The sequence below is a fragment of the Phalacrocorax aristotelis genome, chromosome 7, assembly GCF_949628215.1.
Source record: "Phalacrocorax aristotelis chromosome 7, bGulAri2.1, whole genome shotgun sequence".
Classification (NCBI taxonomy): domain Eukaryota; kingdom Metazoa; phylum Chordata; class Aves; order Suliformes; family Phalacrocoracidae; genus Phalacrocorax; species Phalacrocorax aristotelis.
The window spans coordinates 35437608-35686459 of NC_134282.1; the positions used below are offsets into that span (position 1 = coordinate 35437608).

Below are 248852 nucleotides of genomic sequence, written 5' to 3' on the forward strand. Positions count from 1 at the left end.
CCTGTATCTCAGCATGCAGGTTTGGACTGACACTGTGTGGGAAAGGGTGTGAGGGGGACAGTTGTCTGCAGTTCCATTGTTCTGGAAAAAAAAAAAACCAGTAGATGTGTGGTGTGAGCTCTGAAAAATTCTGAGTTTCATCTTTAACTGAATCCCTATGTCTCAGAAGATACCAGACAAGAGACAAAGTCATTTTTGCTCTCTGTTTCGTGAAAGGAAGCAGTGTACACTCTCAGCCATTCTAATTTTGGAGCTATGATCTCACTTTAACCAAAAGCATAGTACAGATGTGCCGCTTGTAATTTATTGGTGTTTTCTGCACTTCTGTAAATATGACAGCACAAGCCTGGCATATATACCAACTGCACTCCCTCTGCCTCTATATCTAATGATAGAGTATCTCTTTTTCTTGCACATTTACTTTTTTTTTAGAACAAAATGTTAACTTATTCAGGAACTGTGAATGCTTATATTCATTATAAGATAAAACCAATACACTTGTTAGACCAGTCTCTCATTTTTCAGAGTGAACACAATTTTATTTTTTATGTGTGGTAAATGGCCTTGTTCAGCCAAAAGTGCTGTTACTAAAATATTTGTTAATTTTTAGGAGAGAAAAACACACCAGAAAAAAAGGGAATTTCAAATATTTTCATGTTTGATAAGCTTTGTGGTTCTTCTGGGAGTATAGCCACTGTTTCACTATATGTAAAATTTACTTGACTGTTGCACTATGGTTAGGAGTTACACACCCCCCAAAAGCTTCATTGGCCTTCACTGCTGGGCAGGAGGGAGATCTCATCTTGTGAGATGCTATTTATATTTGTTTTCTAGACATTTGTTAGCAACAGAATGTCACCTATATCATCTGTGCATTCTGGACGTGAAAACATGAAAGGAAGAAGCAGGTAAAAGGAAGAACATTGTTTTAATTTATATTCACCCCAGCCACTTAGAAATAAGTTGTTTTTATTTACCAGTCCATATCTGGATCTGTTTGTGAAAAAAGAGGGCATGCATGAAATAAGGAACTTATTTCCCAAGAAGGGGAACTTTCTGTTTACATGAATTAACTGTGAAATTAGGGGATTCTCCTGCTTTAAGTGTTGTAAGGAACATGAACAGAAAATTAAAAAAGAGAAGTACTGACAGCAAAAGTTTTGAGACTTTAGAAATTGATTCTATGATTTGCTGCAATATGTAATTATTGATAGCCAGTAGGAGTCATGGGTGCTCAGCAGGCAAAAAACAAGGCCACACTTCACTAAATCCATGAGATAATGTAACAGATGAGACATAAGTGCTGGCACTTAAACTTGTCTACATGACTGAGGTAAGGAACTGGCAGCTTCTGAAAAGAATCAGTGTTTTCCCTGTGTAATTCATGTTCTGGCAAATGACACTTGCCAAGAAAGAGTATGAGCTACCAGAAGACCAAGAATACTTTGTATTTGGGGAAGAAGATACTGAGCACTAGATATGGAAGAAACTTTATTGACCTGTTGTATAAGCAGGATCAACCCCTCTTACTTTCCACATTTACTAACAAAGCCTCAAATTTTGACAGAGCAGAAACAGTCATTACAGCCGGGGGTTGAAATCTAGCCTTAGTTTGCAACATTTAATCTTTCAGTGGATCACACTAAATGTCATGTGAGTTGACTGGCGAGATAACTTCCATGCCTTGGTTTCTATAACAAATTACTCAAGCTTCCCTGCTAACAGAACACTGGCTATTTCCTCACTCGACACATCTCTTATCAGTAAGTGACATCCAGAGGGGGGGGACTCAAAGAATTCTGCAATCCCTTATGTCACCATCAAAGTGGAACCCATGGAGAACCACAGTGAATATTCAGGTGCTTTATACACTTTACATCCTTTAGCACAGAGTGAAAATATTGCCTGGCAGATAAGACAGTTACTTTTTATTGATAAATTAATCAAGGCATTTAAAAATTAGGGCAGAGTAAGAAGCTCTGGGGAATTTAGGATTTCTGGATAACTTGAACTTCCAAACTGTCAGAATTCAGTCAGATGAACAGAGTTCATCAACAGCATAATCCTAATAAAAATGCCGTTGCAAACATCAGCTCCAACCATTGCAACAACTATTTTGATAGCAAACCTTTTGTGCTATAGATAAGGTTGAAAATGAAAAGCTGAATGTCATTAAGCATAGAACTGTCTCCTCCCATTTTTGGATGATTATACCACATCAGACTGTTCTCTCTATTTGTACCCAGAGCATTAGGCATGTTTGATGGAAATAGGCATAGACTGCATTCCAAACACAAGGAGAAATTATGTGAAATTATGTGTACCTCCCTGTGGCAGCTTGATCTCTCCACAGGGAAGTTTTCTGTTACAGAAATTCTCTATTATTGACTTCTAGTAAGTTCCTTAGAATCCAAAATGCACTAGATGTTTCAGTGAAACATAAAAATATAAATGGTTTGGCCTGTAGCCATTCACAAGCTGTAAGCTACAGCTTTTTACCTATTGCTGCCTGCATGTTCTGTATGTTTTCCCATAAATAATACGACTCAGGAGCACTTTGTAAATGTCCCTCAACGGGCAGAGTGGCAGGGGTTTGGTAAGCAAAGTCAGATGCTGCAGGGAGATGACGAAGGCATCGTGTGGGCCACACGCTCCTTCGGTTACTGCTACAGCACCGGGCACGGCACGGGGGCAGAGATAAGGTTGGGGCTGAGAGGCTGGAGATGAGTAACACAGTTCCCAATAAAAGAAGGGTTTAATCTGATCGCGGGCTTACCCCACGATTTGAGAAATATATTTTAATGTGGTCACAGAAGCATTGGAGCCCGGTAGCGATAAAGCGAGGGCCGGCGCGCAGGCAGAACGGGCTCTGGCCCGAAACCTCCGGGGGTGGGTGGCTTTCCACGTCAGCAGCGCCGTGCCGAGCTCCGGGAGCAGGGCCGGGCGGAGGCCGGAGCCCCGGGCAGGGCTCCATCCCGGCGGGCGGCGAGGCCGTACTCAGCGGCCGTGGCAGGGCGGCCCCGGGTCCTCGATTTTGCCCGCAGCTGCGGGGCAGAGCGCGGGGAGTATCGGGCCAGGCTGGGCCTCGGTGGCCGCACTACAAGTCCCGTGAGGCGGCGCGGCGCGGGCCCGGCCGGTTGCCTGCGCAGCGGGCGAGGCTGCGTCCGCGGAGGGGCGAGGCTGAGGCGAGGCGATGCCGGCGGCGGGCTCGGAGGGGGAGGAGGGCCCGTCGGGCGAGCAGGCCGGCCCCGGCGCCCCCAAGCTCTGCGGGTACCTGCAGAAGCTGTCGGGCAAAGGCCCCCTGCGTGGTTTCCGCAGCCGCTGGTTTGTCTTCGACCCTCGCCGCTGCTACCTCTACTACTTCAAGGGGCCGCAGGAGGCGCTGCCCCTCGGGCACCTCGACATCGCCTCCGCCTGCTTCAGCTACCACCAGCCCGAGGCCGGTGCTGCCGCCGCGGGGGACGAGGCCGCCGCCTTCGAGGTGCACAGCCCCACCGGCGCCGTCGCCGTCCTCAAGGTAGGCCCGGACGGGACTCGTTCCCCGTCTCCTCGCATGCCCTCAGCGCCGGGGCGGCCCCGCTGGCTGGGCTGGGGCAGGCGGTGGGGGCAGCTCCCGCGCCCCCTGGGGCTCGGCCGCCCCCCCTCCCGCTCCCGCGCCCCCTGGGGCTCGGCCGCCCTCCCCTCCCCTCCCCTCCCCTCCCATCGCGGCGGGGACCCGGGCTGGCTGCGCCGCCACAGCGGGACTGCTCCTCGCTGCGTTTTCTGTGTTTCTTTAAAAGAAGAAAAGTAATATTTGGCAAACCCATCAGTAATGCCAGGCTATCCCTAGCGTTAGTTTCTTTTCTTTTTTTTTTTTTTTTCCCCTTTATGGTTTTGTTTTTAAAGCGCTCCTGTGAAGGGGAAGAGAATGCTCGTGGTAAGCGCGATGCCGTTGGTGCGGGACAAGCTTGGGAGAGTGCCTTCTGTGGAAACGTCTGGGTAGAAAAAAGATTTCTGAGGAAAGCTGGTGGGCAGTGATTTTGGAAGTTGAGAGGGAGTGGTTGGTTTTAACTTTTGGGGTGTTTATTTTGAAAAGATTATGTATGGTAGAAGTCTTCATCTAGACTGCTTCAGGAGGAAGGAAGAGGAGGAAGGAGAATTGTTTTTCTGATAGTAGCAGAGGCTGGTTATCCGTTGTCTTTGCAAGGACTGAGACTTTCACAGGATGAGAGGTAAATGTTAGGATAGTTTTATGCATCTTTCCTTTATCATCGTGTCTATGAAAAAAAACCCCAAGGAAACCAATTCCACCCAATAAAGGAGAAATAAATTCTCCTGAGGATCTATTATTTTTCGTCGCTATTAAGGCGATTTCCCGCAAGGAACACACTTGTGCACTGAGTGTGAGTTCTCACCTGAACTGTGTTCTTTTTTAGCACGATCCTTAGCGTATAATCCATGAAGTTTTTGAAGCAAACCAGCAGAACTTCCTACTGAATATTGGAAAATATTTTTCTTCTATACTTAGTTAACAGTGGAGATATAAGCAATGATAACAAATGCTGAGATTGTAGAACATGATTCTGTAAAGTTCTTCAGTATTCGGTTTTGATAAATATAAATGCTTGTCAAAATAAAGAATCATTAACATTTTACTAAAGAATAAAACGTTTAACTGGAAAACTAATATGGTAATAATTTCAACTATATTTGGCTAAGGAAAAGCAGTGTAATCAGCCATTTAGCATCCAGTCACGTGTAAAAACTACCTTTTCCTTTGGCTAGCCGTAACTAAAGTTTTTATCGCTTTCCATGATTCTGCCTTTAGAGCCTGTATATAGTTTATGTTACGGAAGTTAAAACTGCAGACTTGGCATAAGCTTTAAGTTTTGACAGAGGGATTTTTTTTTTTAAATTAGTATCCAGTGACTTTTATATGGAAATCTCCAGGAAAGTACGTAATGCACATTTTGTTTTGAGGATCCTTTTGAGGATAGGAGGGCCTTTGTTGAGAAACATGTAGTTTATGATTAGGATTATACTGGGAAATAGTATATGTCACCTCTGCAATAAGTAACTAGTCTGTCAAACAGTATTCTAGCAGCAGCCTCGGGTGTCTTCTGCAGTCATGAAGACACAAATCTATGCAACATCAATGCAGAAGCGTAAGGAACAGGGAGACTCCTTTTTCATGTTTTTCATGGTATCTTTCAGTTTGTGATGTTACTGCTCTGCCAGACTTCTTGTATTAATTTTTTTCCTGTACTCGCTAGGAAAGAACCTGCATAGATTGGTGCTCTCTTCATGTTTTCGTAATGGGGACTGAGAAAAGGTGCCAGTTAAGAAAGTCAAGGTCATTTCTGTAATTAGCAGAAAAAAATATTTTTGTGTCTTTTACCTCTTGTATTGTTATGATGCTTGCCCTAAAGCAGCCAAGTGATAGTCCATAAAAACACTATTATGTTATAGGTGTTTATATAGTGCATAATGAATTAATTAAAATCTTGAGGGATGTTGCATGGCCTTTTGTGGCCATGTGATTCACCAAGGGATAAGGCTTTTGCAGCTGGAATTAATTTTCTTCTATCCAACAAGATAGTTCTTTAAGGCCTTTAGAAACATGTTTCAGCTCAATTAGGCAGAAATAGAATTAAGAATTGATTCAAGATGTTAAAAAAAAAACCAACCACCCCACCCCCGTCTAATCCAGCCCCTGTTGAAAACAAATGTGATTTAATCTATCAAGAAAACATTACACAGAGAGCACGAGGAATAAAGTCAAGTCAAATGTAGACTTCACTCTCTAACTCACATGCCTTGTTTTCCTCAACTTGCTGCTTGTTCAGAATTTCCAGATCTCATGATTCCCATTCAGTATTATAAACTAAGAAGAGCAATAAGAAATAAGCAACTGGAATTCCAGATTGAAATGATGGTGCTGTTGAGGAATGCATTATTTCTTCATAATGCCTCAGTTTTTTGTTAATGTAATGATTTTATCATCTGGATTGCTCAGTCTTTGTCATTTAATGGGAGCTGAGGGGACTGCATGATATACTTGGAGCTTGTTTCTCCATTTGATAACAATTTCAGGAAAAATTTACTGTGACCTTTACAGCAGATGGTTCGTAATTTAGAAATGTAGTTAACCAACCTGACACTTGCATGATTGTAGCTTTTTTGTGTATTTCCAACAGCCAAAGTACATTAGAAGAAGCTTAAGTGTGTGTAAAAAGCTTTTCCATTTGAAACATATGACAGGTACCATCACTTTTAAGTAAAGAAGCAGAGAAAATTATGTACTTCATGAATTATGGATAGATTATGTTTGATAATATTTTCATGGAAAGGACCTGATCCTGTAAATATTTGCTGTAACACAGACTGCTGGTAATACGGTCAAGTGAATGTTTGCCTGTGTTTACACAGTAAGGTCTGTCATTAAGGGAGAGAATTAGCATTATGAATATAATACAAATGAAAAAGGGGTCATTTCTTACCTATTTTTAAAGCAGTGTCTTGTTCACTTGGTTTTGAAACAGAGAAACACTGGCCAGGGATGGTAGACTGTGTGTCTCGTCAGTTATGTGCGGATAACTTCTTTGTGAACAGTGGTGAACTGGGAGGGGAACAGAAATTGCACTGACTTCTTACAGCAGAAAACTTTTCTGGGTTATTGGCCAAGTAGTAAGCGTTCTAGACACTGCGGATTTTGGAGCCCAGATCCTTGGAAGTATTGGGCACCAAACTTGCTGAAATCAGCATTATTTAGGAGCTTTTACTCTAATTTGTCAATAATCTTTAAGTATGTGGCAGTGATTAATAATGGGGTGCTTGGGCTTAAATAGTACCGCCTTAGGACCTAAAACCATTAGGGCCTAACTCAGCTTAGAAGGTAGCTCAGCAGTGATGGTGTCTTTTTTGTTTTTTTTTTTAAACTTTGCTGGTTAGTGGTTGCAATGCTTTAATTAAAAATTGGGCTGTCCTCCAAAAAAAGTCATCTGGCTCCAAATTTGCTGTTTGAGCATAGCAGAATTAGTAAATATTAAGAAATGCAAACTCTCTGGTGACGTTCCCTTTTACAGAAAAGCTTGAGGGAGAGTTTGTCTGTGTTTAGAAGAGAACTGTGGCAAGAATTTTCAGGAGTTGCCTGAAAATGGTAGGTCTGCTTGTTGCATTTCTTCGGACTCTTCCTGTGAAAGTATTTAATATTGGCATACATGTTCCACCAGTGGGTCCAGGTAGAAGATGCCACTGGGTAGTTGTTTTCCCCAAATTATTATTCTGTTTGTGTCATGTGTGCATCGGAAGAAGGCAGTTCCTCCAGCTTCCTTAGTAGGAGAACATAGGGGAATGCTTTTAAGTAAATGATAATAATTTTCCACCATTTATGTTGAAAAATACATGGGACTGTGTGTCTCCGCTTAGTGTCTTTTGTTGCTACTGTTGCCTGTAAGTTTGCAATAGTAATTCCTTCTCTCACCCCAATTCAGGTTACATTTATGGTGGGTTTTTTTTCTTGCAGAAATGTCTCAGTTCAAATGTGGCTAGCTAAGGTTCTTTCTTACTGCAGAGCCATACAATAGTTTAGCACAAGTAAGGATTTTTTTTGCAAGATCTGATTGGTGCCGCACCTAGTTAAATGTTCAGTCTGTCATGGTGGGAGTAGCCAAACACTCAGAAGTCATGAGAAATGGGGCAAGCATGGAAGCATGCTTTCTTTGGCAGGTAAAGTGAATTCAAAAAAATGTTTGCAAATCTGTCTTTTGTTTAAGAGTAGAGGAAGAGGGAGACTTAATATGTTCTGTGTGGTGTTATTTTTTTGTTTTAAAAGTCCATTTCAAATAACAAGCTTCAAAGATTAATTTTGTTTAAACAAAACTTGTTTCAACAGAGATTCTCAGGGTACTCATTAACTTGTAAAGAAGATAATTGCGATGCTTATAAATTCAGCAAAAACTGTTCAAAGGGGGTGGAAAACTGTAAGAGAAAGAAAACCGTGTACATGAAGGAAGGAGGTGAAAGTAACAGGCAGGGTGCAGCAGCGGGGTACTGAATAATTCGTGGGAAAAATACTTAAAATAAGGGAGCGAGAAACTTGTACTGCTTTGGTATCCTGTTTTACATCATCTTTGAAAGGTAGAGGACAGGAGAGGTGTCTGAGGACTGGAGGAAAACAAATATTACTTCAATTTTTAAAAACGGCAAGAAAGAGGACCTGGGGAACTATAGCCCAGCCAGCCTCACCTCCATCCCTGGAAAGGTGGTGGAGCAGTTCATCCTGGAGGTCATATCCAGGCACGTAAAGGACAAGAAGGTTATCAGAAACAGTCAGCATGGATTCACCAAGGGAAGGTCATGCTTGACTAATCTGATAGCCTTCTACGATGGCGTGACTGGCTGGGTAGATGAAGGGAGAGCAGTGGACGTTGTCTATCTTGACTTCAGTAAGGCATTCGACACTGTCTCCCATAACATCCTCACAGACAAGCTAAGGAAGCGTGTGTTGGATGACCAGACAGTGAGATGGATTGAGAACTGGCTCAACAACAGAACTCAGAGGGTCATGATCAACGGGGCAGAGTCTGGTTGGAGGTCCATAACTAGTGGTGTTCCCCAGGGATCTGTGCTGGGTTGAGTCCTGTACAACATATCCATCAGTGACCTGGATGATGGGATAGAGTGTACCCTCAGCAAGTTCACTGATGATACTAAGCTGGGAGGAGTGGCTGATACACCAGAAGGCTGTGCTGCCATCCAGCGAGACCTGGACAGGCTGGAGAGCTGGGCCGAGGGGAACCTGATGAAGTTCAGCAAGAGCAAGTGCAAGGTCCTGCACCTCGGGAGGAACAACCCCATGCAGTGGTACAGGCTGGGGGCTGAACAACTGGAAAGCAGCTCTGTTGAGAAGGACGTGGGAGTGCTGGTGGACAGCAAGGTGACCCTGAGCCAGCAATGGGCCCTTGGGGCCAAGAAGGCCAACGGTATCCTGGGCTGCATTAAAAGGAGTGTGGCCAGCATGTCGAGGGAGGTTATCCTCCCCCTCTACTCTGCCCTAGTGAGACCACATTTAGAGTGTTGTGTCCAGTTTTGGGCCCCCCAGTTTAAGAAGGACAGGGAACTGCTTGAGCAAGTCCAGCAGAGAGCTACCAAGATGATCAGGGGACTGGAGAGCATCTCCCTTATGAGGAAAGGCTGAGAGACTTGGGTTTGCTCAGCCTGGAGAAGAGGAGACTGGGGGGGGGGTGTGTGTGTGTCTCATCAATACCTATAAACACCTAAAGGGTGGGTGTCAGGATGTTGGGACTCGGCTCTTCAGTGGCGTCCAATGACAGGACAAGGGTCAATGGGCACAAGTTGGAACACAGGAAGTTCCACTTAAATATGAGCAGAAACTCCTTTACTGTGAGGGTGACAGAGCAGTGGAACAGGCTGCCCAGAGAGGCTGTGGGGTCTCCTTCCCTGGAGACATTCAAAACCCGCCTGGATGCAGTCCTGTGCCCCCTGCTCTAGGTGTCCCTGCACAAGCAGGGGGGTTGGACAAGATGATCTCTAGAGGTCCCTTCCAACCCCTACCATTCTGTGATTCAAGGACTGTTAACTGACCTAATGCGTAACAATGACATTACTTTCAGATTGAGGAAAATATGTGCTCCTCAGCAGAGAACAAGTGCAATTGGGAATTTAAAAGCAGCAAGGAGCAACTCCAATAAAATCAATTAATGGTTTTTTGAAGACTATTAGGGAGAGCATAATGGGACAATTAGAACTAGTCCAGGGCAGAAGTAATTGTAGGCATCTTCTAGATGGACTCCAGGTGAATTGCCTCATGAGCTATGTTGTGGCAGCAAAGAGAACCGCTTAGGTACAACATCCTGTGTTAGTGGACGATATTTGAATTTCTGGTGGTTTTCTGCCAGAGCACAGTAAAACATTGCTTTACAAGGCCCGTGTGCAAGTCTATCTGAAGGGAATGTAAGCTCTTCTATTTACCAGAAATGAAGACTTGCCACTGGATAAAATTCCAAAGGAAGTAGAAGGCGAGATGTTTACTTTTTGCAAAAAGTGACTGGAGTTTGTAAACTTAAAGCCTGCTGCTGTGGTCATCCCAAAGCTGCCAGCAATGGCTGTGTGCATTGACGTTTCCCAGTGTCAAGTTCTTTGTTGCTTTCTGAGAAACCTCATAGACACTTCTGAACTATTCTTTTCCCATGTCTTTTTTTATAAGGGAAATATTTTCCTCCATTGTCCTGTGAGGCAGCAAGAATATACTAAAATAATTGCCATTTCAGATTAGAGATATTTTGCTTGCATATCTTTCTTACCAACTGAGAAGAGTGAACCCACAGTGCCCTCTTGTATCGCGCTCTGGTTTATTTCACCACTTGATTTGATTTATGAATGTTTACTTGATGTATGTATCTTATGTCTTCTCGTGTGTGATATACTGAGAGGAACTGGAGCAGCAGCTTCAGGAATAACCATGTCCGTTTTCCAATTAACTTCCTTGCACAGTGCTTCGGAGCCATCTGCTGTAGGATGTTGTGGATGTTAAAGCTCATATGGGTACAAAAAGCCAAACTGTAAAATAAAAGGCTATCTCTGTGATTGCTAAACGCTAAGATGGCAGATCGCTGGGCCAGAGAGAGCACTCCGGAGAAGCATCAGTTCTTGTTTGCTGTATTGCTTATGCTGTGTCTTGTAATTAGCTGCTCTCAGGGTCAAAATATGATGGTCAATGGATTTTCAGTTTGACTAGACCAAAAGTATTCTCGTATCAAAAATGAAGACAAATCTGTTCCATTTTTGTGCTTTATGCAGCACTTACTGTAATTCCTTTGTAAGGAAATAGTCTTGTTTGTTTGTCTTCATTCTTTTGCAGCTGTGCCCTGCACAGGTACCCTCTTCAGTTGTGCTGATCAGAACAGGAAGCTACTTGAAATTAAGTTGTCTTTAAAGAGTAAACACAGTCATTTGCCCAAGTAATGAGGGTTTTTCATTGATAATGTCACCAAGCACTTTGGGAGAAGGTAGGAGAAAGGCTGGCTAAAAGGTAAGCACTCTGTGCTTACAAGCCAAAGGACTTGGGGTGAGCGTCTCTTCACAAGTGCTAACTTTCTGTTCCTGAATGTACCATGTTACTACTCTTGGGTGCTTGTTCTAGGCTGGTGGCTGGGGATGTTTGGAATAAAAATGACTTTTCCAAGTGAGTGCCTGCAATGTCAGTTACCATCACTTAGTCTCTTGTTGATATTTGTAAATTGTCATTTGACACAGTTTGAAATGACTCTTAGAGCTGTGATTTTTACTGAAGCTTAAAGATGTGTTTAAATTCTTGCTCACTTTTTACCTGTTCACATTAATGACTGTAGGCTTGTAGATTAAATAGTCATGTTGGGTTTTTTTTGTTTTAAACGCAACCTTTCTGTGGAAGTAAGTTAGCTCATGGGATCATCAAGTAATACAGTATGTAGATTTAGTCATTAAAGTAGGGGCATTGCAATGCATTATTAATTTGTTGGTTTCTGCTGCTACTAAAGCAAGTTAAAGAAAAGAAAATGGGAATCTTCCTGCATGTGTGGGGGAATTTTTTTTCATCATACAGATTTGTAGTTATATATTTAAACAACTCTGAGTGTAAGAATATAAGATACTGCTGCTGCATTTTCCAATGTTCGAGTGTAAAATTGGAGAACAAAAATGCACGTGACTACTTCTAATGGAAAGCGGATTTGGCATGAAAGTCAGGGGGGTGTATGTCTGCACAAGTTGCATCTAGTTCATTGGTGGTTATTTCTTTTAAATTGTATTGGTTTTGGGTGATGATACCTTGCTTGTCTGGTCATTACCTAGGTTGGCGTTTTTTATTGCACTTGGAGTTACTGTATTCATATACTGAAAACATGCAGTGATCTCATCAGCACTCTGGTTCTTTTGTAGGCTGCAACTCGTCAGGATATGACATACTGGCTTCAAGAACTTCAACAGAAGAGGTGGGAATATTGTAACAACCTTGATGCAGCAAAAAGGGACAGCCGAACTTCCCCTACACCAAGTGACTTTTCCAAAGGTCTTGTTGCCAAAGATAACCCTGGTAGGTTGAAAATTTGAGTGAAAACAGAATGCATGTTTCTGATTAGTGTCAGTTAATCATTAAAAGGCATAGCACTGGGGTAGAAAACAGTCTTAGGAAGTTTTTTGTCACATCTTATTATCAAGTAACTCTGTGTAAACTTTGCATGTGTTGATGATGAGAAAATTATTTAACATAAATGTAATTTTATGTGTGATTTCATATCTTCTATGAAACATGTTGATTTCTTTAAAAACATATTTTAAAAAATGATGTAAAGTTGACTAGTCCTATGACTAACTTTCATTAAGTGGCAAAGTACAGTTTAGGTTAGATAAGTTGTCTTTTAGTTGTTGCAATATCTTAAAAATCAGTGTGCTAAGTAGCCTGAGATGTAGCCCGAGGTATATTTTTGCATTCTGAATGGCCATACTTTGTTCCTGAAGAAGTATGGTATGGTGGATTTACCTGACTGCGATAAAAATTTTCTGCCTTTTAAAACTGGACAACAGTGTGCACTGATACTGCATAAGTGAAATTCAGTCTCCGTGATACCTTTAGCAAAGCAAAATATAATTTTAGACCAGTGTCAGAGTCATAAAAATGAATCCGTGTATTATACAAAGTTATTCTGCATTTTTTATGACATTGCTCAGGCACTTCTGAGTTGTTTTATTCCTGAGACATTACAGAAATGGATTGCTTGCTGATTTCTGCTATCAATAAATAAGACTGAGTAAAATCCTGTTCTGTGCCAACTTAGACGTTAGTAAAGCTCTTTTGGGTTTAAACAAAGTCTTGAGGTCAGAAATATTTCATCAACAGATTTTATATTTTGTTGATTTAATTTGCTCATACTGTAAAACGAGAAATGTTAGACTGTCTTCTTCCTTGCCGTTCTCTCCCCTCCCCCAGTTCAGATCCCATGCTGCAATATTGTCCTCTAACCCAGTTTACTGCTTTCATTTGAGAGCAGTCTGTGGCTCCTTGCTCAACCACAGCTGGTTTGAGAGTATGTGTTTTCATAGGGGCTCAGCCTGATGTTTCAGCTACACCAGTCTAACAGCTAGTCACTGCTTAAAAGAAATGCCAAGCTCTCTCCCTTGATCTAGCACGGGTACTAGTCTTGTCCTTCCTTATGCTAGTGCAGGGAGTGCAACTAGGAGGAAGCATCTTTTTCTGCAGGTTAGTTTTTGGCTACTATAGCTTCCTGAAGTGGTTTACTGTAGGACAGTGAGTGCCAGGATTAGTTTAAGAGAATTGTTGGGAATGCAAAGTGGGATGGTTTGAGACCACCTTTCTGGCAGCAGACAGTCTGGTTAGCAGCTTGTTAAATCATATGCTACAAGAACATATGTGTTGGTGTTGGAAAGGGTAACAGGCTTTTTGCTCTTTCAAACCTCTGCCTTTCGACCTTCAGCCTCTTGCTCTCTGCTATGTAGTCTCCTTTTCTGTGTTTTGTGGTGTTTGTCTGACCCTGTGCTGAATTGGTTGAGTTCAAAAGCTAGCCAAAAGGGAAGCTTTTGGAGTTTTTCTTTTTTTTTTTTTTTTCTGCTAGATTAACAAGTGGACTATATTTACTGTGCAATCAGGTGACTTCCAGAGCTGATGGAAGCGAGGGAACAAGGCATAGTGGCCAAGTACAGGAAAGCAGAGTAAAGGAACTAGGCAGGACTGCCCTCTTTTGGCAGCAGACTGTCGGATCAGATCAACTATAATACATAACTTGGCCCCAAACCTCTGTTTTCTTGTTTGTGCTACTTCCCTCAGAGCTTAGGTTACAGTGTGAAATTAACCTGCTGTCCCTGCAGTCTGTGTAGATACTGTTCCCTCACTCCTGCTTTGCATCAGATCTAGCAGTCGTAATCAAGTCACTTTAGATCACTGATATGAGATTTTCCTTTCTTGTAAATTGTTGGGGGTTTTCTGGATCAGCAAGCTGAACCAATTTGTGGTTTGTTTTTTGGTTTCTTTGTTTGTTTTTTAAAGTGAATGTGCATTCGATGATGTGCCTTATACTGGAGCATAGAAATTGGTTTGTTTTGCTAATACTTGAGTATAGCTGCTAGCATTAATGTTTTAAATGGAAAAAGTAGTCTGTCTTCAGTCCAGAAACAAAATTGCTTACTGTAGTCTTGCCTGTTTTGTTCCCTTGTCCTTCCCCACCAGTTTAGAAATCTGGGCTAACTGGAACATAGTTAAAGCTAATGTACTGCTTTATGGATCAGGCTTGACAAGTTTTTAAGAATTCTCAAAGTGGTTAAAAATACTTTAAAATATCTTTTGAGGTGGGCTGTGGGGAAGCTAATGTTATAAAACTGATTCTGTAAAATTTGTCATAGAGCTGCCTTACTACCATGGAAGTCAAATAAATTATTTATTCTTTATAGGATATGTTGGGGTTTTTTTGTTCTGTTTTTTTTTTCTTTTTTTCCTTGAAATTGATTGAATGTTAATGTGGTTCTTACAATTTCAGTTCTTAGTTATGCTCTCCCTCAACTCTTGATTTGCATTAATAAAAAATGTTGTGTCATGTATTTATAAGATTGCAATGTTTTGAAATAAGTTTAAAAACAATGTTTTTTGTGTGTGTGATGACTGCATTAGCAACCAAATTACATTGCTGTGCTGTGTAGTCTGTACCCCTCACCAATCAGCTGGCTGATGTAAGCAGTGGATCATGTACAGTGAGCAACCTCAGAAAGCCAGAGAAGGTTTGGCCAGACGGATTAGCATGTCTGTTAGAGGAAATGCATTTACTAGAAATTCAGCTCTTGAGCAATTAATTTACCTGAGCCTTCCTGTAAAGAGATTTTGTAGTCTTGTCAAATCATACAGATGGGAGTTGAAACAAGCTGTAAGGAGGAAAGCAGAATGTTCCAGCCTAGTTTTGGGTGCCCATAAATTTTTGGTGTGTATTTTTGTGGGGGTGGGGAAGTAGTTGTTTTAGTTTTGGTGGTTGTGTTTTTTTTTGTTTTGTTTTTCTTAGTTGAAACTTACTTTTTACCTTTCCCCTTTATTAGACAGTGAATATGATCAAAAGTTAGTTTTATGTAACTTAGCTGAATTTTGTTCAGTTCAAACAGCAAAGGGCCAAAAGAATTTGGGATTTAGTTTGTCTGATAAGGCACTGAAGAAGTTTCTATCAGTGCTGATCATAAAGTTAGTCAAGTATAATTTGTACCTGTATTTGAAAGATGACACGATACACTTACATTACCATTTTTCAGGGGTTTGAGAGATTTGTAGTGTCTTTTATGATCTTTTTTTTATTTGCTATTCTTTATCACAAAATGTTCTGTCTTTCTACTTCTAATCTTCAATATGGGCTAAATAAAAGTAACCATCTGCTGAATAATTGGAGGGTACAGCTTGCTGAAAGATGGTCTTACTGCTAGTGCCAAATAATCATCAAAACAAAGACTGAAAGGCTCGCCAGTGATAAAATACTGTTGTGAATTCCCAGTGTTTTTCCCTTCCTGCAAAGAATCATTTAAATCAAAAGCCTGCCCAGTTTGTTACTTTCTAATATAATTGCTGAAGCAAGTCTGAGAATGTCTTAAAACATTTTTTTTTGTCCACTTCAGGACTTTGTGAATGATACAGGGAAGAGTCTGAAAATTACATTTGAGCTTGTTTCTAACTCGCCTGGTCAGAGGGTTTGTAGAAGGCCATAAACCACTTTATGCTTCTCTGTAATGCTTGTACTGTTCATAGTATATTCCATGCTCCGCATTTCCTATTCCCTCTGCCTGCTGGAGGAGGGGCGAGGGAGAAAGCAAGCTGTCCAGGATAATGGAAACACTGAGGTAATAACATATATACTACAGATTTGACAGTGTGTGTTGGACAGTGTGGTATGTTGGAGACCTGGCTAGCTCTGTTGGATCATCTTGGATCCTCTGGAATTCATTAGCTCTGGCTTAGGGCTAGCGCCAGTTTTTGGTTGGTTCCTGTGGTGCCATTCAGAGCCTGCATGAGTTTGCTGGCATGTGTGCAGTGCTGGGCCTGAGCTGCATGTCTGCATGGCCCTGTGCCCAATCAGTAAATTTACTGAAGTGCACAAGAGTTTGGCTGGATGAATTCAGGTGTACCTTCATTCAGCTTAACCAGAGCTAATAAATCGTCCCTGATCCAATAGGTCTCTGATGTCTCTGCAGTGCCCATGCTAACGTTGTTGGCTCTGGGAATGTCCAGATTGGACTCGCATGGGGCTGGCTTGAGTCTGTAAATCTCATTGACTTGCAGGAGTTTTTGTGGATTAATCCATTCTAACTTTTATGGCTTTATAGCTGCTTAAGCTAGGTGAATCAGTATTGACTAACTGAGATTGTAAATCAATCAAGAAATAATGCTTCATGAGCATCACACAAGTCCTGATATCAGAAGTATGTGGCTGCAGTGAGAGCTGACTGAGGAAAACTTTGCTATTTTTGAAGTTCATTTGAACAGAGCATTTTATAAAGTTATGCTGCAATTTAAAATAAAACCCTAACTACATTACTAGCAGGCTTAGTAGTATATGACTTTATATAGCCACTGTTTTTTACTTACTGAAAGTTTTGCCTATTTTTTTTTCTCTCTTTTTTTTTTTTTTAATAGATTTGAGTATTCTTAGACAAAATGCTTCAGCAGAGAGAGCCAGAAATATTCTTGCTGTGGAGACCTCTCCTACAGACCTGGTGGGGGAACAAGCAGCTTCACAACGTGCACCAGTCCAACCAAGTGCCATCAATTTCTCACTTAAACAATGGAGTACCGAAATCAAGTAAGTTGGGGAAGTGGGAGAAGAAGTTATAATGAGATTGAGAGTTCCTGGCAGAGACCATTTCCTACTGAAAGATGTGTGTATGTGGTAGGCAGAGCTTTTTAGAAGACCTGGGGGTGATAAGGTGTATCAGTACATTGGACTGTATCTCTTCACGTAAACGTTTATTATACTTACTTCTTTGAAGGGCATAGCTAAACATCATTGTGTAGCATTACTGATACCTGAAAGGGAGAATCAGGTCCTGTAAAGCTCTTCTAGTGATGGCTTTGCTCTCTGAATGCAAGCAGGGAGCCCAGAGTTGCATTCTCAACTAGTACTGCTTTTTATCCCTCATTGTGTAATGGAGCTGCTAATTGCTAGCATAGTGTAGTAGTCATAGTATTTAGTGCTTATGAATTATTTTTAGTGATGAAAAACAAAACAACATAAATAATTCTTCTTCATTTTCTTCTTAAAGTAAAAGCACATGGAAAGATTTGAAATAGACGTAGTTTGAATTCTTGAGCAAAAATGTGGTGGGCCCCTTCTGAACAACAGCAATACCACATCTTTCCCCTCAGTCTTAATGAGTTTACTCTTTAGCATTAATTGCTTTAAAGAAAGGAGTCCTACTAGTTTTCAGCTCATGGTTTCTTTCTAAATGTTTGTTCACTTTGCTCTGCCTACATAGATGGATCTGCTGCTTCTACTCAAAGGATATTACAGTACTATTACAGAGCAGTTCACAAAGCAGGGCTGTAGCTTTGGTTAACTAGACCACATCCCTTCTGAGCTGTGAGTAAAATGTTTGGTTTCAGCAGCAGTGTTGAGTTAAACAGGTTCCTTTTAAAGCTTTCCTATTAAGCAGAGAGATCTGAGAGGTCACAAAGTGTTACTGGTTCTGGATTTTTTTTTTAGTTTTGTGTGTGGTGTTTTTTTTTGATTGGGTTTGTTTGGGGGGTTGTTTTTTTTTTTTCCTATTACTGTGTAGACCATCATTTAAGTTCTAGAAAAGATGGCGTATGGCTGGATTAAGAAATATGTAAATCCTGTTACTACATAGCCTGTTTAAAGTGGTAGTCTTGTATGGTTTCTTGGGTTGGCATAGCCACTTTGCTTTGGTAGAACTTAATTTGGTCATAAGAGAAGGAAAATAGCATGAAACAGTTTCTGTTAGGTGAATTCCTGTACACTTGAGAGTTTCTGGCTTTTAAAAACTTTTTTCTTGATTTTGATTTTTGGGCTTTGGTTGTTTGTGTGGTGTTGTGGTAGGGGTTTCTGGCGGTTTTTTTTGTTCATTTGTGTTTTTTTTTTTAATCTGAACTGCAGATGATGTGCTTTGGGGAAGTCTAACTAGAAGGGCAGTGTTGAAGGGAGCTGCTTAGCGTTCCCTGGTTAGTGTATATTAATGTTTCTTTTTAACTGAGCAGAAAGGCAACAGTGGAGTTGTGGGTTGGGAAGCCCTTTTGATTGGAGGGAAATGTTTCTGGTGGCAGTGGCCCAGCAGATATTGTAGCATGGTATTCGAGAGCTGGCCTTTCTCTGTATAGCTGTGACCCTAATGGTTTGGAGTCCTTGCAGATCTCTGGGAATAAACATGTAAGAAAATTTCCCACTGTGAAGCTCTTTCAGGCTGAAAGCCACCCTCCCCCATTCCACTGTTTCTGGACATGTTCAGCTGCAGTGGTTCACCTGTCTGAAAATGTTCCTGGGAAAATAATATTTATTATATCTACTGACAGATTATCCCTTTTTTTAATTCTGTGGAGTATTTTATAGGGAGTGTTCTAGTACCCCCCCACATGCTCTAAATTTTAAAGCAGGCATTCCTCATTGCAAGCTGATACCAGTGGGAAGTGGTGTCTTTGTCAGGATTGCTTGTTACGCTCAAATACCCTCTTCTGAGCTTTTGAAAAGTTGTTTTGCAGAGGATTTACTGAGCCAGCAGCTAAAACCTGAAGTATGTGAGGTGTGGACAGTTGTGCACTACTTCTGGGCATGTATTCTATCACTGGGATAAGAGCTGACAACCTTGTGAGAAGCTATTTAGCTGCGTGGTAATATGCTAGAACCTCTGACAAATTAATTTGCATTAGCACAGGCCTTGCAGTGACATGGGCTAGCACTACCTCTGCCTGTTTTGAGCTAGCAGGTCATGAGGATTTAAATTCCTGTATCTAGTAAGACAAATTTGCTCCGAGACTTGAGTCTGTAGCAGTTTTCACATGAAAGGTGAATTTTTTTCAGCATAGGCTTGGTTAGGGACAAGTGGATTTTCCTTCTAATGGCTATCCTCAGCTGCTCCAGAAAGGAGTAGAGCATGTATAATCTTAATCTGGATTTATTTTGCCTAAGTATTAAAGATGGTCATTATTACTTGCTTCTACTCCCCATATCTCTTATTCGTTCAATCCTGCAATGAATTATGCCTAATTAATAAGCAGAACTATTAGGCAATGGTGCAAGGGTTCTTCAGATGACAACCTTTCTCATGGTGCAGCTTTGGTTTATGCTCAGACCATTTTGAACAGAACTCCTGTGAAAAAGTATTAAGTGGTCATGTAAGTCTTGGATTTTAACATGCACGATCTCATTTGTCACTTCTTGATTGACAAGTGATCTTCCTTTACTGGGCTGAACAGCGTTCTTTGAGTGTATATCACAAGGAGGTCTAGTTAGTTGTATTGGACCTCTGTGTGGAATCAGGACAAGACTGTTAATATTTTCATAACAGCGAAAGCTAGTTATTAATAATGGAAAATTAAAGTGACATAGTATCATGATTATAAAAGCTGGTGGCAAAAAAAGCACCATTCAAATGATAGAAACTCTATTATAGTAAACGTATGCAAACAGCAGTACGGACGTATTTGATTGTTTTCCTGCCTACTCCACAACTCTGTGCAATTTGGGGCAGGGGTGGGATCTGATCACCTTTAGAATATGTGTGCACTATCCAATATCTTACTGGACTGTGACTAATTTGAACCTCAGTATTAGAGGATGGATGAAGGTGTTTCTGAAACTGCAGAGAGCTTTATCTACTTTGCTGGGGGTATGTATTTGCTAGGAACCTAATAGATGTCTTAATCAAAGACTTATCCTTCCTCCTGAACACATCTATGATGTGTCTGACAGAGAAACTATTGCTATAATAACTGCATTTGCATCCTAGATAGCAGTGGCAAAATAATGATTGGAAAATAGTGAAGAATATGTGTTGGAGTTAAGCTACCTGTATATTTACAGTTACTAAATTTGAAACATGTTTTCCTGCTTTTAAAAATCTATTTTCAAGTACTAATTGGCATATATAGGCATGTAGGCCTCAATTTTTTTCATCTTTATGCTGTCAGCTACTTCTGTCTCTTATTTATGTGGAATATAGTGTTGGAGACATAATGAATTATAGTAACCTCAAGTTACATAATCATAAACTAAGACTTAAGCCCAAAGCACTTAAAAATACAGAATCAGGTCTTGTGTCGTGTCTGATTGTACTTGTCATACTGTGCTTAGTAAAATAAATATTGTTTTTTAAATTCAGCTACCTACTTTTCATCTAGTAGACGGCAATGAAGCGGTGCTGCTTCAGTGCTCTTAACCATCCTATGCAAAAGCTTTACAAAATTCAGCATCAGCTATGATTGTTCATGGGCTGAACAGCAGTTTTTGAAGAAGTTTTTCTAGAATTCATTTGACTACTTGTTCCTTGTGATTTTTCAAGCTTTAAAAGGTGGTGGTGTTCAGACAGACTTCAAGAACTGAGGTTGACCAAGTGTAGAATGGGTGGTTGTGGAGTTGTGTGGTAAAGACATCAGCCACTACTCAGAGAACAGCTGTAGAGATGCCAGGTGACAATAATTTTGGGTGCCCTAGGAAATATGTCAATCATCACCCCATTTGACCTATTTAATTTGAACAGAAGGTCTGAACAATGAAGTGAGGCTTTTTGCCCCCGACAGAAATTATGATTCTTTCTGGACGAAGATTATACATATAGTATAATTCAGTCTTTGTCAAGTTGGAAAATTGATTGTTGAAATAGTTTTATTAATAACCTTTAGGATTGTTTTTAAATTGTACTTGATTATTAATGGCTTCATCACACTATAGGAACTTTGCACTGCATAATGATTAACCTAGAGTTCACTTTGATTGAAGGTTAAATCTCTTGTGAAGTTGGAAGACTGGGTTGAATCATCAAATGATCCTGAAGGTGTAATATGGGTTACTTTCAGTTTAAGGTTTGAAGAATAGGAAGAGCAAATGTGGCTGAGTGAGTGAAAGCATCCTAGTGGGTCTCCATCTTACACAGACTGTGTAGAAAATGCTGAGATACTAAATATATTTCCAACTTTATACCTGAAGTATTAAACGGATTCATATGGATTGATGTCGAATCCCCTTCTCTAGTTGAACAAAGACTTTATAATACCGAGCTACATGAATACTCATGGACTTAGGTATGGACTTAAACATTTCTGATTGCATGATGGTTGTGGTGGAAGCCGGGTAAGGTAATCTCATTCTGCTTGTGAAACGTATTGTTCTTCTAAATTAGTATCTGGCTGGAATTTAGAGGTTGTCTCTGAAATGTTCTTGCAGATAATTGGCAACGTTCTACCTTAGGAAAGAAAACCAGCTGAGGAGTCTGTCATCAGCGATTCAGCTGTAGCAGGTCTCTTGGATGATCCCAAGTTTGATATTAATCCAAAATATGAAACTATAACATACAAGTTCTGACTACGTGCTGTCCTGTTTAATGCTTGGCGGTTACCCTAAAATTCCAAGCTGCAATAACTCATCAATAAAGAGATGCTGCTTCTAAATCTTAATTTCGTTTTGTTTTCCCCCCACTGCCAAAGCAAGGATAAAACAGAGGATGATGCAAATGACCGTAGTGGTCTCCTAGATATTAATGTCCCGTTAAAGTGAAATAGTTCTGTTATTGAGACATAGCACTGTTATAGCAGGTGCTATTTAGTAGGATATACTTTATTTTCTTTTAGCTTTTATGAGGCATTGGGTTTGTCTGTGTTTTAGTTGATTTTCAGTTTGCACTGTTTCAACTGCAGTGGTTGGCTTGAAAATGCCTCTTTATAGAATGCAAAGTGGAGAAAAATTTGTCACTTTTTGTGCTGTCTTTTTCACAGAAATTCAATGTCCTCTTTAAGAAAAGGAAATAACGAAAACCGTAAAAGCGTATTTTATACCAGTGAAGAGTGGGAATTGCTGGATCCAACCCCAAAAGACTTGGAGGACTCGATGGCCCTGGAGGAAAAGAGGAAACACCTGGCAGAAGGAAGTAAAGGTAGAAGTGGGAGGAAGGAAGGGGAGCATATGCCTTACCTTCTTCAGTATAATGTACTGTATTACGTGTATCTCCAGGAAATAAGTGGAAGCTTATCTTCACAACACATCCAGAGCTCTCTAAATTATTTTTTTTTAAAATTACTTCCTTAAAATTTGCTTGGAGTCCCCTGCCATTCATATACAATAGAATAAGTATGAACCCTTTCATCTGCCATTTCAGGTCCCCGAGCATGTTACCATTTCTAGTTTTGTAACTTGAGTTGCAAAGCTACAGGATGAAGGGAAACGTTGGGACTTTCGATTATTAAGTTGGGAGTCGCCCACTGAAGAAGAACTGCTTTTAGACTAAAGACTGTATATACACATTATATTGGCTTGCTTCTGAAATGGGGAAAAAAGCGTAGGGATGCATATGCAGTGATAGCTCATTTATGCATTGTAACTGGCTGGGAGAACTGAGTTTGTTCAGCCTTGAGAAAAGGAGGCTTAGAAGGGATCTCCTCACCATGTACCAGTACTTCAGGGGTAGCTACAAAGAAGATGGAGACTCCCTTTTTACACAGAGTCACATGGAGAGGACAAGGGGGAATGGACACAAGTTGCTCTTGGGGAGATTCCGATTGGACACCAGGGGGAAATTTTTCACAGTGAGGACAGTCACCATTGGAATAATCTCCCCAGGGGAGTGGTTGACTCGGCCACATTGGAGATCTTCGAGTCGTCTGGACAGGGTGCTGGGCCATCTTGTTTAGACTCTGCTCTTCCTAGAAAGGTTGGACTGGATGATCCCTGAGGTCCCTTCCAACCTGGGATTCTTTGATTTGAACAGTGTCTGGAATAACCTTGTGAAGATGTTTTTAGAGCTCTATAAGAGCACTTTAGCTGACATCCAAGTGATTTAATCTGTTAGAAAACATCCTTCTCTAAGAATACTCTGGTGGTTATATAAATGGAGGTGAAACCTTACACTGAATGCCTCCTAAAAGAACAGTAGGCTGTGATATCAGTGATGTTTTTTTTCTGATCACTTCTGAGCTGTTAATTATTTGAAGCAAAGTTTACTTTGCCATAGCTAAGGGTACCTTTTATTTTCTGTAATGAAATGTAAAGTTCTCGTCATGTCTTATTTCTCAAGTATTAATTTATGAGCTAAATCTTTTATCTGGGAGGGGCAGAAGACTGAGCTATATACTTTTCCCACCAAAGGAAATGGCTTGGAAATGAGGCCTGTTTAACACTATTTTATTGGGCTGTTTAAATGCTGCTTAGAGTCTGATTTTAATGACCATATTTTTAAAAGGAAATCTAAAAGCTTTGAGATACCTTTTTACTAACTGAACTGAACTAGAAGAAATTGTTTTATGCAGGAATGACTAGTTCAGCTTTTCCATTTGATTTTGGCCGCATTCCACACAAAACAAGGCGCCCGTTAAAAGACATGATTGGGTCAAGCAAAAACCGGAACAGCAGTGACTCTTCTCCAACTGAGTGGTATTCTGGTAATGGCAACAAACTAGTCTCTGAACTGCAACTGAAGTATCAAAGCCAGCAAGAAGAGTTGGAACAGCTGAAGAAAGATCTTTTGAGCCAAAAGGTAATTAAGCCTTCAGGCAAAGTGCGCAAAAGCAAACAGATCTGGCAGGTGACTGTGGCCATTTAACTGCACTAAGAGCTGGTTGTTTGCTATAAAATAATGGTGCTAAATGAACCTTTGTTTACAAAAAAACCTTGAAACAAGAAGGACCAAATTTTACATCTGTTGAAGATTAGATCCCTGAACAAAACTTTCATTTGCACAGTGTTAATTAACCTGGCGTGTATATCTTTCTGTCATGGTTTAACCCCAGTTTGCAACTAAGCACCACGCAGCTGCTCACTCACCCTCCCCTGCCCTGGTGGGATGGGGGAGAGAATTGGAAGGGCAAAAGTAAGAAATCTTGTGAACAGTTTAATGATTGAAATAAAACAATAATAATCATTATAAATTGTAGTGAAAAGGAAAACAACAATAAAAGAGATAGAGGAACAAAACTGAGGAAAAACGAGTGATGCAACCTCTCACCACCCGCCAACTGATGCTTAGCAGCGATCCCTGCTCCCCAGCCAGCTCCCCCCAGTTTATATACTGAGCATGATGGCATATGGTGTGGAATATCCCTTTAGCTAGTTTGGGTCAGCTGTCCCGGCTGTGCCCCCTCCCAGCTTCTCATGCATCTGACAGAGCATGGGAAGCTGAGAAGTTCTTGACTAGTGTCAGCACTACTTAGCAGCAACATCAGTGTGTTACCAACATGATTCTCATCCTAAATCCAAAACCCCGCATTGTACCACCTACTGGGAAGAACTGTCCCAGCCAAAACTAGGACACTTTCTTATTATCTGAAGCTAGATTTCTCAGTGTCTGCCAGGATCCTGGAGAATAATCACAGCTTCTTTCACCATTTGTACATGTAATTCCTGAGAACAAATTCTTTCAAGTCCTTCTTTTATTTGGTTTGGGTTTTGTTTCTTTTAATTCTGGAGGAGAGGGTGAGGGAATGGGGCTGACTTCTCTCCCTTCCTCTCTCACCCCCATCATCACAAACGATTTTGTAAATGATAGGCCTAACCATAAATCTATGTATGTAGTACTGCCCTCATATAGAGTTCTAGATTCTATGTCCTTACAACTCAGATTTGTTAAATACCTTGGTTTTATCTAAAAGAATTTATCAAAATCAGTGCCTCATTCTAGGTATATCTTTATGATTTACAAGTTTTTGTAAACTTCCAGATAGGTTATTGAACACTCAAGTTCTCAGGAATTCCATAAAACAAATTCCTATTTCCGTCCTTGTATTCTTAATCAGTGTCAGAGAACTATATTTTTAAAAATCCCACTTTTATTGAAGAGTATTGCAAATACTTCTAGGGTTGAACTTAACCTTCCCACAGTTCCACAGTGTTAAACCATAATGAAACATGGGGAACTGCAAGGATAATAATCCCGATTAGTGAGACTTGCAAGTGAGCAGTCTGCTGTTCTTGCTTTCTTAATGTTTATTGTTGATCTGGATATCTTCTTATCTTGTGTGTGGTTTTCAATTTTGGTGGTGTGGGGTTTTGTTTTTGTTTTGTGGGTTTTTTTTAGTTTTGTGTGTTGGATTTGTTGGGTTTTTTTTTGTTGGGTTTCTTTGGGGGTTTTTTACAGCTTAGCTTTCAGAGAGCTTACTTTTACATTATTTTTTTTAACTTCACTTTGACTTATTTGCCTTCATTTCTTGAATGTTGTTGTAAGATCTCATTCCAGCAAGGAAGAAATTAAGTAGGGTTTTACTTTCAGTGTAACTGCTGTGAAAATCAGCTTCTCTTATGCATGTGTATCCATGATTCCCCAAGCAAAACACATACATCTTTCATGCAAGTGAATAAATGTTTTAATTGTCCAGGATCTGTGCAATGCCGTGAGCAAAGATACTTCTTTTTTAGTGTGAGAGGAGTAGAAGATGAAAACTGTAGAATTGTTCAGTGGATGTGTTTTCGAAAAAAAAGTTCTAGTTCAGAGCATTTGATGCTGTCTTTTTTGCAAAGACCACAGAAACTTCTTTTCTCCGTTGTGGCAAGTCAGTTAATTACTTGGCAGATTCTGTGGCAAGATTTCCTAAACAACCCTTCAAAGGCTTCCTTTTCAGCAAAGCAGAAATTTTTTTTCCTCCTTTTATTTTCTCTGCATCTGTTAGGGAAGAGAGCAATTAGTTATCTTCCCATTTTCATTCTGTAATGTTCACCTCTTAATTTTTTTGGCTTAAGCTCTCTTCATATTTATCTTCTTAAAACAGGGCTTTGTAAAAGTATGCCTTTTTTAGCTTCCAAGTAAATGCTGGGCCACAGCCGTCAACTACTCTTCCCAAACCTGTTGTAGCCTTTCCAGGCAGGATCCTTAGCTCAGTGAAAGACATTTAAGTCATTTGTAGAGGCCAGTCATTGTAAGGTGGTAGCCTGCTAGAAATCATGTTGTGTAAATGTTTGCTTTTTTCCTTAAAAACACCACCATGAAGTCTGTTATAAGCTGATGACTGAGATGCAAAACCCATTCCAAAGCTTTCTTTTACTTGACGTTAGACTTCTAAGTTATAAAACTTAAAAAATTAAAACTTCATTACAATCTTTTTTTTTTAAACTCAGGAACTTGTGCGACTACTGCAGCAAACAGTCCGATCTTCCCAATATGATAAATATTTTGCAAGCCGTCTTTGCGAGGGGGTTCCCAAAGACAAGTTAGAGCTGTTGCACCAAAAAGATGACCAGATTTTGGGTCTCAACAACCAGCTTGAAAAGTTAAATCTGGAAAAAGATAGTCTGCAGCAGGAAGTAAAGAATCTGAAATGTAAAGTTGGAGAACTCAATGAGCAGCTGGGTATGTTGATGGAAACTATTCAAGCTAAAGATGAAGTGATCATGAAACTCTCTCATCAGCTCAGCGAATGTGAGGACAATACATCCTCTCAAAGTGGAGCAGTAAATTCTTCCATGGCTACCTGTACTAACAAGGAACTACAGGAACTGGACAGACTAAAAGTAAGAGCAATGTCTCTGTCTTGGTGTATAGGGGAATCTCTGCTCCCTGTAAAAACTACTTTCTAGTCTGCTATACTGTTTGAGGCGATCACTACAGCAGTTCTCCAAGATACTCATCAACTGAGGCTTTCTCTGCTTGGAATCTACACTTCGAACTGTTTATGTGGCAATCTAAATAGGACTTCTATACTTTGAGCTGGTCTGTACATCTGTAGGAAAGTGTCCCATACTTTCAGTAATTTAATCATTGGTGCGGAGGAGGAGTGATGTGAGAATTAATCAAAGGAGTGAGAAAAAGTAAGGGTAAGAGGAAGGTAGAAGCATGGAGGAAAACAACCAGAAAGCTTAATTATTTTATTTTTTAAATATCAAAAGTGAGGAAACGAAAAGCATGTGAAATGGCAAAGCCGAGCTCTGAGGATTAAAAAGGAGGAGTATAACAACCTGTTTTACTAATGCTGCTCCAGATGTTGTCAATGCACGTGTGGTGGTTTGGTGGTTGGTTTTTGTTTTTTTTTTTGTGTGTGTGTTTTTTTTTTTTTCTCCCCTCGAGCCTACCTCAGTGAATGTGTCAGAAGTTCTTAATGGAATTACTGAAGTTACCCACTTTGTTGTAAACATGCTTTCTTGCCTTTGGATAAATATTGTATTCCAAACTGATTAACATTCCAAGGGATTTGGAATACAAATAAGTAATTTAAAATATTTATAAATATTCATAATTTTCTTTATGTGAGCCTGGGAAGTTTTAGAAAATAAAATTGAAACTAGAAATCAATGGTCTTGGCAGAAAGCCGACCAAAGCTTGTAGATACTGTGGACTGTGGGAGTATTGTAATTGTTGGGAGCGTACCAACATTCCCTCATCCCACAACCTCAGGTTCTAGAGGTAATATTTGTAGCCTAGAGCTGAGTGGATTAGGCAAGGAAGCTTATTGCTAGGGATTTATATTTTGTATGGAGGCAGACATCAAACTTGTACTTAATGAGAACTGGTGAGAGTGACCAAAACCCAAGGGGCGTTTGCCCATGCTCCTTGTATTGCATGGTGTGTGGTTCTGGCCGATGTGCAGCACCATGACCTCTCTGGTGTGCTCAGCATGCAGGTTTCTGTTCTCCTCCCTGGTGGTGCAGCCTCACAGGGTTGGGCCTGTCTTGTGACAGCAAGCAGCAACCAGCTGCCTTCTGCCAGGAGTGTAGCACTGGAAGGGCGGCAAGCAAGGCACAGCACCACCCTTTACATCTCTGTGCTTGTATTTGGCATGTATGTTTATCTTACGTGAAGACTGAAAATAATATTTTATTTGATCCTGATATTTTTAATGATAAGCAGTATTAGTAGCTGCTTGTTCTGTATTCTAAGGCAGGCATTTCTCTGGTAGACATTTGCTGTTTGTAAGATATTTTTATTAAAAATCCAGTTTGTGTGTGGGTTTGTTTTTTTTTTTAATCAACAGGACAATCTTCAGGGTTATAAGACCCAGAATAAGTTTTTAAATAAGGAGATTTTGGAACTTTCTGCTCTACGAAGAAATGCAGAAGCAAGAGAGAGAGAATGGCAGGCAAAGGTCAGACTAACACAGCATGTTCTCATTTTTGCAATGTCTAAAGCAGTTGTCAAAAATTCAGTTGTAAATCGACTCAGGGAATGTAACTGTGGAACGGAAATGGAATGACTTAAATATATTAAATGTGATAACTTAACCCCCAACCTCATCCTCCCCCAAACCCAATCCTTACAGACTAATCTTTTTGAATGGATTCTTGAAAGAAGTCATTGACTTTAAAATCACATTAACCAGTGGAAATTTTCATAACTTATGAACACAGGCATGTATATATTTCTAAAAACATTGTTTCCTCAGAATTAAGGCTGTAATACTTATCTTGAAGAATGCAAAAGACAGGGTGTGTAAGGATTTGGTATGTTGCTGAGTAGAGCTTTATCCTGAGCACAAAGGATGACTATGGTATGGTGAATGTAACTTTTGAAGTATGTTTCTGTGTAGATGACTTGGAGTATAGAGAAGTTGAGGGTAAATAGTGAAGATTTCTGTTGCCTCGAGCTAGGAAAATATGCATACATCCATAGTTAAGGCAAAGTATGTGTAGCTATGGTTTGGTAGGGTTTGCTTTTGTTTTTTTGGAAACGATGCCCACAGTGTTCAGGGCTAAATGCTGTATTTTGGTCACAGTGGTGCATGTTTACAATTCCTACGTACTATTACCTAACTTGTGTCATTAAAATTCCATTTAAGTTCTTTTGTTCAAACATGCATAGGCTAAAGCTGTTACTTTAAAAGCACAAAATGGTTGAGTTGTCCTTCATAGAATGTAATGATAATTAAAGCTTGCTCAGATTTTATGCATGTGAAAATACATGTGATAGCAAGTCTCTGGTCTACTATTTTGTCTTAAAAGACTTTCTGTTAAAAGTGACAAGTATTTGAGGTTCTCTTCCCAAGTACTTTATATACAGAATTTTACAGTAGTGTAATAAAATGCATATATAACTTTCATTTTCCTCACAGAAGGGTTGCTTATGTGTTCTGGTGCTACAAAAATGGGAAGATGGAAGTTGACTGTTCTTGACTCACAGGTTTCTAAGCGATAAACTAATAGAATAATATTGAACCAGTTTTTAATAGAAGTGTAGTACAAAGTAAGCTTCTGAAGACTTATGATATTACATATTGTTTTTTTGCAGTATACTAGCTTGGAAGCCAAACTCTGCCAGATAGAAAGTAAATACTTGATTTTGCTTCAAGAAATGAGAACTCCTGTTTGTTCTGAGGAGCAGAGTCCTACTCGTGAGGTCATCACACAGTTACTGGAAGATGCCTTGAAAGCAGAAACTAGTGAACAACCAGAACAAACATTTTTTAAACCACACCTGGTCAGGTAATTTGGTCCTATTAAAAGAAATATTTGTGTATTTTGGTCAGTGGTCCCGGTTCTAACATTGCAAAAATAGACAGTGGGCATATATTTGCAGGATTTGGGGTTTTTAATGTATTTCCCTTCATGAATAACAGTATTGTCATGAAATCCTTTCGGCTGTATGAATAAGTTTATTACTTCATTTGAGATACAGTATAAAACTTAGACTCAAATGTTGCTGTATAGCTGAAGAGATGAGTTAATTTTAATTTGACCATGTTCTTAAATAAATTGCTTAATCTGTGTAGTAATATATATTGGAATACGGGTACAAAGTCTTGTATATGGGTTATAAAAATAATTATTAAAGGATATACTTCAGAAAAATGTTTAAATAATAATTGTTAAAACTTGAAAACTATGGGGAGTGGCTTGAGGGATATTTAAAGTAACATTAGGATGAGAACTTGAGAGTTTCAGGGCTACTGAACACATTTTTAAAGGCCTTTTTTCTTTTTTGCCCTCCATTTCAGTGAATATGATATATATGGTTTTCAGACAGTCCCAGAAGATGATGAAGAGGAGAAGCTAGTAGCAAAATCACGAGCTTTGGACCTGAGATCACTTTCTCTCAGTGAAAACAGAGAGATCTCCACAGGGGTAAAATGGGAAAACTACCTTGCAAGCACAATGAATAGAGAGATGATGCGCTGTGTAGAACTAAAGAATCTTATTCGATCTGGAATTCCACATGGACATCGTTCCAAGATGTGGAAATGGTGTGTCAATCTTCATGTTAAAAAATTCAAGGACAGCACTGTTCCTGGGTACTTCCAAACCTTGCTTCAAAATGCTCTGGAAAAACAAAATCCTGCGTCTAAACAAATTGAGTTGGATCTCTTGAGAACTTTGCCAAACAACAAACATTATTCCTCCCCAACATCTGAAGGGATCCAGAAACTGCGAAATGTGCTGCTAGCATTTTCATGGAGAAATCCTGATATTGGATATTGCCAAGGGCTCAACAGGTAAGATTTTGCAGATCTTGAGTTAAAATTATACAGTGGAATACTTCATGAGCCTTTCAAATCACGTGTATAGCGCTATGCTTTTGGACAGCCATTTGACTCATGGGTTTTTTAGTTCATAATTTATAATGTTCTAATATCTATCACATTTAAAAAATAAAAATAAATTAAAAAACCAAGACTTGGATCATGAGACTTGTTAAATCAGCTTGGCAAAAGAACTGGAACTGGAATTAACTCACATCAGAAATGGGCTACTTAAGGGTAGTTTTACATTGCCTTCCTGTCAGTTGTAGGGGATCTTTATGCTTTTGTGTGCAAGAATTTGATGGGTTTTGCTTTTTTTTTTTTAAAAAAAAAAAAAAAACCAGAAATAAATGCTTGAAAGCTTTTTGTTCTGTCGAGGCCACAAATTTCAGCATTTCCTTCAGGATGTCTTCAATCAGAATTGTAGTACTCAATTTAGGGATGACTCTCGTGTTACAAGGCTAAGAAGAATTTTAAGTCATTGCAGTTGGTGCTTGCCGAAATAACTTTGGTACTTTGAGATCTGTACCAAAAGAAGGTGTTATTTGAAGCAGGTGTATTAGTCTAACACCATTCTTGTCCCCATAATATAATACTGAAAATGTCAATTTGTGCACTAATTTATGGACTAGTACAGGGTAAAAGACTTGAACTGGAGCAGCTTTGTCATTTGAAACTGTGCTGAAGAATCACAGAATGGTAGGGGTTGGAAGGGACCTCTAGAGATTTTCTTGTCCAACCCCCCTGCTTGTGCAGGGACACCTAGAGCAGGGGGCACAGGACTGCATCCAGGCAGGTTTTGAATGTCTCCAGGGAAGGAGGCTCCACAGCCTCTCTGGGCAGCCTGTTCCACTGCTCTGTCACCCTCACAGTAAAGAAGTTTCTGCTCATATTTAAGTGGAACTTCCTGTGTTCCAACTTGTGCCCATTGACCCTTGTCCTGTCATTGGGCTCCACTGAAAAGAGCTGAGTCCCAACATCCTGACACCCACCCTTTAGGTGTTTATAGGTATTGATGAGATCCCCCCCGCAGTCTCCTCTTCTCCAGGCTGAGCAAACCCAAGTCTCTCAGCCTTTCCTCATAAGGGAGATGCTCTCCAGTCCCCTGATCATCTTGGTAGCTCTCTGCTGGACTTGTTCAAGCATTTCCCTGTCCTTCTTAAACTGGGGGGCCCAAAACTGGACACAACACTCTAAATGTGGTCTCACTGGGGCAGAGTAGAGGGGGAGGATAACCTCCCTCGACGTGCGGGCCACACTCCTTTTAATACAGCGCATAAGTAGTAGTGGAATAGAGGCAGTGAATAATGTGGTAGAGGTAAAGAGGTGGTGCTGGCAGCAGCAGCAGAGGTAGTGAATGATGTAGTAATAATACGTATTCTTTTTCTGAGTATTCATCACTAGTGGTTGCATTCTGTAGGTAAATCATATGTTTGTTGCATTAATATTGTCGCTGACATGTCACAAGGCATGTCTGAAGAACACGGCTGTTGCAGTCTTGGAGCACCATGTCTTTGGTGACTAGAAGGTGATGGAGGTGCTTTTGCTAAATTTGAACTTTTTGTGCAGCATTATTTTCTCCTGGGACGTTTTTTGTTTCATTTTTGGTTTTACTGTAAATAATTCTGCAGAAGTTAAAAGCAAATTAAATATTTATTCCTTGCTTTGGTTCTCTTAAGCTTTTAAAGTGTGATCATCTTATTAAGCTGTGCAACATCAGAAGCAGTTCGTGTTGTTACAGATGCTCTGGCATACAGAAAAAACCCCAAGTTTAATTGGAGGAATATATTGGAGGTTACCTTTCATATTCAAACAACTATTATAAACATGAAGTTATTTTCTGAATTTTTTTTTCTTTCATTATATTCATTGGAAACAGGAAAACCAGGAATGCTGCTGCTGTTGAATCTTTTTTTTATTCTACATAAAGAAATTCTTAGAACAAATTTATTCTTTGAAAAAAATTTAGGGCTTTTTTTTCCTTCAAAGACAATGGTAGATAAATGTGTTACTTACATGTATTTTAATAGATATAAAGTAAACATGCTAGAAAGGATTTTTCTAAACCTAAGATTTTTGTGTGAAATACAAGAACCATCTGTTCTTTCTCCTCTTCAATAAGGAAAGACAAATGTATGGGAATTGCAGTAGTATATTTAGGACTTGGAAGCTTTTCATTATTTTGCCTTAGTTCCTGGGAAAATGGCTTCTAGCAAATCACTTTGCTTTTGCCTTTAACTGTGTTCTTATTTAACTGATCAAAAATAGTTGGCTTGGCTGAGAAGGCATCTCATTGCCCCATCTTAAACTTCATTAACCATTTTGCTGTTTAGTGCACTGCTGTTAACACATTTATCTCTGCTGAATAGAAGCAAAGGCTTTATTGTAATTGTTCTTAATACGTTTTGTGATACTATAATAACTTTTTTCTCCAAACAAACCCTATTTTCAGACTGGTAGCGATTGCACTTCTGTATTTGGAACAGGAAGATGCTTTTTGGTGTCTAGTAACAATAGTGGAAGTCTTCATGCCTCGTGATTATTATACTAAGACACTACTAGGATCTCAGGTATGTTCTCTGCCAAAATAAAGCCTGGTCCTGTAAACTGCAGCCAGGCAAAAACTTTCCTCTATAAAACTGTGTTGACAGAGGTGAGTTCTAGGCACCAGGGCCCTTGTTTGGACAAGGACTCTGAGTATAACACTGAAGTAACTGTTCAGTGATCTGCTTGGAGCTCCAGTCCTTAACCTCTCTTCTGATTATTAGCTTCACAACATCGACTGAGCTGATTTATCATTTCTTCCCTCAGAATTGGTGGGGAGGCAGTGATGGGCTCTCTGGGGGAGTGGGGGTGAGAATGCATTTTGCAGTAATGTGAACAGTGTATGCTGTAGTGCTCTTCTGCTTCCACGTGATGCTCTGGTATGTGCTGCCTCCTCCCTCTAAGTCTTTCCCCAGCTTGTTCACTGGTCTGATGCTCCTGCTGCACCAGTGCAGCACTAGTCACCTGTAGTAGGAACACAACACCTGTGTGTGAGGAGCCCTGTGAGACTGGGGGTGGATTGAGAAGCAAAATGTTGTGTCATCAAGGGCGGTGTGTGTTGGGATGGCCCTGTATGTTTTGGGTGGATCTAGCTTAGAAGTGTTAGCTAGACAGTCCTAGGTTTCCAGGTCAACTCTTGAAAACTTGCACTTACAGATTGGTAGCAGCCCTACTTTGAATGACATCTATGGTGGAAAATTAGGAGCAATAATGTCATATTTGTCATCTCTTTAGGTTGATCAGCGAGTATTCAAGGATTTAATGAGCGAGAAGCTTCCACGACTGCATGCTCATTTTGAACAATACAAAGTTGACTATACTCTTATAACTTTCAACTGGTTTCTTGTGGTCTTTGTGGACAGCGTGGTTAGCGACATCCTTTTTAAAATCTGGGACTCCTTCCTATATGAGGGACCAAAGGTGAACTGAACCAGCTAAGTTTTTTCAGTTGTTACCTGGTAACAAAATACTATGGTGTTATTGACTGCAGAGTGGAGGAAAGTTGTTTCACAGTTAAGAATCACTGGTAGGAAAAAACAGGGAGGACATGCATAAATAACCAGTCAAAAACTTTCCATTTTGTCGGTGTTCTGCAAATTAAAACCTTAAGTTGCATGGAAGAATTCTAAATGCTAGGTATTTTCCTTTCACTACCCACCATTTTTTTAACCTTTGAAAAAGTAAAGCTGTAGGCAGTACTGTTTAGCCAGACATTCAACTCTCAATCAATTTTAAGTAATTATATCAAAATGAGAGCTACTTTTATAAAGAAGAAAGGTTACGCGAAGGAGACAGAAGTCAGAAGTATTGAAAATATGTAAGAATTAGTTGTAACCAAGTGCTAATGTTTAGCTTGTCTCTGCAGAAACTATTTGTTTTATTTCTGCAGACATTAAAAGTACAACAGACAAATAATGACTATCTGGGGTCCTATATCATCAGCTAAGGGGTGGGGGTGAAAGAATTTTCATGTGTTTCATACTTGTTAAATTGCATTGCAATAAAATTGGTGCAGGAAAAAAATCATTAGGTTCAAACACAGTGGTACCACTAAAGCAGATGTGGTAGGCAACTGGAGAGAACAGGAGAGTTAGAAAATAAGTAGACAAAAACTGTGTGTGCTAGATTTCTTTTTGGCCTCATCTGAGCATTATAACACACAGTGGTATTTTGGTTGTGTGTTCTTTCAAATCAGTTTTAAGCATCCTGGTATTTTTTTAAAGGCAGCCAGGTACAGAATGACAAAGTTCAGAACTTACTGAAGCCTTTTCAGAATGAAAGGAAATAATGCTTCATCCAGCTTGTGCCAAAGTTGATTTGACAAACTGGTATCAGAAATTACTTCAGCATCAGTCCCCCAACGTGTTGGGAAAATTGAAGGCATTGGAAACAATCCATATAAAAAGCAAAACTTGATTTTAGCTCTGCAGTAACTTAATAAATGCATTCATCAGATGTAGCAGTGTCTGTTCTACAACTGAATTAGGAACTCAAAACTTCAAAGAATTTGTATGCTATAAACCCAGTATTGTATTCTGGATAGAACTGGTTACAGGGCACAACACAATTATTTGGCAGCTTTTGGGAATGGAGGACGGGGCAGGGAGTAGCAGGTGTGATTACATAGTTCAAGCGAAGGCCATAGGAAGAGTAACACTTTTCCTTTGAGTTTGTAATAGATAATAACGAGAGCCAATGCATTCTGTTGTTATAAAGAAACAAACATTGTATATATTTTTATTAGGTAATATTCCGATTTGCCCTGGCACTTTTTAAATACAAAGAAGAGGAAATCTTAAAACTACAAGATTCAATGTCCATTTTCAAGTACCTTCGATATTTCACACGCACCATACTTGATGCTAGGTGGGTAACTCAAACCTGTGTGTAATTTGAAAGACTTGTAGCGGAGGCATGGAAGAAGTCTGTCGTGCTTTGGGGTTTCTTTGTTTTGGTTTTATTTAGAACTTAATTTAGATATAAAGCAACTGGAGAGGAAACTACTCAGATTTCTCAGGAGTAGTTTTATCTAGCAGAGACAAAAGCCCAAATGATTAATCCATAATTGTAAATCTTTAGGTATGATGGAGATTACTTGGCCAGGCTGGTCTTGTTTAGCAGTTGAATCATGGTAGCAACACTTAAGAATTTCAACCATAGGTGAAGTCTCACCCTGCGCTGCAGATAAAACTTCTGTTGTAAAATGTTTTGTGATAAATAAAAACACATCCTGTCTCAAGTATTAAAAATGTCAGCTGTGACCCACTAGGTTTAGATATCTCATGCATCATTAATGCATAGCCTAATGCCACATAACTCCCGCTGATTTTAAGATACACTTTGAAGCAGAGAATAAATACAAATCAGATACTCTTCTATTCTTTAGTCCTTGCATAGGAGTTACAGTTTGTAAATTAGGGTCTAATGTTTTTAGGTTCTTAGTTTCAAGACTGTAAAGCAGCAGATTAATCTTAAAAACAAAAGTCACATTGGGATTGGTTTAATATCTGAAAATATGTTTTGCACAGATACTGAAACTCACTGACTGAGAATTTAGGACAAGTCATGTACTGGAATCTGAGGTTTGTTTTTACTGTAATAAATTCCGTATGAATTCAGGCTTATACTTTGGCTCCTACTGTAAGAGCTGTTTATTTTTACTTCCTGTGTTTCAGTTTTGACTGGAGAGAAGTTAAAGCTGAATAATCTTAATCTGTGCTTAAAAAGGATTGTTGGGACTGATGCAGGGAGAATGTTCTGCAACTGATTTAAATGGTAAAAGTCTTGATAACAGATGTTGCTTCCTCTGCTGAAACCTCTCAAAAAACTCTTGAGGGGGAGTTGCATGGCGCTATGTATTTTAGCATTCCCCCCCGCTTTGATTTGAAAAATGCTGGACAGTTGTACTCAGCTGTTTGTGACCAAAATAAATGCTGACTCTGATTCCAAATCTGGATGTGACAGAGAATTATGTACTTCATTTTTGGGAAGAGGGTGCACATAGCTTTAACAGAAAACAATAAATAAAACAAACTTGTGGATATTTCGTAATCGAAAAATAAACAGGCTATTTTATAGCTTATAATCAAAGATGTAATACGTAGTACCAGTGGTACCACAGCAGTATCACCAGAAACTCCCCTCATCGGGGAGGGGGGATGATTAAATCTTTTTGCTCTTTTTGCTCTTAACATTATTTGAACAAAATTGATTAAATTTTTAAATAAATGAATCAGAGATGCAGATTTGTCTTTCCTTCCTTTTCCAATTATGTAATGGAAATGGCTTTCCTGTCAACTTTCTGCTGTAAAAACCTATTTTAAAGATTTCTAATACTGCCAGAAGAGATCTCGTTCTGGTGTATCTTTGGGTATCCTTGGCAGATGGTGAGTTCAGGTGAGGACAGAATTCAGTGCATCAAAGATATTTACAATACAAATATACTCTGTGCTGGTCTGTAAATCTCTGGTTTTGTAGGATTTTACGAGTCAAGAGTTGAAAGTAGTGCTGTAGTGCCACCTAGGGGATATCAGTTTGCCTGCTAGAAGTGATACGGAATGATTCGTGCTGCCTGGTTTCTTATGTTACCATTTTTGTACAAGTTTTACAGCATCAAAATTTAAACAATACAGAAGCATGTAGGATGATGTCTTTCCTGATATGGACAAAAAAGTCATCTTGATGTAGAGGAAAAATTCAGAATTATTATTTTTATAGAATTCGTGGGCATGGGTTAGAAAACTATTTTGCATAGAATTCCTAAGTTTAAGCTCTCTTCTGGAGAAAAGTCTCTACAGACTTGTGCATAATTATACTGTAGGTTATTGAATGTCATAGTTATATTTTTCTACAGATTAAAGTTGTGTTCCATAGCACATTGTGCACAGGTAGAGAAGCTGTTGAAATAAGTTCTGTTTATAAATAGCAGGAAATTGTTCCTGTTCACTCAACAAAAGAAACCTAGGGAGAGCTTAGCCTTAAATAAACTGTCCAAATAAATTTTCTGATAATCTTGGTTCACCTGATAATTAAACTAGAATAAGTTAAATTCCAGTTCCCCTTTTTCCCGTAGTAGATAATGAGATATTTTCCAGGTAGAGATCAATAGTAATGATCTAGCTAACTGTATTTAGACTAATTAGGCAAATCAGTTACTAGTTTTGCTGTGACTGAATGACAGTATAATACAGCATAACTCTGGAAGGGTGATGGGTACTCTGGTCCTTTGCGATGTGATCTGACAAGCTTGAATTGACACTAGCTCAGAGGTTTCTGTGCCTCAGCCAGGAGAATCCCAGAGCTTTCTCACCATATCATAAAGTTTGGTTTATATGCGTTTCATGTTATCCTTGTCTGTATTTGTGTTATCCCAGGCTTTACCTGGCCTCTTACACTACTTCATTATCTTGGATAACTTGCGAGCTCACTGTCCTGGGATTGAATGAGCTTCAGTGAGTTACATGGAAGAAGTTACCTGATCTATAAACGGGTAACTGGATGTACCAAGTGTTCAGTTTAGCCAATGAAGCTCTGATCAGCCAAGCTTACATCTTCTGTTTAGTGTTGTCAAGGCTATAATCACTGTAGCTTTAGAGTTTGCAGGTGGCTTTGCAGATTGTTGAGCATTTGATAACACTTTATCACTTGAAATACTGAAAACATATAAGACCTATCAGGTATGTGAAGGAGACCAGAGATATTAGCCATATACTAAATATTAATATGGATGAAGGTCAAAACTAATTTGAAAGAACACCAAATGTGAATTATAGTCTTCTAACATTGTATAATCTTACAGGAAACTGACTAGTATTGCTTTTGGAGACCTGAATCCTTTTCCATTACGTCAGATCAGGAACCGGAGAACCTATCACCTGGAGAAAGTACGTCTTGAACTAACTGAACTAGAAGCTATTCGTGAGGATTTTCTACGTGAACGAGACACATGTGTAGAAAAAAGAGACCTTATTAGTGATGATGAGGAGGATAGTTGAAACTACTCAACATAAACTTTTCTTTGGGACAGTGACCAAAGTGAGTTAACCTCCAAAACACTTTATTAATCCTGTCAAACAGAATGTAAACTAGCTGCTTTTGGAAATATGCAGGACAGATTTCCAAACTTCAGCACTTTCAGAAATATTGCTTTGTACGGAGGCCGAACACTTCTGTTTACATTCATGGAAATGTATGTTGAGCACTTAATATCTGTCTCAGTCAATCAGCTGAATTGCCAGTTGTTTTCCCACAGTGCACTCTTAGTGCCTGTGTGTGAAACTGTAGTAAGAAAAAGTGTACACTCTGTTCACCACATTCATTGCCAGTCTGCGGTTTTGGTTTGGTTTGTGGGTTTGGGGTTTTTTTGTTTTATTTTTTTTTATGTAATCATGTTTTTTTTGTAGTCAGGTTCAATGTGGGAGAACATAATATTTTTTGGTTTCAGGTTGGTTCAATAAATGCTTTCATCATGTTGTCCTTTAAACTAGCCATTCTTGAGGTCACAAACTAGAAAAATACAGAATGAAGCACAGGAAGAACTTTGACTTCTCTCGAAGTGACATGAAATGGATCATCAAACAGAACACTTGAATATATGGACTTAAAGGTAAAATAGGTAACTATTTGCCACTGAATGTTCAGTTTATCACTGAAACAGTGATATCAAACATCATTTATGCTTTTCTGGGCAGCTGTGTTGATAAAGATCCTTATTAATGCAAAGGGGTTTATAGATAAAATTCCGTTCAATCAATTCTATTTCTATACACTTTTTTGATTGTAATGTCTCAAGCCACAACCAAAACCCAGCTATTATAGAAGAAGAATAGTTTGTCACAGGAGTACCATGTTTTAGAAGCTAATTAGTTGTATATCTGTTGAAGGCGCTTTCTTTTCAATTTTTTAAATTTATCTTAATTTTTTTTATTTTAGTGCTTCTTCCTATTTAGGGCTTGAAATAAGATTAAGTCTTCATATTTAAGAAGACAGATAGCATTCTTTTTGCATGAATGTATACTATTGTACAATAGTGGTAGCAATAGGACTCCTGAGACAAGAATCTATCAATTAATCAAAGGAGCCTAAGGAGTCCCAGCATGCACACAGAAATTCAGATCCTTTTCCAGCAGAAAAACGCAATATTCTCTTACTGTGTCAGCCTTGCTGCAAGTGTTGCATGTACGTCCTACAAGACAGCTGTAAGGAAACATTGGGGGTGTTTAGCTGTGGTGTTTCTGACTATGGAAGTGTGACTGGAGGCCATTCTTTCTCATCTGATGGCTAGCAATAATCTTAAAAAAAAAAAATTCCTTGTCTGAGGACAAGGAAGGCTTCTTTCTTGCTGGCTGTTCTCTGGACTTCTGCAATATTCTTTCTTGAGGGTGTTGGATTGACTTAAATGTTGGGTCTGGATGCATCATGATAAAAGTAGGACTCAAATACTATGCAGCAAATAGCTGAGCTCTGGGGAAGTGGTTAATTGGTGGTCGGGACTGGTCAAGTGCATCAAGCTTCTACTTCACGTGTTTTCTTCCAGTTTTCTGAGAACAAGTAGGACTTCTTTATCGGGTATACTCATGTAATTGTTTTAGAAAACTTAAGTGTGTGCAGGTAGAAATCCTGTTTCTGTTTCACAGCACTTTTTTTTGAGAATGTATTTGTAGCCTTCTCTAAATAAGCATATTATAGCCAATTTATCTGGAAGGGAAATATTTAATCAGTGGTGAACATTGTAACTTACAGGACTACTTTTGATAGAAAATGTATACTTCTTATATGACATTGAATTTTTAATTAGCCAACAAATCCTTGCCAATGAGGGACACATGGTATGATCATCTTGATTTCTAAGTTATTTATCTTGTAAAAATGTCCCCTACCTTGTCTATTGTAAGCGCTAGTTTGGGTTTTTTTATTCCCTCGTTACTCTCGGTTGTGTACTTGAGTTTGTTAGGCAGGTTTTTCATATTATTGCATGTACTGTATTCATTTTTACTTACAATCAGTGTATGAATATAAAAATGGGACCAGGTTTTCTAATTTTCTGGTTATGCTGCCTTGGTTTTGAAAGAGCTGGTCTCTAAATCAATCTGTAGTGTCTGCTTTTTTTATTTGTTTTAATCGTGTTTTCAAGTGTTAAATGAAATCTTTCTAAGCTGAAGATCTTCCTTCCAGTGGCAACAGTTGAAATGTTAAGGTAAAGAATAGGGTACCTCCTCTGTTCCTACAAGTGTATTATTCCTGGATTTTGAGTCTTCGCTACAAAGTATAGTCCTATGGCTTTAGGAGATGTTTTCAGACTGATTTCATGGCAGTCTTTAGGTTGTGAAGATAAAACTAACTTTAGGCCAACTGTTCAGGAAGCTCTCTAGCTGACAATACATGACCTGCAATGTTACAGAACCATTTCTTTTTTACAGTTGTGCTGATGGTTAAATTTATGTGTGTTGCTGTGTTTCATTATATAAGTTGTTACCCAATTGTACAGTAAAACTATGTAGCTCTGTTTCTTATACCACTATGTGAATCTAATAAATGAATGTTAGGAAGCTTGTGGAAATAATGTTGTCTCTGGGTATTTTTTTAGTTTGCAAATATGAACTGAGTTGATGCTGTTATACTCAAGTTCCCAGTGAGCTGTTGCCTTCATTTTTGTTACTGATGCCTTAGTTAAAAGGTCAAAAAATTCCCAAGGCATCTAACCTCTGACCACTAGAAGTCTACACAGAACAAAAATGAGGTGCGTATAGCAGGAAGACATCAGGGGAAGCTTGCCATGGTGTTGCAAATGGCTTTGGGTGACTACTAGTTTTCTAGTGGTGTTTAATCTGGTAATTTTGAAGAGTAGTGACTAGTTAGGAACATGCAAGATACACAGGCAGTGTTTAAACCCAAGGAAACCAAGCAAAAAAATACAGTGTAACTCAGTGGCCTGCAAAAGCTGAACTGCATAGATACCAAGTGTTTGTATTTAGGGGTAAACTTCTGAAACAGTGAATGAGGATTTCATAATCATGCCAGCTGCTCAGTAGGAAATTGACTTGTTAACGCAAATAAAGACTGCTAAAACTATTTTTGAACTTCAGGGTCAGGCATGTATGTGAAAAGAGTTCCTTATGCACAGTTCCCAGTATATGTGATATAAACCAAATCACTAAGTTGCATCTTGCAGAATATTCCTCCAGCTTCATACATGTATGAATGGCTTTCCAGTGAAACTTCTGGTTACTTATTTGAAACGTCCTATTATCTTCTGTTTAAAGGTCTAGTGCATTTTTTTTTTTTTTTGGCCTATTTGCTATTAAAACTGCACGGTATTTCAGCTTTACCTATACATATGTACAGGTGGTGTTATCCAGTATTATCAGATTGCTTGGTGGGTTGTTTTGTTTTTAACAGCTATATAATCAATAAAAAAGACTTTTTGTTGCCCTTTAGGTGTCCTCTGTGAGAGACACCTCCCCATCCCCTCAGTCTTTGTAAACATGGTAAGATATTTCAGTAGGAAGGGAAAGATTTTTTTCTTCCTTAAGATATCAGGAATGAATGGTCTTACATTTTAGAGTTGTATGTTCAGTCATGCTTAACTGAGAAATGGAAAATTAAATCAATTTCATGAGATTGTATAGCTGTCTAAGTGAATGTTCCCTTAAGTGCTGTGTTAGAAATCAGCAATATGTGGTACAAGAAATTTGAATAACAGAACATAAGTGATGTTATTTTCATAAAAAGATTGATATAAAGAAAAAATAAATTTTCTTAATTTACAGCTTGCTCTGGTTCTCTCTTTCTTGTTGTTTGTTTCATAACAGATGTAAATAACTGCAGGTGCCATCAGAACAAACCAGTAGTAAAGCTGGTGGTTTTGTGTGATAATGTGATTTGAGAAAGTCTCTATAGAGGAACATACATGCAAATTTGGCTTTGAAGCATGAAGATAGAGCTATAGACATGTTGCATGCAGGTGATGCTGATGGGGAAACTTGTGATTGGTGTCCTTGGTTTACTGGGCGAGGAAGGAAGGGGAGGGGAGGTTAAATTTGCATGACTGTTCACAGGGAGCATGCTTCCAAACACACACATGTATTTGTATGATATATCCTGACATTAAAAGCCTCCTAAGTAGGCTTGGCCACTGATGTTCTGCTAAAGTGTTTGGTAGCTTTTCAGCTGCTTTGAGAATTGAATGAAGTACTGAATTAACTTGGAAATCTAGCCTCAATGTCTGTCTTTCAGATAGGATTTTTGCATTTTGGAGTTACCCTGATTCCCTTAAAGAGGCTATCAGGTACCTCGGCTACTTCAGATATAAAACTTAACAGCTAAATGTTTGTGAGAGAGGAAAAATAAGAGTTGGGAGATCACTTTAATTGCATGGCCAAGCAGATCTTTCATAGAAGAGGTGAAGAGTGCACAGTTCTTGTCCTCTGGCGCTGCTACAGCATGGCAAGCTGTTAAGAGTTGATATTGGCACACTTAGAAATCTGTTCAAAGGGGTTGCAAAACAGGACAGAGAGCAGCAATTGAGGCAGAACATCACTATGGCCTAAGGACCTCCTGTCCTGTATACTGAAAATTAAGTCAAAGGACTAAACAGAAACTTCTGGGAAGAGAGTGCATAGGGAGCAATGTCCTCACTTGGATGCTCAGCATATTTTGCTTGAGTAGGTTGTGTTGCCCTAGCAGCTGCTGGGGCCTGTTAAAGAACAGCTGAGGCTCCCGTTTCCTCCTCTGGGCTGAGCTTGAGACATCTGTTCTCAGTGGAATTGCAACAAGGATGCGAGTGTGGCTGGTGCGTATAGCCTGATGCGTGTTGTACCTTATTCCTAAGAAATGCATTCACTTAGGGTAAATGCAGCTCGTCTACTCTGAACTGAGACCAAATACCTGCAGTCTCCCTCTCTCTTCTGGGTGCCTCAGAGCTGCAGAGAACACAGTGAAGTCTGCTGGTATTACAATATATCAGGTGTTCATTCTGTGGGATTTTCAGAAGTGCTAAATATAGCTTCCTTATCTGCAGCTCCTTGACCTCACTGGAAGTAGAATCCATGTAGCGCTGAAGCTTTAAGAATTCCCACACATGAAGTACATTTGCTCAGATAATGTAAAGGAAGGGTGTGTTCTGCTTTGGAAGCTCTTTCCCTAGAAAAGAAGGTAAAAGGTTCAATCACAAGGAAGTTGGTAGAGTGGTATTTTCATTGTGATACTATGCTATAGAAGCCATACTTCTCTACAGTATATCCATCTACAATGCTAGCTCTTCAGAGGATTAGACTGGAAAGCAAAACTCAGGACTATATACTGGATGTGATATTAAAAAACCAAATAGTTATTTAATAAGAAAACTATCTATCCTTTACCCTAAATTAGTCTGGGTTGTTGTAAAGAGAAGTAGTCAAAACATTTGGCACTAGAATATACCTGGGAAATTAAGATGACTTTGGCCTTAGTTAAGGTATTCCTAGCTTTGGGTGACTGCATCCTGCCTATGTGTTTCAAATGAGGTGTACCTTTTGTGTACAAAATGGTTACATTTTTGCAGTAAGCTGCCTCTAGGACTTCAGGTTTGAGCTGATGAACTGACTCATTGATGTCTTCAGGCACTGTGGCTTGTGATTAAACTGTGAAATAAGCTATTTACCTGTTTTTATAAATGCAGGTGGTATTTGTCTGGTATTTAAGACTGGGACTCCTGCTTTGGAACATAAGGTATGGGCTTCCTTCTTTATCCCTTCCAAAAGGCAAGTGGTAAATGCATGGCTAACAGACACTACAGTGTTTGCTTGTGCTTCCTGCTTCAAATGCTACTCAGCTTTTAGTTTTCCTTCCCATTCTTGTCCTGTATGCATATAAAGCCTTTTGCCCTGATTGCCAGTGATGTTACAGAGAAGTCCAAATTAGTGTTTTCAGGGTGAACAACTGAAGAACCAAGTAAGAGCAATTTCTTACTTAAGCAGAAACACGCATGTATTTTGGCTTGCAAACCCTATGGACATGGTATCAGGGATGAGATTCAATCAACCCTTGCTCTTCCTGGACACCAGCAGATATTAAATTCAAATTGGGGTTATTCAGGGTGTAGGGAGAACTTGTCCTGATTTGAAAAGTGGTTGTGACCTCTTAGGGCAAACCATGCTGGTTTGTCCCTTTGCAGCTAGGAGCAAACGAAAGAGGGGGCCTTCCTTGTGTGCCCTTCCCTCTGAGAATTTTGTAGGAGGATTACTGTGATTTCATGTGATTATATCATGTGACAGAACTAAAGGTGAGGAATGAAATATCTATTTCCTTTTCAAAGGGTTCTGAATTCTGCTGCTGCCCTTTGAAACCTTTATTATTGCTCCCATTTCCTGTCCTCCACCCTGTGTAATATCAGATGCAGCCACTCTCCTTCTGGAATGGGGAGAGCTGGCTGGAACTCCCAGGCTGTGAACACCGTTCCCAGGGCAGGTGAGCAGGGGCACGGTTCAGTCCTCTTGACTCGGAACAACTTTGAAGCCAAGTTTCTTTTTAACTGTGATAATAAAAAGCACTGCCTTTGGGCACTTGCCTAGTATAAAATTATTTTTAAATTCACCAATCTTTGCAACTTATTGCAATGGAAGCAGCCTGCCTATTTAGGTATGATAATTTGTCATAGCTTTCTGTTATCTTAACTGCATAGAGAAGTGAAAGTGAAGGCAGCCTGGCATTGTGTTTGATTTCAAAGGTGCGAACAATACCACATCATTCCTCATTAACAAATGTTGGATATTAACTTGCCCAGAAAAAATTTAAGGAGACCAAACAGTATTTATTGCAATTACAGTCTGCCAAATAAAGAGGGAGAAAATCTAGTTTTACAGGTTTTGGGAATGTCTTTTAAGACAGGAAGGTAAACAGATGAACAATGTCATTGTTGGTAGCAATGTTTGGTGTAGGGCAACTTGGAAAACAGTATTGCAAATATTATTGTAGTGGTGCATATTATTGCCTTTTGAGGTCCCCAGAGGAGTAGAAACCTGTGCCATTCTCTGTCATGGTGGTTTCTTTACACAACAGGGAATTTCACCGGGTAAGGTTGAGTTTCAGACAGAGAATAAAAATAGGCTTGTATAGAATATAGAACAAGGCTTATGCAAATGAAGTGCCTCTCTAATGAATTCACCTCCTCAGCCTTATTTCTTTGGTATTGTTTTCATATATCCTGAATCTACTAAAGCAGAAGAAATCAGGTCCTACCTCTGAGATATTCTGTGATCAGCCCGGGAGAGCTATGGCAATCTGGAAGGCTTTGTAATGACCAAGCACGTATCCACATCTCAAATGCAGGAGTGCAGTGCTGTCACTCCTGTGGCGATGCCAAGTGCTAGGGTTATTTGGCTTGTGGACACACATTCATACCAAAATAGTATTGTTGAAGCCACGTCAGGCAGCCATTATATTTGTCGTGTGCCCTTGAATAAACTTTGTTCTCATCGTGGATTACCGCAGCTTGACCACTGATGAAATGGAACACAACTGCATAAACAAGTGAGGACTGTGGTTGTTTTTGACAGGTGGGGCCTTTTGTTTATTCCAGAAATCAAGGAGTTTGTTTTGTTGTATAGGATTGCTGCTGAAAACTGCGACAATACAAGCTCTTTACTAAACTTTGGACTGGTTGCTACCCAGTACGAGAAAGAGGAGCTGATGCCTGGCAATCGACCTGTACCAGTTCAGTGGTGATGCCCAGGTGAATAGCTCATCCAGTCTGGCTGGGGAAGAAACCCTGCCACGCCACACCTGTTCCCTGGGCGCTCCTCGGAGGCAGCCGGCCCTCATCCCTTCATTCTCACACATCGGCCGTGAGGCCGGAGCCCGCTGGTGCCTGCAGCGCGGGGTGTGAGGAGCCAGGCACTGACCCTGGGACCCAAGGGCAAGGTGGAGGGTTGGGTTTCTGTATGGGCCCTTCCTTTCCTTGCTGCGAAGCGGGTGCCCCACACCGCGCTGCTGGGAGCGCTCCGAGCTCCCAGCCACCTTTACAGGGTCTAAAACCCGAGTTTGTGCCGTGGGGGTCGGGACGCATCTGCAGCCGCCCGTGAAATGGGTTTGTTTCATGTTTTCTTTCCGGGGCAGAGGGCCTGGCCCGATCCCCGGTCTGCGAGCGCCCAAAGCGGCCGTCCCGCCGCTGGGGGTCGCGGCGGCTCCTCCCTCCTTCCCTCCCTCACGCCCAGGGGCGGGCGGCCGGCCGGCACAGCCCCGGTGACTCCTCCGGTGAGCAGCGCCGGCGGCCGCCGCCGCTCCTTCACCCTCCTCCCGACACAGGCAGTGAGGGCAGCCCGGCGGGGACCCTGCGCGGCGGTAAGTAGGCGCTGCCCCCCTCAATCGGCAGCGCCCAAAGTCCTCCAGGGGGCCGGGGGCTCCCCTCACCTCACCTTCCCTGCTCGGCGTCGGCCCCCTCTCCCTGTTTCTCTCCTCGTCCGTCTCTCCCCCTGTGCCTCCCACTGGCTCTGAACCGCTTCCACGGTGTTCCTGCTCTGCCTCCCGCCTGCGTCGGCGTTCGCAGGCTGACGGAGCGCAGCTGGGAAGCCCATCTGGCTGGGGCAGGTTCTGGGGAGCCCGCAGGTCCGCCGCTAGCCACCGGGTCTTCCTCAGCGCCGTGGATGAGTCCCGGGGTCAGCAGCTGGACGGTGGGGTCCCTCCCCGCAGGTCAGTCTAGTGGCGGTGGTGCAGGTCTGTCAGAGGGGCTCAGGTGGTGGCTCACGCTTGGTGGTCCCTTCCGCACAGTGTGTGTGTTTAATGGTGTTTCCACCTCACACTGTGCTAGGAGTCCTGCAGCTGTCAGCTGGGGGAAAAAGCAGCTCCCTGGATCATCTCCTCAGCGAACAGCTCTCATTTATCCCTGAGCACATCCCACAAGGGCTGGGGAATGCAGTAGTTTCAGAAGTACACTGTTCAGTGTTACATGCCACTTGGTCTGGTGTTGTTTCTGTCCAAAACCATCAGGTACAGTTGGTCCTGGGTTCACACCTCAGCTTACTGATATAATTCTGTAAATGTTCTGCAACTTCATTATGTTTATCCGTAAGTTCCTTCCTCTCTTTTCCCTCAAAAGGTTTCACCTGGGATCTGGTAGGTTTCTTATACACCCGCTCCTCTGGGCAGTGAGACAGCAGTCCTGGGGTGCTGCAGCATAGTGGGGACTGGTTTGTCCTGGCCTGCATCCTTTTAGCAGACAGTCAAGAACAAAGGTGTGAATGAGGGAGTAGAAATGTGCAGCAACTGTTCCTCCTTTGGCTGATCAGTCACCAGCTGCAAAAGGACCAAAAGCGGTGTACTTATCTGCTTAGTGTGTGAGGAAAAAGCTCAACTCAGACCCTCTCTAGAGGTATCTGTTCTGAAACATTCACAGGTTTCAGACTTTCCTATGTCCTTTATCTGCATGTGCAAGGAATGTATATCTTATGTGCTGGATCTCACTTGGCTTTGGGGCAGTGATGCGTCTTATCTGCAGTAATAATCTTTGAAGGCGCCTCAGGGACGGAGAGTGGGGCTCTGCGATGCCACATCAATGTGCCTGGCATTACAGGCTTCCCCCTGTGCCCTGTCTGTCGAGGCTTTTGCACCGTCTCATCGCTCAAGCATGTGAGGGCTTTGGGATCAGTTACAGCGGCAGCCCTGGCAGTTAGGTGTCTGCTGGGGAGCTGTAATTAGCTGCAGAGCTAACACATTTGGTACGTATGCTTGAAGGGGAGCCTTGGAAATGCAGTCTTTGGTTATTCACTGCACAGTAATTACCGCGGAGTAAACTTGGGAAGTCAGAAAGGGATCCCTTGAGAGTTAGTGGCAGGAGCAGTGGTTCTATAATGGGACTGAAGTGCTCAGATGGTGGGTGTGTTTTGTGTCCCTTCTAGGCACACAGGTAATCATAGCTGCCTCAATTTTCTGACAGAAAAACTTGTAGGCTACTGTTGTTTTCTGATAGGAAAATATTTAAGTGAAAATAAGGTTTTTGCTAAAATTAATATAACACTTAACTGTGCTTTGATTACGTTTATTTGAAAGCAGAGGGTAAAAATTACTTGGTTTTTGCTGTTGGAATTGTTTAGTCTTTTCTAGTACAAAAAAGAAGAGGAAGGGGATGAGAAGGGTCAATGAGGAAAACACTTCAATGCTTATAAAAATCTGTTCAGCTTTAGCATAAGGCACGAAAACTAGAAGGGAATATCACTTGATTTTGTTTGGCGGGTTTGTTTTTTTGGGGGTTTCTTTTTTTCACATTACTAATTTAAAACAGTCCAGTTTTGATTCTAAATTGGTTTGGTCATTTGTCAATATTAAAAAAACCCAAGAGGGTAGTTGTCACTTTGATCTGTTATAATGTGTGTTTTGGGGTTTGTTTTTTTTTAATTATAACTATTGTTTTGTAATATAAATACATGCCACAGGGGATGCTTCCGAGTTTGGCAAAGGATTTAGTGATTCAGCACATGTCAGGTGTACTTGAGAAAGTAAGATTATTCAGCTGTTACCTCAGTCACTTGAAATGGTTTCCTTAGGGTAGAAGATACCCTAAGGAAAAAAAATGTAAGGCTGGTGACAATCTAAATGATCCAACAGCTTTGTTCTCATCTCCATTTTTTATATCCTGCTCTCATTCAGCAGTGTGGAGGACATCTATCATGGATTTGACATGTGTAGACTAGTCATTGTCAAATAATTTGGTGATGACAGGCCAATAACTTACCTACGCAGGGAAACCTTTCGTTGAAAAAGAGAAATATAACTTACTTTCTTTTGCTCCTCTTAAGGTGGATTCTGTCACCCTCTTTAGAAGAGTGGATTCCTTTAGATTAATCTCCTTTATACACAGCAGCACAAACTGTGCAAAAAAGGCAGTGTACTGAAATAGGTATACTGAAAGGTTCTGTACTGAAATAAGAACATCTACATCCAGTGTTTGTACTGATATAAAATTTATGTGTTTAAATGCATGCCTTAGATCACAATGGGAAACAGTGTGATTTCTTAGGGTAAAAAAGATCTGATTCTATGGTATGATAATTTAGGAACATGAAGAGATTAGCCAGGACACATTTCTAGTGCCTGAAACTGCAATCTCAGAGGTTGGTATTCTATATCTGGTTTTGCTACATGTCTGTAGGAAAATAATTTGCATAGGATTAAGAACACTTTGCTACCTTGTGATATTTGGGATGTGTAAAGGGGAGTTGGATATAGGAGTAAAAGGTGAAGTGCTGTACACTGTGCTATGGAATATTGTTATGAAAACACATAAGTAATATGAATGCTGAGTAGAAGCTGGCCTTCATATTAAAATGCTCAGTGCTAGGAATCCTAGAGCAAAGATACTGATCCAGAAGAGCTGGCCCCAACATGGGGTGGTTGAGGAATAGACATGGCATGTTCTGTGAAAGAACACAGAAGGCGATCTCCTTTGCAGAGCTTGCCTTGGAGCTCTTAAAGATCTGGTCTTATCCAAAAAAACACTGAAGCAGATTCCCCCATCCTCCTGGTTTTAATGAATTCTGGTGCAGACCCTAAGTGATCAGATTGTCCTGACTCATTGTATTGCAATATTGTTTGGGCACGTGTCCCGGAAGCGTTGGCATATAGAGCGTATCAGAAAACAAAGTTGATTGTTGTTATTTCCTCAGATCATGAACTTACAACTTCTTGTCTGAATGAGTCAAAGATGAATGACTATCTCTAATTCAGTGTGCTTTCACTGACCAGCATAAGGAAATCACCATCTGACTGAAGAAGAAAATTAAGGCTTTCATTCCTCCTTTGATATACTTGTGCTCTGTACTTGCAAATGGAGTCCAACAAAAACACTGTAGTTTGAATCTTTGAATGTGAAGTCACCGTAGTTTCCTAAGATCATTATATAATATCTGGGGAGGTTTATGTTTGTCCTTGTGAATGGCATTTTTATTTCAGATGAATCTTAAGTGTGTGAAGGTTATCTTTGATTATCTCCCCCTTATGCTGTGTATTTGCTAATGACAATTGTCTTGGATCATCAAGCCTATGATCTATTTTGGGCAACTGCTAATTGTGACTGCTGCATGAAAGCCAGTGAGAGAGATCTGCACAAGTAATGAGAGTGGAAGGCAGTATAAGATAACATGAAGTGATAGACGTGGGAAACACCAGCACATCAGAGGTTTGACTGGAGGGTCTGAACACCTTGGAACAGTTTTGTGTTTAGTCTTCAAAACCAAGGCTCTCAGTCTGACTTAGATGCTTGAACGGTTCCTTGGTGCTGAGAGTAAGCTTGCTGGTTTGACCTATGCAGGGCAAGAGTATAAGTTAGAAGATCAGCAAACGAGGTGAGAATTTTCAGGTTATTTTTGAGATAATGTTGCATGGATTCTATGCATCTGCAGAAGTAGGTACGTTCTTTGTAGGATGCTGGGAAATGAGTAAACTTGTCAAACATAAAGTGGCCATGTTCTCAGAGGGACCTTGGGTGCGTTCCCCATTCTCAAAGCAATGTTTTTAACTTGCTCTTCTGAATCACAAGCTCTCTTAGAACAATGGTTTTCTTTTAGGTGTGTTTGCATTAATGTTATTTATACCAGTGTACCTTGGATTCTGATGAAGGGAGTAGTCAGCTTGAGGGATTTACAGTCTTTGGGCAAGTCTCAGCAGTATCTCTGAATATGTGGACATTTTCCTGTACTTGACATTTGCATGCATGCAGAAATTAATCTTGCAATTCAGGATGAGCAAAACTTTTGGGGTTTTCTGCAAAGCTTAGCTTTTTCCTTTGTTTGCTTTTTCTGAAGTCTGTGGGTGTTGAACTACGTTTCGCACCAACACTTCAGAAAATCCTGCTCCAAACAATTGCAAGCAACATTATATAAACGTAGTACAGAGGCAATAGCTCAGAGATGTCCTCATTCTTGTAAATGCTACTAAAGCATTTACTGATTGCAGTTTCAAACCCTGAGCAATATTGGTCAATGAGCTTTCTCTGAGATTATGAAAGGTTGCTTGAGGAATACAATACTTTGCTTACAAAGCAGAATTTGAGTTGTTTATTTTCATTGAGAGGAAATGTTTTTATCTCAGGCATGAAATGTGGCTTTGGGAAGGGAATTAATGAACCCGGTAGCAGAATAGTTCACCTGGCTTCATCTTGAAAAACTGAAAAAACTAAGGATCAGCCAGAACATGCCTGAGAAAGTATGGGGATGGAAAGTGGAAGTGAAAAAAACCCCACACTGTAGTGCATCTAGTTGAGGATCACCAATGCAAGAGTTGATTTCTACAGTATACTTTAATAGTGCTATGGTTAGTCTGGTCTTCAGCGTCACAACCTGTGTGGTTTCTAGCATTTGCCCTTAGGTGGCTAGATAAGAGAGATCATCGCTAGAGCACAGTTATACAGGAAGGCGCGGGAGGCAAATTTGTCTCAACTGCAGCATTACAAAATTGGGATTTGAACAGATTTGTTAATGAAAATGCAATAGCCCCACAGAGCCTTTAGGAGAGCCATCATGTCTGCAGTGAAGATCGCCAGCAATGCTGCTATTGAGGGCATGAAAGCTATAACTAGAAATATCTTGCACCTCCCTCGCCTCCAAGAGGTGCCTGCAAGTGTCTGTCATGTGGTGGAAATGGTAACTTCTTCTGAAACATAACAGAAATGGATGTGTTTTGGTCATGTGACAGATCACAGAATGGTAGAGGTTGGAAGGGACCTCTAGAGATCATCTTGCCCAACCCCCCTGCTTGTGCAGGGACACCTAGAGCAGGGGGCACAGGACTGCATCCAGGCAGGTTTTGAATGTCTCCAGGGAAGGAGGCTCCACAGCCTCTCTGGGCAGCCTGTTCCACTGCTCTGTCACCCTCACAGTAAAGGAGTTTCTGCTCATATTTAAGTGGAACTTCCTGTGTTCCAACTTGTGCCCATTGACCCTTGTCCTGTCATTGGACGCCACTGAAGAGCCGAGTCCCAACATCCTGACACCCACCCTTTAGGTGTTTATAGGTATTGATGAGACCCCCCCTCAGCCTCCTCTTCTCCAGGCTGAGCAAACCCAAGTCTCTCAGCCTTTCCTCATAAGGGAGATGCTCTCCAGTCCCCTGATCATCTTGGTAGCTCTCTGCTGGACTTGCTCAAGCAGTTCCCTGTCCTTCTTAAACTGGGGGGCCCAAAACTGGACACAACACTCTAAATGTGGTCTCACTAGGGCAGAGTAGAGGGGGAGGATAACCACCCTTGACGTGTGGGCCACACTCCTTTTAATGCATCCCAGGATACTGTTGGCCTCCTTGGTCCCAAGGGCCCATTGCTGGCTCAGGGTCACCTTGCTGTCCACCAGCACTCCCATGTCCTTCTCAACAGAGCTGCTTTCCAGTTGTTCAGCCCCCAGCCTGTACCGCTGCATGGGGTTGTTCCTCCCGAGGTGCAGGACCTTGCACTTGCTCTTGCTGAATTTCATCAGGTTCCCCTTGGCCCAGCTCTCCAGCCTGTCCAGGTCTCCCTGGATGGCAGCACAGCCTTCTGGTGTACCAGCCACTCCTCCCAGCTTAGTATCATCAGCGAACTTGCTGAGGGTACACTCTATCCCATCATCCAGGTCACTGATGGATATGTTGTACAGGACTCAACCCAGCACAGATCCCTGGGGAACACCACTAGTTATGGACCTCCAACCAGACCCTGCCCCGTTGATCATGACCCTCTGAGTTCTGTTGTTGAGCCAGTTCTCAATCCATCTCACTGTCTGGTCATCCAACACATGCTTCCTTAGCTTGTCTGTGAGGATGTTATGGGAGACAGTGTTGAATGCCTTACTGAAGTCAAGATAGACAACGTCCACTGCTCTCCCTTCATCTACCCAGCCAGTCACGCCATCGTAGAAGGCTATCAGATTAGTCAAGCATGACCTTCCCTTGGTGAATCCATGTTGACTGTTTCTGATAACCTTCTTGTCCTTTACGTGCCTGGATATGACCTCCAGGATGAACTGCTCCACCACCTTTCCAGGGATGGAGGTGAGGCTGGCTGGGCTATAGTTCCCCAGGTCCTCTTTCTTGCCCTTTTTAAAAATTGAAGTAATATTTGTTTTCCTCCAGTCCTCGGACACCTCTTCGGTCCTCCACGACCTCCTGTCCTCCATGACCAGATGCATGTCAGTCATGTTATATCACAATATACATACTACCCCATGAGATGTGCAGATTGTTTTGCACTCTTCAAAGAGGAGAGGATGCAGTTTTGATGTATAGCTGAAATATTTCTTATCATCTGATAAGAGTGAAGCTGTGGGTCCCTTGGGGAGAGGGAGTAGGGCTTGCCAGAATAATGCATGTGCCCTATATCTTCTCTCCCATCTGGGAGCAAAGATTGTGGAGGAGAGCAGGCCGTAAGCTGGGTGTAGGCCATTAGAAGCTCCCCACTTAATGAATACATTGTGAAAGAGAAAGCAGTGAAGGGAAATGAATGGTCACAAAGTCACCCTGGATCTCCTTGTGCTTTGGAAATGACAGTCCAAAAGAATGCACTGCACAGAGATGTTAAGTACGTGATGAGAGCCATCTCGGAATTGCACAAAATTGTGCCACTACAGGATGGAAGCAGGTACCCCTTCTCACCTTGTATATTGTGTGACCTGTGCTGAGCAACTAACAGAGGGACACCCCTTATTGCTACTGTTGTTTGAAAGAGTGACTGTTATTCCTAATATCAGTGTCAGTATTCATGCAGTAGCCTTTCTGCTTGAGATAAAGAAGTAAAATAATTTTTGTCCTAATGTGTAGGTTTTGCTGACATCAGCCAAAAAATATATGTGGAAGAACCAAGAGACTGTTTCTGTTCCTTTGAAGCAATGGAAGGATCATATTTGGAAAGGAATTGAATTGATACTCAACATGCCTCCCATGTGTTAGAAGCCAATGATTTATAAAAAGGGAGGGGAGAAACAAAACAGGCAGCCTTTTTTTTGAGGTGAGTGCATGACAAAAGCTGGGTGTGTTTTGACAAGTTGTTAGATTTTTACAGTGTGTTTGCTGCTTATGGTATATGCTTTTGTTAGAGAAAAAAATCTTTAAAAATATGTGCATTTGAACTTGGCAGGAACCCTGCAATTGGTCCTTGGTACTTTGTCCTATTTTATAAGAAGTCTGCTGATGTATCAAAATAGCTGGATCTTTTTGCAACATTGAGCTTATTTCTAAAGGATTAAAATAGAGCTTTGTTTTATTGTGTAATATGCTTTGCAGTATGCCACAGTCAGATGCCAAAGACTGCTATTTTAAAATATGCAGGAGCTGTATAGAAATATAGAAGCTGGAAGTCCCCAGTGCATCTGAAGCTGCATCTGTGGTTCATAAGGAAATACACATTACATTGAGAAGTACAGATATGCTGCTGAAGCCTACAGAGGTGTGAGAATAACTGTATGGCTCAATGTAGTTAGATTTTATTGTGATGCTAGAGGCCTTACAGCTGCCTTACATGTTCTGATCTAGATAGTACATGTTGTTTAGGCCACTGGGGATAATGCTAGTGTTTATCTACACAGGAAACACCAAACATGTTGTAAACTGGTTGGCTGGTTTTTGTGTTAAAATACATTCTGTTAACATAACGTATGTTTCTGTGTGGGCATATCCTGAGGAAGAGTGTGATCTCTGATCTCCTCTTCCAAAAGTAGCACAGCATAATGCAATCCCAGATCCTCTAATATATCAATGTGAGGCTTGTCTTTCCTGACCTCACAGATCTTATCCACTTAAAAGATTGTGTTCAGGAAACAAATGTCACAGTTACGCAGAGTAATGCATACAACAAATGCTGCTTGTGTTTGTCATTTGAAACGCCCAGTGTGTGATGAAAGATGCTGCACTGAAAACTCTGTAGACGGAACCACCATGCCTTTTTGCAGCAGTAGTTCAGATTTCCATTTGCTGTCCTGTCTGCGTGCTTCAGAAACATTGTCTGACATGAGAAAAAGGAAGCTCTTCTTTGTGGTCTCCGTGGTTCACGGTCTGCCTGCTGTCACTAAAGTGAAGATGCCTGTAATGCTGATTCTCATGACAGCTCCTCTTAGTGTAGTGTAGATGCTTTATTGTCCATAAGTTTGTCAAATTATTAATTAGTTGCTTTACTTCCATCACATTTGTGTTTTGCAGTGTGTTCTGTGCTTCTGGTTAAATATGTGCTCAGGTACTTCAGTGTGGGGCAAGAACCCTCTTCACTTACAGGCACTCACCTCTTTCCACGTTTGGACCCTCACTATTTGGCTGAGACTGCTAAATTATTTCTTTTGATTGATCAGTGGTAACTTTGGCCATGAATGGTCTGCAATGGATCCAAAGTGACTATACCAGAAATTTTTTACTGAATCTTTGGCTGTTGGAAGATTGTAATGAATGTCATTTTTAGTATTCTAGCTGCATCATCTTTGTGAGTCAATGAAAACTCCAAATATGGCTGTGTTCAAGCAACAGAAGGTGGAGGATGTTTACGAAATTGGGGAAGAACTAGGAAGGTAAGTTTGTAATGATAATTCCACACTATTCTGAAAAGCTGACACATAGGGTTATTTGCCACATCTTAAAACAACTGTGCATGACAGCCTGAAGCAATTGCAATATACAACAATAGAAACACATCCCTTTGCAAAAACTGCCCTTTGGATATAACTTTTTTAAAGTGTACTAACTATTTTTCCTGTTTCTTTTCTTGCAACTAGGAGAATAAAAGGTATGTTTACATTGTCTTTTGTAGATAGGTGTCATCTGGGTCTGTGCTTTAGACTAAGTCCACCTGTCTATTCTCTGAACCAGCTAGGAAACAGGAACCCATGGTGCTGTCATCATAGATGCAGTGCTTTTATTTGGCGTGTTGGTTTGAACAGTGCTGTGCAGCACTGTTGTTTTCAGCTGGCTCCGAGCACTAACAGAACACGTTCATATCTGCCTGCAAAACACTGTGTATGTATTCCTGAAAAGATTTACCTATCAAAACTTCTACTGGCCTAGTTAATAACTGTATATAGCTTTTAATCTATAAAAACTTATCTGCAGGTATTAATTATAGGTGGAGTTAATGGGCTATTACCATGCTTAACCATAAGCACCTGCTTAAACACTCTGCTGGGTTTGGGAGCTGGATGACACAGGGCTCCCCCAGTCACTTAGCAACATACAGTGCTCTGGGTGAGGATAGCTGGTTTCCATTCAGTGTCCAATCCTCCAGTGGTTTTTTTTAATATGCAAATAGCTAAATTAGGGCTATGCACATGTTGACTTCTTCCCCAATGTCTGGAAGTTGGTTTTGATAAATGACTGGGTATGTGCAATTACCCTTTTTCAAGGACCAATAATTTAGTTACATTAAAACACTTCAGATGAAGCTGTTTCTCTGCCAAATCTTGTGGGTTTTTTTTTTCACTCCTAGCTATTAATCTTTAGAATTATTGAGAAGATTTCATTTAAGGGGAGATGGTTTTTTGGGTTTGGGTTTGGTTTTTTGTTTGTTTTGGGTTTGTTGCGGTTGTTTTTCTTTTTTTCTTTCCATTCCCTTCTTTCTCAGGAAGACCTCAACTATTAAATTTTCTGTGACTGCTTACTTTTGAGTACTGGCTGGTCCCGAGAACATCAGTCTGAAAATTAAAAACTGACAAAAGTAAGCAGTAAAGAAATTCAGTGTGTTTTTGCAGGCTGTAGAAGGTGTGCTTTTTTTAACCTAGGAGGCCCTAGTATGTGCTGTAACAGTCCAACTGATAAAATGAGAAACTAGAAACTGAGTAGTGTATTTTTACTTTGGTTCCTGAATTGGATTTGGAAATCCAGTGTCTTTTGAGATTATGAACTTCACTTTCCTCTTCAAGCTGATAGTTATTAGGCCTTCTGAATGGAGAAGTATAGTTGAAACAACTTGGTAAAGGCTGGCCCTCGCTGTTTGAATCTCTGAGAAGCCTCAGGCTGGTAAAGGCTTGCATGGTCACAGCAGCTCTTCTCCTTTTCTGGCTGCACGTTATAGAAACGTGGCTGGTCCTCAGGTTATGCTATGGAGCTGGTACTCACAAGGTGTCGGGTGTTGGGCTGCCTTTAGAGGAGACTGCACTCAGACGTGGAATCTGAAATTGTGGCTTTTTTAATGGGTGTATTCTCTGCAAGAAAGACTATTCCTACATAAGCCAGAAGAAGAAGCAGGTGTATAAGTGAGCAGATGCCATCCTCACATGATAAAGGGGTATTGAACTCCACAAAACCATGTTCTAGTTCCCAGCATTTTATGCGTAGTCATTCTCGTAGATGTGAAATCCAAGTCTACTTGGAACTGAGGTCTGTAGGCAAAAGTGTTCCCTGAAAGACCTGAAGTAAATAGGCAAAATGTAACAAGCAAGCCTGTGCTGCTTGTTATGTTTTCAAGGAAAGCCCTGTAATTGTAAATCCTGAGAAGAGGGCAGCAAGATGGGAATTGGTGCCCTTACTCTGAATGCATTCAAATTGTATACTTTACACATGCCCGTGAATATAATGTCACACTGTCTTTGTCAGTGTATTTTCACTTTGCGATTTTCTGAGGAGCTCTGCAGACCTCTTGTTGTAACTGTGTGTTATCTGTGGAGTGTCACTGGGTTATCATGCATCTATATCTCTGAGCAGTAACTACTGATTAGGGCTGGTGACAAACGATATCTTGCTTTGTTAGAAGAAAAATAACACAATAGACAGGTTGTGATGACTGAAATGCAAGAATCTTTTCTATTGCTGACTGATGCCCTTAGAACTTGTAGACACCTTTTATTAGTTCCATACGTTTGCAACAAGCTGTAGGCTGCTGGCTGGTCCAGGCAGGGAAAAGGATTCATTTATTATCACTCTGGCAACAGAAGTTACTTACAAAACAAAAGTTTTCAAATAACATCTGTGAAGAGTCTGACCTGTTCATGTCCTCCTAACTGAGTTTGTGATTTCTTGATAACAAAAGTAGTCATTAATACAGGCCTAATGCTTGTTCTAGCTTGGGTTCAGTCAGAAGTTAAAATACAGGATCTCACTGACAAAGCCAGCACCTGTTTAACTAAAAGTCTTTGCACAGCACTTAGGAAAGGAGGCTGCTATTATATACTGGAAATATTCCTTTGCAAAGCTTAGATGTATCTGGTCTGGTAATGAAATTAGACCCTTCCTTTCACTGTGTAGCATTGAAGGTAGCTGCAACAAAGGCTCTTTAGAACCAGCTGTATAAAACCCTGCAAATGGTGCAATTGTGGACTCCTCAACCAGATCATTCTCAGAATAGCTGCTGAGCTAGGAGCAACTCAAAGGATGCTGGAAATGCAGTTGTGTCCTGTGCCAAGGCAATGGTGTGAGGAAAACTCTTTGCAGAAAGGGGGAGCAGGTTTTCCATAGCTGCCGCTGTGTGCTATGTATCTAGCTGCCTAGCTCCGATGTTCTCTCAGCCTTTCAAATATTAAACTTAGGTCTACACCTCTGTTGCTCAACTTCTCCAAAGGGTACATACAGGGAACAACAAGTCAGGCGTGTGGCATTAAGAAAAAGAAGTTGCTGGTGGGCTTGTTTGTTCTAGCGCTACACTTGAGAAACTTAGCATGGCCTGTGCTGAATTAGCACAATGCTTTATTATCTTATATGTATATTTAAAGTTACTTCCTGCAAGATAATATCAGTGGTTTTGTAAGTGGACTGAGGTTCTCTAGCAATAGGTGAGGGGGAGCCTAAAAAGAGGAGGAGTCTCTAGAGTGAATTTAGCAAGTTTCAACATTTTAAAAATGAAACAGAAGAACCCTGTTGAGATCTGTGATACACCTTATCGCTAGAATATTGAAATATTAATATTTTTCTTCTTTAAAATTTATGACAAGAGAAGGGAAAGTTTAGAAAACTTAACTGAAGATTAATATGTTGTAGAGATTTATTTAAAAATTTCTCAGTTACACTTGTTAGTCTGGAAGTCTGGAAGAGCTAGAAAGCAATGCCTGCAGAGGTATTAGAAGATTCTCTTCTCTTTCCTCTTCCCCCAAGGGTAGTAGATTGTGTGATTTGGGAGTACTTTATACGGTCCTCCCAGGCATTTAATGCTATCACTCTTTGAAGACATCAGACTTTCTGGCAAATTCAGTTTCTTTCTATGTCTGAGACATTGATCAAAAACGGATACTTCAAAAAATTATTTTCCATAGAATGTTTTCAAAATATATCTCTTTTCAAGTATGAGTTTATGTTGTTAAATTTCACTTTTATTCAAGTAATGGCAAACTACATCCTTTACCATTGATTTTAATAAACTTCATAAGAAACTTATTAATATTTTTGCCTGTTTCGAGGAGGATCCTGGCATAAGACACTTGCAGGAATGTTTGTTTCTAACAGCATGCCAAAGCAATGGAAATGCTTCTTGAAAAACATGAGGAAGTGAAGGCTAACTTGACTTCTTGGGAATATGCAGTAGGTCATTTCAGCTGTGTCACAGCTGACTCTCCTACCACAAATGGACCAAAGGGTATTGAAAGAAAATGAAAAAGAGTCAAGCAGCTGTAATCAGAAGAAATGTTTGCTTCTGTGTTCCCTGTGAGATCTTTTGTCACTCTCAAAGATTGCGATTACACTGCAGATAAATAAGTCTCTGAAGAATGCTGATTTTTATACTAAGATTTTGTGATAAATTACAACAATGAAGAAACTACACCTAACTGGATGAGCAATCACTTTATGTAATTTCCAGAAGCAAGATAAGTATTATAACAGCAATTAGTCTGGAAAGGCAAGACAGCCAGCTGTATTTGAGTCTGGTTTATTTTTCTTTTTGAAATTATTACAGGTTTTCACCATGAGTAGATAACAATAAAGCTCTATTAATATATAGCGAAAGACTTTAACCTTTTTCCTATCCAGCTTTGCAACAAGAAAGAAAAACCAAATAAACTAACAAAAATGAACCTTTTTAGAGCTCAGACATTATAAGTAAATGAGATATTGCACTTGCGTTGAAATGTTAAGTGTGATCCAGTGAAAAATTAAGTGATTTCATCAGAGTGCAATCTTTTGTATCATTTAATGATACTGTTTCAGATGGAAGTGTAACTTAGTGCATCTGAATGTGTTTCAAACAGTTAAGAGGTCCAGGTAATGCACTGAGGAAAACAGAAAGTTTGCTTTCAAATGCATGATTTCTGATATATATATTATATGAAAGCTACAAAAAAAATACCCTCTTTGTCTTTTCCTTTGGGGGGGTGGATGGGAGCAATTCTTTACAGGAGTTAAGAATATGACTAAAATCAGTTACATTTTTTTTAAAAGTTCTGTGAAAAATGTATTATAAACTAGAAGTCAATAGAACTGATCTGAAGGAATGCAGACTATAATAAGAACAACAGAGTGTATTACAGAGCATTAATAATATTAGAACATTTCCCGTATGTTACAACATGAGGGAAAATGCAATGACACTTTAATTTTAAAAGAAGTAGAGAAACTGACTCTCAACTGGTTCATTACAAGTAGGGGGGTTTGTTGGTTTTTTTGTTGTGGTTTTTTTTTTCCAAAGTACACAACATAGATGCACAGAAAAACAAGTATTTCTTACTAATGCAGCAGAAAATTCTTTAATCCTGTACTTCAGCAATATAAAACATATGAAAAGCTTTTAGAAGGGATGGCCTGCTATAGGGAAATACTTGCTGACACAACTTTTACAGAGGAAATTCTGTATCTCCTATTGGCACAGCCTCTGCAGTAAGATGGGGAGGAGGAGATGAGAGGATGTTATTCAAGTGTAGTACAGCGTCTTTATCAGATCTTTAGCTTGCAAAGAAGCTGAATACAATCTCTGAACTCCCCAATTTCTTTAACATAGCGATGTTTGTACAATATGTAGCATGTTTATATCTATTTTTAGATACTGAATAGTAAATAGTATTCTTCCTAAACTACATATTGACCTGCATAAATAAAATCTTAGGTAAAAATTTCATTCATTCATTCATTCATAGCATGTTATCATTCTGTACATGGTCCTTATTTATTCATATTGTGGCTACATGAAAATTACCCAGAAGAAGAGCATACAACTGATCAGACTTCTCTATGCCAGGAACAAATGACTAGAAGGGGTGGTAGAGGAGTTGAGAATGAAGGAGTGAAGTTGAGACTGGGAAAAGACAGGGTTGAGGAAAGGTTAAAGTTGGTTTTGTCTCTTACTATCCAAATCTGCCTTAATTTGCCATAAATTCCCCAAGTTTTCTGTTCTGTCTGTGTCAGTAAATGGTAAGCCATTTTCTTGTCTTTATCTTGAGCCATGAGCTTTTGCATCCTTGTGCTGCTGAGGAGAGGAAGTGAGAGAGTGGCTGATGGGTGTCTGGCAGCTGGCCAGGGTCATTCTGCCACGAGTGATGCACATTAATCAGTGGCAGAGGGAAGAAGATTAAGATACTAAAAATTGGAAGTGTCAAGACAATACAATATTTGGGGGGTGAGGGTGGATAGAAGTAATAGTAAATAAAAGGCTGAAAGAGCTGGAATTCTTCAGCCTGGAGAAGAGGAGTCTCTGTGAAGACCTTGTGGCCTTTCATTATATGAAGGGAGGTTATAAGAAAGATGGAGAGAGACAAATTTCTACTAGGGACTGTAGTAGTAGGACAAGGGGCAACAGGGTAAGTTTAGATTAGACACACAAAGAAATTTATTACAACGAGAGTGGTGAGACACTGGAACATGTTGCCCAGAGAAGCTGTGGATGCCCCATCCCTGGAAGTGTTCAAGGTCAGGTTGGATGGGGCTTTGAGCAACGTGATCTAGTGGAAGATATTCCTGCCTATGGCAGGGTGGTTGGACAAGATGATCTTTAAAGGTCCCTTCCAACTCAAACCATTCTATGATTCTATGAAATAACCACTGGTTCTTGTTGCAAGGGAGGTGACAGTGAGAGAAACAAACTCTTAAATTGAGGCCAAAGCAGGCCAAGAGAACTACTGAGCTAGCGGTATAGTTCCCAGGAACGTTGCAGCAATAAAGTGCACTGGAGAGCCTTTTAACAAAATGTCTCAAATGACTCAGGACTTGTGATTTGGATGGGTAGGTCTGTCCAGCTGGAAAAAAGGAGTTCTTGTACAAACCTGCAGGAGCCTTTTCCAGTTGTACTAGCAAACACCGGTGGTGGTGGTAGGTGCACAGAGTGCTAGAATTTCAGACATGTCCAGTGTAATTCATAAGTGGTTGTACCATAGAGTCATTAATCTATTACCCAAAGGCATTGCCAGCCAGGCTGTAGAGAGCAGTTGACATTTGTGCCTTCTGGGCAGTGTCATTGTCACATGTCAAGTCTGGGCTGAGGGTAGGAAGTATTAGGGAGCTTGTCTGGAAAAGTGCCATTGAGAAAGCATGTTCCTGCAGGGTGGTGCAAGAATGACACTGCTGTGCCCTGAGACAGCGTCCTGCTCAGCTTTCTGCAAAGGTCTTAGATCATGCTTAGCAAAGACAAACCTTGGAGTGACGTTTCTAGGTCAGGAAGCCTCCCCCTTTCTTTCACTTACTGTCCTTTCACTGTAGGGAAGGGGCTCTGCCTTCCTCCACAGTGTGTGCCCCCCTTACCACCTGCCTTTCCAGTTTCTTGTCTGTCTCAGTGACTGGGAGCTATACTCATCTCTAACCTTGACTTTCTTCAGCTTTTGTCTGGCTTTGCTACATTTTCTGCAGAGGTAGGATATCTTGTATGGATACAACATGCATAGTCTGACAAACTGATCTTCATAGGAAATCTTTCAGTGTGCTTGAGAAACAGGCAAAGTGTTATGTTCGCTTGCTAGCTTGAAATCCTCTCCACTGGGAAAGACAGACATCTTGCTGCTGATACAGCATGGTGGCCTCAGAGAAAAGGCAGCTGGGCATGTCTTTAAAATTCTAAGAGCTGTTCTTCTGACAAGAAAAACAAGCAGGGCTTGCTGTAGTTGTGGAAACTAGAGTGTTGAGATGGCTGGTTTTTATGGGGTCCGATGCTTAAAGGGTTCTAGAAGCCCAAGTTAATGCCTGATTAATGCAAAAGGTGAGCTAAATATGAGTGGATCAGGGTTAGGCTGGAAACTAATTTTACAGCAAGTCTGTGACATTTTTCTGCATGTTAGGATGGTCTATATTTCATTTGGAGGAATTTTCTGCTCTATGTGCTTAAATATCCCTATCTAGTTGTTTCCTCATGTTTCTTGGGGTTTTTTTTTTATAGCTGTTTCATGATTAAAGCCAAGCTAGATCTTTCATCAATGGCCTATCATGCCTCCTGTAGTCCTACCTCTCCAGCTACAAGTTCCTGCCTTGTGTGTGGAGGATCAGCTCTGTTCACTGAGACAGGTGAAACCTTTTTTTTCTGGGTGAAGCTTAAAAGGACAGCAAATGCAATATTTTACCTGGAGCCTGGTACATAATCGCTGTTCTGACAGTGTAACTAGTAAATATTTATTTACTTAATGAAAACAAAAAGCAGAGATAACTGAGGTGTTCTTTGTAGGGGAGGAGCCTGGAAATCTATGCAAAAAGTCATTTCATCCACCTAGGTGGACTCCCTGGTAAACAGAGGGATATGACTGCAGCTACAAAATTTACCTTTAATACACATCGCACAGCACCTTCATACCAGGAATATTTTTTCTATCTGTATACATTGTTCGGTATTGGGCTTTCTAAGACATGAACCTTAACTCTGTTCTTAGATTAATTTATAATTTAAATTACTTCTTTAAATTTGGAAGAATAACCCTGGATTATTTTTTCCTACAACAGAAACAAAGCAAGTCTTTGCTTTTGATGCAAATGTATGTTTAATTATTGAGTGCTAACCAGCACCTCTATTACTATTTCTTGTTGCAAAAATCTTCTATGTCGTGTGTTAGATGTATACTGAATCTTTCATTGAAACAGTTTTGGCATCTGGTACTGGTTCACTGTCACTATGTAATCAGCTGTCTGATATGGTCACTGTTTCTGCCTTTTTTTTTAATTCCTTCAAGCAGAGTGATCTTAGCTTTTTCCTTTTTAAACAGATTTCCCTGCTACTTTTCAGTGTTCTTTCAACTGTTTGCAAAATCTTTGACTTATTACAGAAAGTGCAGAGAAAATAGTGGGAGATTATGTTGTTTGTTTTTTTTCCAACAACAAAGCTGCTCTGCCTCCAGTAACTGAGAAGAACTGGCCTGGGTTATTTAGAACTGGCCTTAGCCTTTCTTAGTAACAAAGTAATGCATTTTTTTCAAGTGAGTTCCTTATTACCAGCATCCATCTCTATGATGGAAGTGATCTCAGTGTATCTCCTCACTCTGTATCTGGCTTTGAAAGTATAATTAGAGCTGAGTGGCCCCAGTGGGTAGTGCTCAAAAGCTCAAATTCAGTAATGTCTTGAACCATTGAATATTAAGCCTAATCCAGTCTTTGCTTTGCCATTTCTGTAAGAATAAAACTATTTATTTCCAATTCACATTGCAGTAGAAAGCAGATGGAAGTTTGCACAGTTGAGAAGATAGAATCTGTATGGTATTCATTCCATGATTTTGAAATTAAAAGTGTTACTTATGAGTAAAAAATACACATAAAATAAACATAGTACAGCTCACCACTGGACTAACGATGATAAAGCATTGGACAAATTATTAGCATCTTATGCAGAATAGGGCTTGCAGAGACTTGTCTGATGGTCAAGCTTAATTTAGCTTAGGTGATATCTATTAATCATTCTTAAAACTCTGTATCAGCAGTTTTCAAATGCAGTGAAAACCTGTTGTAATAGCTGAGCATGACGTGCAGTGATGCTTAGGTGAGGAGGGACATATAAAATCACTCAAATAGCTAGACTTGTTCTATCTAGTGCCAGCATGTTTGGGTTGGAATCACTGGCCTTTTTTGGGCATTTCCAGAGAAGTTCCGTTGAGCTGCTGTTTCCTATGTAGGAAGAGTGGAGGGAACAAATAATGTAGCTTCTGTGCTGTCCTGCTGCTGGAGGAGATTGTTTACTTAAATATAATAAAGATTAAATAAGATGAGGAGGTAACTTCCATCTCTTATTTTGGCAGACCGGAAGAATCCACAGAGCAGTGAAAGGGGAGTTTCAGCAGCCCTTTGTGGTTTTTGGCATTACAGATAATGTCCTAAAATCCTGATTAAAATGCCAGCATGATTTCCATCTGTTTTGTATATGGGGAAGGGGAAAAATCATTTAACCATTCAACCATAATACTGCTACCTTCTTAAAATATATCTGCTTCCAGGTATATTGCACTCAGTCCGTATCTAGCTGGATTTGGACCTTTAAACACAAAGGTACAGTATGCTAACCTTCTGCATGCATATTACATATGCACTGGTGGGGTTCCACATAGCAGAAGGAACAGCTTATCAAATCAGCTATTCCTGCAGAGCATGAGTCAGCTTTGACCTTCCCTAGGTCTCTGGACTCTGTTTGTTACCACTCTGAGAGCTGATACTCAATCTAAAAGCTAAGTGTGATAAGTGGGGGAAAAATTTTTATCATGTGCATTTTATTCTTGAGCTTCAGATGACATAAAATGCTTGCCAGGCTATCAGGAACTTGCCAGAATTGCTGGGCTTGTGCTATATCACTGCAGACTCTGCTCCTCCAACCTCAGGAGCTGATAAGGGCTATGCTGCTTGTCACTGCATGATTGGGAAGTTTCCAAAAACACTTAACAGCTTCAGGAGATGCTGGTGATGATTCAGTAGATGGTGCAGTTTCTTGTGACTCAGGGCTAATGACCCAAAATAGTGTTTAAGGCATTAATTGACTGTAATGCAGATAATGTTACTTTATTGATAGCCTGTAATAATTCATAGTGTTGTTCAGAAACATTAGATTTATGAAATTTTTCTTTGAATTTCAAATTGTTTATTTGCTCTCTACTTATTCCAGTAAACTAGATCATTTTGTATACAACAGTCCATATTCCCCTACTGTTCTGACTCTCCTGTGGCAGTGATCACAGAGATCATCTTTGGACCAGGATGTGCTGGTTACATTAGCGTAAGCTGTAAAGTGATGTCGATGAAAGGTGCCAGACAGTGACATTATCAGACACAGCATATGTCCAAAGTTGCTCAGCACTTCCCTGTTGTGAATATTGAAACTTATGCTGTAAAGTCACTGTATTCTAAAGTACTACACAATCAGTTAGTAAAAACAAGTTGTGAGTGAAAATGCCAGTGTGTTTAAAAGTGACAGTTGATTTTTTTCCCTTTCTATATAAAATAGTGTATCGCATTAGGTTTAAAAATTAGCATATTGTTAGTGTAGTGGTATTGTGATACTTCTCTCTATAGCATTAATTGGTTTGGTTAGAAGTCACCCTGACACTGCCTGGGCACTTAGCCTGAAACGAAGTTATCTTAGTTGTTTGTGATATCATAAAAATTTTCTTCCAGTCTCTATCACAGGGCCGGGGTAAATTAGTGATATTTCTATGATAATCTTGTGTGAAAGGTTCAAAAGAGAGCCATACTATATTGTGAATTGCATTTACTTCTGTATCTTTCACACATATGAAGAACTTACCTACTTTTTAGTAGCCAAGCAAAATTCCTGTTAAATGCTCTATTAAGAACAGTTTTAGATCATTCTGACGTACTCTAGCATCTGCCACACTTTAGGTTCTGTGTAGTTGCTTTAGTAGAGGGAGCCACTTTGCATTTTGCTGGGCGGGGGGGGAATACCCAACCACCAAAAAACAAACCAACCAACCAAAAATCACTTTTTATTTGCAGGTTAAACAGGAAGTATGGTGACATTTGTGATAATCTCATTTTTAAAGCTCTTTATGAAGTTATAAGAGGTGTCAGCAGAGTATTTAACAGATTAAGCTTATGCTGCTGTTTAGTTTCATTCCATAAAGTGTTATGGCAACAGCAAGATACTTTCCCTTCAGTGACCTTGCCATGCTAGTATTTGTTTTGTTGTTTCAGCTATCGTACTGTAGTTTTTTGTTTTGTTTTTTGAATACTGTGCTGTTGGACATACTATTTTTTCACTGCTTAGATTAAATTTCTGCTGTACCAAATCCTGGCTTAGTCTACAAAAAAAAAAAAATCTATTAAAAAATCAAACATACTACAAATTATTGCTATAGTCCTTTTACAGACGGCTTCCAGTTCTTCATGGCTATGACTGCAGACTTCCTACAAAAAACTTGTAGGAAAGTGCTTTTATGCATATATTTTGTGAACCTTGCATGGCCTTTGGTTGATCTGTGTTTCATAATTGAGCTGAGAGTATACAAATGGATTGTAGTAGTAGTTACCAACAGACTCCTGTCCTCTCTGCTGGGAAGAGCATGCCAGTGCAATTACAACTAGCAGAAGTCATGTCTGAAGTGTAAGGAAAGAGGGAGGAGAGTATTTAGCTTGGTAAAATTATGTGCAGTAGAGCAAGTGCTCTAATCGCTTAAATTTGAGAGGAAAACAGCTTTTTCAGGCTTGAGTTAAAGACATTCAGCAAGAATTCTCAAGAGCTTTGCTTTGAAAGTTAACAAAAATGCAATCATGAATGGATAAACTTACTAGTGTAGTTTTTCAAAGAAAAAGAAATAATAATGAAAAACATGGAAAAAGTAATAAGATGCAGGCTTTGGAAGCTCAAGATCACCAGCTAAGACCAATCTGAATTTAGTAGTGGCAAAAAGGCACGCTGAACGAAACTGTGACAAAAACAATTGTATCTGAGAATAAATGGACCTTCTTTGCTGAAACTGAATAAACCATCGTGTCTGAGCTCTAAAGGCTGCTTCCTGAATGTAGAGAAGTCCTGCATTCAGGTTAGCTAGACGCTCTGATCTGTGATTGTTTGTCTATTAATATAAGAATGTACACATGATGATTTCATAATATATTTTTAGGATTTTTACTCATCACTAACTGTAGATTGTGCAAAATCAAAGTGAAAGATGCTGTAAGCTCATTCACTAGAGAAGGGACGATGTGATGCCAACAGAAGATGAAGCTGACTTGGCTTATGGTATAGACTGTAAAGTAACTGGTTACTGACAGTAAACATAAATAAAATTATTTTCAGCATTAAAAATATCATATTGACTCAGAGCTCAGAGAATATATGACACTGGATAGGGTGGTTTTTGGTTTTTTTTATTGCTGTCAAGGGACCAAGCATAATTTATCATCCAATTAGAGGAAAAGAGCCAACAACTGGCAAACTCTGCAAAGTCTAGTAAACCTAAAATTAGATCTCTAAACTGTGTTTTGGCTTCCTAAGCACAGGCAACCACATATGTGAATTACATCGTTTGTCTTTGGGGTAGGGTTTGTAATAGCAAATAAGCCCTTTTAGGCTTGCATTCCCACAACTGCATGTTTTAAATGTGAAGAAAAAAGGACCAATAGAAAATTCATGTTTTTATTAAAACTGTGAGCACCTTCTATTTTGTGAAAGCTCATTTTTCCTGTTTTCCTGTAAGCTCCTTCCTATAGTAGGCAGTTGGTTTTTATGATATGGTGCCTGGTGTATGTTGTTGTGCTCCAAATCTTGCTTTTAGATAACATAGAGCATGTTTTGGGTAGTGGGGAAGGATACTGAGAGACTGAAACATTTACTCTACTCTTCTGTAGAAAATAATCTTAAATCAGAATTGTGCGTTTGTAATTTGATGTAAACACGTCAGAACCGTCTAGTTCTATCCCGTGGATACAACTGCTGTTTTCAAAATATTGATGTAAGTTAGATGGATGAAGTGATGTGCCTGAGGCAGCCCCAACTAGGTGTTTCTGTTTTCCTCGGTATGTGGAGAGGAAGCAGTTTAAACAGGATCACTCAAAAATGTGTAAGCTCTTCAGTGTGTCTTTTACCTTCCCAGCAACTAACCTAATTCTGAACTGCAGTCAGGTTTGAGTTTTGTTGTCTTCCTATGTTGTATGGCTTTGACACTTCTGGTGTGAGAAGTTTCCTTCAAGGGCCTTATGTTGTCCAGATGTAATTATGCTGTTAAAACCAGCTGGCTGGCATACCAACCATAGTTTCATTAACTCAGCTTCAGTCTTGAGAGAAGTGCATGTCTGAGCAAGAACTGAAGTAGGCTAGGAAGAGCTCAGTGTAACCTTGTCAAAACATAGTAAGCAACAACAAAACGTGTGAGGGAGGACAAGATCAAGGAGAATGGAACGTCATCTTCATTTCACTTAAAGGCGTTTGCTTGTGTCCACTCTAGTTTAAAGAACTTTTCCATCTGGTGCAGCAGTACCAAATGTGTTGATGTCAGTAGTACCATGTTCACACTGCTGTAGCTTGGTGAACTTTAGATTGCTGTTTCCTGTTCTTCTCTAATGAAAAGAAGAAACTTTCTCCTTTTTGGAATTTTCACCTCCCTACATCTGCTGTAGGTAAAAAACAACATGAAAAAAGAATAATAGATATTTATGGCACCATTGAAGTAAAAAAAACTGATGGAAGAAGTACTTCTGTGTTTTGCTCTGTGCAATAGGCCGTGATTGCACCTTTCCAACAGCCTGGCCATATACTGCTGGCATTGCTGAGCCTGAGCGGCTTCTCATTGCAAATTCCAGCCTCAAGCAAACACCTCCCAAATTGGAAACAAAAGGAATGCCAACTAAATGCTCAGATCCTCAACTGAGTTTGCAGGTGCTCCATGAAAAGAAGGGTTAAACTATCTTGCATTTGTGGTAGTCTGCATGTGAATCTAGGCAGTTAAAAGGCTGAGATGCCCTTAGATTTTATTTTAGTTTCCTTTCTGGTCATGTATTCTTGTGCAGGAGCACCTACTGAATACAAACATGAACGATTGTAGTTGCAATTCTAATGATGTCTAGAGACATGAAATTAATTTGTAGGTGCAGTTGTGTGTTTACCCCTTATAGTTTTATCTCATTTTTCCGACTTTGGGAAATTAAGTACAGAAAGACTAAGGTGTTATTTTTCATCAGGTGTGTAAGAACCTAATTACTGTTAAAGTCAGTGGGAGGTTGCTGCCTAAAATCTCTTGCAAATATGTTCCAAAGTAAATTGTCCTGGGTCATCTAGGGACTTGAGTGGCACCTCTTGACTGGCAGAATGCTAGAGCACTGTCCTTTGCTAGGTTCACTTACTTTTCAAAGAACTCTTTGAAAACATATTTCAGGGTAAAGTGTATCTGTCAACATGTTCTAATGTGTCATCTATTTTATGGGAATTTCAAGTTTTAACAACTGCCTAGTAATAATAAAATCCTCTTTTTTAGAATTCTTTAATGAATGAAATTAAGCTAAATATGGACAGGACAGAAAGAAATAGATTGCACATGCAGAAAGGGAACATATGTTTGGTATTTGGGGAAGAAATGGTTTGTCCTTCTCAAATGACAGAATCAGCTTCCTGACTTCTCCCCACTCTGGCCTCAGAGAGCACGACTAGAGTCAGGTAATCTGTACTGTCATCTCAGTGTTTTGTTTACATATTTTCAGCATCTTATGACAGCTATTCAGCAATGTGGTGTTTCTGGAATATCAGAGAAAGATTTATATAACCCCATACCTATACAAACAGTTGCTTAAAGGCTCTCTTTATTCTAATGCTCCATAGTAATACCACTGTTAGACGTTGAGGCATTCAAAACTGGCAGGCTGCACTTCTGTCATTCTCTCAAGTCAAATTCTGCCTCAGAGCATCACCCTCCAGTACCAGTATTAAAAATAAACTGTGAAAAAAAGAGCAAGAAGTTATCCTGTTGATCTGGATTGTCCAGTTTCTTGCTTCCCCTCATCTTTTCTGCATCTTCTACTGACCTGCGCAGCAATTAAATAAGCTGAACTTGTGCTCCTCTAAAGCATGCTTCTGAAAATAGACTCCAAAACCATCCAGTAATATTGTCTCTATGTTCTTATTCAGTGATAAATCTCGTAGATGATAGTAGCAATGTGAATAATAGGTTATCTTAATTGCTAGGATAAATTCCCTTATTAATGATGGACAGATTTGATATTATAGCTAATTATAATGATAGGTTGCAGCTGCTATTGTTTTTACTCTTGAGCTGTTACCACAATTGAGGACAGTGTATGTTGAATCTGTGACAAAGCTGTTGTACAGCTGTCCAAAATATTTCTGAATGGGAACAAACTTCATTTCGTGTAAAAAAAAAAACAACAAAACAAAACAAAAAAAAACAAAAACAAAAAAAACCCACAACAACAACAACAACAAAACCACAAAAAAACCACACACACAAAAACCCCAAACAACCAAACAAAAAAACCCCAAAACTCAGAGGCGCTTTATCTTGTGTGTATTGTAAATACTACTGTTTATATTCCATGTCATCTTAATTTCAGCAATATACTAAAAATATGAATTTTGGTCAACTCATTTGGCTGAAATTTGGATGTCTGAGCTGTGAAGTTTAGTTTCAAGTCTAAGATCAGCCACAGACTCCCCATATGAAATTAAGTAAATGGCTTAACTTCTCAGTGCTGTCAGCTCAGTTGTCAGAGAGACATACTTTCCTTTCTTCTACTTTTTTCCTAGCCTAGATCAAAAGATTTTGGAAGCTGATGCTGCTTGGTTCTTATGTTCTGAAGACAGATGCTTTAGGAGGCACAGAAATGCTGTCCTTGACTTCACAAGCTCAGTAGTTAACAAGAAATCCAAAGTGTGTGATTATAAAATACCAGTGAGATGTCAGCTTTTTTTAATAGCTGTATGGGCCCCCACATGAACTATTCATTCTGTTTAGTAGAAAAGTAGAGCAATATGCTACCCCTTTAACACCTGTTTGAAGACTTTCCTCCCTGCCAGTCCCTTCTCCAGCCTTTAGATCTTTTCTTAGTGTGCTTCAGTGTGTCAGTGCCTGGCAAAGCATTGTGTGGAGAGATGCACCAGCTGCTGCTTTATTAGAGCAGTCTTTAAGGTGGACAGAAAATACCTTAGCATTACCCTGTGATCCTTTAATAAAGACCATGGGAATTCAGGAACAAGCATGGGCAAAGCAGATGTGCTCTGCAGTGAGTAGGGAAACAGATGAACGTGGGTTATTGACAGTATTGTGGATAATTACATTGTAATGGTCTTAAATGTCTGTCATGGTTTTAGCTGGGATAGAGTTAATTTTCTTCACTGCAGCTGGCCCAGTGCTATGCTGTGGACTTAGTATGAAAACAATGTTGAGATAACACACAGATGTTTTAGTTGTTGCTGGGTAGCGCTTGTACTCGTCAAGGACTTCTCCAGCTTCCCATGCTCTGCCGGGTGCACAAGAAGCCGGGAGGGGAGGGGGCACAGCTAAGAGAGCTGATTCAAACTGACCAAAGGGATATTCCATATCATGTAACATCATGCCCAGTATGTTAACTGGGAGGAGCTGGTTGGGGGAGGGAGGCAGCAACCACGGCTTAGGATGGGCAGTGTCAGTGGCCGGGTGGTGAGCGGTTGTATTGTTCGTGTTTCTGTGTTTTTTTTTTTCTTTTTTTTCCTTCCTTTCCTTCCTTTTCCATTTTATTATATTATCATTATTGTCGTTATTATCATAATCATTATCATTATTAGAATTATTATTTTATTGTCATTATTAAACTGTGCCTATCTCAACCCACAAGTTCTTTTGCTCTTCCGATTCTCTTCCCCATCCCACAGGGTGGGGGGAGTGAGCGAGCGGCTGCGTGGTGTTTAGTTACCAACTGAGGCTGAACCATGACAATGTCCTTGCTAAGAAATTGTGCATTTGTATTTCTCCCTGTGGCTTGCAACTTCTTCTAGTCAGTCACAAACTGTCTCACTAAAGACTGCCTGCAAAAGGCTGTTTTTAAGGGATAAAAGAAATGGCATAAAGACTGGGACAGGAGCAGGGAGAGTGTGTGATCATGGGTAGACATACAGGGGGGAAATAGTAGATTACAAGGGAATGGGAATTGTGATTAACAATTGTCCCAGACTATTAGTATGTAAAAGGAGAAGACAGGAATTCCTCTGCTGCATCATTATTATTTTTTGTAAACTTTTAAGTAAACAAAAATGTACAAAATTCACAGTATCGTTGGGCTTTTTAAAAGCAAAAGTAACTGTGTTCTTTCCTGTAATCAGCACTCATAAAATAACATTTTCCTCCTGAACTTTGCTGGCAAAATTTATGTCCTCAGAGGGAATTCAAGGAAGCAACCACAGCAACATTAGTACCATGTCTCTTTAGAAAGTCTGGACCAAACAAGATGTATGTCTTGCAAAAAAATGAACAAAAAACCCGATGAAACCCATGATGTTGTACACAAACAGCTCTCAGCACTACAGAATGAACTCTTCTAGCAGAATGTTTAAGGCAAGTTTGGGAATTTTGTAGCAGGAATTTCATTCTCTTAAGTTCTTTAGGGTTTGCACTTAATGATAAAATCAGGAGGCAGAAATATGAATGAATTAATGGATTTGACAAATGGCTGTAGCCTTGATTCCACTTGTGACTGATTAATCCTTTAGGGTACACTCACCCCATCCATTCCAACCTGTTTCCTAAGAAGTGTTTGGGATGCATCTGAAAATGAAAAACAAAAAGAAGCACTTCAGGCTGTTTGGCATTTTTTGAACCCTTTGAAATGAGAGGCTGCCTCTGCCGTGGAGTGCTAGCTCTTGAGAGCAATTGAGCATCAAGTGACAGCCTTAATTTTTAATTTCTTTGCCTTTGTAGATCTAAGACAGACTACAACCAGATAGATTTCTGTGTTAATGAGCACCAAGTACATTATATAGTTGTAAGGTTCTGAATATAATTGCTGTGTATGCTGCATAATTTAAGTTCCAACTTGTCACGGTTCAGCCTCAGTTGGTAACTAAACACCACGCAGCCGCTCGCTCACTCCCCCCACCCTGTGGGATGGGGAAGAGAATTGGAAGAGCAAAAGAACTTGTGGGTTGAGATAGGCACAGTTTAATAATGACAATAAAATAATAATTCTAATAATGATAATGATTATGATAATAATGACAATAATGATAATATAATAAAATGGAAAAGGAAGGAAAGGAAGAAAAAAAAAAAAAAACCACAGAAACACGAACGATACAACCGCTCACCACCCGGCCACTGACGCTGCCCATCCTGAACCGCGGTTGCTGCCTCCCTCCCCCAACCAGCTCCTCCCAGTTAACATACTGGGCATGATGTTACACGATATGGAATATCCCTTTGGTCAGTTTGAATCAGCTCTCTTAGCTGTGCCCCCTCCCCTCCCGGCTTCTTGTGCACCCGGCAGAGCATGGGAAGCTGGAGAAGTCCTTGACTAGTACAAGCGCTACTCAGCAACAGCCCAAACATCTGTGTGTTATCTCAACATCTTTTTTTTTCATGCTAAGATCAAAGCACAGCACTATGCCAGCTGCAGTGAAGAAAATTAACTCTATCCCAGCAAAAATCATTACACAACTGTGTTTGCATCTCTCATTTACCAAGCCAGTGAAGGATATAACAACACTGAAATCAGTAACAGCTCAGTGCTTCTGCAGCGTGGTCACGGGGAGCTGCACTTAATGAGTTCGTCTTATAAAGAGATCCTGGCTGATAAAGTCATAGTAGCTAAACGTTAAGGTTATCTGTAAGATGAGTCTTTTCCTTGCAAGTCTGGATATAATGCCCTGAGTAAGGAAGTATCTGATACTAAACATTTATTTGGGGACTGGAGACCTGCCAATTCTTGCAGACTGAGGTATTGGCCATACCGTGCATTGTGGCAGGGGAGAACAAGGCTGTTCTTTGCTATAAAAAGGAGCTTACTGTCTTGGTTTTTTTTCTGTTTGTAAGGTGATTGGACATCAGCAGAGATTTGTGAATCTGAGGAGACAAGGGCTTCCGTAAGATAGTTCTTTTGGTGGTAGGATCTTACATACCTGTTAGGCTTTACACATGCCAGGCAAGGGTAACTATTTGCACTGTTCTTAGAGGTTTCTTACTTATTAGTTTACTGTGGCTTCCTGGCATATATGTTACCAGAACTTTAAAATTTATTTCTGTTCCATGATGGAAATGCAGTGAAATATTTTTGATGTTTTTTTTGCAAAAATATGATTCCATCAAATATTCGTTGATAAAACCTGAGCCTTTTCTGACTAAGGAATGCTTGGTAGTATGTGGGGTACACATATGGTAGCTTAAAGTTTCCATGTTTTTCATTCCAGTTATTATGAAAAGGGTAGAGCACAGATTTGAGCTGGGGCTTCTTGCCTCCAAATCACTGAGATTCTGCAGATATTGCTTACACCCCCTCCCCCTTCTGGTATCAAGTTGCCAAAAAACCCAGCAGCTTACATGAAGCAGTAGTTTTAGTCAAAATTTGTTTAACTGAAGTCCTATTCTACCTTTACAGCTTACTAGTTTTTCATCTCACTGTTATCACAAGACGTGTTGTACACTTAAACAAAGCAGACTGAAGCGCATGACCTTATCCATAGGCTCAATTCTCCAGCTATCTGGTGTGCTTCACCACTATGGTAGTGTTTGTAACAGTACGTACATGGCCTGTTTGCAATGCAGATTCTGTGGTCTTTTTTTTTTTTTTTAATTTTTTTTCTTTCCCTCTGCCAAAAGGGAGTTTGATAAATCTGTCCTGAAATCTAGCAATGGAAGAATAAATAACAAGAAGTAACCCTCAGCTTAGATCTTCTGGCAGAGGACGTTTAGGGTGGTAAGAAACAGTTCTTGTTACTTGAAATCACAGATGTACTCAGGTGTGCTATGAGATCCTTTAGCTAGTGTCCAAACAAAAGTAGTCAACTTTTCTTTCCCTTCATACTCTTGTACCTTTTATTGCAGAGATATTGCTCCAAGATGTCAGCAGCACCCTGCTATCGGACTTATCAAACATGATCTCTGAATGCTGCTGCTGGTATAATTTTGCTTGACAGTTTTTCTTGCCACTACCACACTTCCCCACTAGCTCCTTGTTTTCCACCAGCTCAAATTCAGCATCCCATTTTATTATGTACTCTACACATCATTATGTCCAGGTCTGTGCTAGTAGTTAGTTATGAAAAGGCAAAGTAAAAAATCCTGTAGTACTATTAGCTACAGGAAGGTTCATCAGAACATACATATTTGTTTTAAAATTAGTGTAGTTTATTTTAATACTTAGTATGAATGTTATTGAATTCACTGAATCAGTGAAAATACTGGGCTTCCTATTGAGCAATGAGAGAGAGCAGTAAGTGAATGAAAACTCATCCTGAATGGGATGGACAGACCTCATTTATGTTTGGATTGACTTAAGTTTATGTCAAGACCAAATGTTCTTACTTGAGCTGGAGGTGCTCATGCTGGGAGAGCAGTGAGTATGCATCAGTTTTGTTTGAAAGAATTAATGTTGATGCTTTTTGTGCTATAACCTAGGTTTTCTTTTTTTGAACCTGTCAGTTTGAGTTTCAGTTTCTTAAGATCTAAGGAAAACTTGAGAACTGGAGAGTGTTTGTGTCTAAACAAGGCAATTTTGTATGAATCCTGTGACAAATCTGTATCCTAACTTCATTTTAGTAAAGACTAGTTGAAATTTAGAGTTTCTGATGAAACCTCAAGCCATACAGGTTTCACATAAGTTCAGACTAACAAGTATTTAGATATCTTCATTCATCAACCTAAGGAGTTAATATATATTTAAATCTATATGCCCGCTACTTTTTGCTTAATTTGAGTATAACAAATTTAAATCAAATGTTAAAATCTGCAGGTGTTTAATTAAATCTGCCAAGTCATCCTTAAGGATAAGGGGGAAATTTTACCGTTGGACTGGCATATCTTACTTTAGGAGCCACAGTGAGGAAAATTTTTTTGGTAAATGGCAGCTACATGCATTTTCAACTTGAATGCAGCCACCTTACTATTTAGTACAGTGGGAAATTCTTTGCCCTCAAAGTGCAGTGAGAAACCTCTACTTTAGTTACATTTACAGCTAAATTATCAAGTGTTATCAAGTGAAGTGCAGAAATATGAAATTTTTGTCTTATTTGAAAATTGGTTCCTGGAGGCCAGTTCTGCATTTCCAAAGGGTTATCAATCCTTTGAGTTCCTTTCTGAGAGGTTATTCTTAAGAGAAATACTTTAATGCATGTGTATCCTTTCAGAACATCCAGTGGTATGTTGCAGACTTGAATGCCTTAAGGATTATCCAGTGAAGGAGTGGTAATTTGAACCTTTTGAGGAAGATCTTACATGTTTAAACATGAACTGGGTTGTAGAGATTGTAACATCTGTCCTCCCTTCTTATCAGACATGGCTTGGTTTTGCTAAATTTCAGACACAGCAGGAGGCTACCTTGTTATGCTTTAGTGACTTTAACTGCAGGATTCTGACAGTCCTCACTATTGTACCAGAACAAGCTTGTATAGTTAGCAGTGTTGCTCAGGGGTTGGGGGATCAAGCTTTGTATATGAATGGTTTATTTGGGAAGCTGTGATTATGTGAAAAGTTTAAGAGAATTTTTGTTATCTTCTTGTCCTTGCAGTGGCCAGTTTGCTATAGTGAAGAAATGTCGAGAAAAAAGCACCGGTATGGACTATGCTGCTAAGTTCATTAAAAAACGTCAGAGTCGGGCTAGCCGTCGTGGAGTGAGACGTGAGGAAATTGAACGGGAGGTTACTATTCTGCAGCAGATTCTGCATGCCAACATCATCAAGTTGCATGATGTCTATGAGAACAAGACGGATGTGGTCCTCATCCTTGAGCTGTGAGTAAGGGGACTTTCTATCCTCCAGTATAGGATGAGGTAAATAGGAACAGACTGGCCCCCCGGTTCATTCATGTGCCCTGGGGATACAGGTGTACCTTAACCTCAGCTGAGGCCATCGTTACGGAGCCAGGGAGTGTTGACAGCTTGAAAACAGTTTACTAACAGAGGGATTACCTCATGTCTGCCTAGTGCTTCCCTGAAGTGAACCCTGAGAAAGCACAAATGGCCACTGAATGCTCATTTTTCTTTCTGTTTTAATCTTTTCCAATGCATGTGAAGCCATCAAGTCCTTTGCAAAATTTGCAGTCATTTTTACTAATCCCATATTTTCCTCACTTAGAGGAGGTTAGGGGAAAAGAGGGGAGAGGGCAAGGGAAGAGGATTTTTAAACCCTAGACTTTGACTATTGAGGATGAATAGCCACAGGGTGAGAGTGAAGGAGAGCTGTCCACTGTTCCCTTGTTCCCCCATGTGATAGGGGAAACCCCCTGCCATTCAGGTCCTGCTGACAAGTGAACACTCCCCAAACAGGGGATCAGTGGACTGCTGTAGCCTCACCCCTGCATTGTGACCCATTGGATAGCCAAGTGACTGGTTTAGGATGCCTATCGGACATACTTGGCTACGTAATGCAAACTGGCTTGTGCTCTTTAAGAAGTGATTTAAAACCAGCTACCAGCAGCTTCTTTGTCTAGTCTGAGGGGACAAAGGCTTATTCTGCAGAACCTGTGTGTGTCCCTGCCTGAAAGAATGAATGCACAGCTCAGGGAAGCTGGAGGAGTGGTCAGGAATCATCTTAAAGCCTTAGCTAAGGAGCCTGTGCTTGGTTGGAACATGAGTTTGCATTTCAGGGAGTCAACTTTGATGCATTTGTCTGTATTTAATCCTACTGACTGAAAGGAAGTGAAAAAATGTGGTGTTACTATGTAGAGTAACGCATAGCTGTGTTAACTAACCTATGTAATAGGTGTTACTATGTAGAGAAACGCCAGTTCATTAGAATTTGAAGCAGTATCAAAATTGCTAGTGTCTGCAATAGCCATTAAATTACCTGTGTGAATTCTGTTTGGCTGTTTGCTTCATCAGCCTAGCAATACCAAAGATGTCAGCTATTTCTTACACCCCGTTGTCCTTCCTGTATGTTTGATGGAATTGAGGTAGAACATTTGAGACAGATGCAGACCACAGGCTTATAACACAACTTGTTTTGAACGTTTTCTGCCTGTTTCTGCTGCCTGGCTTGAGATCTTCCAGTCTGCCATTTGGACAGACATGCCTGACCATGCTTTGGAAAGCTGTCATACCATTTTAACAGTGTTACAAAGTCGTTACATTTTGGGGATTGCATGTGGGGGTTGGTTATGTGATGTTAATCTGAAATGCATGTGGAGGCTGAAGTTTACACAGTCACTTCAATGCTGACACTAATATATGCGTAATGGAATCTCTTCACTTCCGTAAAATGGTATGTGATGTAGAAGGACCCTAACAATAAAGAAAAATAGGAAGATGATTTTATAAAGAAGAAATATCTCTTTCCATCCTAGCCAGGAGAACATTGCTCTTGTGTAAATAGCATTTTTGCCTCCTGGCCTTGCAATCAATATAAGTCAAAATGACATTGGAGGAGTTATTCCTGTTTATGTGACTTCAGCTTATATTGGAATCCCTAAAGTAGAGGTCTTGTGAGAAGGGACTAGGGATAGCCAAAAAGAACAAAGAGTTTCTTCAGCAGAGCTAGAGCAGGACACATAAACCAGTTGCAGTAGTTTTCAGGATTACTAGTGTGCAATACCAAGGGAAAGTTATTAGAGTAACTAACTGATCTATCAGACTGAATATATTGAAGTGGTAGATGCTACAGGAAATAGTCATCACTCTAGGTAGGTCATGTGAGTAATTTCACCTTCTGCTCGTGCCAGGGATGCAAATTCTTCACTGTGAAGTCAGGAGGGGAACTAAGTTGCCTCCTGCTGTTTGACTTTCTGTTCTCAGTACTATTTGCCAGCCATTCTGATGCATATGAGGTTTGACCCTTAGGGGCTGGGAGGTCACAGAAAGATCACTTGCTCTTCTGCGTCACACCTGCAGCTGAGTGCTGTAGAACACTTGGATGTCCCCAAATTTAAGTGTGTTACTGCCAATGTGTTTGAGGGTCATTTCAAGAAAACTTTGTAGTTGCCTAATGTCAATTACTTAGTAAAAAAATTGCCATGATAAAATTATATCACTTTTTTAAGAGATGAAAAAGGGGAGGCACCAAGTGATTGGGTCTGTTTATACCTAAACTTATACCGGGATAATGAATTTGGATGAAACTTGGCACTTGTTGCCATTCCAGATGTTTCATGGCTGAGGATCAGGACTGTAATAGAAGCAGATGACTGCACAGATGATCATACAGCCCTAATTCCAAAGCATCTCCTGTACAGTTCATAGTGTGTGCTTTTGGTCTACCTTAAGGAGTTGATAGATTCTCTTAGTGCAAATTCATATCTATGTGTATTTGTGTGACTCAGCCTTCCTAATCTCCACTGAGAACTAGGGGGAACCTGAACACTGCCACACAAAGCAGAGAGTAGAATTGTGTGCTTGTACTCATCAGAGCTAGGAATGGAAATAGCTCTTCTAATACATTCTAACCGTCAAAGGTCCATTTATGGTCTTGGCCTAAGTGGATTAAATTTGTTGTGTAGTGAAGGGAGACAGACATCAATTTAAGCTTTTTTGGGCTGTGTTCTGCTGTTTTGTGGGATCAACATCATCTAGCTTACAAAGCTTGGAGTCTTACAGGAGTTGTGCAGAAGATGACATATCCTTTATCCTTTATATGGTACTAAGGTAAAGCTGTAAGCAAGGAGACAGCCTGGGGTCTTCTACTTAATACAGTTTTTGGGTGATGAGTAAATGATGCAATTTTTCTGTACGTATGAATCAGGAAATACAGAGACACTGTGGCTGAAGTTATGTAGACCGTATGTTCCCTAGGGCACCTGCCCTGACCTTGTGTATGGAATCCAGGCAATGAAGCTTTGATTCCTGAGTGAGATGAAATAACCACTGGCTTTTCACTGGAGCCAGCATTTAGGCCAGGGAGCATTCCTGGAGGTTATTGTGACTGTTGACAGTGGCATATGAGTGGTGATAGCATCTGTTAGTTTTTAAGTATATATGTGTATGGCCAAATGTTGGTCTCCATAGCCATGCACTGTAAGACAGGAAAGGAGCTTCTTTTTCTGACTGGCAGCTACTTTGTGCTAAAACAATCTCCCATTTCATACTGTCTGCTTTTTCCTGTCCTCACATGGCCTGACACATTTTGTGTGTCCTATTGTCAGGCTGTAGCTTACTGCACTTTTAAGAGGCTGCGTGCAACAGAGTTTTGACCTGATTAAGGCCACTGCATTCAGCTGCTGTGTACAAATTGAGAATAATGATAATTGCTAATAAAGATAATTAAATTCTCGCTGGAAGCAGATGATCTCTCCTCCTGACATTCTGATATCAGAGTCTCATACTCCCTGCAGTTCATGAAAATAAGCGTTCCAGCACCTGGCCAGCTAATCTTACATTAAGCTACAGTGGACTTCGAAAAAACATCCCCAGTATTCTTGATTAATTGAAGCAGCTACCCTCGTGTTTAAAAGAGACTTTGGCTAAAATGTTGACCCTCTCCCAAACTCACTGAGCTGGAGCAGGCAACACTATCTCCTCTTTACACAGGGGTTGATTCTACAGGTGCTGTTTCTTCTGTTCAAGAGCAGGAAGAGCATTGCCAAGTCCATTGCTGTTATGTGCAGTTTGGCACGTACACAGTTTGCCCTTCCTTGTGCACATTGTTTAGGGATATGCTCTTCACAGCTTTTGTGACCTTGCTGTTCTCTGTCTCTTGGGCCCTGCTTTGAGGCTGCAGCCTAAAGGCAGGTTTGATATGCCAGTCTCCTCTACTGATAATTGTCAAGGTTGTGTACACAAAATAAACAGCTGTTTCCAAGAAGTAAGGCAGCATTGTTGTTTGTCTCTTACTGGGCTTTGAAGGAAGAGTGAAGTTATCGTTTGTTTGCTTCTTTGTTTGCTGTGGGAGTAAGGTGACATGGTAAAAGGGAAAGAGATGGAGCCAGAGGAATGAATTTTTCTGTAACCTAGGGTCCTTTGGGAAAGGAGCATTTGCTCTTTTACAGGTGGTGCTGATATAGAAAACACACCTCCCTGGCTTTTCAAATGTAACTTGTAGTGCAGTTATGAGTGTTCTACTGCAAAGGAGTTAGTGCTGAACTGCTTTTTTTGTGGGATTCCATAATGACAGACTTTTGGGATTGCTAAGTCTCTTCTGCCTGAGGGTTTCTCTGAGTTCAGGTACATAACTTGGATAAGAATGATCCTGCACTAAATGGCTCACCACTGTGTACCGTTTACTCAAACCTGATTTTATATCCTGAGTCTTTATTAATGAGAAATCATCACATCTCTTCTACTGATTTTTCCTTTAGATTACTCTTTTAAGATCTCTGCAGCTTAGGTTAATGTCTTAGGCTATACCACAAGAGACTGGAGATTAATGTACTATTTGTAATGTATGCCAATCTTTGACCTTCAGAAAATGAAATGCTCGTGCAGTTGTTGTAAGAGGGAGTCTTTTACTGATAAAGTAACAGATGGACTTCAGAGTCCCTGAATCTTTTTTTAGTTTCCTTTTTTATTTTTATGTTGTATTCTGTACCTTGGAATTTGCCCCGTCTAGCCTGATTCAAGGTTAGTGTGAACTAGAGAGAAGAGGGCAAATAGAGCAAGGAGTTTGCAAGTAAATCTCCTGTGACCCTCGTTCCTGCAGGCCATAGACTTTGTTCAGTAATGTTTCAGGTGTAGCTGATTGCCCAGGATGTTGCTGAGGTTGCCGTTGAGTCGAAATCCCTGGTGTGCCCTGTGCAGATTACACAACTACTTTAAGTGACCGCTCTTGGGGGCAGCAAGAGAGAAAGGGGATTAAGTACCCCCAGTCTGGACAACTAAACAATTTTCTGACATTTCTTTGTGTAGCAGAGGAGATTCCTCAAGAGAAAGTTGCTAGCCTCCTCCAGGCAGGAAGGTATCCTCTAACATACTTAGTCCTCTGTATTCAGTGGAAGGTGAGGGGAACAGCTTTCACGAAGTGGCTCAGCTTGTGTGCTCTCCTTAAGTGGTTTCTTCTTCTGCTGGTATTGGAGAACCTGAGGCTGGGCTACATGGCCTGTTGGTCTAGCCTGAGTGAGAACTCTTTTTGTCTTAGTCCTGATTAAAAAGTCCACCTTAAGGAACAATCACCAAAGAGATTTTACAGGGTAAAAGAGGAAAAGAGAGTAGTGTGCCTACACGGTCAAATTCCAGAAAAGTACAAATACCCTGATACAGCTGGCTTCCTGATGACCTGGCCATAGTGCCTGCCAGAGGTGATTGCTGAAGTGCAGTTTGAATAGAAGTCGTTAAGGAAATGGGATTTGCTTGCTCTCTGTACACCGATTTCACCAAGGGATTACCAGGTTTTACTTACAGGCTTCCCTACTGGCTTGTCACAGTCAGCTGTAATAATTTTTCAAGTAATGAACCCAGGTCCCTAAACCTACTAAAACAAGGAAAGGAGACAGTGTTCCCTGGCTCCTGAAATGAGCAGGCTAAAACAAAACCTGCCCAGCAAGGTTGATGGTAGTGCTGAGACCGTTGGCATGTGTCACCTAAAAAGAAAATCAGAGGCCAAATAAGAGTCTCACAGGCTGAGTAACTGAGATTAATAGGAAGAAGGCAGCAGCCAGAGACAGCAGTTGCAGCAAATTCCTGGGTCATAGAAGTTTATTTTTGTTTGCCAGCCATTTAGTTGTAGCAGTTAAAGCATCAAGTAACTTCTGCCCAGGTGTAGAGTTCTGCCTCATGTTGCTTAGAAAGTTTCTGACTATGTGAGCGCTGCAAAAAAATATCCACTAATCAGTGCTCAAGTCAATAGGCCCTGTCTAAATCTTTGCCTTTGAAACAGCAAGGTATGCTGTCACCCGCGGCAACAGTAGAAGCTAAGAAATAAGCGAAATGTCTTTGTGGCTTTTGACATGTTTTTGTTTGTAGTTGACTTCTCTTTGCAGTTTTTGTAGCTGTTCACAATAGTTCACTCTGAAAGAGTCGGAGTAGGAAATCACCATTTTAACAAGATCTTACGATGTACCCAGTGTTGCAGAGGAGCCTGGGGTCAGAGGAATGATTGCACAAAAGACCTCTGCAGTGCACAGTGTGATCTAACTTGTCTGTGATTCACAGCACTTAGTTAACTCAAAGTACTTGAACCTGCCAGTTCTTTTACAGGTATTTCATTAGACAACAGGGCCAAAAGCCTGTTTTCCAAAATTACTCTGTTGGATCTTTGAAATCTTGCATGTGCACTCTGAATGGTGAGCACAGATGGGTGCTACATCTGAGCCTGAGACCAACAAAGTGCTTTGTGGGTGCCCCCAACAGCAAATCTGAATGAGAATAAATCAATAAAATCAATGACAGTGTGAACTGGAAACAATAAATGTAACCATAATTTTGAATAACAACTGTAAATGATGCCCAATTCAATATCTAGATATCCTGTTTCATAATGTATAGAAAAACAGCACTGGAGCTTTCAATACAAGGCACAAAAATGAAAATGGAAGTCTTATGTACTAAATATGCATGAAATGTAGTTCAATTTTGATTTGAAAACTGATAATAACTAATAGCACTTCCTTGATTTGTGGAAAAAAAATTTAGTTATGTTCCAAGCTGCTACAGTCTGCTTTTTTCTTGCACAGAATAAATGCTTTCCTGTCAGTTGTCAGAGCATTAGAGCAATATAATGGCTGTTCTGTTGGCAGATCTGATTGCTTCATGTTTCTGATGGCAACTGATAAGAGAAGTAATTTTTTAACAGTGTTGACTATTACAATTTGTTCTGTTTCCTCTGTCTCATCCAAAATGAAAACTTTGAAAAATCACAGTTGAAGTGGCTAACACCAAAGTCTACCTATTGAAATATGTATGTGTCTGTAGAGTCATCAAACAATGTACCTTTTTTTGGTCCTTTATAATCCTTAATTAATCAAACCTTGCAGCATCAATGAATTAGGGAAAGCTAGTCCTTAATTTGCCGGGGAGAGGGCTGAAGCTGGAAGGAACTTTTGGCACTTGTGGGGCCAGAACACAAAACTCTAGATTGTCTGCACGTGTGGCCTTTTGTATGTAAGAGTATGGAGGTTTTTTGCTACTTTAGTTTTTTGTGTTTACATTTTGTTTTATGTCCTACAATGCGGTAGATAACAGGACATTTTCTGGTGTGTTTTGCAGAGTTTCTGGAGGAGAACTTTTTGACTTCCTGGCACAAAAGGAGTCTTTGAGTGAAGAGGAAGCAACCAGGTTCATCAAGCAGATTTTGGATGGTGTGAATTACCTTCACTCTAAGAAAATTGCTCACTTTGATTTAAAGGTAAAGATGCTGATTTAGACTTACTGTTTGTTTTTAATGATGGGACTGTACCTTCTACAATTTATTAGAAGTCTGTATTTGATAACATGCCTAAAGTAATAGGTAAGACCATTTTAAATGTACTTCATGGCTGAGAGCTCCAGGGAAGCTGATCTTTATCAGGCCTGTGGTAACTTTTGGATGGGCTTATGTATTTACTGACTGAGAAAAAGAAATGGAAGTCTTCAACCTTCAGCTGTTTGCGTTCATGTTACCATCCGAAGCATGCTGTTTTAAAAAAGAAAGTAATTAGAGTGATATACAGAAGAAATGCATTTTTGGAAGAGGAGGACCAGGTCCAGCTACAAACAATGTCCGCTGCTTCCATTCCCTGCTGTGTTTAGAAATACATGAGGAGTGTGTGTCATCCAGTACAGTTTGTTTAACAAAAAGACTTCTTGTTTTCTTAGCTGCTTAGGGCCTTGAAAGCACATCACACAGACCTTTCTCCCTACCATATCAGGTGGCATCTATAGCTTTGGTCCTTGTCTTTGGTATCAATACAACTGCCCTAGACAATACAGAAGAGACTCTCTCCTTCTGATTGTGGCCTATCTAGGTGAACACACTTCTCTGAAGCTAGGAGTCTGCTGTCCTTGGGAATTAAACTCTTGAAACTAGGAGGAAGTGCTTTCTCAGTAACAGATTCACAGCTACAGAACTGGCTGCATCAAACATTGCTGGTTCCATTCAAAAGGCACTTATCCCCTAGGAGAAAGTAGACTAAAACAGAGGAGAACTGTTTTAAAATTAAAGAAAAAGGAAGAAACTACTGCTAGATTATATGTTCCTTGTCTTAACTTTAAATCTGGGTTAGTTTACTATTAATTAGTAATTATGTGTGTGATATGGATAGATTCCTCCCAGATTATCAGGATAGATATGCAGATTCCTGGTGCTAAATGTGTGCCTAAGGCTGTCTTTGCCTTAAATTGCTTGGTCCTGAGTCAGTGTTAATGGCATATATGTAGTTGCTGCAAATGTTGCAAATCACACGTAACCTAAGAAACTGGTGAGCAAACTACTGTCCAAATCTTCATGGGGTGCATGTGAAAAGGAATAGGAGATGTGTGAATATATAAAGGATATGCACTTGATTTTGAAATTAATACAGGAATCCAGAAGCCAAAGACTGAAAGTTTTCACTGTGTATTAGAAATCAGTGTAATATCCAGTGGCATTAAATCATTGTAAGAATATAGGTACAACTTTTTTCTATACTGATCTCTAGCTACTAATTTTGATATTTAATACCAGTAATGTCAGGTGGTCAGTGAAGATGCTACAAGAAATGCAAGATAGAAATCAGAAAGGATAAGTAAAGACTCATTTCACTGACAGTGAATATCAAATGACCTAAAACATATTCACAGAATAACCCTCCCGGGTTTTATAGGACTGGGTTTGGAGTTTTGCTAGTGTTAAATTAGATGTGTCTTTCTAAGCATTGATCTGATTAGATAGAAGATGATTCATAATTATCTTGTCACTTGTCAGGGCTCCATCGACTGCAGTGGAGCTACAGTGACTTACACCGTCTAAGGAATAAAACAGTCTAAGGGGTAATGACTGTGACTTTTTGCCATTTCAGTTTGTTCTGTCTGCTCTAAACAAGCTTACATCATGTATCTGGGGTGAACATGTATGCCCCCAGACTTGCTAGACTGAGGCTAAAATATTCTTGGTCCAATGACAAATTATTCATATGCTCTCTTCCCCAGTGCAGCTCTGACTGAGAGTATGTGTTAGCAGGAGCTGCTTCCACATTAGGATCTGCTGTGGAATGGCCAGGCAGCTGCCAGCAGGGAATCAAACTGTCTCACTGTTGCTCTTGAGCTTATGATTAAGTTATGACAAATTAATGCATTAAAGATCTTCATGGGAGATAAATTGAACCCATAGTTTACTTTGAAACCTATGAAATCGGGCCACAGTAGGGAGTAACTAAGGCCGAGAATTGAGTTGAAGAAATAAGTTTATGAAATATCCGTTATATCTGGGAAACAAAGTCACAGTCTGTGGTTGAAAAAGCTTTAATTTCACAGTTCTAACTTCAGCTTTTCCCTACAATTCTGTGAGAAATGCTACATATTCTTTTAATAGCTTGCTATCATATATGAGCTAGGACGTCTGATCTCAATTCTTTCAATTGTCTGGACTGTTCAAATAATAAACCCTAGATCTTTCCTGGCCTTGTTGTTGTAGCTGTGAATTTAGCCTCATAGAGAAGAATATTTTCCTTCTGTGAGTACGTTCAGATGTGACTAGAATACCACAAGAAGCATTTAATAAGACGTCTTCCAGGGGGTTACAATACAGTATAGGGACAGATGGGCAGAAACAGTGAGGTTTCCCAGTGTAAAGTCCAAGAACAGATCAGTAGAGTTGATGCCAGTCAAAATAATCAGTGGTGCAGCTGTCCATCAGAATCAAGCAATGGCACGTTTTTTCTCTGCACCAGGTATCTGCACTGCTTCAGCTACCTGCTAGCTGCTGTTATGTGTGCACCAGTTGTTGTAACTGAGGCAGATCCATGGGGTCAGGGTGTGACATCTTCCCCGGAGGACCTTTAGACCAGGGATATATTTTCTGTTTTAAGAGGGGACAAGATGAACTGAGCTTCCACTTCATGTTTTATTACAGTGCTGATGGGCCATTAATCTAGTGGCATATCTTGTCAGATTAGGGAACTACATACAGTTGTGTGAAAAACTTCTGTCTCATTGTGAAAACAAAGGTATCTTGTTTTCATCCTGGCGATAGCCATCATTAAGAAAATAAGCTTAGGAGTTCTAACAGGAAGATGAAGAAAGGCAGTTTTTGCATGAGATAAAATTCAAGGAATGAAAATATTAGTCTGGTTAGATTTGCTTTGCTTTTCTTAAGTTCTGGTCCATTCAATGATGTCAAACTTCACAGTTGTCATCCTGTTCTCAAAAGAATTAACTGTAAATGGTTAGGCACAGGTATATGTTTCTCGTTCTACAGTGCTGTATATGTTAAGAAAAAAAAGCAGTTGAACTGTTACTTTCCCAAGATATTAATGTTATAATAACAAAGATCTATCTTTTGTTATTTTTAGCCTGAAAACATTATGCTTCTAGACAAGAATATCCCTATTCCACACATCAAACTCATTGACTTTGGCCTGGCTCACAAAATAGAAGATGGAGTTGAATTTAAAAACATTTTTGGAACTCCAGAATTTGTAGGTGAGTGACCCACCCATTCCTTTGTCTTGTATTGCATGTTCCATAAGGAAGTTGAGATGCCTTTTAAATTTAAGAAGTGAGGGATAGAGGTAGTTTCAATCTCACTTATATCAAGGTGACCTAAATCTAGAGTTTATTTTATTTTTCTGGAATAGCCGAAAGGTGCTTTCTGTAAACTAGATGTGCTATTCCTGTAAGAGTAGGTTGCTGCCAAATAAATATTTAGAGATATAAATTCAGGATTGAGATTGTGAAACCCTGCAAATGCAAATTAAAATTTTTTACTTGTTGCCTGGGGAAAGTGAGCTCTCTGTATTATAATACACAGGTACCCAATTACATAAGTATCTCTATCATAGCTTTCTAGATAAATCTGCCTCAGATACTATACCTGTTGAGTACAAAACCCTTAACTCCCCTTTACATTTTCCACCGGATTCTCTTTTTGTTACTGATCATAATTCTGATCTCTTTCGCTTGAATTTTAGGTTAGTTCTACTCCTTTCTACTAGTTTCAATTAGAAGCTTTTGGGGGTTGGTTTTGGGGGGTTGTGTGGCAGGGAGAGAATTATAATTCATATTCCAGTTAAACACAACCATTACAGACACCATTTTTCATCTCATTACCTCACCTTGGTCTTTTGTGTGCAGTCTTATATGGGGATGTTTTCAAACATCCCCATATGTTATAAAAATAATAGTTTTATATGGATAGCAATGTAGTCTGGCATGTAATTTCAATCTCGCCCAAGGGCTGTTTCTGACTGGCCATTACAAACTAGTTTTCATGGCATCAGTTAAAAACAAAACAAAAGCTCAGATTCTTAGGGGTAACAGTATTCTTGGGATGAGAAATAATTTGTTATTTGTTAAAATTTGCACTATAATTAGTATATACTATTTGCTTCACCTTTATTCTTGCATTGTATTATGCTGCAGATTACTCTACATAATCCCTTCTGGACACCTGTGAACTTGAACTCCTATCAGGGCTATAAAACTATAAACAGTGCATCCTATAACTACCTTTCTTTTTCCCACCCGCCCCTTTCTCCCTCTTGGTGATTCTTGACCTGCTACTCAATTCAGCCTGGTAAAAAAAATATTACCTCTGTTGCTGATATTTGATTAAATTTTTCCTACAGCTCCAGAAATAGTAAACTATGAACCGCTTGGACTAGCTGCAGATATGTGGTAAGTTTTTAACATCTTTTTTTCCCCCAGATTGCTGTAATACTACTTTTTCCCAATTTACTCTGAATAAAATCCATTCTACTGCAACAAATTAAAAACAAAACAAGAAACTTAAGTGTAGTTATTAACTCTTTGTTCTGTCTTTCCATTTTTATGCATTCTTTTTAATTAAAAGATAAACACTTCGTTCTGCAAAATTACAATGAAAACTTTAATGGAGCAGTTATAGAGTTAATAGTTTACCACTGTCCGCTGCAGAGGAGCACTCAAGAGAAAATGTGTTCCTGCAGTGCTTGTGACAGCTTTATTTATAAAAGCACTGCATGCAGAGGAGACCCACGTACTAATCTGATCTGCTGAGAAGGCAGGCAAAAGAGGTCACCCCAAATAAAACATCCTTGCTTCTATTTCTTTATATTTCTGATGTGTACTGTAGTAAATAACTACTGGAGTAGAAATGCATACAGAGACTTCAAATATCCACATTACTTGAAGTTAATCTGTAAAAATCACGTTTTCCCTGAAATCTTTGAGAGCTATTAGTAGTTATCTAAAGTTACAATGGCTCTCCTGCCTGTATAGCAGCTACTATGGACTTTTTAATATTGTGTACATTAAGAAGAATACAGGTGATGTAGAACCGGTGCAATTAATCTCCTTTGTTTTTTAGGAGCATAGGAGTCATCACCTACATACTGTGAGTACAATAGATTCACTCCTGCATAAGTGTTCCTAAAGCTCGATTGCACTAGTATTAAACAGCTCTTCCCTTCAGCCATTTAAGAAAGGAGCTGAACACGCAGGGTGGGCAGTGGTTTGTGTAATGGGCAATGTTATCCTGCAAATATTACCCTTTTCAAGTTTAAAATAAGGGGTAAAAGAAGAGGGGTGTTCTGAGCAGACAAAGAACAAATGTAGCGTCACTGGGCGTTTCTGCTTCTTGCGTGACCTCGTCAGGTCCACATGGTAGAGGATGGAAAAGGCCAAGTGTATTGGTTGCTCATAGAATGACTATGAGCTACCTGTGTGTGCAGAGAATGGAAACACAAAGTGTAATAGTACAGTTTACAAGGTGAGTTATTTCAGGTGAAAACAGGAAAGTTTTAATTTGCTTGTAAAGGCAGCAGTCTAGATTACTATGCAGAAATGTTGTCACCCGTATTCAAAAGGGTAAATTTAAGCTGGGATAGGAGCAGAGAAGTTGATTCATCTTACAGGAGAAAAAAGGGCTTGTTAATGATGGTAAAACAAAGGCTGGTTGGGAATATCATTGCAGTCAGTAAGCACAAGTGGGAAAAAAAGATAATCTTTAGAAGAAAAGTGTGTCAGCTGGTGATGAATAAATAAAGGTAGGAAATTACGACAAGCTCAAATTCTCAAAGAAATTAGTTCCATGTGCATCCTGGGAACAAGCAGTCAAAAGAATTTTAAGATGGAGGTTGGCAATTTGTGAAACTGCTTGTGTGACAATGGATGCATGCAATGGAGGGACAGCATTTGTTGCTTCAAGGATTCTTTTCTCTGGTTTGATAAGAGAGTTACAGAAGTGGTCAGGGATCCTTGGATCTAACTGCTTCCATTGAAATCAAGCTCCTGTGGCTGCTGGGGAGCAGGCATGGTGGATACTGTACGCTTGGAAAAGCCTCACCCTAACATTCCTACCCTCGGCCTCTGCTGTTCCTTACGACATTCAGAAGACTAACTTGCTGCCAAACTTAAAAAGGTGCACTCCAGTATGAGAGGGATTTGCGCTCCACAGCTCAGGGATCAGTACAAGTATGGAGGCTTGAAGGGGAGGAATTGTCTTTTCACTGTGGAAGATAAATGTAGTGGAATTAAATCCCCTCCTGGGCTATACCCAAGGCTCAGACCCAAAAAGTTGTAAAAGAGCTATGGTCTGAGAAATCAGCTTCAGTGCAACAAATTCCCCTCTGTCCTGTGGTGCAGAAAAGATAGGGATACTGGTTGAGCCCAGGCTCAGGTAAAGGGGTTTAAAATATTGTCCAGACTCTTGCTTTTTATCAGCACTCTGGTCTTCAGTGACATGTCTACTTGACAGGACATTAAACTTTGTAAACTGCTGTTCATGTGTGTTCATAAATGATGAGAGGAAAACTTAGGAGTTGAAGATAAGCAGGTGGCAATACTTACTGTGAGATTACAGTGATGCACAGGCAGCCAGGTGCTCTAGAGGTTTTTCTGTTGCATTGAGTTCTGTCCTGGGGGCAGAAAAATGAAGCGGGTTTCTGTACTGTATCCAGTGTCGGAGTGTTTTACCTGTTTGGCTAGTAATGATTGCCATAGTAATTAAGGTTGAAAATTTTCTCCCTACCAATGATCAGTAAAAAAAAAAAGCATGCTTTTTATGATGGGAGGGGTCAGCTTGCATGATATGCTATGTACTAGAAACTTATATGCCTTTAACTAGTATTGCCTGTTAATTTTAAAGCCTTTTCTTCTGAAGAATTCTGAATAAATGGGGTGTGTTTAATGATACTGCCTACTTTAGCAAATATGGCAGCAATGGAGTGGATGCCATCAGGTGTAAAGATCAAAGTGCCTACAAGTTCCTAATTCAGTAACCAGCAGAGTGATTCACTGGGTTGTAAGGGTGAAGCCTCTATTATTGAGGTCTGCTGGTAAATGTTTACAGGCACTGAGTCAGGATATGACAAAAGTAATTTGCATTTGGTGTTAGGATTTGACAATCCTCCCGTTTCGCAGACCTCAAAACTGAGTCCCAAAGGAAAAAAAAATTCAGAGGAGAAAAGAGCGCTGTCGGCTTTGGCTTCTAGTGGAGGGTCAGAAGGTGGAATTACAGCTGCTTTATGGCACAGATTCTGAAAAGGGGAAAGAAACCAATGCTCTAGGGCAGGTTTCCAAGCTTTAGTTTTGGAACAACATGCATGGTCTGTGGCGAGGTGCCTGCTTGTAGCCTTCATTATGGCTAATGGAAACAGAACAAAAGCTGAAGAAGGGAGTATGTAAAACCTGATAAGAAGTGAGATTGGCTGTGGCTCATGGGGTGAAATTTAACATGAGGGCCTCACGCTTGCTGCCTTGCTGCGCCAGCTGCTTTGGTGTCATTGTATGATTATAGAGGAAACACTTCATGCACTCAAATATTTATTCTGTGGGTGAAACAACATGTGGTAGTTGGGGACTGGGCTGAATGTCACAGGTGGTCCTGTCTAACTTTCTGTTTACCCCCAAATTCCCAGCCAATGTGGTAGTGGCAGTAGAGACGGGGGAAAGGTCTGTGGAGCAGGATCATGTAAGCAAGCAGTTTAGTATTCAAAACCTTGATTTAGATCCCAGGAGTTTGCTGCAGTCCTGTTTTGAGCCTGCTGCATCCTGAAACTATGCTATCAAAGCTAGACATAATAGATAAGCATAATAATAGCCCAGAAGATTTAAAAAAATGGGATGAGATCAATTTCCTTGATATAAATAATGTTTCCCGTAAACCAGACTTTTGCAAGTCAGCATCCCTGTGGGGTGGGGAGGGGAGGGAAGGCAGGGCAGGAGGAGTCTGCAATTAATCTGTTCTGACACTTGAGTTTTATGGAGCAGAGGTAAATAGTCATCAAAGATGAAGGTCGTCAGTCACAGCTGAGAGGTAGGCAAAGCAGGATGAAAGCTTTTTCTGTTTAAGTAAAGATTGCTGAACAGCATTTTATTATGATGATGTCTCCGTTATATCCTTGCAGTTGGAGCAAAGTGCCAACAGAATGGAATTTTGCATTGTTCAGAAACAGTTGGATTTCGTTGCAGCCAAAGTCTCTTTGTGGATTCCTTTTAATGAGCAGTATAGCCCTACCTCTCTGGTGGAGTTGGCCCCTAGGCAAGGCCACACACCTGACTTCTGATCACACATTGGATTTTGATTGCAGCTAAGAAAGGTCTCTTGGCTGAACCCAGTGTACAGGAAACTTGTCAGTGGCTTGGCAGACAGAAAAGCAGTAGGGGCAGGGCTTTTCCTACCTGAAGAAAATCTGTAGGAACACTACTTCATCTGCTTGAAGCCCGTAGAAGCTTCTGCCTGGTAGTGTTTGTGGGTTCACAGGGAGAGATACTCTCCTCAGCTGAAGGTTTTTCTAGTTTGATTAACAATTACTTCAATGAGACACTTAGGAGAGGAGAATCTGTGCATTTCTAGCTGTGTGCACACATTAGTGTTGCACTAGAGACTTTCAAGATGAGTCTGATTCATAACCACAGGTGTAGTAAGCCAAAACTGGACCTGTTATTTCCCATGTGGCATGGTTGCTACAACACAAGATCCACAAATGTCCTGCGAGTATATTACACAGTCACTGTAATTTCATTAGAACACCTCTGCTGTTTATTTTTTGAATTGGTTATTTTTTCTGACTTACCTAGGCTTAGTGGTGCATCGCCTTTCCTTGGAGAAACTAAACAAGAAACACTTGCCAACATCACAGCTGTGAATTACGAATTTGATGAAGAATTTTTCAGCAATACCAGTGACCTGGCAAAAGATTTTATTCAGAAACTCCTGGTGAAAGATACACGGTAAGTAAAAATTCAGAAAGATCCATTTGCCTCTAAGATAAACCTGGTGAAATGTAGTCTGACAACTGATCTGCAAAGTGTGATCCTGATGCCTGCAGTGTGTATTGCCATTCAAGAGCCTGACAGGAGGCAAAGTTTTGCTGCTGTGCCCCTAGTTAATCACTGCCCTCAGAAGCCCTAACAAAAGGAACCAAAATCTTCCCAGTTAAATTTCACTTTCAGGACTGAATTCTCACCTGAGTCAAGCTGTTACAACAGGGTGTAGGTGAAGGGCTGAAAATGGTGTGCAAAATCTCTAGTTCTGGGTAACTACCACTCCAATATTTTAGTCTATTACAAGCTACTTGCAAGGAGGTGACATGATCCCAGAATATGCTCCTAGTGGTGCAAGGCCAGAAAAATCTTCACATGTGCTCATAGTGGAATTGTTCCTTAAGTCTGCATCTGTTGCAATCACCTAGAATTTGCGTGACAGCTATGCAGATCTTTATTCCCAGTTCATAGGAACCACAGAGCTTTTTTTAGTTTTTCTTGCTTTTAAGAAAGTGCAAACAGAAGTTGCATCTCCTTCCCCATAACCCTATTTGTCCTGGAGGAAAGTCAGGCCATTGCAGTTCTTTCTAATGGCCTCGTGAGGGAAGAAAATAGGTATTAGAGAGAAAGAGGCAAGCTGTTTGGTCAAGATTTCTGCAGATCCTCAGGCTTTAGAATAGATTAGAGTAGGCGGGGTTTGATGAGAGGTTTGCACAGGTCTGGCAGCATCCTTTTAAGAAAGGACAAGTCAGTGATATTGATATTTGTTCCCTGTACAGAGGCAGTCTCTGTGCAATGCACCTTTAATTCTTGGTGCTCTTAATGTGCTGTTCACCAAACTGCACCGAATGCAGAAGGAAGTTAAGATTGATCAGGTTTGATTAGGTTCAAAGTATTCCTCTCAGAAATGTTGCTTTCAGGAAATGGCAGCTCCTGCAGTGATGTAATATTGTGTTCCAAAGGACAGTTTTGATATAATTAATGTTGTATACCTTGATTCAGACACAGTCATATCAGGGGTGTATAGGAAGGACTGATTTTTCTAAGCATGTAGGATGAACAAAACAAAGTAATGTTTTATCACTTTTTATGTAAGGATACACAAAAATGCAGGTAAATTTTGATCAAGTAAGAATTAAAATTGTGTGGAATGAGGACAGTTGCTTACTGAAACTTAAAACAGGTACTAAACTGCACACAAGCAGTATGCCTCATGGAGAAACATAACCCAGAAATTTGAGCGTTAGTCCTCGCATTATCTTGATAAATGCTTCATATGAAGCCTGGGATAAGCGTGGGTCAATGGACTTGTCTACAAGGTATTTCTCATTCAAGTTGGTGAGGTGTTTTTTGTGGTGTTTTTTAGGAAACGGCTTACAATTCAGGAAGCTCTGTCTCATCCGTGGATAATGGTAAGACTGACTCAAGAGACAGATCTTGCTTTTTACCATGAGCAAAGCAGAGAATATTTTCACTCTTATTGGTGTGTTAAATGGAAAACTGTCCTTTAAGTAGAGACCCTTGGTGTCTCAGAGAGATGCACTGGAAATTGGTTGGGTCTGACTAATTATGCAAATGACTTCTTTTATTATCATACCTCTCAGAAAGAGGGGGACAAAGCTTTGATGCTTGTTGCACTTGCAGTATCCTACAGTAGACTGTGCTTTGCATTTTTCTCTTTGCATGCACATGTACTACATCTTGCGTTTAGTGCTTTCTTGAGTTGAGAGCTGACTACAGCCAATGTGGAAAATATAATTTATCTCAAGATATTACTGCTGTAGCAAGTGTGTTGATTTGTGTGTCTATATTTTTTTTTATCATAAACATTTCTTGCTTTTGTGTCTCTTATTGAAAATACATTTAGCTAATCTCAGCATGACTAATGAGGATGTTTGAAATTCAGTTTTTGCTCTGCATTGCATAAAACATTAACTGGAGTGTGTTCAGGATTGTCGTTTTTTCCTCTTACAAATATTGATAGCTTTGAGACTGTTAACTGCTAAAAATTAACATGAAAATATATTGCGTTCCTGTTATTTACACTTACCACATTGGAATGAATGCATATCACTTGTCACATTTATTTTTGGGTTTGTGTGTTTGGTTTTGGGTTGGGGTTTTTTTCTTGGTGGTTTTTTTTCTTTTTTAATCAAATGCATGAAGGGAAGTCTGTGGGAGCAAAGAATCTCCCAGCATTGTGGAAGTTCAGGCTGCATCCTTTGTGTAGAGTTTTTGAATTACTGCACTGTCCTATAAATCTTCAGTAATACTGGTTCCTCTGTCTGACGACTCACCAGCTGGAAGAAGAAACAAAAGTCCAAGAAAACAAGAAGGTTGAGAACACACAGCTGAAGACAAAACACCTGAGAGAATACACCATAAAGTGCCATTCGAGTATGCCTCCCAATAATAGCTACATCAACTTTGAGCGCTTTGCCCAAGTAGTAGAAGACATTTCACTTATGGAACAGGGTTTCAGCACTTTGGCTGCATCCCATGATTCCTTGCAGGAGGACATTGATGCTCTGGTTTCTATTTATAATGAGAAAGAAGCTTGGTATAAAGAAGAGAATGAAAGCGTGAGGCACAAGCTGTCTCAGCTGAAGTATGAATACCGTAAAATTGAATCCCTGAGAAGACATCTACAAGATGATATCAAGACTGTAGGTGGTAGCCTTATAGGCGTAACTGGGAAATATGCTGATCTGCAGAGTCAATATGAATCTCTCACTCAGGAACTTTCTAAGGAACTCAAGTGGGTACAGGATTTAATGAGTAGTTTTCAACTGGAAAATGAAGCCTGTGTGAATGGAAACTTTGACTCTGTTTTCAACAAAGATATTAATGAATCACTAATGGACCTGTTAAATAGATCCTGCTGTGAAGAGTTCCTTGCAGGGTTGAACCTTGATGTAGCAGAATCGAATCAGTAATGTTGTAGATCAGGCTAGGTGCAGGGTTTGCTGCCTGTTTCAATGTGCAGCAGTTGAAAAAAATTTTCAGTGCATAGTTTCTACACAAAAACATCACCTAGAGCTAAAACAGAAATTCTGATATATTGCACGAGATGCTGACCAAAACCATAAACTCCCAGTGGTTTGTAGTGTTGAAGTTTTTTTCCCATGTTCAGTGTCTGAACTTACAGGAAGTAGATTATCACAGTGGTATGTACACATTTAACCGTACAGCCTTTTGCATTGTTTATTGTACTTCATGTATTACAGTTCCAGAAGATTACTAAGTAATTAACTTGCAATGAAGAGTAGGTCAGTCTGTACTTACTAGAAGCTGGGTGCCTGGAAGCTAATAAAAATCTCATTATAACATCTTTGGTTGGATGAAGGAAACAATGATGTAGACCTGCTGCATGCAGGCAGTTCTATAGACCATATGAGAGAAATATTTGCAAAGGTTAAATATGTCCTGTAAAACAAAGGAAATGGTGTAGTAATTTAACATTTAGCTAGTACTGTAGAAATTCTCTGAAATGGCTGCTGATGAAGAAAAGATTATATTTTAGGCCAGTTATGCAAGGTGAAATCTTTTACCGTCAAAGGTGTTATGTGAATTTTAAACTAAAGGATTAATCAACAGCTAAGTTTCCTGTCCTATACCAAAGAAATCCTGTTCAAAAGGCACAACTGTGAACTTGTAATGAACAATCAAATAACTGCGTATGTAATTTTGCAGTGCAAATATTGATTTGTGAGTGAAAAGTGATGACATAGAGCTCTGCTTTGCTTTCTACAGTAAAGAATATGACAAAGCTACAACTAATTTAATATACAATGTGGGATTTGAGACTAGTGTTCTTACTGTGATGATTTTTTTTCTTAAGTTATAGAAAGTAAAAGTTCGCCCAAAGTTGAATCATGTCCTGCTTCTAGTATTTCATAGAAGTAATTTGATTATTCTGTATTAATATGCACAGATATACCTTTCTTGTTTTTGAACACAATAAATAGCTATTTATGCAGGATGCACTTGTTCCCTGGTGGTGTAGTTGGAGACTTAAAAAGAGATGTCAAGCTTCTGTGTACTAAAAAAGGTTGCCAGCCTAGGTTCTGCAGCTAGTTTACAGCCCCTTTGCTTAGCTGTATGAATTTGCTGCAAGGTGACTGCTACACAGCTATAAGAATCCATGAGATAGTAGCCAGGCATCCCTGCATCACTGCTCAAGTCCATCTAGAGTGGATCTTTGTATGTATATTAGAGTATGTCTTTCACTGCCCAGCTTCCCTCCCTCATTTTTCAGAGAAGTTAATGACTTAACCAGATTGAACTGTTGTTAATAACATTATTAAGAATTATATTTCCTACTTTGAGATAAAAAAATAAAAGCATACTGTCATCCAATTTGTGTAGAGTACAGTGGACCCATCACTGCCATGTCCTCATAAGGATTTGCAGAGGCTGGTGAAAATTCAGAGTTCTGAAACCAGATAGGTTTCAGATATTCAATATCCAATTGAATATTCCAGATATTCAATAGGGATATTGTTATTCCTGTCATTGTACTCAGAGGATAAAAATGGATGTGCTCTCTGTGGCATCTTTCTTCGCATGAGATATAAAATTTTCAAAAGCTTCAAAGCTGTGCAGATAGCCAGGTGATGTCCCTAGCAAGCTGGTGTTGATGGTTGGGGAGAATTGGGCTCCACCGTGACAAACAATATGGGCACAAATAAAATTCTCAATAATTTTATTCTCTCACAATGCTGCAGTTGTCACTTCTGCAGACTCCTTTGAGCTGGAAGACCCATGAGATACTGCCCAGGGGAACTGGAACAAAGAAGGTTGTTTTTTTTATCGGGGAGAAAGTTGTAGTTCTTAAAAAATAACTTAAAGCTTAGTGAGAGTTCGTATTTGCAGAAAAGACTCTCAAGAAAGAGACTGCCTTCCCTCAGCCATGATCTCATATTCTCTGTTTATGTAGATTTTCTTTATGAACAAATGCACTGGCACGATGAGAAGGAACATTAAATGAGGTCACTCTGTTCCTGAGTGTGTTCGGGTGAGGTTAATATCGTTGTGACTCAGTCCTTGAGGCTGGTGCTCTCTGAGCTGAAGGAGGTCACTGGCATACTGCTTTTGAGAAGATATTCTGATGATTGAGAAAATGACAAGGTCACTGGTTTGCAGGCTACTTAGAAATTGAGAGGCAGTTATTTAGAGTCTGGAGTACTGTAAAGTGAGCTGTTTTGATTCAGCAATGGTTCTGCTGCTGAAAGGGCACTTGGAAATTTTTCGTGATGATTGTACAGCTGACATTTGGCCAGCAACATTTTTTCCACCTCAAATTGATTTTTACTCAGTGTTTTGTTGCACCATGCTAGCCATTTGCAGCACAAGGAAATTATATTTAATGCTTAAATGTCCTGGTTATGTTGTATGCAAATGGTGTATGCTTCTGAATGAGAAAGAGACCTAGCTGATAGCTTGGCTTCTTGAATTACTGCTGAGGTAGCTGCACAAATGCTATACCTATAACATTTGATTAAAAAAGTGAATCTGTTGTCTCATAAATATTAACAATTATTTTGCTGAAAAAAAAAATGTTTACATCCTCACTGATGTGTTTTCCATTCTCCTTTGGTACTCTTGCTTCTTCACACGTCTGGCTTGGCTGCATTCCAGTCCAGTCCAGTATAAATATTTCTGGGCTATCCTATTCCTACATCTACAGATCAGAACTGCTGGAATGGTTGTCACTCCATGAACTCCATAATCTTTGAAGGGTTGATTTCTGGCCTTTTTCTTTTTACATTTACCAGAGCTGGTTTTGAACTTTTTTTCCCCTCAATCTCTGTCATATCTGTCAAACCACAGTTTTCTGGTCTATGCAAATTTTGATGTGGATTTGGAGTGGAAAGGTATTTCATTTTCAGAAGGACTGTATCAGGGTTTGCAGAACATCTGTTACCTAACACCAGATTGGCATCCAAAAATTTTTGGCACATGGCTGAATTCTGGTATATATGTATTATTTCTTCCTATTTTTGCATACTCAGGTATTGTAATTCTTTCCTTATATATTTCTTCCCAGGGCATCAGTGTCTTGTGCTCTCATGCTCTGGGTATGGTTAAAGGACAAAGCCTGAGGTTTTTTTCAGATATGCTGTATCCTCATCACTAATCTAATCACTAATACTAAGTGACAGCTAACTTTTTCCGTTTTTATTACGCCTAGTAAAAGAAAAATTTGTAAAAGCACAATTCAGAAAAGATATGCTAGAATAAAATGGAGAGTCACATGCCAGAAGTTAGGAAAGAGCCCTAATATATATTTGGTTTTAAAAATATCCTTGTAAATGGCAAAATGTGCAAGACTCTATCTGAAAATTTAGAAGGTAGCATGGGACCTAACACTGTGATGATGATGCATTTAGTCCTATCCTGTCATGATTTCTAGCAAGCATGTGCAAAACCCCTGAGCATCAGTGTGCTGCAGTGCTATTGATGGGCTGACAACAGCTCCATCTCATTTCTGTCAGGTCTCTGTGGGACCTTTTCATTGCTCTCCCAGTGCCTTTCAGAAAGAGGGACATGAATAAAGGCCCGCTGTTATGAGCTCAATCCAGAGAAAATAGAGACTCTGCAAGTGTGCTCTCAGAGACACCTTAGCAACTTAACAGAGTGAAAGCACTGCCTTAGCCCCACCAGCATCTCCTTAGTTATCTCTCTCTTTTGTTTGGCTGTCCTTCAATCTGTCCTTTGGCTAAAAAAGCTGTTCTCAGACTTTTTGTTTGGTTTTTATGTGGATCATTATGAAGCAGAAGGCAGAAGTGGAGGCTGGAGCAAGGTCTGTGCCATGCAATACACCTTTTGTACCAGGTCGAGTGGCTAGAAAGGGGCAGCAGTAGAACTGCTCAGAACAATGTTGTGCACAGGGCCAAGTGTGACAACTGCCTGTAGACTAGTTCTAGGATTTTGTCTGAAATCAAAGGGGTTCTGTCCAGGCACAGGCTGGACTAGATTTATTTTTCTTTTGCCCATATGAATCCACAGCTTCCCCAGCCAGCATTCTTTTCAGCCAGCTCCAGAGCACATGAAGAATATTTTCTATTATTTCATGCACCAAAGGGAGCCAAGCAATAAAATTGCTCTCTTATCTTCCAGCCAGTGGACAAGCGACAGGCTTTGGTTCGGCAAGCATCTATTGTTAACATGGAAAACTTCAAAAGGCAATATGCTAGAAGGCGATGGAAGGTATGACAGCGAGCCTTTAAATGCTTCTCATGTAAGGCTTCCCAAGCCTGATGGGATCAGAAGGCAAGATAGAGCTTGAATGTAAAATTGTAATATAATGTGTTTCGATATGTCTGCACTGCATATGTGTGGTCAAATTCTCATTCTTCCCTCTTTCCATAGCTTTCTTACCGTATTGTCTCATTGTGCAACCACTTATCTCGTTCGCTGGTGAAAAAGGTCCTAATACAGGATGAAAGCTTGGTATGTACATTTCTCAAAGGGGAAGAAGAAAAGGTCCAGTTTTGCCATGTAGTGGTTTTTGCTGCCCTTATGCGGATGTACAGCCCAACAGGATGACCGTGGTTTTGAGTGGGAAACCAGACAGAACTGTCACATCCCTTGTGTGTCTTTAATGCTGCTGTAAGTTGTGTTACTGTGACAGAAATGTTGGGCAGGGAGAGCTGGTAACTGTATAAACCCTTTAGATGCTAGCCACATGTATTCTGTAAAGGAGCAGCATGGAGGCTGCAGATTATGTTTGGATACCATACTAGTGACTGTGCTGTCTGACTGAGGAATGAATGAGTGTTCGTGGAGGGTGTCTGCACTTGTGGCCAACTGTGTGATGGAGGGTGAGGGACCCCTGCAGTGCATGTGACCTTCTGGAATGAAAGTCTGTAAGATTTCTGTTAGCTCTACTTTTCTAAGTAGATTATATACTAATAATATTAAAACATCATGTTTAGAAGCATGGTGTCTCATGTGATTGCAACATTGTGCCTTTCTATTTCAGAGAAACTGTGAAAGTGACAGTGAGGATCTTTCACAGAGAAAAGCCACTCATCTGCGGAGAAGCAGCATATCATAATGTAATGGGGATTCCATGGGCAGGAGACAGAGGGAACTTTCATCCTTGATGAAAAAAGCAGCTGTGACAGCAGACCTTGACTTCTTGTCTGAATCCTTGGTATGGTGCTTCTCACTTCTCAAACTACACCAACAGCTGTGTGATGTTATTAAATGCCTTCTAAGCATTTTAGAAAATTGGTGATCCAGATTCCCAGGGAAATGCCACAGCACAAGCACCAACTGGAGTGCTTTTATATGTTAAGCATTTCAGAGATACTTCAATCTATTAATGATATCAACTGCACTCAGGACGTAAGATTTCTACTGATATTATTCTACTGCAGAATAATTCACATTGCGCACAATGATTAAGACTGTGTGCATTATTATTTCAGTCAGGGAAATTGTTATTGAGTCTTAAGGAAATTTTTTAATTTTTTATATTTGTTAATAGCATAAATATTTGGCAGATATCTGACAGGTTTTGTTAGCTGTGTGCAGTACTATGTTACTGCTGTTATTGAAGAGAAAATCATAGTGCCATTTTGTTTCATAACTTTGATTTCATGAACCTTGCAGTAGACAGTTCTGTACTGCAATATGAAATGTGCTCTGGCCATCATCTTTGGCTGAAGGCTAACATATTGCCGTTGTCAGTTTGAGTACAACCGATCTGGCAACTGAGAGGTTGAGACAGGCCAGGACAATTTTTCGATGAAAAATATTCTGTAGTGACTACATGCACACAAATACAATGTTTTTACAGAATAATGGCAGGATGCTTGACCAACACAGGGCACTTAAAAACCCAAGATATATGAAGAAATAGTCTTTATTAGACTTCGTTATTGCTTTAATTTATTGTTGGCAAATTGGAAAGTCATTAACACCTATTTGTATAGGTGCTGTTTACATGTAACCGAAAATGCAAACATCTGTGTTTTATTCAGGGGGTTGTATCCAAAATTGAGGAAATAAGCACTTTGATGTTGATGTAACATCTTTGTGCTGGGAAGTTGCATCACTTTAACTATATTAATTTCTAAGCCAGTATTCTTGAATTGGTACCAAAAAATGTGCTTATACTAGGTTATTTTTTTCATTGAATATATTAGTTGTTAGAAGTTCATATTTATTTTGCCATTTAATAAATTGAAAATCAGAAAGCAAGCCTACTAGAAACAGCTATAGATTGACAAGGAAACTGGTTTTGTTTGGCTTTATAGTTGTCACTCCTAGGCTGAGGTTTTACAACTTGAAGGTGTGAACTGGTGTTGAAAACTAGTATCAGGTTAATTTTGCCTGGCATCCAGTTTCTATGGAAGAAGTAAAAACACACTGCTTTTATTTGTAGCTTTGTATCCTTGCTTAGGCAGAGACTAAAATGTGGTTGATGAGAAAGTATTTCTATGACAGGAATGAAACGGATGAGAAGCACTGGAGGAGAGAGACAGAAAGCAAGATTTGAGGGAAGAAACTTAAAATGAAGGATATGGGGTGGGGGAGAAGTGGCGGAGAGGAGTGAATATGAGAGGGACATGTAGGGGATGGAGGCGAACCTGGACTGGGAAGGTTGAAGGAAGTGTAAGAGAATGTAGGTGCAGGAATTGTGGAAGCAGGAGAATGGATGTTTCCGCAAATATTGGACTGCATTTTGATACTACTTATTTAATTTCCTTTTATTTCATGTGTTCTGCTACCATAGCCTGTGACATGTGCCTGGTCAAGGGATAAGGAGCAGGGCATGGGCTTCTCTTCACATTCAATTAAAGGGTGCGTTTCTGAGCTTTCTGTATAATTTTTGAGACATAATCCTCAAAAAGCACTGTAGTAACATGTATATTAAGAGGATGCAGTAATGGGAAAAACTATTGTTTTAGCATCTGGAGGGACTCTTTCATAGACAGAACACTAAAAATATATATTTGGATAAAAAGCTGCCCAGCTTACCTACCAAATTTTGCTTCCTGCTTTCCCTGTCCCATGTGTTACCATTAGTTCAATCCCTGGGCTACGAAAAACCAAATAAACTCTGAGCCAGTGACACTTTTCTGAATTCCCACCATTTCAAAAAACCTTTGGTTTCCAAATTAGAGATTGCTCCATGGGCACATAAATCACACTTCTGAAAATTAAACCCTGGTTAAAATAGCTGTTAGGTTGTTCCATGAGAATTGTGCTGTCACGGTCATTCTTATGTAAAATCCTAGGAGCTACCGAGCAAGATGGGATGCAATAGAAAGGCAGGCAGGGGAGTGCAAGGCAGTATGAAGCCATAAGCTCCAGCTTATTAATTCTATATTAATAAAAGATGTAAGGTGGTGTTTTAACAAAGACATTACAGACAGCTCATGGTGCCATGAGTAATGTGGCATTCATTGTACATAAACCACAACAATCAGCACTCGTGTCAAGCCGAAATATTCCCTGACTGTTCCAGATAGGAGTATACTGTGAGTGTATAATCTCTTGTTCTCAGGACTAATGTTTGTGATTTATTAGGAAGTTTTACTGTGTTTTTCCACATGTGGTGTTCTCTGTATTTATCACCGTATCTATTCAACAGAGGTGGGAATTCAGCCCCACTTCAGGGAGGCTTAGTCGAATTAAATTCCATTTACAGCACTGGAGGACACCTTTCTCAGTGCAGGGGTTAGTTTCATACCATTGGTGGTTTTTGAGGAACAATCTAGAGGTTCCTTTTATTAAGGGGGGGAGGCAGAGAAGGGAAGGGGGTGGTGTGAGGGGGAATGTAGTACTCTTCAATAAAAAAATTCATGTTACAGAATTTACTTCGGCGGGGAAGAAAAATCTATTTTCTATGTATTTTTGAGCAGTAAGGTTACCTGGAGATAAGTGAAGTGATAGTCTTAAAAAAAAAAACCATGTATTTTTATTAAAATAGGACTATTTTTGTTGTTACTTCAGTGTCTATATTTTTATTAAGAGAAATACTGATTTTTATCTACTTGGAAATAGTACAGACTGTAAAAACCAACAAATATATTTGTTATTCTGATTTGCTAATAAAATTTTGTAAAGCAGGACAAGTGTTTTTTCTTTCCACATGAGCTGGCATGTTGATCTGAACAAGGTAAGGGCGGGGCCTGAGGGCACATGCTAGTCTGTCTCTCCACAGAAAGATCAGTCCCTCTGTTGCCTCTCTGAAATCTGAAATATCAGAGAGGTGGAAATTGCACATGTCAAGTAAGGCACCTGAGGGGGTAGCAGGTATTGCAGGTAGCCCCACCGGCTGCCTGTAGGCTGTGACCCTCTTCCTCCCTCGGGGGTGGGCGGCTGAGAAGAGAGCCGTGAGGGGGGCTCCCTGCCAGGGACACAGCCCCTGGGGGTTGGTGGAGGGGTCTTAGAGCTGCAAGTTTCAGCCTGTTGTGGTGTTGAGGGGGAAAACGTAGGTGCTGCTGTGAGAGGCCACCTGTGTGCTGGGCACTTGCCGGCTGCCCTGTGGTGCAGCCTCAGGGGTGGAGGAGAGAGTGGGGGTTGGGCTGTGGCACCCAGGCCCTCTGGAGCAGCTGTTACCATTATTCCCCTCACCTGTGGTGACACTTGCTGCAAGCACTGGCAGCTTGGGTTAGGGGTAAGGGTGGGCTCCCAGAGAAAGCAGATCAAAATGGCTGTTTCAGGAGGGCACTGTTGTGGTGCTGCATGGGACTGCAGAGGAGCTGTCACCTTAGCATGAACCAGCCTTTTAGGCAGCGAGAGCTGGTAGGGTTGCTGTTAGCTCCATGCTGAAGCAAGAGGGAAGGCTTGCTGGACCGTGCTTCCTCATCAGGATCGAGGTCCCTACACTGCTCCCCTGTGTCCTGTGCCCTCAGGGGAGTGAGGTAAGCCTGGCTCCTTCTGACCCCAGAAGCTCGGTGCATTATTTCTAGTGTTACTTCTGGTCTGTGCTGTCTGACTCCATGTACTGTGCACCTGATAATTTTTTTTCTTTTAATAAGAAGTATTGTTCCTATCCACATTTGTACATGCATCAGGGAAGCTGTATGTGGCAGGGCAAAAAAGAGTTATGTATTTGACAGTGTTCAGTTGAGAATTGAAGAAGGCTGAGTCGTTTCTTTTACCTCTTTCTTTTCCATATGGTCACTCTGTGAATCGACTGACATTATCTGTGTTTTTCACTTAAATGTCTACTGTGTCTTCACGTAAACCTCAAACTTTTATCAACTTAAGTGCTTGAGTGGTAGGTAGTATGTTATTTTCAGTGTGTATGTTTTGTGAGAGGAGGTGAAAGCAGTGGTGGACCAGATAGACCTTGCTGTTGGGCAGGGATGGCAGGGCATGATCACCTTGAGATGATCACAAGCCTGACAAAGTGGCATTACAGCAGGCCTCCTCCAGCTGGGGCAGGAAGAACTGCAGAACTTATGGGCAATGGCCAGAGCTGTGCCCCAGCTGGGGTGACCAGGTGTGTTGCTGTGGCTCAGGGGCAGAAGTTTTGTCTGGAGGCAGAGCTTGTGATGAGCTGAGAACATAAAGGTTTCAGATGGGCAAGAAGTCATGGCCCTCATCAGAGTAGGTGACTTTACTGAGGGAATGGTGGCTTGAGGAAAAGATTTGGGGAGCCCGTTTTCCACCCGAGAATGGGCTTTGGCCGTGTAATAGGATGGGAAGGAATGGCTGACCTGGTTGTGGGCCTGGGGGTGGTATTTGCACTAGAAGCCTGTGAACGTGCCCTATGCACAGCATACCCCATGTCAGAAGTGTGAGACTTAGGTTATTCAGAGGCTTAATAGCATGGACCTTTGGCTCTACCTGCAGCTCTGCATGCCAGAGACTTAGCTTCTCAGGTTTCTCTTCACTGTGTCATTGTTGGTGTAATTTGCTGTTATTTTTGGGGGGGTTAGGTGAAAAGACTGTCACTGAGCGTTGGCTTTTTATAGCAGTTTGCTACAATGTGTGACCATCAGTCTCAGAGGTACAACATTTTCCTATCCTACTTGGAAATCTACTCAGTCACAGGCCTTTTTAAGGTGGGAGATATCTGCTCAGCAAAATGAGGTAAGAAAAAAAATGTGTCACATCAGTAGTTCCTAAAATACATTTTTTCCCAAGGATAAGCCTTATGAGTTACATAAGATGCTTTGTTAAAAATTATCATTTGAATTATCCCGTAGTAGTGTGTGTACATTGTCTTACTGTAACAATTATTTGGAAAAAGAGCTTTTAAGTAATTCAGCTTTTAAATCTTTTTACTGTATCTACCTAAAATATGTTGCAATGTACTGGTATGAAATTTGAATTTCATTAGATTTATTGTTCTGAAACATGGAAAAGCCTTTCTAATATTTAGTTTAGAGTCTCTAAGTCAGTTGACAAAGGATAGTAAATGCTAAATTAAGTTTAGCCCCAGTCATGCAATTCAGGTAACAGAAAACAATGTAAGGGTGGAGTTTTGGTCTTAGTGCTGAGGCTTAGTCTTGTCTCAGCTCCTGCTGGGCCTTTGTGTGCTGGGCACACAAAGTTAAGTCCTCAAAAGTCTGCAACAAGCCAAGCCTGATTTTGAAATGTGAAGTGGCTCAAAACCCATGATCATGGAAAGTTGGGAATGTGTAATGCCACTCCATCATCTAGAGTACTCCACTTCCCTACATCTGCACCTGGATCAAAGCAAGAAGAAAGGCTCTTCTCAGCCTGGCACAGGAGCACTCTGTAAGCTAGTGGTAGTAGAAGTCAATATTTAAATACACAGTGTCCTCTGCACAGCATGTATCTGTGTCTGTATTTACACTGCTATAAGGCAAATCAGTGAATTGGAGACTCCAGGTCCTTTCTTGGCATTTGATTATTCTGCTGGGAAGAAATCCTATAGGAGTCTGTAGAACATATGGAAAGATATAAAGCAGACAGATGTGTAATTGGAGTAGATACAAAGCCAGTTACTAGGGGCAGATCATTTACCAACAATGGTCTGTTATGCCAGGGTCCAGAAGTAAGCCCTGCTATTTAACAGACTTGTGACTGGAGCCCAGGGATGTGCTGTTATGCAAATACTGGCCTAAATTTATTTATTATTCATTTTTTATCTTAAAGACTGAATTAATAGAGCTATTCCAATATCATGCATGTAAAATGGAAGGGAGATATTATGCAGGAAAACATAAGATTTTCTGAAGTTTTTAATGCAAAATCACTAATTACATAGTAAATGGGATCATGGTAAATGAAATGATTGATCAGTTAGCAGGACAAGCTGTATAAAATTATTTTGATGTCTAGTTTTGGGCTCTCTAACCCTGGATAATGCTGCTTACAAGGAGATCTGTGTTTTCTGCATGCAGAGATGCCTTATAGTTGCACACAATGAGGTTAAACCAAATCTGCCCTTCAGCTTCTGCTCTCTGGAGCAGTAACTGCTTGTTTCCTTCCTGTAGTTTCTCATCCTAGTTAGCTAATATCTACATTGCAAAACAGATGTCCTGGGTCTCCATGCTCAGGATCAATTGATGTAACCTCCTTTTGCTTCTTGAAATGCCTAACTTTTCTTCAGGTAATACAGAGAGAGTATAGGTGCTTTCTGCCAGCTCCACCAGCTGCAGGTTGGAGGATGAGAGTCTAAGTGCCTACTAGATAAGGACTGAAGGGCTTACCCAGCCCTAATCATGCTTCTTCTCTTATTGTGGCAAAGCAGAGACTCATGGCCAGTCTAAGTGCCACGCTACAGCCTGTTCTTTTTAGCCACTGAACTTTGTTGCTAGGAGGGATTGACTTTGCCCTTTAGTAGAGCAGGGAGTGATTGGAAGAGGAAGTTTGCCTTCCTTCATGCTTGCTGATTCTTGATGTAAACTGTTCATGTAAAAGTGATCCAAGAGCCACAGTTGACAGCTACTGCCATGGCAGCCTCATTTCAGTCTGGAGCCCTCTCAGGCAAGTGTTGCCAACTAGAATCCTCTTTCAGTCTTAGCTGTTTCTCGTTGGCCAGTAAGTGTGACCTTCTTTACAAGTCACAACATTTGAAGGCAGGGGGGTGTGTAGTAGTAATTTATCATTATTCTGTGAGTCATCAAGGGCCCACTAAGAATTATGGAATTTTTCGTTTCTATCTTGTTTAGAATTATTTGAAACCTATGACAAGGTGCTGAAAAGCAGTTGAAAAGCTTTTATCTTTTTCTTTATAAATTTTGCTGAAAAGCATTCAGTATCTTTCAGGAATTACACCTCCAGCTGTTTAGCTTAACCTGGTGTAGTAGGTCATGGCACTTAGTACCTAAAATATTCTAGTTCAAAACCTACGCTTTCACCTTGAACCACACTGCAGGGACGGCAAGATTATTCTTAAGTGTCTGCTTCATGGGGTTTTTATGCACTTCAGAGGGCAGGCTGCATCCAATAGCACAGACCAAATGCCAGAGAGAGCTTTACTGAAGAAATCCATATGAACATATGGAAAACCTGCCAGCTTACGCTTTTCATAAAATAGTGTGTAAAAAAAGTGATGCAGTTTTCATGCAAATGACAAGTTTGTTTTTGCAGCATAAGTGCCAAGGAGACAGAAAATGTAAGTTCAATGGATACGTTCTACTTAGGCATATATTACCACAGGATGGTTTAGGACAGATGGGACAGTGGAGGTAGGGCCTGAATCGCTTGAGCAACAGCAGTGACCTTCTGTAAGAATACCTAGAAGGAGAAGACCTCTGAACTAAGATTTTAGGGAACAGAATGAATATAAACATGCTAGTACACTTTAAATTATCAAACAGGGAGTATGTTTTCAGGACCACGTGGGTTCCTTCCATACTGTCTCGCTTTTGAAGTTCTTGCTCTCTTCTTCCCACAGCAGCTTTCATGCCTTGTTCTCCCCACCTCAAACTTTATGTCCACTCAGATTTTTTCATTTCAGGGAGCACTGGCTGTTTATATCTTTAAAAAGTTACAGTGGGAGAATTCCAGATGTTCGTTCTTTTTGTTTTGAAAATCCTTCCAAGAGGCTACAGACTGTTACAAACATGACTGAGACTTTTTTCCCTTTGATGATGATGATGAATGTAACACTTATTCTGTTTAATGGCTTTGGCTTCACTAACTGAAGCAAATCCGAACAGACTGTTCAGATGGGTTCCACCATTGAAAAGTTCAGGTAACAGAAAGTTACATGGGCCAAAGAAACATGGGGTAATACAGGCTGTTTCACCACTGGATGTCATGCCTAGACTGCCTGTCTCGGTTTAGAACTATCTGTGCAAATAATTTATGTCCTGTGTTAAAGGTACACCAAGCAGGGTGTACTCACACCACTGAATCTATTTGCTGCTAGAAAACTCTCCTAATAACAAAAGAGGGCAATAAAAGTCTCATCTGACCACTTCAACCTCACATAAAAACAAAACAGTACCTGAATTTGAATGTGACAAAAAATGGCAATGCTGCCTCCAAGTTCGGGACATGACTTTCAGTGTCTTTTGAACAGGCAATGTATACATTGGCAGTTTGTCATGCTTCAGCTTCAAGCAATTTCTGTAATTAACATTAATTAAAATACTTGTGACCTGCTGTGATCCGAAGTGTCTTTCTCCCTTTATTGCTGTTGTTACTGCACATGTATAAGGGGATGCCTGATCTTTAATAAACTTTGCAGTGCATGATCTGCAGGAACTTTTAAAGACCCTGTGCAGAACAGTGTTAATTTGGGAGAGACAGATAGGCAGTCCAGCCCCAGCAGGTGTATTTTAGAAAGGAAGATGACTGTCCTGTCCTTGATAGTGTTTTTGCTGACATTGGAGCTTCTTAGAAAACATGCTGAGTTCTGGGGGTTGCTGAGGGCTCCTCAGGAGATGTGTCTCAGGTAAGTTCATTGCATACAGCTGGAGGAACTTTATGCCTTTGGTTGGAGTGGTGCTCATTACAAAGGTGGCTTGCTTTGCCCCCTAAAAGGATATATAATGGACAGTGCATATACGGGGAAGCAGGTGACAAGGTATTACATATCTGCAAGCAGCAGACAGATACTCCTTTGAGGCTGTGGTGGATGTAATGATTCCTTCCCTTCCTGTCGCCACTTCTGCAAAACGTAGCCTGGAAGAAACACAGAGCGATGAAACTCTTATTGCTCCAAATGGCACTGTCCTCTGACAGGAGGCTTCCAGCTATGCGGCTTTCAGTTCAACCAGGTAACAGGACTGACTGTCTTTGAGGGAATCGTTCAGGCTCCAGAAGGATGGCTGAAGGGAGATACTTGCTTAACAGTCCCCAGCAGGGTTTGGGCTATGTTTCTGACTCTGCAAGTGCCAGGAAAGCTGTGCCTAGATAGCAGGGAACATCTGTGAAAAGAATTAGATTCTCTTCCACTCCCTAGTGGAAGAATCAGTGAAAAGCCCTCCACCAAGGCTGTGGCAAACAGACTTTCCTCAGGAAAAAAATTGTGTTATATGGGACCAAAAAGTACCTCCCAAAACAGGCAGTCTAATATCTTTGTTCATGTGTTCTACTTGAGCATAAAGTGAGTTTAGTGAGGCCTTCCTGGAAAGCTGATAGAACGCATGACCCTAAATGACTGTAAATTGATCTGATTCCATTTCACTCTACTGCTTATGAGTAATGCAGATGGTACCAACTCAAGTAAATACACCTCACGTGACAACGCTTGTCATGCTACATGCTATACCTGTACTAAGACCTGATAGTGGATTGTAAGAGGTACCTTCCCTACTGAATCTCAGCACCTGAATTTAAGACTGATAAAGCAGTTAACAAATTTTTAATTTTGTTATTTTTGTTGGAGAGTTTAATTAAGCCATTGTATAGTAAATATTATTAAGAGGTAGCTAAAATAGTTCTTTTGGCCTCATGTAGTATGTGTCTTTCTCAGTCTACTTTGAAACTAATTAAGCCTACCCAAGATGGCGTGCAGTAATTAAGAAAATATATCTAGGCTTGGTGCCATAATGACAGAAGACATGCGGTATGTAGTCATTCTGGGACTGTGCTGAGGAAAGAGCACCTGATGAAAATAAGTTAAGACTGACAAAAATAGCTGCTTTCTACAGTATACCCTCTCTACAGTAAAACTCAGGTCCAGGGAAGGCAGGCATTCTGCTGTGACTATATCCAGTATTCTGGTTGCAGATATGGAGTCATTGCTGACCTGACAAATATGCAAGAACGATGAATGATTTGTTCTGATTTAAATGCAATTTCTTATAAGACATTGGTGTGGTCATATAGGAATGGTCTAAGTGATTAGTGGTAATGAAAAAAATACTGGTGTGACAACAAAAAAAAAGTCTGTCGTTCATTAGAAGACTGGATCCCTAGGTCTTTGATTATAAAGAAACCAACAAACCTAGTTTGATATTGGGATGCAGTAAGGCCTAGTTCATTTAGATGTGATTGTGAAACCCTCCACAGAAATACATTATGAATTTCAGTTTTAGAAATCCTATTCTAGTAGTTTCTTTGATAGTGAAAAGGCTTGGCTTCTGATGTGATAGAATTGTAAACTTGGTAGATTCTGCTTTCTTTACAGTTGTTTTCTCTGTACTTAGAAACACTAAACAGGACTGCAAAGCAACAAGCCAAGTCTCTGGAGGTAATTTTTAAGTGAATGGTGGCCAGCCAGCATGATGGGAATATGTTTTCAATATTTCTGATTTTGAATGGGCTTTCAACTTGTTGGAATGGGTTTGTTTGGGTTGTGTTTTTTTTTTGCTGCTAAGTGCAGATAATGCTGGAATTAACAGCAGGGTACAAGGCAGAAGATCCTGAGGTGGTTAACTGTACAGCTGAAATCAATATCCTAGCTTTATGTTGCTGGGGTTGTTACTATGTTTTAGGTTTGGACATTTTTTTCCCCACCTCGAAGTCTGGTAAAACTACGTTACCTACAGTATGCTTTGTATCATTTAGAGATGAGGGGATGCTAAGTATTTTCTGTCACTTGGGTTCATACAACAAATGTCAGTAAATAAATGGAGAATTAACTTTTGACTACCACATACACCTTGACACAGTTGCTTTCATTGTGCAAAATGGGAATAAATGCTTGTAGAGTAGAATTCTCTCTGTGCTGATGGCGTTTTACAGCCATGCAGCATGTACTTTACACATTTTTTAATGGATTGCATAAGAATTAAGTCAGTGGGAAATCAAGTCTCTTACAGATCAGCCTATAGAAGAAGAATAAAGGTCTGACTCAGACTTAAAAGGTTGTTTGTTATCAGAGGCTTCACATTAGTACAACTCAATGTATTTGGATACAGTAATAGTCTTCACTTGTAAGAAGATGCATATTTTCTTAGTGGTCTACTTGTTTACACTTCTGTATTTGTCGTGTGTGACAAAAAAAGTATGTGTTATTCCTTATATTATGCACAATATTAGAAAAGGTCTTCATTCTGAATTGGTCATGCATATCATACGGGAGTTCTAATTTCCTCAGGGTGTCCAGTTGAGAAGGATTTTCTTCAGGATACTTGTTTCTAAACTCTTAAAACAACTTTTACTGTAGTCGCTGCTAACATTAGAAGAAAATTCTCTAAAATTTTAAGACTCTTACCTGCTTGGGAACCAAAATGTGTGAATTGCTTAGTTTGAAGGAAAAAATAGTGAAAATCAAGATTAGGAGCAATTAGGAGTCTCATACTGTATATGCACACATGCTTATTTTGTTACTGTGAATGTTAAGTTACCTGTTTCTGAAGTGTGATGTTGGATTCATGCCTTTGTGTGGTCTCTGGACAATACATCTATTTAACTTGCTCTAATTTTTCAGAATATAGACTAAAACTTCTCAGAAGAAATGGAAACTCTGTTTTGATATTGAGCAAAATGAACTTCCAGCATTCTTATGGGGAAGCTTAGAATCAGTTGAAAAGCCAGTTTTCTGTATTGAATCAACATTAATGTTCATTTAATATCAACTTAAGGTGTTTTACTTGGTAACAAAGGAAAACTAAGAATGTTGAAATACTCTTTCAAACAGGTTTAGTTTTTGGTTTTGGTTCCCCCCCCTCCTACGCATTTTATGCATTTTTGTGTTTGTAGCAGCTTTGCTTATCAACACCCTAGAGAAATAGGAACAAAAGATTACATAAAAGTTTTCTAAAAAAAGTTTATTAAAACCCCAAATTGGCAAAAATTAGAAAATTATGAAAAGTTACAAAACATTATGTGCTTTTCAAATGAATTTTTGATATGCAGCTGCTATTTTATCAAGCTTCCATAAATAACGTTTATGTACAATAGACTTATCCTGTACTTAGTAGCTATGTACAATATTGCCAGCCACAAGAAAGGTCACATTAACGTCTTAGTGTCACTCTAAATGCATGAAGTAAAGATTTTCTCTCCTTACCAGTTTTTCTTACTAATGACTACTGGAACTTTCATATGCTCTGTTGAGATAATCTGTTACTTATGCATCTGGTGTGATGTGCCTAAGAAGAGTTTGTGGTTTGCACCTGACCACATGCTAATTCTTAAGTACCTTGGAAGTGGCACACCATTTACTTTTTATTTTTGTTTAGTAAAGATGTAAATAGGACTGCAATTTTAAGGGCAGTTACTTCAGACAGAGTATGTGTACAGCTACAAAATGTTAGTCAAGGTCTCTCTTGATCCAGATGCTAAAGATCAGTGGAACAGAGACATAACATAATAAAAATCTGTCTGGTCTTCCAATGTCATAGCAAATTACAACATAAAAGAACCTAGCAAATTTGTTATAGTATTCTATTTCAATTCTCATACCATGACTGTAACCATTGTATATGAGCACCTAGTCATGGGCAGCTTTCATAGTGGTGTGGAATATCCTCTAAGGATTAGCAAGAAACTGATCAACTTAACTTTTATTGTCCCCTAGGTTCTTGCTCAGAAAAATCACTGATGTTCATGAAAAGACTTACATTCATGCTTATTTTTAAATATAGGCTTAAAATCTTCTTAGCTTCTTACTGAACTGTAACTTCAGGAGAATTTAAGCATCTGATGTCCATAGCCAAGATACAGAATTCACTGCTATGGGAAGTTGCTGGTAATTTGCTAGGTGTTATTTTTGTTCTGTTGATTCAGTATCCTAAAATATTAAGTGACATTGTGTGTTTGGAGGTGCCCTATCTTTGAAGCACTATAAAGCTGCAGTCCAGATGCCCTATAGCTGTTTTGTAAGGATAGCTGTTGGCTGTGGTAGGCTGGCCAGTTTCCCATTTCAGTAATTGCTTTTGGCATGCCTGAGATGTGCCCTGTTGCTTCAATGGGATGCAATGTCTCTCTTCTGTTTCCTGCCCTATATTGTCCTGTAGTCATGCTCCCACGTCATGTTTGTATGTGAAACTATTGTGCAGCACAGCCTGATTCTTCATGCAGTAAAACCCATTATTTTCAGATAGGGAAGAACATTTAGAATTTAATTAAAAACCTGACCTTGAGCTCTCTAAGGATGGGACCATGCATCTATTCCAGATGCTATTCTAAAGGACCTTTGACCTATGCTGCTCTGTGTCTCCATTTAGATCTAAGCGTCCCTGGCCTTCTTTGCAAAGCCTGAAAATCCTTCTCAGCAGCCTGCTTCAAGGGAAGAGCACCTGTCTGTGCTCTTTCCATTGCTGTAGGCTTTCTATCTGTCTTGCCTCAATTTAGGCATGGCTGTTGATCCTGGGGCATGTTAGAGCAGCCAGGAATGGAATGAGCGCTGGTTTGAAGTCTCAAATGTCCCACATCAGTGCCTGGAAAAATGGTACCTTCATAACCACCCTCCCTGTTATTTCACTATTGTTTTAGCTTGTCGTCACACTGTTCCATGTGCATGACGGCCTAATCTGTTCACCAGTGCTTAGCTCTGGCACTGCTTTATCCCAGTAATTCCCTAGTTAGGGGATGGGACCATAAAATAAACCCAAAGGGCTGGGTGAGTGCAAGGGCATGTCCTGGCAGAGGGGTGTTAGAGAGCGTCACTAGCAGTCCCCACTGCATCATGGCGTTTCTGCTGCTAGAGTTACCAGTAATGGAAAAACAGTAACCAGATAATACACTGGGTTGAAGTATGTATTATGCCAGGGAGCTTCCTCTTTGTCTACTGTGACTATATTTCTGCTTTTAGACAGGCATGGCGTAGGTGATCACTATTTTTTTCACAGTTTATGATGTGTATTTATAAAAATTGGTAGGTGTTACAGTATCATGATTTACACGTTTCCTCTTTAGACTTTGTCCTTTGAAATCTGGAGGCAAGAGGAGTGTTTCTTCAGGTTACCACCTCTTTCGAGATACATTCTCCTCGTTTTTTATTGATGCTTTAAAGTCACAAATATGAATTTTTGTGAGGCAGTGGCTGCAGGCTTGTGATTTGTTACTGTGCAGCCATGTCTGCAGTGATGGTACTTCTCAAATCTAGCAGCAGTAGCAATGTAAGAAGAATAGTCTGAGCAGGATTTTCTTCTGTTGGCGACAGCATTCTCAATCCATTGGTTCCAAATTGCCTCCCTGCAAAACTGATGCTGCAAATACTGCTCCTGAATTACCTTTCTGTAGTGTGGATTCCTAGTTTTCAAAGTAGCATTTCAGCTTTTGTTTTAAGGAGGACATCCTCACATGAACTGTGCAAACATGACTGAAAGTGCTGTCCATATTGTTTTAACAGCCTTGCTGCTTTTGGTTTAATTGGATCATGACTGTTGCATCCCTTCTAAACTGTGACAAAGGTAAATGACTACTTTTTTTCTTTTAATTCTTTTCAGTCGTGAACTTTAAAAAAATCATTCTTCCAGAAGTACATGAGCAATAATACTAATTTGTATTGTTTTTTTCAGCTGCCACATATGAAAGGGTGGCATAAGTTCTGATTTTAATTCCTTTGATCCTGGTGTATGTTTCTTAAGACACCTGTTACATAGGAGATAGAGCTAAGGACATTTCTTGCAGAGCCATCTCCAACTGTTAAAATAGTTTGCTCTCTGTTCTGTATATCCTACTGAAGGCTAGTAAATGATGGCAGGCAGGTTATACTTCAGGTGTTGAAAATACTGCAGACAAGATAAAATACCAAGCTAACCCATTCCTGTGCTTTCCCCCATCTTCTCTTTTGTGTGCCCAGTTGATGCTGGAGCCTCTCCTCTGCTTGAGGCTAACATTAACTAGCATTAAATTGGGACATGTTGCATTTTGAAGCAGCTGGATCACACAGTGTACCACTAGACTTCCTCTGTGCCAGGCCTAAACAACAGATGTCCCTGCACAAATGAAAGGCAGTGGCTGCCAGACTGATCATATTGTGTATACCGAGCAGGGGCCAGCTGGAATAAAGTGTATTTGCAGGCTGGCTGGCCTTGCAGTGCAGGTGGGCTGGTTTGGGTGTTGGTGGATGTAAGAGGAAATTGGACAATGTACTTAAAAAGGGGAGAAAGGGTTGTGGGTGAGGGAAGCAGGGGACTGACACTGAGGAGAAGCTGTGGGAGAGGTGGGGAAGGGTCACTGTATTGCATAGCAGGGGGAGTAAAGTTTAGGGGGGTGTAGGTGGTGGCACTGTCCTGAGGCATATTCCTGGTTGGTACCTTCTAAGGGACAAATGACAAGATGTTATGGTCATTTATCAGTTAACATATAAGGATGTTTCAAGGCTGTATTCAACTCTTGCAGATGATTGTACAGCTTTATTCTGTTTTTTAAGGACTAAAAAACTTGGAATGGGACCCAGTATTGTATGACTCCCTTAAGACCTTATTTAATTATATTTTCAGCAGTTGGGCAATGCTGGACCTTCTTCAAACTCCAGGGGTTAATTTCTGTCTTTAATCAAGCCTCCTTACTGAAGTTTGGAAGGTTCTGCATCATGTAAAATGTATTCTGTACTTAATTCTTAACACACTGAACTAAACTATTCACAGGAATTAGAGGCTGCTCTTTGCTTGGCACCCAGAAATCAAGAATTCATGAGGTTTCTCTAGTATTCATTTAAATGAAAGTATTTCAGAAATAGGAATATGAGTGAGAGAGAGAGAAATTTGGAAGGTATACAGAGAGTTTAAGATGAGAATTTATTGAACAATGTCATGAGGTATTAGGGAGTGTCTTGTGTTCTCTGTGTGTGTGTGTGTCTCAAGATAATGGTATCAATGGACCTGAAATAAGTAGTGTAGATCTAAGGTTTTGTTGAGTTTACTGCAAACTGTCTTCCTCTGGTAGAACTTCACACTTGGCATTTTGTGAATATTTATGCTATATTTATTATAAAAAGTCTTTTTTTTTTTTTTTTCAGTCACTGATCAAAACTGCAAGTTTAGCCTGCAGAATTAGGCTCTTCTAGTCTGAATATGAACGACAGTACATCTGGTGACTTAACTGAAAACTACTGTCATACCAGTTTCCTTGAGGGTGAGGGCTTGAAAATACCTAAACATTTCTTGAGGTGATACAGCTCAAGGGAAACTTCAAAATGGTGTGTTGAACTGTTGGAACACTGGATGGACCACAGCTTTAAGAGTGACATTTTCTAGGGAAATGTCACCTTGTGAAAAATTACACTGAATATTCTAAGAAAACAGGTTGAAGGGAGAGTTTTGGGGTTTTGCTGAGTTCTTGGAATTTGTAAAAAACAAACACAAAACCACAAAAAAACCCCACCCCACCACACAAACCCAACAAACAACGCCCCCGACCTCCCCACCCCCCGCAAACCCAACAAAAAACCAAAACACATTCTATATTTATGCACAGAATTTTTATTTATTAGCATTTTGTTAACATTCCAAGTATAGAAATGGTTTCCAGAAAGTTCAGATGGGGATAACTTGTATCCCATCCTAAATGTGCAAATTACCCAGAGGATGTATTCATGGACTGTTCCTCAGGTCACCAGCTTAGTTAAATAGAATGCCCTTTTTAGCCCTTTCTGTGCAATGGGCAGAGCTTTGTATTCATCTAGCCAAACATTTCTATAAAATGGAACTGCTTTTAATTGCGAATTAAATTGATTTAGCACTATCTACCTAGAAGTTACGATAATACATTTGGAGAAAATTCAAAAGTAAATGTAGGGTAGGATTTAACTGAATTTGTTGTTGTGCATTTATCTTATTCTTTTTTTACTTTGCCTTTTTTTAATATAGTTTTACTGGGTCCTATCTGTTTTCATAATTTTCCTTATGGAATCTTTACATTCTTTTTTAATTATCATTATGTCTATGTTTATAGCAACACTTAAAATCAAACCTCACACAATATTAAGAACCTTCTCTGGTCATGTTCAGCTTGTATTAGATCAGACCTTTCACCATATCTGTACTCTTCCAATGGAAGCTGCTGACCTGCATTGATCAAGTGCACATTGCTGCAGCTGCTGGTGAGGTCTGATAAGGGGGGGGACTGGCTCTGAAGATAGACTGTGGCTCTGGTTTTAGCACACTGTGTGTGGTCGGTACTTTCTCTCAGATTTCACTCTGAAATGAAGAGGGGAAATTTGAAAGTGGCTGAAGCCCCCTGAAATGAGCAGCTTGTCCCCATGAATTGAAGGAAAAACTGTCATGAGAAGTAGTTCCCACTGGACCCTCTGTATTTTTCAGAAAAATCTCTCTGAAATCTGCCTGGAAGTGGGATGGATGGGTAAGTATGGGGGCAAGTGGGCCAGTATGCAGATCACCCCTAAAATGGCATGTAAGGCTGTTTGAGCAGGCATTGTGTAGGCTGTGTGGGACGGCTGGGCCCTCTGGCCTGCCTGCTCACCACTTGCTGCATGGCCCCAGCTGAACTACTCTGGTGCTTGTGGCTGGGTGCTGTGCTGTACACCTTGCCTCCCTCTCACCTTCAGGGCCTGCATCCCAGCCAGCAGAATCCAGCAGCTACTCAGGGCCTTTCAGGAGCTGAGTACTCCTGCTGTTTGGCAAGGAGGAAAAATAAGCATCTTGAAGGAATTAAAAATAACAGCATGAAAAACTTGTTTCTGTAATCAGCTGAATGCTGAGGGAGGGGTGAGGAGGAGGATCAAATGAGGTGTAGCCAGCTGTATGTGTTTGCCCCTTCGCAGCGCATTTGGGCATGGGGATTGATTAAACAAAATCCTGAATGTGTGACCAAGCAAACACTTGTCCTTACAAGAGAAGATACAACTAAAGAAATAATAAAGTTTCACCATTTGCTTGTTATACCTACTTAAAAATGATTATGGTAGGATTTAATAGTTTTTTTCACTTCTAGCAAAATTAGAAAAAAAAAAAGTCTCAGCCATCAAGTAACCTGTTTGCAGGAGGTTGCCACAGTGTATTGACTGTCGTCTTGCCTCCTCCTCCTTGCTACTTATTCTTCTCTCACAGCCTGGCAGAACACTTGTGCTCTCTAGTCATACTCAAAAAGTACTACCCATCGTGAGCAGGTATTGCCATTTAGCATCCTCAGGTAAGTGGACAGAATGTCTTTAAGAGCATGTGTTCTTCTTTTCCAAGGCACATCACAAAAAATTGTCGCTTTGGCTTTTCCTGTCCCAAACCCATTATTATGAACCACCCAAACATGCATTTGCTGTACATCCATAACACACAGAATACCAGAGCCATGCCCCAGATCTCAAAATGTGCCTCAACTAATTTTTGAGAAGCAATAAACCGGTTTCCAGCTCGATTTCCAATATTATTCTCAGCTGGATGATTATTCAGGCTTGAGTTAACTCTTTAATTCAGATAATTCAGGACAAATTAGAAATAGCTGCAGATGGCTATGTGACTGGTTCCAGAAACCCAGGTTTTTTTCCTTTATTATTTAAGAAGTGAGCTAATATCTTCAAGTGGTGCATGCTAAGGCTTGTCCTGACTTCAAATTGTTGCCTGTGTGATTCTAGGGCTGGGCAGAGGTTTGGTTGGGTTTTTTTGGGGAGTGTTGTTAGTAAGTGCAGTTACAGAGAGAGACATGTGCCTTTAACCAATAGTGCAAGAACAGAGGATGGAAATACATAACTCTGTATTGATACCGATGGCATCAATCCTGGTCAAATGACCAGCATAAGTAGGCTGGGACAGACAAGATTACACCCTAATTGCCATGGCTGTATTGACGGCCTTGTTAGTTGGCTGAAGTGTTTATTAGTGTTTCACAATACAAATGTTTTAGCTCGTCTCTTTTCTGGATGATATAGGGCTGAATTAGCTACAGCAAAGAGGAAATGTCTGTTGGTTGCTCTGTGACTCTGTCTGTCAAGTCCGGGACTTCAGGGCACAAAGAAATCCAGATGACTCTGGGCAGGACCTCTGGGCTTTTGGGTTAAACTCTAGTATTGGGTCGTGAAGACCAGAGCTGTATTCCTGGCTCTGTTCCAACTTATACCGTGAAACTCCAGATCAGCCTTGGAAAAGTTGCTTAATTTTTTACCTCTCTGAAATTAAGATGTTGATAGTGCTCTATGTGAAAGATTACTTTCCAGTATTCATTTTGAAAGTGACCTTTATATTTCCACATCTCTCTTGTGAGTGAGCACTTTCTTTCCCCAGCAGCAGTGAGGTATTGTAGCAGTAGCAGCCCAAGAAGCTATGTGGGACAGAAAAAAGCAATGCTTGAACTTTACCAGTCTTTTTCTAAAAAGACCAGTATGAGCAGGGGTTTTCTTGTAAAAGTAGCATGCTGAGCTAGAACACAACCTGTGCTACACATACTGGGATGAGATAATTATCCTATTTATACCTTGTGTTTTCCTATCTAAGGGAAAGATTATTCCTTTCGAAAAACATTTTAAGATCTCAAAGTGAAAGGTGTGGGAGGGTATTATTTGCATTGTGCTACTTGCTGGAAAAAATTGAATGCAACAGCAAATGGATTGAGAGGAAATGTGAAAACAATGGGAAAAGAAAAACTGCTTTTAGCCTTACAAAGTAGGCATTGATTCATGAAAGCAGAATGATAATTACTCATTGTACAGCTTTCAGACAACAGTTAGAATATTCACTTCCAGCTGAAGACTAGAAAAATATGAATGAACTGACAGAAGCCAAAGATAAGTCACTAAAAAAAAATTAGGGGACTGTGGGAATAATAGAAAAAGAGGGGGAAAAAAGCATAGTTCAATGAATTGGTGGCATGGAGGATGAGCAAGGAAGTGACATAGATGTCATAGTTGGCAAAGATTATAAATTCAGAGGAAAATAAATTGCCTTTGTAGCTCAGGTTCAGAAAGAGGAATTCTGGGATGAAAATAGAGGTGAGGGGTTTTTTTTCTGCAAAAATATTTTTTTTTTTAGAAAATGTTTTTTATCTGAGGAACGATCTCCTAGAGAAAATGGAAGAAGCCATTATTTTTAAGAACATTAAACAATGCATTAGAATATGCTGTATAGACAGGGTGTTTTACAATATCCTTCAGGCTTCATGTGCCGTGATTACCTGAGTATTGTGTGTAACCGTGGTGTTTGAATGTTGTTAGTTTTGAGGATAGCGCTACCATTTTTATGCATTTTTTGTGTGTCCTGCAAAGAAAAATAAACCAATCACCACTATAAAGAAGTGCTTCTTTTCCTAGGCTTAATATTTATTAATGACTTCTATAAAATTAATGCTATATTATGACTTACAAAACTAAATGCCTCTTGCTGAAAGAAATCATGCACAGGGTCTTGCCGGGAGCAGTTATGGTACAGTGTAGTAATATTTTGCATTTATGCAAAAAGACTAGAGTAATTTGAAAGCAAGTTATACATCTAACTAGTGGCATTATGCCCATTTCAGAGAAGAATAAATAGGAAGGGGACTTACTCAAGGTCACGTGGTCACAGTGGAAAAAAATGGAAGCTTTCTGCTCAACTGAAGCCCTCTAGATAAACTAACTAAATATTTCTTTTTTTTCCTCCTTATGAAAATGGAAACTGGATCAGTGCTGTGTTTAGGACTGCATAAACTTTAATTTTAATCCTTATTTCTTGAATTTTTCTCCTCTCTAGAATTTCCTTGAAGTAAAACAGAATACTAGTGCTTGCTAGAAACAGCTCAACCGTTATTTTGCTACCAAGACCAGTCTCATATGATGCAACTCTTTGTAAATATTAACTTGTCAAATACTGTGGCCATTCCTTTTTGGAACAGCAGTGAGTTCACTGTGCATTAAGTTAATGTGTACAGGCACTCATCTCTTGCGTACTATATTTGACAGTCCTCCAGTACATCCCCCTACCTCCTGCCAAGACTAACCAGTCTGTTTGCTCCTGTTGCTCCAGGGCTGTGATAGCTGGATAACCTCTTTGCTTTAAATGCAAAGGGACAACTAGTCTCAGTCTATTTGCATCTGCATGCTCCAGTAGTAAGCATAAAGGTAATGACAGAGCTCTGTGTTTTCTCTTTTCCATGTTTCCACCTAGAGGTCTCGGTTTGCCTTGCTCACTAAGTAGGAAAGATGGGGGTGGGGGTGTGGACAAGCAATTGTGACTAGTACTTTTCCTAATTGTATTGCTAAAGAGATTTGAAGTGGGGACACAACTGCAGGACTGCACAACAGTGGTTCTTAAGAGAAGCAGAGGACCAAAACTCACTCATAAGGCCTTAAAGGTATTGTGAACAACTGGTAAGAGTACAGATGGGGAGAGGCAATCCTATGAATGGTCCTTTGACCATTGGACATTTGTTAACTCTTTCTAGTATCTTTTATGCATAAAATTATTATTATGACACAAAAGTTAAGCTGCGCTTCGGCTGTGTGCTGGATGCTATCATATTGAGCTCATGTGAATTACTAATCCTTTTGAAGTTCTAATAACCTTCTTGCTACATATGCTCAAGATGTTTTGTACTCATGCATAGATTAGCTTGGAATTAGCCTTGTTTATGAATTTAGTTGTTACTTAGTTGTTCATGTAAAATCCTTTTATTTTTCCCTTTATAGTCTCATTCATTGTCTTCCACTGCAAATCCCTCCCGTTTCCCATGTGTTTTTCTCATTTGTTCTCTGGCATGCTTCCTGTTTTGGCTTGGCCAAGGGCATTTCTGAGGTGCAGAACACTGCTTCACCACGCTGGCTTGTAAGAGTTTGAAAAAGTTACCAGCTAGCTAAAGAAAGGGAGAGATGGTGATGGATTGAATCAGATCTTAAATTTGAGGTTACTTCAGACTGGCTCCTACTCTGCATTTCACAGTGTGTTGGGATCCAACAGTAGAAGAAGGGGAGTGACACAGCCACCTGCAATCCTGAGCTCTGAAAGTGCTGGTTATGTGGCAGTGATGATTTGTACTGGGGTAAGAGCCAGCTGGCCAGGTGGATGTGGCTTTAGATTGCTTTCTAATAAATAACAGTTAGTATGGCTCAGCTTGGTACGAATGGGAAGTGCCATGAGGAAGAACTGTCACTCCAGAACATGAGTCAGAAGATTAAATTAGTGACTGACACAGATGCATATATCTCAATGCCTCCAAACTTGGCATCCCTGCATAGGCAAAATGTTCTAATAACAGCTCCCCTTGGATCCACAGGAAAAGAGCTAGCGTTGTGATGAGCAACATATAGAAGACATCGATGAATGGTATTTTTAGCCTAGCAATACATTTTTCCAGACACTTCATAGATTGGTGTAGGCTGCCTTTAGTCATCTTTCTTAGTGTTTGCAACTGCTTCTTCCACACCTGATCAGTGACTGACACAGCTCCTTTCCTCATCTTTTAATTGGTAAACTTGCCTCTCAAAAATACTTTTCTTTTGCCTCATGTAAATTGTGAACTCATTGGCCAAGAGAAGTGTCTTGTCTTTGAATTAGGCCTCACAGAGAAATGGTGGTTTCAAGGCTTTCTTTATTGGGATGGTGCACAGGACAAGACTCCTCTCATGTATTTCTGAACATTAAGAGCAGCATTTATTTGAGTCCCAGTCTAGTAAAGCAACTGTACAGGCAGATCACTGTGATTTTAATAATGCTCAAGAGTAACGAAGATTTACCCACACAGCCCTAACTGCAAGATGGGGTCACAAGTAGCAATTTGGTGTCTTGTATCCAATCACAGTGCTTACATTCAATGTCTTTTGTTGCTGGTTTGGGCTCTTTTTTTCCCATTGACTATTTACTAACTAGTGGCACAGAAACATTCAGCGTCCATTATCCTATTATTGTCCCATTTCTGTATAAAATGATTTCTGAGTCACATCCAAAAACATATAGGCTCCTTTCATTGCTATGACAACAGCAAGGCATGCCAGTGTTAGCAATGTCTGCTGGAAAAAAATGTCAGTAAAAGCAAAACACAGTGAATTGAGATTTCATATATAAATCCAATTTTCTGTAATGATCAAAAACTATCCTCCATTGTGGAGAAGTAGTTAAGAACAAGCATAGTCTGATGCTGAATGTTGGGGCCTGTCCTAGGCACTGCATTACAACAAAAAGATCTTACAAAAATAGTGAGAGTGGAATTGGTTGTAGTATAATGTCTAGATCAGAAGAGGATAGTGTTAAATGTGGTTACTAAAAATAAAGGATAATTTCTAAGAGTTTTAGAAAAAGGAAGACTTGATGTTAAAGTATGCACTGTTCTTTCATTATCATACCTTTCTTATCATTGCCTAAGATTAACAGTACGTTTGATGGGATTACATAACAATACATTTTAAACGAATAAATAATGCAGCAACTCACAGAATAATAGGAAATCATTGATGTAAAACAGGTCTTGTACAGCTGAATGCTAGAAGAAATCTGCCTTGGTACAAGGGAAGGAGGAAAGCCAGTGGGGTGGGACTTGAGAGATCTGCAGTCATCAGGAGGGATTATTTCTGTTTTTAAAAAGAGGTGGGAGCACAGAGCTAATGGAGGCAGTATCTGCAGCCTCCTTTCCCTTGAAATCTGCACGATCATATGGGCTTTCTCCTGGCCTCCCTCTATGCTTTGAAGCAAAGATGGAGACTGTCTTGGAAATAGAAATTGAGCATGAATATCCTGCAGTCAGGGGCATTACCTGCTGAACTCTAGAAATCTGTACGTTTTGAAGACTTCTGCTTATGCTTGCTGTGAAGGAAGGGGAGAGGATGAATGATGTTGTCCACTGAGAAGCTGTGATTCACATTTTCCTGGCCTATATCTGGGGTTCTCCCATAAAACCCTTCTCAACTTGTCATTTTCAGCCTTGTTAATAATACTTAGTTGTAGATGGCTGGAGGGCTGATCTTTCCTCTGGTGTGCCATCAGGGTGCCCTAAAGAGTTTCAGGAGCCTTTCCAATTTCCAAAGGATGGAAGTGCTATGTTTTCATTTAATGATAGTTTGACTCTCAAATGAGGTGGCTGATTTCTAGTGACAGCCATAGGTGACATCAGAGCAAATGTAGATCTTGTTCCTCTTATTTATATGCTTATTTTTAGACATACTTATACTGCTATAGACTAGGATGCTGTTGGCTTCGTTTGGGTTCTTGGGAATTTTGACGTTACTTACCTCTTAGTACAGGGAGATGGGACACGCCTCATCCTCCATCACTTGGCATCCTGGGTTTTCTTTGAGTCAGGGAGGTCCCTAGTGCCAGCTGGCTCGAAGTGCAGACAGTAGCTCAGGCAGCGTAGCCCCCAATCAGTGGGGGCTCCAGCTCTAAAAGAGCTCTCCTGGACTTCCAGAGAAACTGGGGAAGTCACTTGACTTCTAGATGATGTTTGAGACTTATCAAAGATTGTGGTTATTATCAAATATTAATGGTTGCTCTCTAATAAACAAGCTTCATGTGAGAATTCAGAAAGATAAATTGCAGTGGTCCTTTGCGACAGTGGCAGCATTCTGTGGGCTGAAAACCTTATGAAGGTTGGATACACCAAACTGGATTTTCCTTTTTTTAATTGTCCCTCTTACTCCCGCCTTTAGCTGCCAACACTAATGATCAGAAATTACATGGCAAAGATTTTCAAGGCATTTTAGAGAATTAGGTGCTTTGATTACAACAGTCTATATTATAGTCAACTTGTATGTTTAAAAAGATATAAATTCTAAAATGATAGGAAGATTTTAAATTTAGAACACCACTGTTAATTTGCTTCCTTGATTCTTCTCATGTTCTTGGTACCTCAAGTCCCAGTATGGAGAGTGGCTGCATAGTATCTCCAGTGTAACTTAGACTCTGAAATCAGTGAGCCTCTGTGGAAGCAGACAGATGCGATTTGGCTATACACAGATGTAAGGTGAAAGTCCTAGACTCTCAGTATTACAAGTGGATCGGTATAATTGCAAGAGGATTGATGTGATACTTTGTTGCTGGTGGAGCCTGCAAGCCATAAAAAGCTGCAGTTAATGATAAGGTTTGTCTTCATGCTGCGGTTAACATAAGTATGTGGGTGTGGGGCATGTTAGCATGTTGAAGAGTACTGCGTAGTGTCTGTTTATTCTGCTTTCTGTTCTGTGGAATGGCAGATCTGAATTTAATGTATTCTGATCTGTGTGTTTCATTTTAAAAGTTTATTTCTTCCACAGCATTCTTTAGCAGGCATATTTTAAATACTTAAATAATGCTTTAAAATGTTTTATAATTTACACATTTTTGGAGATGTTTGTTTGCACAGATGGTCTCATCAACAAAGAAACTGCTGATTCACAGCAGAGTTTGACTATGGCTTTAAACAAAAGATTAGCTGGTGCAGTTAGGGGTACAAAACTAAAAAAAAAACTTAAGAGTTCAAGAAAAATGGGCTGTCTTAAGCGTTCTGTGGGTTTATGTTACCTGGGTAAGTTGCTAACAGAGACTTTTTCTGGTCTGTGTTTTTTAGCTTGGTTGGGTCAAAGACTATTTTCAAAGCAAGCATTTGAGTTTTATCCTGCTGCAAGGAATTATGAATCAATGGGTAGCCTTTTAGGGGGGTGAAATAAAGAGCTCTGAGTAGCTGGGATCTGCCTCCAAAACTGTCCGTGTCATTCGATCTAATTTTGGTTGGAACCTGTGTCAAGAAGTGCAACAGTCCCTCCAGGGAGCCTGAGCTCTACCCTTAGTAAATCCCCTACCCACGTCATACCTCAGAATAAACTGTAAAGGACATGTGCTTTGGGATGAGAGGGGGACTTACACTGAGGAGAGATGCAGTAAAGATGGGCTGTAAGACAAGGACGTAAGGATGGGAACACTGGTCCGTCAGTACGATATGTCTGGGGAGAGTCGTCAGCAGATATCTAGGGAAGAAAAGGCAAGAGCAAGTATGCAGTAATGTGTCCCCATATACTCTGGCCTTCAGTGCTCTGTGGGTTGGGCATTTTTCAACCAGAGGAGATGTCTTTGGTAATCTGTGATGGATTGCTTTTTCCTTCCTTGTGTTTTTCCAGTCCTTTTTTTGAATCCAGGTAAACTCTTGCTACACAGTGTCCTGCAGCAAGGTGTTCTACGGCCTCATTACGTGTGTATGAAGAAATAATTGCTCTTTTGCTTGTTCTGAATTTGACATCTACCAGTTCCACTTGTTAGCCTCTAGCTCTTCTACTGGAAAGACAGTAAACAATTGTTCCCTGCTCATCTATTTCATGTCACCAATCTTTGTAAACTTCCATTATATTCCTATCTTAGGCTGATGTATCCACACTTATGCAATTGTTCCTTGCAGAGAAGTTTTTTTCTTGCTTCTTTCTTGTCACTTTTCCTGTTTATTTAATGACAGTCATTAACAATGTATACTAATTCAGTCATGACATCCCTACCCCGTTGTATGGACCATAACCAATCAACATGGATATAACTGAAATTTCTCATTGTATTATTTCTTGCCAGTGTACTCTCACTGGTCTTACTTGCCATGTCACTCTTGCTGCCAGCATCGTAGTCTGTAATTCACTCTCAATAGTACACTTTATTTTAGACCCAGAATTTCAATACCCAGTGACATTTCTTGTTGTTTTTATCCTGTTCAAACCAAAGCTTGCCTTTTCAATATACTTCTAATCCTCCATCGATGTGATGTTTTGCCTTTTCTGCACTTTCCATCCCCACATACAGCATCCGTTTCTCCTTTCACTGACTTTCCAACACATCTATCCAATCAATATCCTCACCTCATTTAGATATTTCATTCCCCATACCTGTTTTATAGATTGCTTTTATGCAAAAACGGTTGTCCGCTATTCCTGCCACTTTGAGAAAACAAATGTTTTCATTCCTAATGTCAGCAGCCTACTTCCATTTCGACTGAGGAAAAGCCATCCCTGCAGCATGTGCTGCCCCTGCTCTAGCCTTGCCCTGGGTGATGGGTCTGGGCCCCTCTTTCTTCTGCACGCTTATTGTTTCCTGGTTTCGCCATGGCTCTTGCCACAGTGTCCCTCATGGCCCTGTGGGGAGCCTCTTCGCCTCACGGAGCTCCTGATATGCAGCCGCGGTGCCTTGGTGCTGCACACACACCTGCACCACAGGCACTATGGGCAGCCAACGCCCGTGCCCGTCACTCTGGCTGGGCTGCCGCAGGCCCCACTGGATGAGGTGCTGTGTTCCCTGTCCCTGCCCACCGTCACTCCCTTCGGGGGCTGCTTTGCAACTTGTCCAGCGGGGCGGGGAAACCCTGCGGCCTCCCCTCGGCAGGGAAACCTTCCTGCTCGGGCGGGCGGGGGTTGGGCTGCCGGCCGATGCGCGCCCCTGCCCCCCGGCCCGAGCCCCGGGCGCGATACCGCTGCCTCCCCCGGGCGCGATGGGCGCGCGGTGCGCACCCCGCAGGCCCGGCGCGCGCGGAGCGAGAGTCCGCACCGCCTGCCTTCCCCGCCGGCGCTCGCGGCCCTGCGCGTGGGGGCGGGGAGCGGCCGGCGCCTCGCCTCGCGAGGCGCACGCGGTAACCCCGCGAGATCTGGCCGCCTCCCTTCCCCCCCCCCTTCCCGCCCCCTGCTCCCGCGTCATGTTTTCTCTTTGACAAGCCGCCGCAGGAAAGGACGCGGCTCCCGGCGGGGACTCGCCGCTTGCCCCAGCCTCGCGGAAGAGCCGGGCTAGTGTCCGCCGCCTTCCCGTCGCTGCCTGGTGAGCGCTGGGCTGCGGCGGGCTGAGGAGCCGGGCCCCCCCGCGGGGTCGGGGGTGGGAGGCCTGAGCCAGCCCGGCGGGGGTGGGGGGGGTTCTCCTCAGCGCCGCTCCTCACCGAAACAAATCGCCGGCGGGCGGGGCGCGGCCGCGGAGGGGGGCCCTGCAGCCCCCCCTTGTCAAGAGGGGGTGGCTGCACCACCTGTGCTGACGAGGGGTTTGGGGGGCGCAGGGAGGCGAGGCTGCAGCGATAGCCACGGCCGCCTGGGAAGGGGGGAAGGTGCAGGCGGAGATGGAGGAAAGGGGGAGGCAGGTGGGGCAGATCTTAGATGTCAGTGCTCTGTTGTTGAGGGCACTCGGAGAGAACGAGGGGCGTCCAGCAGCTCTTCCTTTGTAGGGCCGGGAGGAGAGGGGGCTTTCTGTGCCTATTTAGAGCAGTGTAAACTATACAAAATCCTGGTTGTGCTTCGGCTGAGGTTCTCTGAGGCTGTGCTTTTCCCTTTGAGCCTCACCAATGCGGTCGTATCGTGGCCGTGCATTCTTCCCCTAAGTGTTAAATGCATCTTTGGCTGCGTGCATCCTAGGTGGATCTGGCTGGTGGCACAAAATTTGGTCTGAAAATTGTCGTGTTGGCCTTTATTAATTGTGTGCATGGATGTGTAACTGTAGGTGTTCCGTATATCTCCAGATCTGTCATCTGAATTGCATCGTCTCCCCATGGCTTATTTGCTGGTTCTTATTTGCAGTACTGAAAAATTATATGTATGCTTTTACTTCAGAGATTATTTATTTTGCATTCTGAAGTGATGTCCTAGCAGGTGTGAGTAGGGTTTTGGTGTTTTGGGTTTTTTTTTTGTTGGGTTGTTTTCTGTTTTTTAACTGCATACGGTTAATTTATTTTAGTAGTTACTTTATACAAGTTACTATATGCAAGTATATGCTTTTCATGTCTTTTAGGGACAGAACCTTATTATTATGTGCCCTCTCTTTCACAGTGTACATAGGAAAGGTTTATGTGAAGTTGGTGGAACATCTTCATTTTTTGTTGTTTTAGATCTGTTCTTCATGTCATGTATCTAAACCGTTGCTTCATGGACTGTTTAATTTGCTGTAGGTGGGACCATGTGCTCTCTATATATGCATACATATTATGTACATATATGTACACGTATATATGCACGTATACATATAATGTCACGAGCTTCATTAGATTTGTGGGTTAGCATAGTGTTCTATGCTGTTACTTCATAACAGAGACTCAAAGCTATCAATTAATACATACTGAATTTAATGCTTCTTGTTAGAGGCCCCATTAAAACTGCATCTTCTCCATTGCATAGGAGTGTGGCACTGTGGAGGACTTGGATCTCAGGATTGAGTCTGACATAGTTATGGGGAAAAAAAATAATAGACATTTAATCTGGAAAGGTAGATTGTATACCTGGTCAGCCTGCTACTGCTTCTCGATATTCGAAGAGGAATCTATTTTGTATGAAAGATTAAAAGCTGTACAGTGTTAATGTGCTATAGAACAGAAGGGCATCGCCAGTGTCCTGTATCCTTTCACTTACAAGGAATTTTAGGTGGATTTATATGTAGTAGTTGCCTCTCAGAATGAAACATCTTAGGGCTCCTTGTCTCCGAGTATAAACGAACCTGTATACGTTTGATGCATTCTTCTCTGCTCTTAAGTTCTTATTTAAGTGTATGGTGTATGTGGTGTTCACTGTGTTTTAACATTAAGGATAACCATGTTTTTGTGGCTGGAAGTACATAAGCTGAAGGGGGAGCGAGGGTGTTGAAATTTTTTTCTGTAAGCTGTGTAAAGGAGGTATTGATATCTAATTGTTAAATAAGAATAATAGGGATATAAAATCTTATTTTTGCTGAAGGACTGCTTGGCATAGTAGGAACATAACACAGGATTTTTTTATTAATGTGATTCTTGAACTAATTGAAAGATAGTTTATCAGTGAAAGCTTTTTCTTCTGTTATTTCAGAACTGAATTAAATGGATATTAGTTGATTAGGAAATTATTTAAGTGTCCTGACTAAAAATCTCAGTTGTTTTTTGTCTTTAATTTACCAATTTCAGATAGCCATAATAATTTTTTTTTTTTTTAAGAAAACCGTGCAGGGGTGCTCTGCATGTTTTAAAGTATCAGTGATGACTGGAGTGGGACTATTTTACAGATAGGAAAAACTACACATGAAATTAGTCTTTGTATTTTGGTAGTAAAGTTAGAAAGTATAGCTTTAAATACTTTAAGACTCGCTTTTGGTATTCCAGTCTTTCTTTCTGTTTTTAATACAATTATTCTTGTAATTATCATGGGGTAGAGAGGACTTTTATCCTCATTTTATAAATAAGTAATTGAAGCAAAAATTGTGTGTATTTCAGGAAGACTTGGTGGAGGGGACATTTGACTTCTGGTCATAGGTTGTTACGAAGTAATTATCCTTTCAATACAACAGTCTTCATTTACATACTGTACAGATACTCAATCTTCCTTTGTTTGTATAACTTGCAAGATTTTTATCTTGCACTAGTATGTTTTAGTTAAATGTAAGGTGCATTTGTCTATGGCTGATTTGACTTCCTGGTGTCATCGTAGTGAAAGGTGAGTACTGTGTTGGTTATGTTTCTTTCTTGTGATTGATTCTCAGAAGTACTCAAACTCTGAAGTTGCTGGCAGGTTTTCTTTCCTTCTGTCTGCCTGTAGTGGTTGATAGTCATATGGAGCATTCAAATCTAGTAGGTGTTTTCTCTTTAAAAACATCTAAAGTAGCCCTTAGAAAATGAAGCTCTACTTTCCTAGGGCTGCTGAAGTAACTGGCAGTGTGCTGCAGCTGCTTACTGTGCGTTATAGTAACTTCATAGTAATCCTTGTAATTTCTGAAGATTAAAAAAAACCAAACCTGGAAGCCAGTGGCTACGGAATTTGCCAGTCAACAGCAAGTGTAATTGTGGCCTGGGAAGTGGCCAGGTATATTCACTGGCCTTGGCTGCCTGTTGCGATTGATTGATGTCATCAAGCTAGTTGGGAGTATGTTCAGGTGGCTGAAGCAATCATGTTCTCTGCTGGAAACTGAAATTCATTTACTGTTTAAAGAAGAGCCTACAGTTCGAGTCCTCCTTACTAGTAATACTTTTTTTTTTTTTTTTTTTGCTGTCAGCACTGCATAATACAGAAATTTAATCCTCAAACATTTCCTTGCAAATGCACAAATTTATACAACAAAAGTTTCTTTTTCACTTAGTTATACTGGGAGTACTCTAAATCAAGAAATGGAAATGTGAATGCAAAATATGTACTTTGCTTATTTTGCATTTAAGTTGCAGTCTAGCTCTTGAGTACCTTTGGTGGTTTTTTTTTTAATTCTCTGAAATAAGAAATTGCCTATTAAAGCAAAAAAGGGCTCAACTGTATGTTAATGTAGAATTACCTACACCATATTCACTGTATTCTAGAGGAAGAAGTGATTAAAGAACTTGCTAAGCGGACTATCAAATAATTAGGTTTAAGTCACCCCTGGAGGTCATCATAGAATGGTTTGGGTTGGAAGCGACCTTCAAAGATCATCTAGTCCAGCCCCACTGCTGTGGGCAGGGACATCTCTCACTAGACCAGGTTGCTCACAGCCCCATCCAACCTGGCCTTGAACACTTCCAGTGCCTTACAACCCTCATTATAAAAAATGTTTTCCTAATATCCAATCTAAACCTACCTCTTTTTTTTTTTTTTTTTTTAACACCCATATTTGATGCATGGGGGTGTCTGCTTCCCAGTTCCTCTTTTTACTTAGTAACTGCTTTTCATGATGTATATGTGGACAGTCTCAGCTTTTGTTTCAGTATAGTTTTATGCATGTGAAGAAGTAATGGATTAATTTGATTTTTGTAAATTTCTCTGCTGAATAGTAAAAATAAACTTTTATTTCTCTTCTGCTTGGGTAGGTTTTGTACAGCACCCACGGGTATAAGGGTTTACATTCACAAACCATGATTAGGTTTTTGTATTATTTTCTCTATAAACATAAGGGCAAAAGGGCAAATATATTTCATTTCTTATTAACTTAAAAATAACTTTGTACTCCTTTTGTGTGTTTCCCAAAAGATTTCTGGAGTGACCAGTTATGGCCAGCTGAAAGCATAGGGTTATACTGGTTTCAGTAGTAGGCCTGATAATGAATCAATAATCCTAAAGGAGGCCAAAATCATGTAGGAATACTAAATCTGGAAGAGTATCAGTAGAATTTCAGGATGGTTTACCAGCAAATATTCTGAAGCTAGGTGGAATTTAATGTTTGGAAAAAAAGTTGATGGTTGGTTGCAGAATTAATCGGAATTATGGTATCACTAATTTGGTTTCCATATGCGGAGCAGAAGACTGATATAAGGAGGAAAGATAGTAGACATTGTGACCGATAGAGATGGAAATTCACATAAATCAGTTCACTGTTACGAGTGAAGAGTGATCTGCTCTAGCTGCTGTTCTTGCTTGCTCTTTCTGGTTTAGTTCCTTTTGCTTGTCATCTTGCTGCTCCAGATTTGTAGGAGACCATGGCTTATTTCTTCTGTGTTGTTTTACTGTCCATCTCCTGTTACCTAGCGCCTCTCTATTTTTCCTTTTTTTCTGCTTCTAATGTCTCTCTTTGTCTCTTTAGTTCCAATTCTCTGTTAATTTGTAGTAATTCCTCTGCAGCGTCAGTATTTTCTAATCTATCATTTTCTTTTTTTCTTTCCCATGACTGTTTTTTGTAGATTCCCATTCACCTCATGTCGGTCATAAAACTGTGTATAGAGTAAATGTGCTGGTCAAAGAGAACATTTGAGGTCCATTACTTTGCACAGTGATCTCCAATGCTTTTTTGGCATGAGTAAAATACTGAACAAATAACTCTTTTAGGCAACATTATGTCCTATTACTGTTGGTTTTAACTGTCATAGTTTGCCCTGGCCATTAGTAATATGGAACGTCTTGCAAGTTCTATGTTGTTGGCTTATGACAAGGCAGGATTTTAATTAATTTTTTATATTCCTGGTTTCTAAATTAACCTTTCAAGAAAGAGGCTGTAAATGTTGTTTGGAGCCCTGATATCTGCTCCTAAATCATATATATATATATATGAAAAATCGTATATATATTCAGGAAAAAAGGAAAGCAAATCAGTTTGCTCTTTTTTTTCATTTGTACTTTCAGATTGTAAAACTTCAAAAAGGATTGCAAAAAATTGCTGCATTCTAACAGTTGGTAGCATGTGAAGCTTGATTCTTACTGGGACTTTGTGCCTCTTTTGTAAGAAGCATGAAAAACTGGAATGGTAAAAAGTTCACGTAATATGTTGGTTTATATATTATTAGGAACTGTTAGGACTGGAACTCAGCAAAACCAGAAATCAGTCCTTCTGTTGCACAAATTCAAGGTACGTCTGTATCTTCAATTCCACATTCAATTCTGGAGTCATACAGATGACCATACAGGTATATATACTGATGCTACAGGTAGGTCATTAAATCTATATAGATGATCATATAACAATAAAGCAACTAGGAATAAGGCAAAAGAATATAGTATGGATGATTAGAGGAATGCAGTGCTTCTATGGAAAGAGAAAGTCTTTGGTTTCAGTTGATACTGCAGAGGAGAAATAAAATAACCACATTTTTTGTGCGTCATGCTTGTACTAGGAATTGGACAGAATATTGAGATAATAATTTAGAAGATTTAAATACAGAATAAAGACTTTGATTTACGGGTAGGGATGTTATATTTATTTGAATTAACAAAATAATTTATAAGGGTTCTAAGTGCTTATGCTACAAAACTAAAATGTTGTAACTTTGAAGGGGTTCCACATGTATGGAATTGTAGTATTATTATCACCACAGTGAGGCAGTAAATAAAAACATATTGCATCAGATTTTCAGCCATGTTTCAAATAAATTAACTGTTCCAGTCCTGTGATCAGCTATGTATGGAGAACTTCTGCTTTCTTAACTTATCTAGAATAACATCCCAGAAAGTTTTTGAATGTTCAGTCTCACTTGCAGTGAATAAATTATGTTCTTAATGAGTTAGCAGAATTACCTGATTATTCTCATTGTGAAATCTTTCCTAAGTTTTGTGTAAGCCACAAAAAGCTTGATTTTTCTCGTCCATCTGCAGAAATTGTTCCTCACTGTTGCAAACCAAGATTTAACTACTCTGAGCAATATTAAGAGCTGTAGTGTGCCCTGGCTGCCATCTGTTTAAATATTAAATTTTCTAATCCGTTTCAGAAACCACCCAGGTGACATGCTAAAAATACCTCTAGCACAGTTGAAGCTACTTGTTTCAATTTCATGTTTTTCATGTTCTTGATAATAAAGTTGAAAACAGTAAATGAAACTGCGGTGAACTCGAGAAAGTTAATAGTTGGTGAATGCACAGAGAACTCTGTCCTTTAGAAATACACAAATCTGCTTATTTGTTAAAGTTTTTCTTTCTTGCACTCTGTTTATAAAATATCTTTACCTATCCATTGGGGAAAGGTGGTATAACATTATGGTGAGGCAGTAAATGGAATTTAGGTGTGCAAGTTTCACAGCCAGTTTTTGCATGTTCTTTAGTTTTGAGGTTTCCTGCCTTTGACTGTACAGACTTCCAGCTTCTTGTATTACAAGCTTTTGTAATTGGGTTCCCATAAAATAAAGTTAAATGTAGCCAGCATCTTACAAAGGTTGCTGAAGTTGCTCATTGCAGAGAGGAGAGACTGCTTGTGAGGTTTATTTTTCCTCTGAGAAAACTTCTGATTTTTAGGACATGTAATCATTGCAGCTTTATAGGTGTAGATTTTAAAGAACTTTGCAGAAAATAAAGCTTTCAGCTGCTTTTTGTATCAGTTCTAAGAGTCTGCGCACTTAGCTTCTGTCAGAATAATTGTTTTTGTCTGTGCTTGATTTCTGCTGTAGTCAGACTAAGTTAAAGAAAAATGTGGTAATATGCAGCTTTGTTAAATTCTGACCTTTCTAAATGTCCTAGATATATTGAGTCACTGGTTTAAGAAAATGTATTTTCTTCATAGTGACTGAAGATACTGCATCACATTTTATGCATATTGATTCTCAGATTGTGGTTAATCAAGTGGTGCTGTCTTCACATTTCCAGAATTCAGAAGCTTCTGGATCATACTTAGATATTTTATTCATTACCTTCCTAATATATATTTTAACTTTTCCAGAAACTAATCCTGGTTTTGTTACAGGGTATTATAACTTAACCCTTTATAAGTACTAAAGTAATTTTCTGGGTCTTCCCACATACCTTCTAGCTTTGGGGGTAGGCTGTTGAAGCTGTTTTTAATTGCATTATACCTAGTACATTATTTGTACAGCGAGTGAATAATCCTACGTTCTATTCAGTTGACGCTGTAGGGAGAAATAAAATTAGCTGAAGTAGAATTTGGATAGAATGTTAAATTTCATTCTTCTACTATTCTAAAATGAGTTGCTCAAATTTTTTTGTAATTACAAGTGAAAATATCTATGCTTTTTCTTTCCCGAAACATTGTACTAACTTACTGTTGAGTCATAATATTGCTTCCTACAACACATGAGTCTCTCCTCTTATTTCTCTGGCTGACATGCCATGCTTTTTCTGAGGAGGTGATGACGACAGCATTTTCTAAATTTTCAGGTAAGAGGCTTTGGTGTTTTGAATACGTTTATAATTGTAGGAGTTTGTGATGATGACCTGGTAGTTGAATCTTTCTCAGTTGTATAACTCATGGTGAGATACTTCGTGTTACAGAGATGGACCTTTTACAAGACACAGTGTTTCCCGTATTTTTGATTGCTGTAAATAAATGTTTGCAAAATCTCTTAAAAATCTGTTTTTTATTTTGAAACAATTAAAAAAAAAAGTAAATGGAAGATTTGTACCCTGCTTTCTGTTTGAGCAGCAGATGCAAAAATGCAATTAGGTATGCTTAGCAGGAAGTGTTATTACTATTTAAGAGAAAAGTAGTAGAGAAATACTTTCATGAGCCATAGGAAACTTTTAAACTTATAATTGTGTTAGCTGAAGAATGATTTTTGTAAATTTGAAAATCTCCGTGGAGTGTGACAAGTGATGCCTAAAGATAAGGTTAAAATATATTCCCCTTGTTCACTGTGTCCATTTGACAACACTTTATGTAAGACCAGTTTTGCTTTTCATCCCTGGATGACAATGTTTACTTGTTTGGACCTTGTACACAGGAAGGAAAGTGCGAAGTTGTAAAATAAAAATTGAGCAGGAAGATTCAGGTATATACTTGAAGATTTAGCTACATTTCTGAGTTGATTGTTCATTTTTTCCTTTTAGCAGTCTGGGCAGCAGTTGTAACTTCTTCCATCTTATTTGTGGGCTTTTATTATTATTGAAATTCTTGATGGAATACCAATGATTACTGCATTTAGCAATGAGGTAGAACCTCCCTTCCATACATTTAGGTGGTTTCTGTCTGTTGGTAAGCTGAATGTGTGTGCTAAGGAGTGAAAAAACAAAACATGTTTTTTTGGGAAATAGTGCTGTTACACCCTCGACTTTTTAAAATAGTAAGATAATATTCCTGTGTTCCACTTTTTAATGATCCTTTGTACAACCTTCTTTTAAATAAAACAAAAATGCCTTCTACATTTTCTTGCCTTGACTCTCATACTTAAATATCTTCTTACAGGAATTTAGAGTTTTCTCTTTAGAGTTGCCCAGAGCTGTTCCTTATCTTCTTGTTCCTCCCTCAAAAAGAAGCTACAGTTTATGCTGTAATCACTGTATATAGCTTCTGTTCCATCTCCACCTTCCTTTAATTTATCACAGCGGTCTTTCTCCTAGATCTATACTCAGCACCTTCTCAGTAATCTTTTCTTTTGTATTCCCTAAATCTGAACCCTAGAAGGGAGCTTCCTGTTCGCTTATATTAGGATAAATTTGTCACCTGCGTGGAGGCAGATCTTGCGTGACAAATTCAAATATCTCCCATAATTTCCAAACTGACATGGAAAGGGAATATTATGGAAATTCCTTCTGGGAAGTTGTGTATACATTCTATCCAGGGCCAATCTTTCCTGCTCAGCTCAGAAAAGGGATCTTTATAACCTTACAAGCTTTGACCTTCAACCCCACACTGAAGTCCGTTTTTAATTATTATTCCCGACATTGGAATATAGGAGTATTTGCTGCACTTTCCAAAGTCCTTTGACTGTGCTGAAGGTGAGACCTTCTCTTACTGTTTTTTAATGTTTTTTTCCCCTCTAGTGAGTTGTTCTTATACTTGTATTTGAAGTTGATCAAAGCTGTCCCACTTACTTCAAAGTGAGAGGAGCTAAAAACTTGGTTTCCAGAAGCTGTAGTAAAAAACTGAAAAAACACTTGTTCTTAGAGATTTAGCAGCCTTCATATCTGAGCATCCAAGTGGATTTATGAGAACTCTTTAGTGTTTGCTTTGTTCCCCTTCTAGAAAAAAATCTACATTTTCTGTAGATAATGTAATGTGGTGGTAAGTGGCTGGAAAGCTTAGTTACTTTCCAGTCCCATTTTAACTTTTGTATGGCACATTATACAAACACAAAAATACATTTAACATAATTTTCCCTATAATTTCACTTTGATGTTAACTGTGACATTTTGAAAGAATTACTTCACTTTTGAAAAGAAATAATTGTTACACAGAAGTTACTTGTGCTTCAGGCACATATACATGAAATACTGAAATATTTGTAGTATATACTATAAATAATGAAATATATACATATATAAAATATATATACATATATATAAAATATATAAAAATACTGAAACATTTATAGTGGAATAGCTATTTTGTTATATCTTCTAGTCAGTTTTATATTAGGGTATTGCTGATGCATTCATGCAGTCAGTGGCTTGGTGTTCTGTATATATAAAATAAACAAGCTGGGATTAATTGCAAGATCAAGTTCCTCTTTCTGTTTCTGAGTGTTTAAATTCCTGTGGTGACAAAGAGAAGTAGTAGTATTTATATTTTTATCGCTTCATAATTTATTTGTTTCATGGAAATAACTTGTAAATTTATTTATATGCATCTCCAGTCTCTTATTTTATTCTTATTTAAGATATAGGGATAGTTCTTTCTTATTTTCTAAGAAAATATGCAGTGTTCCTCAGTAAAAGCACTTACTGTTTGCCCTATTTCTTTAGTGATATAAACTTAATCTTAATTGAAAGCTCATTCGTTCAATATTCTCTTATATTTAATGATTACTTGTAACAGGCCTTTCACGTTTTAATATGTGTGATTTATTAGTTATTTTAGGAAAGCTTACGTGTAAAATATGAATATTTTAAGCGATCTGTAAGAGATAGCTGGTGGTTTCAGGCTGAACTTAGTTTCTATTTAAGAAAACCAAACTCTTTAATAACACCGAATAATTTAAATTTTTTAAGAATATGTGCTAGGCCACTAAAGACTGCATTCTTCCCTGAAATATGACAACTTTCCTCTTTTTCTCTATATTTTAATTCAAAAGGAAAAATCTTAAATGTATTAATTATTATTAACGCTTACTCTGTCTTGCTGTCAAAACTTGCAGGCTTTTAGGTTTGTGTTTGTTTTTTTCCTAGATGCAGCAAACACTGTCTCTTTAAAATCACCATGTAAGTAAATAGGTAAACAGAAATATATGGAAAGGGGGAAATTAATTTTGTTTTAAACTCTCATTCTCTCTGAATTCTTGGCCATGTGGAAATGCATGCCAACCATTTAATTATTATAATTTCATAATGCTTAGAATTGCTGGTAAGTTGATTTATTTGACTTTTAAATGCAGCCTGTTATCTTCTTTTTATGACTACTAATTATTGCAAGATATGAAGACTTCATCCTGAGCTTAGAATTTCAGTGTTAGTAGCATGAGGTAATTTGTATATTTGGTGTTAGTTTGTTTACACAATGGGGAGAACCATGAATAGACCAGAAGAGGTAGCTGTTTATTGCGTAAAAACACAGAACCTGGAACATAGAGGGGTGATCACTCATTATGTAGTGAGGTGTGGCTTTGGAGGATGTAGGTTCATCTTTGGGTGAATTTTAAATGGCGGACTGATGAAAGGAAAAAGAACCTTGTTCCATGTTTCTTATAACATGAAAAGGCTCTCTAAAGCATTTTTGTTTGTTTGTTGTTTAAATATTCTACTCTCTTAGTTCAGGAAAAAACACAAATCCTTGATTATGTTCTTTTTGTTTTCATAGGTTTGATTTTTAAGTTCTTCTCATTCCCTTTCATGTATAGGTAAGAGGAAAAACCACCAGTTAGTGTCCCAATTAAACTGAAGGATAACAGCTTTGTTTGTTCTACAGCTTTGCAAATATTCCAGTAGAGCATTTGATGACTCTGAGCCTTTTCTTCAGTTCAGTTTTAGAGTCTGCAGCACTGTCTGTGACTCACAGAGCTATTAAGCATCATTTTCCCCCCAGCTTTAACAGTAGTTTCTGAGAGGGTGGTGGACAAATGCCTTTTCCTTCATCTTCTCTTCAGCAGCAGTTCTTTCGTTTTTGGAACTGCCAGTAGTATCACTAGGTTTATGCATCTTCCTCCTAGCAGTTGTTAATGAAAAAAACTTTATTGGCAGGCACGAAGTTGGATAAGAATTATCCAGATTCTTTTGTCCAAATAGTGTTTGTAAGGAATGCAGTTGACCTTTGACCTTGCCCTGTGTTTTGCTGAAGGTAGTCTCATGCTTGTATCTTTGCTTTACTTTCTTTCATGTTTCTTCTTTACTCCTGGTGTAAGAAAGTTTTGTCAGCTACACTTCCTTAGTGTTTCCATTTACTTAAATGTGTTCCTGAATTATTATTTTTTTTCTCAGAGTCAACTCTTAGGTGGAGGTTTTCCAGATTCGTTTCTAACTTTATAACAAAGAGCTTGGAGTTCAGAGTTAGGAAACAAGCTCTGAAGGCAGTCTTAGTTACCTTCAGATTTGTTCTACTGCAGCTCAAGTTGCTGCCACTGCTATTTTGAAAAACAATCTACACCTGGGATACATAGAACTTGTTTTTTAGGGTTTGATATTTTCATTTTGTCCTAAATGTTCCATAGACTAAGCTGTTGAAATAGATGTTAAATTTGGTCAGACTGTCTTGTAATTCTTGTTCGGCTATGAGTTTTAAGTCCATTTTAGTTGATTTACTGATCAGTAACAGTAAAATATATGTGGGCATTTACTCGAGCAAAATGGCTTTTTGCCTAACAGGAACTGTGGTTCTAAAAGATATGACAAATGGGTTGTGTTGCAAATTCTCACTGTCATGTTTTTATTTTCTGAGGAGGAAGAGAGAACAAGGAATAAGGGAGTAATTTTGTTGTTAGTGTTTGGTCATTATGAGCAGATTTTTCTCCACCTGGTGCTGGACAGAGAAATTTTTATATAAAATAAAATATCAAAAATTTCTCTAATAATTCTAATTTTAAAACTTTGTTATGTATCTGGAAATTACACAATGGGTAATCTTCAAGACATCGTCTTGGTTAAATCCTCGCTTTTTTGAACCAGTGAGAGCCTGGAGGTTTACTACACTAAAATGCTGGCTGGTGATTTGACGGTAGGATAAGTTATTTTCTGATTGCTGAAAGGAATATTTTCTCTATTTGGAGTCCTAAAATATGAAATATAAGCACATAACAAAATGTAATAGGGCTCTTTTGGAACAGTTGTTGCAATTTCAAAAAGATCTTTGTTGTTGTTGTTGGGTTTGCTGGATTTTGGTTTGGTTTGGGTTTTGGGTTTGTTTTGGGTTTGTTTTTTTGGTGGGGGTGGTTTTGTTGGTGTTTTGTGGTTTCGTTGGTGTGGGGTTTTTTTTTTGTTTGTTTGTTTTTTTTTAAACTGGAAAGCCCAGAAAGTTCTGGGAACTTTGAATTTGGAACTTGTAATTCCAAGTGGTTTCAGTGCTCCAGTGTTGAAATACTTTTATAAAGCTGTTGCTGTACTTTTAGGCTGTTCTAGTTTTGCGCTGCTGCTGCTGAAAGAAAAATACTTGCTTTCTCCACTTCTTGTCACATGTTTCTGCCTTCTCCCTTTGTGCTTGGCCATATGATCAGCCATACAATCACCTTGTTCAGAAAGTTGGTGGGACCACACACTGGCCCACGCTGCGGAATTGGTACCTTCTACATTGTCAGCTGACCTTGTAGTGGTTAGGTACAGTAAAACATCAGTGAATACGTTCACATGGTCGTTCAAAATCAAATGTATTTTCTTTTTGCCTGCACTTAAAAAGAAATAAGATGTCCTTGCCCATGCTCTAAAGCAATTATAAACCAAGCTTGTACTCCACACAGAGATAGAGATAATTTGCATTTGTATTCATAGAGCATTTTTAGGATTATATCAAATCAGCTCGTTGCCATTGGTGTGTCCAGTTAAAGATTGCTGCTGGTCACATCAAACAGAATGTTATTTTCAAGATGGACCAATATATTTCTTTAGAAAGCTGCAGTAGGTCCCTACTAAGAGTTCAGATTCAAGCTTCAGCCTCTATTTTTAGAGGTACGTAGAAGTGGAACAGAAAGAAAATCTATCCGTTTTCAGGAAAAGAAGCAGTATTTACACCTTTGAGGCACATGAGCAAGTTTTGAAATTTCTGAATGAAGAATAGCTGGCGTAAGTATAACATAAAGCAAATGAATGAGTCTGTATTCAGAGAACTTCTTAATGTAGCTAGATCCCCTGGTATTGCCTCTTGAGAAGGCACTTAGTCACTGAAGACCAGAATTTGGAAACTTGCATTAATTGGCTGTTACAGTTGCAATTCAGATCAAACAGTAGTTAGCAAATCCTTTTTTCCTGACAAATGAGAACAAGGTCCTGGATGTAGTAATACCTATCTGTGTCACTTGGAGGCTGAGCTGTTTGTGTTTTGTAGTGTGAGTAAACAGAAGGTGTGTCTAGTATGAAATGCAAAGAATGCTCACTGCCTCTGAATGCTAGTTAACAGCTGTGGCTCCAGTTTTCATGTGTTAGAGGTGTAAGGATTTTGTCCCCTGTAATACAACTGAAGTTACTTGGGCAAGGCTCACTGAAGCTCAAATAAAGCTTTTGGTGAAGGGGCTAATCTATTTTTGAGAAAATTTGGCTGGAATAAAAGCAGGTGTTTAACAGCACAGGGTATGCTGGTATATTTTGGCAGGTATATTGGCAGAAGAGCTGTAGTATAGTTCTGATTTTTTTAAAAAATTGTTTTTTTAAAGTGTGAAATGTCAAATCTGAGGGAGAGCAAAATCGCATTATATGTTACCTGTAGCACTACAGTCATTACAGCTGTGACAAGCACATCCTCTCACTAGATGGCAGAGGGAATCCCTCCACACACCCCCACCCCAAGATTTAGTTTTGAATTAGATCAAGTAGGGGTCAAACTGCCAAAGAACACCAACCTCTCTTTCAGAATATTATATTGCTTTTCAGTGAAATTGTAATGCGTTAGAACTTGAAGGGTCAAAGAACAGAAACTGATCTTTCAGAACCCATGTAGTCCATGATTAATGATTATAAAACAGCAGTCAAACAAATTTGTTTTGTATAATAGGACGTAAAGCATTTGTGGGTTACTTTAAACAGCACTTCTTTTAAAAACACTGTTTTGCTTTGAAAAAGCCTCTTTGCATATTAAGCTGTAAGTTAGCTTGACAAAATTTACACTTAACAGCAAGAATCCTCTTGAAAAAACTGGAGTTATAACTGCTACCAGCATTAAAATTAATAACTGAAGTGTCTCTTTGGGAGCAGAGCGTTCTTTTTATTTATTAATTTTAAAAAATTTTCTCAGATTTAGACCTAGAAGAAGCCTGGACTCAACTAGTTGTGATCAGTCTGTGTTCTTGAATGTGAGAGGTTTTTCAAGCTCAGTGGGTGTTTTTTTTAAATTATGCGTTTTTGGTCACGTTATCAATGCTTTTACTTTTGCAGTACTTGATCTTTGTATAAATGGTAACTAAGAAACGTTTATTTTAGTGACTTCATTGTTACTTCACATATATGTAGTTCTTGTGGTTTATGTTTTCACTGTTGAGTTCAAAAGCTGTCTACTGAAAATACTGTTTATGAGGGTTAAAATATTAAGCAAGGAAAACAAGAATTAAAAAAATTCATTTTATTGAATACAGAAATTGAAGGCAGTAAAAAAGGATCTTAAATCCAGTTGCAAAGTACAGAAATACTAAAATGTTGCTACATTGCAAGTGAACAATAAAAATAGTAGGACAACAAAGTAGACAGTCTTTGAAATCTGTGGGGCACATATAACTATGAAATGCTCAATGCACATTGCTCTTACGCTCTTCTATAGATTTCTCCTACTCACGCCATGGTTCTGATCCAGGACTATGAATAGGATCTGGCAATGAAGCCCTCACTTCATTTTTAAGTAGTTGGAAATACCAAAACATAATTATTCCAAAACCATATTGCATTCCTTTTTTTTTTATTATTCTTAAGTGTTGACAGAACAGCCTGAAATTGCAAGATGAAAGGAAAAAATGAGAAGAAATGGACTGAAAAGTTTTATGACACGTGCTGCAGCAAGATATGTGAACTAGCTTGGATCCTGTAAACAGTATGACTGCATCAACATGGTACTTGATATAATACACTCTGCTAAGAAACTACCCTGATACAAGCTTTGCTTGTATCTCAGCTGAGTCTCACATACGCCAACACTTCTAGACCATGCAAACACTGGTCTCGGCAGCAGCTTGCCTTTGGGTATCAGTGGCATATATTAATGGTTTTGGTTAGAATAATATTTTTGAAGAATACTAACATCTTCCACTTCTAAGCTCTAAACAATATGTAGAGTATAGGAGTTCTAGTCATTGCTTTATTCTTGGGAGAGTAGTCAGTTGTATTTCCTTTCTTTTTGGTCTGTGAAATTTCTTGTTATGTGAGAGATGTGGACTCTAAAGCAGTTTGCATTTTTGTCAGAAAAGTTACTCCAATAGGTTAATCTCCTTTATCCTTATAAAATACCAGAACATGAGAGCAAGGTCATCCATTGTATAATTCAATGCAGACATAAATCATCATAATGCTGGGATATGCTTACCAATTCTGCAGTTTTTTAGTTCTTCAGACCTAAATCTTGAATTACCTTGCCTGTTAAATAAATGCTGCTCCACGTGTACTTAAAAAATAATAACTAGGTAAACTAAAACTGTGGTTACTAACATTAAAATACAATTCTATAGTACTTGGAAGAAGTGAACTATGGTAGGATGTTACTATGACAAAGAAATGCTGTGCATTATTGCATCTATATGGACCAGTCTTCCCCCATACATCCTCATCTGTCTGTGAGAAAGTGGTCACTACGACAGCGTTAGGCACTTAATAAATTTAAAAAAACCCAATTAATTTACTTTATGACTCCAAATATTGCAAAATTGGAACAAATTTAGGTTTGTGTTCTTGCTGCAGAGTACTTAGGGGGATAAAGCCCCTCCCACTGTAAGGGAAGATCAGGTTCGTGACAGCCTGAGAAACCTGGATATACACAAGTCTATGGGACCTGATGAGATGCAACTCAGATTCCTGAGGGAATTGGAGTCTCTAAGCCACTCTTCATGATATTTGAGAAGTCATGGCAGTTGGGTGAAGTGCCTGGGGACTGGAGAAAGGGAAACATTGTGCCCATCAAGGGTAGAAAGGAGGACCTGGGAAACAACTGTCCTGTCAGCCTCACCTCTGTGCCAGGGAAGATCATGGAACAGATCCTCCTAGAAGCTATGCTAAGGCACATGGAGGACAGGGAGGTGATCTGAGGCAGCCAGTGTGGCTTCACTAAGGGCATATCCTTCATGACCAACCTAGTGGCATTCTGTGATGGAGTGACTGCATCAGTGAACAAGGGAAGAGTGATGGATGTCATCTATCTGGATTTCTGTAACGCCTTTGAAACGGTCCCCCACAGCATCCTTCTCTATAAACTGGAGAGATGTGGATTTGATGGGTGGACTGTTTGGTGGATAAGGAACTGGCTGGATGGTTGCATCCAGAGGGTGGTGGTCAATGGCTTAATGTCCAGATGGAGACCAGTGACAAGTGGTGTCCCCCAGGGGTCTGTACTGGGACCGGTACTGTTTAATATCTTCATCAATGACATAGACAGTGGGATTGAGTGCACTCTCAGCAAGTTTGCAGATGATGCCAAGCTGAGCAGTACAGCTGACATGCCAGAAGGATGGAATGTCATCTAGAAAGACCTAGAAAAGCTGGAGAGGTGGGCCTGTGAGAACCTCATGAGGTTCAACAAGGCCAAGTGCAAGGTCCTGCACCTGGGTCAGTGCAACCTCCAGCATCAATACAGGCTGGGGGATGAAGAGATTGAGATCAGCCCTGCAGAAAAGGAGTTGGTGGATGAAAAGGTGGACATGAGCCAACAATGTGCGCTTGTAGCTCAGGAGGCCAACCATATCCTGGGCTGCATCAAAAGGAGTGTGGCCAGCAGGTTGAGGGAGGTGATTCTGCCCCTTTACTCCACTCTGGTGAGACCCCACCTGGAGTACTGTGTCCAGCTCTGGAGCCCTCAGCACAAAAAGGATATGGAACTGTCAGAGCGGGTCCAGAGGAGGGCCACAAAAGTGCTCCGAGGGCTGGAGCACCTCTCCTATGAAGAAAGGCTGAGAGAGTTGGGGTTGTTCAGCCTGGAGAAGAGAAGGCTGAGGGGAGACCTTATTGCAGCCTTCCAGCACTTAAAGGGGGACCATAGGAAGGATGGGGGCAATCTCTTTAGCAAGGCCTGTTGTGAGAGGACAAGGGGTAATGGTTTTAAACTAAAGGAGGGTAGATGTAGACTGGATATAAGGAAGGCATTTTTTACAATGAGGGTGGTGAAACACCGGAACAGGTTTCCCAGAGAGCTGGTAGATGCCCCATCCCTGGAAACATTCAAGGTCAGGTTGGACGGGGCTCTGAGCGACCTGATCTAGTTGAAGATGTCCCTGCTCACTGCAGGGGGGGTTGGACTAGATGGCCTTTAAAAGTCCCTTCCAGCCCTAACCATGCTATGATTCTACTTAGGATTTCTTTTTGTGACAGAAATCTCTTCAGGGAATATATTTTTGTTAGCCTGAAATGAATGTGTTCCCGGTAGAATGACAACATGAGACTAGAAAAATTCTCTGTGTTATATATAAGAATTTATTGTACTCTGTTTCAAGAGAGTTTGATATTTCTATTAGAAACTCGCTACAGAATTTAACAGGGAAAAAACTTGAGTCTTTCAGTTTAAATTAATTTGTGATTTTTTCACGCCCATATTCTTATGCACATATTCTTCTTTTGCTTACTTAGCCACTGTCACCCCCGTTTTTCTCTGCTGTGTTCATAGACCAGATTTAATTTTATTTGATTTTTATTTTGTATTTGTTTATTTTGATTTGCTCTGCCGAAAAGCCACACTCCTAGTTGTACCTTCAGGCTAGATTCTCTGTTAGGGTAGATCAGCGGAATAATCTTTCTCTGCATGATCCAGTGTCAATCTTTAATGAGTTCAGGATATAGGTGACAGAAGTCCAGCTGGCTAATCCAATTGATCAGCATTTTATAAAATTGTGTAAAAATGCTTCCCTTACCTAACCTTCCCTAACTATTCTGAAGTGCTTGTTAATGCTACTCAGGATTATATTTTCTTTCATGATGACTCATGATCCTTCTGTGACTCACTGTGGTTCTACTTTTGAATCTCCAAATAATAGATTTTCTACTATATGGGAGATTTTTTTACACTGTAATTGTATAAGATTGCATGTTTTACTATTAAATTTCATCTTACTACTTTTCACCTACATATGGTTCTTCCCCTGTGACACACTTATCTACAGTGATAGAGGTGCCTCTGCACTTTGTGTTGTCATTCTTTTACCAACTCATTAATCAAAATATTACACTATTGGTTTCAAGATAGAGAAGATCTCTAAAAGCTTAACTAAAAGCTAACTTGATTTTTTTCCCGTTTTACTTCCAAATTTTGTCTTCCTGTCATATAGTTCTATGAACTTCTACCACCTTAATTTTTGGGAGTAGTTTATCACAGCATCATCTGTCTAAATAATACTGTATGCTTTTGAAGAGACAAGATTATAGTTCTGATTTTTTTTTTTTTAAATAGCTTACACTTTCATTTTGAGTAGTATGGTTAAGAGGTTTGCAGTGACTGAGCATTGGGGAACTACAAAGCCATAGGCACATTTGCCATACTGTCCATGCCATACACCTATAGTGCATCATCCCAAAAGGAGGACTACGTAAAGAAGATAAACTGCTTTTCTAACACTATATTCTCCCTTCTGAAAGTCATCAAAGAGGACTTGTTGCTATGTTCAGTTTGAAAGTTGATGCACTCAGATTAAATTTCAAAAGGGTCTGGTATTCTGTAATTTCAGTGTAACTTTTCCATCTGTTGATTTATTTTAGATTTTGAATTTTAAAACAGTGAACAACAAATGCATTCCGGTTGAATTAATTGTAAACCTTGAAACACACTTTTCACTTAAGCCAACGTATAAATGGTTTAATATCAAAGCATTCAAAGTTTCACACATGGATTTTGTAACTGAGGTTTTAGGCCACCTGTGTGGAACTCCGGCCCTGCTGCATCTCTGCAGAAGGAATAGCAAGGGATCTTTCCGTTCAGCTAAGTAAGTTGACTTGAGTTCAGGTAGTGTGAAAGTCAGAAAAGAGAGGTATTCTAGGGGCTAGTGCTAGCCAAAAAAACCTTTGTGGTATGTGGTTGAAGAATCCCATTTTAACAGTAGGATTCCCAGGAATATTGTAGCAATTCCATCATAATGTATCAGTGAGTTTGAATCCACGTAAAAGTGTCACAATTCATAATGTGTGGAGTTTTTTCTTCCTAGAATTGTCACCAAAAAATGATCTCTCAATTTAATTGCATGCTTTGATTTGAAAGAATGTTGTAAGCTGTCAGGTTGGTTTGGCAACCAATTTGAGCCTTCCTGGTAAAGCAGCATTGTTGCATTATTGTTTTCTCCTTACCCCAATGATCCCCAGTGATACCCCAGTGATCCCTTCCTTAAAAAGCTGTCCTAAAAGCTTTGAATACTTTCAAAGATGTACATTATATGATACCTGAATATAATGTAATACATAATTTTGGATACTGTAAATTTACTTGGAATAGTTGTAATATGTATTAGGCTCTGAAAAGTCTATTCACTGAATTAATAGAATCTATATAATGTGCCACTCTAGCAGTCAAACCATCTGTCCTGGTGTCTGTTTAACATTCTGACATGGATTTTAAGGCAATCTCTAGCTTACCTTAGAAACAGGAAAGAGTGGCTTATGACAGCAGGACTTAAAAATGTGTTTGACAGCTTGAGCCCTTAGTTATGGCCTGAATTACAGAATCACAGGTTGGAAGGGACCTCAGGGATCATCTAGTCCAACCTTTCTAGGAAGAGCACAGAATTAGTTCTCTCATTGACTGCAAAATGAAGGCTTACACTGGTACTCCATTCACTTGTACTCAGTTGTGTGTGATCTTGCACATTTTTTGAAGCTTTGTCCTCAGTTTTGCTGTCTGTAAAGAGAATATTTTTTATTTCTAGAGAATATTAAAAGTGAATTTTCATTGAAACATAGAATTAAATCTGCTTTGTGCGAATTTTTGTGCATATGGGTTTAGAAAATGCAGACTTATACTAAAATTCTTATGTCATATTAAGGAAGTTGCACATAGACATTTACTTATTTGTTTAAAATGAAGATGAAAACTAATCTGCAAAATGTCTGTCTTTATACTACTCCTGAACTATTGTGCTAGTATTTGATCTGAATTCCAGCTTGCAGCACTTATATGGGTAAAATGGTGGAACTTTGGTAATTCTTGGTGATTAACCTTTTGCTGATTGCTTTTTGTAAAGTATTATTAAGATTTGTCCTACTGTGAGCAGTAAGTTCTGTAGATAATATTGCACACCTCTTTACAGTTTTTTTTTCCTCCTCAGGACTAATGGCAGAGGAGTAAACCAACATGGCAGCTATGGTCCCACCTGTGAAGCTGAAATGGCTTGAACATCTGAACAGCTCCTGGATCACAGAAGACAGTGAATCTATTGCAACAAGGGAGGGAGTTTCTATCTTATACGCTAAGTTAGTCGGCAATAAAGAAGTAGTGCCATTGCCCCAGCAGGTTCTGTGCCTCAAAGGACCTCAGTTACCAGATTTTGAACGGGAATCTCTATCTAGTGATGAACAGGACCACTACTTGGATGCTCTTCTTAGCAGCCAGCTGGCACTGGCGAAGATGGTATGCTCAGACTCTCCATTTGCTGGAGCGCTTCGAAAACGTCTCCTTGTGTTACAGCGTGTCTTCTATGCACTTTCTAATAAATATCATGATAAGGGTAAGGTGAAACAACAGCAGCATTCAGCAGAAAGCAGTTCTGGCTCAACAGATGTGCATTCTGTCAGTGACCGTCCTAGGTCAAGTACAGATGCACTCATAGAAATGGGGGTTCGGACTGGATTAAGCTTGTTATTTGCACTGCTAAGACAAAGTTGGATGATGCCTGCATCAGGACCTGGCCTCAGTCTTTGCAATGATGTTATCCATACTGCAATAGAAGTTGTAAGCTCTTTACCACCTTTATCTTTAGCAAATGAAAGCAAGATTCCGCCAATGGGTTTGGACTGTTTATCACAAGTAACAACATTTCTTAAAGGAGTAACAATTCCAAACTCTGGGGCAGACACTTTAGGTCGTAGATTAGCCTCTGAATTGCTTCTTGGTTTGGCTGCCCAACGAGGTTCCTTGCGATATCTTCTTGAATGGATAGAAATGGCTTTAGGTGCTTCAGCTGTAGTAAACACCATGGAGAAGACCAAGTTGCTGCCAAGTCCAGAAGGGATGATAAGCTTTGATTGCTTTATGAGTATATTGACACAGATGCGACGATCTTTGGTAGGTATACCAGCTTTGATTTTTCTACATTACAAATGTAGTTGTATTCTTAAATTTAGTTCTCAACACTGAATACCAGTGTGCTGAATAGTTTGCTTAATATATTAAAACAGGGTGTTTTTTTGGTGGAATGTTTTTTTCAGTATTTCCTTTGTTACCCACTCTCTCTTCCTCCCTGCCCACCTGTTTCCTCATAGGTAAAGGAAATGAAATAGCAAAGGAATCCCTGTGTTGTCACTTTTGGCATTATGCTCTAACTACAGGGAAAGAATCAAGGATGTACTTGATCCACTTGCACTTTACATTTAAAAGTTAGAAAGTATGGAACTGTTTTTAAGGCTTGCTTTGCTGAATTTGCTTAGAATGCAAAGTTTTGCAACATGCCTTGTTCCTGTTCAAAGTTATTTATATTGGACATTCCTGTGCTCCACTTAACCTGGACCTCAGCTAACACATCTTTGGAGAATCAGTGAGATTTGAGATGTTTAGTGTTTCTAATACTGCTCAGAAATTAATGGGATAAGAAAATAAGCTAAATTGTTTGGGAGTATGGCACACTGCTTTGTATGTTGAGTGCTGACTTCTGTTCCTAGATGACTATTCTTTTTTAAAGCTATGAAATTATTGCACAATATGCAGTCAGAAGCTGTGGCAAGCTTTTGCCTTGTATGCTCAGACTGAAACAGGGAAGGACTTTTACCCTGAAGTAGTCATTCTTTTCTCCCCTCCCAGGCTTGTAATGCTTGCTAATAAACATACATTTTAAAAACTAAAAAATCTAAAGAATGGGGAGTATGAGTAGAGCATGATAGTGGCAGGATCTGAGTTATATTGAATGTCCTGATGGGCAACTTTATTTGTTGTTGGTTTTGGACTAGATATAAAATTAGAGGCCAAAATGTGGAAGATATGTAAACACAAAAATAATTGTGATTAGTAATTTTTAAATTAAATAATAGTCACCTTAAATTAAACACAAGTGACATGCATTTAAGAACCAAACAGTATTAGAAATTAACTCCAGACCCAAATATTTTCACAAAAGTGAATAAATGAGAATGTTTAGCATTTGTCACATTTTTGTTATCCTGAGGCATATGCAGATATCACAGCTCAGGGGAAAAAGGAGTTGGGTTGTGCTTATAGAAAGAGCTTCTAATTTTTCTTAACTATAAGAACAAATCCCTAATGTATTTTGTACAGGTGCACTGTTGCTGTATGGAATTATTTTTCTCATAATAACATTTTAAAATTGTAGGGATCATCTGTTGATCGAAGTCAATGGAGAGAGCCAACTAGAACGTCTGATGGCTTATGTTCTCTTTACGAGGCAGCTCTGTGTTTATTTGAAGAGGTATGTCTTGAAATGAACTTTGCCTTAAAGGTAACTGTAGTTTACTCCCCCTCACACATCTGATCGGTGCATGTTGGTGGGTATGGTCTAGTCTCTACTGAGTTACTCTGAAGTAGAAGAGGAAGAAAAAAAAGAAGTGAAAAACTAAGTTGTAGAGAAACAAAGTAATTTGGGCAAGCAGATGATATGGTGATGGATGATTTGTGGTTTAGGCAGATAAATATATTAAGGGGAAATTAAAATTGCCTTAACATTGTGACTACATGAAAGTAAATGAAAATGCTACTGTGTAATAAATCTCTCATTTTAATAGGTTTGTCGAATGGCATCAGACTACTCAAGAACGTGCGCCAGCCCTGACAACATTCAAACAGGTGATGCTCCCATTGTTTCTGAGACCTGTGAAGTGTATGTTTGGGGTAGCAACAGCAGCCATCAACTGGTAGAAGGAACTCAAGAGAAAATACTTCAACCCAAGCTTGCTCCAAGTTTTTCTGATGCACAGACGGTGAGTGACATTTATAGTGGTACATTATGTATGTAGTGGTTAACAGCTTCATAGTTATAGTATGAAATTGGAAAATAGTACTTTATTTTTGAGTGTCAGTTGCAATGAGGGTATGATGCTCAAGAACTAAGCACACAAGTTACTTAACTGCAAGTATCTTACTATTTTTATTGATGCCTGGAAAAAACATTGTTTCTTTTTTAATGACACATACAGATCAATATCCATGTAATAAGAATAACTGAATTTCTAACTTTCTATGAAATGCATTTGCAGAGATTGTTTGTAGTTATTTTTTAAACCGTTGTTTAGAAGGTATCTTAACTATTCAATCTTCTTTTCCATTGGTGGTTTTCACACCAAGGTCCCCTAGTATAAAAGTCTAAACCACACTAACTGCTGGCTCAGCTACCCTGATTAGCTTTCTGAAAATCAATATACAGTATGCTCTTTCTGCTCTCAGTCACAGATTCTGCAGTTGCAACTTAGCACTTCTATTGGTGTGTGACACAATAGAATAGTTTGCTTTTCTGTTACTATATTGGCTTTGCATTGTTGATTTAAGTAAAAGCAGTTTTTTGGTCACTAGACAATTTAGGTATGTTTTCTGAAATTGTTGATGTCACTGATATATTTTATAATATAGAGGACTTCAGGACCAGGCATTGTAAAGATAGTTTATGCATTCAAAAAACTTTGTTTAAACAAAACACTAATACACAAGAGTGGAGTGAGTGATCTGAATGAATGAGTTACTCTCCAGATAGTACTGTATACATCCATACAACATATTTATGTGATTTCCTACTGGGATAAAGAATTTTTTCTTCCACCTTCATTGACGATTTTTGTAGGATTTGTCTGTATGAAGAAGTTACTTCTCAGTAAATGGGTGTCACTGTGCAGTCCACCACCTGCTTTGTGCTGTTTTATGATGTGGACACTCAGTGACTTTATGCTTCAGATTTTAACCTGATTGGCACTTCTGGTGTATTAAGATTCTTATAGGAAATTATTGCAGGGTTAGTTGGTTTGCTATTAGGTTATTCTTCAGCTGTGCACTGACTTTCCAATAGAGAAAAGTTCCTATTTCTTAAAAACATTTGTTCTTATTTCTTTGGTTTTTATGGAATTAAAATGCATAGACTGAAACAGTAGTGGATTTTTAGTATTTTTCATACTTCTGTAATGTTGCCACTTGGTGCTGGTTAAAATTAAGCAAAACCTACAGTGCTATACCAAGCTGTTACTTTATCTTTTTAATCTTCAGAAACTAAGATACCTGCAAAGACTGTCCATTTCTACCCGTGAATGTTGGAGATCTGAAGGCAGCCTGAGTTCTTTAGTCTGTAGAAGAGATGCAAATAAATAAAATAGATTAATCATTATTTACATCCTTTACCTCAATAAAGTAGATTTACTAATAAAAAAATTTTCAAGAATTTGATTTTACTGCTGAAGTCCAAATTCTCCGTAATTTTTACATTATATGAAAAGGTTATGTAAAGCAACCTGACATTATTCTTAAAGATATAGATTTCTAGACCTACATGTTGATTTTACATTTATCTAATCTTTCTTTTTTACTGTTTTAACCTTTTTGTTTATAGATTGAAGCTGGGCAATACTGTACTTTTGTTATTTCTACGGATGGTTCTGTTAGAGCCTGTGGTAAAGGCAGCTATGGGAGACTAGGACTGGGTGACTCCAATAATCAGTCCACATTGAAAAAATTGACTTTTGAGCCTCATAGGTCTATTAAAAAAGTGTCATCTTCAAAAGGATCTGATGGTCACACTTTAGCATTTACAACAGAAGGGGAAGTCTTCAGCTGGGGTGACGGTGACTATGGAAAACTGGGACATGGAAATAGTTCAACTCAGAAATATCCCAAACTTATTCAGGGTCCTCTGCAAGGAAAGGTATGTTTTGTATAGTAGAACACCTGTGTTTGTTCTGGTCAGTTGTGACATTATGTAAAATTTGAAAAATATAAAATCTTCAGAAAAAGTTCTGTGTTTTATCTAAACTTCTCTTTGAAGCTGGGTCTGCTTTCAGCAAAGCACTAAAACTTATGGTTGCCTTTAGGCGTGTTATTTGGACAACGGTATTGTCAGTAAACCTTCTCATAGTTGTAAGAGTAAAACTTGCTCGTGTGTTTTTGCTGAAGTGCAGTGACATTCCAGGTGATGGTTGCTTTTATTAGGTTAACGTTAGGACTTTTCATATGCAACTTCTTAGTGGCTTCATTTGAAAAGTGGCTTTGTATTGTCCTGCAAAGCCTTCTCTTCCCTAACTGTCTGTTTTGGCCAGTGTTTTAAACAGCTGCTGATGCTTCTTTTTGCTGCTGCAAGACTAGGATACGATTATGTTAAATTTCCTTGATAAATAAATCATGACCAGTTTATATATAAACTTGTCTCTTTGTGTACTGATTTCCACTTATCAAAGACTAAATAGAAAAGATTGCAAAGATTAATTTATGTAGTTGCTCGATGTGAGTGAACAAATTGATTTACATAGACTGCTTCTGAAACTTGACTTTTGTAAGCTTTGACTTCCTATTCAATTTTTATAAAAACTTGGCTTTTATTTTTGCATGTAATGTAGGTTGTTGTATGTGTATCAGCTGGATACAGACATAGCGCTGCTGTTACAGAAGATGGAGAGCTGTATACATGGGGAGAAGGAGATTTTGGAAGATTAGGTAATTTTAAAATGTCATGAGATGCTTTTGGAAGAATTCATGTGTCTGGAAATGATACTATACATGTGTATGCCTTGTTCTCTTATGGTCCCCTCTAAATACACATAAACATGCACACAGGTGTTGTATCTATATAGATGACTATTAAAACTAATGCAGAGACTATTTAAAGATTTTAATGCCGTTAATTTTACAAAAATTCTATTTTTTAAACAGTTGCCTTTATTTGTAAGTCTATATATGATTGCCACTGCCACTTAAATGTAAACAGTAGACATTTAAAATAAACTGGAAGTCTAGACAAGCATGATCTAGTGACACTAGAATGGTTCTTTGGATAGTCATGAATAACTGGCTAATAATATCAAGGATCTGATTCTAATGTGATATTAATAAGGATACTTGAAATTATGTTTGCCAGAATGGCTTAATGTCACTTTAATACATCTAAAAAGTTAAATTTAACTGAAACAAACCCCACAGTATTTCTACTTGCTAAAAGTTCCCCTGTCTATTTCATCAACTTTGCTGTGCAGCTGGTATGCCTAGTATAAAACCGCCCTTCTCAAGCAGGTTCAGTTGAACCAACAGATTTTTGCATAGAAAATTGCTTCAAACTGGGCTTTAGCTCCTGTCTGCTGTCTCTGCTTTGAATGTCATGATCGTGAAGTAGAGAAGTGAAAGCAAGTAACTGGCAGAAGGTGAGGACAGTGTTTTACAGCTTAAACTGTCATGGGTGTTCAAGGTAATCAGTAGAAGTGGTAAGCCTATCCTTGCTGTTAAGAAAAGAACTCTGGGTTAAAGGTTTAACCTACAATTTTGGGGGGAATTGTGGAAATGTTGAGTTTTAGGTTAACGTGGGGTTATTATGGGCTTTGGGGAGCTTGGAGTGTGCAATGGTGAGTTCCAGTGTGCAGCTAAAAGGTAGCATTTAATTAGGTCATAGTAACTTGTTCACATTTAATCAGTTATGGATACCACGTAGTATCTTTTCCCTCTGTTCCCCATTTTTCTTCTGTATCTGCAGAATTTCTTTAGTTTTTTAGACGCATAACTCATGCTTATTGTGAAGTAGGTGATACTGTAATGTATTGGGTTTCTGCAGAAAGGACCAGCTAGGATTGTGATTGTCTAAAAACTAACTAGATTGCTGGTTCTATTTGTCTGTGCATTATGTATGTTGTATTGACAGTAGTACGAGAGTGCCCTTATTTTACCTTCCTCATGCTGTTCAGGCTACCTGCTGCCCAGTATTAGGTAGTATATCTACCTAATCAGCTAGTATTAAAGGCAGTTGTACTAGTAATTCTTTTTATTTCTTTTAAACTAGGTAGAAAATAGTCCTATGATTTAGTGGCAGAAGGGTACGAACAAGCGTTCTGGAGTATGACTTACAAAAAATGAAATGTTTGTTAAACTTACTCTACAGATCTCTTCCATACCTTACTACAACTCTTTCCAAAAGGGCAGATATTAAAATTTGTGATAACTACAAAATATATTGGTTTTGCAAAATCTTACTGAATTTACAAACCATAAATAGCACTTAAATCTTCACAAAAAGAAAATATATTTTTCTTTTTTCCTTAGGTCATGGTGACAGCAACAGCCGCAACATTCCAACTTTAGTAAAAGATATTAGCAATGTAGGAGAGGTTTCCTGTGGCAGTTCACACACAATAGCTCTGTCCAAAGATGGGAGAACAGTATGGTCATTTGGAGGAGGAGATAACGGTAGGTTAAACCTAACATTTTTTATAGTAATTTTCGTCTTATTCCATCTACCTCATAGCCTCAGTACTCTCTGCAGTTTGGGTGTGGGCTGTTTTTTTTTTGTCATTTGGTATCTGTTCAAGAAAAAGATTTTATTATATCTAGATACAATATTCAAATTTTAACGGCAAGATTATAGACTTTAAAAACAGATTATCCAAAGGAAGAGAGGTTTCACAGAGCAGAAAGCTGAATGAATGCATAAACAATTCCAGAAAAAATGCTTTGCTGATAACTTTCAAATAAACTCACTTACTTGATATGGCAATAACTGTATTCATGTCTAAAACCTGTTGCATCTAAACTGACTCTTGAAGAAGCATCTCCCATCTCAGAAATGAAGGGCTTCTGAGCTTCATTGCCAGTAGATGCTTTGTCAAAGACAGAATAATTAATTTTCTACTATTACCATATTTAGCTAAATTTGGTTATGCTATTAGATAAAATTTAAAACTCAGATTAAAATTGCTGTATTATTGCTTCCTAGCCTCGTGTGAGAAGAGAGGAAAATGCGGACTACAGAAAGGTCATAATTAAAGTGGTGGTTAATAGAACTGGGTAGGAATTTGAATTGCATTTGAAAGCCAGCTCTGACTAGTGGATATAGAACTGTTCCCAGTCCTCTTTCTCCCACTTTCTGTAATGTCAGTTGAAAACAGAGTTTGTAACAGGACAGACATCTTAACCGTCACAAAGTATTGGAGTTTGCACTTCTGTTTCAGTAAATTACAAAGAACTTGGCTTTCGGACATTAATAATGTGGTACTAAAATATTGTTGGAGAGCTAAAACATGAATCAAAGCATAATCTTTGTAGAAATTATCAGTCTCTGTAATATATTTCACATTTGATTTTGTTTTTTCTCCTTCATTTTGAGGAATATTTTCCTGTCAGCACACTGACATGGTCTAGTGACAGTTTTTGAGGGCATTGATTGAAAATGGTAAAGTTGTGGAGATAAATACCTGTTTTCAAGAGAAATTTTGAGGAGGAATAGGGAATAAAATCAATGTTTACACAAATGCATACAGCTGTTAATTAAAAGCAGAAAAGTTGGGGTTTTTTCAAGTCACTTTATAAACCAGGAGATAAATTTTTTAATATTTTTTTTTTGGTCAAATATGAAAAGGTTTAGTGCTTTGGAAGGCTTTACTAATTAAACAGCATGCAATGATTAGTGTAGATATATGGAACTAATATTTCAATTTTTAAATACACTAGTTTATTATAGTGTTTCCTGAAGTCTGTAATTACTGCAATTGAAAGAAAATAGGTTTCATAAAAACTGTGATAAGTTTTAATTTTAAAAAGATACTCTGACACTTTTGGAAATCCAAAAAGCATTCTTTTTGGGTACTTCTAATTGTTGTAGTTTATGTATTTAAAATACCTTCCACTTGTGTTTCTTCCTTTTGTAGGCAAACTTGGTCATGGTGATACAAATAGAGTATATAAACCTAAAGTTATAGAAGCCTTGCAAGGAATGTTTATTCGAAAAGTTTGTGCTGGGAGCCAGTCTTCACTTGCCTTGACATCAACAGGGCAGGTAGGCAAAAACAAGTTTTTACTCAAGTGATGAAAATTAGTGAAGATGGTGTGAGTTCATTATTCCAGCATTTTTTATTTCGACTGTTGAGAAAATATTCAACTAGTACTTAAATATTAGTAACGTTCTTAATTAGACTGAAGTGCTGAGATCTTAATGCGCTAGAGTAATTCAAAAAGTGCTGAAGAGTCATGTAAAAGCACACTTTTCAAGAGTCTTGCTTAGCCATAGCAAATAAGTTATTTTTAGGTTAATAAACGTAACGAGCACAAAACAAAATGGGATTTGGGAAGCAAAGTGGGTTCTGGAAGAAAAAAGCAGTTAAATGCTTGCAATTTTTAATGCATTAACCAACTCAGGTAGTTAGTATTTTTTTTTTTTTTAAATATATGTGTATTTTAGAATATAGGTATTACCTGAAAGTTTTATTTCTAATCCAAAAAAACTCAGGAGAGCTTGGAGATAAGTATTTTGGTGGTAAATGAGGGCCCTTACTGGCATGATATATATACACGTAACACAAAGCATTTCTACACGTGTAACCTAACTGACCACCCCTGCCCTGTGATCCAAAGGCAGTGGGGTTTTTAAAGCATGGATTAGGAGTGTTGAAGTTTCCTGTAGCCGTTCCTTTCTTGCAACAGCCTCTCCATTGATGTGCTCTGTGGCCAGTGATCAGAGCAGTTGGGGGGAAGAAATATAGATGATATGAAATGTATGTTAGAGTCATGAAAGTACTGCGCATGTTTTGTCGAATGTGTAATTACAGTTATTGTGCAAGTGGTTATCTGGTATTTTGTTTGTTTGTGGTCACTAATAATACAGATTTGACATACTGATGTTTTGGTTGTTTGCTCTAGGTTTATGCATGGGGCTGCGGTGCATGCCTTGGTTGTGGCTCTTCAGAGGCAACTGCTCTCAGACCCAAGCTTATTGAAGAACTGGCTGCTACAAGAATAGTTGATATTTCGATTGGTGACAGTCACTGTTTGGCACTTTCTCATGGTAAAAAGAAAAAGGTGTAAAAATACAGTTGCTTTGGTCAAGAGTATTATGTATCTCAGGTTTTGTTTTCTACTTTATTTATGTTTATAGATAATGAAGTTTATGCTTGGGGTAACAATTCAATGGGACAGTGTGGTCAGGGAAACTCTACTGGTCCCATTACTAAACCGAAGAAAGTAAGTGGTTTAGATGGAGTTGCAATTCAACAAATTTCAGCAGGAACGTCTCATAGCCTTGCCTGGACAGCTCTTCCAAGGGACAGGTAACAATGACATTGGGGTCAGGTATCAATTCTTTTTACGCAAATCCACTTTAGGATACGTGTAACTCTTTCCTGAAGGTGGTACCCACGTCATGTGTTTCAGGTGTTCTGTTTGTAATGTTTTGGACTGGAGAGTTGGTTTTTTTTTTTTCTCCCTCTTTCTCTCTTAATCTCTTTCTTCCTCTTCTTTCTTCTTTTTAAACTGTTAAGGATTACAAGTGAAAATACACCAGCACCAAGGATTTGTATATTAGTTCTTTGTATATGAAGATTTCTTTCCTGCTGCTAGACAAAACTACCTCTGTTCACTAAAAATTGAAGAGTTAGGCAGTGGGAGGAGGAACAACTCATTAATTTTTATTTTGTGCTTCTTTATGGGTTAGGCAGTTTCCATTAGTATAACAAGGAGTACACTAAGCATAAGACTTTGGGAAATGGGAAAGTTCAGGCAAATTACTGACGTGGATTAAACATCTTAGCAAATTTCATGTTAACCTAAATTAAAAACAGGTACCTAAGTAAATGGCTTGGTTATTAATATTCAATAACAGAAATAATATGTTGTTACACCAAAGACATGAGCAAGTGATTGAAGTGAACTGGTAAGCTTCGGATTTATATGAGGACTAACACAAAGGAATAGAAAAATTTAATATTTGGAAGATAATTCAGGAAGAATTTCAAATGCCCTGTTTTTAAGGGAGCTATCTTAGAAAAAATAATTAAGAAAATAGTGAGACTCTAATAGTACTAAGTGGTACTACCCCTTTTGAATTCTGCCTTTGTTGTACCAAGGTCTCTTTATAATCTGGCATTTGTACTAAAACCAGCTTTGTGAGTACTACTTTTGTATGAATGAGATTAAATACATATGGCTTTATAGCATTGTAGGTATTTGTGTTCATAAATGAAGAGTGTTTTATTTATAAAGACGTTTACAGAAAAGAGAGCAGAAAATACCTTCAAGGTTCAGGAAGTTAGTTTGTTAGTATATTAGTTTGTTGTAAAAACAAACATACAAAAAAATTGGTTTGGTCAAGTGTCTACTCAACCTACTTACACTGTTAATTTATTAAAGCAATTGGAATATTTTCAGTAGTTAACTTATTTTGATGTTTGATTCCAGGCAGGTTGTGGCATGGCACAGACCCTATTGCGTAGATCTTGAAGAAAGTACCTTTTCGCATCTTCGTTGTTTTCTTGAGCACTACTGTGACAAAATTAACAGTGAAATTCCCCCTCTTCCTTTTCCTTCATCAAGGTATATACAACATATGCATGTTATAGGTTTTTATAAATATTTTTCTTTATAGCAGTGATACATGGCTTAGTCCTGCTTAGTCTTTTCTTTAACAAGCATAAGTCTGGTTTGTTTACTCTTTCAGGTGCCATTTGTTTGTATAACACATGAGCTTTTCAGTGCCTCAAATGTAGCAGGATATTTTGTCTGGAATTTATTTTAATAATGCACTGAATTAAATATTTTCAGTGTTATCCTTTAAAACACATTTTTCTATATAGTTGAAATGCATTTACTATTTCTGTATGTTAGTTCTGCTTTGCAAGTTCTTCCTCCTGTAACCAGTTTGAGTGGATGCTTACTGACTCTAATCTGCTGATAAACTTAGGCAAAAAACCCTCTTTGAGTGATAATCCATCAATCCATACTTTCAGTTATTGACTAACACATGTATGATGCTCAGACCAGGAGAGGTATAGTTGCCATTGTATTTTGTGTTGGGATCAGTGCTCTGATAAAACCCTGTTTCTATCTAAGGAAACAGGTTATTTTTCTACAAGTGTTTTTAGCATGTCAGTGTGGGCTATGGCAGCTCAAGGTCTCTGATCGCCTCTGGGGAAATAGAAATCATTCAGAGTGCATGAAAAACTTCTTTAAAGGTCTTGTATGACTCTGTTGTTCAGGTTACGTCAAGTAGTACAACTGTTTTCCATCTGAGTGAAAAAAATGGAGAAAGGCAGTTTAATTTTTTCAGGAAATGATTTGTTTATGAGACTTCATAATGAGGTGTAGCATTACAGTTACAACAGGTTGCTTCTGATATAGACAGAGGTTAGTAGTAGGCAATTTGGGGTATTTAATGATCAGTTCCACGTGGGTTGTTTTATTTATGTATGTAGGTATTTATTTATTTAAGGATATTCCATTAGTTTTGAAAATGCAAGCTGTGTCTCACAAACGTGAGATTCATAGGCATGAAATGTCACTTAGGTTTGAAATATGTGTTCAAGAAGCATTTTCGTTGCTTCAGATTTGGGGAGCCTTTATGCACTTCCACAAATTTGTCTTTTCTGGAAGGTGCTTCAGAAAATGAAATGCAACAAAACTAAGCCTATCTTGATAGTGCCGTGTTGACTAAAACAGCCTCTTGACAAATAATCAATAATCAGTAATTGTTATTACAGCTTCCAGATGTGAGTCTTTTCACCAAAGGTGATGTTTTAAATGTATTGCTATAAAATAAGAAAGCATGGATGTTTCCTCACTGACATTTGCGAAAACCACTATAAATATCAAAGATCCTTATGAATCTTTTTTCCTTGCTACAAAGTTTTTCAAAAGTTTTTTTTTTCAGACTAGAAATTAACATCCTGACCTTTCATTTTTAATCTGATTGTTGTACTGCTAAATCTTGTAAGAGAAGATTACATTTATTACTCCTCAAAAGGTTTATTTTTTCCTTTACGTGAGGAACATATTTGTCTGTCTATTAGTGTATTTTGGGATGATTTTGCCTCCTAGTTCATGGGACTAATTTTCTAGGCTAAATGGCTCTTGGAACCATTGTCCACATAGACAGTTTTCTCTGTTCTGGTTTTGGTGTTTGTTCTTTGAAGCAGATTGGCAGTAGGTTTTCAGAGGAGTTTCTTTAAAGTGCCAGTTAATTTACTTATCTTTCTTGTATACAAAATCAAATGAGAGTTAAAAGCCTTGTGCACAAATAAGTTGAAAGGGAGTAAGGCTAATAATCGGAGAGACTAACAGGGATTTTTTTTTTTTTACAGGGAGCACCACAATTTTCTCAAATTGTGTTTGAAGCTGCTTTCTAATCATCTGGCACTTGCACTGGCTGGAGGTGTAGCTACTAGTATTCTTGGCCAGCAAGCTGGTCCTCTTCGAAATTTGTTGTTTAGACTGATGGACTCTTCTGTCCCTGACGAAATTCAGGAAGTAAGTAATGCTTTTTTGTTTACATGTGAAAATTCTACTACCCTCTCTTCTTTCCTTCTGTGATGTTGTAGTTAGAGATTTCTCTGACTTCCTGAACTTGGCAACCTGATGAACATGATTCTGATTTACCGGTTTTACTCATTAAAGTTAAAATATTTAATCACCATCGCTGTTTTACAGTGTGAAACAGGGAGAGGGTGTTTGCATGAGAATTTCAAAAAGCTGCTTTTATTTGGTGACGTTTTAATTATTATTGCTTGTAATAATGAGCCTGAAATGGTGGTGATGTGGATTGAGTAACTAACTTACTTGAGTAACTTCTCCTAAGATGGCAGTCTTACAGGAAATAGCAACTTAAAAAATTTTTTTTGTTATTTTGGCAATATGTTGGTCTCGTTTCACTCCTTCAGTGGACAGCATATCTTTGAATCACAGGATAAAAGATTAATGTGCTATTGTGTGATAGAATTCTGATGTTAAATAAAATTAAGTGGATGTTTTGGATCTATCATGTACTTCCCCCTGCCACTGAAAAAAGTATTTTCTGTACTCTAATTTTAGGTCGTAATCGAAACTCTGTCAGTAGGAGCAACTATGCTACTTCCACCATTGCGAGAGAGAATGGAATTGCTACATTCTCTTCTACCCCAAGGTCCTGATAGATGGGAAAGTTTATCAAAAGGACAGGTAAGGGCAAGTAAAAATATGATGTGCTTTGAAAGCAGTTGTAGGTTGGGTTTGTTTGATTTTGTTTGTGTTTTTACGTTTGTTTGTTTTTTTGTTTCTGTTTTTGTGGGTTTTTTTGTTTTGTTTTTGTGGGCCGGTTGTTTTTTTTTTTATTTGCCAGAACATTTGGCACAGTAAGGTGAGCCTCGTTTGCAGAGTGTAGGCATGTTATTGGTGAGATCCAGTGCAAAACCCAACTTAAAAAAACTGGTAGCCTGGCTAAATGAGAATCTAGTGAAGTAAGGAGCACTACATGTTTTCTCAAGTGAAGCTTGACGACAGAAAGGTTAGTAATTGTGTTAGAGTAACTAGACAAGTTTGAAGGTTAGATATTTTTGAATACTAGCCTGATTTAACAAGTCTTGGTAACACAAGATTAACTGTTTTCTGGGAAGAATACTTGTATAATGCTTTTCCTCATTTTACCCTACTTTGCAAAGATGACTGGAATATTCCTTTTTGCCTTTTTCTTTCCTGGATGTAAAGAACAGGAATTAATGCAGGTTAAGACACTTGCCCAGTATCCTACAAATGGAAGGAAAGAAGTTCAAGGAACATCTGTTCCTCTCCTTGAGGGAAGTAGGAACTGAGGCTTCAGCAGTAGTCCTAGGTTAAAAAATGAGAGAAACTATTATTCAGTTCTGTACACGTAGGATCCTGGTCAAATCCTTTGTTTTATAAACTGTGGAATAGACTGGTTTACACTGACTGAAACTATGAAGAAGAATCTTCTGATTCTAATTTTCTAAAGATTTCTGAACACTAGTATCAGTTCAGACTAAAACCACTGACAATTGCTACTGTGGAGCAAGTTTAGGATTTTCAGGAATCCTAACAGGCAACACTGGGAAACAATACTGAAACTGATGGCGTTACTCTGCATCTGCCCCCTCCCTTGGTCTAACATATGTTTGCCCTGCTTTTTACCCTGTCTGCCACCTCCCTTGGTCTAATGTATTCTTGTCCTGCTTTTACCCTATTCCTTTTTCCTATGTGTAGATTAGAATAATTGCTCTTGCCCCCAACCACACCGCCAACCACCCCCCCCCCCCCACCCCCCCCACCCCCAAAAAAAAAAAATAAATCAGATAACTAGAACAAACTGGAGAAAGGATTTGGTCCAATGTCTAATCTCTCTCTTAATCTCAGATTTTTACTAGGTATGATCATATAATTCAGTATATTTATCTGTTCTCCAATTCTACAAATCTTTAGAAAAAACTGGATTTTTTTGGTAAAGTCCTCCAGCTTATTTTCACGTTTCATTAGAGTATTTTTATCGTGTAACTATGCCTGATACTTTTTTTCCTTGTTAGCTTATTATTTTATCTTCGTTAACAAAGAGTGTTCCTTATGTCTAAACATTTTTCCGTAGAGAATGCAATTGGATATTATTCTGACAAGCTTGCAGGATCACACCCATGTAGCTTCCCTGCTTGGCTATAGCTCACCATCTGATGCCACAGAAACTTCCTCATTATGTATCAGCTATGGAAATATCTCTGATCAAACGTATGCTGTCCAGAGCAGTCATCCGGATACTCATCTAGCTGAAATCTTAATGAAGACTCTTCTAAGAAATTTGGGATTTTATACAGTATGTATAGGCCTTGGATTTATTTATTTATTTTCAAAATGGTAATGACTTTTGAATACTATAGAAGGGTTAGTTGTTTTTCCCCACTTTCAGAAAATGGTGCTTTTTGTTTATCTAAAGTACCATTGCCCTTTGTATTTGTCCTGAAGTGGACTAAAATAAGTTAAATCATCTCTAACATTATGGATCTAATGTTGTTATAGTGGTATTTATTGTTTAACTTGGCTTATGTAAATGTAGATGGTTTCATATCAGACTAAAGTATTTTATTGCTCTTACTTTGGTTTCAAAATATTTTGGAAGAATGTAACACATTATGTAAGTAGATTGTGTAGAACCCTTTTTGTCAGTATAATTTCTGCCACCAGAGGAACATAGGCAGACACCAGAAATGTCAATCTGTTTAATTAACCTCACTAGGATAACTACCTTATAATAGTTCAGCAAGTACAGGTCAGCCATCTTACTCTACATAGTGTGTCAAACAGATTGTTGTTCTTAGCTGCATAGCAGTAGAGGCTGATGAACAGTTTAGGGGAATGTAAAAGCAAGTAATACCCTCACCTTTTTATTCAACTAGCCTAAATGTAACAGTGGAAAGAAATCAGATGCTTTTACTTCTCTGGCATAGTATCCCGGTCTCCTGAGGGTGAGGGCTGGTAGTTTTTTGTTCTTTTCTCTAAACCTCCACCAGCCATCTAGATTGAGCTATCTACTTCGAATTTTCTACCTGAAACTAACTCAGTTTTTTCGGTAGAATTCAGAAGAAAGTCAAGCAGCAATCTACCATCTGCTCCTTTTATTGCCATGCTAGATAATGCAACGAAGGATTCTAATCTGAAACATTTTATGTATCAGCCTGCAATAAATTTTGAAGGGTTATTACTTACTTTAACGTGTTGTGATTTGTGGGTCAGGGTGGGGAGTGAGCTTTTTCATCCAGTTATCCTTGGTGAGTTGAATGAAAAATATTTCTGCATCTGAAAATACCCTTTTTATAATAGAAATGTTCGCCTGACAGCTATCACAATTGCTATAGTGACATTCTAAACGATTGTAGTTTCAAGTTTGGTTATCCTGTGATCCACTTGACATTACCCAATTCCTTTGATAATCTCAGGTGCGCAAGGTAAAGGTAAAAGAGTTTATTTTTAAGGTGATAATGAAGTGTTACAGCATTTGAAGACAGAGTTAATTGCTCTCTTTTCCCCCTTTTTGTCTTACTAGGACCAAGCCTTTGGAGAACTGGAAAAAAACAGTGATAAATTTTTACTGGGTACATCATCATCAGAAAACAGCCAGCCTGCTCATCTTCATGAGCTTTTATGTTCGCTGCAGAAACAGTTGCTGGCTTATTGTCATATCAACAGTGTTAGTGAGGTGCGTGTCCTTATTTTTATCATTGGGGGGGGGAATTAATTCAGTATGCATGAGTGCCAGAATGTTGTAAGATTGCTGAGGAGATCTTCTGTGTAGGTGAAAGCTAAAGAGATTTAAATAATGAACACCTTAAATACATTTACAGAATTATTCTTCTGTTTCGTTGTTTGTTTCCTTCTAGAATTCCAGCAGTGTGGCACTGCTTCACAAACACCTTCAGCTTTTATTGCCTCATGCTACAGATATCTATTCCCGTTCTGCAACACTGCTTAAGGAAAGCTCTTGGAATGGTAGTGTTGGGGAAAAACTGAGAGGTAAATGTTCCTTGAAAAATCAGTAATGGTGGCACCATAAGCTTAAGGCAGTTCTTGTTTGTTTAGATCTGAATAATAAAATACCTTATTTTCCCTATATCTGCATAAAGTAGACATTCCAAGTCTCCCCCAATGGAGGAGATTAAGAGTCCACCCCAGGACAACATCTGTTTCATGTTTTCGATATAACATTTTGTATACAGGAAAGTGTAGAAGTAAAATAATGAATGGATTAATAATTATTAAACAAACCCCCCAGTTCAACATGTACAGTTGAAACATTTTGAGACAGCTGGGATACTTATACGCAGTTCTTTCTGACTTGTTAAATTGTGCTTGGAATATAATTGTATTCTGAATTATAGTTTGGTGGTTTTTTTTTTCTTTTTTTTTTTTTCCTCTGTAGATGTAATTTATGTATCGGCTGCTGGTAGTATGCTTTCTCAGATTGTCAACTCATTATTGTTACTGCCTGTATCAGTAGCTCGGCCTTTGTTGAGTTACCTGCTGGATCTGTTGCCACCTTTAGATTGTCTTAATAGACTGTTGCCTGCTGCAGCCCTTTTAGAAGATCAAGAATTACAGTGGCCACTTCATGGTAAGTGTAATAAATAACACTTTTAATCTGAAAAATAAAGAATGGCATGTCACCTTTTTGTAGTGGAAGTTTAACTTTCCCTTTAAAGATGGTGTGCTTTTTTTAAGCTAAGTGTCTTGCTATATCTCCTTTTCAAATTCTTAAATATATTAACATCCTTGCTGTGAATATTTTGAGCTGCAGGCAAACTTCTTTATTCTGTCAACCCAGAATACATACTGATTTGGGTGGGAATCCAAGAGCAGTATGGGAAATATATATTGAACTGAAAATACTAAGCTTGTAATACATTAAAATACCATTCTTTACTTGTAAAAGAAACACTGATTTTAGAATCATAGAACTTCTCAAGTTGGAAGGAACCCATAAGGATCGTTGAGTCCCAACTCCCCGCGCCTCGCAGGACTGCCTAAAACAAAACCATATCACTAAGAGCATTGTCCAGACGCTCCTTGAACTCTGGCAGGCTTGGTGCCATGACCACATTCCTGGCAAGCCCGTTCCAGTGACTGACCACCCTCTCAATGAAGAAGCTTTTCCTAATGTCCAACCTGTGCTTCCCCTGACACAGCTAATAGATAATTTTGTCATGATCTGTTTACTTTCATGCCCAAATTTTACTTTTGCTTTCCATTTCATGGTGTAATAGTATTTTAACGTAGAATCGTGAATTACCTGCTAAATTCCTAAACAAGTGCCACCAGATAGTCTTGGTGTCAATGAAATAGAAATATAAAAATAGAGGTAAAGCAATCAAAATTTGTGGTAGGAGGTGCTATACTTGTTTGCCGTCCATTGAATTTTTTATTAATATTTTTGGCAAAGTTTTCTGGTTTTATTAAGGGCTGTTCCAGTTCGTAAGTGTATCGTTTATCTATATGTATTTATCAGAATGCAAAGAAATATGTATTGGACAAAATAGGTGCTTGGGCAGAGTTTAAAAGAGCCTTTACTTCATTGAGAATGAACAGTTGTACCGTGAATGGTGATAGCCTCTCCTGCTGCTGAAGATATAATGTTAAGCTATCTATTTGTATGAACGGCTGTTTCGTCCGTTTGCAGGTTGTTGATTAAGGGGCAAATCTGCTGTTAACTGGGAAATATTAACAAGATCTGCCATTAATTTTACTAATTTTGGAATTGTTTTTAACATCTAGGCAACAGTGACTAACTTGACAATTCATTGCTAATGCGTTTAGGTGGACCTGAATTAATTGATCCTGCTGGAGTGCCCTTACCACAGCCTGCCCAGTCTTGGGTATGGCTTGTTGATCTAGAGAGAACTGTAGCTTTGCTTATTGGGCGGTGTCTTGGTGGCATGCTTCAAGGACCTCCAGTGTCCCCTGAGGAACAAGATACAGCCTATTGGTTGAAAACTCCACTTTTCAGTGATGGAGTGGAAATGGATATTCCTCATTTAGGTAAGCTGTTAAATGCAAGTGTCTAATTGTAAATATTTGTGTTCAGTTTTGAAATTTTGTATGATGTTTGAATAAGTCTTTGTACTTAGGATTTGTCTTTCAGCATTTTTGGCTATTTACTTAGTAATACAAAAAGTTGGAAAATGGGTACTTAATCGCTGTTGTTTACAAAGTGTTTTGTAAATGCATGCAGAAGAAAAATATCTGCCAATTTCTCGGTGAAAGAAGTAACACAGGCTTCACTGAGTTGATTTTAAATGTTTTACTCCTAGGTGCTCAGCTTTTAACAGACACACCAGGGGCTTCATTGTTCATATTTATTGCTGAAAAAGATTATCTTAAATTGTATTCTACTTACAAAGTGGAATTTTTATTAATTAGAAATAATACTATTAACAACAAACTTCAATCCTTCTGATCTACCAGAAGTGTTAACAGGACTAAACATTAGTATCTCTAGTCACTGATTCCTATCTGAGTAATGCACTTGATTCTGCTTTTCCGTGGACTGTTCCTCTTAGTTCACATCTCCTTCTACTGACTTATTTACAAGAGAGGTTATTTTGAAATGGGTCCGTGTCTGAAGATACAACAGTTGCAAGCGTATGGCCATATAGTTCAGGCAGAATTAATGATACAGAACTATGCGGTTGAAGCAGAGTTCGGTACTGCTTCTAAATCTTCATGTTTTACGTAAATTGTAACATTGTCACTTTATTCCTTATCTAATGTGAGTTTGTAGTCGGGCAATGAGGTGTCTCAATTTTTTTTTTTAATGAAGTAGAGAGTGAAAGCTGTTTCATATGCTTTTAGATAGATGCATGTAAACCTCAAAATTTGTGGAGTTTAACTTCTTAAGTATTTCCCTTCTATTAGACAAATGCATGAGCTCCTTATTAGAAGTGGCCCTATCTGGAAATGAGGAACAGAAGCCGTTTGATTATAAACTGAGACCTGAGATTTCTGTCTATGTTGATTTGGCCTTGGGTTGTACAAAAGAGCCAGCAAGAAGCCTCTGGATCAGTATGCAAGACTATGCTGTTAGTAAAGGTAAGATGTTGAAAATATATGTGTACGTGTGTGTGTGTGTGTGTTAAAAGCATACCACATGCTTCAACTACATGCCTAGCAGAATCTGATATTTTCTTTGGCAACATTTTGGATATTTTCTTTCAGCAACATGATAAACTTAATTCATTGCCGTGTTCCATGGTCTGTCTTTTGCTTTTTCTGTTACATATTTTTGACATCGATTCCAGTGTTTGGCAACATTTAGCTCAATACTCTCTTTCCCTCCAAACTGGAAAAAAGAGACTCTTGTTTGCTTACTCAGTGGTTGGTGTTTCTGTTTTCCTATTAGAGCAGGGTGAAACTCAGAGTTGAAAAGAAAAATGATGGGGATGAGATCAGGGAAGGCAAAGTAACTTGCAAAATATGCTAGGAATGGGACTAAATATTTTGTTTTTCAAGTCTTTGGGAGGTTGGCCTTATAGTATTAATGGTTTTTCATGGTTATTGCCTAAAATCTGGGTTCCTGCTCAGGCTTCCCCAGGTCTCCTTTTAATGAGATCCACTAAACAGTGAGGCTGTCCTGTAACTCTCTGTTGGATCCAGAGATAATTTTTGGTAGCTCTGGCCAAGCTAGGCCAGATGAGGAAGACAGGAAATGGTACTGTGTGCCTGTTGAGATCAACATAGGGAATTCTGTTGCGGAATTCCAGTAAAAAATGTTGGTTGTCTGTTTGCAAAATCTGAGATCAATGGGCTAATATGTATTATTTTGGTTATGGAATTGGGTGTGTTAGGAATTTATGTGGTTCTGCTCTGTTCACAATGCAAGCTGACTGAAAGTTGTATGGTGTCAGTTAACATAGTGTCAGATGCAGTGTAACGGAACTTGCTGAGGAGCAGGCATGTAAGACTAATCTTTATGTGGCCAGGTAAGTTTTTGTGATTTCTCCAGCAGCCTGCAAGTATTCATAGATAATATTTCATTGAAAAAAGCTATGAAGATACCTGTAACAAAGTGGGACACTAATATTTTTTACCCCCATAAAAAATTATGGTGCCTTGTGGAGGTTTGCTTGGCAGTTAGGTTATTTTACAGTGGAATCACAGAATCACGGAATCATTTAGGTTAGAAAAGACCTTTTAAGATCATGAAGTCTAACCGTTAACCTAGCACTGCCAAGTCCACCACTAGACCATGTCCCTAAACACCACATCTACACATCTTTTAGCTACCTCCGGGGATGGTGACTCAACCACTTCCCTGGGCAGCCTGTTCAAATAGTAGAACAATGTTATTTTCGTAATGGTTCTTTTTAAGGTGGGGAAAAATAATTTCAAAATTAAAAAGTCAGTTTCTGACAATGCTGGATGAACCTTAATTTTGAGACCTGAAAATGTCTCTTGGTAGTATTAGCAGTGAAGCTTGTGCTTGTGTTAATAGTTGGATTTCCATCTGGACATAAGGGTTTTTAATCATAAGTGAAATAATTCTTGAATGTGGACTCAATCACATGTAAAAGAGCAGAAAGTCTCAAATATGGTGTGTTTCTAAATAAGTTCCATGTAAATCAGTGGCTCAGTAAAGAGAAGAGCTTCAGTTCAGTATCCTTGATTGCAAGAGAGTTGCACCCAAAGTACAGCTCTTTGAGTCTCTGGTGGCAGTTTGTGTGCTTGCCCTTGGCCAATTGTTAGACTCAAGTACCTTGAGCAGATCAAAACACATTTGTCTGAAGCAATGTATTTGTAAGTTATTGATGCTAAACTTATTAAGCATTAAAACTATTTCTAGATTGAAAGATTTAAATGGGTGAAGATTTTTTTTTCATCATGTCATTGAAAATATATTTGTTGGAAACAGCAGCCAATTTTGATGAATCCTTTCTATTTTCAGATTGGGATACTGCAACTTTAAGTAATGAATCACTCCTAGATGCTGTGTCCAGATTTGTTCTGGCAGCTCTTCTGAAACATACAAGTTTACTTAGTCAAGCTTGTGGTGAGAGCAGGCAAGTAACTTAAAGATGCTTTTAAAAGTTCAACTTCAGTTTTTAAAAGAAAGTTTGTATGATGTTTTTCTCTTTTGGGTCTCTTTTTTTGTAGGTACCAGCCTGGCAAAGCCTTGGCAGAAGTATACCGTTGTGTATATAAAGTTCGGAGTCGCTTGCTTGCCTGCAAGAACATGGAGCTTATTCAGACTAGATCATCCTCAAGAGACAGATGGGTAAGATTGTAAATCTCTCTTCAGTTCTTCAGGCTTTACTGTGTATTAAGAAAATATTACATAATGTTAGTTTCATATATGTTGCTTGTATTTTTGTTCTACCTTGTTGAAGAACTTCCAGGAATTTTCAAATGAAAATGGGCAATGTATAATTAGGAGTCCATAAAACTGTAGTACATGCGGTATTAAATCAATTGAAACAAATGACTGATTGACAATATTTGACTCAAGCATAGCCTGAAGCCTGCTTTTAACTGTAAACATAGCACTAGTTTGATATACCACAGAAGCTTTCAACTTAGCTGCAGATTGCTTAGCTATGTTGAACAGGCCACAGCTTAGTCTGGCTGCCATTCCTGAAACCAACTTGGTTATCTGGGCCTCTGATCTCTGTCCCTCTCTGTACGTCTCTCTTCCCGTTCCCTGCCTTACTCCACCCTTTTTCCTTCTTCCCTGGCCAGATTCTCATTTCACTCTTAACATTATTTTACAGCTACTGTTTCCTCCTTTTAATTAATATTAAGGGGATATGTGTCTTTGCCCCTTCCTTTCTCATGCCCTAACATATTTACAAGAGATTCAGTGCTTCTGAAAGCATTGGATGTGGTGTGTGTACACAGGACAGTATGCATACCTTAATCTTGGTGGTTCTCTGGCTTACCGAGCATACGCATAATAAATGTGTTGCTTCATGTTATAGCTGTTGTGTATGCTCACAATCAGGTGCTGTGTACTGTGTGTGTGCAGTAAGTTCAACTACTCCCAGAAATCCTCAAGCTTATTGTGCAGATGCAATACAGCAAATTAAATGTATGCAGTAGATTTGTTGCTTCAGGGAGATCTCAGATTTAATACTCTTGGGGAAAAAAATAGCTGGTTTGCATATGCATAGTGTGCACAGGCTTAATGATAGAATGAGGAGAGCAAATAAGAGGCATCAGAAAAATGGTGACTATGGTCTGCTGCTACCAAGACCTTCTGTTTTTTCAGAAAGGAAGACTGCCATGAGAAGGCAGATGACTTGTGCCAGTGGGATGTGTATGTCCTAAGAATTGTAGGATTAATTACCTTCTAATGTATTCCAAAACCACTAATGTAACTGTATGTTTTATATTTAAAGCTTTGCTGTCTTCAGATTGTCTACATCTGTTTCCTACATTAAAAATTGTCTGTTAGGTAGTAAGTACTGTGGTGATCAGCACTTTTATCCTCAAATTGAAGGAAAGCATAAACCCAAATACATCAACTCAATCAAAATAATTTTTTAAATTCAAAGCCTAAAACTATTACTATTCTTGTGCATATCATACGCTAACCTTGGGGTGTGCATCTGTTTAATTTCATCAAAATAAAAGGGAGGAAAAGAACTGCAAATTCAGCACCATTAATAATAAAAATGGGAGCATATTTGGTGTCACTTTAACAAAATCATATCCAGCAAAGTATGTTTTATCATATTCATGTCCTTTTTAAAGGGAGAAAATTTTATGAGACAATAGCATGTGGTTGCTAAAGGCTTTGATGCCAAAATGTCAAAGTCTGAGTGTAGAGTCTATGCAAGCATTACAAGAAGTTTTTCTGCAAATAATCTGAGTAACAGTTATTAAAGGAAAATTAAATTTTCTAACTTATGTATTTAAAGCCTTGAATGTAAACAGCTGTCTTTGTTGTTTATTTCACAGAGTATCAAAAGTATCTTCTTGATAGGAAGATAACTTATTAAATACCTATGTCCTTTATGTTCATCTTTCATTTTAGTGAGGATTAATTTAACTGTATATATGGTTTTTTTAATCAAGATGTTAGATAACCAAGAATCTGCTGATGTTGATACTCAAGAACATTCTTTTACTCGTACAATTGATGAAGAAGCGGAAATGGAGGAGCAGGCAGAACGTGACAGAGAAGAAGGACACCCAGAACAAGAAGATGAAGAGGAGGAAAGAGAACATGAAGTTATGACAGCTGGTAGTAAGTACTAGTTACATGTGTCAATAATGTAATGTGCTTTGGAAGGACAATATATTTTTCTCTTGAAGGGAAAATGGTGAAAATATTTAGAAGATTATGAAATATTTGCCTGGATAAACACTGTGAGGAGTGTATTTTTATAAAATTGTGTAGTGTTTTTATTGGGTCAGAAAAGTGTTTTGACACAAGGGAATGTGAATACTGGGCAAGTGGCCTGCCTTTATGGACAATTCTCAGGGCATCTGACATATACCAACACGTCTTTTATGTGCTGTCTACGAGACTAATAGGTTTCATATTGTTTTCTCTAAACTTCTGTTCAATACATCTCTGAGTTTTCGTCAGTATTTATATATAGAATTTTTGCTGTGTTTGTATGTGTTCTTCTTGTATGTAATAAGCTTTGAAGGGTAATGTTATTCTGAAGTTTGGAGACAAACCTGCTGTTGTAACAGTGGGCTGACTGAGTTGGAATTCACTTTATCTTTTAATATCTCATCTTGAATCTATTGAAAACGTGGAGGTTTTAGTCAAAGTTTGTCATTAGTAACACTATTTGCAATCTTTGTCACGGGTTTTCTAGAAAACTTGTTTCTTCAGAAGATAGCTTGAAAAAGGTATACTTCAAAGACTTGATATATTGACTTGGTCCTGTAATCAGGCTCAATGGGGTAGCTGATACTTAATTTTTCCCATTTTAGTGAAGCAACATACAGTCAACACTCAGTTGTTTTTTTTCTGTCATTAGCCTAACAATATAATAGAAAGTTACTGTAGAATGTATGTAGCTTTAAAAATGAAATTGGCTCACTTGAAATTTTTTTCGTAGATACATAATGTTTTTTTTTCTTTTCCAAATATTGTTCCTCCAGATACTGTTAGAAGGCTTAACCTTTTCCAGCCTCTGCTGTCATCACTGTTTTTCTCACAGTTGTTTATATCACAAAATGACAGATTGGAAGGGACCTCAGGGATCAACTACTCCAACCTTTCTAGGAACAGCACAGTCTAGACAAGATGGCCCAGCACCCTGTCCAGACGACTCTTGAAGATCTCCAACATGGCCGAGTCAACCACTCCCCTGGGGAGATTATTCCAGTGGTTGACGGTCCTCACTGTGAAAAATTTTCCTCTCATGTCCAATCGGAATCTCCCCAAGAGCAACTTGTGTCCATTCCCCCTTGTCCTCTCCATGTGACTCTGCGTAAAAAGGGAGTCTCCATCTTCTTTGTAGCTACCCCTGAAGTACTGGTACATGGTGAGGAGATTCCCTCTAAGCGTCCTTTTCTCAAGGCTGAACAAACCCAGCTCTCCCAGCCTATCCTCACGTGGCAGGCTTCCCAGTCGTTTGATCATCTTGGTGGCCCTTCTCTGGACCCCTTCCAGCCTGTCCACATCCTTTTTGTATAGTGGGGACCAGAATTGTGCACAGTACTCCAGGTGTGGCCTGACAAGCACCGAGTAGAGTGGGATAATGACTTCTTTGTCTCTGCTGGTGATGCCCTTTTCAATGCAACCCAGCATCCTGTTGGCCTTCTTGGCTGCAGCAGCACACTGTTCACTCATGTTGAGCTTTCTGTCCACCAGGACCCCCAGGTCCCTTTCCACAGAGCTGCTCTCCAGCCAGGTGGATCCCAGTCTGTGCTGCACTCCCAGATTATGTTTTCCCAGGTGCATGACCGTACACTTCTCCTTGCTAAACCTCATAAGATTCTTGCTGGCCTACTCCTTCAGCCTATCCAGGTCTTCCTGCAGATCAGCTCTCCCTTCTGGAGTGTCTACTTCCCCACTCAACTTGGTGTCATCAGCACACTTCATCAGGCTACACTTGATCCTGTTACCCAGATCACTTATAAAGATATTGAATAACATTGGGCCCAATATTGATCCCTGGGGACTCCACTAAAGACAGGTTGCCACGTGGAGAAGGAGCTATTTATCACCACCCTTTGGGTGAGGCCTGTCAGCCAGTTCTCCACCCACTGCACAGACTACTTGTCTAGGCCATAACACATTAATTTCTCCAGAAGGAGGCTGTGGGGGACCGTATCAGAAGCGTTGGAGAAGTCCAGGTAGACAATGTCCACTGCCTGCCCCATGTCAACCAGGCAAGTCACTTTGTCATAGAAGGCCACCGGGTTTGTCAAGCACGATCTGCCCTTAGTGAAGCCATGTTGGCTTTGCCCAATCATGTGCTTCATTTGACTTGTGAGGGCCCCCAGGAGGATTCGTTCCATAACTTTCCCAGGGATTGAAGTAAGGCTGATGGGCCTGTAGTTACCCGGATCCTCCCTTGAGCCTTTATTGTAGATAGGGGTAACATTTGCCTTCCTCCAGTCCTCTGGGACATCCCCTGTTCTCCATGATTTCTCGAAGCTTATGGAGAGTGGCCTTGCGATGATGTCAGCCAGCTCTCTCAACACCCTTGGGTGGATGTCGTCAGGGCCCGTTGATTTGTAGGGGTCAAGCTCCTGTAGTAATTTATATACTAGAAGGTGTACATGTGTTTGTTACCTGTTCAGTAGATGGAATATGCTTTTACTGCTTGATATGCAGTTATCCTGGACAAATGCCCAGTGTTCTCAAGTTCTACCTGGACGTGGATTCTAGGTACAATAAAGGAAATGTATCCAGAAATATCCAGACAGACAGTAGTGTTACATGCGTGAATATATAGGAAGACGATGACTCTTTTACTGGAGATCCTAAGGGAAGCTGATCCTGACATGCAGAGTTCAGTTTGCATCCTTGATGCCTTGCTGCTTCTAACTATCAATGAAGGAAGTGTTTGGGTTTACCTTTGCCATTCCAAAGGGGATCTTCATCTTTAAAACTAAAATGATTAAGTCGAGAGCTTTAGGTCTTTGGACAGATGATGTGGTCTCTCACACAGCTTCTTTAGAAGGATCTGGCACCTAAGACAACATCAGAATTAAGCAAAGTGAAGGTGAAGAATTTTGATAGGATCTTTATTGTACTGACCAAAGCTAATAAAAGCCTCAAACTGTTTTGGTATTGAATTACAGATATGCTGGTGTCTGGAATAAAGATTTATAGAAGCATTACTTTATATATGTCTGCTAAAAGGCAAACATGAAATCATCTCTTTCTCTTCGATGCTATCCAAACAGGAGTTAGGTTGCAGTAAGACATCGAAAGAATGTGTAGTGTTCTGTCAACTAGTATTGTTGTCTTTATTTTAAACTTGAAATGTGTAAATGCTTTGTTTAACCTGTTTGCATTACTTCTTTTATAGCTTTGTATTACTAATGTATTCTTTTACTGTTGGAAAAATATTCATTGTTCTTTGTAGCGGGCAGTTTTTGGCCCAAGATGTAGATGAATATTTCATTATGTGTAGCTTTGTCTAGGAGTTAAGACCTTCTTTTTGTGTTGCACATTACAGAAATATTTCAATGTTTCCTATCAGCCCGTGAAGTAGCTCGCAGTCGGGATCGAGATAGGATGAACGCTGGGACAGGGACTAGACTTGATGATCCACCTCCTCAGTCTCAGCAGGAACGAAGAATCAGTACTGATCTTACGGAAGGTCAAGATGTGTATACTGCTGCATGCAACTCTGTGATCCACAGATGTGCCTTGTTGATCTTAGGAGTAAGCCCTGTTATCGAGGAGCTCCAGAAACGAAGGGAGGATGGACAGTTACAGCAACTTCCCTCTACTACTCCTGAGGGGATTGGACTCATGACAAGGTGGGGTTTGCTGACTCTTAACTATAGTTAACTCATCTCTTCTTCCTTGATAATTGATAAAATAACCTCAGTTTTCCTCTGAGGATTCTTAGAATTTTTTTTGAAGAAGATTTTGCCCAGAGCAGTGTTACGTTTTTGTTGAGAATAGTGATTTTTCTCAATTTTCCTTGTCCACATTAACTAAGCTGTAACAAGAGTTTTATTCTATGTGGACCATATTTACTTTCCAAAGTTGGGCTTAGTGATAGATAGTAATGAAGCGCAGATCATCAGGTGTACAAATAATCTGAGGTAATTGGAAAAATTAATTCTTTTTCCTGAGATGTCTTTATGTGCTTGGATTGTTTTATAACCATGTTTGTATTTTCTTGAACTTTTCCAATGTCCTATACAGTAGTGTCCGAAAAAAGTCTGTAGGATATGTTTAAAAGCAAAAATTTCAAAGCCTGTTATGAAAAAGGTGTCATTCATGATCGATTTTTATTGGCATGTGTAAGACTATTTTGTTAGGTATAGGATAACAAAATAAAGCCAGACAGCTCACTGAATTGGAGAAGTGTGTAACTTACACTATTTAAGTACTACATAATGTATTTTAGTTTTCATAACCCGAGGTGTTCTTGGTAACACAGTTTTATTCTAAACTTGACCCATTTAAACTTTTATTCTAGAGGTCTTTGTGTGTGTGTGTATTAGAATATAACACAGGAATTGGGTAGCTGGTGCTACCAGTGAACTCCTGAGTCTACTTTAAGCTTCTAGTGTGCAGAAACTCTGCCCTGATATTTTAAATTAAGATATTGATGGAGAGTTCAAAAGGAGATTATATATATTCAGTACCCTTTTATTCTTTTTGCCTCTTTTTGGAAATCTAGTCCCTAAAGCATGGGTGGCTGCCTCTGTCATTATCAAAGTGGCTTTCATCTCTAGCATATCAACTTTAGGATGCATTTTATGGGTGGGTTTTTAATAAGTTCAGTGCTTTTTCACCCACTTACTCTGTCTCTGTTTTCTTGTCCTCTTAGCTCAGCAGAATTTCTATATACTTTATGTAATACTTACCAAGGCACTTGAATGATCAGTCATTTGAGGTTGCCATTTGTTCAGTTGACCAGTAAGGGTGTTAAGAAGTGACAAAGTTTACTAATACCCTTTGTAAGCATAATAATTGAAGCGATCAGACTACTTTTCTGCTCTTTGGTGTGGTCTTGTGATGTTCTGTGAGAGTTTGCTCCCAAATAAAACTGTGGTACCTGCTAAATTTTACTGTCAAATCTTACTTTTGCCTAATACCAGTATTTTGTTTCTCTCTCTCACTCTCTGTGTGTGTGCATGCATGCATGTGTGTGCACCTGAAGCAGGAGTGAAAGTCTTACTGCAGAAAGTCGCTCAACCCATGCAAACTCAAACTACAGACTGATTAAGTCAAGAAGTGAATCTGATTTATCTCAGCCGGAATCAGACGAGGAAGGTTATTCACTGGTAAGTAAATTAGCATTATATATTTAGAAATTGTAAAAATATTTAGGTGGGAATTACATCTTAAACATTTGTTTAGCACTGTGTTTCAGTGTAGAGATCTCTTCTAATAACCACCATTGTTAAGAGAAAGTAATGGTGGTACAAAATCAATTGAAATTATTATAGCTGTTAATTTTCTCACGTTTGTGGGTGAAGCCTGCAGTTTAAATACTCAAATATTATGCACCACCTAAGTTCAAGTTCACCTAAAGAAATGAGGCTTTTACTGATCTTTTAATCTAGAGTGGAAGACGAAATGTTGATTTGGATCTGGCATCATCACACAGAAAGAGGGGTAAGTTTTATTGTTTACCTACTGAATATTGACCTGAAAAATATGTTAGTTTTTCTTAAGTTAAAATGTGTTTGCAATTAAATACAGTACATAACGGAAATCAGGATGTTAAAACTGAGTATAAATACTGAGTTTAAATACATATACAATAATTCTTACCTGTTGTTTGTTGTGCTAAGTTCTGTTGCTTTGTGGCTTGGTTGTAGTATTTCCTAGGTTATAACTATTCTAGTTTCTAGAATTGCAATGTTCTTATGAAGCAAGTGAGGATTTCTGAGAGGTCAAGTGAATTAGGAACTTTCTGTTTTCACTCGAGTAACTTTAGGAAGGAAAAATTGGCAGAGAAGTTCAGTATTAAGTGGAATACGTTACTTGTGTACTAACAATGAACTTTTAACATAAAATGTGCTTGAACATGGAGGACTCGTATCCAGAAAATACTGCTTCAATATTTGCATCCTTTCAATGCCAGCACACCTACAGAACCAAGCAACCGCTTCTTTTGTTACTCCAATATAAATCAGATTTTTAGCTTTTTACTGCGTTTTCTTGCTGCTTCATTCAGGGGAACCTCAATGAGCTTCTTCACAGAAGGTAGCGGAGGGAGCGAAGAATGTTTGTTTACAGAGAGACCAAAAATCCCACCACTCTGGATGATGCAGAGTGTCTGCTAGAATCATGACCTATGTCTGTTGTATCTGTAAAAATCTTGGGAAGAGGGTTAACAGAAATTAGCTTGGGTTATGATATGCTTTAATTACAGAAGCCTTAATATTGTTAGGTAGTGTAAGAGTTTTCTACTTCAATAGCCTTTGTTATTAAGCAGAGAATTGAGAGGTTGCTTGCGATTTGAAGTCTTTTGGAATTATAAAGCAAACTATCAGTGGCAATGCTCATTACACTTCAATTTGTAAACAAGGTGGAAAAGAATTAGCTGCAGATGGATAATCAATTGAAACAGTTGAGCAAGTAAAGAAGTTTACTAGAGCTGTTCATACTGTGACAGCAGGATGTTTGTTGGCATTCTCAGTGTTAGAAGATCTGATAGCCTCTGTCAGCATTCTTATCTGCAGTGTATTCTTTGAAGCCACCATTCTTAGCTTTGCCATGAATCTGACACTGAACTCTGCACTCACTTTCCTTTATAGCCTAAAAGTAATCCATGAAATCATCTTGGGTTAGATCTGAGATACAGTGTATCTTATGGATTACGGTTCTTGAACTGTTGGTTATACTGATGAGGTGGTTTTGGTCACGGGCTCCAGGTAATAAGGAATAATGCAATAACAGACTTTATCAACGAACCAGTCTATAGAAGCTTTTTATTACAGAAGAATGTTCTGCACCAGGTGTGTAACACTGAGGAGAAACAGGGGTAAATACAGTTAATTTAGCCAGAACCTAAAGAAGCTCAAATAGCTCATTTGCAAACTGAACACTGATAGCATGTACTGATACCTGTTTTCTGGTACTGGAGAACTTATTTTGCTGTCCCAAGGTACTTATTTTGTCTGGTTTTGAGAACTGGAAGTTAGTTAGCATACAATAATTAAAACTTTTGTACTTGTGCTGAATTATATTTATGACAGTTTTGGTTGATACCCAATACCAGACTCATCCAGTGAATGCAGGGTGCATTTACAGGGAAACATTCCTGATACTTAGATCTAGGTCAGGAAAAGATCTACAAAGGTCTGTGTGCTCAAGTGGATGAGCTGTTCAGCTCCATGCTATTTAAGGGCTTTCATTTCTTATGAAATACCTGGTTTTGTGAATCCTAGTTATCTTCTAGAACTGAAGCATGCCTCAGTGTTTGGTGAAGATGTAACTTGCAGCCGTTTTGGATTGTCCACCCCCTGTAACATAACCAGCACGCTGAAGTGCTAGAAATATTGCAGTACCTATCAATGATGTTTTGACTGGTAAAAGCCCTTCAGTTTAATCTTTGTTCTTGCGGTATGCTGTGAGTAATAAGGGGAACATTTATGTTCACTGTTACCTCAGCTTGAACGTAGGAGAAATCTGAATTCTTACAGCATATTTGTGTTATGCTGTGCTCCATCCTGAGTGGCTGGCAAAAGAGATCAAGTGGTTCCATCAGAATAAGCTATCTACATTTGAATTGGCTACATTTGTTAAAATGGAAGCATTAGAAAAAGCCTGGTTTCCTGTTCATGGCAAGGAAACCACTGTAGAAGAGATGACCTACAGAAGACTCCAGCATTGTTCCTCAGGATGTTCTTCAGCTGGATTTTGAAGTGCCACCAAGGTCAGATTCCCCTGAAGCAACCATTAGACATTTTAGTGAGAAACAAGCAGCGTATTTTTATTTGTTAGGGTTTTTTTGAGATGTTCTTTCCAAATTTGTGTTTGTACCTTGTGCTCCTTCCACATATGATCTGCTTTTGAGTGGAAGATGTGGAAGATTTTATGTCCCTCTGAGCGAGGAGGAGAGGAAGGAAACATGTATGCTTTATAGATGCTAGGGAAGATCTCTATTTTGAGTACAGAGCATGATCATGAATTACAACAGAAGTGTACATGGGAAACACTTCTCAAATTGCAATTTCCTGAAGAGATTTCCTTCTATTACTGTTGTTTTTTCCCTGCAGGCTATGCAATTTTGGAGACTTAAAAGGGAATTTTCACTAAAAAAATTGCCTTAATATATGGGCATGAGGTTCCTCCCATCTCTTTTTAACAAGTTTACTAGAATTTACCCATACTACTTGTTACAGGGACACGGCCACATATGTTATTTCCAGCTGAGGATTTGTAGGGTTAATTTATCCTCAACTATATGCAGAGTATTAGATCCTTGCAAAGTTGTCAAAATAACGTAGTGTGTATAAGGCATCGGTGAGTGGTTCTTTTGTAATAGACAAGAAGGTAATTCCCTCTGGAGTGGATTAGCTTCTTTTAGAACTTTTCTTTATTGAATGCACCAACTCATTATTGAAAATTCAGGTCACATTTCTGTAATAATTGAATCTCACTGTTGGTTATGATCTGATTTTTATGGTATGAAAGCTGTTCCTATTCATAAACTGCAATATCGAAAACTAGCAGTAGAAAAACTACTAATACTATAAGTTGTTCCTACAGGCTTGCAGATGAGTACGGGAGGAAAGCATTCTCTCCTTACTCAACATCTTAGCCACTCAGTCCAATCTTTAATCTAATTGCCTTCTTCCTTCGTTTATTTTATCGGTTCAGAAATATGACTGTTGTATTCCTACTTCAGCCTGAGGATCCTCTGAGTATCTTGTTCCTTGGTATTATTTAATTATTTCTTAATTAGTAAACTTTTCCTTCCATTCCTGCAGAAAAAGTCTTTTTCAATACTTTTGCCATAAGGGTTGATGAGCATATGATTCTTTTCCTCTCATATCTGAGCTCTTTGGGATTTTGTTGTTGCTTAGATTTTCAATTTTGCAGATCCGGAGGGTGTGCCTCAAAATATCGTACCTATTCTGTACAGTACCTGTGGGATGCTGTACACTGCATGAAATACTTAACAGTAAAGAATGTGCATTTATCAGTGCCATCACAAACATAGTTGCAGACAGGTAAATGAGTGTCCCTTCAGTCTTGGGTTTTCTTACTTTACATAAATATTAATTCCATTAATTTCAGTGTGCTTGTCTGTTCTGTAGTACTTTACTAATGCAATTGAGCAACTGAAAAAAGCAGCAAGTTAAATGAAATCCAAATTAAATTGAAATAATTTTGTGTACCTGTAATACTATGAGTTCTGCATTTTGAAGTTGAAAGAACATGTTCGAGTAAGGGATGTAAATGTGTCTTGGTGTATACATGTAACTGTGTTACAGTGGGTATATTATTTTTTCCCCTGAAAAGAATGTGGAGAATTTAGAAAGTCTGTTACCTAGGCTATACTAATTCAAAACAAGAGTAAGTATTTTTTTCCCCAAACTTTGCTGCTTGATATGTTATTGTATTGATTGACATGAGACTGGTCATTTAAGTCTAAGTCAGAATAATATGAGGAAGAGATGTTATGAATATGTTACCTTCTGTTTCAAATGTCTGCTTTTGTCTTCTGATTCTTGTGTGGTGTAGTGTATTTACTCCTTTTTGGCCAGTTGAGCCCCAGAAAAAAGAAGAGCTTCAAGCAAGTAACTGATGGCATGTTTATTTTTTTTTGTCTCTATAGCTTCCCTACATATTTTATGTTTTACCAAGTATGTATTGCAGCTGTGCCACATTCATTTAGAAAACTCATTATTACAAGCTGGCTTGTAAGGACAAGTAAACTTTTTTTTTCCCACTGTAAGCTTAATTCTTATGTGCAACTCTATTCATGTGATTGTAGAGGCTTATGGAAGTGCTAAGCTGCAATCAATTCTGTGTAATTAATATTACACAGAATCAAGCTAAGCTCTAATATACAATCATACTTTTGATTCTTCTATTGATGTTTAACATCTTCAAGGAAAAAAAAATTTATTTTGTTTCAGATTTGTGTGGCCTAATTCTTAAACGTGTTTACTTTTGAAGTATACTACTTTGACCTCCGACATCTTTATTTTTAAGCTCTATACTTCTAATTATAACTTCTGTTGTTTAACATTTAATCTGTATCTCATAATTGTTGGACTTTTCTCCTAATTTGAAAAAATTTTAAATTGTTCTTACATTTAAATGTTCCTGCATTTAATACTAAAATGATTAGCTAAGACCTCATCTTTTCTTATAAGATTTATTGACTATCAAAACTAAATTTTCATCTGATGTTCTGTTAATTCTTGAAAGGTCTCCTAATGCTTGTGATGTAAGACATTGGAATTGCTTTTTGTTTCTTTACAAATCCTTTGATTCTGTGCTGTGCTTCATAGTGGCATAGTGTAGCGTAGGACAGGTAGAGGATAGGAAACTAATGTCACTTTGGTATGCTTTAAGCTCTCCTGTTGTTGAAAGACTGTAGGGATTAAGGAGGCTTTTGAAATAGTTGTCACTATGTTGGCAACATTTTGTGGTCTTGGTAGTCGTTCAGCTACTGTTCCTGTAGGAAATCTGAGACTTCATTTATCCTCTCCCTTGAGCTCTGTTCACCATGCATATACTAGGAAACTCCTTCCTACATGAAACTGAGTATTTTAGCACCCTTTTATTCTACTCTGTCCTATTTATCTTATCTTTCTCATCTGCCACTTCAGCATATAACTTAGTTTTTAATAGAGAGCTTTAAAATAAGTATTATAAGGATTAATACTAAAATTAGGGTAAGGTAACTAGTATCCAGCTGTTACCATTGGAACCCACTCTCACTGATGAAAGACAGTTTTCAACAGGTGAATTTCTATGATTTTGTGTGACTTCTTCCTGAAAATGGCTATGCTTAATAATGTTTGAAGCCAATACCCTGCAGACAGATTTGAAAAAATGAGATGTTAATGTAGATTTGTACAAGTACTGTGAATGGGTTGTGATTCTCCAAATTATATATGTAGCTCATGGTGAACAACATACATTAATATTTAAAAAGTCTATGTAGATTATTTAAGGTAATTCAAACTAGAATTTCAAAGTGAATTAAAACATACATTAGGTTTCCACATAGGTCTCCAGACATTACCTATCTATACAGATGGAAAGTTCTTTTGTGCAGAGTCTGCCTTCTTGTAATACCTTGCATAGCTCCAAGTCAACTAACAGCATTTACGAAAACAATAAAATACCAACTTCTGTGTTGATATGTATATTTAACTGATGCGTGTCAGTTAACTGCTGATGAAGGTATAACTCCAGTGACATTGCACTCATTTGTGCCAGGGATAGAGTCTAATGAAACTCTCCTGGAAATGAGATCAAATGTATGGTGATACATAAGTGCCAGTACTGCAGATTGATGACTGATGCTCATTTGAAGGAGTACATTTGTTACTGATGGTAAAGTTTCAGGTAGTGCAATGACATGCTGATGTAATAGGAAATAGACTTGTGAAATTGCCAGGTGATAAACATACAGATCCTAATACATGCTGTAGATAGTATTTAATATACAGGTGTCTATTGGTCTTGAATCATAACAAAATAAATGATCTCTGTTAGTTCTAAAATAAAAATTTTCTGTTCCCTTTTGCAATTCTGTAAATATTTCATCCAAAATAACATTGTGCTTTTTCAAAATGATAAAATACATAGTGGCTTGATTAAAACCAAAATACACTCTTGGTTTATGGTTAGACCTTAAAATAAATATCCAAAGTGCACAATTTCTGTTGTAGCAGATTTTTTCTTTACTATTTTGTCATTTAGCTGCAAAGCATTTTTATTCAGTGTTCTAGCTTAAAGCTGAGCAGTTTGAGTGGCTTCTATCTTTTTCGTTTTTTCACTTGGCAGCGTGTTGCAATACTGCTTAACATAAGTAAAAGACATACAGCCTTTCCTTTAGGGAAATCGCTGTAAATTTAAGTCAAGAATTTTGCTTGAAGTTGCTTAATGCATGGTATAATTAACATTAATATCCATTTTCCACCTGTATGAATAGCAGCAGTTCAGTCTTTACCTACCGTCAAAATGTGTTACCTGGTGAATTGGAATTTATGAGACTTCATTATGTATATCTTTAGGAGCAATACACAGTCAAGTGGAACCTTTAAGTGACTCATGGGCTCGACTAAAGCACAGCAGAGATTGGCTATACACTTCCTCCTACTCATTTGTTGAGTCCAATTTTGATCTCTCAAGATCCCTTGGAGTTCATACTTTGATTGAAAATGTTGTCAGCTTTGTAAGTGGAGATGTGGGAAACTCGCCAGGATTTAAAGAACCAGAGGAAAGTATGTCCACCAGTCCACAAGCGTCAATAATAGCAATGGAGCAGCAGCAGTTGAGGGCTGAGGTAGGTTTCAGTTTTATTCAGTTTTATTATTCTTTGTACATTGTGGTAATTGTGTGGATTTTTTTATTTTTAAAAACACTGTCCAAATTCTGTTTATTAAGGACATTTTTCTTCTCTTTTCTGTTAAAATATCTTAACTGGAACTGGGAACTTTATGCAAATAAACTCTGAAATGAAACTTAAAGAATTCCCCCTTTTTTTTAAAAAAAAAAAAAGTGTCTGTGAGAAAACAGCTACCTCATTTCTTCTCGCTTACGGCTGAAGATGATCTAATTCTAATTTCTAAGGATACTTGCTCCTTACTTAATACTGTCTTTTGTCTGCCTTTATTTTTAGCTTCGTCTGGAAGCACTTCATCAGATTTTAGTGCTTCTATCAGGGATGGAGGAAAAAGGCAGCATGCCATTAATGGGAAGTCGTCAAGTACCAGGATTTCAATCATCTTCATTGCTTACTTCTGTTAGACTACAATTTCTTGCTGGCTGCTTTGGTTTGGGCACTGTGGGACATGCAGGGACCAAAGGAGAGAGTGTAAGATTGCATCACTACCAGGTATATGTACTTCAGTAGTTTCTGCTGTTTCAATAACTGGGTGATAAAAATGTATCAGTCCTTAAAATATTTATTTATTTGACCCAGGATGGTATCAGAGCAGCCAAGAGAAGTATTCAAATTGAAATCCAAGTGGCTGTGCACAAAATTTACCAGCAGTTATCTGCTACATTAGAAAGAGCTCTGCAAGCTAATAAGCATCACATAGGTAAGTGAAAACCAGATTTGCAAAATGTCCTCTAGTAAACAATACAATAGCTCATATGTTTAACAAAGCAGACTTCGATATTAGTGACCAGAATTCACTGAAGTATCTGTCTGACTTCTTTTCCTGAGAGAGAGAAGCTTTTTAACTTTTTCTGTCTTAATTTTCTTCAAATGTTAGCCCTTTTTATTTTAAGACTTTTAGGTATTGTCAACCTTTCTATTCCACATACCACAATCTTCCACAGTCACCCATGTGTTTTGTGCTTCAAAGTGGTTTTCAGATTTTTCAGGGATAAGCAATTTTCTGAAGAGATGAAAAGTTTCCAATCTTTTTTTCTTTCATTCAAGTGAACTTTCTTTAAACCCAAAACCAAAGAACAGGGCATCGTGTCTGTTTTGGAAGCCCTTTCTCCTGGCCGCCTATACCCAGATATTGCTGTGTGCTTCTATCCTTACGGGACAGCTGGAACTCTGCACCTCTTTGTGCCTTCGTACATGCACTGACTGAGAGCTTCAGTACAGAAGAGTGTTGTATAATTTAGTTTGTTGGTAGAGCCTGATGGGCATTCTTACCTGAATTGTTTTGTTGTTCACTTACAATTAAAATGGAATTGAAAGACATTTCTTGAGAATTGACTTGAAGTACCAGTAGAAAATTAAGTATTTCACTCAGTTATCCTTATCAAGAGAGAAGATTCTGGTTTGAGATTTAGCCTCAGAACATCTACATCACAAACTAGATCTACATGATATTCTTCCTTTGACAACCTTGATATAGAGGTTGCATTGAGTTAAAGGGGGCTACGATGGTACATCAGAAAGACTACCTCAACGTGTCTGACAAAGAAAGGCTCTACTCTTTACTCGATAACTTAATTCATTATATTTTAAAAATAATCTGCTGTTCTTCTGTCTTAGTATTCTTACTCTAAACAGCTTATTAATTGAAAACAACTTCATTTTAATTGTAGAAGCACAACAGCGTCTTCTGTTGGTAACAGTCTTTGCTCTAAGTGTACACTATCAGCCTGTTGATGTCTCCTTGGCCATTTCCACTGGTCTGCTAAATGTGCTATCACAGTTGTGTGGCACAGACACCATGTTAGGACAACCACTGCAGTTGCTGCCCAAAACTGGTATTTCTCAGCTCAGCACAGCTTTGAAAGTAGCCAGTACAAGACTACTTCAGATCCTCGCTATCACCACAGGGTAAGTATGGATTGCTCCCTTGCATTAAGCAAACTTCATCGTGAAGCTTTTCAGCACCCTTTAAAAATAACTTTTCTTTTGTGTGAGCTTTCTTTAGGACAAGAAATGTCATTCAGAAGCATATAAGTGAAGGGGAGGGAAAGAAAAGAGTAGTCACATTATTCATAAGAAAGATGTACTTGAGACTGATACATATAATTGAGGAGTTTGGACCAGAATAGTTAGAACTGTATAGTCTATAAACAATCCATTCTACTACTCCCCATTTTTCTAGTTTGGCTTTGTATCTAGATCTGTTCAGTTGATATGATGAGGCTTTCTGTTGTGTAAAAGTTGTGTGTAAAAGTGATACCAATAATGGGTAGGGGTTCTTCAGAGCAGTACATTGTGCTTTATTTCAGAATAGAAAGCAATTTTTTGAGGAATACTGGCCTCTGCTAGACCGGGGACAGCATCCAAAATTCTGTCAACACATAAATTAACTCAAGAAAAAAGCAATGGAGAATGTATTCTCTATTTAGAGCAAGAACAATATTTAATATTCAGTACACGTATCTTCATTTCAGTGTTCATACAACACATTGCATTTAGCTGCCGAATCCATTTTGTAGGAAAAAAAAAACAACCAATAACCCCACAATAACAAAAGCAACAAAAAAAAGCCAACCCCAACCCACAAGAATACCCATCTTTGGAAGTTGCAGTAGGATTATGTTCAATTGACTAAGTTGTTCTTGTTCTGTTCCCCTAGGAAGTACTGGAAATGTAGCCTTTGATTCCACAGATTGGACAGTTTTAGAGTATCTTAAAAATAGGATTCAAATAAGAATAATCTGCCAAGCATATGGTGGAGGATAAGGAAAAGTAACCTGCTGCAATAGAATGAGTTAGAAATTGTGCTCTGTTAGGCCCGGTTTTCACTTGCACTGAGTTTATATTTGTATCTTTATGTTACTGTTCCTTGGATCAGCTCTGAAATACTCTTATATTTACTTGTTTTTGCATGCATATAGAACCTATGCTGACAAACTGAGCCCAAAGGTGGTCCAGTCTTTGCTGGACTTACTATGCAGTCAGCTGAAGAACTTGTTATCACAAGCTGGTGTGATGCTTATGGCTTCTTTTGGAGAAGGGGAAGGTGAGGAAGATGAAGTAGAATCAAAAAAGGCGGATTCAAATGGGGATAATGAGAAGAGAGATTTCAGAGGTAATTAGCTTGTATTATTTCTGCTACAATTTTGAGATATCAGAGACTGTAATAAAAGAAACCACTGAATGCTGAGGCCCTCACCCACTTTACTGTATTGATTATTGTTGGGTCATTCTTAACTCTGTGAATTAGATTAAATAAAGCAATGAAATAATTTTGTGTTCAGTTTAGATTTATATAGACTTGATACATAAATCAATTTAAAGGTAGGAGCAGGTTGAGAATAAGAATTACTCCATCTGGTTTGGAATTAGGAGGACGATACTGTTTTCCTTAAAAAATTAGTTATTATTAGTAGTATTTTTCATAAATGCTATCATAGGAATTTAATTATCTAAGTTTCAAAATGCAAATAAATAAAGCTTGATTCAGGAAATTGTTGCATTTGCTTTGTATTGTGCAGTTTTGCAGTCTGAGTGGATGGGAAGAGGTTGACCCTACCCTGTCATATTAAAAAAACTGCAACAAACAATTTTCTGAAATATTAATGTTTTCACATAATTTGCAGTCCCTTAATGAGCATTATGAATTTCTGTGGAAATTGTGTGTTTAAAGACATTTTTAATCGTAGCTTGGTTTTAGGTGTACATATTTTTAGTTGTTCTTAGCTTATAAATAATGCAATGGCTGATGAATTAAGAAGATAATTAATTAATTAGAAATTAGGATTTAAGGTCTTCTTTTTCCACAAACATTTTGTTGCTAAAACTGCCTTGGAATCAGGGGTGTGAGGAAGTATAGTGTTTTGCATGAAAAAATCCCATAAAACAAAACCATACGTAGAAACCAATTGTTACATTTTATAGGGACGTTTTAGATAGGATATACATTTTACAGGGATGTTTATAAATAATCACATATATTGGATTTAGGTGGCAAGGTTTTGGTAGTGAGAGGGGGCTGCAGGGGTGGCTTCTGTAAGAAGAAATCTGGAGCTTGCCCATGTCAGATGGAACCAATTTCAGCCAGCTCCAAAACAGACCCACCGCTGTCCAAAGCTCAGCTAGTCAGCAACACTGGTGGTACCTCTGTGATAACATATTTAAGAAAGGGTAAAAAACGCTGCACAGCAGCTGTGTGAGAGACGAGAGGGGAAAAACGTGACAGAAATGACTTTGGTAAACACCAAGGTCAGTGAAGAAGGAAGGGGACAAGGAGGAGGTGCTATAGGCGATGCAGCAGGGGTTCCCCTGCAGCCTGTGAAGTCTGCGGTGAAGCAGGTTAGGTTGTCCATCTGCAGCCCATTGAGGACCCCTGCCAGAGCCAGTGCATGTGCCTTGAAGGAAGCTGCAGCTTGTGGAGGGCCCACACAGGAGCACGATTCTGGCAGAAACTGGCTTGCGGGGGCCCACGCTGAACCAGTCTCTTCCTGAAGTACTGTATCGTGTGGAAAAGGATCCGCAGTGGAACAGTTCTTGAAGAACTGCAGCCCATGGGAAGGACCCATTATGGAGCAAGAGTGATAGAGACCTGTTACGAAGTGACCACAACTGCCTCACATTCCTGATCCCTCTGCTCTGCTTGGGGTGGGAGGTGGAAGAGTTAGGAGTGAAGTTGAGCCTAGGAAGAAGGGGTGGTCGGGGGGAAGGTGTTTTCATTTTGTCTTTATTTCTCAGTATCGTAATCTATTTTTCATGGGCAATAAATTAACTTAATCTTCCCCAAGCTGAGTCTGGTTTGCACACGATGGTAATTGGTGAGTGAACTCACTGCCCTTATCTTGACCCATGAGCTTTTCCTCTTATTTTTTCCCTGTCCTGCTGAGGAGCAGAATGAGAGAGCAGCTTGGTGGGCACCTGTCAGCCAGACATCATGTAATAACTGATCATTGTATTTTTGCTTCCAGAACAGCTTGTTGCCAGTAACAAGGACTGCTAACATTTTCTGTCATTTTCCATTCAAATCTATGATAGACTTCAAATGGTTACTTCTGAGTTGCTTGGCTATAATTTATATTAAATACATAGAGCTTGCAAACACTAGTGTGATTCTATAGCCACACTTCTGGTAAGATATATACAGTAATTTCCTGCACAGTTGTTTATAGATCTTAGCATACCGAAGTACCTGTGGTGTATAATGCACTGTGTGTTAATTTGAGTAGCCATGTTTTTCCAGATGCATGATAGTCCGCATAGTGTAGCCCAGCCATGTCAACTGGCTGTATTCTGTTCTGGACTCACTAGTGTCAGAAACATCCAAAACTCAACTGTGAATGTCTTAATTTTTTTTTCTACTTTGACCTTGACTTTAAAAAAATATTATTTGCAGATACTGTAGAAGTAAGGTTGTAAATGAAAACTTTTAATTTAACTTCCTAGCTGCCCTCCGAAAGCAACATGCAGCAGAATTGCACTTGGGAGACTTTCTTGTTTTCCTACGTAGAGTTGTGTCTTCAAAAGCAATTCAGTCAAAAATGGCATCTCCAAAGTGGACAGAAGTACTTCTTAACATTGCTTCTCAGAAGTGTTGCTCAGGTATGGTCAAAATGTACTCAATGGTCACTTGGATTTCTGGAGTGCAGTTCCTAAAAATAGGTCCTGTTAGAACATGTGTTATGTAGCGAACAACTAAAACTAAGTTCAGTAGATGTGCACAAGTTACACTAGAAAATTGTCCACTGGTGGCAAGCAGCTGGCATCATAGGTGCGTGCCTGATGCCAAAGTCACTTTCAGATTATTAACATATTGTTCCGTCTGTAGGAGTTCCCTTGGTTGGCAATTTGAGGACTAGACTTCTTGCACTTCATGTACTAGAAGCTGTATTACCTGCTTGTGAATCTGGCGTTGAAGATGATCAAATGGCTCAGGTCTTTATGTTTTGCTATAAGCTTTTACACCTGTTTCTTCAAAAAGTCTCATTTAACTTTTAAATGTTTCATAGGTTTGTTCAGAATCCAGATCAGGTGGGGCTCTGTGTAGATATTTTCTTATCTAAGAGCACTAAATAGTTTGACATTGATACCTACAAAGCAAACTAAACAATATATATTCTTTGTTTCCCTCATCTTGGATATAAAATGATCTGAAATATATTCTAATACACCAGGTTGTTGAACGATTATTCTCACTTCTGTCTGACTGCATGTGGGAGAGTCCGATAGCTCAGGCTAAACATGCAATTCAAATAAAGGAGAAAGAACAAGAAATGAAGCTACAGGTAATGACGCTGTTACTTTCTCTTTCAGCTGAATGTAACTGAGTTACATTAACCACAAATATTTTGTCCTGTTTCTGATAGAAGCAAGGAGAGTCTGAAGATGAAGATGAGAATCTTCCCATACAGGAAGTGTCCTTTGACCCTGAGAAAGCTCAATGCTGCATAGTGGAGAATGGGCAGGTTCTAACTCATGGAAGTGGAGGTAAAGGATATGGTTTAGCATCCACTGGAGTTACTTCTGGGTGTTACCAGTGGAAGGTAGGTTGCATAAACATGTATTTCTTAAATTCTCTTTGTTTTGGAAATATACTGTGATTTATAAACAACAGCTACCTATGGTTTTTTCCCCTTATGACAATGTTCTTGAGTAAATGACATTTTGGCACTGTTAGGTTTACAGTCTGAGTTGATGACCTTAAGGGTCTTTTCCAACCTAAATGATTCTATGATTTTCAATCCAAAGTGAAGAGTTTGTGGATGCTTTTGAGCACTGCCATTTGGATATTTCAGTACACAGATTGAAGACTGTGAATCTTTTGTGTATTTGTAGAGGTGATGGTGCTTGTCCCCAAGAGCCATAGTCAGCACAAATGTCCGTTGTCTTGCAAAAGTTTTGTACTGAACTATGTAGATGTTGAATTTTTCCTTTAGAAAAACACTTCACAAAACATTTTGATTTCTTGCAAAAAGACACATCAGCCTGTCTGACTGGCAAGACCAGATTTTAATATTTAATCTGGAGTGATTTTTTTTTAGGAATATAGATACATACACAGTTGTGGTCCTTGTTAGTACCATCTTTAGGACAACACCTCTACTTCTTTTTTTTACTTGAATCTCTGTAAATCACTTGCAGTGAACATGAAGAGTAAAGCTTATTTATTTCTGTAATATTATTTTTAGCACTTGTAACATGACTTTTGGGTGTATGTCTTAAGTCTGGGAAAAAAACCCAACTTCTTTCTGTATTTACATACAGTTTTCTTAATTACTAGTAGCTTACATTTAAATGACTTGTTAATGACTGACCTTATACACCAACGTGTCATTTTAGAGGTAGAGCATGATTTTAGCTTATTAGCTTATTATTTTTTATTTATTGAAAGGTTCTGAGCAAAACAGTTAAAAGTATGCATATAGATGTAGAAGGTAAATTTTCCTTGCTTTATTGTGTCAAAATGTATGTTCCTGACTTTTTCTCCCCTATTTTGTCTGTTTTGTTTTGTTTTGCCTGCTAGTTCTACATTGTGAAGGAGAACCGAGGCAATGAAGGCACATGTGTAGGAGTTTCTCGCTGGCCAGTACATGACTTTAACCATCGCACTACCTCAGATATGTGGCTTTATAGAGCCTATAGTGGTAACCTTTATCACAATGGAGAACAAACTTTGACCCTGTCCAGCTTTACCCAAGGAGATTTCATCACATGTGTATTAGACATGGAAGCAAGAACTATTTCCTTTGGTAAAAATGGAGAGGTATTTAACATTAGTTGTTTTTTTGGTGGGTTTTTTTGCAACAGTAATTTGGCATGGATATTTTATATAAAGCTAAGCATGACAGTTAAGACGCTTGACACTTTCAACACTTACAAGGATTGTAATACATGTATAACTTTGTCACATTTCATATTTTTGCTTGTTAAGGTGTTCTAAGTTTGGGGTTTTTGTTTTTGTTTTTTAACTAGGAGCCAAAACTAGCTTTTGAAGATGTCGATGCAGCAGAGTTATACCCTTGTGTTATGTTCTATAGCAGTAATCCAGGAGAAAAGGTAACTTAAACGTTCATCTGCATAGGTGTACTGGTTTTGGCTGCGATAATGTCAATATTCTTCATAACAGCCCGTATGGTGCTATGTGTTTTGGATTTATGAACAAAACAGTGTTGATAATGCAGTGTTTTATCTATTGCTGAACAGTGTTTAGACAGCATCAAGGCTTTCTCGGTTTCTCACTCTGTCCCTCACAGCAAGTGTGTTGGGGGCAGGCAAGAGGCTGGGGAGGAGTGCAGCCAGTCAGCTCGCTTAAAGTGGCTAAACGGATATTCTGTATGATACATCATGTGCAGCAATAAAACTGCAGGGAAGTTTGCCAGGGGTTTCTCTTGCTCAGGGACTGTCTGGGCATTGGCCAGCTGGTGGTGAAGCAATTGCATTTTGCATCACTTAGGGCATTTTGTATTGTTTTATTGTGGTTTTTTTTTCCTTTCTCTTTCATTTATGAAACTTTCCTTATATTTTCTCACTTTTGCCCTTCTGATTCTCTTCCCTGTCCTGCTGGGGGAGTGATTGAGTGGCTGGGTGGGGCTTAGCTGCCTTACTGGGGTTAGCCCTCAACAACAGGTCATAAGTTTATCCTTCCCCTTCTGTTCTCCTCTGTGTCAGTGTTATGGATGTTGTTTTATCGGGGGGTGGGGGTGGTAGCTAGCAAGTGCTGAGAATGTCACTGATTATTCATTTTGGTTTATGACATACATTACTTGCACAGTAGCTAGACTTCGTAAATTCCTATATTGTGCAATCTATTGTAAATTTAAAATGTATTTTAGTACTTAGAATTGATTTACAGACTTAATGTTCTACACACAAAATTGCATTGCCCAGAAACCAGGGAGAGTATAGTATTAGGAATTCCAGATAGTCTTTTGTAAGAAACCATGAACTGTTGTAATTTCAGCATCCTTGAGTTTGAAGGGATGGAGGTTTTGATCACTGTTAAGGTGGATCTCCGAAGAAAAAAAAGACAATGCTAATAATTTTTCCTATTCAGCAGGAGACTGCTGTATTTATAAAATGAGCTTTGTTAGGTATGTTGAGAAGATAACTTTTAAACTGTTCTCTTTAAACACTTAGGTGAAAATCTGTGATATGCAGATGCGTGGTACACCAAGAGATTTGCTACCTGGTGACCCCATCTGTAGTCCTGTTGCTGCAGTGCTGGCAGAAGCCACTATCCAACTCATTCGAATCCTTCATCGCACAGACCGTTGGACACACTGCATCAATAAAAAAATGATGGAAAGACTGAATAAAATCAAAACATGTCTTAAAGAAGCAGGCCAAAAGCTGAAGAAAAGTCGCTCAATTCAAAGTCGAGAAGAGAATGACATGAAAGAGGAGAAAGAAAATAAAGAGGAGGAGAAAAATAAACATAGTAGGCATGGTCTGGCTGACCTTTCAGAACTGCAGTTGAAGATGCTCTGTGTGGAAGTGTGGCCTGTTCTAGCAGTAATTGGTGGAGTTGATGCTGGTCTTAGAGTTGGAGGTCGATGTGTACACAAGCAAACGGGACGTCATGCCACCTTGCTTGGAGTAGTGAAAGAAGGCAGTACATCTGCTAAAGTCCAATGGGATGAAGCAGAGATTACTATCAGGTATGCTCATTTCCTGCACTTTTCACAGTCTAGTGGTGTTTTGTACTTGGAAATCTTCAGAAGTAACATACATTTTACATTAGAGTCGTGCTGATCAGTTATTTTAAGATTGGACTTCAAAATTTGGCTTTTTAAAACAAATATTATGAATTAACTTTTTATGCTATCTAGTAATAAAATGCCTTGTATATCAAAGACAAGTTTGATAATTTTTAATTGATGAGCATCATTAGACTTCTTAGATTTGGTCTCTAGGTTTCAGAGTTGGCTTGCCAGTTTTCCTAGAGTGGAAATGAGCATTGCTTGTTTTAGAATCTGTATGTATTGGCCAACTAAAACGTTACTCCTGTCTTAATTTACTACAGCTTCTTGGTTATGTCTGTAAAGAACACAGATTTTTACGGGGGGTTAGTGCACAGTTTTGTTGTAAATGATGAACCTGGTTCTGAAGAGAGACCTGATTCAGTTTATCAGAGTTGGGAACAGGTGTTTTTGCTGCATTGTCATTCCCTTCTTAGGGGACTGGAATCTGCTCTGTGGGGTTTGAGGGGTGGTTAAGGTCAGGAGGTGGGAGGATTCTCTCTTGTTAATGGTGGGTTGGATGATGGTGTTCAAGTTCATGCTGCCTCAAAGTTGTGTTTGTTCATTCTCTACCTGCCTTAGAGAGCTAAAGGAAGGCCCTTGTATTAGATGTTAATGCTCCAGAGTTGCTGTTCTGCAGATGATGGTGAGAACTAGGGAGGAGGCTGAAAGGAGGTAGATTCCACCTATCTTGTAGACATGCCGTCAAAGGGAAGGCACTTGGAAGGAAACTCTGAAACAAAGCTAGTGGCTTCCCTGGGGTCTCTGGTGCTCTCACAGGAATTGCCTGTGTTTTTGTGTGGAAAAGATTTGATTCACTAAATTCCTTAAACTCCTTCTGGTTATAGTTGAACCATAATCTTCTGGAAAAAATGAGCAGTAATTATTATTTTTTGCCACCAGTTACAATTACATTCTGAAACAAACGAGGTCAGTTCACCTCTTGGAACTGTTGCAACATTAAGCCTATTTTGTCTTTATGCAAAGGCTGTTGTGACTTTAACTAAATATACTGAAGTGCAATTGATTGTCAAATTTCGTTCCAGATATAAATTCTTTCAAGTATGGCCATGTGACAGTATAGCTTAAAGTAAGCATGCTCTTAAAATAATTTTAAATATTATTTGAGTGAAGTAGAACAGTGCTTGAAAATAGGCAAGCTCTTGGTAATGCATTGAATTACGTTTAGAATGTACCTTCTTAATTAAAACCAGCCTAAAGCTTGCTTTCATTTTTAGGTAGAAGTTTACAGTATAAGATGGGAAAACATTTTGGGATAATAAAAGGAAGACTTAAAAGTCCTTTGTCTGCTGGATATATGGAAAATACTAGATGTATGGAAATATAGGCTGGTGAATTTTTGTCCTGCTTAGAGTGAAAATTGATCAAGCGTAGTAGTCCTAAATATTACCAAAAAAACCCAAAACACTGAATATAGATGGACAGGTATATATTATGTGTGTCTGATGAGTTTTCAGACGTGTGGTTTTAAGAAGTAACTCTCCTTTCTAGGCAATCTGTCCTGACATAACCAGAGACAGAATTATCATAAGCTGTTAGTAGTGTGCTTGTGATGAATAGTTGAACGGGAATGTGAGGTCAATCAAAGCTTTTCCTTAATGTGAAAAAGGTTTAGGAGTGTTTGTTTGTAAGCTTTTACACATCTATTCACAAATGATAAAATTTGGCCTAAGATGGTTTTTCTTAGTAGAAATCTGTTACATATTTCTAAACAATATAGCAGAAACCTCTGTCAGCACAGAACTGATAGCTTCTACGATGCTTCTGCGTTTTAATGCTTATTGTTGAAAACCTGTGCATGCTTTGTTGACTTTGCTCTGATACCATATTTCCCCGTTTTCTGCTGATCATAACCTCATTTTCCTGTTTACATTTAATTTTTAGAATTGGTTTATTTTATTAAATACATTTTACATCTTACTTTGCCTACATTATTTCCTGTACTTTCCTCCTGTCTCTCCCTCACTTGCTTTTTCCTGTGTCATTCTGATCTTTATTAAAGCTTCCCAACTTTTTGGTCGCCTAGTGATACTCCATTGTATAATCTGGAGCCCTGCGAACCACTGCCTTTTGATGTTGCAAGATTTCGTGGGCTGACAGCTACTGTGTTGCTGGACCTTACCTATCTGACTGGTATTCATGAAGATATGGGAAAGCAAAGCACCAAGAGACATGAGAAAAAACATAGGCATGAATCTGAAGATAAAGGAGAAATGGACCAGAAGACGGAGGGTGATGTTGGATCAGATACACGATTAGGACAAAGTGCTGATGATAACAAAGGACATAGTACTACAAGCTCTAAGTCAGAAAATGAAATTGCTTCCTTTTCTTTAGAAGCATCAACACTAGGTATGGAATCCCAACACCAACCTGCTGAAGGAAGAAAAAAGAATCATGAGCATACTCCAAGAAATCACGATATAGTGCAGTCAGAAACCAGAGCAGTACAGCTATCTTATCTTTATCTTGGTGCGATGAAGTCACTTAGTGTTCTTCTTAGTTGTAGTAAATATGCTGAACTACTGTTAATACCAAAAGTCCTGGCAGAAAATGGTCACAACTCTGATTGTGCTAGTTCTCCAGTTGTTCATGAAGATGTTGAAATGCGTGCTGCCTTGCAGTTCCTGATGCGACACATGGTGAAACGGGCAGTCATGCGTTCACCGATTAAAAGAGCTCTAGGACTGGCAGATTTGGAACGAGCACAAGCCATGATCTACAAGCTAGTGGTTCATGGGCTGCTGGAGGATCAGTTTGGTGGCAGACTTAAACAAGGTACATTTTCAAAATTATGGCCGGATAGTGCTAATTTTTTTTTATTTCTATTAAATTTAATAGTAATGATAATACAAATAACATAATATTGTAATTTCGTAGTGGCTATACTTCAGAGGAGTCTTAATTGGACAGAAAAATTTTACAGGTGTTTTACTCTTTTGTAGATACAATACTGACTTTTTGGCCTTTTCCCTAATTCCTTATTTTAATAAAAAGTGAATGCATATCAGTCAACCAGAAATATAAGACTTTCTAATTTGTCTTTAATACTTTTAAAAGATTAGCAGTTCTGCATATACTTGTCAGAAGGATTTGTGTGTGACATAAATATAATGAAGTTCACTGTTGTTAAATGTGATTCTATACAGTCATGTTAACAGATGATGTTGAACACGTGTATGTTCACCTGTGTTTCTGTCTGTGAAAATCTCTAAATCAGTTGTGGGGTTTTGGGATTTTATTTTCTGAGTTGTTTTTTTCCCCCGAGGTATTTGGCGCTGCACTAGCAGAAGCTGAAGAGAAAAAAAAAAATCTAAAATATTAAAGCTAATTACTGCACTATCTGGTTCTTTGTTGTCTTAAGGACCTCTTCTAAACGAACCAAAAAGCCCCTTCAAAATTGTGACTTACACAGCTAAGTTAAGAATAGCTTTATAGTTAATCAGCTCTAGTCTACCTCTTTCCCCTTTGCCTAAGAGAATAATCTTAGCTGTTACAATCCTAAATCTAAATCTCAGTAACAGAACATCTAACCAAATAAATGGCTTCTGTTATCATCTGGAAAGACTTGTTTGCTATTTACCTTGTATTGGTATGACAATAGCAAGAGCAAATAGACTGATTCCTTTACATAAGTCCATAGGTTATTGGCAGAAGTGTTTGTATGCTGTGCATTTCTGCACACCCTTTTCTTTTGGGGGAATTTTAAATAATGATAGTTATTTTGGAATGTTTAGCCACAGTTATTGTTGGGCTCTTCACAGTTATATCAACAAATGTTCCTCTAACGTCCTTCTATCTGTTGCAGAAGTAGATCAACAAGTAGAAGAAGGTGATCCATCTCAGCAAGCCCAAACACCAGTTACAACCAGCCCTTCTGCTTCTAGCACAACATCTTTTATGAGCAGCTCTCTGGAGGATACTACCACTGCGACTACTCCAGTAACTGATACTGAAACAGTTCCAGCTTCAGAATCACCTGGTGTTATGCCTCTCAGTCTTCTTAGGTATAATATCTTTATTTTCAGCTTATATGACTTTGTGGATGTAGAGAACCAGCTGTGCAGTTTATATGCAATATATGTCTTTACCTGTCTGAGCATTTGAAAATGTTAATGTTTGTATTTACTGTCAAGAACTGCTCCTGCAGAGGACAGAGTTTAATTCATTTGCCTTGCAGGACAGGTGTTATTAGAAATAAAAAGCTGTTAAGATTTTAATATACACTGTATATATATGTAACAGCTGACTTCTTCAAGACAGGAGAAAATACCTTCCTTACCGTCCTTCAGTTCTCATGTTTATTTGGTACAGTTTAAATTAAAAATCTCTGAAATTCTTTATTTTTAATGAATAGTTGCTAATTCTCAAACTACACTAGATTTTAGTTTGTAGGTAACATCCTGGAAGCTAAGACCTCGTTTCATCCTTGATACATCTTGAGTGAGCTCACTAGGCAAGTGCAGGACAACCAGGGGATCAGGCCCAGCCAGCATGGGTTCATGAAAGGCAGGTCCTGCCTGACCAACCTGATTTCTTTCTATGACCAAGTGACCCGCCTAGTGGATGAAGCCACACTTTGAATATTGTGTTCAGTTTTGGGCCGCTTACTCAAGAGGGACATGAGTTGCTGGAGCATGTCCAGAGAAGGGCAATGAATCTGGTGAAGGGTCTGGAGAGCAGGTCTTATAAGGAGAGGTTGAGGGAACTGGAGTTGTTTAGTCTGGAGAAGAGGAGGCTGAGGGGAGACCTTATCGCTCCCTACAACTACCTGAAAGGAGGTTGTAGTGAGGTGGGTGTTGGTCTCTTCTCCCAGGTGACAAGTGATAAGATGAGAAGAAATGGCCTCAAGTTGCATCAGGGGAGGTTTTGATTGGGTATTAGGAAAAATTTCTTCACTGAAAGAGTGGTGAGGCATTGGAACAGGCTGCCCAGAGAGGTGGTGGAGTCACCATCCTTGGAAGTATTTAAAAGATGTGTAGACGCAGCACTTCAGGGCATGGTTTAGGAGTCAAGGTAGTGTTGGTTTGACATTTGGACTTGACAATCCTAGAGGTCTTTTCCAACCTTAATGATTCTATGATTCTATGATGCTACCCTCACACACTGAAGTGGAAATAAGGTAAAGATAGTTAATCTGCAAAGGCTATTTGTGATGTAGAAGGAAATCTGCTTTGAACTGAATAGAGTCCTGTTCTAAGTTTATTAATTCTGTTGATGTATCTGACCTCTGTTCTTAGAGGTTTTGCAGATATAATTTGACAAAAGCCAGAACAATGTCCTATTACCAGGACAGTGAAAGTAAAATACTCACCTGATTTATTAGTCAGGCTGAGTTCCGAACAAAACGGAGAAATGGGAAGAGTGTTTACTTCTCTCTTGTCTTCTAGGGCAGCTCTTGGTCTATGAGGGATTATTTTAGATGCATACTTAGAATTTAACTCTGCAGGCAAAGGTAGTGGGAATCAGCTGTTCCAACAAGGTTCTTCTGCCTGCCTCAATGTATGTATTGCACCTTACCCATACAAAACTGAATTATTGTAAAGTATGACTTGTCAAGTGTACTCTAATTTGGTGTTTTTCTTGTGTCAGACCTTTTTTAGCATAGGTGTTTTTAGTATAAATGTATGTTGTTCTTTTTTAAAGGCAAATGTTCTCCAGTTACCCTACTACAACTGTTCTTCCAGCACGACGTGCTCAGACTCCTCCAATATCTTCTTTACCAACATCTCCTTCAGACGAAGTTGGAAGGAGACAAAGTTTGACATCTCCTGATTCCCAGTCTGCGAGGCCTGCCAATCGAACAGGTAAACTTGTAGCCAATATAGATAGAAACGTGGACAAGTTAGTAAATTCTCAGAAGTTCAGTGTAGTTTTCTAAGACATTGAAAACCAAGAGGGATTCCTTTTAATGCAACCTAACATGCAAAGCATTGTTGAAAACCTTTTAACAACTGTCTTGGGACAAAAAGCTCTAGATTGTCTAGCTGTAGATTTTATCAAGCAAATGAAATTAGTTTTTAAAAGCTCTGGAATGGATTACAAAGTACATGTATAAAACTAGAATGCAGTATAATTGGTAATTACTTCAAAATGTTAATCCTGATTTGGGTTTGTGTCCTTGGTTGTATGCCACTGTTTAGTGCACTGATTTTCTAGCTTTTATTAGGTCATATACCATGCAGAAAACAGGTGTTGGTGTATTTTATGATACATATACCAGTGTAGCTCCTTCCAAATAATCTTGTTTAATGAGATAGAAAAGGCTGTCCAACCTTCATGGGCTCCTCATCCTGCTGTCTGGAAATGTTTCACTGGCTAAACCACAACATATGTGAAGGTAATGGGAGGCTTCTGTTCATAGAGGTTTTATTACTGCCTGTGCTGTACTACTGAAAACAGAAACTTGCTCTATTCCAGCGTATGTACAGAATGGAATAGCTAGGAGGCTGAGAAAAACGTAGCATAAGAATCTTGAACTTCTAAAGAGAACAAATGAGTATTGTGATGCAAAGGAGATAATACTAAAAAGAAAAATACAAGTCCCTATGTACGTGTTTTGTATTAAATGAAGAGATGGAGTTAAAGTATATTATCCAGATTTCATACTCAGTGCTGAGAAACAAAGTCCATGCCTTAAAATTCCTGACTGATACAACTTTTTATTCTTGCTCTTACACCCATGTTACCATTTGGGTCTTTTAGCTATTTAATTTGTGGTATAGCAACTTGTCTGCTCAGTTTCACATCTCTGTCACCCCTGCCCTCCTCCCCCTGGATAACTTGCTTTTAGTCATGTACTGTTTTTACAACAGTGTTTGTTAGTACGTTGTTGATGCCTTTGTTGATTAGACCTCACTTTTGTGGCAAATGATAAGGCAACTGTGCGTTTTGGGCAGTAACTGACCTTTTTATAGTCCCTTGAAAGAGTCTTTGCACAGAAATATAGCCATCATCTGCAAAGAGATTTTTCAGATATGTCCCCAGCTTAATTGAGGTCTCTTTCTGTACTGTAAGAGCAATATGTATCGGTGTGATCTCATAACATTGGATAACTTTATCTAGTCTACCAAAATATAAATCAAATAAATAATTTGATACAGTTTTAAATGGAAGTAAACTTCTTAGAAATATCTTAAAAGTAGTAGTTCTTTGCGTATCGTCAGTATCATACCAGATTAAACAGAAACTAACATAATATATGTGTTACGAGAAAGAATGAACACCATCTGGTTTCATTACGGAAAGTATCTATCTTTGTGGAAATTAATAGAGAGGAAAGTTGTTAAGGACAATTATTCCCTTATTTGAAGCTAATATATCAAAGTAAGGTCTAGTAAAGTAACAGTAAAGAAAGATTTATGCATTTTACATTTAACATTTTCTGTCTTCTCAGCTTTGTCTGATCCAAGCAGCCGACTTTCAACATCACCTCCTCCTCCTGCCATTGCTGTTCCATTGTTAGAAATGGGGTTCTCCCTCAGGCAAATTGCAAAAGCTATGGAAGCTACAGGTAATATATAATTATAACACCAGTTTAAACTGAAAAATTAGACCAGTTCGAAACACTTTTTTCCAATGGAATACTTAATTTTTAAGTTTGGTAACCATTTATGGGAAAAAATAGATTATTTTTTTTTCACCATCAATGATATAATAAAATTCTAAAGTGTGATTTCCCTGCTTTCAGGTGCCAGAGGAGAAGCAGATGCACAGAATATCACAGTGCTGGCCATGTGGATGATAGAGCACCCTGGAAATGAAGATGATGAAGAGCCCCAGTCAGAAGGGACTGCAGATTCACGACATGGGCCAATAGTCTCTGGAAGTGGTGGAAAATCTAGTGATCATTGTTATTTGCAGTCACCAGGTGATATCCCTTCTGCTGATGCCACTGAAATGGAGGAAGGCTTTAGTGAAAGGTAAAATGTAGTTTTCTTCTAACTGCATGTAATCTGTTGCTGAAACTGAAAATCTCACCAGTTCATTGTTGCTGACACAACATTACTTTGTATTTTAAATTTTGTTACAACACAAGTAAAAGCAAAGATGCAATTAAATTAGGTGTACATGGTGCATTTATTTTTCCAGTACTGTTTCTGCACAGAACTGGGGAAGAATGTACCTGATCATCCTTCAGGAAGGTGGAATAAAAAAAAAAAAAAAAGCTTATATAATTTACATTTTACCTAAAAGGCCTAGTAATAAAGCAAAATTTCATTGGAGTAATTTTTTTTCCTTCAGTGTATTCATGAAGAGGTATTTTTCTACCTTTTTCTTTTTGAATGAAATCTTGCTTTGTCCAGAGATGATGAAACTGAATTGATGTTTACAGTCACAGTCACCTTCACAACCTTATATCTAAGCTATCTATTAAACAAGGGGGAAGGGTGGTTGTTCTTCTTTTGCCTTTAATCCCAAAAGTAGTGGTTATATTTTTGTGACACCTATTAGGAATCATAGCAGCTTTTTTGTTAATAGGGGGGATGACAATTACAAGATGTATTTTGAAAACACTTTTGTTCAGATTCCTTGATCCTACTGAGATACGCGTTTTTAAGTCTCCTCAGTTACTTTGTCCCACCTTAACTGTCATTTCATGGAGAACTGGGAGATTTCAGTTGGGAGAAGTTAACTAAGCAACAAGTGTTACTAAGTAACTTAAATTCATGTTTTGCAAAAGATTTTGTGCAAAAGAGGGAATGACTGAGGCAGCAACAACAGAAATGTTTATTTTTGTTTCTTCTAAAAAGGAGAAGAAACCTAGTTTGAGCTGTAGTTAACATTGACAGCATAAAATGAGCACACTCTGAAAATTTCTGCAATGTTTAGACACTATGGAAGCATTGAATAGGTGTTGACATTGCTGCATCTAATTTGAGGTAAATATCACAGTCAACAACACAGTAAATATGTGCCGCAGCAGAGCTGAAAATTCTTGAGTTCTGAATTCCCTTTTTTCCCTTCCATGAAAGAAAGAAAGAAATGCCAATAATATGATGGTAGTATTTTCCCTTACTTACTGTGTGTGGCTGTTTAAAACTTGGTTTGATTTACCTGTAAATTACAAATTTTTGTAGCCCTGATAATATGGATCATGTGGATAATGCAGCTTCTGCAAGTGGACCTCCTTCTAGAAGTCGGTCAGCTGTTACGAGAAGACACAAATTTGATTTAGCTGCCCGAACTCTGCTAGCACGTGCTGGTAAGTATACTGAAAGGCTTCCAAGGTGATTGGTACTCTAGCATGAAAGTTACAAAGGTCGTCTTCACATATGTGTATCAGTGTGCATTGAACATGTTTTATGTGGTAATATGTAGGTTATGTTTAACAGAAGAGTTAAAAAGAAGTTGAAAGTACAGTCATCTTTATTACATGCAAAATAAAAGTACTAATTTTTTTTTCCTTTTTCTTCTTTTTTTTTCCTTTTTTTTTTTTCTTTACTTGAGCGGGATTATACCGCTCTGTACAAGCCCACAGGAATCAGAGTCGAAGAGAAGGGATATCTTTGCAGCAAGATCCAGGGGCACTTTATGACTTCAACTTGGATGAGGAGTTGGAAATTGACCTTGATGATGAAGCAATGGAAGCTATGTTTGGGCAAGACCTGGCTAGTGATAATGATATTCTGGGAATGTGGATCCCAGAGGTATTGGATTGGCCTACCTGGGTGTGTGTGACTGCAGCGGGGGCTGCTTTAACTTACTGCTTTTTGCATGTTCATATTTTTAAATTTCAAGTAACATGCATATGCTTATAGCCTGTTTGAAAGTATCTCACTAAATGCCAGCAATGCTTAAAATCTTCTTGTAGCTTCACTTTTAGATTAAGAATAGTGCATTCTCGTGTTTCTTGCTCTGCACTTCTACGTGTACATAGTTTTTCTTCTCCCTTCCCTGAAAGGTGAGAACAGAACTAGTATAGTTGTTGTTTTGATTATATCACTTAGAAATCAGGCAGATGTTCCAGGGTGCTTAGCTATGTGGGATAGCAAACACAGTTGTAAATGTTTGTTCTATTTAAAAAAAAAATAATCTGATCTGTAGCAACATTATTTGCCCTTAAATCAGTTTTTCTTCTGTCATGCATTTCATTTTCTGAGAATTGATATGGTGACAGTCCTCACTAAATTATCATATAACCTACTAAAAAGACATTTGAGGTGGAAAAGAAACATAATAACAGCAGCTTGTTAATCTTTGGAATATCCATTTCAAATTAGCCAATGAACCCACAAGGCTAAGCTTTTGTCTCCTAATTACAATGTTACCTGACTCTGATATGGAAGCAAGTTTCAATACATATTGAATTTCTCAGTGAGCTTGTTTCACTGGAACATCACAATGAATTTACTGACTTAGGACAGAAATGTAATGATAGAAAAATGAACTTTATATTCAGATAAAACCTTGGAATTTATTGATACAAATGATAATTATTGTTGCTCAGTAAATGTAATGTCCAATTGTCTGAAAAAAATAAGGATTCTTTTTTCTTTGTTGGATCTAGTCTAGTGAAGTTCTGAGGAGAACCAGATAGCTTAAAACAGCACTGAATGTGAAGTAGCAGAGTTATATGTGAAAAGTTATACTGTCAATAATTTTGAGTCAGATGTGGAATGAAATAGGAAAATCTTATCCTCTGAAACTTTACTTCCAAATATTTTTCCTGTTCTGAGATGATCTGCTTTTCGTTATGTCATAAATTGTCTATTTCTGCTTTGCTTTTGTGAAAGTTAACCATATAAATATTACTCTGTGTGAGTAACAGAAATGGGCAGAACATCCACCTAAGAATATTGCCTATTTGTTGTCTTAATATGAAGATATTTATTCTGTACAAATAACATATGAAAATCTTACTGTGCAGCATGTTTGTGAATCTGAAGACAGAGAAGAAGTAGTGGTTTGTGAACTGTGTGAATCCAGTGTTGTCAGCTTCAATCAACACATGAAAAGAAACCACCCAGGCTGTGGTCGTAGTGCAAATCGCCAGGGCTATCGTAGCAATGGTTCTTATGTAGATGGATGGTTTGGTGGCGAATGTGGAAGTGGAAATCCTTACTATTTATTGTGCGGCATCTGCAGAGAGAAATACTTAGCCCTGAAGAGTAAATCTAAAATGTCAACTTCTGAAAGGTACAGAAGTGCAAGTTGTTGGAATACTCTGTGTAAAGAAAGAACTTTAAAATGTTCACGAGCATCAGCATTTTAAGAATTTGAATGAAGAATTTAAAATTCCCAGCAGAATTTGTCTTTATTTTAACTGAGGCTTAAAAATCATTCTCTGTATTCAACAAATGCATATTTAGAAGAAAGGTCTTGATATTTCTATTTTTTAAATTAAAAACAAATAATTATTTCTAGGGGTGTTGTTGACATTTGAAAACTTCCATTTTCAGTTTTGTCTCACAATTCCAGTGGGTTTTTTTATGGGCCTTTCTTGTATCATTATTGTAAAATGCTTCCCCCCTCCACAGACACTTTCAGAAGCCCCTTTATTTATCTCTCTGTTATGAGCCATTTCCAGAAATCATATATACATTGACCTAGCAGTAAAGTAACTTAATAGTAAACAAGTTTAAAATTATTATGCATATATGAAAATTATTAGATTTGTTTAGTTATTTTCTTTTTTTTTTTTCAAACAGGTACAAAGGCCAGGCTCCTGATTTAATAGGTAAACAAGACAGTGTCTATGAAGGTATGTTTTTAAGTTGCTGAATATATTAAATACTTTACACTGGCACAGTGTTTTATTTTTTCATAAAGGTACTTACACGCAAATAAACCTGTCATGAAACTGTACATGAAGGTATATTTTAAAATCTTCAGACTAGATGTAGTATTTTAATATTATTTTTAGTTCAAATGGGAAGAAAAATCAGTGGCATTTTTTCCTGTGTCTTTCATCTAAGTAGCTGAAAGGGCAAATATTTAACTTCGGGGGATAAGATACTGTGGGTAGATGTTATATCCAGAACAGCACACACAGAGCCTTATGTTCACATACATTTCTTCAGCTGCGAAGTTAATTAGCATAAGTTAGAGTCTCAAAAGTCTGCCACTAGGCTTATTCTTCCTTTTTCCACCTTTGTACTAGCTGAGAGCGTCCTGAGGATGGCTTTCACTCTGAACAGGTTATTTTTAGTGATTGTAGAAAACCTTTCGCAGATGATTCTTTGATTCTGGGCCTTTCTGTAGCTTGTATGATCACAATTGTAAGATCTACCACATTTGTCTATTTAAGAGTAAATGAGTGCTCTAGATCTTAACAGCAAATCCATCTTCCAATAGATAAGTGGTGTTCAGATTATACTGTATGGGGAGTGAGATAGAGTGGGAAGGATTGGTAAATGTAAGTTGACTTCTGTGTAAATGGTTGGGAAGTGAATTGCAATTATGGTGCTTCCCCGCCCCTGCCCTGGCCCTGGGAAGCAAAAACAAAGGCCTGGGTGTACAATTATGAACTAAGAACTCATACATACTTTTTTGATAAATAGCAAGACCAGAAATTCCTAGTATCTGTCTTTACTATTGAGTCCTTTAGAATGTGTACCTGTTATCATGGCTTACAGCGCAACTGTATCTACACTTTTCATTATATTCCGGGTTTTCGAGTTGTCTTATGCTAGATGTGATGACCTCTCATTTCTGTGTTTAAAAAAAAAACAGCTAGTTTGATGCTTCAGAGAATCTTCCATGAAACGTCTCTGCAGTAGAAATAAAAATAAATTTAATGGAGAGAGCGGCAAGAGCGGGGTTTTGTTTTTCTGATTTACTATGTTGTATCTATGTCAACATTAGAAGATGAGTTTTAAAGACTACTATGTTGCAGATTACAATCCACATTTTATACCCTGCATTGGTTTTTAAATTAATTGAAATTATTTAATATTTTAGCTTTTGTAATCAAGTCTAATTATATTTCTCCAATTCTAGAAGACTGGGATATGTTAGATGTAGATGAAGATGAAAAGCTGACAGGAGAAGAGGAGTTTGAATTACTGGCTGGACCTCTTGGGTTAAACGATCGACGTATTGTACCTGAACCCGTACAGTTCCCTGACAGTGACCCTCTGGGTGCTTCAGTTGCAATGGTGACAGCCACCAACAGTATGGAAGAAACATTGATGCAAATAGGTAGATTTGAAATGAGTTTCATTCTAAGAACAAATACCTCCCCTTTGGTGTGATTTTATAGGCGCAAAGCAGAAATATTTTTACAGTCTTTCCTGCCTCCCACCATAAGGAAGTGAAGACAGGGTTCTAAATTGTCCTTTTGTTATAGGGGAGTTAGGGAGAGGAGTGTGAGGCATTTATGTTGGCAGGAGGCTTGAAACTTTGATTTACTAATAAAACTCTGACTGTAGTCCTACAGTGGAAGGCAGTAGCATGTTTTACAGAACTCAGAGATGGATTCATGGATTTCAGTTGGGACTTACTGAAATGCAGGATCAATATGTAAGTTTGTAGGCCCTTCTAATGGAAAAGGGAAACAGAGGAATTAACATCAATTTGAGTATTGTCGAGTTCTGCTCATCTATCTTTGAAAATAAGAATAATTAAATTATGGAGTGTATTTTCCTCTCGGTTGTTATCCATATAGTTCTGTATGTGTGAAATGTTGAAAAATTAATAAGTAATTTGTAAACTTAGGCCAAATTTGCTTCTGTGCATCTTCTGTGTTAATATTTTGTTTTTCTTTAAACACTAACACAAATCATCATTATTTCCAAGGCTGCCACGGCTCTATAGAAAAAAGTTCTTCTGGCAGGATAACCTTAGGAGAACAAGCAGCTGCCCTAATAAATCCACATGACCGTGTTATGGCTCTAAGAAGAGTGACAGCGGCAGCCCAAGTCCTCCTTGCAAGAACTATGGTTATGAGAGCACTCTCGCTTTTGTCTGTCAGGTTTGTGGCACCCTTGGCAACAATTCCACCTTTCCATTTGGAACCAGTTGTCAAGTTATTTTTGATAGCGATGCAGTTTTAAGCTATTTGGGAAAGTGATTCTCATTTTGTGTACTTACATTAAGAGAAAAAGTTTGGTTGACTTCGTTCTTTTGAACTCTATCTTCAAACTTTATGAAAGAAACTTCTAGATCTTTTATGGGAAGTGGACTTCAGTAGTATCAGCCATTCAGAACATAAATATGCTGTGTTTGTCAGTGAGTTTTTGTTCAAGGCAAGTATTAGAGCGTGGAGGTAAGCATCAGAGGAAAGAAGATGAAGTGAAGGAGTGGATGGGATATGAGGATTTAAAAACTGGCTTTGTACAAGATACCCACGCAACTATCAAGACATCGCAGAGATATGACATGTACATGTGCATATTGTTGTAGCATAACTCTAAACATGAATTATGTATGTAACTTTGTTTATGAGTGATTCCAGGTAAACTCAGGGCTGAACCTTCAGTTAGTTCTCTTTCTCCCCCCCCACCCCCCGGTAACAATGTCCAGCTAATCAAACAGGCAGTGTTCACTAATGGTTCACAGATTTATCTAAACATAACTTTCTTTTAAAATGTCCTAACAAAACCAAGAGCATTTATATTAATTTTTGACAGTGGTTCCAGTTGTAGCCTGGCAGCTGGTCTTGAATCATTGGGATTAACAGATATCAGAACTTTGGTTCGTTTAATGTGCCTCGCTGCAGCAGGGAGAGCAGGCCTGTCCACAAGTCCATCCACTGTGTCAAGTTCAACAGAGCGATCTAGAGGAATACACAGCAAAACAAGCAAGCCTATATCTTGTCTTGCCTATCTGAGTACAGCAGTAGGCTGTTTGGCATCAAACACTCCTAGTGCTGCAAAACTGCTGGTACAGTTATGTACACAGGTAGGACTGTTATTTCAACTTAATTTATTGTATTAAACTACTTATAAGATGAAGCAATCCATTTTGTACATCTTGATAATTTGTGCTTTTATGATCTGAACTGTGATGAGACTGCCCTCAGTTTGAGGATCTCCTTACAGTTCTTGTTTATGTGTTTGCACAAGGGCGTGTTTTATTGTTGGTAAAAATCAACTAACTTTACATTTTTTTGCTGATTACTGTTTTCAAGTGGAGAAAAATGGATGCGCTTTTCGTATTGATGGGGTTTTTCTGTTAAAGTTTTGGGTTTTTTAACTGAGACGAATCTGTGTGGAGCACAGATAGTTTGTATTTAGAGAGAGATGATCTACAGCTGTGGACGTGCAGCAGGATTTCATATGCATCAGGAGACTTCTAAGCAATCAGTAATTCTTTTGTTCTTCTGAGCTGAAAACATAACGGTGGAGAAGTATAAGTGTTGGATGGGATGATGTATTTTATTATGTGTTACTGCTTTTTATCCTATCATCAGGTGAATAACTTCATAAAGAGTTCTATAAGCACCTTACTTCTTGCTGGTATTCTTGGTTACTTGATACTTTTTTTTTTCTTTAATCCCAGGTATTACCCAGGGCAGAAAACTTAAATTCCATATTGTACATGATTTTTGCCTGTTAAAACAAAAGTGGTTGGGAACTGAGAATTTCTGGGGAAAAAAAAAATATTCATGATCTTTAAAACTCTGCATGATTTGTTCAACTAAAAATGTGTTCCAAAATTGATTTTTCTGTTTGTGCTGGTTATTTACTGTCTTTAATTATTCATTTTTAGAATTTGATTTCTGCAGCAACTGGTGTAAACTTGACAACAGTTGATGATCCAATTCAGCGAAAATTTTTGCCAAGCTTTTTAAGAGGAATTGCAGAAGAAAACAAACTTGTCACATCTCCGAATTTTGTGGTTACTCAAGCACTTGTGGCATTGCTGGCAGACAAAGGGGCCAAACTGAGGCCAAATTATGATAAAGCAGAAATTGAAAAGAAAGGTATGATGTAGCTTTGGTTTTAAATGTTAATAATTAAATCTTCAATTCCTCATCTATATTTAAGGAGGGACTTCCTAGAATAATGTATAAATAAATATAATCTCAAAAATGTGCAAAACTTGTTTTAATCAAAGTAATCTTATAGTTTACTAAACAAATTTTACTTAGAAATATGATCTTATTACCTAGTTGTATCTTTTGCCACTTGAAAAAAAATCTGAATATGTGCGCGTGTATTCAAAGCCATACAGCTAAGACAGTCAGCTTCAGATGTGCCACCTAATGAAATTAAGGGGAGTAACAGTTGACTACTGCCACTGAAGTACTGTTCTGCCTCTGATGCAAAAAGCTGTGCTGTCTCTGCTGTGAGAGGTCAGAGAGCCAAAAAGCAACTGCTGTGCCTCAGCAGCAGGCTATTGCTGTGTTAAAGGGAGGGAAGGACATAGCAGTGACAGCAGCTTGTCTCTGTCAGAGGAGGCATTTTCCTCTTGAGAAAGCACTAGCTCTTTGAACAACCATTTTCCATATGGTGGGAATAAGACTATTCGTAATTACATTCTTCAGGGTTTTTTGTGAAATTTTAAAGGGGATAATTTTTCGCTTATTATCAGAAGAGTGGTTTTTTTCCTAATAGTTAACACAATTGCAACGTTCTTATGTTTGTTAATCTCTTTCTTCTGGAAATTATGGCTAATGCTGTGTCCATTTGTGTAATTCTGTTTGGTACTCATATAGGCATCATCTCATTGTTTTGTTTAAGCAGGTTTAATTGCCCATTTGTATGCCCATCCTTCCTATGATCCTTCTGCTGTAGGCCCTCTGGAGCTGGCTAATGCACTGGCAGCTTGCTGCCTCTCTTCAAGGTTATCTTCACAACATAGGCAGTGGGCTGCTCAGCAGCTGGTGCGAACTCTTGCAGCACATGATCGAGATAATCAAACTATTCCTCAGACCCTCGCTGACATGGGGGGAGACTTACGAAAATGTTCTTCCATAAAATTAGAAGCTCATCAAAACAGGGTAAGCATGATTGCTCCCAAAATGGAATGAATTTTAGTACTCTCTTTTGTAGAATACAGAAAAAGTAAAATACTATTGTTTTACAAATACACTAACTGAAATGATTTCCCACAAGAAGTAATCTTTTGGTGGTAAAGTAAGGTATTGCTTGAGGGTACCTCTGATGCAGAAAAACGCTTAGCTTCTTTGCAGCTTCAAGTAGAGGGGACATGAAAGTGTTCTCACAGTACATGAAGTCAGCAGAGTCACTGTAAATCTTTTCTTAGACTAGATCTTAATTTGCATAAATTTTTCTATCATGGTAGTTAATGTCTTTGTCAAATATTCTGTGTAATAGTGGCTTGTGTAGCATCCTTATAAACATGCTTAATTACAGTATGCAATACCGTAAAGGTAGAAAAATATATCTTGTTTGATTGTTATACTGCATTTCAATATTTTAGCTAATGCTCTGTTCCATTGGTTAAAGTTTGCTTAATGTTAGTGAACAAACATATCTAAGATGCAGATCTAAATTTCAGTTTTGTCATGATTACTTTGGTATTTGTAGGTCATGACATGTGTTTGGTGCAATAAAAAGGGACTTTTGGCAACTAGTGGAAATGATGGCACCATAAGAGTGTGGAATGTTACAAAGAAGCAGTATTCATTGCAGCAAACGTGTGTGCTCAACAAGCTGTAAGTTGATTCTTTATAATAGTCAGATATTGAATTTAAGCTGTAACTGTGCAACGTAATTAGAAGAGGCAGCCCTGCAGTATCTCCTGTCCAGACTTCCTCTCATTTTTTCTCTGGGACTGTTGCTGTCTTTATGCATGCAAAGTAAATTAAATAGCTTAAAACTGAAAACAGAACTTAAGTATCAAGCTGGTAAGAGTCAATACAAAGAGACTGTGTTACAGCTGTTTAAAGATTCATATAACAAGAAATGGGTAAAATAAAAACTGTAAGGGACTGTCATGTGAAAAAAAATGTGAATATCCCTTCAGTGGGTTCCAGTGGACAGTTCTAACGTCTAACATGATAATTACAAGTGTGGTGGTTTAAGTCAAGTGTGAAAAAAGAAATTGTACCTTCTGGGATTCAGGAACTGAGTGTAATTATCCTCCATGAGAGTGTCTGGGAAGTACTTTTGTATCGTTTGGATGTGTCCAAAAAAGAAAAAGAAAATAATAAAATCTAATAATGAAAAAAAATCTTTAGTACAGCTTAGGTGAGTTTAACTCAGGAGAATGAAGAATCACAGACTGATAGGGGTTGGAAGAGAGGTCTGGAGATGATCTCATCCACCCCCCACCCCCCACTTGATCAGGTACACGTAGAGCAGAGGGCACAGGACCATCTCCAGGTGGGTGGTGAATGAGCAGCATCATACTTCAACAGAGATGTATTTTTCATGTGGCAGAAGAGTGTGCTTCCTGTACAGTAGATTCAGAATTCAGCACTATAATGGGCTTCATTGATAACAATCTCAATAATGACTTCAAATAAAAATGCAACACAATTCTATTTGTATTCTTTATTGCTGTGGGTAAGTGCCAATTCATCTTTAAAGGTAGAATTAATTTTTTTAACCCTTAGAGATGAGCAGGTGAAAATGCATTATCCCTTCTTTCTGATAGATAGACTTATCTCCTCTTTCTGTGAGAATACTTTTTGGTTTTCTTAGTTCAGAAGAACATTATTTAAATGCTACCAGATTACTGTTCCCTGATACAGTATTACTACCTGTTATGTTAGCTTTTTATGTTAATATTATTATATGTGTTATGTTAGTTAATGTTGTTAATAATAGTTACAACATCCCATTAGCTGCTGTATTCACAAACGTCTCCTGCTTAGATAAGAACACACCAAAGGTATGCCTGCTGAATCGTCAAAAATACAGGGGTGATACAATATTTGGCCTACAATATGCATCCTGGCAATATTATAGGCTTCGTTTTCCTGTTACTAAAATCAGTAAAAACTCTGAAGCGTGTGACTTTAAGGGCAATAAAACATACCACTGGTCCTGGTATAGTTAGCAAAAAAAACCTTTAAAATAGAATTTTAGAACAGTTTAACAAGATTGTAACAAGAGGAAGAGTTTAAGCTAGAATTAAGAGCAAGATGTACCTCTTTAATTTCTTTTGTCCAAGCTATTCTGTTTCATTTCATGACTCCCTAGAAAGTTTTTCCCTCACCAAAGATGTTAAATTTGAGATATGAATAGGTACAGTTAAAGGTAATTAAACTTACTTTTCTAGTTGAAATGAAACTTCAGATGTCTTACTGTGGATATAACTGGTGTCTCATTCTGTAATTTGAAGTGGTTTTAAATAAATTTATTATGTAGATCTGCAGTGACGGTATATTTTAACTCAGATAATGAAATGTACTATAATAATGAAAAATTTCATGTTTTCCTGCCTGCTTAAAGAAAATGCCCTCTTTTAATTGCATTATTTTATTCTGTTGTAGGGAAGGTGATTCTGAAGAAAGTCTGGGATCACCCAGTGACCTTAGTTTGTCTCTTGTCTGTTGGAGCATCAGTGGCAAGTATCTGGCTGGAGCTACAGAAAAGATGGTGAACATATGGCAAGTCAATGGTATGCTCTTAGCTTCCAGTGACACTTTATGATACAACAAATTTCTAGGGAAGCTGCTAAGTTATTGAATATTTGTTTACCCAAGTACTTAACTGTGTGTGCTCTCCATTTTAAATGCATACCATCTTCCATAGTATCTTGTAAACCTATTTAATTAGAGGAAGGCACTAACCATAAGTGGACCTATGATTTACAATTAATTCAGTGGCAAACTCAGCAGCATGAGTCCTTATTTTGTCAGAAGCGTTTAGGTGTGAGTCTTGATCACTCTTAGCAATTTTTGTCTGTAAATACTATCTTCTTATAGTCTGCAAGAATTACCTTTCTACATGCAACAGGGGGAATGTGAAAATTGACTGAGGGAAGGATTGCTAGGCAATTGTCTTCTAACAAGAGTAGAATGAGTGAGCTTGGTTTATTTATTTGAACAAAAGAGTCTTGGAGGAGGAAGCTTATAAATAAATACATTAGAAGGATAAACTCTGGGAGAAGCCCAGGGAGAAAAAGCAGCTATGTAAGCAAATGGATAGTGTTGGCACAAGAAGAAATGTAAATAAATTGGCCATGAATAACTTCCCAAACTTTCTAATGTTCAAAGGATTGTGATCTCATATTTTATAAGGAAGTATGACACCTGGGGAAGAAATACTGTAAAATGAATTAGCTAACTTTATGAGATTGCATTATGACAGAGAGGACTGAACCTGATCCAGGGAAGGCACTTTGCAATTCCTTGGTTCAGTTTGTGAGCATCTAAGTGGATTCTTTTACATTTTTGCTGTCATTTGAGCTGTAATCGACTAATCTAGCGTAACACCTTTGGAACTTCTATGAGAGGAAAACTATTTATCCCTTTGTCATTTGTAATCTCTGAAACTTTGTTCTGTTGTTTTGCACTCATGAAAATCACCAGTTACTCTGCCCATGTTAACCGACAGTCCACAGGAAAAGTATAAATTTACTGAGTACTGAAGAATTTAGCTTCCTTCCTCAACAAAAAGATGTAACTTGACTGATAATTGAGATTTGTTAGCTAGGTTTTGTGTCTGCATAGATTAGTGGACCATTGCTTCGTAGGCTTGTGACTTACATGAATTTGTAGTATATCCTAGCTCTGAATAGAATCTCGTGATATTTTCCCATGGGAAGTATTTTTGTTGTTTTCTTTATGAAGACAAAGTTTTAAAAGACTTTTTGGGCTCCTAGGAGGAAAAGGATTATTAGATCTTCAGCCTCACTGGGTATCTGCTCTAGCTTGGCCAGAAGAAGGGCCAGCTGCAGTATGGACAGGAGATGCTCCAGAGTTGTTGTTAATTGGTCGTATGGATGGATCTCTTGGTCTTATTGAAGTTGTAGATGTTTCAACCATGCACCGGCTAGAACTGGAACACTGCTACAGAAAGGATGGTACGTGACTGTATCAGTATTTAAGTAGGAATTAAAATAATTAACACACACACCCCTTTTTTTTTATTAAGCAAGTATATAATCTCTTTTTTATTAGTAGTAGTATTATTATTGTTCACGGGATATGACTTCTGGTACTTTAACTGCAGGCATAAGTCACTTGCATTCATGGGAGGAAAAAAGTCTGTGGGATCTCCATCTGCACCCTGATTTCCCTACAGCAGAGGCAAACAGTTTGTTGCACCGTAGTCAAATCCTGACATTCCTTACCATCATATAAAATCAATATAGATTCTCTGCAGTGTCTGCTCTGTCTATAGCATGTAGTCAGTGTCATTTGAGTTTCTGAATTGTTGCCATTTTTCCTTTGTAGTTCTAGTCCATGGGGACATAAGCACATCTTTGGTAGCAATGTGTGGTTTTACATATTACTTCAGGAAATTTGCAGATTTTTTTGTAGAATCGAGTGAGGCAATATCTGTGTACTAAGAAAGGCTTCGGTTGTTTTCAGTGCTTTTCCTAGAGGCTTCCCTATTTCAGATACGTGTATAGGATTCAGTCAGCTTTTTTTCTTTGCCCTAGCATAGTTCTTTTCACCATGTCAGGAATATAAATTCAGTTATTCTAAGAAAAAGAAGAATGAAAAAACTATTAAAAAATAATCTCAACAGCAGTTGTACTCAGTTTTAACTTTACCATACAAATTCGGGAAAATTTTCAGACCAAAGGGGTGGGGGGGAAGTTGTTATGCTCTTCATATTTTAGCCAATTGCACTGCAGAAACCTCATTGGCAGGAGTGAAGTTCAGTTTAGTTTAATCAATTTTTGTGTTGTCTGTTTACATAGTGTATGTCACATGCCTTGCCTGGTTCAGCGAAGACAGACCATTTGCAGTAGGCTATTCAGATGGAAAATTGCTAATAGGAACAAAGGAACCACTTGAAAAAGGAGGCATCGTTCTAGTTGATGCACATAAGGTAGTCTTTTTAAAACTAATGTATAATTTTTGTAGATGATGATCTGTTTAAGCTGTTTTCTGTATTTGAAAGCTATTTATAAAGTCAAGGGCAGATTATTCTAAGAACACATACCTATTTCTGATATGCATAATAAACACAATATATTTTAAAGGAACAGTCTACCAAATTAAAAAAAAAAGTATAGATTTTTTTTTTTGCTATGAGAGATTGTGAAATGTATGTACATATAGTGACAGAAGTGTAGTAAGGACACAGGTATGCATGTCTAGATTTAAAAGACTGTAGTTCTTTTATTTTGTAAAAGTGCTTATAATAAATTTTAATTTTGGTTATGTCACATGTTTGTGTGAAGCTGAAGTTCCTGTGCAAAGTAGAGGATGTTTTTCTAAATATGCATCCACAAATGTAAGTCACTAATAGTCCATAAATGGTTTGTTAGGCTAAGAGGAGAATTCCTCAAGTGTAGGTGTAGTAAAAGCATCTTGCATGCTTCCACGAACTGGTCTTGGTATTTAAAGCGTGGTAGTCACAGTAGTGAGCATGCTGTGACAATAAAACTATACTTGCCTTTTCCACTATGGGCTGTTCTCCTTTCCTACCTCAGTTAGACTCAATCGTACACCTGGCTCATTGCCTGATATGTTTATGAACCATGTACCATTAAGGTAATTCATACTACAATTTCGTAATATAAAAAAGAAGGAAAAATAATCATCGTCTTGGGGGGAGGGAATCAAGAAAGGTGTGCAATGAGAGGAGAACATTTTTTTCTCTATGCTTTCCCTTTAGTTCCTCTCAGGATTTTATTTTAATTTGACAGTTCTGAAAAGTATTTGTTATGATTTTGTAATTGCAACTATCTCTGTAATGATTTATTTGAGAATAAAATGTTCTTTGTTATTAATAATTAAACATTACATTAGCTCTGAGAATTAAATTTTCTCTATTCTTACTGTGTTACTTCATACCAACTTTTAATTTTTTTAAACCAATAGGATATGATTATTAGTATGAAGTGGGATCCAACTGGTAAGATTCTCCTCACGTGTGCCAAAGAAGAAACAGTGAAACTCTGGGGATATATGGGAGGATGTTGGAGACATCTGCATTCACTGTCCCATCCAGCTCTCGTGAATGCCATTGCCTGGTGTGCTCTTCCGGGGAAAGGACCCAAGTTGCAGCTCTTACTAGCTACGTATGTAATATTTTAAAAATGTTTTTATAGCTCTTTTGCAGTCTTTTCTACCAGTCTTCAGTGTCCAGAGCAAAGATGAGTTTTGTCCTTATTTTAAATAACATAAATTCAGTAAGCCAGTTGTCATGAGATCCATAAGGCTTCAGAATTCAAATGGAAAGAGTGGCTCTAGTCATGATACCAGCTGTGTTTTCGATGCCATGACACCTGTGTGTGGTGGGCCTGCCTGAAATGTTTTTGTTGCATCCAAATTTTTTTTTTCTGACAATATGGTGTTAGTAGAAATTGAAAAGCTAAGGGGTAGGGGAATAGGGAAAAAATGCATTTATCCATTGGGAACTTGCCTTTCCACTTCAGATTAATTGATACAATATAGTTTTATGGGAAGGTGGTGAAGACTACTGATGTTTTAAGTTAATACCAGGCCACTGATACTTTGTTAGTTAATACCTTTACTTTGTTTTTCTGATTTATCCTGACTTCCTTTAGAGGATGCCACAATGGTTTGGTGTGTGTCTGGACTGTTCCCCAGGACGTAGTAATCACACTGCAGTCCAGCTCAACTTGCTCAGAAGGATGGTGGGACCAAGAAACAAGTGCTAAGGTAAAAGGAGTAAACTTGGTGTCTAAGAAATTAATTCTCTTTGCTTGTTCCGAAATAGAGGGAGGAGGAGAGTGTGAGCAAGTTACTTGAATCTCAATATTTCCTGAGAGAAGACATTTGCTAAAAAGTTTATACTGTGTTTGTATATGTGTAGGAATTTTCAGAACAGGAAATGAAAAACCACAGGTTTAGATGAATTCTATTTGGCGTTAAATTTCTACTAGAATTTAATAAGACTTGAAAACTGTTTGTAGATAAAATTAAGATTCATTTCACCTACGTAAATCATAATGTGGTCTTTAATGTTGATGGCATTTTGTAACAGGAGAAGAGATAATGTGATAAAGATATTTACAAAATATGATCACAGTATTGGTCTTTTTCCATATCTTATGGAAATTACCCCATCTCTGCAGATGCTCAGTATTTATTGCAGAATATAGAAGCCATTATGCTATTCTGTTTTCTGAAAATAGTTCACAATGTTCCATCATTATGAAATAATTTGCAGGATGGATACAGAAAAGCAGTAGAAGTCAAGTATGTATTTCAACTAAGAGGACATATTACTCCTGTTCGGACTGTTGCATTCAGTCCTGATGGACTCGCATTAGTGTCTGGTGGACTTGGTGGTCTCATGAATATTTGGTCTTTACGGGTAAGATCATCTCTGATGTGGCAAGTTTGGTTTTTTTTTTTTTTTAGTATGAGTATCTAAAATGGACAAGGCATTGAACTAGCTTTCTCCCCGCCCCCCCCACCCAGTATGTTAGAAACATTAGAGAAAGCATCATGTAAAGTAACGGAATAAAATTATAAATAATAAAATATAAAATGCAATTGTACTTAACATGGAAGTATTTTATATTTTATGGTTCTATTGATTAATGCTGTCAGCTTGGTCATGTTAATTAGGCTTTGCAGACTAGCCACTCTATCTTCATAGTTGCGCGCAAGATTCTTTTACTTTGAGACCTTTTCCAAGAATCAGATTATGTGGATTATCTCCTTAGTTATCTCCTTAGTATGATAAAAACGCTAGCTGTTTTCTTGCTTTTAGTATGAACATTTCAGTTTTTATATAGTTATTGAACAGTTTGGGAGAATATTGTCCCTTAGGAATGAGATTGTATGCATTTAAACAGAAAAGTAGCTTTGTATACACGCTGACTCAAAACACTTCTTTCCTTAGGATGGCTCAGTGTTACAGAGTGTTGTGATAGGTTCTGGAGCTATTCAGACTGCAGTATGGATACCTGAAGTTGGAGTAGCTGCTTGCTCTAACAGATCAAAGGTGACACTATGTGCTAAAGTAATATTCTTTCAAATTTTTTACTAAAAGAAAATGCCACTTGTCTGTCTTTGGTTTTCTTTTTTTTTAAATTTATTTCAATTTTTTTTAGAAATATGCAGATAGAAAATTCTATCTAACTGTGTTATATTTTCAAGACACATTGTTTTGGCTTTCAGCTATCACTTGACCCTAAAAAGACTAGGTTTTTTTAATAGTATCCCATGTTTAATTTGCAGGGGGAGGATGAAATCCTTCTGAGCTGTTGGTTATAAAGGATGCTGCACACTAGTTACATCACCTTACATGTTTAATGGCAGCAGCCATAAATAGACAACAAAAATAGGCAGAAGACAGATTTTTTTTTTTTCCCGTTATGCAGCATAAAGAAATGTTTCATTTCCCTCAGCAAATAAGATACTTCAGTGATATAACTTAATCTAAAGCAGCCTCAACCTCAGAAATTTTTAAGGAGCAGCAGAATTTATTTCGATGTTTCCAGCCAGGAACTGCTGGCATCTGAACAGAAGTTTCGTAACAGTTGATTATTCCAAAAGATGGTATTTTTTGTGAACGAAGATACATGTGGCACAAGTAATGACTCCTGTTAGTGGAGTCATGCTGCATGTGGTTCTAAGTAGCCTGGGATTCTTTGAAAGTCTCTTCTGAATTCAGACCTAATATCAAAGGTCATATTACAAGGCAAATCCTTAACTAAGGTTAATCCTACACTAAATACTAAGCTAAGGTTACAGCATTCACTGAAATGAACTCTGCTTATTGTTGTATTTGTATTCTTTCCTGGAGTGATAATTGCAGTATTGCTGTGGAAATGTGAGGAAGTGGCAAAAGGAGATGGCTACTCCATAGGATTGTCAGCAGGTTATTCACCAACAGAGACAAAAATGTTCAAGCTTGTGTGTTTTCTGGCCCCTATGGAAACTAAGATAATTGGTGATAAATCAATGGAGCTGAATAATCCTGCTTTATGAATTTTTAATTTTTAATGTGTCTTGTGACTGCTATTAAACAGGATGTGTTGGTAGTGAACTGTACATCAGAATGGATATCTTCCAATCACGTCCTTGCAACATGTAGGACTGCACTGAAACAGCAAGGAGTTCTGGGATTAAATATGGCTCCTTGCATGCGAGCTTTCTTGGAACGTTTGCCAATAATGCTTCAGGAACAGTATGCTTACGAAAAGGTAAGAAGAGCTAATGCAAACATTTAAAATCAATGTCTGACGTGAGGTCGCTGTTTGAATCTCAGCTGGTTCCAGCCTTTCACCACACAGACCCAGAGGACTTTCCTACATTCTGTTTGTGACTGTCTTTCAGTACTATCAAAGCTAGTAGTCTTCTAATTTGAGAATATTTAAAATATTGGAAAAACTTTGATTAAGCATGGAGGAAGGTGTTTTTCTACAGGACTAGCTTTGAAGGAAGGCATTTCTGAGTTGATTAATATAGATTTCTAACTTTGCATATTCAATTTCTCTCTCCCACTCCCCTCACCTTTAGCCCCATGTTGTTTGTGGAGACCAGCTTGTTCATAGTCCTTATATGCAGTGCTTGGCATCGCTTGCTGTGGGTCTTCACCTAGATCAGCTCTTGTGCAATCCACCAGTACCACCTCATCACCAGAACTGCCTCCCTGATCCTTCAGCCTGGAATCCCACTGAATGGGCCTGGCTGGAGTGTTTCTCTGCTACCATAAAAGCTGCTGAAGCCCTGGCCAAGGGAGCACAGTTCCCAGAATCCTTTACTGTTCCAGACCTGGAGCCTGTTCCAGAGGATGAGCTTACTCTCCTAATGGTAAAATGTGCTATACTGTGTCAACAGTGAAGCATGTTGTTATTGAGCATATGGTATGATGCAGTTAACATCTCTGAACCATGAAAATTTATATGCATGAACATAAGCACCAGCAATAAACGTAAGGTTATTTTTTAATTAACTGTTGGAATACACTCTAAAGATTGCTCCTGTGTGTGTACTCCTGAGCACAAGTCAGTTGCCTATTAAAAAACAAAACAAAACAAAAACCAACCCAAAACTATGACAGTAATTTTCATATGGGATAGAAGCAAGAAATGTAGAGCTTTACAGTGCTATTTTTAGAGTAACGTTTTGGCACATTTCTACACCGTATTATTTTGCTAGTGTCAGTTGTCTTTATGACTTGTTATGATGCTTAAACCAAAATAGAAATTTCAGATTGAGATTTCCTTATCAGCAAGCTTATAACATTTTAAGCCAATGTTTGCAATTAAAACTTCAAAAAGCCTTAAGCATCAGTAAACAGGAAAAGATTATTTCATCATTAATTTTGTTTGGTGTTTTTTTTTAATTTTCATTGCAGGCCATGGATAGCAGTGCCATTGGTAGATAGTTGTAGTAACGAAATAAACTTGGCCTATGGATGACAATAAAGTATTTGAGTCTGCACACATTCATTGCTGCTGCTATACTGTTTAGAATAATTTGAATGTCAATATTGTTCTTAGAAAGGAAAATATATATATATAACAGCAAAATAATGTGCATGTCTTGAACTGAATGTGGTGACTGGCTTTTGTTCTGTAGGATAACAGTAAATGGATCAATGGTATGGATGAGCAGATAATGTCTTGGGCAACGTCAAGGCCAGAGGTTAGTAAACTTGGTGGTTTGTGGTTTTTTTAGATTTTTAATCTTTTTTTTAAAACATTGTAAGCTATTGGAAGTATTCTTGTTCTGAAGCTTTCTTTCATGCTATTCAATAGGATTGGCACTTGGGAGGCAAATGTGACGTGTATCTGTGGGGAGCAGGAAGACATGGACAGTTAGCAGAAGCTGGTAGAAATGTCATGATACCAGTAGCAGCACCTTCATTCTCTCAGGCTCAGCAGGTGAACATACAAAAACAGTCATGTGCTTCTGTTTTTAACAATTTAGCATGTATTGTTCATACAGTTTGTCAGATTTACAGAATGGTAGGGGTTGGAAGGGACCTCTAGAGATCATCTCATCCAACCCCTCAGCTTGTGCAGGGACACATAGAGCAGAGGGCACAGGACTGCATCCAGGCAGGTTTTGAATGTCTCCAGGGAAGGGGACTCCACAACCTCCCTGGGCAGCCCGTTCCAGTAAAGAACCCTCTGTCACCCTCACAGTAAAGAAGTTTCTGCTCATATTGAGGTGGAACTTCCTGTGTTCCAACTTGTGCCCATTGACCCTTCTCCTGTCATTGGACGCCACTGAAAAGAGTCCAGTCACATCATCCTGACACCCACCCTTTAGATACTTACAGGTATTGATGAGACCCCCCCCATAGTCTCCTCTTCTCCAGGCTGAGCAAACCCAAGTCTCTCAGCCTTTCCTCATAAGGGAGATGCTCTCCAGTCCCTTGATCATCTTGGTAGCTCTCTGCTGGACTTGCTCAAGCAGTTCCCTGTCCTTCTTAAACTGGGGGGCCCAAAACTGGACACAATACTCTAGTGAGACCACATTTAGGGCAGAGTAGCGGGCAGGATAACCTCCCTCGACGTGCGGGCCACACTCCTTTTAATACAGCCCAGAATACCGTTGGCCTTTCTTGGCCCCAAGGGCCCATTGCTGGCTTATGGTCACCTTGCTGTCCACCAGCACTCCCACGTCCTTCTCAACAGAGCCACTTTCCAGCAGGTCAGGCCCCAACCTGTACTGGTGAGTGGGGTCGCTCCTCCCCAGGTGCAGGACCTTGCGCTTGCTCTTGTTGAGTTTCATGATGTTCCCCTCAGCCCAGCTTTCCAGCCTGTCCAGGTGTAGTTGGATGGCAGCACAGGCTTCCGGCATATCAGCCACTCCTCCCAGCTTGGTATTGTCAGTGAACTTGCTGCGGTTACACTCCTTCCCATTGTCTGGGTCATTGATGAATATATTGAACAGGACTGGACCCAGCACAGACCCCTGGGGAGCAGCACTCGTTACAGGTCTGTAACCAGACCCTGTGCTGTTGATCACGACCCACTAAGCTCTGCCCTTCAGCCAGTTTTCTGTGCACCTCACTGTCCACTCATGCAACCCACACTTTCTAAACTTCCTATGAGGATGTTATGGGAGACAGTGTCAAAAGCCTTGCTGAAGTTGAAGTAAACAATGTCCACTGCTCTCCCTTCACCTACCCAGCCAGTCATGCCATCGTAGAATGCTATCAGGTTGGTCAAGCATGATCTTCCCTTGGTGAATCCATGTTGCCTACTTCTGACAGCCTTCTTTTCCTGTACATGCCTGGAGGTGACCTCCAGGATGAACTGCTCCATCACCTTTCTGGGGATGGAGGTAAGGCTGACTGTCCTATAGTTTCCCGGGTCCTCCTTCTTGCCCTTTTTAAGGCTGGAGCGACACTGGCTACCCTCCAGCCCTTGGGCACCTCTCCTCTCCTCTATGACCTCTCAAAGATGATGGAGAGTGGCTCAGCAAGAACATCCACCACCTTCCTCAGCACTCATGGGTGCATCCCATCAGGGCCCGTGGATTTGTGAGGATGCAGTTTGCATAGGAGATCTCTGTCCCAATCCTCCTCAACCAAGGGCAAGTTTTCTTTTCTCCAGATTTTCTCTCTCACCTCTGGGGGCTGAGGTGTCTGAGAGCCAGCCTTAGCAGTAAAGACTGAAGCAAAGAAGGCATTCAGTAACTCTGCCTTCTCTGCATCCTGCATCACCAGGGCACCCATCTCATTCAGCAGTGGGTCCACTGTATCCCCAGTCTTTCTTTTACTGCTGGCATATTTGAAGAAGCCCTTCTTGTTACCTTTGACATCTCTTGCCAGATTTAGTTCCAAGCAGGCCTCCGCCTCCCTTGTTGCATCACTGCATACCCTGACAGCATCCCTGTATTTGTCCCAAGCGGCCAGTCCCTTTTGCCACATACTGTGAACCTCCTTCTTCCATTTGAGTTTTTCTAGAAGCTCTTTGCTCATCCGTGTGGGTCTCCTGGCTCCTTTGCTTGACTTCTTCCTCACAGGGATGCACCGATCTTGAGCTTGGAGGAAGTGGTCCTTGAATACCACTCAAACTCTCTTGGATCCCGCTGCCTTCTAGAGCCCTAACCCATGGGTTTCCTCCAAGCAGGTCTTTGAAGAGGCCGAAGTTAGCTCTCCTTGAAGTTCAGGGTTGTAATCCTGCTTGTCACACTGCTTCTACCATGCAGGATCCTGAACTCCACTGTTTCATGGTCACTGCAGCCAAGGCTACCCCCAACCCTCACGTTCTCACACAGACCTTTTTTGCTTGTTAATATAAGGTCCAGCAGCACATCTCGCCTTGTTGGCTTCTCCACCACTTGCATCATAAAGTTGTCCTAGATGCTCTACAGGAACCTCTTAGATTGTGCACACCTTGCCGTGTTGCTTTTCCAGCAAATATCAGGGTGGTTGAAGTCCCCCATGAGGACCAGGGGCTGTGATTGTGAGGCTACTTCCAGCTGTCTGTAGGAGGCCTTGTTGACTTCCTCTTCCTGATCAGATGCCCTGTAACAAACGCCCACAACAATGTCACCTATATTTGGCTGTCCCTTAATTTTTACCCATAAGCTCTCAGCTCATTCTTCCTCTACCCCTAGGCAGAGCTTGATGCATTCCAGTTGCTCCCTCACATGAAGAGCAACTCCCCCACCTCGCCTTGCTGGTCTGTCTTTCCTGAAAAGCCTGTAGCCATCCATGACAGCATTCCAGTCATGTGAGCTATCCCACCATCTCTGTGATTGCAATGAGATGATGGCCCTGTGACCGCACACAGATATCTGGTTCCTCCTGTTTATTCCCCATGCTGTATGCGTTCGTGTACAGGCATTTTGGAGAGGTAACTGAACATACAGGTTTTCCCGGAGGGGTGCACATGGACCCACTATAGCCACGCACAACCTTGAGGTGGTTGGTCTTCTGATTGTCATCTCATGGGGCAGGTAAGGCACCTTTATCACTGCTCTGGTTGGCCTGTCTTATTCCCCCATTGTATGTGATAGCATTAGCATTGCCACTTTGGCCCCTGCCTCCAAGTTCTTCAGTTTAAAGCCCTCCTCACCAGGTTGGCCAGCCTGCTGCCAAAGATTCCCTTGCCTCTTCCAGACAGGTGGATTCCATCCCTCCCTAGCAGCCTATGGTTGTTGAAGAAAGTCCCATTGTCATAAAAGCTAAAACCCTCACTTCAGCATCAGCCACGTAACCAAGAGTTGATTTGCAGTATTCACCTATTTCTAGTTGTCCATTTTTCTCCAATAGGTAATATGGTGGAGAAGATAACTTGGGCACCAATATTTTTCACTTGCTTTCCCAAGAAAACCAAATTTCTCTCTAAATGACTTTTCAGTTTGTTGTTTGAATTTACTGTAAAGTACCCCAAAACCAAGTATTTTTACTAAAGAGGAAGTCTTTAATGACTTGACAAATTCAAGCCAAGAAGCCACTGAAATCTGACAAACAAAATTGGTTGATATGAGCATGATTTGAAAATACCTGCACAGTTTAATGTAATACATGTGCCAATTTTGTTTTCCAAAATAACTGATACTCAGTATGGAAACATCAAAACTAAATCTCAGGTAGGAGTATATTGTGATTTCTTTCACTGGAAAAAGGTTTGCCAAAACTAGTAGCAAGTTTCAGTGAAGTAATCTTTATTATGATGTGATTGGGTAACAAAACTTTGTCAGACGTGGGATGAGTGAAGTCTGATGTGGGTCGTCACACAGGTATTTGCAGTGTGACAAAAGGGTCTGTTTTCTTGATATAATTACAAAGAAAAATTTAAAAGGAAGATTGTACATTGTAATACAGATATTACAGCATTGCTGCATCTAACACAAAAATAATTAAAACTCCTTTATGTCTTTCTAAACTAGGTTGTTTGTGGTCAGAATTGTACTTTTGTCATTCAAGCTAATGGCACAGTTTTGGCTTGCGGAGAAGGGAGCTATGGACGACTGGGACAAGGAAATTCTGATGATCTACATGTATTAACAGTCATTTCAGCACTGCAAGGTAAGATTGTTGCATTTGTAATAAGTCAAATGATAAAGCACACGTAAGCATTTTGGTAGTTAATGATTTGTCTTGATGGTATTTTTGCAGATTTACACATTAAAATATCATAGTCTTTCATTAAAAAATTGAACAAATAAATTAGATGTTTATTTCTAATTAGTAATACGTTACAATTCCTTAATTTTAAGAAGGCTTCACGAAAAAGTGTTTGCTCAAGATAAGAACATTTAATTTCAAAACTAATGGCAGGCCAGAAGCATAGGTTTTACATGAGAAGACAAAGGTTTTGTTCAAAATAAAAATAAATAAATTGCTATAACAAGAAGACTGCCACTGTGGTTGGTTCTGTTCCCCAGACTTAATTGACTACCACTACGGGCACTTGGATAAATGTATATTAAGGGTTTATTATAATTTATTCTAAATTCTGTTTTCTCATTTTTCTTCAACAGGTTTTGTTGTAACACAACTGGTGACCTCTTGTGGTTCTGATGGACATTCCATGGCTTTAACAGAAAGTGGGGAAGTCTTTAGCTGGGGAGATGGAGATTATGGCAAACTGGGACATGGGAACAGTGACAGACAGCGCAGGCCTAGACAAATAGAGGCTCTGCAAGGAGAAGAAGTAGTGCAGGTTCCAAAATACTTTTTGTCTCCTACAAACTGCAGGCATGGTAACCTAGTACTAGGAATGTTCCACGACTGTTGTCAGTCCTGACAGCTTGAAATCATATATGGAATGAAAACAGGCAACTTTTTACTTCTCTGAGCCTTATGAACCAAGTTGTTTATTTCCAGTTGAGGGATATTATTATAACAGAGCACATTGTTGGGGTGTGATGTTAATTGACAGTTGTTAATGGAGAAGACTAAAAATTAGAAAGACCATGGAAGAGAGGGATGATCAAAGATTGTCAAAATACAGACACAATTTAGAAGTTTCCATTGGTCCTTGTCAGGTGTCTATGACCTACAAAACTAGTCACCGAGACCTCCTCCTAAGTACTAAGTGTGCATGATAACAATATATAAAAACATACTTGGCTTTGACTGGAGGTTTCTTTATAAAAATGTAGAATATTCATACAACAAAAGCAATCTGTTTGCAGAAAACAGTAGTCGGTAAAAATAAATAAATAAAGCACCTGAAAGCTTTCTTTATGCAAATACCTGCCCGTCCTCCTCCTCAGTATTATGATGAGAAGAATAAGAGATTGGTTGTTGGAGAAATCATTAATACTAAAATACCTGTATTGTAGCTCTTTAAGAAATGAATATAGTTTAGGGGAGGCAAAGTTGTCACATATTTATGTGTAATAGCTAATACATATTTTCCCCGAAAATTTAAAATGTATGTAACAATTACATTTATTTTGCTTCCAGATGTCATGTGGCTTCAAACACTCAGCCGTGGTGACAGCAGATGGCAAACTTTTTACATTTGGCAATGGTGATTACGGTCGATTAGGACTTGGAAATACTTCCAATAAGAAACTTCCAGAAAGAGTGACGGCGCTGGAAGGTTACCAGATTGGACAGGCATGGTTTATCTAAAACTAGCAATGTATCTGCTGATATTTTCAACATATTTGAGTGTTCTGGGGTTTTTTTAACCTTGGCTTTTATTTTGATTATGATGGCTGATGTCAGAATTTGACTATGCATAATTTTTTAAATAATTACTTTCCTGACTCTCTTGATCCTCTTTCTGCAAAACTACCCATTTTAACATTTCAAGATTTGGGCGTTTTAAAGCATGAATTCATGAGCTATTTTGTATTCTTAAACAATGAGCATGTGTAGCATAATACTATCCTTTGGTTCTAGGAGCGGAGAGGAAGCAAATACCTAAAAAATACTACTGTGGTCCTAAATGTCTTTAAAGCACTATGCTAAGCAATGGAGGTTTTAATGGTTTTAAAAAGATACTTATTTTTAAAACATTTTTTTTTTCTTAAAGGTAGTTGGGGTTAGTGAGTTAGTAGTGAGTTAGCAAAAACTGTAGTATGAACATACTTCTCTCAACCAGGTGGCCTGTGGACTCAATCATACTGTAGCTGTGTCAACAGATGGCTCAATGGTTTGGGCTTTTGGAGATGGAGATTATGGTAAACTTGGTTTGGGAAATTCTACTGCAAAATCCTCACCGCAGGTTAGAATTCATAGAGAAATTGTTCTTTGCATAAATTTTCAGTGGTGTTAAACGTGTTAAACTGCGTTCAGAATGTGATTTGCAGAAGTTAAATTAATTCCTCCCACTATACTCTTTTAATACCATCTACCATAAATAATTCTGATGATACCTTATGCTGGGCCTGATACTTTGAAGGATTTCACGTAAATAATAGTGACTTCATCTCAGTGGTGATACTAATAGTGAAAATCTTAGGATTAACTTAAAGAATATAACTTTCTTATATTGGAATTTGGGGGGAGGGTTGTTCACACACTCACCTGCTTCCCATGCCACTCCCCACTCACTCCTAGTAAACAAAAGGTATTTAGAATCCTCGTATGTAGAATAAGTTGTTAGTTCCATTAAAGAGAAAACTGTGTCTCAGTTTCCTGTGTTGATTTACAAGCATTAATTAGAGTAATTCTACGATGTATGCATTGCATAGTGGGAATTACAAGATTTCTTTTTGGAAGCAGGAGTTACAGATTGAAGTAATGTTTGCTTTCTATTTATATCATCGTAATACCATAGCTCTTTTTCCTTTCACTTACCCCTTAGAAAGTGGATATTCTTTGTGGAATTGGAATTAAAAAAGTTGCCTGTGGAACCCAATTCTCTGTTGCACTGACAAAAGATGGTCATGTGTATACTTTTGGACAAGGTATGACAATCTTCTGTTTGGACCTTTCCATCTATAGGTTTGTGTGTATTGCAAGCGAAAGGAAGACTATGCAGACACATTTGTAAGATTGACCTAATGCTGACTTTTAGATTTGTGCTAACCAAATCTGAATTTTGGAATATCAACAATGCAATTTTAACATAGACCTAAAATCCAGATTTGTAGCTCTATTTAGTTTGATCTCAGGATAGCCTTTCAGTTTACTAATCTACTTTTTGAAGAGTGTTTTCCTAAAACTTAATTGAATTTCACGTATCCGAAAACATGGGGTTACTTAAAAGTTTACTTTGTCCAATAAAGCAAATTCCTACACAAGGTGTTTAAAAATCTGGACAGGAGAACTTCCAGGTGCTCTGAATTAAACGTGTTTAAACTTACCAAGTCAATTAATTCATATGTATTACAAAATGGTAGATCTAGAAGTCTTGTTTTAATAGAATTTGATCTTGTTTCTGACTTAAAGTGAAAATAACAGCTTTAGTAATATTAATGAGCACTGTAGGAAGCACTGTTTTGTAGGAAATGTACACTAGATTTCTCTCTAACCAACTGCACTTGTGTCCCAGTTCCAAAAGTATGTAGAATTGCTTTTTGTCCCTCCCTGACTTCTGCCTGCAAGTAAAATTAACTTTTTAATGTTCTTTACATTGACATGTGTTTGCAATTTTAGATCGCCTGATAGGTTTGCCAGAAGGTCGAGCTCGAAATCACAACAGACCCCAACAAGTTCCAGTCCTGTCAGGAATCTTCATCGAAGACATAGCTGTAGGAGCAGAGCATACACTAGCTTTGTCATCTACAGGGGACGTATATGCTTGGGGTAGCAACTCTGAAGGGCAGGTATGTACTATTCCCTGTTTATGTCTAACCTTTATAAGGCTACAGTAGCCCTTTATAGATGTGGTTGGAATATCTTTATTTTGGTGGCAAAGAAGCTTTTCTTTTTGTTCTCCTTCTACCCCTCAGCCGTAATAACATTTTAAGCATTTCCATTATTTTCTTTTTTTATTTCCTATGCATTTATATGGTAGTAGTTTGGGAAAGCACTGAAAACATTCTACCCAAAATATTCTCATTGAAGCTTTTGTTTTTAAAAAAATTACAAATTTTTACCTAATTCTTGAGCATTCATCAATTTTATCAACAGCACAACATTTATGGTTGATATTAATCAGATTTGTGAACCCATTTAGGTGCTTCTCAGAAAGAAAATATAAATTGATTTTTTTAGAGTAATTTTTTAAAGTCAGGAAAAAAATTAGTAAATAATAAATTCTCCCTTTTCTTTGGCACCCTAATCTTACTTATCCCTGCCCTTAAAAGTCCATTTTCTCCCTCACCCCATGTATAACTCAAATTTTTGAAAGGACTCCAGCTTTGACAATTTCGCATGCTACAAGTATAAGAGCCTCTTGATATTGGCTGTTGATGTTTCAGGAAGTTTGGGCAAAGTTAGTCCTCTGGTATTTCAGAATTAAGTTTTTGAGAAGGGCTGTTGAGCAAGCTGTTTAGAATAATTTCTGAGAGAAACCTCTTTGGTTTTTTGGGTTTTTTAAATAGGGTACTTGCTTTGTGTTTCTCAAGGAGAAAAAGTTGTCAGGGGAAAAATTCAGAGAAACTTCATTCCGACGGCCTGTTTTACATGATTTTCCTTGCCGTGGAAAAACTTCATTTTATATGAAGTGGTAAAAAAAATTTATACTCTTATAATATGAAATTTTCACTTTTAGAATAGGACATGAAACTGTCAGTAAAAAGTCAGAACAGCTTCAGTAAACTTTCTCTTTACACAAATTGTGTTTTCATAAAATATTGTAGGAATTTGTGTGTAAGAAGAAAAATGCTATTTAAATGGCACAGAAGAGACATATGAGCTATGTTGATTATGCATGAGAGAGACTGTGCGACATATATGATTTAGCAGCATAGATTAGTTCCTCCATCTGCAAAAGAGCTGGCAAAAAATTTCTAAATATTTTAAGGTCATTTTGACACCTAGATCTGCTACTCCCATTAAATATGGATGCAATATTCTATTGAAAATAAAAGGTAAATGCTAACATAATAAAAGATACATACTGTAAATACTTTTTATCCCAGTATAAGCTGTAGATTAATACCATTTTTTACCATTCACTCTGAGTTTTTGCTTAGAGAGTTCTAGAAGTATCATCAGTTGTTGATTCTTATTTGTCCCTTTCACATCTGTTACAAATTATCAGCTTGGACTGGGCCATACCAACCATGTCAGAGAACCAACCCTAATAACAGTCCTGCAAGGAAAGAATGTTCGACAGATTTCAGCAGGACGTTGCCACAGTGCTGCCTGGACAGCTCCCCCTGTTCCACCAAGAGCTCCAGGTAAAGACCTGAGATAGTTTGTACGGACATTTGATTTAGTCTTTGTGTTTCCTGGGGGATGAGTGCAACAAGAACTTTTGAACATTTGGGACAAAACATGTTTTGTTTTATATCGATGCAGGTTTTCAAATGATCTTCGTCTCTTAATTTTGCCACTGTCATGGTTTAACTCCAGTAGGCAGCTAAGCACCGCATAAGCTGCTGCAAAGAAAATTAACTCCCTCCCAGCCAAAGCAGTACAGATACCCTTTATGAAAGAATGCTTTTTTTCTTTTTCTCTGGTAGGTGTTTCAGTGCCTTTACAGCTTGGTTTACCTGATGCCATTCCACCACAGTATGGGGCACTGAAAGAAGTGAGCATTCATACAGTACGAGCAAGGCTCAGACTGCTGTACCATTTTTCTGACCTCATGTACTCTTCATGGAGATTACTTAACCTCAGTCCCAATAACCAGGTAAAATTCCATTTTAAAAAAACCCTAGCTTAGCTATGTTGTGTTATGCCATGTCACTAGAGAGTTTCTGACCAGATCAAGATGGAACTTAGTAATAAGTTCTATAGGTTTTTTTATAATAAATTAAAAAAAAATATATACCTCTGGATTAAACCAAACTTTGTCAAAGTATTGTTATATATCTTTGCCTATGCTAAGATATCTATATCTTTGCCTATGCTAACGTTGACATGTCTGTGTTTCAGTTTCCAAAAGCTTACTAGCCTCAAAGCTAAAAACTAACCTGTCTATTTCCTGAAACATTGAAATGCTAGTGATTATTATGAAGGCTTTTATTCTGTAAAGAATGGAATTAACGTCCTTTATTAATATGTTTATTCTCATACCGCTTTACTGCAGAACAGTACATCTCATTACAATGCTGGAACATGGGGAATAGTTCAAGGACAGCTAAGGCCCCTGCTAGCACCACGAGTATACACGCTCCCCATGGTACGATCTATAGGAAAAACTATGGTTCAGGGAAAAAACTATGGGCCACAGATTACTGTGAAGAGAATATCAACCAGGTCAGTATTGTTTTCACAGGCATTGTATTAGACCTTAAACAAATACTGACATTCACACATTTTCCATAAATTTTGGCAAACTGAGCTCTCTGTACAACTTTGTTAGTAACTTCAGTAGCCTTTACGTGTTTATAAGTTACATTGGCCTTTTTTTTTTTTTTTTTTTTTTTAAAAGAGGTAGGAAATGCAAGCCCATTTTTGTACAGATAGCAAGACAAGTGGTAAAGCTGAATGCATCAGACCTTCGCCTACCTTCCCGTGCCTGGAAAGTGAAACTGGTTGGAGAAGGAGCTGATGATGCAGGTGGAGTGTTTGATGACACTATTACAGAAATGTGTCAGGTATGAAATTCTGTTAGTTCAAAATGTCCAAGTAGAGCTTTTGTTCTCTCTGGTGTCTTTTAGTATCTTTCAAATTTCCTTTTTGCAGCTTAGCAAATACTTGTTCTTCAGTCATGAGCCACTCACTATTGCTGCCTACTTAGGGATGCCGCAATCTAGCAAGACTTCTTTATCCTCAGGGACAAGGAGATGCCATAAGGCCGCACTATAACTAGTATTACAGTAGGCCCCTTGGAATTCTGAGATGGCCTCTACACATTATGGGAACATTTTGCAGCCCCCCATTCTGTCCAGCCAATACCTTCTATAAAACAAGTTGTACTGTATTCCGTGGTTACAGTGCATTCTGTGCATATAATACAGAAACACCTCAGGCAGGTGTTTCTCATACATACATACTCAGGTTCAGTGCTGGAAAGGAGATCAGTAGGATATAGTGCACGCTTTTGCCTGTCTGTAACCAGGATATTGTTGCTATTGTCAACATAGCTGTCTTTTCAAATTCACTTGGAAAGTGAAGGCTTCAGGCTCCCAGGACTAAGATAAAGCTGGGCAATGCTAATGTGTACTGCTTACAATTTTAAAGGTGTGTCTCAGCCCTGTGATACAACTATGATTGTAGCCAGGAGAAGGATTCAAGACAATGCTGGCTGGAGAAGTTTGGTTGTTTCCTAATCTTCCAGGAGCCTCAAAACCCAAAGAATGAGGATCAGTAAGGATAAGTAGTGTATCTGCTTAGTCTGGGGCAGGGCAACAGCTATGGATAGTGCTGGAGCTGGCATTGGAGTTAGAGTTAGGATACAGGATGGAAGAAACTGAAGAACTCCATTTATTATTGGAGTTTCTGAAGTCTGTAAGACTAGAGAAGGGTTGATTTCAGGTAAGGACTTCAGGAGTAATTTTTGGGTTCTTTCCTAGACAGTTTACATTAAATACGAGGTGTGATGAGGGTACAGAACAGAAATAATTACTTCATTTTCGGTTCTTGAAAAAGCTGCAGCAGTAGGGTGTTTAGCTTATGGCTTCTGAGTATTTCTGAAACAGGTACGAGGAATGTATCACAGAGCAGTCACAGTAAAAAGCTATTACAGTCTGACATAAGGGCAGGTCTTAAAATGAACGTGTTTTTATTACTAAAAATCATCCCTACCATGTTGACTTTCTCTTAAATGCTATCCATTAATTTGTAAGAAGTAATCATCACTATAATGGAATATTCTGTCTTGTAATGCTATAATGTCGTAAGATTTCAGTAATAGGTGTCGTATCCCTGTGTCTAAGAAGGCTTTTTCGTTGTTGATTTTTAAGGAACTGGAAACTGGAATAGTAGACCTGCTTATTCCTTCCCCAAATGCTACAGCTGAAGTAGGATACAATAGGGATAGGTAAGTTGTCCAGGATTTGCTTTTATTGCAGATGTTAGTGGGTGAAAAGTAAAATTTTCTATTGACTGTTTTATACCAAATGAGGAGACTTCATGATTGTCTCTAGTACATTGTTTCCATCAGGTTGTGATGTTACTTTATTGTGGAGGAGAGGGCATGGTTTTAACATGAACTTCCTGGATTGCTTATTGCAGAATTCCGAGTAATATCAAGAGTGCCCACCTTTTAGGTCAGGATTAGTTCTGCCTATCTTGGCCTCCATTATTTTAACAGCTAAAGATAACAGTAGTCTTCTCATTTGGACTCCCCTTGCTGACAATTGTGTTGGCAGTTACTGTGCTGTGATTAGAACTATTTTGTATTTTACTTCTAATGAAGTAGCATAGAAACGATACTAGAGTATTTTCACTGAGTCTTTGTTCTTTCAGGTTTCTCTTTAACCCTTCAGCATGTTTAGATGAACATCTGATGCAGTTTAAGTTCTTGGGCATTCTCATGGGTGTAGCTATTCGTACAAAAAAGCCATTAGATCTTCATTTGGCTCCAATGGTCTGGAAGCAACTTTGTTGTATCCCACTCATCTTGGAGGATTTGGAGGAGGTAGATCTGCTCTATGTGCAGACCCTCAACAGCATTCTTCACATTGAAGACAGTGGGATTACTGAAGAAAATTTCCATGAGGTAAGGTATAAAAGGTGGAGCTTTTAGGTTTATTTGGGAAGCAGTTACTTAATCTGATTGACCTTAACTTCAGTATTTCTATAACTCAGTGTCTCCATTATTGGGTAACAAGCATTTCATATGCATTTGGAATAGTTTGTGATCTTATTACAGTTCTAGGTGAGTGATAGTAAAATATTAAACTTAAATCATGAGAGTTATTTACTCTGAACATTCTTTTTCTGTTTTGCATAACAGATGATTCCTTTAGATTCTTTTGTTGGCCAAAGTGCTGATGGTAAAATGGTTCCCATAATCCCAGGAGGGAACAGTATCCCACTTACCTTTTCAAACAGGAAAGAATATGTGGAGAGGGCAATTGAGTACAGACTCCATGAAATGGACCGTCAGGTAAGAATCTTGTTGTGACCCTACCCCCATTGTTAATGCAAGCAGTGGTTTTAATTTATACAAATTTCTATTACAGTTTATTAGAGCGTAAGAAAAACTTGGCTTTCTACATCTCACCTGGATCCCTGTGGCTTCCCCCCCACACCCACACAAACTGTTTGGGGGTTTTATTTTATATTAGTCCTATTTTTCTTGGTAATTGTTCAGTCGGCAAAAGAGCATTAGAAATTAGAACTTCTCTTTCATTAGAGTAGCCCCACTGCAGCAGTCAGCCCCACTTGAGAAAATAACCTGCAATTGTGCATGCTGTGTACTGTAACTAGACATTATAGCAACACAGAGACTAGCTAAAGTAAATATTATTGATAGTTTTTTAACTTAAAAACTGTTTCTTTTCTGCTTTAGCACAGAAGCTACAAATGTTTCATTATATATTTTAAGAAGTGTAACTTACCCATTTGCATACTTTTGTCTATTTTGTCATTTGTATAGTGCAGGTTTTGAAAGTGGTATATTAATTACATGCTAGAAGAATTCTTTTATCTCAAGATACAGATGCATGCATGATATTACCTGCATTAGAAAAGCAACTCTCTGATCAGAGGTACCAAATCCTAGGTCTTCTAGAACAACAATATGACTTTGTTACAGCTCAGATATAGTGTATATACACAGTTTTTTGGTTTAGCCATCATCATTTGTGCTGCTAACTTGTAATTACTGAAGTTCTTCTGTTCTGTATCAAAACATGTTCTTTAATATGCAATTACAATTCAAAATACCTGTGGTATTCCCAAGGATTTTGAGAGAGGATACAGCCTTTACAGGGGGGGTGTGTGTGGGATGCTGTATTTGGCAGATGAGTTCTATAATTCTGTCTTTTAATCCCGTTTCTCAGCTGATATATTACTCGTGCATTTGGATGGTACGGTAACTGGCAGAGGTAAGACAATTGCACTTCAAGTGTCTTCTTTTTTGTGCGATAGGTGGCTGCTGTAAGAGAAGGAATGTCTTGGATTGTTCCAGTTCCTTTGTTGTCCCTTCTGACAGCCAAGCAGTTGGAGCAAATGGTCTGTGGAATGCCAGAAATATCAGTTGAAGTTCTGAAGAAAGTTGTGCGATACAGAGAAGTTGATGAGCAGCATCAGCTAGTACAGTGGTTCTGGCATACTCTTGAAGAATTTTCAAATGAAGAGAGAGTCCTTTTCATGAGGTTTGTGTCAGGAAGATCTCGATTGCCAGCCAACACAGCTGATATCTCTCAGCGATTCCAAATAATGAAGGTTGATAGGGTAAGATGCTGTTTTCAGTTTTCGGGTTTTTTTTTATTCCTATAATCTGTCCTTTGACTATCGGAGACAGGTTCCTGTAATTGTAAATTTATAGAGAGAGTATGGGATGGGATACACTCTGAGCCATTAAAAGCAAACGTTTTAATTGTGTAGAAGTACATACACTGCATGAATTGCATCTTAATTCATTTGGTGCATTTACTACAGTTATATGATTGAGGATCATGACAAGTTCTTGCACAAGAAGCAAACCTTCTTGTATTGTAACTTTTCCACAGTCATTTTCTGTTCCAATCCCTTTTTCATTTGACAATTTTCACTCTTTTAAGTTTTAAATCTGTGAAGGTGGCAACATGTGACCGGCAGTGAACTCAGACATCTTAAAACCACTGTAATGAGTTTACGGTATCTTACTTTACATACAGAATGCATTCACTTGGCATTACTTCTGGTTTTTGTGCAGTGAAAGCCACATTCTCTGTCAACTACATGAATCAAAAAGTTGGCAAAATCTAAGATAAGAGTGGCTTGACTGTCATCTTTAGTTAGGTGTCTCTCAAATTGCCTTATGTTAAGGCAGACTGTGATACGTAATTTGAATGTTGCTTGGTGTCTTCCAGCGGGCTGCTAAGTAGTAGTGCAATCAACTTTTCACATAGTTGAATTTTGTTAGTGGGTCAAATTATTTACAGAGCAGGTGATACAGCAGCAGTTTTGCACGTACTTAAGGGTGAAACAAGTGATGTAAACAAGGGAGAGTTTAAGAAGTCTGCTTCTTAAAATGAATTTTGAGCTAGAATGTGAACATGCTGAATGATAGAGGCAAGGAGCAGAGGGAGCAATGAAATATGGATATGTTGCGGTTTTTCCTTCATTCACAACTTAACAGTGTCCCACCTTTTATCCATTTCCACAGCCTTACGACAGCTTGCCTACCTCACAGACTTGTTTCTTTCAACTGAGGCTCCCACCTTACTCCAGTCAACTAATCATGGCAGAGCGTTTGCGCTATGCAATCAATAATTGCAGGTCTATAGATATGGACAATTACATGCTCTCACGGAATGTGGACAATGCAGAGGGCTCAGACACAGATTATTAATATTCTGTGAACAAAATCATCTTCCTTTTACTACAAATAGTGCCCTAAGTCCAATTAATCATTGACATAATTTTACAGTAACCATAGATGTTTTAGGAGCATAAAACCAGATGTTAATAGACAGTGGCCACATTTTAGTTACTCTAAATGTAATAAAAATTAGATGTTTTTATTTTTTTGTGATTGTAAAAAAGAAAAAAGGAAAAAGAAAACAAAAAAAGTATTGTCATTAAGTTTTTTTTCTCCTTTTTTGGTTACTTTTGATAAGTTTGCATGGAGACATTTTGGTGCATTTTTGTTGGGAATAGTACATTTGTAAGCCCTCCCAGTGAACATGAAGAGTTGTACATTGTGTATAATTGTTCATTAGCGAGGACAGTTTTACATGAATATTCACATATTTATTTTGTTTTAATTTGAATTGCCTGTGCAGGGTTCCTTATGCAGAGAAAAATAAAGCAAATTCAAGAATCAGTTGCTTGTATGCATTTGTGAACTGTGATTTGTTTACTCAGTCTTCATACTTTTATATTTTGTCTCAGGAAATTATAGTGTTTAGACAGGACAAGACATTTGAAGCATCTCTAAATGTTTATCTTCAACAAAACTAATGTGTAGTACTATACTCTGCATTCTTAATATCTTTGAGGTATTTGGTTTTTCAGGTATATGACTACTTACTCCTCGTACTTCAATATGAGTTAACATTGTACTTCGTTCCTTCTTGATTTTTATTTAAACATTTTTCTTCTCCAGAGTAGTAGTGGTTGACAATAATAATATACTTCCACCTTGACTCAGAAACCTTTATGTCTTTTATTAAAAAAAATAAATCCTTTTGCATATACAGGTTGATGTAGTTGATTCCTGGTCAGAGTACAAAAAAATTCAAATGAAAGTGACAGGGTAGTAGTCAAGGCCATAGATTTTATAGCTGTGACTGTATTATGAGCAGCAGGGTGTGGCTTACACTGTAATGTTCATATTTGGTTAGGACAGTAATGTACCCTAGAAAGAATTTTTTGGTTTGTGTCTTAGGGAAGTGCTGAAGAACAGGTAATTCCCCAGTGTCTCTATCCAAAACATGATTTGTGTCAAACCACAAATACTGCTTGGTGTTCAGGAGCAGGATTTAACTGGGCTGAGGAAAAGGGTGGAGTCTGTCCCTAGGTGAGGCACTGCTACTCTGCCCTGATTTTTCCCCCAACTTCATTCTCACTGAACTCATTGGTAAGGATGCTGTGGGGCCAAAGGGCTAGTGAGAACATTTATTAATTTAAATTCACCTGGGACAAGACTGGTCCATCTGAGTCTGGAGAAGAGGGTAGAAATTCCTGTTGTTCTCCCTCGTGTGATTGTTGTACGTTAGCAGGGATTGATAGAGAAACTTCCTGGTTGTCCAAGACTGAACTGGTAGTGTATTGCTGCCAGTTAATAGTGGTCAAAGGGCTGACTTGATAGATAAGCTGTAAAAATTTGTAGATCCGGGTTTTATCCGCTGAAGTTCTTTTGATTAGGACTAGTTGTTGGCTCATGAAAAAGGCATGACCAAGAACCAGACTGAAACATGAAACATCTAGTGGGGGGGCTTTCACAGTTGTGGGGAAGGGGAGACTTGGGCCTCTGAAATCATGCAGGCTTAGTTTCCTGGCTCATTATGTATTATGGTTCCAAATTGGACTGAGATTTTGATGTCCCATCACTCTGTTGTGGGAGAGTATATTCACATCTTGGTCTAAATTTGTAGGTGTAATACAGGAAAAAGATAAGGTTTTAAATAAAAGGGAAAACTCTAGGGGGAAACTGCTATATAAAGTCCTGTATTATTGCCTGCTAGACTTCATGTATGTGTCCAAATTAGTGCTACTAATTTGTCAGTCTGTTTCAATCAGGCACAGAAAATAATAGAACTGGCCTAAAAATTACAGTTTTGTAGACTCTGCAGTTGGCTTCTTGGATAATGGGGGTATTTTTGGAGGCAGTTTACAGTAAAGTGAAAGAGGATGTTTATACTGGTAAATACTGATGTTGATGAAAGGATTGTGCTTGATTGCTTTAATGGAGACTTTTTAAATTTATTGTGCTTGTCCTTAGAATATTCTATCTTAGCATCATTAAAACTATCAAGTGCTTAATTATTTTTATTTGATCCTACTCTTTGTTTTTACCATAATTATATTGTGCCTACCTTCCTTTTAACCTGATGATTGCCATTTTTCTGTTGCTCAGGCATCTGAGTGAGACTGGAATCGTGTTCAAGTTTCTTACAAAGATAAAGAATGTACAGCACTGATAATGTCCTACTACTCGAGACCATCTGAGAAAGATCTAACTTTATGTCGGTTTAAGGGTATTTTAGGTATGCAAACCTCTCTCTATATAGATATGGGACTAAAGATTACCAGTGCTGTAGTGTAAGTAGGTCATAGGTGCAGTTATTCAGAGAAAAAAATACACAACTCTTATCTTGTAACAAACCTCCCAGTGGCAGCATTGTTGCAGTAGGCAGTCAGCTGTAGCAAGGTGGACTACAAGGGATTTCCAAACGTCATGCCTCATTTCCTTTCCACCTTTCAGCATTGGATGGGACATATGTGTATGACTGAAGCAGGGAGTATCAGGGCTAACAAATGCATGTAAGAGGTAAGAACAAGTGTGTGACAATGCATTAATCTAGACCTGTTTCAAATTAATATAACATATGGAGGCACAGTAAGCATGGAAGTGTTGAATTCTAAACATAACTGGAGAAAACCAGCTTGAAAAGCTTTAGCCACAAAAGTAATGTGCTGGGTAGGTATTATATAGGAAAGCCCTTAGAAGCCAAAAGCCTGTGTTTCTTGTTGAATGTGACTACTATTTGCTGCTGCTTATTTTTTTGCTGTACATGAGTAGTACCTAACCTTTTCCTTACACCTCAAATAACTCTCAAGAAGCACTTGCTCTCTCTGGTTTATAGGGCTGTTGCTTCTTGAAGCCTGTAATTTCTGTTTCTTATCCTGGTTTTGTCCTGGGAGTAGATAATTTCTTCCTTACCACCTTTGGTATTTCCAATTGCTTTTTCCTACCCTTTTACAGAGCTGGAATGTAGCAGTAGGTGGAATGTATGTCTGTCATGCTTAGAGGGGACTGGTAAGAGCAGAATGTGTTCTTGAACAGTGGTATTCTCCAGAGAAGAGGTGAACAAGTGATTGGGACAGGTCTGAAAGTTTGATTTAGATCTGTCATATAGCTCTTTTGACTGGGTGGTGAAGTTTAACGGTAAAAAAATACCACTGCTTCTAAGTAAGCAATTTTACTGTGCTGCAGGACTTTGTTTAACTTCCTTTTACCTTACTGCCAAGCTGAGCTATCTTATCACAGTTGAAATCTGAAGGGTCTTCAGGATGTTGCTTTTCCCCTTTTGTGTAGGAAAAGGCACAAACTTCTGATAACAAAGGCTTGTGTGCCACTTGCATCTGATAACCTGATGCAGCTTCTAAGTAGGCATCTTGGTTTATGTCACCTTTCTTTTAGTACTTAGATAAAATGATAGATCACAAGCCTTCCTCCCTCTATACCTGGTAAGTTAGAGTCTGTGAAGAGTGAAAAATGTTTCAGTAATATTAAGAGAACTTTGACAGAACTCAAACAGCTTGGAAATAAGGAAAACTGTTAACATGCTTCCATCCTTATGTAATATCCTAAGTAAAATGTAATAATATACTCAATTTTTCGGTTGGTTTGCTAAGTAGGAAAATGTATTATTGATGCTGAAAAAAATTACCAACACAACTGTGTTCAAAGTTTACCATGTCGCTAACAAATATCATAATTCAAGGAGGGGAAGAGCAAAGTAATGTGACGCTGAGCATCTGTACACAAATAGGCAAAGAAACTGAGTGTGAGAGTGTTCCAAGGCCCTTTTTAGGTCTATAAAGTAAAAAACAACAAAAAACACACGACCACTGTCCCCCCTCCCTCCCTCAAAACAGTCCTGATAGAAAACTGGCAAAAAGGTATAAATAATATGTAGACAAATGCAAACCCACATACGTATCTTGTAGCTACTAGAAAGTCTATGAGGTGTTATATCTACAGAGATGTATCTTTCATCACAGAGTGCATAGAGAGCTGGCATCAAGAGAAGGTCTTTGGTTACTAACGGTTACTAATGGGACTGTATCAAATTCCTACTTTGGTTTGGCTTGTCAGCAACTGGTGTGTTTTCACCAGTCGTGTATCCAAGGTAAGAATTGTGTCAACATCCCAATTTCCACATCACAGTGAGTTTGTTCAGCCCAACAATCTCATTTTCAAATTGTAAATAATGTTTTAGGATCGCTGTTTGCCCTTCCTGTGTGTGCTTCCAGTTTTATTCCTTACTTTGTAGTGCATAAGGGCCCTACTTAAATTTTAGGAATGCATTAATGAAATGCCACTATATTACAGTGTCATGCTGTTAAATATCTCGAAGTTGTGAAGATGCAATAATGAAATTGTTTTCTTTAGTTGTCTTCTGGGTAAGTGTTTCTTACGATACTCATACCGATCAAGTATTTCTCTAGAATTTCAGTTCTGTTTGACTAAGTTTCTGTAATGCGGTGATTTATTTCTTAGCCAAATTAGAGAGTGCCAAAGGGTATCTGTGGATCAATTAACCAAGATGGAAAGGAGGAGTAAGTGTATTCACTTTATGTTGAGAGCTGTAAAGTCCTCTCTCCATTTTTGATACACCACATAAAGAATGTTTTCAGTTCATAGCTAGCTCATCATTTCTTGCAGAAGAAAGAATAAGCCGTAGCAATGTAGTCCATTAAAATATTTCCGCTGAGATTGTTTGAAACTTACCTTCCTAGAGAAACTGATTAGGAATACGATTTTACAGTACTACTCTTGCAGTAAAATTGGCTTCAAGTGGAATTTGATAGCATGTTTCCTTTCTTTCTGTTCAGACATGAACAAAAGACAGTGTATCACTTGAAATAAATCTTTCTTTCAAGACCACCTGAGGCATCAGAGCCAGGTTCTACATTACAATGCCCCAAGCTTTTTTTCCACATAATAAAAGGAGCAACACTGTTGTAAAAAGCATACAGTGAGAAATTGGAAAATCAAACCAGTTATTCCTAAGTAATTGAGGCCTAACTTTGGAGGTTTTTTTCTACAGCTTAGATGCCAGTGAGAGGGGAAAAAGGTCTGCATTACTTCAATAGTATTTTTTCACACATTCTTTTTGTTTTAGAAGTACTACAGTCATGCTGTCCTCTAAATTTAAAGGAAAACATGTATCGTATTAGGTATTTGTGACAATCTGTAATGAATTGTTAAAAAGCAATTTAAGAAGTCGCAAATTGTATTCCTTAGAGGAAATGCTAGGTCTTGTAGTCCTACAGTTATATAAGATTAAAATGCAGGCAAGTAGTAAGCCTGCAAAGCTATAGCTGTAGATAAATCTGTTGAAATGCAACAAAGCTATCAGATTATTTTAAACCACGATAGTCTTGATATGCTTGAATTCCAGCAATGCAAGTTCCAGTTAATGTGGTTTTAACTAGGAAAGTTCATCAGTGTTCTGTTACCAGTGCAGTAAGGTTAGTTATCGACAATTGCAGAGCCCGTCATGTATATGAGAAACAGGCTTGCCTATGGTATATGCACGTAGATTGCTGTAGTGAGAGTGGCTTGAATAATGGTTCTGCAATGGAACAGGAATGTTGACTGACTTTATGGGATAGAACAGTATTTCCAAAAGCTAATATTTCTAAATTTGCTTTAATTTTAAGGACACATATGCACACTCAGGTATTCCTACTCTGTGTAAGGTTTTAAGTTAAAGTGAAATACTTCATTGTGATTTAAGCTAGAACTATTCAGGATCCGCAGTTTGTCAGACTGATCTGTATGCAGCTTTCTGTTTGATGTCTAAGCTGAACTGACATCTGGTCCTCTAGGGAAAACTATATTATCAATAGCCAGATAACCATCTGTCCTTCGAAAGTGTAAAGTTATTCAGTGGATGGTATTGAGTGGGAGAGGGATTTAAGGTAAATACAAGTTCAGCTGCAGAGTCAGTAATGGGCAGGATATTATGATGTGCTCTCTAGGAGACAGAATTCTGAATTCATGTCAGAATTGTTGAATAAAATGGAAAATAACGGAAAGCAGAATTTGAGGATATGCTCCCACATAGAGTAAAGCACAAGGTTTGAGACAGGGTGCTTTTTTTAAAAAAAACATGCTATAAAGAACAAAAACCTGTGAACTTGGTGTTCACAATGCTTTTTCTGTATTGTTATGCTGAGGCAGACAACAAATAAAACTTTTGCCAGGTAACTGCAGTACAGGTGACACAGTAAGGTGGCACTCAGAAATGTGTGCCTTTCCTCAGGCAAAAATCTGTAAGTGCATAAAGAGTCTTGGAATGTGGTGTCCTGAGTACTCTATACCATGACCAAATCCCAGTGTGTTGTAGCAAGGCAAATGTTATTCAGCAGGACAAAACTGTGCCAACCTTGGTGTCACATTTTGTAGACAATGCCATAGCAACCCTTCATTAAAAACAGATGTTTCACTGCCATGTAACAGAGCAGCATGCAGGAAAGTGACAGCCTTGTGGTTTGGGATGAAAATAGCTATTTGTTTTGTACTTTGCGGCAAGAAACAGGTGTTTATATAGATCTGTACTGTAGTGTGTTCCTACTTAAGTATTTAAAGCTACAGGCTGTAAGTCACTGTCTTTTCCTGTAGGTTAGTTATGTAAACTAGCATTTGTTCATATGGCGCTTCCTTTAATGTCAACTTTAAGAAATACCTTGGTGTATCATGTCAAAGTCAATAATGCAAAGGGTCAGACTGTGTTTTGCGTCTCTGCTGCGGCTTCATGCCCTTTCCTGTAAGATAAGGAGTTTAGAAAGCAAGGGGTTCCACTCCGAACCTTGTGACTCAATGGGAGGGTCCTCCTTACTCTTTGTATCTCTACCATTAGACATAAACCGTTGGCCAA

The 248852-nt window shown here is 38.8% G+C and overlaps 3 protein-coding genes and 1 long non-coding RNA gene across 26 annotated transcripts; all 4 read left to right on the forward strand.

Annotated features, from left to right (window-relative positions):
- The first annotated feature begins 2915 nt into the window (after positions 1-2915).
- TBC1D2B (TBC1 domain family member 2B) lies at positions 2916-40137 on the forward strand. 6 transcript variants are annotated; one of them, XM_075100011.1, is made up of 14 exons: positions 2918-3517; positions 11920-12073; positions 16655-16820; positions 21959-22116; positions 23486-23712; positions 26283-26675; positions 28133-28243; positions 29383-29576; positions 30089-30583; positions 33063-33180; positions 33890-34075; positions 35400-35521; positions 36184-36237; positions 38454-38593. In XM_075100011.1, the coding sequence occupies exons 1-13, from the start codon at positions 3194-3196 to the stop codon at positions 36188-36190; spliced, it is 2655 nt and encodes an 884-aa protein (XP_074956112.1). In that variant the 5' UTR covers positions 2918-3193; the 3' UTR covers positions 36191-36237; positions 38454-38593. The 6 variants fall into 6 exon arrangements, with proteins under 6 accessions (XP_074956116.1, XP_074956112.1, XP_074956111.1 ...); XM_075100010.1 differs by lacking the exon at positions 36184-36237 and adding an exon at positions 39099-40137 and having other exon boundaries at positions 2919-3517; positions 38454-38689; XM_075100009.1 differs by lacking the exon at positions 36184-36237 and having other exon boundaries at positions 2920-3517; positions 38454-40137.
- Positions 30590-32273, forward strand: LOC142060214 (uncharacterized). The gene is made up of 2 exons (XR_012661659.1): positions 30590-30915; positions 30972-32273. It is a non-coding gene; the product is annotated as an uncharacterized LOC142060214 (long non-coding RNA).
- Positions 40138-46783: 6646 nt separating the features above from the next.
- On the forward strand, positions 46784-105891 carry DAPK2 (death associated protein kinase 2). Of its 7 annotated transcripts, XM_075100021.1 has the most exons (13): positions 46791-46972; positions 54410-54596; positions 56037-56142; positions 78089-78310; positions 85646-85784; positions 88906-89035; positions 90181-90229; positions 90900-90926; positions 94613-94765; positions 96165-96210; positions 101921-102010; positions 102173-102253; positions 102786-105891. In XM_075100021.1, exons 3-13 carry the CDS (start codon positions 56066-56068, stop codon positions 102858-102860), a joined length of 1089 nt encoding a protein of 362 aa, XP_074956122.1. In that variant the 5' UTR covers positions 46791-46972; positions 54410-54596; positions 56037-56065; the 3' UTR covers positions 102861-105891. The 7 variants fall into 7 exon arrangements, with proteins under 7 accessions (XP_074956121.1, XP_074956118.1, XP_074956117.1 ...); XM_075100017.1 differs by lacking the exons at positions 101921-102010; positions 102173-102253; positions 102786-105891 and adding an exon at positions 97099-98780 and having other exon boundaries at positions 46787-46972; XM_075100016.1 differs by lacking the exons at positions 101921-102010; positions 102173-102253; positions 102786-105891 and adding an exon at positions 97099-98780 and having other exon boundaries at positions 46787-46972; positions 56045-56142.
- Positions 105892-124017: 18126 nt separating this feature from the next.
- HERC1 (HECT and RLD domain containing E3 ubiquitin protein ligase family member 1) lies at positions 124018-242351 on the forward strand. 12 transcript variants are annotated; one of them, XM_075100026.1, is made up of 78 exons: positions 124018-124076; positions 151724-152679; positions 153938-154033; positions 154347-154541; positions 156152-156463; positions 157152-157248; positions 158839-158982; positions 160440-160567; positions 161428-161572; positions 161663-161834; positions 162961-163095; positions 164859-165024; positions 165586-165711; positions 167126-167347; positions 168575-168727; positions 168909-169041; positions 169448-169639; positions 170839-171060; positions 171937-172110; positions 173963-174077; positions 174172-174292; positions 176092-176263; positions 179670-179976; positions 181338-181458; positions 181741-181792; positions 188389-188660; positions 188997-189212; positions 189300-189420; positions 190391-190628; positions 191642-191835; positions 194160-194315; positions 194542-194648; positions 194888-194998; positions 195080-195256; positions 196237-196476; positions 196686-196769; positions 197850-198370; positions 200475-201250; positions 202281-202479; positions 204119-204279; positions 205869-205985; positions 206163-206394; positions 207553-207677; positions 207923-208143; positions 209343-209611; positions 210124-210176; positions 211415-211615; positions 212213-212387; positions 213046-213316; positions 214127-214340; positions 215104-215360; positions 215911-216038; positions 217824-217951; positions 219158-219358; positions 220205-220335; positions 221334-221533; positions 222023-222137; positions 222649-222795; positions 223330-223431; positions 224462-224635; positions 224952-225245; positions 226017-226082; positions 226196-226321; positions 230292-230430; positions 230886-231067; positions 231817-231972; positions 232463-232585; positions 233168-233270; positions 233962-234131; positions 235514-235652; positions 235938-236107; positions 236507-236676; positions 236852-237017; positions 238326-238402; positions 238831-239083; positions 239321-239473; positions 240460-240765; positions 241682-242351. In XM_075100026.1, the coding sequence occupies exons 2-78, from the start codon at positions 151750-151752 to the stop codon at positions 241865-241867; spliced, it is 14643 nt and encodes a 4880-aa protein (XP_074956127.1). In that variant the 5' UTR covers positions 124018-124076; positions 151724-151749; the 3' UTR covers positions 241868-242351. The 12 variants fall into 12 exon arrangements, with proteins under 12 accessions (XP_074956127.1, XP_074956126.1, XP_074956125.1 ...); XM_075100025.1 differs by lacking the exon at positions 124018-124076 and adding an exon at positions 124310-124325; XM_075100024.1 differs by lacking the exon at positions 124018-124076 and adding an exon at positions 130574-130701.
- Positions 242352-248852: the final 6501 nt, after the last annotated feature.

Coding starts and splice junctions, on each gene's coding strand:
- TBC1D2B (XM_075100010.1), top strand. CDS start 3,194: ATGCCGGCGGCGGGCTCGGAGGGGGAGGAGGGCCCGTCGGGCGAGCAG. Junction 28,244..29,382: donor AGAGAGAATGGCAGGCAAAG/GTCAGACTAACA, acceptor GTTTTTTTGCAG/TATACTAGCTTGGAAGCCAA. Junction 30,584..33,062: donor TATTGCCAAGGGCTCAACAG/GTAAGATTTTGC, acceptor CCCTATTTTCAG/ACTGGTAGCGATTGCACTTC.
- HERC1 (XM_075100026.1), top strand. CDS start 151,750: ATGGCAGCTATGGTCCCACCTGTGAAGCTGAAATGGCTTGAACATCTG. Junction 154,542..156,151: donor GTTTTTCTGATGCACAGACG/GTGAGTGACATT, acceptor TTTTGTTTATAG/ATTGAAGCTGGGCAATACTG. Junction 226,083..226,195: donor GGGCAACGTCAAGGCCAGAG/GTTAGTAAACTT, acceptor GCTATTCAATAG/GATTGGCACTTGGGAGGCAA.
- DAPK2 (XM_075100017.1), top strand. CDS start 56,066: ATGAAAACTCCAAATATGGCTGTGTTCAAGCAACAGAAGGTGGAGGAT. Junction 89,036..90,180: donor TGGAACTCCAGAATTTGTAG/GTGAGTGACCCA, acceptor TTTTTCCTACAG/CTCCAGAAATAGTAAACTAT. Junction 90,230..90,899: donor GGACTAGCTGCAGATATGTG/GTAAGTTTTTAA, acceptor TTTGTTTTTTAG/GAGCATAGGAGTCATCACCT.